The 281,608-nt window shown below is 39.1% G+C and overlaps 23 protein-coding genes, 3 long non-coding RNA genes, 4 other non-coding genes and 2 pseudogenes across 54 annotated transcripts in view; 17 read left to right on the top strand and 15 right to left on the bottom strand.

The window, feature by feature from the left end:
* Positions 1-6,785, bottom strand: part of LOC116257982 (uncharacterized) — a 13,009-nt gene extending 6,224 nt beyond the window's left edge. Inside the window, exons 1-6 of one of the 3 annotated variants that reach the window (XM_031635051.2) lie at positions 6,255-6,366; positions 5,223-5,300; positions 2,813-3,315; positions 992-1,185; positions 744-914; positions 1-250 (exon numbers count right to left, since the gene is read on the bottom strand). The exon at positions 1-250 is cut by the window's left edge and continues 65 nt beyond it. In XM_031635051.2, the coding sequence (XP_031490911.1) occupies positions 1-250; positions 744-914; positions 992-1,185; positions 2,813-3,315; positions 5,223-5,229 (1,125 nt within the window). In that variant the 5' untranslated portion in view covers positions 5,230-5,300; positions 6,255-6,366. Of the gene's footprint in view, positions 251-743; positions 915-991; positions 1,186-2,812; positions 3,316-5,222; positions 5,301-6,254 lie in introns of all 3 variants that reach the window. The other 2 variants (XM_031635030.2, XM_031635037.2) reach the window with 2 other exon arrangements.
* A 1,334-nt stretch (positions 6,786-8,119) lies between these two features.
* Positions 8,120-35,038, top strand: LOC116254998 (vacuolar sorting protein 18). The gene is made up of 23 exons (XM_031630689.2): positions 8,120-8,609; positions 9,619-9,831; positions 9,947-10,086; positions 10,925-11,020; positions 13,167-13,234; positions 13,592-13,693; positions 13,965-14,109; positions 15,668-15,811; positions 15,878-15,997; positions 16,161-16,217; positions 17,868-17,927; positions 18,711-18,818; positions 20,513-20,670; positions 22,388-22,466; positions 24,514-24,576; positions 24,722-24,852; positions 26,668-26,773; positions 28,282-28,470; positions 29,422-29,649; positions 30,659-30,814; positions 31,878-32,036; positions 34,252-34,374; positions 34,491-35,038. Exons 1-23 carry the CDS (start codon positions 8,447-8,449, stop codon positions 34,659-34,661), a joined length of 2,979 nt encoding a protein of 992 aa, XP_031486549.1. The 5' UTR covers positions 8,120-8,446; the 3' UTR covers positions 34,662-35,038.
* A 4,095-nt stretch (positions 35,039-39,133) lies between these two features.
* Positions 39,134-49,902, top strand: LOC116255014 (probable serine/threonine-protein kinase At1g54610). 3 transcript variants are annotated; one of them, XM_050079423.1, is made up of 10 exons: positions 39,134-39,434; positions 39,678-40,676; positions 40,902-41,186; positions 41,280-41,597; positions 43,773-44,000; positions 45,097-45,194; positions 45,942-46,056; positions 46,679-47,119; positions 48,707-48,938; positions 49,490-49,902. In XM_050079423.1, exons 2-9 carry the CDS (start codon positions 40,284-40,286, stop codon positions 48,881-48,883), a joined length of 2,055 nt encoding a protein of 684 aa, XP_049935380.1. In that variant the 5' UTR covers positions 39,134-39,434; positions 39,678-40,283; the 3' UTR covers positions 48,884-48,938; positions 49,490-49,902. The 3 variants fall into 3 exon arrangements, with proteins under 3 accessions (XP_049935380.1, XP_049935376.1, XP_049935373.1); XM_050079419.1 differs by having other exon boundaries at positions 48,707-49,066; XM_050079416.1 differs by having other exon boundaries at positions 48,707-49,074.
* A 487-nt stretch (positions 49,903-50,389) lies between these two features.
* On the bottom strand, positions 50,390-53,365 carry LOC116255006 (putative pentatricopeptide repeat-containing protein At5g65820). The gene has a single exon (XM_031630699.2). The coding sequence runs from the start codon at positions 52,812-52,814 to the stop codon at positions 50,439-50,441; it is 2,376 nt and encodes a 791-aa protein (XP_031486559.1). The 5' UTR covers positions 52,815-53,365; the 3' UTR covers positions 50,390-50,438.
* A 7,514-nt stretch (positions 53,366-60,879) lies between these two features.
* Positions 60,880-71,530, top strand: LOC116253015 (protein SPA1-RELATED 4-like). 6 transcript variants are annotated; one of them, XR_007573435.1, is made up of 10 exons: positions 60,880-61,244; positions 61,697-61,808; positions 61,956-63,006; positions 63,225-63,382; positions 64,760-65,708; positions 65,798-65,944; positions 66,079-66,390; positions 67,796-67,855; positions 69,800-70,809; positions 70,881-71,530. XR_007573435.1 is itself a non-coding variant. In XM_031627748.2 (9 exons), the coding sequence occupies exons 3-9, from the start codon at positions 62,110-62,112 to the stop codon at positions 69,986-69,988; spliced, it is 2,712 nt and encodes a 903-aa protein (XP_031483608.1). In that variant the 5' UTR covers positions 60,880-61,244; positions 61,697-61,808; positions 61,962-62,109; the 3' UTR covers positions 69,989-71,530. The 6 variants fall into 6 exon arrangements, 5 of the variants coding, with proteins under 5 accessions (XP_031483608.1, XP_031483583.1, XP_031483617.1 ...); XM_031627748.2 differs by having other exon boundaries at positions 61,962-63,006; positions 69,800-71,530; XM_031627723.2 differs by having other exon boundaries at positions 69,800-71,530.
* A 9,855-nt stretch (positions 71,531-81,385) lies between these two features.
* On the top strand, positions 81,386-83,150 carry LOC116250458 (uncharacterized). Its single transcript, XM_031624082.2, has 3 exons — positions 81,386-81,744; positions 81,976-82,198; positions 82,335-83,150. The coding sequence occupies exons 1-3, from the start codon at positions 81,466-81,468 to the stop codon at positions 82,757-82,759; spliced, it is 927 nt and encodes a 308-aa protein (XP_031479942.1). The 5' UTR covers positions 81,386-81,465; the 3' UTR covers positions 82,760-83,150.
* An 8,521-nt stretch (positions 83,151-91,671) lies between these two features.
* LOC116245439 (beta-glucuronosyltransferase GlcAT14A-like) lies at positions 91,672-96,991 on the top strand. 3 transcript variants are annotated; one of them, XM_031616983.2, is made up of 5 exons: positions 91,672-91,885; positions 92,945-93,790; positions 93,970-94,045; positions 94,142-94,257; positions 96,301-96,991. In XM_031616983.2, exons 2-5 carry the CDS (start codon positions 93,208-93,210, stop codon positions 96,798-96,800), a joined length of 1,275 nt encoding a protein of 424 aa, XP_031472843.1. In that variant the 5' UTR covers positions 91,672-91,885; positions 92,945-93,207; the 3' UTR covers positions 96,801-96,991. The 3 variants fall into 3 exon arrangements, with proteins under 3 accessions (XP_031472843.1, XP_031472848.1, XP_031472850.1); XM_031616988.2 differs by having other exon boundaries at positions 91,672-91,908; XM_031616990.2 differs by lacking the exon at positions 91,672-91,885 and adding an exon at positions 91,961-92,158.
* Positions 96,992-98,437: 1,446 nt separating this feature from the next.
* LOC116246509 (U6 spliceosomal RNA) lies at positions 98,438-98,540 on the bottom strand. Its single transcript, XR_004170697.1, has one exon. It is a non-coding gene; the product is annotated as a U6 spliceosomal RNA (small nuclear RNA).
* A 2,316-nt stretch (positions 98,541-100,856) lies between these two features.
* Positions 100,857-105,412, bottom strand: LOC116245086 (serine/threonine/tyrosine-protein kinase HT1-like). Of its 2 annotated transcripts, none has more exons than XM_031616799.2 (4): positions 105,203-105,412; positions 103,139-104,171; positions 101,360-101,815; positions 100,857-101,217 (listed from the first exon to the last, which is right to left on the bottom strand). In XM_031616799.2, the coding sequence occupies exons 2-4, from the start codon at positions 103,898-103,900 to the stop codon at positions 100,957-100,959; spliced, it is 1,479 nt and encodes a 492-aa protein (XP_031472659.1). In that variant the 5' UTR covers positions 103,901-104,171; positions 105,203-105,412; the 3' UTR covers positions 100,857-100,956. The 2 variants fall into 2 exon arrangements, with proteins under 2 accessions (XP_031472659.1, XP_049931561.1); XM_050075604.1 differs by lacking the exon at positions 105,203-105,412 and adding an exon at positions 105,072-105,186.
* A 5,781-nt stretch (positions 105,413-111,193) lies between these two features.
* On the bottom strand, positions 111,194-118,537 carry LOC116262213 (proton pump-interactor 1-like). 2 transcript variants are annotated; one of them, XM_050079412.1, is made up of 8 exons: positions 118,278-118,537; positions 114,463-114,900; positions 114,153-114,347; positions 113,886-114,065; positions 113,570-113,764; positions 113,191-113,289; positions 112,584-113,103; positions 111,194-111,823 (listed from the first exon to the last, which is right to left on the bottom strand). In XM_050079412.1, the coding sequence occupies exons 2-8, from the start codon at positions 114,844-114,846 to the stop codon at positions 111,498-111,500; spliced, it is 1,899 nt and encodes a 632-aa protein (XP_049935369.1). In that variant the 5' UTR covers positions 114,847-114,900; positions 118,278-118,537; the 3' UTR covers positions 111,194-111,497. The 2 variants fall into 2 exon arrangements, with proteins under 2 accessions (XP_049935369.1, XP_031497218.2); XM_031641358.2 differs by lacking the exon at positions 111,194-111,823 and adding an exon at positions 118,061-118,106 and having other exon boundaries at positions 111,845-113,103; positions 118,278-118,461.
* Positions 118,538-121,982: 3,445 nt separating this feature from the next.
* LOC116257067 (dynamin-related protein 5A-like) lies at positions 121,983-136,633 on the top strand (annotated as a pseudogene).
* Positions 136,634-139,035: 2,402 nt separating this feature from the next.
* LOC116246537 (small nucleolar RNA snoR31/Z110/Z27) lies at positions 139,036-139,131 on the bottom strand. The gene has a single exon (XR_004170721.1). It is a non-coding gene; the product is annotated as a small nucleolar RNA snoR31/Z110/Z27 (small nucleolar RNA).
* A 74-nt stretch (positions 139,132-139,205) lies between these two features.
* On the bottom strand, positions 139,206-139,290 carry LOC116246544 (small nucleolar RNA snoR31). Its single transcript, XR_004170728.1, has one exon. It is a non-coding gene; the product is annotated as a small nucleolar RNA snoR31 (small nucleolar RNA).
* Positions 139,291-140,784: 1,494 nt separating this feature from the next.
* Positions 140,785-144,594, bottom strand: LOC116251874 (wax ester synthase/diacylglycerol acyltransferase 4-like). 2 transcript variants are annotated; one of them, XM_031626084.2, is made up of 5 exons: positions 144,366-144,594; positions 142,400-142,972; positions 141,630-141,983; positions 141,199-141,336; positions 140,785-141,016 (listed from the first exon to the last, which is right to left on the bottom strand). In XM_031626084.2, the coding sequence occupies exons 1-5, from the start codon at positions 144,573-144,575 to the stop codon at positions 140,846-140,848; spliced, it is 1,446 nt and encodes a 481-aa protein (XP_031481944.1). In that variant the 5' UTR covers positions 144,576-144,594; the 3' UTR covers positions 140,785-140,845. The 2 variants fall into 2 exon arrangements, with proteins under 2 accessions (XP_031481944.1, XP_031481945.1); XM_031626085.2 differs by lacking the exon at positions 141,630-141,983.
* A 3,080-nt stretch (positions 144,595-147,674) lies between these two features.
* Positions 147,675-150,888, top strand: LOC116245825 (uncharacterized). 2 transcript variants are annotated; one of them, XR_007572269.1, is made up of 3 exons: positions 147,675-148,009; positions 148,196-148,255; positions 150,571-150,888. It is a non-coding gene; the product is annotated as an uncharacterized LOC116245825 (long non-coding RNA). The 2 variants fall into 2 exon arrangements; XR_004170603.2 differs by having other exon boundaries at positions 147,678-148,009; positions 150,574-150,888.
* Positions 150,889-151,200: 312 nt separating this feature from the next.
* Positions 151,201-154,768, top strand: LOC116267344 (uncharacterized). Its single transcript, XR_004175571.2, has 3 exons — positions 151,201-151,586; positions 151,730-151,787; positions 154,730-154,768. It is a non-coding gene; the product is annotated as an uncharacterized LOC116267344 (long non-coding RNA).
* A 148-nt stretch (positions 154,769-154,916) lies between these two features.
* Positions 154,917-160,459, top strand: LOC116267336 (dynamin-related protein 5A-like; annotated as a pseudogene).
* A 1,300-nt stretch (positions 160,460-161,759) lies between these two features.
* Positions 161,760-162,378, bottom strand: LOC116246663 (wax ester synthase/diacylglycerol acyltransferase 2-like). The gene is made up of 2 exons (XM_031618476.1): positions 162,373-162,378; positions 161,760-162,293 (listed from the first exon to the last, which is right to left on the bottom strand). Exons 1-2 carry the CDS (start codon positions 162,376-162,378, stop codon positions 161,760-161,762), a joined length of 540 nt encoding a protein of 179 aa, XP_031474336.1.
* A 2,830-nt stretch (positions 162,379-165,208) lies between these two features.
* LOC116265868 (uncharacterized) lies at positions 165,209-166,460 on the top strand. Its single transcript, XR_004175205.2, has 2 exons — positions 165,209-165,584; positions 165,804-166,460. It is a non-coding gene; the product is annotated as an uncharacterized LOC116265868 (long non-coding RNA).
* Positions 166,461-169,417: 2,957 nt separating this feature from the next.
* LOC116267719 (wax ester synthase/diacylglycerol acyltransferase 4-like) lies at positions 169,418-173,509 on the bottom strand. Its single transcript, XM_031649592.2, has 5 exons — positions 173,219-173,509; positions 171,263-171,835; positions 170,496-170,849; positions 170,070-170,207; positions 169,418-169,885 (listed from the first exon to the last, which is right to left on the bottom strand). The coding sequence occupies exons 1-5, from the start codon at positions 173,426-173,428 to the stop codon at positions 169,709-169,711; spliced, it is 1,452 nt and encodes a 483-aa protein (XP_031505452.1). The 5' UTR covers positions 173,429-173,509; the 3' UTR covers positions 169,418-169,708.
* Positions 173,510-183,397: 9,888 nt separating this feature from the next.
* Positions 183,398-183,493, bottom strand: LOC116246536 (small nucleolar RNA snoR31/Z110/Z27). The gene has a single exon (XR_004170720.1). It is a non-coding gene; the product is annotated as a small nucleolar RNA snoR31/Z110/Z27 (small nucleolar RNA).
* Positions 183,494-185,235: 1,742 nt separating this feature from the next.
* LOC116264965 (wax ester synthase/diacylglycerol acyltransferase 4-like) lies at positions 185,236-189,226 on the bottom strand. Its single transcript, XM_031645452.1, has 5 exons — positions 189,001-189,226; positions 187,013-187,585; positions 186,246-186,599; positions 185,815-185,952; positions 185,236-185,646 (listed from the first exon to the last, which is right to left on the bottom strand). The coding sequence occupies exons 1-5, from the start codon at positions 189,208-189,210 to the stop codon at positions 185,500-185,502; spliced, it is 1,422 nt and encodes a 473-aa protein (XP_031501312.1). The 5' UTR covers positions 189,211-189,226; the 3' UTR covers positions 185,236-185,499.
* Positions 189,227-196,718: 7,492 nt separating this feature from the next.
* On the top strand, positions 196,719-203,115 carry LOC116250422 (dynamin-related protein 5A). Of its 3 annotated transcripts, none has more exons than XM_031624070.2 (11): positions 196,719-196,968; positions 197,091-197,157; positions 197,459-197,547; positions 199,177-199,548; positions 200,211-200,402; positions 200,500-200,706; positions 200,835-201,263; positions 201,347-201,574; positions 201,648-201,846; positions 201,946-202,639; positions 202,723-203,115. In XM_031624070.2, exons 4-11 carry the CDS (start codon positions 199,189-199,191, stop codon positions 202,907-202,909), a joined length of 2,496 nt encoding a protein of 831 aa, XP_031479930.1. In that variant the 5' UTR covers positions 196,719-196,968; positions 197,091-197,157; positions 197,459-197,547; positions 199,177-199,188; the 3' UTR covers positions 202,910-203,115. The 3 variants fall into 3 exon arrangements, with proteins under 3 accessions (XP_031479930.1, XP_031479975.1, XP_031480058.1); XM_031624115.2 differs by having other exon boundaries at positions 199,146-199,548; XM_031624198.2 differs by lacking the exon at positions 197,459-197,547.
* Positions 203,116-212,590: 9,475 nt separating this feature from the next.
* LOC116249958 (VQ motif-containing protein 4-like) lies at positions 212,591-213,782 on the top strand. Its single transcript, XM_031623277.2, has one exon. It carries the CDS (start codon positions 212,778-212,780, stop codon positions 213,519-213,521), a length of 744 nt encoding a protein of 247 aa, XP_031479137.1. The 5' UTR covers positions 212,591-212,777; the 3' UTR covers positions 213,522-213,782.
* A 2,292-nt stretch (positions 213,783-216,074) lies between these two features.
* Positions 216,075-225,230, bottom strand: LOC116245908 (probable bifunctional methylthioribulose-1-phosphate dehydratase/enolase-phosphatase E1). Its single transcript, XM_031617520.2, has 12 exons — positions 224,785-225,230; positions 223,843-223,979; positions 223,187-223,282; positions 222,033-222,152; positions 221,427-221,516; positions 219,485-219,664; positions 219,166-219,321; positions 218,270-218,419; positions 218,011-218,112; positions 216,908-217,017; positions 216,616-216,734; positions 216,075-216,451 (listed from the first exon to the last, which is right to left on the bottom strand). The coding sequence occupies exons 1-12, from the start codon at positions 224,987-224,989 to the stop codon at positions 216,360-216,362; spliced, it is 1,557 nt and encodes a 518-aa protein (XP_031473380.1). The 5' UTR covers positions 224,990-225,230; the 3' UTR covers positions 216,075-216,359.
* Positions 225,231-226,556: 1,326 nt separating this feature from the next.
* Positions 226,557-229,046, bottom strand: LOC116245909 (MADS-box transcription factor 32-like). The gene is made up of 8 exons (XM_031617521.2): positions 228,856-229,046; positions 228,661-228,727; positions 228,496-228,557; positions 228,159-228,258; positions 228,035-228,076; positions 227,901-227,942; positions 227,694-227,793; positions 226,557-226,719 (listed from the first exon to the last, which is right to left on the bottom strand). Exons 1-8 carry the CDS (start codon positions 229,044-229,046, stop codon positions 226,682-226,684), a joined length of 642 nt encoding a protein of 213 aa, XP_031473381.1. The 3' UTR covers positions 226,557-226,681.
* Positions 229,047-232,108: 3,062 nt separating this feature from the next.
* Positions 232,109-241,074, top strand: LOC116246974 (uncharacterized). 2 transcript variants are annotated; one of them, XM_031618916.2, is made up of 12 exons: positions 232,109-232,430; positions 233,702-233,766; positions 235,867-235,965; positions 236,675-236,807; positions 237,175-237,234; positions 237,462-237,521; positions 238,171-238,293; positions 239,170-239,241; positions 239,685-239,822; positions 240,103-240,258; positions 240,392-240,487; positions 240,932-241,074. In XM_031618916.2, the coding sequence occupies exons 1-12, from the start codon at positions 232,206-232,208 to the stop codon at positions 240,965-240,967; spliced, it is 1,263 nt and encodes a 420-aa protein (XP_031474776.1). In that variant the 5' UTR covers positions 232,109-232,205; the 3' UTR covers positions 240,968-241,074. The 2 variants fall into 2 exon arrangements, with proteins under 2 accessions (XP_031474776.1, XP_031474766.1); XM_031618906.2 differs by having other exon boundaries at positions 240,926-241,074.
* Positions 241,075-246,761: 5,687 nt separating this feature from the next.
* Positions 246,762-251,950, top strand: LOC116265042 (protein WHAT'S THIS FACTOR 9, mitochondrial). Of its 6 annotated transcripts, none has more exons than XM_031645584.2 (4): positions 246,764-246,899; positions 246,986-247,218; positions 250,062-250,148; positions 250,309-251,950. In XM_031645584.2, exon 4 carries the CDS (start codon positions 250,311-250,313, stop codon positions 251,505-251,507), a length of 1,197 nt encoding a protein of 398 aa, XP_031501444.1. In that variant the 5' UTR covers positions 246,764-246,899; positions 246,986-247,218; positions 250,062-250,148; positions 250,309-250,310; the 3' UTR covers positions 251,508-251,950. The 6 variants fall into 6 exon arrangements, with proteins under 6 accessions (XP_031501468.1, XP_031501460.1, XP_031501444.1 ...); XM_031645575.2 differs by having other exon boundaries at positions 250,062-250,223; XM_031645608.2 differs by lacking the exon at positions 250,062-250,148 and having other exon boundaries at positions 246,762-246,899; positions 247,128-247,218.
* Positions 251,951-253,610: 1,660 nt separating this feature from the next.
* LOC126409274 (early nodulin-like protein 2) lies at positions 253,611-256,578 on the bottom strand. The gene is made up of 2 exons (XM_050075358.1): positions 256,360-256,578; positions 253,611-255,009 (listed from the first exon to the last, which is right to left on the bottom strand). Exons 1-2 carry the CDS (start codon positions 256,574-256,576, stop codon positions 253,934-253,936), a joined length of 1,293 nt encoding a protein of 430 aa, XP_049931315.1. The 5' UTR covers positions 256,577-256,578; the 3' UTR covers positions 253,611-253,933.
* A 6,788-nt stretch (positions 256,579-263,366) lies between these two features.
* Positions 263,367-265,392, top strand: LOC116245650 (protodermal factor 1-like). Its single transcript, XM_031617135.2, has 3 exons — positions 263,367-263,604; positions 263,715-264,078; positions 264,727-265,392. Exons 1-3 carry the CDS (start codon positions 263,472-263,474, stop codon positions 265,058-265,060), a joined length of 831 nt encoding a protein of 276 aa, XP_031472995.1. The 5' UTR covers positions 263,367-263,471; the 3' UTR covers positions 265,061-265,392.
* LOC116246658 (uncharacterized) lies at positions 265,222-269,076 on the top strand. Its single transcript, XM_031618464.2, has 3 exons — positions 265,222-265,273; positions 266,776-267,345; positions 268,705-269,076. The coding sequence occupies exons 1-3, from the start codon at positions 265,222-265,224 to the stop codon at positions 268,899-268,901; spliced, it is 819 nt and encodes a 272-aa protein (XP_031474324.1). The 3' UTR covers positions 268,902-269,076.
* A 9,286-nt stretch (positions 269,077-278,362) lies between these two features.
* The window catches only part of LOC116263266 (trifunctional UDP-glucose 4,6-dehydratase/UDP-4-keto-6-deoxy-D-glucose 3,5-epimerase/UDP-4-keto-L-rhamnose-reductase RHM1-like), a 4,051-nt gene continuing 805 nt past the window's right edge, over positions 278,363-281,608 (top strand). Inside the window, exons 1-3 of one of the 2 annotated variants that reach the window (XM_031642943.2) lie at positions 278,363-278,582; positions 279,874-281,487; positions 281,603-281,608. The exon at positions 281,603-281,608 is cut by the window's right edge and continues 805 nt beyond it. In XM_031642943.2, the coding sequence (XP_031498803.1) occupies positions 279,886-281,487; positions 281,603-281,608 (1,608 nt within the window). In that variant the 5' untranslated portion in view covers positions 278,363-278,582; positions 279,874-279,885. Of the gene's footprint in view, positions 278,583-278,659; positions 279,064-279,873; positions 281,488-281,602 lie in introns of those variants that run through there. The other variant, XM_031642936.2, reaches the window with a different exon arrangement.

Raw genomic sequence — 281,608 nt, 5'->3', positions numbered from 1 at the left:
ACCACAGGCTTCCACAGCTGCACGGAGCTGAACATCTTCTTCTTCAGTCCAATCACCCCTCAAGATATTTACATTAAGACTACGTTGGTACCTTGACAAACATTGAGAAGCAGTTCTATTGATCCCCAGCAACTCTGCTACATGAATCCAATTATATGGTCCACCTTGTTGCACAATGAACAGTAATTGTTTATCATCACTCTTACTCCATGGGCTATGGTTGATCAAAGGATCTTCAGTGTTTAGCCATCTGTAGAAAGGGATCATGTCTAGTCAACCAGATAACATATAAAGAAGTTGAAGGAATAAAAAGGAGGAAAGAATAATTGAATGTGGTTGTGACTTCTTCTGATGCACATGTACTGATGTACACAAAACTGTCATTCAAAACATCCAGGTAGATAATTCATATCTATTTTTATCAGAAAAACCCAAAAAAAATACCATCATCAATTCATGAAAACTTCAACTAAACGCCCACAAGAAACACATAAACACACAATTGCAAAGCAAAGAAGTTGTTGGCCCTTGACAAAAAATGCACTTACAGAGAGAAACCCAAAGCCAATATATGCAAATAGATTCCATTCAACTGTGGATAAATGCATACAAGGCACAGCAAACGAGCTATTTTAAATTTATTTATTCAGAAAGAAGGTGCTCACACCATAGAGGCTCAGAATATGCTAGCCTAGAAAAAATATTGATAGATTCTATTGCCATTACACAGATCAAACAATCACCTTGCCCGACATTCTGCACCAGACCGGTCCTTTAGATACATAGATGCCAAACGGTTCCAATCAACCTGGGGTAAAAATGATTTAATGTGTTCTGGCGAGATATTTAGATTGCTGATATCTGCAACAGCAGTATCTAAAAGGTTTGGTTGATTAAAATCTTCTTCTGAACCACTGCAATGAAATGAAATATCAGTTAAGGTTCACTCAACAAAAAACAACCATGGGAGACCCTGCAAAGAAAAGCCTACCAAAGGAGCTCCATTGAGTTGCAAAGTAAAAACTCTTGGATTTGCTGTTTAACACCCTTAGCAAGGTTCTCCCTCTCCATACTAGACCAAGGTCTCCTCTTTAAAGCTGACGGGAATTTGGAAAGCATCTTCCTGAAGAATGGAACATGTGAATTCTCCCTGGGACCGAAAAACAAGGGAGAAATTTTCTCCTCCTGCAATCATTCAGCCATGTGATGGGTCGTGTACAAGCAATACTAATGAAAAACATCAACAAGAAACGGTTAGCTTTTTCAATACTATCCAGTAAGACCAAAATATAGGAAACTTTGCTGTCCCCATGCATGCCTAGTGCTTGCAAATGACATCAAGCAGCAAAGCTCCTGTGTCTGTCACGTTACAAGAACATAAACCCATCTTAACCATCTGACATGCTAACTGCCCTATAGACAGCCAAGTGCACAAGGATGCAATACACACTGTATGCATGCTAGCGCTCACATGCAACATAGAAAAAGCGGCAATTCTCTCCCAGTAAAGTTACCAAAATATAAATGCATCTTAACCATCTGCTTTGTTGAAAATCTAGTCAAGTGTTGCACAAGGATACAACCCACAGGTCCCACACAGAATGGCGACTTAATGTGGAATGCTTTAGTAACATCAAACATGAGAAATGCACAGAACTTTGCCAAAGAAATGTCTACAAGGCAGAGAATGTCAAAAAGATGGACACTTAGAGCAGCATAGCCCATTAGTGATTCAAAAGACAAAATACTTACAAATATTAGCTTAATACAATCTAGTTAACATTATCAAAACCTAGTATTAAAGAAATAACACAAGACATTAACCAGAGCCATGAATTCATTTCTTTGAAGGAATGACTATAGAGCAAAAAAAAAAAAAAGGAAGGAAACTCGAGCTCTCAAGGTTTACCTGAAACCATGAGAATCCCTTCTATGTAGTAGGACTGACAATAAGACAATAAAAAGGCAACTCAAGCACTTTATTAGAGATTTGTTGGAAAGTTTGCGAGGGTTACCCTTGTAAAAAAAAAATCAAGAAAAGGAAAAAAAAAAAACCTTTCTACCAGTCTTGACAAAACCAATTTAAACACCATCTGAGGGTAGACATCAAAAATAGAAACTTAAGGAAACAAGCAGAAAACTGTGGAAAAAGTAGACGATGGTGATGAAAACTTCAAGAATGGTATATTGCCTACAGTCACTAATCTCTACTAATTTAGAAGTTTGACGACTCAAAGCTTCCTCCAAGTATGTTAAGTTAAAATCCTTCCCGTATATCATTGGAATATCCCCCGTACTTGGTGATAGGAGGTCAGTCATGAAGCATTGGTTACTCTTCTCTGTTTGTACTACAGCCCAAATGCTGACTCACTTCTATAGCTCCTTGGCTTTCTAGAAAAGATGCACCTGACAATTAGACATCAAAATATTGTCATACGGAGGTACTGAACTAAATAATTTTTGTACTTCTATATTGCACACATCCTCCTTAGAGCATATTACTGGGGCTCTCTATTTGCCAAGAAATTTGCTTACTTTATATGGATTATGGAGAAAATTTGTGGGAACTGGCTTCCAAGGACATTCATGTATTATGCTTTAGCTGTCAAGGTCTATCTTGTATTCATGTTCTCAAATGGGACTCTTACGGTCAAAACCAAAATGGTTCCATACATATAAAGGCTGCCGCAAGCATGTGCCAAAATACAGAAAATACAAAAATGAGATGAAGAAGAAAATTGATAGTTTAGAGAAATGACAAGTGAGCAACAGGATACAAAACCAAAAACTACAAATAGTTGCAGATTGTGACCTGGAGATTCCTAGATTGCTTTCTAGCATCTGGAAGCGAGATTAACCTGACACGTGCACCACTTTCTTGACGCAAGAACCGTGTTGCTTGCCTTTTGCATGCAATCTGGAGATCAACTAAGCATTTTGCTCGGTTTATCAGCTCTTTGTTCTCACTAAGCATTGTCTCAATCTGTGTCAACTTACTTCTAATAAATTGTTGACACAATCTGTTCTTCTTAACAGCTTCGATGAAAACTCTAACAGAATCCGAGAAGTGTGATTTTGTGAGTGGAGCTACAGAACTGCTGGGCAATTCATCTCCCTCAGGACCATGTCCCCTGGCACTTGTAGAATGATCTTCGAGGCCAAAGACATCTGCAGATCCCAATGTCAGGGGTGTGGAAACAGTACTACTTGAACCAATAACGCTCTGGAGAGATGCATCGCCATTAGTTTGGAGTTCAACTCTCACACTGTCCGAGCCATGCTGCATGGAACTGCTTTCTTTCTTTTTTGCTTCATCTACATAAATAGAGAAAAATAATTGACATTGTATAAAGAGGCACTAAAAAAATGGTACTAACAATAACTAAAGAAGAGCACAGCCCCATGGTGCATCATTTTGTTGGACATGAATGACATGTATCCAGTACCAGATCTCCAAACCTTGCAATATGCATGACATACACAAAAACACCAGATAAAAGTAAGAGAAAATTATTTGCAGAAATTTAAAGTGTCAAACATGGCGACTACCATGAAATAAAACAAAAAAAAAATGGTGCAACAACTGCAATTAAGAAATACTAAGCAAAGTTGTTGATCGACATGTGCTTCGAACCAACAAGTAGTTGGTCAAACAAGTCGACTAGTCAACCTAGATGTTAGTCAGCCAACTAATCCTTGACATATAAATATACGTACATTCGTTTATAGGTATATTGTTTGCCCATTTATTTCCTTTAAATATATGTAGTTATAAATAGCCCCAACCATTTGCAATTGGCCCTTTTGGGTCTCCAATTGGACCAAGTCAAACAGACTAGTTCCAACTGGTCCCAATTGGTCTTTTTAGGGTCTTGAATGACCTACTGGCTTCCAAACTTGACAACCAATTGATGAATAAAGGAAAAAAATCATTGTCATCACTGTTGCAGTACAGTTGTGGTACAGCTATGGAACATATGAAGGAAAAAAATTTCAAAAAATCACTTCTGTTCAAACTGGAAATAATTCTCTTTACAATAATATGTTGCCCTTTCTCCAGGATCTTGTGTAAGATCATATATTTTTAGCTCCTTGGTTCTCAGGATTAGAGTGTAAAATGGATGTGAATGTGACATGGGTGCTTCAGCATTTATAAATCCCCAAGTTATAGAGATCAGAACCACAATCATCTAAAAGGGTTTGAATGATGACGGCAATACAAACAAATTTTGTTCCTACTGCCTATGCCAGCCAACATAAAAGTTGTACCTCCTACTTACCAACCATGTCAAAAACTAATCAAAAGAGCTTATAATTTTATACTACAAACTTATTTTTACAGCATTGCAATTTATTCAAGAACATTTCTCAACTCTACCCTTTGTCTAATAACTTTATTCATGTTAAGTTCTTGACATATATTGAAGATTTTGGACAAATTGTCAACTTGCCATAGAGAAAACATGTACTTGACTGCAAGCATATGCCTCCTAAGCTGGAACCCTCTCATCATGAGATCAAGTGCCGCAAGCACCTGCAACACAATAGCATCTAATGTCGCCTATGTAGATACGGGACCAACAGCAAATGCCATATGTTATTTTCATCACCAAGGCATTGAGTTCTCGTATGGAAGCCATTTTTTCTTTGTGGTTTTGTTACTGTTACTGTAGCTCTATCTATCATTTTACTATCAGTGATTTTCTGATAATGATTAACCTCCTATGAGGACCTGTGGTCCTGTTCTTTGTTTTCCAAACATAAAAACATATTTCCAAAAGAGAAGCATATATTCAAGTGAGTCAGATTCGAACATCTAAAATAGATTAGGAAGAGAAATATCATCATTCCCATGCCAATTTGGTGCATGTCAAAGACATTGCAAAAGCTAAAATATTTGCAAGTAAACACCATCACAAATTTATGAGCAAACCATGAAACAGAACACTGTGTGTAGGTTAACAACATATGTGGGATGAGACAGGAAGGAAACATAGGTTTATCACCTTAGCTTTATGATGATCCAATACCTTCCAAGTGGATCAATGTGACAGATGCATAGCATAATTGCATAGTTTTTAAGAACTTGTGAGATAGGAAGCTTAACAAATCTTAAAAGAGTTTCTGAAATAAGACGCATGCATTTTATTCTATTCTTAGCATGCTACTGCTATTAGTATCTTCTGTTACGTGGCTTTTCTAGATGATACTTTCTCACTTACCAGCCATTCCTAAATATTATCATTCATAGTTGGGTTGGGTATCGGGTCTGCAAGCTTTAGGAATGTCCTTCCTGCAACCTGCTTGAATTTGATACAACACTGGTATTAATAAATTTTATTGCCTAGACATAAGTTGCAACTATGATGTCATCGACATGAAACACTTGAATGAGACAACAGGGGAAGGGCGAATTAGAATGGTGATATCATTTAAGACATCTAAATGGATTGTATTTACTATAAGTCGTCACGATTGTATTAGGAATCAAAGTCATAGACCTCCTTCTCCATTCCGTCATGTCCAAATATATCACAAGCTCCGCCCCTTGCAAAACATTTATTGCCTCCTTTCAAGTCTTCAGTAGAATATAAGAAATGACATGAGTGCGGATAAGATAATGCTCGACATTCTTCCACTTCCTCTTTCACACAGCTTCTTGAACATCAGTTTCCTTGCATTAAAAGGTGAATTCAGTTGATCTCAAACAAGCTAGGCAATCGGCTGAAGGATCCCAGACACTAAGCAATGAAAAATTAGTTATCAACCTTTTTGTATTTCCAGATACAGTTATCTAGACTTGTCGCATATACGTGATCACTAGTCACTCTCAAAGCTAGATGCATGTAAGTAACAGGGGACGGCCGTTAAGTTTCTGCAAGTGGATGGTATATTACTTTTTGTTCCTCTCTACTGGGAGAATAAAATCGCATGACATCATTGTTTTTGTTGTATTTGCTCTCCAAAGTTGGACAGTTCCCCGCTTATTCAGATTCAACACACACACACACACCGTAAAAATAGCACATTGGATTATTTCGTATGCCAGTGTACCGGTACATATTACACCAACTTGGCATACTACCACGACTTCGCACAGAACCAAACAAAATAAATAAACAACCAAAACCTCCCAACTGTTGCCTTCGGTCGCTTGCTTTCTTTTCCTCTAACTAACGATGCTTCGAACGTTTAAACAATCGGACGAAATGAACAGACGAAAACCAATGTCAAAACCATCGGGTTATTCTTACCGTCGTCGTACTTAGCGAACCTGCACTCGATTGCTCTCAGTGTCTCGAAATCGTCCTCGACGAGGTCGGACGACCCATCCGAAGTTCGTGCACTTACATCGATCGGAAGGCATAATTTCTTCTGGATGCTCCGGAGGAACTCCATGTCGTCGATTTCCTCGCTCTCGGTTCCCGACTCCGCTACCCGATCAGGCGCCGCGGCCTCGTATTCATCGCCGCCGCCCGTGAGCATGCACGCCCTCTTCAGAGCCTCCAAGTCTTGGCGGAAGAGGTCATCGTCTTCTTCATCGTATTCATCCGCCTCTTCGTCGTCTTCATACCGCCAGGAATCCATCGTTCCGGCTAGAGAGAGAGAATTAGGGTTTTAGAGGAGATTCAACTCGGGGCTCCGATGGGAGAATAGAAGCAGCGAACGAGCGGGAAAACGCGCCACAACCGCGCCTTTTCTCTCTCTCTCTCTCTCTCTCTCGCCGTCCTTCCGTCATGTCGGTCGATTTCCCGTGGCTAGTTCTTGAAAAGCGTTTAAATTGTATATAAGGTGGGCCGGAGATGAGAGGGAGTGGGAAGAGAGAGGAAGCAAAAGAGGGCCGGGCGCTGCCCCGGGGTGGTGTTGGACAGCCCCGAATCCGAAAACCTAATAAAAGTTTTCCTTCTAAACGGATATTGGACATGTCGACATATTTACTACTGATTCTGATTCGCCGTTGTTGTTCCTAATTTAATTTATTTAAGACAACGTTTGGTTGCTTAAAAATAATATCGAAATTTTCAATGGTTTGGCTTTTAAATTGATTAAATATATCTAAAAGCAAAATTTGTCTCGGGATCGTGTAGGGGCTTTCAAGTAATGTGTTTTTTATTCTTTGAGGGCCAGCTCCTTGGTGTCGGATGGTTAAAAACTTTGCTATAAAAGTCACAAGGGTGCCAAATGGTTAAAAATTTAATTTCATGACTGAAAAAATTAATGAATAACGGCTAAAAAAGAAGCTATAGGCAATTGTTGCATTTAGAAACCATGTCAATGTTTATGGTTGTTTTATTTGAACCTCGACTAAGAACGTTAAACTAGTCGAACCAACTTGGGCTATACTAAAACTCGCTTTGTTAAGCTCGACTATAGCTCAACTCATAAGCTAAATAAGTCGAGTTTGAGCTTATCCAATAACTCGATATTGTAAAAGAGTGGAGTTCGAGTTGGATGAACTAGACTCAATTAGGCTCATTTAATACTAATACTTATTTTTGAAATTTAAAAAACTTAAAATGGCTCGAATAAAAATGTGATTTTTAAGCATAAAATATGTATCAAGAGACAATAGCTTAATTAAATGAGCCGAGCTCGAGCACAAACTCGGTTAAACAAGTTGAGCTAGAGATCATCATATAAAATTTGAGTCGAATTTGAAACAAACTATATGTTAATCGAGTCTAGTTCGAGCTGGTCGAGCTCAAGCTAACTGGTTTCCTGCACTCGACCCTTCGACCGAGGGACGGCTGCCTCTAATAATTCATCAATCCAAGACCTTGGCGGAATGGGTGGCTTCGTCAGAACAAACACAGTTTCCCGCCAAAATGTTGCCATTCCACTCCGTCCCGCTAAAATTCGGCTGTATCCGGTTAACATAAACGAGTAATGAACCTCAAATCCGAATTTTACTTTGTTTTCAGCGGCCCGTTAGATTTAACACTCTGACCTTTGAGACGGAGACGGAGACGGAGATCGAGATTGCAAATTTTAATCGTCTAATGATCCAGACCCGTATGTTACATAATTGGTTGAAAACATACCCCGTTATCGGTTCTTTAATCGGGCTTGATAAGAGCAACCCGGACAACCAATCAGACCGTTCTCCTTTTCATCACTCAACACAACGGCTTTCGGCGTCGGTACAAGACGGGTCAAGGCCGAAACCGTTTCCGATCAGCCCAAGAAGAAAAACCCCAACGCGGACGCTACGATCATTTCCATTCGATCCATCAACCGAACGAGAGATCCGATAAAACTCTTCACCGCTTCCCCTCAACTTCCTCGTCAGTCTTCTCACCGCTCGACTGTTCTCATCTGCTTTCGGCGTTTCGTCGCCGGCGATCGCCATGTGTTCTGATCGCGTTCCCGGACCTTATTTATTCGTTCATCGGTCGTGAAAATCGACGGAGCATCGATCACCCGCATTGCCCAAGCAGCAAGAAAGATGAGTAGCGGGAGGCATATCTTTTCGGTAGACACGCTCGAAAGGTACGCGGCCAAGGGTCATGGCGTAATTACGTGTATGGCCGCAGGGAACAACGTCATCGTGATCGGGACGAGCAAGGGTTGGCTTATCAGGCATGATTTCGGAGGCCTAGATTCTTACGGTAACATTTCGTCCGTTAATTTGTCAGACAATTTTGCAATCTCGATGGATTGCGTCATCTCCTCCTATATTTTTTAATTTGCTAGTGCACTATACCTTTCAGTTACGGCATTCTCAGGTACTCCTGTAATCTTGATGGATTGAATCATGCCGTCGTCTCCTATACTGTTTAATTTGGAAGCGCATTGTTTTCCTTTCAGTTATTTAGCAATCGTAGTATTGATCGCATTCCTTCACTGTTTAGTATTGTCCTTAGGGCACACAATGATCTCCGTTTTATCGTGTAAGTAATCCGCGATCGTAAAAAAACTCATACCGCTTCTTTTGATCATGAACAATTTTCTTTAGCTGTCTTTCTTTTGACGCCCTAAAGTTTAAGATGCTTGGATTCGTCTAGACTGCAGACAAACTAGTCTTATTTTCTATGAACTTCAGATATATTTGGAATTTGACGCAGCGCAATGCATAAACAATGTGTTGGTTATGGATCGAAACAATAGTATGTATTGCTTTTATCTTTCTTAGGATCTTTTATCATAGGACTTGGGAGAATTGTTTTCAAGAATTCTTTATCCACATCCTTTTTTGATCGCTGATATACATCTCTTGGCTCCTTTTATGTTTTTAGCGTAACTTAAAAATGTTTTTACCAGAAAGTTTAAAAGCGGACTATGTCTTTGCTAAGTTATTCATACACATTTCTAGAGCAGGGGCACTGAAATTCTGCATGATTTGATGATTGTGAAGTTCAAATAAATTATGAGCTCATGTTTTCGTCTTTTATTTGATTAATGCCAAGCAGTTGTTGGTATATAGATTAATATATAGTATCCAACAGTTATTGTTTATCTCGTTTTCAATTAACCTGTACAATGCGGTTGACTGTGGACATACTGAGCAATCGGTTCAAATACCTGAAAGGAAGCATTTCTTTTATTTTGATCTCCTTTACCATCGTTCTCCATGCCAATGTTTGTAGCTTTCTATGCGTTTCATGCATGTGGCTGTAGATCTGGATCTTTCGTCCAGCAGAATGGGAGATCAACCTGTACACAGTGTGTTCCTGGATCCTGGTGGCAGTCATTGTATAGCAACTGTCCTTTGCACTGGAGGAGCTGAGACATTCTACATACATGCAAAATGGCGCAAGCCTCGAATCCTTGCCAAACTGAAGGGGCTCATGGTTAATGCTGTTGCTTGGAACAGGCAACAGATAACAGAAGGTGGTTTCTTTACATAAAGTTATTTCAATTTTTACAGGTCCAGATTTGGATCATGACATTATGGCATCCAATCCCATTTTATTTCTTATTTTTAACATAATTCTTCTGCATAAAGCTTCTACAAGGGAAGTGATTCTTGGGACTGACAGCGGTCAACTTTATGAGGTTTTTGTGGATGAAAAAGAGAAGAGGGAGAAGTATCTGAGGTCGCTTTATGAACTTTCTGAGCTTCAAGAGCCATTCATGGATCTCCAGGTACTCTATAGAGTGCTTTATAAGCATACGCCTTGCTGGTTAATTTTGACCGAGTGGTTAAATTTGCTAGAAGTTTATATAGGTGTTGTGATCATTATTTAAGAGTTTGCATGCATGTTTGCGTATGTTTAGCGAGAAAGAACGAGACTGCAAAATCTTAAATGTTAAACAAGAGTGCTATGTGTCTTTTACACATATTAGATTATTGACCATGTCACATGGGTGTGGTTGTGGACATGGATTCAGTTGCAGACAGAGGTGCAGAGTAGTTTTAAAAAATCTTGGGTGCAGATATATATATATATATATATATATATTTGTGTGTGTGTGTGTGGAAACAATAAGATTTTAAGCAAGTATCGATTATTTGTATTCACAACTTATACATTACTGAACAAAAACTTAACCAAAGTAGACAGCATGTCGGCATGGGTGTGGCATCCTGACAAATTACTGAGGTCCGAGGATGTTGGAGGCCAGAATACAAGTATAGTAGCATTTTACTCCATGGGTTTCTTTTTTGATAGATGAACTAGGGACCAAATTTGTGATGTAAATAAAAAGCCACAAAATGCTTGTAGTCTTTGAAAGAATTAACAAAATTGACCATAGAATATTTACTGACATATTAAAATATAAAATATTTGAAGCTAGACTTTTGAAGAAGATCTGAAAAACATGGCGTAATGATTTTAAAAAGCCAACTGTGTCACTATACATGGCTTGTAAGATACCTTTACTTAAACCTTCTTTATCCAAAATAAGTGTTTGTTCATTAATTTGTTATTGGCACTTGTTAACATAGATGATTGATTGTTCACTTTTTTCTATTCTACAGATGGAAACAACTGGTACGAATAATGCAACTAGATACTATGTTATGGCTGTTACTCCTACCAGGCTTTATTCGTTTACTGGTATGGGGGCTCTTGATGTAAGTATGAACTGAATAATGAATAGAACCTCATTTCAGCAGTGTTTTACTTGACACAAAATGGTTTATTTTTTGGAATCTCTCCATGTTTTTCTTTGTGTATGTATGTAAAGATTATTGCTTCCGTTAAGTATTGGATCCATTGAGCTGCATATTCTCAGACTTGTCCAGCCAAACATGGTTAATTGATTTGTTCATGAAAACATAAGCTTTTTGTACTTTTATTTTATTGTTGGCAGGTTTCCAGGGATTATTTTTGAATTTCACTTAATTGTTTTGGCTTTTCAACTTAGATTCAGTTTATGCACCTATCATTAAACTATTTAAAATGATTTTTAGCAATTGTTCACAAAGGTTCCTGTTGGTCTTGCGTGCAAGTGTTCAATACGATCTGCTTACACCATACGTATCTGCTGAAATTTACAGCAATGTGCATTTTATCTTCTAAACTACAGCTTTTTGGGGAATATAGCTGGAGAACGTTCCTTCATTGTCACCTTCGTGGTCCCTGAAAAACATCCAACAGTGAACAGCCTGATGGGATTTTTTTTATTGTTGCCATACAAGTAATGTCTTCCATGATTCATTGTAGCTTTCTATAACCTTTTGGACATTAGCAAGAAGAGAAGGAATATCAGTAGCATAGAATGCAATGAGGTCATAGAGCATGTTTTGGTTTGTATGCGGAGCAAGAATGTCTTTCAATTGTATTTGCTGCAGTATAGTTGGAAGTATGTTCATGGCCCCTTCATTTATATTTTGTTTTCTCGGTGAGCATCTTCCTGTTGACAACTTGATGTTGGAGGATGCACCAGTAGTAGGTATAAAGCTACACGGTTTTTACATTGTTGAGAGCCTATTTGATGTCATGTCACCATAAACAAGGGTAGAGATTTGCCTTATCGACATTAGCAGATATCATGATGTTGTTTGGATTACTGGAGAGTACATATTGGCTTCTCAAAATTTTGGGGGTGTGTCTTTCTTCTCTAACCTTATTTCATTAAGATAATTTGAATGTCATCTATGTGGTAAAATTCTCGACTTTTATAAGCTTTTGTAGCAATACATAGATTAAATATAAATGTTTATGACTATAATATATTGATGGAACCTTCTGATTTACTTTGTTGGCAGTAGTCATCTTGTGCTTATTTTTTGACTGCCTTTTTTGACACTTTTTTTTTACATTTATAGTGATTCTAGGATTTGATGTATTGAGCTTGTGGAGGGGTGTGAAAATTGGGACACAATACAGTTGGGATTTCTTATTTGTGAGTAGAACAGAAATGAGATACCTTATAGTTTAGATACCTTTAACCTTTTTTATTTTTTCTTAACATTTGGAGGAGGCTATTCATGTTTCTTTTCATTTTCTAGTTGACTAGAATGAATGGAGCTTCCAAATGGTAGCAAGCTCTTCTCACTTTTGTGTCAGCTGCATGTCTAATTTGTTTCTTCCTTTTTGAGTGAAGGTGATCAGCTTTCTTAAAACATTTTTATCACCATAATCATTTGGTGACTCAAATTTACCCATGAGGGGGAACAGCCAAAATTATTCTAGTTAGACTTTGGTAGGACCTTGTGAGCTTATGGCTGTTATGGGTTTGATTAGTGGTCCAGGTAATATGAGGTGGTTGCTTCATGCGGGGAGATTCTCAATATTATGAGAGGACTAAGAGGAATTTTGGATCATGTTAGGCAGAACTTAGAAGGCACAAAGAAAAATTGCACTGCAGTTGTAATATGATGAGATACAGTTCCTCCTGCTGGGAAACTATGGAAGAAAAGTAAGAAATGGAATAAACTGAAAAGTGAATGGCTTCATTGATTGAGGCAACTATATGTCATGGACCTGAGATCATGGAATTTATTGAGGTGAGGCTGTGTGGGGATAACGATGCTGGTGTATGTTGATTAACGTTGATTCTAGACCAGCTCAGAAGGATTTCATGGACATATATACAGCAAATGATAAATTATCCTTACAGTCGACACATTTGGCATGCTTAAATTCCATGAATGCACAACTTTCTGAAAAATGATCTTTTAGTTCTCCACAAGGATTTTCATTTTATTGTTATGCTGCAATAATCATGCATTGGGACTAAAGGTTCAGGTTTAAAGTGGATGATCTATTTTGTAGGTCGTATTTAGCCGTTACATAGACCGAGCTGTGCATTTTATGGAGCTTCCTGGGGAGATACCAAACAGGTAAAAGCTTTTCCTTGTATGCAGTTATTTATTTCTCAAGAAATTGGATGGGTAAATGAAGGTTGCATTCTTTGTGCCAGTTGTGAGATATTTGTAATTCTACCTATATTTAACATTCCCAATCTTATGGCCTAGTGGCCGGGCTGGTAATTGATTGGGAATATAGTTAAATATAATATTAAAAAAATCTCTGTGGAGAAAATTGAAAATGTCGCTTGTCGTGATATTATATAAAATGGAGTAGAACTTGCAGACAGTTCAATGAGAGTTAGCCCCTTCCTTGACTAGCCCTTATAAATATCTAATGGCTACTTTAACTAGCTATGTTGCTTTGTTCATTTTGTGCTGATTATGCAGTGAACTTCACTTCTTTATCAAGCAAAGGAGAGCTGAACATTTTGCTTGGCTTTCTGGGGCAGGAATTTATTATGGAGGCCTGAATTTTGGATCACAGCACAGGTAATCAAACTTGTTCCTGAGTTTATTCGTGTCTGTATGTTGCCATTTTTCACAATCCTATGTAAGAAAGTTTCAGCTAGTTCCTTACATCAATTCTGTTTCACCAAGGATGCTTTTGGTAGCACATTTGAAGCTATTTGTTTTATTTTTTCTGATTTGTAGATGCCATTTGGTCTTTCATGTAAGTGTTGAATACTGCAGCCTTTTATATCATGTCTGAAATTTTATTTTTCCCCTTAATTTATTGGTCTTCTGGTTTTGGTTCACAAAGTTCAAGCAATGGTGATGAAAATTTTGTTGAGAACAAGGCCCTTTTGGACTATTCAAAACTGGGGGAAGTTGGAGAAGCCATTAAACCAAGGTCCCTCGCAATGACGGAATTTCATTTTCTGCTCCTTATCAACAATAAGGTTAAGGTATATATGAATATTTCATCTTGAAAAGTAGTGTTATCTCTATTTGAGCGCCCTTTTCATATGGTCGATGATGTTCATACTAATTCAGATTTTGCAAATAAATTTCTGTTTTTGTAACTTTTCCTTGACTAGGTGAGTGTACGGTTTTTGGTGTCTATCATAGTTGCATATATCAATCTTGGATCTTTATCAGAGAGGTTCTTCCCAGTATATTTTGGAAAAGTTATTGTTGTTGGTTTTCTACTGGGAAAATAGCAGGAAGTTAGATAACTAGAAAACATATAGAAATAGTAATATAGACAAAAACGGAATAAAGTATTTTTTTTGTAGTTTTCTTTCAGACATATCATAAAGATCCAAAATTGTTATTGAACTTTTAAGATAAACAATAAATGGAAATGTAGACTAAAAATACATTTAAAAAGGTTTTTATTGAAAAGGAAAACATCACAAGTTTATTATGAGTAATATTTTTTTGGCATTCTGAAATTATTGTGAATTTTTTCCCATTGAAAATGTTTGATAGTATTTTGGCGATAAAAACACATTATTTCCAAAATATTGCTGTATCTGTGACTATCAAGGCTTGATGTTATGCTTCTAACTTCTAAGGAAGCTCATCTAAGTAATTAAGTCAAAATCAGTAGTCTCCCATCCTGACATGATTCATTTTCTTAATCTACTTTGGGCTTTCCTAAGCATTAATTGTTTTGCTCAAAATAATTCTTATTGTTGGGCCCGTTATGTCCTCTGATCAATGTTGTAAAAGGCATATCAAAATGCGCATTGGTTGGGCTATCGTATATGTAATATCATAACGTATCATAAATGTTTTAATTCATTAAAAACAAGAAAAGAAAAAAATTCAGAAAAAATAAAGAAAAATCATGAAAATTTTGTTCTATATAAAAACCTCATCACATACATAATGAACATTCATGATTCATCATTCATAAGCCATAATATGTTAACAACACATTAAGAAATTAAAACAAATATCTTCATAAAATAAATACAAACCTATGGTAAATTTTATAATACAATAGAAATATACGTAAAACTTGAAATTGAGAGATTATAACCTTTTGTAGAAGAAGAAACACAAAATCCTTTTTTCAAAGCACGAATGGGTTTTTCACGAGTAAATATCCCTTCAAACTGATGATTTCTCTCTCAAATCGATGGTTTACTTGACAACTTTGCTCCAAGACTAGCAGAAACTGCCTCCCTTAGCTCTTAGAAGTTAGAAGTATTATAAATGAAGGGCAAGAAGCCGTTTAAAAAAAAAGAATCATTCAAAAGGGGCGTTCAGCATTGTGCCCCTTTTTCAAAAGTTGGACGACTGTATCACAAGATACAGCCATATAGGCTGCATGCTGCATCATATGACACAACAACCATATCACAAGTTATGGCCCATATACCTATGGTACACATGAAAAGTGCATTTTGTAGGTGCATCGTATGGGTTCTGCCGACCAATATGACGTGTATCATATGATATGCCTCGTATCATACAATATGGATAACATTGATTGTGATGTTTGATCATCTACAGGTTGTTAATAGGATTAGCCAGCTCATAATAGAGGAATTGCAGTTTGACCATTTACTAGAGTCAGCAGCAAGTGGGATTATTGGGTTGTGCAGTGATGCTACTGCTGGAGTATACTATGCCTATGATCAAAACTCTATATATGAGGTCTGTATCATTTATGTACAGTGCTGCAGAGTTAGAATCATTTGTTTCTGAACATTCAAGTTGCAGGTTTCAGTACATGATGAAGGTCAGGATATGTGGCAAGTTTTTCTGGACATGAAGGACTACACTGCTGCTTTGGCACACTGTAGGAATTCATACCAAAGGGATCAAGTATTCTTGGTACAGGTAATGTAACATCAAATTCGGCTTGAAAATCTGTCATTGTACAAATTATGGTTCTGTGTTTTTTCTTTTTTTCCTCACACACACACCTTCATTCTGCCCATCACTTATGCTGCTATGTTAGGTTACTGTAATTTATTCAATTATCTAATCTAATTTTCTGCAGGCTGAAGCTGCTTTTTCAGCAAAAGATTTTTTGAGAGCAGCGTCCTTCTATGCCAAGGTGAGCTAATCTGAAATCCAAACAGCTGATCAGTGAAGATGCAAGCACTGTTGCAGTATCTCCTGAGCAGCTGATCTGAAATCCAAACTGCTAAACAACAATTAGTTAGTGTTTATTTAAAGTTACAAGGACTGAATTTTGTTTGTTTTAATGTGAAACCTTAAAGGTTGTCCATGCCAATTATTTCTTCTTTTAATCACTTGATTCCAAAGATAATTTGCTCTTGTATTTGCATAAGCACGGGTATACAAAGTTAAATGGGTGATACAGATTTGCTGCTTAATCTGGGACAGCCTGCTAATTATTTTGTACATGTCATTGCCATTTCAAACCAAAAACACATGAAAGACAGTTGCCATCAGGAACATCCTTTGCAAGTTTAATCAAATTGGAAGGATGTGACCAGATAAATGGTTCTGTAATCCTTTTCAAGCTTTTGCTAATGATGATAAGTTGATAACATCAAAGTCAGGAAATGGATTTTTCTGCAGCTTTTTTTTTTTTTTTGTTCTAGAATCATTAATCAGTAATAAGCTGGCTAAACATGCCCTTCATGATGTGAGTTTGTGGGACACAATAGTGTCTATGGCTACTTTTTTACCTTCCCAATGAAAAGGAAATCATAGCTATGACCTCCCTGCTGCATATATTAACCTTATCTTGAGCCAGATGCTTTCTAGTTTCTACATGGAGCCCTCCCATAGTTCTTTCATTTTCAAGTTTTCTGGTCAAGAATGGTTTTTATTTCTATGGGGTTTTGTAGTTTGTGGTTATAATGAAAGGAAAAATGAAAGCGAATAAGAATCAATAAAATGAAGGAATTCTAGGAACATTTACACATGAGAACATTTGGCTTCCTATCTGACATGTTTCTTGCAGATACTTCTTTTAGGACAGTGAGATAAACTATTGCAGATAATTCTGCATGATATCCAGATTCAGATTATAATGTGACCCAGATCGATGTGCTCAGTTTTGTTTCTGGATTCAGTTTCTTACGATCCTAGTTTACTCTATTTGTATTGCATATGTTCTCACCGTTCCTTGCTTTTTATACTATGTATTTTATTCTTCAGGGCATTTTTTTGTAAAGATGAAGAGTACTGATTTATTTAATGATGGTACCATATTCCCATTTTGGGGATACTGAAAAGGCTTCTTTCCTTTTCGCAACTTGTCCTCTTTGTATGCTGTGAATTTGAGATAAAAGACTTTAAATTTATCAATAAATGCCCTTAATACCAGGTAACTTTGTTATTGTACTCTAAAGATAAATTCAAATATTAAAAAAAAGTTGCCCTTATGTACTAAGCTTATTTCTTTGAATTTTCATTTCTAAGAGTTCCGACTCCCAGAAAACTCCAGACCTTGTTATCCGGATTACTCAAGTAAAGCTCTGTGTGATCTAGTGGAATAGAAAATCATGCATATGTTTTGTTTGTATTCAGATACCAATTTTCCTCTTCTCAAGGTCTGCAAGTGATTCCTGTATTAGTTAGCTTTTTCAAGTACCTCAAATGATATTGTCTCTTCCCACTAAAAGTTCTGAATATCACTTTTTAGGCCTTGCAACTTTTTCTTTGGGAAAAAAGCTTATTTTATTAGCCTTTGGTTTCTAATTCAGTATTTGATCTCTATTTTTAATTGCAGATGAATTATATTTTATCATTTGAAGAAATTTCTTTGAAGTTCATTGGTGCTGGAGAACAGGTAGGCCATTTTCTTGCTGTTAAACAACTGAAAGACATGTAGTCAGGAAATGGCAAAGGCATTCTTTGCTTTATCATTCACCTGATTGTATTGCCAAAGCGTAAAACATCACGCAAATCTAGTGGTAACAGCAGCATGCTTTTAACTTTTGGTCAAAGGTTTGCTAAATCTTTGTTATTGTATTGTTTCTTTTGTTGTGCCTTTCATTGACCTTTTAATAGTTATTGCATTTGTGAATTTATCAGTTCTTTCATCTGGTTCTAGGCTTCTAGCACTTCAAGTTGTATATAGAATGTGATCTTGTTATTATACAATCAGAAATCATTGGACATTCATATGAATTCATAAAAACTTGCTTTATACTTTGCATGTTAGTCTGATTTCTTGCGCTTGAGTTAATTTTTGGCCTAGATCATGACAGTTGGTACCACAGCTATGTTAAACACTTTAGTACAAGGTTTAACATGTGATGACACATGTTCTTTGAAGGGGTCGATTGTAATATTCCATGCCCTTGGAATGCTTGAGAACACTTCTATACTAAGATTTCAAAGGTATTAATGACCATATGTGCTTAGGTCTTTTACTGTCTTGTGTGTTTGCTTACATGCTTTTTTGGGTGTTGAACTGAACAATACTGTTTTGCGGGTTGCGATCCACTATACCGAGCATCTACATGAAACCGTAGTTGTATATTGTTGGAGAGTCTCAAGGTACTACTTTGTGGATGTTCCCTTTCGAAGTACGTCTTTATGTTGAATCGTTGGTTCTTGCATACTGCAGGATGCTTTAAGAGCCTTTTTGTTGTGGCGGCTTGACAATCTCCCAAAGGAAGATAAATGCCAAATTACTCTGATTTCCACCTGGGCTTCTGAGTTGTACTTGGACAAGGTTAGAATGGTTATTTTTAACATAATTTAACACTATTAGTAGGTTTAGTAATCCTTTTATTTGTTACAAGGTTCTATTTAGCATACTTGTAAACTAAAGTCTCTTGCTGTGACAAATGTCCATCTAGTGCATTCTTTTGAATGTGCAAATGAGCCATGATCACTTCTTTCAGTTTTGTCGGTAGAAGGTTATAGGACTTCAGGAAAGACAGATGGAATGCATCAACAGGAGAAAAAAAATTATACATCTCATGGGTTTTTCTCTAACTAACGTGGACTTTCTAAAACAGTTGCCACATTCAGGTCCATGCAATTTTGGTGCAGGTGCGGCAAAATCCATGGTCAGCAGAGTCATGGACATCGAATCTATAAATGGTAAAAAAAAGAAATACTAATGGAAGGAGGGTTAGCCCCATTTAGATGCACCAAAAATGGCACCACATCCGTGCCGATGCAGGTGAGGGTTTGTGTGTGGATTCCCCCTGACACAACACCCAACTTGGTTTGACTGAGTCGCGTACCGCTGACCGCACCTCTCTTGTTTTCTTTTGTTTTTTTCTTTTCTATTTTTTTCTCCTCCCATCTTTTCCCTCTTCTCTCTCTCTTTCCCCCCTTTTCCCTCTTTCTTTCTCCTGCTCTTTTTGAAAAAAATGTCAAAACGAAATAGATGCGAAAAAAGAACCTTTTTTCACGTTTTCCCCCTTCTTTTCATTTTAGGCATTTTTTCCCATGTTTTTTTAATACCAAACTGATTGTTTTCATTTTCTAGTTTTCATTTGTTGCTTATTTACTTATTTTTTGATGTTTGTGTCATTAGTTTCCCACTTATTTTATTCTTCCTTAATTTTTAGGGTTTTTAAAATTTTTATATTTACCATATTTTTTCCCTTTTTTCAAGCTTGCCGTATCATACTCAAGAAAAGCCTCGCCGTTTAAACGCGAGTATGCTTTTTGTGACTATGAATGAATATATGATTTTAAGTTAAAGGGGTCAGTAAATAGCAGAATATTTAGTATATTAATGATTGGATCTTATTCTTAGGAATCAGAAGTTAGTGAAAATCATAGAAGTTGCTTGACATTAGTATAGTATAGCTATTTTGCAAAAGAATGATGTTGATTTACATTGTTTAGGATGACCAATTCTTTCCACTTTCTGCTTGTAGGGCATTCACCTTTCCAACCTTTGGTGCTCGCCCTTGCAACAGATAGTAGATCTGTTCAATTCCTGTAGCCAGCTTTCTTTGACTGAGAATATCCCTTTATTAAAATTAATAGTTAAAAGATCCTTTCCCTTTGTTTGAGAATTTTGTGTTATCAACTTTGTTCTTTCTTTTCTTTTTAATGCCTAAACCGTTAGCCTAAAAAATCTAACTCTTGCCCTTATGTTTCTTGTGAAAAAATCTTATGGAACTGGAATGTTGTATCACATATCAGCAACAACTGGGGCATTTGGGAACAATCTGAATGAATATGTAGACAGAAATTTATATATGTACTTTTATCAGTGTTACCCTGAAGAAGGTGTTGAGTCAGAATAACAAATCTGTTTGCTGTTTAACTAACATCTTCAGCATTGTTTATAGTTGGAAAAATTTTCCATTGTATGTGAAGTCAAAGTGGTATTTATTCTTATATATCACTGAGTTTTTCTGCATAATTATTGAGGTGAGGTTGCATTTTTTTTTCTTGCAGATCAATAGGCTATTATTGGAGGACGATGCAGGAGTTGGCAGTGACACAGTAGAAGGTGTATCTTCTGAGTACCAAACTACCGTAAGGGAATTCAAGGCTTTCCTTAGTGATTGCAAAGATGTTTTGGATGAAGCTACAACTGTACGGCTATTAGAGAGGTTTGTATCAGCACTTCTTAGAGAACTGTATATGCTTCTTTCTTTTGTGGTGTAGGCACTGTTTTGACTTTTGAATAATGCATAATTTGGTATCTGCTTGAAAGAATAATTGTAGCATATGCTCAAGCGTCGTAGGCATAAAATGCTTATTTCTACTTTCATCTATCAAACTTATGAAGCAAAATAGGTAAAGTACTATGTGCATGCCGTGGGCCACAACAGACAATGTGATTGACACAGATTTAGATGCAAGCTTGTGAAGACCTTATTCACCTGTAGCTTCATCATGCATGAAATATGCCTGAACCATTTCATGCAGAGAAACTATTTGTGCCAATGCAGCCTTTAGATACTTCTTGATCTGGCACATGTTCAAGCGCAAACCAGAATCACTTGGCTCACTTTATTCTCAATTGGTCCTATGGTCTCTTTCTTGGCCTACCTTCATTCTTTGAATACATATGTTATGTATATATGTAGGCTATAGACAGAAACAGTCTTCTCCACTTACCGAAAGGAGTACTGTCCACATAGCTGGAGCACTGCCTAAGACCTTCAACTTTGAGGAGTTCAAGAACACAATATCTGGGATGTCTTTTTGGCATGTTCTGTTAACAAGCATCTGCCTACCCAGTCTTGTCGATAAACAAAATCTCCGCTCACTAGCTGTTTTCAAACTTAAGCGAGGCCATTGGTTTTAGCTTTTTGGCTTCAAGTGATACTGTTGGTATAAATAGCATCATGGGCAGTGGCTTTGAATATGAGTTGTGATTGCTTATCAATGGCCAGTTGTTGGGGGTGGTTAGCAATAACAGGTTTGTAAAGTGTGCTAGTGCCTTTGGGCCCAGTGGATGACATATCTGACATCAAAATTTCATAATGCAAGCCATGATATTTAGCTATAAATAAATTGAATATCAAATTTAAAAAAATTGCAAAATCATGAACTATGTAAAACACGGGACGTGAAATATTCGAGACATTATGTTACAACTTATGAATTAGATGCATATTGTATAAGAAAGACAAAATAACAAAAGGACTCATATTAAATAAGAAACTAAGCCGATGATAAGTACATCAAATGGTTTATAACTCCTCTTTATTTGTCTGAACCACTTCCAAAGTTCTCTATCTATAGGTGCTCGTATGTGGTCAGCTGTCCACTTTATTTACAAAGGGCTCGAACATTCTCACTCCTCCATTGGTCTCATCCAAAAAAATTGAAAAATACATCATTAATGCTCATATTTGACTGCTCATAAACAAGAGATGGTGGAAAGTTCATGTCTCTTTCCAAATGTAGTCTGGCGCATCATATGATCTGCTCTCACTTCATTAGGCTTAGGGCCTTTTCTTGTAGCACATGACCAAAACTACAGACTGGCTCCTGTGTCCTTGAAATTACTATCCTTTTCATATCGTATCATCATATATTATTTGTGCCCAACACTGATATATAGGTTAGTTAGTAGTTACATCTCAGTTCGATGTCAATTCTCAAGGATGTACGCATCTTATATACTAACAACACATAGCATAGGACACGTTAAGGATGGAGCTTACAGCAATAGTTTTCTGTATACTTCAATTTGTCTTAATTGGATAAGGTTACATAGAACTTCTACTTAGTATTTGTTTTTGAGTGTCTTTGGTAGAACTAATTGGTTTGCATCGTTAGTAAGCATATACTTATGGATTTTGACCATTATTGCAGCTATGGTAGAGTAGATGAATTGGTCTATTTTGCTAGTCTGAAGGGGCGGTATGAGACTGTGGTTCATCATTATATCCAGGTTGCTTTTCCCTTCGTTATTGTTGTCATTATGTTCATTCATGTGGTGCAGACTGCAGAGATAATAGAGTAGAGCAGTCAAATTAACTTGATTGATGGTTTACAATGTGTGACATGTAAAATAAAATAAAAAATGCTAGTTATCAACTTGTCAGAAAAATAAGTTTATATATGACACTTTATGAACTATCAGTCAAATTGGTTAGTCACTCAATACACATAGCCTTCATATTTATTTAGTTTAGATATGGTACCACATGTAAAGTTAGTTGTTGAATGTCAACCATTTAGTTTTTATCCACCTTTTCGAAAAAATAAATTTCCATATGACACCTTGTGCATTATCAGTCAAGTTGACTGAATGACTCATAATCAATGCACTTGGTCCACATGTTTGCTTGATCTACTTATTTCATGAGCCACATATATATTACTATCACAAGCATCACCATTTATCTAAAAATGTAAAAAATAGGAAGCAATGAAAAATAATAAAAACATGAAAATGTGATATTACGAAATAAGGTCACAATGAAAATATTGTCTTTTTCAAGAAAAATGTTTTGGATGTATTTAAAAAATTATGGTGTTCTTTTAACATTTTAATAGGTATTTAATTTTTTTTTGATATTTTTGTAACAAATTTGTAAAAAACTTAAATTTCATCTTTTTTTCTATTATTTTTCAAAGTTCTTGAGAAAATCAAACTTTTGGTTAAGACCTGACCAGAACCTCGCTGATGAAAAATCCGAGAATGATATACATGACAATTTCTTATATATATATATATATGGCATATCAGCCATTAAAAGCTGGTGGGCCTTTAGATCTATTTCTAAGTGGTTTTTTAAAGTCTAATCCCTTGGATGGATGACAAACATCCAAATATATAGGACAAAATATTCATGGCAGTCTGATGTGTAGATTGGATTTTAAGGATTTTGAAATCAATGGTCTTAACTTTGTTGGACGATAAACCCATTCTATGAAGTTTGTATTTTCTTTTTTTAATCCAAAATTTGTAAAAGTTCCAAATTGCTTTATCTAATTCTCTCATATATATGTGTATGACTATGTAGGTACTTGAATGTGGCTTCAATTTTACTCTTAAGATATCAAAATGCAAACTCAAAATTTTAAAATTGATATAGGTTGATGTTTTTTGCTGGAAATATGTGCTTGCCATTATTTGATACTGGAAAGTTGTTTGTTATAAGTTTGGATCTTAGTTGCCTACGAAATAACAAGTTTTTTCTGTGAAAACAGCATAACCCATTTTCCAAAGGAAAAAATCTCACTCTATTTTCAAAATTTTGCCTGAAGATGTTTCTCGTGATAATATCATGGATTCCTGATATTACTGCAATATTTTGCTACTTTTTTATAAACTGTGCTTGTTTCCTTTTTGAGTTTGTTTTAGAAGTTTTAGAGGTTATTTTGATCTTTTCTCAATATGTTTCTAAGGAAATTGTATTGAACCTTTAATTTCATAATTTTCTGTTATTTTTTATTATTTTTTACATTTTGTGCATTCACAAGTTTTTCCCAAGAGAAACAACTGCCATAAGAAATACTTGAGCTCTCTAGTAAAAGGCCTGAAAGCTATATTTGTGACTGCTCTAGTTTTTCTGATCCTACTGCAGAAAAATTTTATTTTTTAGTATACTGTTTCAGCTAACACCTTGTTACTTCTTTTAGAGGAGAGATGATGCTAGAAAGCTTCCCCAAGTCTTTCCAGTGAAGGATTTGAGTTTATATATCTCAAAGTTTTGCCATGGCAACCCTACTTCTAACTAACCATATCATGAAAAATATAGTTGTTAATGTCATCTAAGTGATCTTTTCCTAACCGAGCTGCAATAATGATTTGTAGTACTTCTACTAATTTGTTATGCCGGCAAGGTCCTGTTAAATGGCTGACTCATTAGCAATATATGGAAGTGCTTATAAGATCCTCTAGTAAACGTTCTGTATTTCTGGTGTTGCTATAATGAGCAAAGAACATTCAATTAGTGATGCTGCCTTTTCCTTCTTTTTGTGCAATGTAGCTAGGGGAAGCAAGAAAGGCCTTGGAGGTGCTGCAAAAACCAAGCGTTCCTGTGGAACTACAGGTGCATTTTCTTCATTTTATAATCTTTTCTGTATTCCTTTTCATTGATAGCTGCATGATCTGTCACCAGACTCTCTTTCACAGTGAAAGTGTTTTATCTAAGTGTTCTCTAACACACTAGTTTGTATCTTTTCAAAATTATACAGTACAAATTTTCACCAGATCTCATAATGCTTGATGCATATGAGACTGTTGAAGCGTGGATGACAACAAACAACTTGGATCCAAGGAGATTGATCCCAGCAATGATGCGCTATTCTAGTGAACCACATGCCAAGTAATATTTACAACATCCATTATTGTATTAAGTTGAGTTACTGTCACTTTTAAGCACAACTGCTTCTGTTTGAATTCTTAATATTTGCAAAATTAAAATATCTGGACCTTTGCTGGAGAGATGATAATTTGACCTCTTTTTTTGCATGTTTCCATGGTTTAAGCTTGAACTTCTTTTCGTGTCCTACTTTCATTGCTTCTGTGGTTAAATATATATTTCTTCACATGCAAAATCCATTGGACTGAAAAAAAAGAAAAAGAAGGATTTTCAAGCAATTTGATCAAGGAGTTCTATGCCTTTATCTAACATTGAATGGTAGAAGATAGTTCATCCTGTGCCTTGTACTTGACACCAAATGACTCAGTATCTTTTTTTTTTGCCTCTTTTAGCTGTCTTTATCATTTCCATCTTCTTTGGTTGGGATAGATTCCTTCTCAAGATTGCAGGGAAGGTAAATGCTTGTTAAAGGAAGTTCAAGCAACAATCATGAAGGAGATATGCCTTATAATTTTACTTTATATGTTGGAAGATGCTGATTATGGGAAGCAGCTGATTGTCCTTAATCTTCAGGAGGGGGTACAAGATAGAAGGAGGCATGGCTGTAGGATAATTTATACAAAAATAACTTCTGATAGGCTTTCATGAAAAAGGAATCTAAACTGGTGTTAGATTCTTGAAGTTGAACATTTTCCCATGGTTAGTCAATTTTGTGTGTGCATGGGGATGGGGAGGCCCGCCGGGGGTTGCGGGTGCACTTTTTGACAGTTCCTTGCTATGGCCATAATCACTTGGAGTTTGGAGGTTGAGAGGTTACAACCAAATAAGGTTGGAGATTAACATCTTGGTAAACTGACCTCTTTGAAGTCGCTCTATCTTGCTGTTGAATGAAGGATTTGCTGAAGTTAGAATTTGACTTCCTCAGATCACTTGGATTGTATAAGGATCCCTTTTCAGAAAAATGGGTTGACTCTCACAAGTGAAAGATGGAACTGTATGCTTCTTTAAAAGAAGATGCTTTGCCTTACCAGGATGCAAGCAATGTTGCTTGATTCCTCATTCTGGTTCTTGTACTTGTAGTCTTGTGATTTTCAAGTTTCCGTGCATTCTCTAACTTTCAAGATTCTGTGCATGTTCTAGTTAGAGACAGTGGTTCTATTATACCTCTTATGCTACAAGTTTGAGAAGCTCTTTTATTGTGGTGCTGCATACATTCTGGTAGTTCTTTGAAAAATTGATTGGATGTATTCAAATTGCCCATGTGACATGGCAGATACCCTGAATGAATTTTTACTTTGGAGAATTTTATCCAGATTTTTTTTGCTGTAGTACTAATATTAAAAAAGAGAGCTTTATATGCCTGAATTAGTAAAGTACTTTCAGAGTGCAATTTTCAACCTAATTGTAGATTTTTGAAATTCATGCTGGACCTTAAGAATGTATTGTTTTTCCTTCCAAAATTTCAGTTGACCTTTCATGAAGATTGGGTCCTATGTTTTGATAGGTTTTGGTTATTCAATCTTCTTAGCATCTTATTGCTCTTCTGTTTTCTTTTTATTTATTTACTGCATTTAGTTGCAGTTATTTGTTGAGCTTGTGACTTCTTTAGGCTATGAGATGGAGGCATGCAATTTGTAGGCTGTGCCTTTTTAGGTTAAATTTGGTTTGTCATTTCTTTTTCTTTCTTGACAGCATGCTAATGATTTTTTCCTTTAACAGTGTCATTTTCACGTGTGTTTTTGTATCTTGATTTCTTTTGAATTTCCAATTTTTATCATTTACATTGCTTGTTTTGATACAATCACACTATAAATGCAGAAATGAAACACATGAAGTCATCAAGTATTTAGAATTCTGTGTCCATCGGTTGCAAAATGAGGATCCAGCAGTGCACAATTTGTTGCTTGCATTGTATGCAAAGCAGGTAAGGCAGGTCAATGGAACTTCTTGGTCACTAGCTACCTGTTTTTTATTTGTGATGTAGCCACCTGTCTTTTTATATGTGTTGTCCATTGTCAAAACTTCTAGAACTGCTGCCTTTTTTGATGTTATGTCATTTTCGGGTTGAGTCATTTGCATTTTGATCTCTTAGGAACTTTAACTATCTTGCCAAGTATTCTCTTCAAAACCTGTTCTGTGATTTTGAAGGTGTTTAGCATTGTGGACTTGTATTTGGTTCTAGATTGGTGTCATTTTTTATCATCTCTGATTTTTGTGCAACTCAGCAATGTTAATGTGAATAATCATCAATTAGGAGAGCTGTAATGAAGGCTTGGGAGGGTTTGTTTTTGCCTCCTGCAAGGCCATTTGTGTATGTCTGTATGAGTGTTTTTGCTGCTTGTAACAGCTAGCAACTTGGATTTTAAATGTTCATCTGTTCAAAGCTCTAAAGCCCAATCTAGTCCATGAACATATTTATGCTGCTTGAAACAGCTAGCAACTTGTATTTTAAATGTTCATATGTTCAAAGCCCTAAAGCCCAATCTAGTCCATGAACTTCATATTTATAAAGATTAGTTAGCATTGGGTGGGAAACTCTAGGACCTGATTCAGCTCTTGTGTTTTTCGTTTCTGCATCTCAGCTGAATTAATCTTTTGTTTGTCAGCATGGGACTGCTTGGGAAGAAGCCTCTGCCTTTTATTCTTAAAAAAAGTATGTAGGACACGTACATGAACATCAAAATTCCATATCAGGAACTTATATTTTAATATAGGCTATGGGTTGAAAGAGGACCCTGTTCTCAACTCTCTATCTGATCCAAAAAAAAAGCAGGGAATTAGACTCCCTTAATGGCTGTCGCATGAGATGCTTTACTTGTCTTTCACATCTTGCATTGACATGATCTGTTCTTGAATGCAAGAAGTACTTCAGGAATGTTGTCGAAGTAGTGGTGGACATTGTCAGCACCTTGTCACTAACTTTATCTGCTATCTGTAGTTTTGACTATTATCTGATAATGCTGGATTCAATGTGGCCAACCATGTGCATTGAACAGTTGTGATTTGCTGGCTTCAAGGTTTGTTGCAGCTAAAGCTAATAAGGGTGTCCTTTTGGATTCTTGAAATATTGGTGTTTTCTTCAAATCGCACAAATGCTAGGTGATCTAATGAAAATTTACACCTTTCTCATATGATCTCCACTTGAAAGTTTTTGTCAATCTTCAAAAACTTAGCCTGAGTTTTATTATAGTTCTGTTTCAGGACTTGATCTGTATTGTGCACCAATATTTTATTATATCAATATTGAGGTTGTCAGTTATAGTTATATTTTACTCGAAACAATATGCTGAAGAGATTGATGGTTGTAGTTATTGAATGCTTCATATGTTCGACCTTTTGCTTTGATAATCTTAGATTCATATTGCTCCTGAGTTTTCTAAAATGTTGTATTCAAGGGACTGTTCTCAATGCTTTTCCTTTGGATTCTAACAGGATGATGAAAGTGCATTATTGCGGTTTCTTCAATGCAAATTTGGTAAAGGTCGAACAACTGGGCCTGATTACTGTTATGATCCTAAGTATGCACTTAGACTGTGCCTCAAAGAGAGGCGAATGCGTTCATGCATTTACATTTATGGCATGATGGGAATGCATGAAGAAGCTGTGGCTCTTGCTTTGAGGGTAATGACAAACATTGTGCTCCCTTTTCTTCTGTTCATATCATATGCTTTCTGTATCCATCATTTACTTCTTCCTAAATGATAGCTTTATACATTATTATGTTGGTGTTAAACTGTAGTCTTGAATCTCTTGATTTGATTACTTTGGAAAATCATTTGATTTTGTGAACAGCGTCTATGCATGTGTAAAAGTCTTTTACCTATTTGTTGCAGAGCAATGCAGAACAGCAGAAGCATGTTCTTGATATGAGGATGTGTTACAGAATCAACACATGATCTTTTTGAAGTCATTTTGTAAGATAGGATGTCAGGAAACTTTTCCCTTACAAATGTTGATAGAAAAAGCATTTCTTGTAATTTTCTTGTTTTTCAGACTATAATAAATAACGTTATGTCTTGCCCTATGTGGCCAATGCCATTTCACAGCTAAAGGCCTTTTCCTGCATGGCCAATGCCATTTTTTATGTAGATATGATGCAGATAATCTTTTCAATCATATCTTTGTCTCTGTCAAAACATTTTTCAATGTATTGTGAATTTCTTGTAGCTGAGAAGATATTGGATGGGTCATCTTGCAGGTTACTTGCATCTCAGAGAAATACATCATAACAATGATGGGAGAATTATGTATGCATGTTTTTCTCATTAGATAGGACCAGCTTTTATATGAAATATCATGTCAGTTATGTTCTCAAATTTTATTGGAATCTAGTTCAGCTTTCTGGTATGCTCTAGTCTAAATTTTGCTAGCAAATGCAATTTTAAGAGTCCCACATTCTTATTCCCACTAAGTACATGCCATGTATTTTGAGATATCTTACCATCCTGTCATTCCAGTTGTATCTGCTCTTAATAAGTTTCTTTTTGCCATATATACTCATTTATTTTTTAAGAATAAAGTTTTTTTTTTCTGTCTAATTATTAAGCCATTATTTTCTTGTTGTTTCTATAGGTGGATCCTGAGCTTGCAATGGCAGAAGCAGATAAGGTTGAAGATGATGAGGACTTGAGGAAGAAACTTTGGCTTATGGTAGCAAAGCATGTCATCGAACAGGAAAAGGGATCGAAAAGGGAGAACATACGGAAAGCTATAGCATTTCTGAAGGAAACGGATGGTCTTCTAAAGATAGAAGACATTTTACCTTTTTTCCCTGACTTTGCTCTCATTGATGATTTCAAAGTAAGATGTTATCAAGCACCTTCTGTTAGCAGATATTTTTAGCTGTTTTTTTTCCCCTACCTTAGTTTATTCAACCCTTTTGAAATGCAATTAGTGCCACTAGCAGGACAGTCATGAAGTGTTGCTTTTGACAATTCACTTTCTTCTGCTGGTAGGCTGTTAAATGGTTCCATGATGGTGATATGAGCTTTATAAAATGGAGAATGTATGTGAAAATAAACTGATACACAAGGGAGACAATGTAAAAGAAAGCATGTTTACTTGTAAAGCTGATCCAGTTAGTGTGAAGCAAACTAAAATAAGTAGGATGTTTGGCTTGTAACTGATTCTCATTCACCTCTCTCTTTGATCATATTTATTTCCATTTGTTTGTCATCTATTATTCCTTCAATTAAAATGTTTATGGTATTACATAGGAATTAGAATTGATTAATTCTGTTGATATATTGTATCTCAATGAAAATACAGTTTCTATGTTGAAAACTTGATGTTCTTGGGACCATGCTGCCCAAAAGAAGAGAGGCAAGTTTCTTGCTTTTGAAGTGGTTCCCAGGAGTGAACTCCCGAAGGCCTAAGATAGGCATGAACTTCTGAAGGCCTAAGATAGGCATGAGCTTCTGTTGATGAAGTCAAAAAGTTCAACGCTTTGTGTATCATATACATCTGCTTCAAAACAAAGAAATGTATAAAAATCTTTAGACTGCCTTTCTGTTTTCTCAAGTATGAAACTGCATGGTACAGGGTTATTCTGTCCCCTTGCATCGAAGCAGCATTTTGAGTTTTGATGTTTCAACTTTCAATAACCAAGATTTATAGCATATGTTGATCCTGATTTTAAGGACGCGTGTGTGTATACTGCACTTTGACATAGCTGTCTCTTTCTCTCACCTCTTTTCCTTCTCTTTTCTGACACCTTGTCTCTCCTTCCATTGCTTAAAGTATTTGTATTCTTATTCTTATGCATATGTTGATATGTTGGTTTATTAATCATTGATCTTGTGCCTTGCAGGAGGCTATCTGTTCATCATTAGAGGACTACAATAAGCAAATAGAACTGCTGAAGCAGGAGATGAATGATGCAACACATGGTGCTGATAATATAAGAAGTGATATTAGTGCCCTTACTCAGAGATATGCTGTCGTCGGTCCTGATGAAGAGTGTGGGGTATCACTTTGGAACTCTGTACTATTTACACTTACAGAAGCTATGGTTTGTTCCCTTTAGGCTACATGCTCTACCCCAATTCAAGATCTTGTACAAACTGAAAGTTGTCAAGCCTTAGTAAAAGAATTTCCCATCCTGAAGTTTCTCTTTTTTTCCATTGCATTTAACGCATCATCTTTTCAGTCTTTTTGCTCATTTTAGGACTTGCTGGTACTATTTTTTTTGCAGTTATGGGTGGTCAAGTACTGCTATAGTCTATAGATGTTCACTGAAAAAATGCCTCAAGAAAGAATTGCATATGTTAAAAGAAAAGTGAATTTCATTAGTGTTTGTCGGAAATGAACAGGCAGTCAAATAAAACATGGTTCTTTTATAGTTTCTAGAGTTTATTGGCAAAAGGCTTTGAAGAATGTTGGTATTCCTTCTTGGGTTGCCTACATTAGCCTCTTAAATAAAAGGTAGAAAAAGGAAAGGCGATGTCTTGGATTAAACTTCTCTTCCTTTCCATCATAATCTTTTGTATTTTTTTAAGGGAAATTTGTATGTGCTTTTATGTCTGATGAAGAATCCAAGCAAGGAAAAAATTTGATAAGTTTTATGTGTGATTGCATTATTTTCTCAAAAAATTATTAAAATATGGGGTTAGGGTGACTGCTTACTCCCAGGTTAACATGTATGAAAGAATGTAAATAATTGCTGCACTTGATCTAGAGAGGGGAACAGATTAGGTTGTTTATATTTCCATCATCAGTCATGATGATTTCATTCAAAGTGGGATGGAAGACAGTGTAGCTGCTGTTTATCACAATAATAGACCTTCACCTGATCAAAGTTGATGATGTTGGTTGGTGACCTGCACACATTTAGATCCTATTTTTCTATAACATTATGTTCGATTGTTGTTAGTTTCTTTTTGCCATTAACATCCATCAAATTGTATGATTTACTTGAAAGGATGGTTATACTAGCAGGTAAAAATGGGGCATAGACTTGCTTTCAGATATGCAAGGAATAAGGATATGTTGGTAACTTTATCTGAAACTGCTCTTGGGTGATTTTTTAGGGATGTGGGCGCAAGATTTTGATAGCAGGAAATTCAACAAGATCAAGGGGTTATGCACCTGTTGGGCCATTGGCACCGTTTTATGTCTTTCCTTGTGGTCATGCCTTCCATGCACAATGCCTCATTGCTCATGTCACCAGATGCACTGACCGCACACAGGTGAGCTCTCAATCTGCTTCAGTATTTTATTTCTTTACATCATATGCTTAACAAAATTGAATGTTCCAAAGGCTCCTTAGCTGAAGATGTTTATTGGAAAAAGTCTTTCTAGTTCTTCATACAAGTTCTCCTTTAATGAAAACTACAAAAAGAAAGTCTGATTTTGTTCTGAATTGCCTCACAATTAAATATTCTGTCCAAGTCACTAGGCATTGGATATGGCATGCAAGAGCTAAATCCCATTATTCTGTCTTGGACCTTCATATCACTAAGGGGTAATTTTAAAAGAAAGCAAATATGGTAGACTGCTATCTACACTAGAAATGATATTGCAACCTAAGTTGTCAAATCAGAAGCCAGACATGTCTGTCAAACCCCTAAAAGGATTAATCAGGAACAGTCAGTGGCTTATATGTGTATGTTATATATAAGGGGGATTTTTGTTACCTTCAAATCACAAAAAGCTAATGCTAAGAAATCAAAGATGTTAGATTGTTATTCTTGACTGTCAATATATATATATATATATAATTTAAAATGTCATTAAAAGCACCATAAACTGTTGCCAAACATATATATATATTGTATGTGATAAACCATTGTCACATACAATTCATTTTATTGAAAAAAAAGGTGAGGAAAACGTTAAAAATAAGTCAGCCTTAAAAAACGGTAAAAAACACGTTTTTTTTTTAAAAAGTAAAAATAAAAAAGCGAAAAAAGCACGTTTTATTCGAGTTTCATTCCCTTTTTTGCGTTTTTCATGTTTTTTTTTTTTAGTTTTTTTTTGTGTTTTCACTTTTTTCATTTTTAATTATCAGATTTTATTTTCACATTTTTCACATTTTATTTAAAATTTTTTAGATTTTAAAACTTTGCCGAGATTTTCATGAGAATAACAACTTTGCCGTATTATGCCAAGAAAAAACTCGTCGCTTTATACCCGAAAACAATGTTTGTTACAATAATATGGATACACACAAGAGCAATGCAAATAGTGGATGTTTGACCTTCAAATCACATGAGGGTAATGCTAAAATAATGCAGATATGTTCGGCTGCTATATATATATATATATATATATATATATTACAGAAGCCAAACTTTCAAAAATTGTCCTTAAGAAGAACGCAAAACAAACAACCAGATGTATCTTATTCTTACCTCAGATGCTCTGGTTGGGCAATGACTAGTCCTCCAACTGCTTGACCTAGTTCATTGACTAGTCCCCAAGCTAGACCTTGCTGACCTTGAGGCCAGTGATTAGTCGGCTAGTCAGACCAGCTAGTTAATGGTTGAACCATACAATTGCAACTCAAACACAACAAACTTATATCACTATGATTGGTGATTTTTTGCATTTTTCTAAAGAGTAATGATGCAAAATGCTGCAAAGAATGTTATGGATATTTGTTTATCCTCCTCTGATATTTGTTTTGTACCACAAACCATAGATCCCATCCAAGTAGTCTAAATCTGCCTTAGGAAAGTGATGCCTCCTTTACCAGTTACGGTTTAAGTGAATATTTCCAGCTTCAGAATCAGGCTGAGAAGATGAATTTATGGCAGAGTGCAATGATTTTGCTTATTATGGTTTTAGACCTAGAATAGAAAATCTACTTGGTGATTTGTTTGTTGAAGTGAGAAAATGACAATGTGATGCAAAATGTAGAGGTAATAAGAAAAGAAATCAAAATCAAGTATTTTTAGCTGGGACCTCCTTTTCTAATCACTCAACTCAACTAGCATATGAAGAATCTGTTGATGTTTGTTATTTCTTGTGCTGAACGGTTATTGTTAAAGAGAAGTGATCATGTTGGTGTGGAGAACCGTGCATGACACTAATAAGGTCATCCTTCAACATTTATACTTTCTATAAAAAATTACTATGACCATGCCACTGGTAAGAACATATGGATATGGGTACTAATGATCTAATCTGACAAGCATACTAAGTTTGATTCCGAGAGTAAGTGTCCACATAATTAAGCTGGTTAGTTATTGTTATTTAGCATATTATTCAGATATTTCCACTTTAAATAAGTGAATAAATGTCGACATTTATTGACATATTTATTTACAAAGTAGTTTTCTTCTTCATATGGAACCTCAAGCTTTTTGGTTTGTACCACAGCTTCTGTTCTGGAGTAGGCCGTTCAGTATTCATGAGAGTGTATCTAGTTCTTGTCTAAAATTCTTTTGTGAATTGCTGCAGGCAGAATATATTCTAGATTTACAGAAGAGGCTCACTCTCTCGGGTAACCAAGGGCAGAAGGATGCTGCTGGTATAGTTGATGACTCCACGTCCATTGCTACTAGCATGAGCCCTTTAGAAAAGGTTACTTGGATCTCATTGTCAAGCCTATCCATCTTTCATCTGTCCGACATATATATATGTATGTGTGTGCACGAAGTGACACTAACACCTGTTATCCTATCTTTGAATATCTGCAGATGCGGTCCCAACTAGATGATGCCATAGCTAGCGAGTGCCCTTTCTGCGGTGATTTGATGATTAGAGAGATCTCGCTGCCTTTTATTCTTCCTGAGGAGGCAGAGTCAGTGGCATCATGGGAGATTAAGCAGCAGCTAGGAAGCCAGAAAAGCATACCTATAGCAATCTAATGTCGTTTGTTTTCATGGCTCTATGAATTTGCACATAGGTAAACATACCTTTATGTGCATATTTAGGCACGTACATGCATCCGATGTATGTATAAAATGTAATTGCTTCGTGTCCTAGTCGGTTGTTCCTATACCCCCTGGCTTCCAGAGATATCTTTCGATGACCTTGGCATTGCGTCAAGGAGCTGAAGCTGTGTACATGTTCTCCATGTGGCTGGGGAAAAAACGGAACTCCGCATTTTCAAAATTCCCCTGGCTTTTCTCATTTTTGTTTGATATATTTTGAATGTTGTACTTTGTGTATATGAAATTAAACGGAGGTTGAGACGGATTGGTCATCGTATAGAATCCATGCTTGCCATGTGTTTGTTTTTTCAGGAGTCATGATTCTCATTTTTTCCATCTTGTGGGTCTGTAAATTCTGTTTTATCACTAAAATCAATAATGTAATTTTGGGATTTTTTTTCCTTTGCCGTACAAGATTCAAAAGGATCAAATTTCTCATCTACTTAGATTCTCTAAGTTCCAACACTTGCATCCCTTTTGATCTTCGAAAATGTTATTTGAATCTGAGTTAGTTACATAATAGGCAATCAAAACGAATTGATCCGCTTACGAATCATAGCTGATATTTTGAAGATAATATTATATTTATTTACATGTTTTCGGACTCAAGCTTAGAAGTGGGAAAAGTTAAGTTTCCAATTATCCATCATGTCATTGATGAAATTATACAATCGGTTGTGCAGGCAATTTCATATTCTCTATACACGTATGTGTCCTCGATTCAGAAGACATTAGAGTCCCCTGAATTCAATTGCGTGTCAAGTTTTTTTTTTTTTTGTGATTCAAACATTAATGCAAAAAAACACATCTATTTTTTTCGACTCAATAATTTCTTTTTGGGGTTAAAATAAATGATCGGTTAGCCTGTCTTTCTATGGTTATGCTGAGCGTATCTACACAACCGGAACAAGTTAAAGCAACTCGGATCGAGATATTCGAAGTAGGCCGTACAAACGTTTGTCGCGTATTAAGTTATTTATTGTTTGAATTAAAAACACGATCTACGTTGAATTAGTGTTTATGAACATGTTGAGATGTTCACATTTTGTTTATAATATTTTTAACACAAGATTAAGAGGTCTAGTTTCTGTGTTTCACCTGGGTGGGTCTCGTCTTTACAAATCAATCATTATATAATTATTGCATAACATTCTTCTCAAATATCACTTGGTTGCCTTCGCCCACTAAAGATTCATAAAAAAATAAGATAGATGGATTGAGACCGGTCCAAGTTGAATTCGATCTCACTGACGCAGTTTAATTCAATGATGCTGTTGCCGCCTCATAGTTCTGCATGGTTCAAGAGCAGTCGTCCTCCATTAGAGCTCGACACAGAAGCAGCGGCTCGTGGGCAGCACGATTTCATGCATTGCCCCATTTTCCGTAGAAAACATATCTTATTGTGCTCAATGATTTCGGTTAATTTAGTCAACCACTGTCATGCGTTCCAGTATAGTAATATGCTTAGTATTTTTTTAAAAACCTTTTCTTTATTTAATCTAAGAATCAGGTGATCGGCAAAGGCCGCTATCCGTGCCCTCCTTGAAAGTCTCCCCTTTGATTCAGCCTTTCTAAAGAAAGATGATGTGCACCTTTGATGTTGGCAGTTAACTGTACAGTCAAAAGTTACGTGGGCATCGGCGGTGGACCTTAAAAGTGGACTAGACAATGCCAAAGCAGCGGCTTAAGTGAATCCAAAACAGCAAAAGGAAGAAAAAGAAAATCATAGAAAAAAAATGAAAAAATGAAAAAAATTAAGGCCTTTTTTCCTAAATTGAGCACTTAGATTACATTATCCAGTCAAAAAGCGAGCCGCCAGAGGTAGTGGAGCCAGTGGCGGAGCTAAAAATTTTTGGCTGAAGACGCACTCGTATATATACGTGGAATCAGAAATTTTTGATTAAAGGGCACTAGTATCTTAAATTTTAATTTTCACAGGGCACTCGTACATAAATAAGTAAAATTGATAATGTGTTAATACGTAAATATGATAATTTTTGTGGACTGGTGTGCGTTTCTGCTACTTTGTGGAGCTAGAAATTTAAGGGAAAGAGGCACAAATATATACATCAATTAGTAAAGTTTGTAGTTGAGGAAGACACTCATATGCAGATCTATGTAAACTTGTGTATTTATTCATAAATGAAACCAGTCGCCTAGGTATACTTTTATTCAGAAGCCATTGGGCAAGCTCCTATACGTATTTCAACATAAGGGCGTGTTTGCATGCAGATATAAGCCTCACTGGGATGACTTAATTGCATCAACTAAATAGCCACAAAGAAATCTGGACTACGTAATGACAGGTCTTCAGGGAAAGCTTTTGCGGTGTTTGATTTACGAGACAAATGATTTCCAAACATGCTTTTGAAAGGCTAAAGAAAAGTGATATATCGCCCATTGTTGCCATCATTGCATTAGAGATATCATTGTTTTATAGGAAACAACAAAAGTGGGATGTTATTCCCCACTTGAATGCTTTATGTTGTACGGGGAAAGGAAAAAAACAAAGGGCAGCGATGTGAATTGTGGTTTTCATATCACAAAACTCCTAAAGTTAGCCAAAAATCAAGGGTGGAGTTAGAAATTTTTTTGATTAACGGGCATTAGTTATATAATTTTAAAATTTTGAAGAGCACATGTATGAAAATGAGAAAAGGTGCCATGAAGTTTCAATATTAAACAAACACTTTTTGTGAGTCTGTGTGGGCAATTGCCTACACTATGTGCACACCTGCCTCTGCCCCTACCTAAAATGTACCCCAATGAGCAAAGAGCACCTGAATGGGCCAGTCACTAGTTCAAGTTCCATAGATGTCAAGTTCTTGCTCTTGCTGAAGTATGCGATTATCTTGGGGGAAGAGGAGTAGCTAGCCTTGGAGTTTTGTCCAGTATAATACCTCATCTTACAGGTGGTTTCTCCAAATAAAATCTTAGTTTTTGAGTTACTTGGAATCAATGGAATTTTAGAATCATCATTCTCATTCTTTAAAAATGGGAATTTCAAAATTTTGATTATGGAATTACAGACTCATTCCATGATCAAAATTACAAACTTATGATCCCAGAATTCTGGATTGTTTTCATCTCTCTCTTTGAAGACTTTAATTCATGAATTTTAAAATTTTAATTTTCTTTTCGTCAAACAAGGTATTTTTAATTCTAAAGTCAAAACTCCATACTATCAAACTCAAAAAAAGAAAAAATGAAGCTGAAATTTTCATTCCAATTTCAGGTCGAGATGATAATTTGATTCTGAAATCAAAATCCCAAATCAAACGTCTCCTATAACATTTGGCTGATTTTTGTAAAATAATGATTTTCTTAGTTCTCCTCCTCTATAGTCTATTCCAGGTGATGGCATCTGACAACCACACTAGTGTAATGCTGTTTCGGTTTGTGATGGGCACGCTTGACGTACATGGTGTTTCCTCTCCGAATCAATAAAATATGCGGTTGAATGTAATAAGCCACAGATTAGTAGCCTCCTTGTCAATAACGAATATGTCAGCCATCTCATAGTGAATCACTAGAATATTTCCTAAATCTCTTACTTGGCGGCTGATGCTAGGAGGGTCAAAAGATAATGCAGAGAAGAGTGGATCATGCAACATCATAATTCCTTCAAGTTGTGGCGAGCACGTCCCTAAGACTAGAAATAAGCCTGAAATGGAGAAAATAAAAAAAGAATCAATCGTTGGTATTGATGTAAAATGCATCAATCAATTCATATTATACAATTAAAAAATCAGTTTCAATTATGCTAAAACCATGTCAAAACAGGAACACATTAGTTTTAGATAACTTCTAAAAAACCAGATTTTTGATTTCTATCTTATCTTGAAAAGGCGAGAAGAAATCCCACCGCCTGAGTGATGATCAATGAAATTTTAGAATCATTATTCTCATTTTTTAAATTTAAATTATGTTATGAAAGAAAGAATTTTGATTTTTTTATTGAAGAGACTGAATGATCAAAGGACCGTCCATTACAGGAGTCCATCGCTTTTGCTTCGGTCAGTCCTCATGGCTCGGGTGAAGCTAGAAAATTTTCATGTCGTTTTAAAATTTTGATTAAGGTCGAAATATTTTTTTCAAAATTTTTTATAAAACAAGTGAAGTTTTTAAACATTTAAATGTAATTTTTTTTTTTTGAAATAAAGAATTTTGAAAAAGAGCGAGGCCCAAACGAACCTTCGGCCCTGCCCACTGGCAACGCTCCTCCAGTCAAAACAAAAGCGTGCGTATTCAGATATTGCAGTTCGTCAAGAAGGAATGGCATCGTTGTTAATACTGGGGTCATTGGTGGCGTTCTTGTCAAAAGTTGAACATTGAATACCCGCGAGAAAGTGCGCGCCTTATAAATATGGAAAGAGAGAGAAAGCGGACACTCATTTTCATCGATCGCCATCTTCGTTTTCTCGTTACTTATGGCCGTTGCGTCGCTCCGGCTACGTCCATCAGAGCGGGCCCAGCTTCTCGCCTGATAATGCCGGAAATCGGAAGGAAGTCGCCGGGAACAATACCCTAGTTTGTGCGCTTGCCGGAAAGTCGGCAATTGAGGCTTTCGGTTCTGCAAGGCTGTGCAAGCTCTGGTTCGGTCTTTGGATTTCGGGGTTGAGAACTGTTTTAAGGATGCGATGATCTTCTGGATTTGAGGAGGTATACGTTGCAGAGCTTGAGTAGTTGACCGTTTGGAGGTGGAAGGTGCGTCTCTTTATGTTCTGATATCGGGAAGTTTGGAGTTTCTTTGTATTTTGGTGATCCAAGGCGGAAGCAAGAAATGCGGCATTTCTAGGGCTTTGTTTTGCGCTTTTCGCCTTGGATTATGAGTTTCTGTAGGAACTTTTGTTAGACTTGAGGTTCTAGATAGCTTTTCTTTTCCTTTTAGATTTTATGATGCGTTCTGTTTTTAACTTTTTGATTTTGTTGATGTGTTTGAATTGAAAGGCTCGGAGGCATGCTGGAGCGGACGTGCTTGGGAAAGTTAGAAGTGTTGTGGTGAAGGCCTGAAGCATGCTATGGTTTTTTTTGTAATCCCTGTCTGAACGTTTGTTGACTTGTTACTTGCAATTGGATCGGTTGCTGTCCGTTATTTTTTATAAGAGAGAAACCTGAAGGTCAAAAGTTCACTTCTTGAGTTTGTTGATGTAACTGGTTTTTAGTTCACATTGGCGTTTGAAGAGCCGGCGCTCCTTTGGATTGGTGAACGCTTAATTAATGTTCAGTTTTGAGAGAAGGAATTTGCCTTCTTTCTGGTTCTATTTTTTAACATTGATGTTTTGAAGGATATTAGTCTAGAAAAAGAAGGACGAATTAGCTGAGCCTTAATTGCTTGGAGTTGAAGTTTAAGGCATACATAAACGGGTGGTTGGTCTGGGCCTTTAGGAGCTGAGAATAGCAGCGGTTGGAAGCTACAAAAATCTTGTGGACCATTCATGCAACATATGGTTAGTGTGTCCGACTGATGAATTATAATGCATATCAGCTTGATTGCAACAGAGGGCTTATGTCGGAGGACGAGGCTAGGAGCCTGACTTTATAGACGTGGAATCCATGATGAGCTGCCTATGTTTTAGACCTTCTGGGGTTGACGAGGCTCAGGTGACTCGTGGAGGAAGAGGAACAAGCAAACCGTCATCCAGAAAAACCAGTGGGTCTGTCCTTGCCAATGGCACCGTGCTCTCAGAGAAAGCAATAGGCGGCTTTGGGCGGTCTGGTAGCGATGATAATACAGAGAAGAGGGAGAGACATAGTCGTTCTGGTCGGCTAAGGGGGGATCACACTGTAACTACTACGAACCTTCATCCACGGGTTAGAAGTATGCCCAGGGGTGTGGAAGGGGAGCAGGTGGCTGCTGGTTGGCCTCCTTGGCTTGCAGGGGTTGCCGGAGAAGCGATTAAGGGGTGGATACCGCGCCGTGCTGATTCTTTCGAGAAGCTAAACAAAGTAAGTCTCTTTGTTTTTTTTTTTTCCCGGTACGCTTTGTCAGATCACTACAGAAAACCTCTCTCCTCTCTCTCTCTCTCTCTCTCTCTCTCTCTCTCTCTCTCTCTCTCTCTCTCTCTCTCTCTTTTGCAAAAAAAAAAAGAGAAAAAATTAAAAATACTTGTCACTTGCAAAGAAGTCAATCTATACTTGAAGAAACTTGACATGACAAATTGTTGGATGCAGATTGGACAGGGAACGTACAGTAATGTTTACAAAGCACGTGATCTTGATAGTGGGAAAATTGTAGCTTTAAAAAAGGTTAGATTTGATAATTTGGAGCCTGAAAGTGTGCGTTTCATGGCAAGGGAAATTCACATCCTGCGGAGGCTAGACCATCCAAATGTAATTAAATTGGAAGGTTTAGTAACGTCGCGTATATCCTGTAGCTTGTACCTTGTGTTCGAGTATATGGAACATGACCTTGCTGGTCTTGCATCCAACCCTGGTATAATGTTCACTGAACCACAGGTACGAGAATTAGAAAGACATAATATAGCTCCATATCTGAAGGTTATTTCTTGCATGTCTGCAAAACTTAACAGTGTTGCATTCCTTGGTCAGATCAAATGCTTTATGCAACAATTGTTACGTGGTCTTGACCATTGTCATTGTCGTGGGATTCTGCATCGAGATATCAAAGGTTCAAATCTTTTAATTGACAACAATGGCATCTTGAAGATAGCAGACTTTGGTCTGGCAACATTTTTCTCTCCAGGTCAGAAACAGCCATTGACAAGTCGTGTAGTGACTCTGTGGTATCGACCTCCGGAGCTCCTGCTTGGAGCCACAGATTATGGTGTTTCAGTGGATCTCTGGAGTACCGGTTGCATTCTCGCAGAATTGTTTGCACATAAACCTATCATGCCTGGCCGAACAGAGGTACTTCCATTTGCTGAATTGGTTTATGATTACAATTTGAATCTTCTTACATTTAAATTAACAAATGAGATAAGGCGGTAATTCATTTTGGTTGCCTGCAGTATCTCAGTCAAATACCAAATTATTGTTAGAAGGTCTTCATTTACTGCTTGGGTGGTTATTTCTGGTTGCATGCAGAAAATACTCTAGAGAATCGTGGTATGCGTTTGCTGGAAAATTCTAGCCACTAGTTGATACTTGATATACAGAAACTTTAGTGAAAAGAATATGGATGGCAATGCCCTTTTAATGTAAATTTAGGAAAACATCAAAAAGAGATAGGACAGTGAAATATTTTAACATTTGAATTTATTTTGATGCAAATGATGTCCAATAATAAAAATTCGTAGCAAAACAAGTTGAGGAACTCAGTCTGGCTTGAAGCTATCTATGTGCCTATAACTTATCAGTTCATGCTTTCAAAGAGGCTATTTGTAACTGATGTCTTATTGAGAATAATGAGAGTATCTTTGAATACTCGAACTTCATACTTGCTTACATGGACAGATAACCTTTCTTTTCTGTCAATCTCTAAAGTTAGTATGGTTTATCTTGTGGTGAACATTAGGGGTTGTGGAAAAATCAACACTAATCAGATTTGCTTGAAGAATATATTAACATGTGTTCCTAGGTGTTCTCTACCTAGATTTGAAATCATTACTTATATACCTGGTATGCTTCATGTCTTTGAATCACATTACAGTGAAGTGTTCCTATAGCTTCTTGTACCAATTACTCCTGATACATTATTAAGTCTTCCGGCATGTTTTCAGACAATTTGATCCATATCTTAGTTGTTAAAAATCCCGAATAGTTGGCTGATTAGTCATTTGAGTTGGTTATCAACTAGCGGGTGTTTCAATCAGGCAACTAGTTGGTTAATTTGTCTGCTTAACTGTTGGTCAGCTGACTATTTCTTGACCTATAAATGTGTATGTACATTCATTATATAGACATATATATGTTTCTGTATTGATTTCCTTAAAGATATATATATATATATATTTATAGTCAATTGGCTTCGATGAAGTATGACTGACTAGTTTCGGCTAGTCCCATTCAGTGACGTACATATCATATGATATGGGACCTTGTATGAAACATATTGTAACTTTTATTATGGGCGATATATTATACCCTTGTAGCTAGTTACAGGTTTGTAATGTACCCATATTGTACTGTATCATATGATACAGTGTGATACACCTTGTGTCATATGATAGACTAGTGGCAGAAAAAAAGAGGCAGCCAAGACCTAATTTAGAGTTTACAGATCTCTTCAACACTTGACTTCTAGGCACTCTTAGGAGTTGGGTGTGAAGGAGATCTTGCCACTTTTCATGGTACGGCGGTTGAAATTTCAACCGATTGTACACTTTTCAACCGCTTCTCATTTTTTACCCCTGCAATCAAACGCAGCCTAAGGGAAAAAATGTCGATTGAAGCTAGATTTGCACGTAGGAGATACTACAATTGCAATTGAAGAAAGAGGAGTTCCTGATTTCCACTGTGAAAGGTATAGAATCCTACTCTCATTTATTGTTTCCATTAAACAGGTTAACCACCAAATCATCATAGTCCCTTACATGCTAGAAGTTGTCTAATAGAGTCTTATGCTTTTTCTCCTTTTAATCTAGTTATTTTATGTATGTTTGGCTACAGCAGTATTCTCTCTTTTGTCCAAATGATGTCATTTTCGTTGTCACATTAGTTTTTCTTGGATGTGAAAGGTGCTATTTCCTTTATGAAGTTCCAAATTTAAATGCCTCAAATTGCTTTCTTTGCCTTCATAGCCCTCAAGTCATTTTCTGCTTTCAAATTTATTATTTATTTATGGACATCCCAGAATATGTGACCTGTGAGTGCTGGTCTTTGCCTCTGTTGCCATCTTGGCAGCATAAAGTTCTCAGCTTGCTCCCTGACCTCAGGGAGCGACTTTTGCTTGCCCTTGTAGAAGAGATACTTACATGGGGACTACAAATTTAAAATTAGAAAGTGATGACATGCCTATCTATTAGCTTGAGGCACCACATGGCTAGTTTAGGGTCAAGATACATTTGGATAACATTTGTTTTCCTTAGATTTTGTCTATACATGTTACAAGATTGTCCTTATCATTAGTGCTTTTGCTTCTAGGTGGAGCAGTTGCACAAAATTTTCAAGCTTTGCGGTTCACCAACAGAAGAGTACTGGGAGAAACTAAAACTACCAAATGTTACAACTTTCAAAACTCAACAACGTTACAGGCGATGTGTTGCAGAGTCATTTAAAGAATTTCCTCCTTCAGCACTGGAACTTGTGGATGTCCTTCTTGCTATTGAACCTGGAGATCGTGGAACTGCTGCTTCAGCCCTGAAAAGTGAGGTTGGCCATCTCTTTAACTTGCTTGTGGTTAATAAACTTTTCAGGATTATAGTTTTATATATTTCCTTTGGTACTCAGTGTATCTTGAACTCATATTAATGTAACTGTCTCATAATTTTAGAAGCATCCTTTCTTGCAGCCTTCAAAAGTTATGCTATCCTCATTTACTTATGTGAACTTGATTGGGCTCCCATATGAATTTGAACCTGTGGGATGTGTAAATGAAAGCGATGACATTTGTACCATAAATTCATGTTTTCAAATTGGTGCCAGTAACCTTGAGAAAATGATGTCTGATACTTTGATAAAACGGTTTCTGTTTGAACTTTTCTTTCAAATGTATGAAATGTTTTTTCACTTGAAGAAAATATTGAACACATTTGTATGTTCCTGTGGCTCGTATAGGAACCTGGTAACTTGAAATTACTTATAATATTATGATATTCCTTTCCACTTTCACAAATTGAGTACAAGTAAATGTGCTTTTTGTCCTATCTGAGCCCTGTGTTCTATAAGGGCATGCAAATGCTGTTACTCTTTTGACTTCTTTAACCATCTTTCCTGGTCCAGTGCAATTTTTAGATGCTCCTACCCAGAGAATTTCAGGGTTCCAACTGTGTCAGTCACATAGTTTATATGTTGGTCACATTTTTTCTTTACTGAATATTCCTTTTGGTACCTGAATTGGTAAGGAGGACATTTCTCACAGTGGATTTCTAGGACCTCATTTGCCTTGTTAGATTTTCTATTTGTCTTGTGCCATCTGACCATAACCTTGGATGCTAAAAGTTGCATTTTTGTTTTGTCAAGCTTAAGCTTAATTTTTACAGTGGTTCTGACTGAAGCTATTCTTACGGAATGGCACATGATTGATACTGCAACCATGTCTGCCAAAGACTTCTGTTTGTACCAGATGTTGATGCATATAGCCATTGCTTATGCATTATGGTTGCTTTGGAGATGCTACTTGAGTAAATTTTTTGATGAATCTAATCTGAATCCATTCATTGATTTCTTTGTTTCAGAATTGTTGCCTTGAAAATTTGTTACCCTGTGTACTTATATTTCTTTTTTGGGTATTCATATTCTCTTTCAGTTCTTTACAACAAAGCCATATGCTTGTGATCCCTCGAGCTTGCCCAAGTATCCACCTAGCAAAGAGATGGATGCCAAACGAAGAGATGAAACTAGAAAGTATGTGAACCTTTTTCTTTTTGATTGTTTGCATTGAACAAAGCTGCAAGGAGTTGGTCATGATCAAGCTTATTTAATTCGATGCTACTCTAAGTACTGAGGGTAATTTAAGTGATTAATTTTAATTAATTCTAGTGAAAGTGAAAATGCTTTAGGTAACATATATTTATTACTTTGTTATGTTTATGTAATTCATGTTTCCTTATTGAGAGAATTTTTCTTATTTTATTTTTTGTGTTTCTTAATTTTACAAATAAATTTATACAATTTTGTACATTATGTCAACTATCTTACTTTGGACCTGACTGTTATGGGTTATATTTGAAGGTCTTTCATTTGTCTTTTTGAAGGTGCATGCATCTTTGTGTTTCTGTACTTTTGCGGGGTGAATTTGAATTTTGACATAGAGGGATGTTTCTTCTGTCTTCCTCATTTTGGGGTTTTTGTTTAGTAGTTTTCACTATGATATGGGAAGTGTTGTTGTTCTAGTGAGGCAACAATACACATTAAGGCATAACAAAGTCGATTTTAGGAAAATCAGTAAAATTGAGCACTTTTTATAGAAAAGAATGAGAACTTGGAAATTGTCGCTACAGGTTCATAATACAAGCTCTGTTGCTTCAAATAATTGGGGCTGCGACTTTGCTTTGAAATCTTCGCTTCTGTGTTTTTTCACAAAAGTCATTCCTGCAAGCAAACTGCAGAACAGGCCGTATTGTTATTGTTGATATATAATTTGAATTGCAGGCAAAGGTCAGTAAGCATCAGAGGGTATGGATATGATCCTACAAAAAAAGGACGAAGAGGATCGAAAGCTATGCCAGCTCCTGAAGCAAATGCAGAGTTACCTAGTTCATTGCAGGTTTGTAGTTCGACTAATAAACCTTTCTAGTTTCTACATTGTTATTTGCCTAGACTGTTACTGCTCGCAGAAACAATCTGCATTGAAGGTTCCAGGTTCTAATGATGTTGTCAATGTAAATGTTCAAAGAGGGGTTCAATTACCTCTTATCTGATCTGATCTGGTTTCAGATCCTCAGGATTTAAAATCCATGATTTAAGATTCAGACACTCCTAGTCTAATCATAGATCAGACCATGTGACAGTTTAGAACTGCAAAATGGGGATCTCTAAGTTATGGATCTTAAGTCTGACTTGAGGTCCTTAGTTTCATGAACCAAGAATTTTGGTGTGGATTTCTGCAGCATCAGCACACCGATGCCACATATCCAACTATCTCAGATCCTTGGCTGTCTAGCACACGAAGTTTTTTTTTGCTGAACTAAGGCCATTCAAGAGCCTGAATTTGGTGTTCATATGCTTATCTTTGATGGACACCAACTCGATCTACTTGATTTGGATGTCGAGCGGGGCGGGGCCTGGCTTACGCGCTTTGAATCCAAAACATGTGAATAACTTAATTAAGTTAGCTGAATGTCCATTCCTTGGTTTGTCAGGCTACAATTCTGCTTTATTTTTTACAGAAAACAACGGTGCCGACGGGTACAAAAAGCACGAGTGAGAAGTTTCATGTCAATCAGGAAGAGACTCCTTCTGGATTTCCAATTGATCCACCACAGAAACATGTTTATTACACTGGCGAAGCAAGCATAGAATCACGGGGGCGCCATGGATATAAAGTTTCTCATTCTGGTCCGCTGATCCACCCTTCTGCATGGGCAGAGAGGCATACGAATGAGGGCAGTACTTCAAAGGGTTCATTATCTCGTGATTCATCTTCATTGTCAAGTTTTGTGGCTACTGGAAGAAGTGCCGTTCATGATAATTACAGAGATGCAGGCAATGTGCAGGGTGCACCGAGTAGAGCGTCACATTACACAGCAGATCAAGCTCAATTACATTTTCCAGGGCGAATGAGCACTCATCAGATGAAAGATGCGAAAACAAGGCAGGAGCAAACTTTGGTATGGACTATGAACTTCCTTTTGAACTTATTGTCGTAGTACTTCAATCGCATGTTGAATCGGTGTCACAGGTGAACCATTTAACAAATAATAGAGTGATCAGGGTGCCTGAGAATTGAATGGTGGCTTTGACTATCTAGAGTCATTCCAGCTTACTCATGAGGTTTGTCCGATTCGGTGTGATTTTGGTTGAGAAAAAAAAAACAAGGAGAAAAAAGTGATATACATTTTCATCATTTAGAATTAGTTTTTAACTTTTTTTTTTCTTATTTTTTCTCAACCGTTCATCACGATGGATCAAATTGGAGGACCCTTATGAGTGACTTGGGTGATATATATATATATATATATATATATATATATAAAATTTGCAGCAATTAATTTTAGGCAACTATAGAATTATAAAAGTGAAACGTATATGTTGGAATAAATAAAATTACCTTTATTGAGGAAAATAGCTGAAAAACCTTAAATATCAAATAATGCAGTCTTCCATCAAATGTTGCAATATTTGGATAGTATGAAACGTTACTTTATATTTTTCAAGTATCTTGGATTTTCTCTAAAAGATACTGACATATATCAACAAGTGATATTGGCTTTATTTTAATTCCGGTCTCACGGGACAGTTATTATGCCCCTTCATAGGCAGCCTGACCCCCCACATCATGACACAATTCACCTCATGTTAGGGGACGACGACCCTCAACTTGTAAATATATGGTCACCGTATTGGGTTGCATCTACCGAGGCATATGGGCTTAAATTAGTAATTTTAAAATAAATATTTACGTAAAATTTAAAAATAATAGTATTGATTTCTCATTCGTATCCTTATTTAGATTTGTTTGAATGACATGGCAAACCGGTCCCATGGAGGCCGTTCTTAATTTGGCAATTTAAAATAATATTTCTTCAAATATTTGAAAAAACACATTATTGTTTTATGAAAAAATTATAGAAAAGCGTCTAAGGTTTAATCAAATAACAATTTATTGCCTAGATTTTAAGGGTTCAAAGCTGCTTTTAGATGGAGAAGGTTGAACTTGATTTATAAAACTACTTTTTCTAAAATCAAAATTATTTCTATAAATGAGCAGTTGACTTTGAGAAAAACCTTCGAAGAGTTGCCTCTGGACAGAAAAGGTTACAAAAGTACTCCACTTAAATTCTTAATCAATAGATATTATTTTAATTTAAAATAATAATCTTGTAACTTACCTTTTCATTCCATAGAGATTTTTTGAGAAGTCTTCTTGAAGGTTGAGTTTGTCTATATTGTCCTCTAAAACCTGAGTGATGATTTATTATTTTCTCTTTCTGTAATTTTTTTCTTGATTTATTAGAGAAGGGGTGATTTTCCGTTCAGCCAGCGTAGTTGATATTTTGAAAGCATCTTTATGGCCAGCCTACGATGTGCTCCCCATTCGATACGAAACTTGATTCTGTGCCATATATTGGTACTTTCAAGCACTGTGCTTTGTTAAAAAAGTACTCTTTTAGACGGCGGATCTTTCTGGCTTACATTGCTGCTTAGGAGAAATAGGAAAATGGTGATACTTCGCTTACTTCTCATTCTAATCGTAGGTTCATTCCCGTGGGCAAAAGGGAAGCAAGATTCTTTACTCTGGTCCTCTCATTCAATCTGAGAACATTGATCAGATGCTCCAAGACCACGAGCGACACATCCAGGAGGCTGTGCGCCAATCACGTCTTGACAAGGCGAGAAAGAAAAGAGTCACGGCTGCTTACGACCAGGGATGATTGAGATCCCCTCCGTGCGACGTCATCAGCACTGTCATCAGCCCACAGGACACAGGCATGTAGCTTCTTGTACAGCTAAATGTAGTGTTTGGCTAAGCGGGAGAAGTCGAAGAAAATTGTGCAGCGTCAGCTTCTTTAAATGGCGATTCCCATTGCCAGTTGCCAGAAGCTTGAGGAAATCAGGTTTTACAGTACGTTATTTTCTTGTTACTCTCAATTCTTGGAAAAATGCTATTTGGAGACGTCCCTTTGCCTGATTGTCTGAAAAAAACGGGTTCTGTTGTTCCATTTCTTCAAAACACGGTTCGCTTCTTCATGACCCAACTTTTGACTGACGCTGCAGAAAGCGGCCTGGAGTTATTTTCACAACAAGATCTGACATGCATATTGCCATTTCTAATACCTTCCTCGAAAAGTTCGTTTTGCTGTTTTATTTTGTTGTTGGAACGCTTAGTTACTTTTGTTGTGAAGACATGGTTAAGTTCTTCAGAGTTCCGCTAATAGCCTAGCTTCAGTGAAAAGTTGGGTCCTTTTCAGAAAGCGTGGAACTCCTTTCGAAGATCATGCAAGTTGTGACTCTGAATGAAACTTCATAATTTTTTTCAGATGAGAGAGAGAGCACCACTGTATCTTTAATCTAATGGCTAGTCGCAAGTTCGAGGTGTCAATAGTGGAAGAAATGCGCTTGGCATTGTTGTGGTGTTGAAGGAGGGATTTGGAGCTGATTTCTGTTCTACCTTCCAACTGCTGAACAGGGAATGCACCGGTTTCGACCAATTTTACTTTCCTGAGGAGTTTCTGGGGCTGATCGTCATGAAAGATCTTTTAATTAAATTATGTGGAAGAAAGAACCAATAATAACACTTGCATGTACCATTAAGTATAGAGACAGTGGAAGGTAATCTTATAAACTTGCACTGCCTCTTTAAAAAAAAAATGTACTATTAGTCTATTTCCCTTGGGTATGTTGGATCTACTTGTTCCCTTTTAGAAGTGCAGAGCTGTCTATGTTCATCTTCTGAGGATTGCTGCCTACTGGTCATGAATCCTACTGTACAAACTTATGATTGTATTTCCTTTGGCAACATTTCTGTCATTGATAAAAAATATGATATTTACGGCAAAACTAATACAGGATCCCGAGAATAATCAGAACCTTCAAATATTAATGTCTAAATGCCTGTCATTGCGCCAAGGATGGGATGTGAAATGTGGCGTGGTTCTTCTTACGAGGATATCAAAGTTGAACTTTTTACATCAGGAAAAATGATGATGAGGCTCTTCTCGTGAGAATATCATGATTGAACGATTTTTTACATCAAGACGTATGGTGTTCATGAGATTTTTTTCGCTTTTTACCTACTGACTATGAAAATGCCTACTAAAAAAACAACCAAAGTCCACTTGTCATATCGACCACGAGCACGACCCAAACTCCATCTATGGGCGAATATTTGCTCGTGTAATGACCAGAGAGAGAGAGAGAGAGAGAGAGGGCGAGAGAGATGATTAATCATGAAATATCTGCTGCTACTCAATTCAGTTGGGATTGGAGTTACAGTGAGTTCAGCGAGTGCCGTCGGGGTCGATGTCTTCTCTTTTTCTTACCTTCCTTTTTCGCTTTTTGTTTGTCGATCATAATTCTCTCACCTCGACGTGCATAGCTCTTGAAGCTTATATTTCTATCAGCTGCCATCTGCCTAACCTTTGTAGTAATTACATATGCAATTTCTCGGTTAAAAAGTTTCCTTAGACCTCTCATAAGCTTTGCATATGTATCGGGCTGCGGCATGAAACCACTGTCAAGCATTTCAATGCACCGCGAACATGCCTCTTTCACATGCCCATGTTCAAACAATGCATGCACCCATATTGTATGGGAAAAGACATTTAGATTGGCTCCACTGTTCTTAATGACCTCCCACATTTCTGAGGCCATTTCCAGCTTCTCTGCTCTTAGAAGTGTGTTCATAAGCTCCTTCAGAGTCCCATACTGAGGCACGGACATGAGACCTCTTTGAACCATCTCCTTGAAGTAGCCGCAAGCTTCAATTAGTGATCCATGGTTAAGCAAGCCATGTATCAATATGGTGAAACTCTCAATCCCTGGACTAAATCCGGTTTCCTCTATTTCATTCCATGCACTTAAAGCTTCTTCTACTTGCCCCAGTTTGCAAGCCAGTCGAATGACAGTATTACAGATGTTGAGATCAGGGAGGCAGCCTGTCCTTTTCATTTTAGAAACTAATTCAAGGCATTCTTCCAGTTCTTCCTTCTTCTCATGAGCTACCAAGATATGAAAGTAGGTACTCTGGTTAGGATGGCAACCATGCTCAACCATGTTCTGCAACAACTCATAAGCATTATCCACCTTAGCAGCTTTGCAAAATCCACTGATAAGGGTGGTATAAGTTACAACATCAGCAACACATTCATTCCTGGACATGTCAGTGAAAAGCCGCATCGCTGCTTCCATTTTCCCTTGAGAGCAAAGGGATTGAATCAAAACAGTGTAAGAAGCAGCGTTAGGAGGACACCCTTTACTCCTCATCTCGCGCAGAAGGTCAAGGCCATCTTCAATCTTGCCCAAAACAGCATAACCAGATAAAAGGGTGTTATATACAACAATATCAGGAGTAAAACCAGCTTCCCTCATCTGAATCAGAATAAATTTGGCCTCCATCAGCTTGCCATCTTTGCACCACCCATTCAACAAACAAGTATAATACTTCAAATTGGGTGGAAATCTAAGTTTCATGTCCTCAAAAAGCGACGCAGCTTCCTTAACATGACCATTCTTACACAGAGCATCCAACAAACACCCGAACGTGTGATCATCAGGCTCGCACCCGAATTTTGGCATCTCATCAAGAACTTCGATTGCTTTTCGCACCATTCGTGCCGAAGCAAACCGTCTCATCAACATGATGAAAGTTTCAGGTGTTATAAGATAAGGATTCTCCTTTTTCATCTCCTCGAGCAATGCCCAGACAGTATCAAATTGCCTCATCTTGCCTAGAATCTTGATCATCAGTTTGTAGGTATCAAAGCTATGGGAGTAACCAGGCTGCTTTGAGGCCCAAATAAAGAACCTAAATGCCAAGTTTCCAGCATCCCCACATCTCTTCAATACTTTCTCAACCAAAGATTGCTTAAGGAACACACCAGAATCATGCAAAGCCAATTCTAGCTTAGGAATGTGAGTGTGAAACTTACATAAAACTCTATACACCCTTTCTACTTCAGGAAGGTTGCTTTCTTGGTTCTGCTTGAGCGTACCTCTCCTTTTGTCGGTTTTCAAGCTGAAGTCCTGCAGTATGTAATTAGCACGACCACTATATGTACCCGTGGTGCTCGGTAAATTTCCAATCGGCTGATTGCCTAAACGACGGGAACTAGAGGGAGGCAATTCATTACCATAATGATCAAGGTCGGCATTCATAAATTTGGTTTCCGATGCATTGCGGAAATTCCCATTTTGTTTATAACGCTTTGACGTTTCATCAAACAAGTCGCGGCCGTCTACATCATCGTCATCCCCGCCACCATCGTCCTCTTCTTCTTCCTGGCTTGTCATGGGACGATAACATTTAGTCCTTTGCTCGTCGGGGCAGCAAAATCCTGAAGCTTCCGAGTCAGTGCTCGACCTCTCCAAATCACCACCGTTACCGTTGTCATCGCCACCACCACCATAGTCATCATCATCATCATCCTGGGCTACCATGGCATAAGGCAGTTTTCTCGTGGGCGTTTGTGCATCCAAGAAGCGAAGATCGTTCCTCATTTCTGCTTGGGAGTCGCGATCTCGCAGAAATGGAGTCTTCGTGGACAAGAACCGACTCCCCCAGGCTGTATTCGTCGTCGACACCCTTCGGAAGAGAACAAGGCTGTACGCCTTGCAGAGGTGGGGCGGGGGAACGCGTTTCTGCATCTTCACCAGGGAAAAGAGTCCCAACAAGCCGATTCATGGACATCGATTCCTGTAAGAGAACGTTGCATTTTCGTAGGGAAAAGAATTTCCATGGAAGCTCTTATCCTGGAACCTAATTTCCGCAAGAATCAATAGGGGTCGTTTGATTGCCCGAAAGAAATTTCGGGGTTCCTGCGTCCAGCCAGACAACAAGTCGGAACTGCTCGCGCCAGCTTCGTTTTCTCCTCAAATCCTCGTCCCTTGCCATGATGCAATCATGCACTTTGAGTATAGGAGATACAAAGAAGTGAAAATTTACCCATTCAGTACCCTCTGAAATCTCTCTTACACATCAAACCTAGGCAGAAATATGGGCAGCAACAACTGTGGGGAAAATGCATTCACCCCATGACTGATCGTGAACATTATTAAACGTGGGATTGAATGTCTTGGGCTTCAATTTCAATCAACTTCCAATGTGTTTGGCTGTCACAGATCCAAACCAACTGCATAGAATGACATAAGAACTCATAAGTGATATCTCCAACTTAAAAAAGTAAAAGTCATGCATAGACCCTTGAAGTGAGACTACAAGCGTTTCATGAGCGAGCATCTTTTTACTTGCACTTGTCACACAAATTTGGTGTGGGCACTATATATAATTTTAAAGTCACAACAACTTAATGTTGAAACATTATAATGCGAGTTTTTAAAAGGTTGGTGTAGGCTGTGGCCCATCCCAGCTAACAAGTAGCTTCGCTACTGCTGTCTTACCATGCAGTTTTGTTTTTAATATGGAGAGAAAACAAGTCGAGTGACAGGACTTTGGGTTGGTAAGTGAGGGGTCAACTCAAACAATTTTTGTGCGGCTACAATATTAATAACCCACCGCCCAGAAAACCGCCCAGAAAAGAGGCCTGAAAGCCCTTTATTTGTACAATTGCAAATCAAGTTGCTAAGAACATATCTATAGGTTGTTTTTGCAAGGATACCCCGCCGCTCCATCACCAATGGATGCGACCCCGTTGTGTGGCCAAAGCTTGCACAACTATCAGTGACAGTGGTTTATAGGGATGTCAATGGGTCGGATTTTAATACGATATACTTTTTACCGCTATTTGTTTTATTAGATGATCAAATATTTGGGTTCTTATTTGGATTTCAATACAAATTAAGAAAACTCTATACCATTACCCAAGTCTGATTTTTAAATTGACAACTGAATTTGAATTTGAATCCGAGTTTTAGATCAAATCTAACAAATTTTTCAAAATGGATGGACATTAAATATAAGATATTCATTTAAAATTAAATCCAAATGACATATAGGTGCTCAACAAATGATCCGAGGGCAACCGTCGTGGATGGCAGGGGTTGACAGCACCTCTCTCTATCCGGCGAGGGTTGTCTTTTATTTTCATTTTTGTAAAATGTTAAAATAAATACATTTTTGTGTTTTACAATGTTATTTTATATTGTGGTTGTTTGAGAATTTGAGGCGAAAAATCAAGTCCTTTTTGCTATTGAATCATTTGTTGAGCGCCTATTTGTAATTTTAATCTTTTTTTTCAATGGGGTACTTTTAAATTATAAACCGAATCAAATTCTTTGGATGTTGTCTTCAAAATCTAAATTCAATCTAATTTATTAATCAGATGTTCATTTTTTTCTTAAAAATCTGATTATTTTAAAAGTAGTTCAGTTGGATATACCATCCCAATTGGATTCATTGGCATCTTAATTAATGGTTAGTGGCAAAATAAAAAATTCAAATTAAGGGAGGGCACTTATAAGTGTGGCGGTATTTTAAAACCTGTCGAGTCAATTCGTTGACTCAGTTAACTCGACTCGGTTCGATCCCCTACCGAGTCAAACCACTCTGGAGTCTTGACCATATATCTTTGGCCAATCCGTTATATTCTCATGGCTTCAACTTGGAATAGAGAAATGAAAAGAAAAAAAGATTTTCATTTAAGTGGGGAAAAGTAAAAACGAAAAGATATTTGCATTTAAATTCACTAGAACTTCTGCCCCCAAGCAGGGGCCTTGACTTGACTCCTCTCAGATTTTTTTTATAAATCAAAAAGTTTATGTATAAATTAAAAAAATTAATTTAGTTTATATAAAAATTTTGAAAATTGTATTTCTGGCTCGGATGTCAGATATCCAGCCGAGCCTAGACTCAATTTTCGGATGTCGGACCGACTCAAGCCCAACTCTTATCAGGTCTGACCAGCCCGATGCTCAGGCCAGTTGCGGCATTTGTTGGAGTTGTTAGGAAAACCAATATTATGAACCGGAAAGCTTGCGGGGTGGCAAGGAGTACTGGATCTCCGATCAACTGCTGAACTTTGGAGCGATTCTCTCTCCCTGACCAGGCATCTCTAGATTTGATCACCACCAAAACTTGGATCTGGTGTTACGAAAGCCAAGTATCGTGCTTTTTCCTAGCTACCCAAATCCAGGAATAATAGTCAAATCCTGACAAGATGGCCAAGAAGGATCCGATATATACCTGCCAATAAGAATCCGATCCAACGTTTACAATCTTGGACTTGAAATATTCAAGGTCGACGGTTCAATACCTGAGGTTCATATTCTCACAAAAATCTGATGAGGATAAGACTCAACCCAATTTGTGGCTGAATCGCCTTTCAAAACAAGAAATATAGCCATAATTCGCTTGAAAAAAATGCCCATATATTAGCATACTAAATATCATTTTTAATATTCATAGCAGGAGATATATTTCCATTTTTATTAATATATTTATTTTTAATCATATGAAAATTATAGAAAAAAAATATCAGGGCACTGCTTCAATCATGCTTGTTTAGTATTAGGAAGCCATCACATTATAAATCTTAGGAATTATCTTGCAGCTGAGATCGGAGGAACTAGCTAGAACACCTAATAATAAACTTGCAATTTGATTTTTAATTTAGTTTTGAATTTGTTAAATAAGAAACAAGAAATATCAGCAAACCGGATACGGCGTCAATACCTGCGCCGCTGAAACTGCCTGCGACTCGAAAGATGACAGAGAAGAAAGGAAGATGGCCGGTTATGCAATACGCGAAGGTTAGGTGGTGGCTCCTTATCCAAACCCAACTCATTTTGATCCATGCGGATTCTAAACCACAAATTTATTCTAGAACCACGTGTGGCGTACAACAAGTTGAGCCAACTCGAGCTCGACTCATTTAATATCTTAACTCGAGTTACAAACGAGTAAAGTGAGTTTTACATGAGCTCGACTCATTTAAACTCGATTTAGCTTGTGTTTTCCCCATGTATTAATCTTCAGAGGCATATGTCTGCAAATTTTAACGAATTTTTATGGCTTTTATTTTTATTTTAAAAAAATATATGAACTAAGTGACACGAGACTAAACAAGTTGAGCTCACTTCATGCAGCTGGAGTCAAGTTCGAGCTGAGCAATATGTAACTCGAGATGAGCTCGAGCTAGCCAAGTTCGTTGTACATTCATAAATGCCATGCACCATGCATCTCCATTAATTAATAGGAAACAGTTCTCCATTAATTAATAGGAAACAGTAACCTGCCTATGAGAAGACAAATATGTCCCTAGCAGTTTGGGCCAATCTCCCACTGGGCCACTAACAGACCTTGAATGGTCAGATTTGGTGAACCCCACACTGCCACTATTGCTTCCAACTTGTTGCAGCTCTAATGTGCAAGTTGGTGTTCATCAACTTGGCAAGTTGCATCTCTACTTTTTCTCTCTCTCTCTCTCTCTCTCTTTATATATATATATATATATATATATATATATATATATATATATATATATGAAGAATATGTTATTTAATAGATGTTTGAGGACCCATATTTCAAGAATATGTTATTCGAAGAGATATTCCGGAAGCTCAACTTTTCATTAAAAGTGCAACGGATGCATTACTTTAGTTTAGTGTTTACGACTAGCTACACGAACTTTTGACGGATATTGATTGTTCTTTTTTTTGCTTATTTTATGGTGCAACCGGTGTAGGATCAGCATTTTATTATAGTAGAACGTTTGCTTATTATTCCAGTGGGGCTTTCCACACTTAGATGCCAAAAGCTGGAATCCAATGAAACACGGTACTGCGCTTTCTTGCAACATTTGCCCAAAAGGAACATTCACCGGGGTTGACTCACTCATTCATATTCTTCCAAAGTATGGAAATTTTATTTTTGTTAATTTTATAAAAAAAATCCCATACCACAAAGCTTATGTCTTATGCTGCATAAAAGGAGAGGGCGTAAAAGCCGAAGCTTCACCATTTTGGTGGTTTTATATACACTTGGGCATTGGGTTGGCCCGGCCCGACCCGACCTGATAAGAGCAGGGTTGGGGTTGGCCCGATGTCCAAAACCCGAGCTTGGGTCTGATACTTGAAACCTAAGCCCGGGCCCAGTTCTATGCCAAAGTTTAGTTTTACATAGTATTTGTCTTCATCACTACGAATTCACTATTAGGGTTCCAAGGCTCTTAGAATTATTACCAATGGTAGAACCACATGTGGTCTGATGATGCAGAGAATTGCGCAAATCAGCCCCACAAATTACTTTTATTTTTATATTGCTGTCATCAAATATTTGAAATATATATATATATATATATATATATATATATATATATATATATTGGTGCCCTTTTAAGCTTAAAAGTTTTGGATTTTGTAAAAGAATCAAATCATCGTGACACAAAAAATTGGAGTGCAACGGAAAAAGGAGAACCGGCGGACTAGCTCGTAGTCTATAGAGTGCCACTACAACATATTTTTTAAACTCAGACTTTGTCTTCGAGCCGGAGCTCCGGCGTAATGACCGCATCCGGAGAGGTGCCGGCGGCGATGGAAGTTCGACGAGACCTGTCGGGGTCGGTGAGAGTGATATGATATCATGATTGTGTTATCTACAGCTACCAAAAGGGACCACAAATAATCATGTCAGCCTTGTTAGTGTTATAAATATGTGGTTGAGATGATGTTTCTCGTTCTCAAGTAAAATCAATAATCGCCAAAAAAATGCTCTCCTTGAGAGATCCTATGAGAAGAAGGTGAAGGCAACTTAGACATTGATGTTGGTGATATTATTATCAATAGAAATCCTTTTTTAAAACGAGACGAGTCGATGCAAATCTTTTTAAAATAAAACGAACTTATTTTCTTTTCTCCGACTTTCTCACCTCTTTTGATGCAAACACGACGTAGAACCCAAGGAGCCCGTCGGGTGAAAAGAAAAAAAATATACAGCGGGTCCATTTCTCCGACTTTCTCACCTCTTTTTATGTAAAAAAATATTTCTGGACTTTCGACCCCGTGTTTGATGCCCATCCATCGTTCGAAACAATCAAAAGGCCCCCTTGTCTGACACGTCAAAAAAAGCCACATAAGAACACATATGTATTTCTTTTGTTCATTATCTTTTCACTCTCTCTCTCGATTCTTTTCCCTTATCTTTCTTTTGTTGTTCTTTTTTACATTTATTATTTGGAAGAGAAAATTTGCCGATACAGATATATATATATTTAAAAAAATAAAATATGATTTATAGGGTTCAATCGAGTAAGAAGAATATTCAAGATGAAGCTATAACGTACATTAAAGAGATCTTCAATAAAATTAAGTGGAAAATAGTTCAAAGTTTTTACGTCAATATTTTTGAGGTAATGGTCGGAATTTGGATATTTGTTGGAGGGTATCGAGTCACTTGAAAACTTTGGCGCCATCCGCCTTCGCGGCTATCTTTTTTGCGTGAGGACAACAACTCCTTCCCCCCTTTCCCGGGTTGCTTACGTTGGCTCCCTCTCACCATACTAAATGACTTATATACCCTTTTAGATTCCCGCCAAAGTAAAAAAGATAATTTTTTGTCCCGATTATTAATCAATTTGTCTGTTTAATTCAAAAGCAAGGTCCGCAATTATATCATGCTTTTAAAAAGGAGAATAAGAATGTTGATTTAAAAACATGTGCTCCATTAATACAATATTCGTCGAGGGACCGTTTCGTCATTCAAAGTAATAGGCGAGGGCATACATAGAAAGGCAGCTACTAGCAACCGCCTTTATTAAAAATGGTACAAATGGAAATCTCTCTCTTAAGTTCTTAACTACGTGATTAGTTTTCTAATCGCACCGGCAATAAAGAAAATGAAAAATCGCTTTCGCTTTCGCCTTCGAATCTCGATGTGGCGCCTATCGCTATTCCCCTCTCAGGTGAATTCTGTGGCTCAGAGAATTTTCTTCTCTTAATAATCCCTTTTCTTCTTTCTCCTGCGACTTGTGGTCGTGGCTTGTTGATGCGGCACATCAGCGATGGGCGGAAACTTTGGTAGGCTCCCGTTGAAGGAGTCCGCCATTATCCAACATTACCATTGGAAAAATAAGCAAAATTTGCCGATCGTCTGTTTTTTTCTTCTTCTCCTTTCGTCTAGTGGGCGAGATTCTGTTTTCTTTTGGGATTGTTCTTGATAGCGAAAGAGTGAGATTTTGGCGCTCCTCGGTTGCTTTTTTTCCGTCTTCACATGAGCAAATCCTCGGGGGCTTTTCTTTTTCTTTTTAATTTTTTTGCTGTTTTTTTTCTCTTTTTTGGGTTTTTAGGGATTGGAAAGCGATGGGAGCTCCGTTGTTTTAGCGGTATTGGGTTGGCGAAAGCATAAGAAAAGAGGAGTAAGAAATGTTCCCTTCTTTTTTCTTTTTGTGGAATGGTTCATTGTGAACGAGATATCGGGAGATAATGATCTCCATGATCGCGATAATATCGGAAAATTTCAAACGAACAGAGTTCTTTTTCCACGACTCTTTGTTTCTATTATGAGGAGAATTTGTTTTAGGATTGTCGGCGGAATGGTGAGACCTCTCGGGACTGAGGTTGTTTACTTTGGCAGCGGCTTCTAAGGCGAACACCTCGGAAGAAGCCACCAAGTAATGGAGCTCAATGTCAAAACTAGGGTTTCTCCCCTTGTGTTCTTGTGTTACGGTGTTGTGAGGTGCACCTTAAATTAGAATTCCAGCGATTTGAGACTCTGGCAACGAGCAAGTTAAAAAAAAGAGATTTAGGGTTTGTTTCGTTGTATGAATATGTTGCTGATACGTGGATTCCCTGTGTATACATTTTTTGATATTTATGAACAGTAAATATTGTTTGATCGTTCTCCAAGTCTCGTATCGTTGCTTGCTGCGAAGGTCCATGACTCTGAACTCAAGTATTCCTTGTTTGTGATTAAAAAAATGCGTCTCTTGAATGTAATTGACTAAAACAATAGGCAGCCTTGCATCTACAGCGTGCGGTTTCCTAAACGGAGATCTCATTCACCTGTGCGGTTTCCTAAACAGAGATCTCATTCACCTTTGCTGGCTCAAGTAGTGACCACTGACCATCTGTCAATTTTGACAAGGAAGACGAAGGCTCTTGACCATTGGACGCCCTGGATCCCGTCTGATTTAACTCTTTTTATTGAAGGCTATTTTGTTCTTCGAGTAATGGCTGGTGGAGATTTCCAGTCCGTCTCCGTCTATTTCCTGCTAATTAAATGCGCATTTTTTCTTTTTCAGCATTTTTTTGTTATATATATATATATATTATTAGCATCCTGCACAGTAGAAAACTCTAAGATATTACAAAGTAAACTGACTATAGAACTAACATGTTATTTGTTTTTTCCTGTTGCCTGTTATAGAAAGTGTTTCTCGTCTTAGGTGTTGCATGAATCTAGCTGGTACAGAATAGGAAAGCCTTTCGTTAAAAAATTGGGATTAGCATAATCAATTAATTATTCACCCTTTGAAATGAGGGTGGTCACGTCATAAAATAATGGTGTTTCTGAAGTGGTGGTACAAGACTTGTTCCGGTTTTCCTTTGTGCACAGTGTGCACATTAATTGTTTATTAGTTTCTCTGCATTTAGTCTTTTTTTTCCTTTTTTTTTTTTTTTTTTTTTGAAAACCAGGTCCACAGGCTTGCCAAATTTTATTGTAGTGCTGTCCTTTCGTCTTTGTGGATATCTTGCTGCCACGTAGCCCTTAAGCTAAAAAAGGAATAAAGAAATAAAGGCAAGCGAAGATAACGAAGAAGAGGACCGGGTTGAGCAGAAGCACCAGTCCCAGATCTTTCAGAAGGGCATGTGTTTTATATTTTATTCATATCTTTATTGCTTATTATTGCCTGTTGTGACGTCTGGCTTTGATTGCTAAGCTGGTCCTCCTGTGAAAATCGAACGTATAATTTATATGGTTCAGAAAATTTATGAAAGGAAAAGCGGAAAAAAAAGAAACCAGGAAACGGGAGGAAAGTTCGAAATTGAGTTGATCGGTTTCGAAGGTCATCCAGGACTCACGGTAGTAGTTGAGAGACTTGTGGAGTTGGGTTCTGCAAATAATGGCTGGTCGAGGTGTTAAATGCATGAGTTGAGAATCCAGGAGGCATTTTGTGGTTTGAGGTGGTGTTTTTTTCCTTTCATTTGACGCTACATGCTCCTCTTTGCATGATTCCTTTGCTTGGCATTTCTGGTTATTTTTTGATGATGCTTGACTCCGTTTCAGAAGCTCCTTCATCATCTTCTGTTTAGGCTTGACGGAGATCAAGCCTAATCGTCTTTGCATTCTTGGAGCTGCAACGTTATTTTTCGGTTGTACAGTCTGATTCAGCAACTTTTCTGTTCAACAGTTGGATGTTACTTTTAGTAATTACTTTTCTTTGCTGTTGCTTCATATTTCAAAGCCCGAAGCACATCATTATATCGAGGACGTTCTCTATCATTTGTTTGATTCGATGTTTTTTTTGCTTGAATTCTTACTCGCTTTGTGTATTTATTCCTTTCATCACTTACAAGCTTGATATATTTCTATGTTTATGGGGGTGCTAACTACTTCTTAGTACTTCACTTCGCAGGTGCTCCCGCCATTTTAAAAGTAGACGGATAGGTAGAATTGGGATTGGCTAGTAACGACTCTTTGTGGGAGGGAATCGATATTTGGAAAAGACGGTAACCTTGCAGTTTAAGGTAAATGGAACTTTTCTTCTCAGCTTTTTTTCTCCCCTTTGAGCTGTAATTACAGGTAAGTTTGCTTTCAGACGGGCAAGTTATGATAGTCTTTATGTTGTTTTGAGTTCTTTATCTTGAGATTTAATTTGACTAAGTTACATGCAGAAACAGATGATGGAGAACTAGGTTGCCCTTCGACTGGTAACAGTACAATTGTTCGGAGATGGGTTTGGATGGATATTGGAGAACACGGCATCACCTTTGCGTTTTTTCATGGCCTTGGCGTAGTGGAGAAGGATGTTTTGTCATAGATATCTGAATGGAGAGTTCCGAAGGGTTCTTGTGGCAAAGATCTGGTTCTAGAGGAGCGGACTTGAATCCTTCTGTTGTTTCCAGCAATATCCGTGGTGTTCATGGCGGCTTGCCAACTCTGCAGTCAGGCCAGAGATTGCCGGTGCAGGTCGAGGAGAAAGGTTTTGAGGCTCTTTGGACTGCCAATTTAGATAATCAGATTGGTTCATCCTGCGTATCTGGAAATGAGGCAATGGGTGCCCTGGAACCTGGTGATATCAGCTTGCGCCAATGGTTGGACAACTCGAATCGATCTGTTGAGCTTTTGGAGTGTCTGCACATATTCAGTCAGATTGTAGAGATTGTGAATGCTGCTCACTCTCAAGGAGTTGTGGTCCACAACATTAGGCCCTCCTGCTTTGTTATGTCTTCATTTAATCGTGTTTCTTTCATCGAATCTGCGTCTTGTTCAAGTTCAAGGTCTGATTTGAATCAGGAGGCAGTGAAGTTGGTGGATGAACGTGGGGTGGGTGACCGTAGCACCTCATCTCCTTCTTGTGGGTTATCTCGGCAAAGAAGCCTATCTGCTAATGAAGGGTCAAAATTGGCAATCTCTGCCACACTCTCATACCCTAGAGGTTCAGAAAGAAATGACGATGGTGGTGCTTCTCGGTCTGATGTGGAAACTGCAAGTTGCTTAGGGTCAACATCTGCATATGGGACACTTTTGTCTTCAGCAGAAGAGACTAAAGAAACACTTGTAATTGAAACCATTGAGGACAATGAACAGAAGAGATTAAAGAGAACGCCTTTGAAACAGATTTTGTTCATGGAGGTTGGTTGGTACACAAGTCCAGAGGAGTCCTCTGGCAGCCCAAGCACATTTGCATCAGACATTTACCGCCTTGGTGTTCTCTTATTTGAGGTATGGTTCGTTTCATTTTTCAGAATGGTTATTCCAAGTTGAGTGTAATGCCTTTTAAGGTGCTTGTTTGATTCCTGTATGCAGTTCAAATTCTTCAAAATGTTAGATATTTGTAGTTTAAAGTCGGTTACACCTGTGGGCAATTCATAATTCTTCAAACATGTTGGTTATTCCTAGTTTATAGTTAACTGGTGTTCTCTTTTGTGTATGTTTATTAGTTATTCTCCACATTCAGTTCGGAGGAGGAAAAGCTGAGGACAATGTCCAACCTTCGCCACCGTGTTTTGCCGCCTCAGCTGTTGTTGAAATGGCCCAAGGAAGCATCATTTTGTTTGTGGTTATTGCATCCACAACCTAATACACGACCAAAAATGAGGTATGCTTCCATGACTTCAGCACGTCATATAATTTTGGTTCTAGTTCTTTCCTTCAAGGCCAGATCTCTCACGCAATTTAACAAATTTCAAAGATTTACAAGGATATGAGGTCACAGCTGCCTTTAAAGGAGAGCCTGATCAATGTTTTGTATGTGTTAGGACATGTATTCTTGAACTTACTTCCAAAGAAGTAAAAGATGAAACGTTTGTCTTCTTGTGGCGATTGAATGAGTATGTGATGATTTCCTAGTACCTTGTCAAGAATGCAATAGTGAGTGGGGGTAATTATGGTGCTATTCGAAAGGGTAGCTTCCTGTCAATGAATATCTGCCACCAGGATAGGTCCACAATATATGGTGTTTGCCTGGTTTCTGCTTGGATTTGACTGCTTAGCATACCATTTATTTCTAGCATGGTTTCCTCCAAACAGTCCCTAGTGATTCTCTCTCTCTCTCTCTCTCACGCACACACAAAAACAATCAATTAATCAATCACACGATATCCTATTTTTAGACCATTTCTCACTTTTGTGTGGATGAAAAATGGAGGCGATGTATCTAGTTACTTGGAAAAGGATCTGATAGATATATTGTTAAATCCAAGATGCTAGAAGCACCAGAGAAAAAAATTAATTTCTTTTTGCTTCTAGTTTCTGTTTCTTCTGGATGACAAGAGACCTCTGTTTGTTATTTAGTAAAGTTTCTATGAAACAAAAATTCTCCCCAATCATTTTGAAAGATGTTTGGATTGTCTCAGTAAATTTTGGACCTTGATAATGAAGCACCTTTAAATGGATTTGAGACATCCAGATTATTATCACGTCTGCTGGCCATTGTAATGATTTCACCATTAAATTGATTTTCTGCTGGATCACCCTGTTGCTTAGTTTGTCAATTCTTAAAACTGATAATATTTAAGGCTATGTTTAAACCCTCACTTTTTCGAGTGATGTTCACCAAGGGGATTTGTGAACCATGACTGGTATTTTGTAGTTATGTTGTATGAGTCTGTTGGAAAGTTAGTATGCCAACTAGTCAGAGGACATCAAATTGTTGCCTGCTTGTCCTGATTGCAAACTGTGGTTAGGCATATCCCTACCTAATTATACCAAGAGATGCATCCTGGACATTGAACTCTAGATCTTATTGAAGGACTTCAGATCAGCTCATCAATCAGGTGGATGAGGTTCTGGTTGTCCACAGTTTACTGCTGTGATTTCACTGCTTTTGCATTTTGACATGACTTTTATTGCAAATTCAAATCTTCTTGTAAAAGAACTGTTTGATTTCCATTCTTATGGTATTCTATGTTTTGATAGCTAGAGGAGAACTGTGAGCTTAGATTTGAATTTTTCCTGGACTATATGATATTTGCAGTGAAGTGCTGCGGAGTGAGTTCCTTCATGAACCGACTGATAATGTTGAGGAGCGGGAAGCAGCTATAAAGATTAAGGAAGAAATAGAAGAACAAGAATTACTCTTGGAGGTTCTTTTGCAGATGCACCAGAGAAAGCAAGATGCTTCCAGTAGGTTGCATGAGATTGTGAGTTGCTTATCCTCTGATATTGAGGAAGTAACAAGTCAGCAGTCTGAGCTAAAAAAAAAGGGAAGCTCCTACATAGAAGTGGATAAGAACCTGAATTTTGGTGCGGAGAAGCTAGAAAATTTGCCGTTTCCCATTCACAGAGAAGATTCAATGAGCTTGCATTCTAGTAAGCGTTTTAAACCCACTGATGAGGATTTTAAGTTGGCTGCGAATACGGGCAATCCCGACAATCTTATGACTAAAAGTTCTCGAGTCATGAGAAACTTCAGAAGGCTAGAATCTGCTTACTTTTCTACAAGGTGCAAGCAGATCAAGCCACCACCCAAAATACAGAACACAAGTTCACCTGCACAGAACATTTCTGGAAGATTAAATATGAGAACAGAAAGAAGTAACTTCAGTTCCACTGATAACTTGAATGCCAAAGAATGCCAGGACGGTGCAAAAAGAAGTGGATGGGTAGGACCATTTCTTGAGGGCTTGTGTAAATACCTTTCATACAGCAAGTTAAAAGTGCGGGGAGACTTAAAACAAAGGGACTTGTTGAATGCTTCAAATTTGGTGTGCTGTCTGGGTTTTGACCGGGATAAAGAATTTTTTGCAACAGCTGGTGTTAATCGCAAAATTAAAGTATTTGAGTGTAATATGATTCTTAATGGAAACCTTGACATACATTACCCCGTGATTGAAATGACTAGTAGTTCCAAGCTTAGCAGCATTTGCTGGAATAGTTACATAAAAAATCAAATAGCCTCCAGTGACTTTGAAGGAGTTGTGCAGGTATGTTGGTTTTTCTCTTAGTTGACTGCAATTAAGTGGTTTCATTCTTGAATATTGAATAAATTTTCTTTTTTCTTATCCCGATTTAGGTTTGGGATGCTACAAGAGGTGAGGCCTTCGTGGACTTGAGGGAGCATGAGAGACGTGTTTGGTCTGTTGACTTTTCACAAGCAGATCCTACAAGGTTGGCTAGCGGAAGTGATGATGGTGCTGTTAAGCTCTGGAATATCAATCAGGCAATTCTATTCTTGCACTTGGTGGATATCAGCTTTGAAACTAAGCGTACTACAGTCATGTAAATTACTGTTACAATGCCATTTTGTCATAGAAATTTGATTAGTTATTTCTCTTACGTGTGGGGTTGTTGCAGGGTGGAAGCATTGGCACAATTAGAACGAAGGCTAATGTGTGCTGTGTTCAGTTTCCTCCTGATTCTGCACGCACAATTGCAATGGGGTCAGCAGATCATAAGATCTATATCTATGATCTCAGAAACACAAGAGCACCTTGGTGCACATTAACGAGTCACACAAAGACCGTCAGTTACATCAAATTCATAGATCCAACAACCCTTGTGTCAGCATCAACTGATAACACCCTTAAGCTATGGGATTTATCTTCAAGCTCATCAAAGCTGCTGGATAGTCCTATTCGGACATTCACTGGCCACACAAACCTGAAGGTTGTATGTCTGATTACGTGATTGCTTTATATCAACAATTTTTAATAGTGCATCTCCAAACATGGCATTCTCCAAGTATCAAATTTTTGAAGCATTGTATTAAGGTTTGCCTAGTCGATTGTCTTCTAACGTCAACACAAAGGTTTGTATTCTGTGGAAAAGCATGAAAATGAAATCTTGAATGGAAATGATATCTAGTTCTGGAACTTCTTTTGGAAGTTTTCTTTTTAACAATTATATTTAGAAGTATTCATTTGCTATTCTCATCTTTTTCATTGGTGGACTGAGTATACCACTGTAATGGCTGCTTGAGCCTGTTTTACTGTTAGATTTAATTAATTCTTCTTCTTTCTGCACCAGTACTTATCCACTGACTCTTATTGTTTTTTTTTTCTTGGAAATAATGGTAGATACTGAAAGTCCTAGTTTGCCTAAGACTTGTTCTTATTTAAATCTGTATTAAACACCATTAATTCCTCTAGTGCATTATAGTTTTACAAATTTAGAAACCAGAAAGTATATTAAAAGTATTATTAACAAAGTAGTTATTGAGACTTGAGAGAATAGTTAATGTTGAACCCAAGTTTATTTTGAACAGGTAGGTTGAGAGAAGAGAGATGGTGTCTTGAATAATGCTATTGTCGCCATATCAGTTTGCTCACCAGTACAGCACATCAGCCGTTATGGACCTATATTTATATTTTTTGAACCTAAAAATAATTTAAGAAGTTTTAAATTGATTTAAAAAATATAAAAATATATGAACCTGTATTTAGCCCTCTACCGTATCGTCAAGAGGATGGTATGATATGTACTGGGCTGTACATGTGTCTTTTACAGCAATGGGGACAGATCTATTCCTGGTTTTGTGAATGAATGCATATGATTCAGTATACTCATTACATAAATGGTGCTTCACATAAGTTTGTTCTAGGATATATCATATATGTCCCATGTATAGTCGCAACTCACAAATACAGTTCTTGGGTGTTAGTTTCCAAGGTTTTTCTTGGGCATTAATCAAACGGTTTGCTTGATTTGGAAAATTTAAAGATGTATAAATAATAAGGAAAATGATGAAATTATGGACTTTTTTTTTCTGTTTTCCTTATAAAAGTAAACGAGAATTCAAGATATTATTAAAATGATAAACCAAAATTGTTTGAATATATCAAGAAATATTTTTTGAAAATTCTTTCAAAATTATCAATATGTTGTTACAATGGTTCATTTGGCTATATTTTCAAATATCAGGATATTTTGTCTTCATTTTCATTAGTTTCTTAGCATATTTATCTTGATATTTGGAATATGCTAATTTTGTTTAAGTGACATCTCATACTTTTTTATTTTCTAGTTGTATCCCCGTTGTGTTTGGCTGAACTAGTTTATGTCTTTTCTCCAGAATTTTGTTGGATTATCGGTTTCTGATGGTTACATTGCTACTGGATCAGAGACAAACGAGGTACATGCTTTGACTAAACAATATGTCTCTGATAATGTGTTTTCTGCTTCCAAATGTTATTACGAGTATTGGATAGAAGGTCCTTTTTGTGCGTTTAGGTTTTTGGCTTTGCTGAAAGCAGCGCGAATGATAAATCTGTGGCATCTGAGCCTAAAAGTGTCTAAGCGTTGATCCTAGTTTTGCATCAGGGGAATAAAGCATTCAAATTCAAATTTTCATGTTTCTAAATTGCTATTGTGACACTTAAAAAATCGTTGCCTACTTGTACATTTTTGTTTTGCTAAACCAATTATAAGATCATATCTGCAGCAAGATTGCAAAATCAAAAAACATGTATGACCATATAATCCAGTGCCTGTATTTGTGTAGGACATGAATGGTGTGAGACATATTTTTTAAGATGGACAAGGGGCACCCGTGGACAAACAATTGGTCTATTTATTTATTTTTATTGATATAGAGTTGTTATCTGATATCCTTTTTAACATTGTTTAAGATTCTTTTTAGAAAGCAGCAAACACTCTCAAAAGCTTTTAGAGAACATTAGAGATATATATTCTTTTTGAACTTAAAGGAGTAAAACTAGGGGTAACCAACGGGCTCTTCTGTACCTGGTCGGAGACGGGGCTGGGCATGGTCCAGGCCTCGGCCAGCACGATAACATTTTGGGCTGGGTACCAATGTCCCAACTTGGCCCAATATATATATATATATATATATATATATATATATATATATATAATATAATTTATTTATCATAATCAGGCCAGGTCAAGCAGGTTTCAGGCTTGTTCCTTGTTGGTTGGGCCCAGGCCACAGGCACATTCTGCAGGCCAGCCCAAGTCCTTCGTATCCGGTTAGGCTGGCCGATTCCCAGCCCTAGTTAGGAGTTCTCTGTCTGAAGTATCATAACTCATCATAAGATATTTTATAGTACGTACTATAAGTATAGGGAAATCAATACGATATATTCTTGAAACTAGATTATGGACTCAACTATGTGTTATCAGATGAAGATCTAGCACGCGGAGGTAGTGATAATACAAATAATACCAGGCTCTTGGAGTCTGATAATTTGAATGCGTGCAATCTAAACCACTTAATGTGAAGCCATTGGAGGTTAAGTCTGGCACCAGCAGCCATGGTAATTCCACCTCCAATATCGTATGTTAAGTTGTTGTACTTGTGGTGGAAATTTTTTTTGCACCGGTCGGTCCAGCCCAAACTCGGTCCCAAAAGAAGTATCGACTACAAGCTCAATTATTTACTATTGGAGCTGGGATTACCAGGACTAATGGCATTTGCCCTCCTATGGATTCTTGTTAAGGAATTTATATTATACTTATTCTAATTACTGGACTCGAAAATGCTAGTATTGTTATGCATTGTCACTATCTCCGTGTTATGCTGAAGTTTATTGATCTGATATAGTGATATTCCTGTCATTATTAAGAGTATAAGTTGCTAGATCCAGGGGGCCCAGCAGGGGCCATGGCCCCCTCTCAGATTTTTGAAAATTTAAAATTATATATATATATATAATTTAAAAATTTAAGTTTAACCTATATAAAAAATTTGAAAATTTCTATTTCAGTCCTGTTCAAAATTTGAAAACTATAGTTCGGGGGTTTGGTTCCGACCTTAAATCTTAGATCACAAACGCACCCTTAGTTAATTAGGAAAAGCAGCTCGACTTAAAGGATCTCGTAGATATACCTTCCAATTTTGTATAAGAGGATGGGGTAAGTTAGCTCTTTTTTCTCGCTTCTTTGGTTATGAACCATTTACTACTCTAAGATGTGTAAAATATACACGTTTTAGCCGTTAAAATATACAGATTTTTGCAACATCTTTGACGATCAATTTACAGGCAAGTACACGGACCTATGTACTAGAAGCATATTCTTTGGTAGCGACTGCCTGTTAAAATTTTCCATCTCGCAGGTTTTCATCTATTACAAGGCCTTCTCAATGCCGGTATTATCTTACAAATTCAGCACCACAGACCCCATGACGGGTTCGGAACTTGATGATGCGTCTCAATTTGTATCGTGTGTATGTTGGAGAGGGCAGTCTTCAACGTTGGTAGCTACAAACTCCACGGGAAACATCAAAATTCTTGAGATGGTCTGATTGAATGCGGGTCAAGATGCTGCAACTGCATAGATGTTTCAGGTTGTGAAATCCGCGGCCGAGTTGATCTCTTGTGGGAAGCGAAGGTCAGTCGCCAAGTTGGATTTGAATATTTCGCCACCAGATGGAACAACTTAACGCCGTTATGGCATCTGCGCCTTGGTGGCGAGTGGTATAAATATAGGTGTAAAAATTTCCCGCCGGTTTAGGCGGTCGGAATCGGGTGTATCTGCAGAGGCATTTGAAGTTGTACCGAGAGGCTGATCATGAAGGGAAGATGTAGAGAAAATGTCCATAGATTGCGTTATGTAAAGAATGGCAAGCGGATGGTGTGCGTGAGTAATAGAATGGTGATTGCTTCGTTCGATTCAGGAGTCCCTGTCTAGTCTGCTGCTGCTAGCTTTCCAAATTCGCATGCTGGCGCACGATCCATGTAGCGTCTGAAGAGAGGGAGAAGCCGCCGATAAAAGGGGTGAAAAGAAGTCGCAAAGATACAAAAAATGAGCACGATAAAACAAGACAACAAAGCAAAAAGCGAAAAGAAGGGGGGGAAGAAGAGGGGGGAGGGGATGAGAGAGCGATGACAAGGACGAAGGTCTAGCCGAACATCGGGCTACACCCTAAAGGAGGTAGAAGCGATGCAGCTGTATGATTCTCTGAAAACATGATTGTTGTGCCAAATTTGCCAGCATGAACAAATGAACCAATATCAAGGGGCCGAAAAGGAGTAACTGAAGGGGTGAGCAGTGGAGGGAACATTAGAGGCGATCCTTTGGGGTCATGTGTTGGATTGGTTCCAGCGATGGCAATTTTCAAACTAAGTACTGCATCTTACCGCTTCCGCTTAAGATGCAGAGACATTTGGCTTATAGAAATCGAACTATCTTTTCAGGTGTCCTTAGCACAACAAGGTACAATATGCTTCTTGAGAAGAGCAGGTGGTTGGAGGTGTCGATGTGCCCAGCAAGCAGGAGCAAAGGAAAAGTGCAAGCATCGGAAGAGGACCAGGAAACCAAGCGACAGAGCGCATGAGCCAGCGGACAACAATGCTAAAAGCTGCAATGGCAGGAGCACAAGGTGAAGCCCCAGAGCAGCTGAGGGGCGAGAGAGGAAGCTTGAGGGGGCAACAGTGGCATGGGGAAGGAAGGAAGGGCAGAAAGTAAAGCATGCAAAGAATAGCAGCAAACAGGCGGGCGGAGACCAGGACGATTAGGTAGTTGTTGAGAGAGAGAGAGAGAGAGAGAAGATACAGGTGTTGTAATCTAGCGTTGGAGCCAAAAATGTAGGGGGTGGGGCGCGGGGGCATTATTATACAGCAATTCAATTTTAGAACCTTCAAATACACAGTAAATGGTTGAAGGAACCAACACGCAAGCGGATAATTTCTTGAAGTTGATCACATGGCCAAGCCAGATGGGACGGACATTGTCTTCTTAGTGTACCATAAGCCTAAGCCTAACAAGCATAAGACTTAAAAATTTGGTACTACGCGAGGTTTTCTGTTGCTGAGCAAGCGGCAGAACCTTTCGTGTCAGGTCCTGTTTTATTATGAGTCAAATAAAAAAGGAAAACTCATCTCGAGCTTTATCAGAAACAGTAGAAAACTTCGCAAGATTCCATCTGCTGTGCTCTCAACATGATATTCAGCCAGTCGTGGATGAGTAGAGAGAGAACGGGAATATTCTTCATTTAAACGATTTTATGGGCTGCCTGATTTGGCGCAATCGAGAGTTATCCTAGTAGTGCCTTACAGTTCATCAGTGAGGTAAGTGATACTCTACTTGCCCAGGCTTGAATACCACCATGTCCTCAGGGAAGATAGGGGTAAACAAAGGGAATAACTAATAACTAATGAATCTAAATCACTTTCATTTTAACATTCAGCCACTGAAACTGAAGTTTTCCTAAGAGCTTGTGATAACTACAAGATCTTACTATTGCATGCCAATATAAAACTCAATCCAACGTAATAAAACCAAATCACTGGAAGATTGCACTAGAACAATCAAGCCTTGACCGTGTCAAGAAAATGGTTTCTCCGTTAGGACGAAACTCGGTCGAAGCTACTGAAATTTGTCGTTGTATCGATAACTATTTGTCAATGTTTATATCTACATTACACTAACCCAAAAATGAATGTGAAGGGTGTCTAGGTTGAATAGATCAAATCTTAGTCTTGATATCAATGATTCTTTTCAATGTCACTTCGTATCGGTCTGTATCCTCCTTGCATGTCATTTTGGCCTCTTGCCAAAGCAGGAGAAGCCATCCCCAAGGGGTTGGCGTAGCATGTTCGAGTAGGGGCTGGCAGGTGACCAGTTTCCATTTCAAATCCTTGGGATGCCAAACTCTTTGTATTGCAAATAGAAGGTCACTGACATGCAAGTTGTATTAGGAACGAGACTCTTTCACTTTCTCTTTTAACATAACAAGGGACAAACACTGAAGAAGAGAAAGAAGAAGGCACACAAATTTAGGTGTTTCAAAGACAGAGTTTTCCTACGTCCAAATCATTGTACCACATAGATGCCCTTACAAAAAATTTATGAAAATTAGTTGAAGCCTATTAAAAACGGATCATGCTCTACACTCCAACAAGTTGAAGCATAGCGGGACAATACCTCGAGGCATTAGAAGCAGACAAAGAATAAGGGGTTGGGTGAAGGCTTCGGCCTTCCGTCGGATGGTGGGATATCCCCTCACCTACAAAACAGGACAAACCGATACAAATCTTAATGCATGATTGACTTTTAAGTATTCTTTAATCAGTTGGATTTATTTAATTTTAATAATACACCCTAATTTGAAGCGACCTATACAGCTAGGTTGTTCACCTTTTTGCAGATGAATTCACTTTTGACGTAGATGCTGACAAAAAAAAATGGCTGCCATACTGCTCAATCCTTCGAATAAGCTGAAACAGATAGATTCTTGGAAGGTGCACGGTGTTATCGCTGCAGCTATTTTCTGCCATGGAACGTGCTGTTGCGCATCTGCCTAGCAACATGTGAGCCAGATTGATATTGGTCTCAGATCCACATAGATATGGTGCCACATAACTGATGGTGGTGAACCTGTCCCATCACGACGGATTAAGTTGAAATCAATGAAATAAATGAAGAAATAACTTGGAGTTGAGCATCATCATGTGGTGAAACCAATCACATTTTGGTCCATCGTATTTATGAGTTAGGAACAAGGGAAGCCCATCACGGCTCTGCTCATACTCCGCTCATAAGGATATTGTGTGAACTTAAAAGAAGAGTTGGTACCGCTTCCTGATTGACTTGGTTTCCCAAAAAAGTTGAGCCAACTTTGAATTTCTTTTGTTTGGTTTCTTCAACTAAATCTCTCTCTCTCTCTCTCTCTCTCTCTATATATATATATATATATATATATATATATATATATAAAGTGTATTCAAATTTACTGTGCCCACAAACTGGAGTTCCAAGCATAAAACCAGTGGATTTTGGAGGAAACATGTGGCTGATGTATTATAAGTCCATGGTATGATGAAACCCACTGTTTGGTGTAATTATGGATCACAGTGGGTCCCCTGATTCAAAACCCACAGATATTGGCAGAATCCATGAGCTCCAGAAGGTCCCCTCTCCTTTGGGGAGGGAGCAGATGATCCAAGAAAAACAGCTGAAGTGTTAGTACATGGAAACAAAACTTCGACATTAACAAGTCATTTTCCCCATTTAATTAGCATCAGACAACAAAAAGCGAAGGATCTGGGACCCGAATGAGTGATGTAAATACTTTAAATTTGATGTTGGTCTACCTTTTACTTGGTTTGATTTATGGATTCTATGTAATTGGTCCGAGACTTGAATTTGGACCCCTTTTTTTTTTCAAACGAAACTCAAATCCGACGAGCATAAGATTCAAAAACTTTTATGTGATTAATTTTTTTTTTTTAGTTTTTCATAGAAACATGAACGCAACGTTCTTGAGGTGCACCAAGCGATCAAACCTCCACAATGTTCTTAAAACATGCCTTCATGAATATGTTTTCCAAGAACACTCATTATATTCAAATGACCTCTAATAAGACCATACACAATTAGGAGGCTTGGACTTATTCAAATATTACTGACATTTGAGGATGCAATAATAAGAATCTTGAGCTCATATATACAATTAGGAGGCTTGGACTTATTCAAATATTACTGATATTTGAGGATGCAATAATAAGAATCTTCTTACTTTTAGCTTAGAGCTCATATATATATATATACGGTAATAAAAAAATCCGAATACATCCATTAATGCACATCCGCGTAGCAAAAAAAATTGTATATTATATATTTTCTGGATAAGGTAGAAACATATACTAGGATTCTTTATGGAGAACTGGATATGGGATCGACGCATCTTTGTCGTCAGCAGGTTCCAACACGCAAAAAAACTTCTGTGGGCCTCTTTCCGGCACCGTGACTGAAATAAGAAGGGTTGAAGGTGAGATGCGAATGGTTTGGATTCCGGCTGGATCCAATATTTGCTATATCCAATTCAATCGGGTCATCCTTAATCAGAGTAGAGTAGGATCCACTTCAGATTCAGATTTGAAAATAAATTGAACCTGCCGGAGGCGAGATCTGATGTTCGTATAATCTTAATTGGGTTAGATTTTTATTGAAATGCGAACTCAGATCAAATTTTGAGCCCCGAACTGTAAACGCCGAAGTCGAGTCTGAACTCTGGCTTTGGATCCAATTTCATGTCAATGATCAGACCTTATCCAAAACAATCACGTTCCTACTTATAACATTGATCCATCTGGATCACATGATGGCGGATGCTGCCTTCATATGCGCCACAAGACACTCACTCCATTATGTGCTTTTCCCAATGAAATGCTTGTTCTTCTGTCTTCAGCAGGTACCGACATGAACTATAATTTGTGGACGGACTGTTTAAAATTGTAGTCTAGTGAGATGCAACACATGGGCTTAGGTTTTGTCGCTTGGCCCAAATTCGAAGAACCCAAGTGGAATTGATTTCTTAAAGTATATAAGTTTCATTTCAAGATCGAAATTTAGGGTTGATGAATACTTGGTGCTCATATAAGCATCAGAATGAACAAGTTTTGGATTTAATATTTTAGGTCTGAAACCATCTAGATTCTAAATCACATCTAATCTATTAAACAGTAATTTGAGACGACCACTAAAAATGTGATATGTAAAATACAGTTTATGGATCGAATACATTTTACGGAGTGAATGAATGATGAGTTTGGTTATCTAGAGTCATGTAGTCACTGAATCAGGGCTGCCCATCTTTAAGTAAATGGATGATTGAAAAAGAAAACAAAAAGAAAATATATATCAATTAATAGTAAATGACTAAAATGTTTGTTTATCACTTTTTTTCTCATTGTTTTTTTCTTGATCGTACATTATCCTCATTGCATGGCTGGGTAATTCTTTGTATTTTACAAGCTCTATTCCTATTTCATTTCTTTTAAACTTGGGTAACTTGAAATCTCTTTTGTTTACCTGAGAGAACCTTGATCAGAACATTTATTTATCTGTTGGCAAGTGAGGTGGCATTTGTACACGCGACTTATGCCACAGACGTATGTCTTTTCGTGTTCTTTTTAGTTCAAACAAGGTAAAAAATTCTACTCATAATTGATGATTGATTATTGACTGTTAAATTAGAAGATGTATAATTATTATAGGTTTTATTGGCGTCATTTACACGTGCCACTATGTTCTATTGTGAGTAGTTCCGGGGTGTTATTTTATATGAGCAGATTTTTCACTTCCTCTTTCTCTTTCTTATTCTTTTAATTTTTTTATAATATTATCTTTTTTATGTAAACAAGAGGAATATTTTAATAAGTAGGCTGCTTATGGCTCGGTTTGCCAAGCCCACTTGGTTAACCCGATCAAGTTTTTAGTAAAACTATAAGATGGTTTATAAAATTTGATTGAAAAAAATGTTTGATTGAAAATTTTAAACGCAGCTTAGGTTTGCTGAAATAATAAAACAATGCTTCTGTTTCGACTTATTTCAATTAACCAATAAATTACACAGAAAATTATTAGTTAAATAAAACAAATCTAAACTTCAGCAAGTTTTTTTTTTTAAGAAAAAGGAAGAACCTAAAACATAATGGTTCATATTGAAAAATTTTAAAGTTTCAAAATTATAATTGAAGTCGATCTTCCAACAAAAAATATTGAAAAAAGAAACTTGTCCCAAAGTCGATGGATCATGTTTGGTTAGACAATGCATCAGTCATGCTGTCAACCTAAAGCGATTACAGCAAGAAAGAGATGATCTATGAACTCGAAAGCAAGTTGCCCAATTCCATTTCTTTACGAAAAGTTTCATGGGGTGTTTAATCATGGCAATGGGAGCTTTGTTTATTATTGGACATTAAAGTCGTGACTTTCAAGGTGAAGCAGATGGTGGCTTTTGGGGTCCATTTCTTTCGTACCTTGTGTTCTACAATCTTTTTGAAAAAACCAAAAGGTAAATGGTAGCCTGGTTTGTTTAGTTAGAGTAGTTTAATGGATAGAGTTCTTACCTTTTGATTTTATTGGTTTAGAGTTACTGCATTGCACTAACTAACTTTAGTTTATGAATTTATTTTAATATGCATATCTGACATCAAGATTAGAGTAGATTCATGAAACACTGATAATTATATTCATGTGACCAAGTGCTCTCTTATGGTTTGTAATAGCGTTCGGTCATTACTGAGGCGCCTTACTATACGGATGTCAACAAGTAGTGGAACTACATGTAGGCCTAGAGATTCTAAACTGCTAATGAGGCTGAACCTAGGTGCAGTCGTATGAGGTGCCTCTATTGGACTCGGGTTTGTAGCCTATGCTTTTCATTTGATCATGATTCGATTATGAGTCTCTTGATTCTACCTTTAGCGAGAGCAATCTATCTATTAGTGAGTTTTTCTCCGACCAATGGTTAGTGCTCTTTAGCCAAAAATTCCTAGTTGTACCACCTGATGCAGATGTAGATATGAACTCTTTATCTGCTTTTTGTCTTTTATCAAGGAAAAAAAGGGTTGACTTACTGGTTGATTTCTCTTTTTCAAGTTGTCTTTGTACTTTTTTTTTCATGTCTAATAGTTCATGGTAAAAAAGTCCAATTTTGATGCTCATGGGTGAAAAAAAATCTTGTAACTATATCCATGTAGGATCATTGAGTGCCTCAAATCCAATCAATGGCGAAAATTGTTAGAAAGGGCACTTGTTTAAAAATAGTCATATCTGATGAGACACTTATATATATGTATGGATAAATGTTTAAAAATTCTCATTTAAAATACAGAAATTTTGTCCACACCAGCCACCATATGACTCTGTCTCTGAATCTAATCTGATACAAAAGGTTCAAATTAGATGTCTAACTTGTTAGGGATGAGGTCTCACTTACAACACCAAGATAAGAAAACGTAAAAGAAAAAAAAAGAACATACGAGAATTTTAATTGGTTTAAAAACAAAGTGCTCCTATTTTTATGGTCACATACAGTTTTTTTTTTTTTTTTTTCATTATCACAGACAGTTTGAAGAATAAACAAAATTACATAAATGCCCTTACAAGCTCCATACTCCTAAAGGTCCGATCCATTTATTAAAACCATAAGGTTGGACAACTCACTCCTCGCTCAATTGAGGAAAGGTGCTTTTCTCCTGGATAATATTCCTTCTTCTTCCAATCACGTGACCGTAGCTTCCGGAAGGGGCCGAAATCTCGCGAACAATTCGGAATCATTTTCTGTCGGTTTTCCCCACACTCGACACAAAATCGTTGGATTTACTTTTCCACTATTTGCCATCCAGAAATTTCTCACATCATGTCCTAATATCTTCCTACGCCTTGCTCGTGATATGGTAGAAACCTCAACGTGTGAGTCCAAAGTGCTAGCTTCCGATTCAATCCCGGATTTTCTTTTCCACGATCAACATCGTCCACACGATACTGGGCAGAACGGGACGCCACATCACTTGCCAGCTTGCTTGTTATGAATATTTTATCAAGAAGGGGAACTCTTGTACACCATACGATAAGATGTCCACAAAGCCGAACACGTTTTCCTAAGTTTCCGACGCACACCGACCATGTGTTCGGGATGATCAATAATACAATTTGTCCTATTATGAAAACACCACGATGTTGGTAGGTGTGGGTGGGACTACCAAGTCCGGCTTTATATATGTCCTTATATTTCTACCAATAATTGTCCAAATTGAGAGCATAAATTGCTTTTGGTTTCTTGGAAGAGGTAGGCGCACAGCATTTTTCGCAGGATATTTGGCGAATGAAACAATTACATACTGTTCAGGATATTTGGCGAATGAAACAATTACATACTGTTCTATGAATATGATAGAAGAATATTTGGATGAGGTTAGTCTGGCAATAAAAGAAGATAACTACCAAATTATGCAAAAAAAAAAAAAAAAAGCATTTTGGGTATTGAATTCTTGACCTCTTTCAACTCGAAGGTTTTAAATTATTTCACATCTGACTCGAGCAGACGGCGCTCGCTCTTGTCGACAAAACCGATGCTTCTAGCTTCGCCACCTTGGCGAAAAAGGATCTGCCACCTGCATGTTGAGCCTCTAGATCATCCAATTTACATGTTTGGAGAATGATGCAAACACGAATTTCGCCTCGCTGTTGGGGTAAAATAATCTTAAGTCATAGATTTGGTAAGTAATGTTTATAGATGTTAAGCAAGAATCTCCCTCTTGTTGCATGGGCTGCAGGGCTTTCTAGAATTCACTAATTACCATTTCACAATTGTACCTTGTTCTGCTATTTCTACCTCACATTTATGCCTTAGAGTGACTTATTATGGAGCCCACTAAATTAATTCTTCAAAGCTCATGTAGGGTTGATAAAATGAGTACTTGGAAGATAGCACCTAAGTTAGGTGCGGCCAATAAAGGGGTACGACATGTGATTTATTTCATTATTAAAAAAAAAATTAATCTTTTTCTATTTTTAATTATATTAAAAATAATATAATAATTTTTTGTCCTGGCAGAGAAGTCGTGAAAGAATGGGGAGGTGCATGATTTTGGTAAAGATGCAAAGGCCGGAGCCCCAGAATTTCTCATTACAGGGATTCATCCACAGATGAGAACCACAGTTTGATGTTCTTGTGTACATATATATTGCTGATAGCTCAGTGGATTTAAGATATTCTTATCAAAATCTTTAGGATATTACAGAGCTGATAAGATTAACATCCATGTCTTCTAGAGCTCACATTTTCACACCTCGATTTGATGTGACAAGAAGCAGGGAGAACCAATCAAGGAAAATGAAATTTAGGTACAACGGGTTCTTCACTGTTCATGCTACCTACACAAATATATATATATATATATATATATATATATATATTAATTGTACCAAAGGATAAGAACACCCGGCTGGGAGCATCAGGTCTGATGAAAATGTTACTATAATATTGCTCCAATAATGCAGAAAGGGAAAAAGTATCAATTAGAGTTTATAATTTAGTTACTGAAGACTTTAATTTTTAATTGGAACTTTTGATTTTTGTATTCTTGGGAGATTGGGCCCAGAAAAGAAATGATTTTGTGGGTGGGTGTGGATAAGTTGGCACCGAACGGGGGGGCCCATGACTCATGATGTGTTTGAATGGCATCCTTGTTCTCACAAATTGGTTGATGGATTTGGATATTTTATAGTGGGCCGAAGAATTGTAAACCAAAAGTACCCAAACAAAAAAAGGGGAAAAAACAAATTCAAATCAAATTTTCGGCCGTCGATTTGTTGTCAAAACAATGAAAAATGAAATTTGTGACAGATTAAGCAGTTGCTAATATGGGTCAGTATCAGAGGAGTATGCATCCGACCTGCCGCGCCGCGAAAACATCTCTCAAAAGCAGTTTGAAAAGTGGCTGTTAAGGGCTCTTCATTTCATTTCATTTCATGTACTTGAGCACAAAGTAAAAGGTGTTGGATAAGAAGAAGAAGAACATTATGTTTTAAAAATATGTGCTTGTTATATGTTATATTTTTAGATTTCATATGTATTATATAATTGTGTCATATAATTTTAATTTTACACATCGTAGCCGACTTCCTAGTTCCTACTGCCAATTTTCAAAATATCATAACATGTTTGAGAAACCAACAAATATATATACCAAGAAATCTCTCATGTTTGTTTTCTCGTGCCAATTTTTCAATATATCAAGAAATCAATGGCCAGGGAATTCGAGGTGAAAATGCGAATATTCTTCGCATTTTTGTGAGGATAATATCGCCTTCTGAAAAATAATGGACCAAACAAGAAAAAGTGGCATTTTTTGTTGCCCAAAGAAAGAAGAAAAGTGGTCTCGATCCAATTTTTTTTTCCCCTGGGTCCCACATTGGGGGCCAGGCTGTTCCCTGGGTCCCACAGAGTGGTCCTGTCCTAAGTAGAAATGACTGCTCTGAAGGGACGCCACCTACTGTCCACGTCATATCAATGTTGGAGTGGACCCCGCCAGCCACGCAGATGGATTGGGATAACAACTCCTTATCTCCTTCCACTAGAAATAAAATATCAGAAATATATCCTTTTCCCGATTCAGACCCTCAAGTTTTTTATGTTTCAGAATAGTCCGTTCAAGCTCACATATTAGAAGATATTTAGCGGGATCCGACCCTGTTTTTTGCCGAATTCAATTTAATCTATGCCGATCGAGTTTCCGTCTGGACGGTTTATCGAATTATGCTTAAATTTTTGGCGCCTAAACGAATGTTCTCAATCTATAGAAACAAGAAAGTGACCACTTTGCCCCTGAACTTTCAGAGGAATCAAGCTGCCAAGGCGATTTGATTCTATCCAGCTAAGCCGTAGCCTACACCAACGGGATTTGATATTAATGGACCGAACCCAGCCCTAAGTTTTTAAGCCAACGAGATTGGAGACTTGATGCATAACCGTTTCCTTGTTTAGCTCCCACCCATGCTAAAAAATTTGACTGAGTTCATGGCTCGAGTCGCGACCAAGTCGAACCTAGTCAACCAACCAAGTCCACTTATCAACTTGATCGTGCTATTTTACGGGTAGAGCTTGAAAGGCAATCTACAAATTAATAATAATAATTGTTAATATATGGGTGGAGAAATTTAACGGATAAATTTCAAGAGGAGATGAGAAAGAGGGAAGCGGTGGCTGGCTGACGTTGGTCCGAGCTGTGGCCTCATCAACCGAGAACCCCACCGGGTTTACTCGTCCTACCCAATCATTACCTGCCGTGTGGACTTGGCTGTGTGCCTAGTCATGTTCGCGGCGCCTGGTTCGTCCACGTCCGGCCCGGGGTCCCGCCACAGCCCCTAGCCGGAGATGGAGGCCCTATAAAACGGAACGGGCGTTTGACGGGATCCTTCATTGGGTGTAGGTCGGAAATCTTCTTCTCTCTGTCTCTTGCTCGGGCAGGTGGGTTGGTGGATCTGGTGATGGGTAGGTTTCTCGCAGCAAATTATGGTGGTGGCCATAATCCGGCGACGTTTGGCCTCAGCAAGTTCATGGGCATAGAGCCCAAGGTTTGCTGGGAGGTTGCTGGCGTCGGCGAGGTCGAGTTTCCGAGCATAGAGACCGCCGGATTCCTCGAAGACGGCGAGGCGTCGGCTGATCGCTTGATCTTGGATTTGGACGACGATGATGAAGAGGAAGAATCCGTGGCTTCTGGTGAGGAGAAAGCTGCCTTCTGGAAGAAGCAGCAGCTGCTACTAGAGGTAAGCATCGGCTACGGGAAGGAATTAATTTCTTCTTTCCGTTTACTTTTCTCACTGTCAACGTGGAAAAGGGGAAAGTGGTTTCGCCGGGATAATTTGGCAAGTGCCAGCTTATCGCGTCGAACAGAAATACGGGAGATGTTAGTGATTTTGGAGAGAAATTAAGGGGAAATTGGCTCGTTCGTTCGTTGCCGGAGTTCTAATAGGCGCCGGAATTGTGTTCATTTTCAGGCTGCATTGAGGCGAAGTAGCTCTTTTGAGAAAAGGGTTAGGCGAGACACGACCAAGGCGCTGGAGGACGCGCAACAGTCTCCTAGATGCATGTGCAAGATCCCTGCGGCCGGCGGCTGCCGGAATTGCTTACAGCAAGATGTCGTCGATCGTCTGCGAAAGGCCGGCCATAATGCCGCCGTATGCCGATCAAAGTGGAGGAGCTCGCCGGACATTCCAGCAGGTAATCAATTGGTTGCGTGATCATGTCGTCAATGCCAACTCGTATATATCCATCCACCTTGGACATGTCCTAATTCAGTACATATGGGCAACTCTGTCTTTTTGGTAATTAATCCGGTCGCCGGAATCCTTTTCAGGTGAGCACAGTTACATTGATGTGATCGACAACGCCGAAAGGAATGACGATGGGGCAGCTGCACGTGTTGTGATCGAATTGGATTTTCGCGCAGAGTTTGAGATGGCCAGGGGAAGCAGCGAGTATAATCAACTAGTAAACCGGCTGCCGGAGGTGTTTGTGGGCAAACCTGATCGCCTGAAAGAAGTCATCAAGGCGGCCTGCTCGGCAGGGAAGAGGTGCATGAAGGAGAAGAAGATGCACTTGGGCCCATGGAGAAGGCAGAAGTATATGCACGCCAAGTGGCTTGGTGCACATGAGAGGATCGAACCGGCCGGCCCATTCTCGGCGCATCTCTTGGAGAAGCAATCGAAGAAGAAGATGTCGATGCTTACTTTCGATTTGTCTAGAAATTTGCCAAATTTTGCAGTGGTAGAGGTTGTGTAAGTTGTTCGGGACTAAAAATATATATGGGCTAAAGCGAGCACCAAAAGTAATCGGGAACAAAGTTTTGCGAAGAGAAGAAAATGAACGGCGCACCGACTAATAATAGTGAGAAGCAAGTGAAACGCTATGTATATTACCATATGAAAGTGCCCTTTAGATCTCAATGTTTTGATTTGCTTTAGTCAATGAAATCATCGAGATATGCCCTTAGATCTCAATGTTTTGATTTTTTTATGAAATCATAGGCATGATTTGACAAGAAATCAACTTGTAGCACGACTTTAAATAAATATTTTCTCACAACAATGTAAATGACATCCACATAATGACCTAGCTAAATTGATTTAAAAACATATTAATCTAAAACATTGACATTCGATAGGCGCTTGTACATTTGTCTCTTATATATATATATATATATATATATATATATATATATATATATATATATATATATATATATATATATATATATATGTTGCCGATCCCACAAATTGTGGCAATACGGTGTTTGATCGATCATCTTCTAACTTCTTGAAGAGAAAACCGTTTTTACGTTTAATTTGACAGACGAAATAGAAGGCCAAGCAGTTCCCAATTTCAAAAATTTTGCAACTTCGAACACCTTGAGCTTTGTACGTTTCAGCTGTAGTTACTAGAAAACCAGATTCACTTTTTAATTCAAAATGCGCCTCCCGCTGCATCTCATAACTTTTTTTTTTCCCAAATGGTTGCTTCCTCATTCTTGTGTCAAAAATATCACTTCCCATATCCTTTCCTTCTCCTGGAAACTATGATTTTAGCAAGAAGAGAATGACAAGAAAATTGATCAGTTCTCTTGATGCCCAACTTTTTGAAAAGTGGCAGTGAAGATATGACTGAATCGCTATATCTTTCTGACCAATTTGTGACTAGAGAAATGCACAGTGAGGAAAACACAAGATACATTTTCAATCTTTTCTTTTCCTCACCCGTTTCAGTTTTTGGGGGACTTTCTATCCTCTTACACACTATGTACATGTTAATGTGCCCATTACCTTACAGTAAGAGGAGGTTAGTAACTGTAACTGCTCCTTCCTTCTTAAGTGAGCTTGGACACTGCGCATCAGGCGCAGATCCAAGATCAAAACCCATCAAAGCCATTTGTCATAGTTTATGAACAATCAATCCTTCCTGAGGCTGATCCGAATCCATGACCAATTAAGTAAACTAAAAATCAAGATCTTGCTTGGACTGTTGCTCATTCTGCATGATCATCATCATCGATTTGATTTCGTAAAGACTACATGCATGTTTAAAACCATTGGTACCATTTGAAAAGATTTCTCAATAGTTGCAACCCCGATTTGGTACCTGCAAATACTCTAAAAGGAAAGGGTAAATGGCAGGCATCAATTAGCTGTGGAGGAATCTACAGCTTAGCAAGACACTTGTGAAAAGCACGCGCAACGCAGAGCAGAAGCAGAATGGAGACCAAAGCCCTCTAACTAGATGAACTCTATATATAAATCTTATTCTTTTCTCCATTTAGAGCGACCTGAGGATTCATATGTCAGTCAAAGGTCTGAGATATTGAAATGAAACCTTTCTGTAGCTAATTTCCTTTATTTCCAGCTCTACTACCGGTTTAATTTTGTTTTCAACCGTTATTTTCTGCTCTTTTTTTTTTCTTGTTTATACGAGTTTTAGCCGACTGCAGGGTTTAGGATCTAAAAAAATCCTGTTTCACTGCATCATCGTGTAATTGTCCGTCCTGACCTCCGTCAATTTTTCTGGAAGTCCCAGATCTGCTACTCTGCACCACGTTGTGTTGTCCTCGCAAGCATGGCAGTCGGAGTCACATGGGGTTTTCCTGTGAAAGGACGCGCAGGGCTCATGAAAGTTCTTTGTAATCAAACACTTTTCGGGTTCTAGATGTTTCTTCGTTCTTAAGGTGAGTTGAAGCTGCCAGAAGGAGCACCAAAGCCTTCACCCTTCCCAGCAGAAAGTTTAACACAAACACACATATGCACATGTGCAGAAACATGGCAACTTGGGGTTAGAACTGTTCATGAGCGAGTTCGGCTCGTGTTCCAGTCGAGTAAAATTGCATTAGTTTGAATTGGGCTCGAGTTAATGACTTCTTCAAACTCAAGCTCAGCTCGATTAAGCTTGAGCCAAAGATTGGCTTAAGCCGAATTAAGCATTTTATTTTAAAAAATATTTTTTAGAGGAAGAGGCGACATGTAGATTTGAACATGTAACCTCCCACATACCAATTGCATGCATACCCATTTGAGCATATTTTATATATTTTCTTTTTTTGAGCTTAACTGAGTTCAGTCAAGCCAAACAAGCTCACTCAACTCGAACTCGTCTCATTTAGGTTGTCGAGTTCATTTCTTAACTCAAACTCAACTCGTTGAATAAACAAATTGAGTTGGAGTCATGTTTATAGAGAGAGTTCTACTTGACTGGTTGAACAACCCTCCTTGAGGTTAGGCAAAACGTTTTCAAATTGTGTTAAGTGCGTCGGGAATTGAACTCTCAACCTCCCTCAAAATGAAGATCCAATGTGGAAACCCCTAGCGTGCGTGTGCATCGTCTAGCAGCTGCGCCACATTCATTTCTTACAGCAGGCAGACGACTTTCTTCCTTGAGCTGATCAAAGCCACGGCATCAAACGTCTGAACAACGTACATTCACGCGCAGGAGAAGAAAAGGATGAAATTAAAAAGAGAGATTGGTGGCATCATGAATCACTCCACGCAATCATCCGCAGCACTCTAAAGAAATCATTGAAAGATTTTCATTTCATTTTGGCAACTAGTCAACTCGAATCCATCAGCTTGTGGTTGATTAATCTTCTTAAAAGGAGTCTCCCGCATCTCCACCTCCTTTATTTTTTCTTGATTCCAACTGAGCATTCGTCCCCTGCCATCAACTCCCACTGCAAGCGTGGACAGAGATGCTGTTTTTTAATGGCGGGTTTGATTTCCTGGACAAAGTCCAATAGAAAAAAAAGAGGAGGAGTTTCTGTATGGTCCAAGATATAAAAGAATCATGATTTTCCTCTGTTTAGATTGAACTTAACATTCCGTTCACTCTCCACGTCCATCATGAGCAAAATGACTTAATCCTTCTGAATGATCAAAGATGATTATAATACCTACTGCGCTTACTAGCCCCTCGTTGTCATATTTGGCACCAAATTATAAGTTCATAATACCTCTGTTCATATACTCTCAAGTCCCATTAAGATGCAACTCGTTTTCTTTTACCAGATCTGAGCCAATTGATCGGGTTTTGAGACGGCAATTCGATCTTACCATCAGCTGACAGCCTCCCTCCAGCTGGTAAGATCTGAATTCAATGAGATGCTTCTTCGTATGGAAAATATAAGGGAGGTGGCATATAGAGAGACCTTCAAACAGTGTGTGGGGTGAACATTCAACAATGTCTCTTGATTCTTCAATACCATTTGATGTACTAGGTAGAATATATACAAATCTGACCGTGGTTTAGGGCACTCAAACCAAATCGCCTACCAATTACCGGAGGTTAATTCATTCATCCAAGTTGAATCCATGAACTAAATGCTGCACAGCTTTGCTGTTGTAGCAAGAAATCCTTGCAAAATTATACGTAGTTGTCTCAAAGGCTCTTTGTAGGTTGGACCGAAGATCTACAGTTATAGAATACCATTGTTTTACATGATCAAAGGTCCGATCCTTAATGACATGGATAACTCTGACACACTTGGGTATTTTTTAGATCGAAAATGATCCAAACTGCTAACTTTACTTGGTATAAATTTTCCAACTCAATTTTCATTCTTATTTTACAGTTATTCTTCATTAACATGTAATGTGTTTATTTATATCACTCCACCATTTAAATGTTGCTTTTATTTTGATTTTTTTGCGTTTCTTTATATATATACATATATGTGACCATACCCCCATATACCCACATTCTATAAAGTTGTGTTTGTATTGGCATTTTATACTCGTTCCCATATGACTTAGGACTGATGTAACATTGGAGAGATAGGGTGTAATACTTCATCGATGGATCACAGAATACGATGGAGGTAATCAAACTTTCCCTTCAGATTGACTTTTTGTTGTCAGGTTAAGATTTTTCTTGATTTTACAGATCATTTTTCTAGGTCACGCTTGTCACAGATCAAGCCAAATACAAAATAATGGTTGAGTTTCACTGTGGGTTCCTTTATGAACTTCGTACTGTCAATCTAAAGAGAACATTTTGTGGGTCATTCATGTTGCATTTCTTCTAAGGTTCATTAAAGTTGTGCTCAAATTTTACTTGAACGGGCAAAAAATTCAAAGAGACCAAAGTTTCATGCAGAGAACCAAAGAAAGAGTGACTAGATAACGTGTGACAAGAGATAAATAAGATTAATTTTGCAAGCTTGACGTATTCACATGCGACGGTGCAATATATGCCCTCGAAAAGCTTGCAGATCTAGACTTTTGATCTTTTGAGGATCCAAATCGTAGAAATGATTAAGAAATTCGTGCACAGAAAACACACATACTAGCTCTCATGCACATGCAAGCCAAGCTTGGAATATGAAGGTCAAATCATGAAGAAATATATATGATTTAACTGCATGCTTTGTTCATTAAAAAATCACATGTTGGGTCACATTATTAACACAGTCTAGGAGGGTCTTTCTTTCTTTTCTTTTTCTTTTTTTGTTTAAAAAAGCCAAAAAACTTTGTTGCTTATTTGACTGCATTAAACAGCACTCCTACTCTCAAAGCTTATGCCTGCTTTGGTTATCCAAGCAGGGGTAGAGGCAAGGTGAGGCCGGAGGGGACTCGCCCTCCCCTAAGATTTTAAAAAATTGAAAAAGTATATATGTAAAATTTAAAAATTTTAGTTTCATGTGTATAAAAATTTGAAAAAATCTAGTTCCCCTCTTGTTAAAATTTTTAAAAACTATAGTTTGAACTCTACAACGAAAACTTTCGAACTCCGCCCCTGTATGTGAGGATTTAACACCCATGAGAATGAAAGTAAAGATCGGTTCTATACCAACTGCTGGCCTGACCAACTAATTCAAACCCCTTAAAGGTCATTTAGTAACATGAACATTGTCAATCAACGCGAAATCGGACAAAAAAAAAAAACAAAAGGAATGCAAAAAGAATAGCGATGAAATAGAAGGAAAACACAGAAGACAACTAAGGTTTTCATTAAACTCAAAACTGACTATAAATGGTTCCTAAACCCCTTTATATAAGCTAAGAGTGGATCAACAAATCTGGACCCAAATAGAAGACAACAACAACAAATAAAGGGTCAAACTTGAAGCTACAACTTTTATGCTTTGTTTCTATTGGGATAGATTCATCAAACATTATGTCCGTTACCAAACACCTCATTAATACTGCATAAAGGCTTTATAAAAATTAATTTCTTGCACTTAAGAAAATGGTTCGGGAATATCTCTCGCACACATACACATAAACACAGAGACATATAAGTAGTTCTTAGAGGAAAGTACTTGATCACCAACCTGGTCTAGCTTCTCCTCGGCATTTTAAAGCTTGAAAGCGAAGGTGCCTGCCTATAAACAAGCTAATTTGTAAGTATCTATTTTCCTTTTCGTTTGTACTCTTTTTTTTTTTTTTTTAATCTTTTGTGTAGGTGTTCTCTTCTTTTTATTCTTAAGCTCGACTCGATCTTAATAGCATCTAAGCTATAAACAAAGCTCGACTCAAGCTCAAATCGAGCAAAATATAAACCGAGAGGAGCTCCAACTCCTCTCAGGTACATGCAACCAGGGAACGAGGGATTTTTTTTTTTTTTTTCAAGGGAACGACGACTTTAAATTTATTTTATAATGGCGGCCTACGCTATTCCAAAAAAAAGCGGTGAACTCTTCGCGGAACGTCATCAGGGAAACCATATTTGACTTTCACACTTGTTCCTTTTCTTTAAAGTTATAGTAAACGTATAAATCGGAGTCTTTAAAAAATAAATAAAAAAATTGATTACCATCATCGATCATATGCATACACTTTTTAAAGTTGAAAAAGTAGTTTAAATAATTTTTCTTGCTGCTTTCGAAGGAAAAGGGGAAAATCAAAGACTACAACCTAAGTTGGGTGTTTTTTCTTTCCTGATTGGAGATCTGTGTTATTGAAATCTTACATCTACGCGACATGCAGATCTAAGTTCGGGAAAAGAGGGTTGAACTTCAAATTTGTAAACCGACATCCGTTGCCTACTGCCTAGAGATGAAGATGACCTCCATATTTATTGGAAGGCTTTCTTTGTCATTAGTTTCAAGTAAGGCTACGGATCGAACCGGGTCAGGCCGCCGACGAGTACTTGATACGCGCCACAACTAGGGCCCAAGCACCGCCCAAACAATCTAATGGGCCAGGCCCAAGAGCTACACTCAACCCTTCAGCAGCCCAATGGGCCCAACAATTTTTTTTTGTATTAAAAAAATTAAATATAATTAAAAAGTAAGCTGCAAAAAGTTTCAACTTTTATTTTGATACAAAAGAAGCTTTTGTTCGAGAAAAGCAGTGAATAATGGAGTCAAATCGGGCCTCGGCAAATGGATCGGCCTGAAGCCCGAAAAGCCATTGGCGAGAAAAGCCCGAAAAGCCTTAATCGGGTCCGGCCTGACCCTTAAAACATTGGATTCATCAAGCCTATGGTTGAGAACAAGTTAATGCTTATAAGAAAATCATTGGTAAAAAGCACTAAAAACATATCGAAAACACCATGATTTTATTTCAAAAAACAGAACGTAATCATTTTTATAAATTATTTAATTATTGAATACAGAAACAACATCCGTAATGACATTATGCTTTTTGAGAAGAAAAATACATTGTGCCTAAGCCATGTATTTTGAGAATACATGCATTTCAAAAACGCAATGTTCTTATTAAATTTTCCTACTTGCATGTAATATAAACGCAAATATCTGGGTGTATAGCGAAGCTGCCGGGAAAGTTACATGGCGCATTCATTTGCCGACCATTCTGAAGTCTTCGCGATGGAACAAACAGTCCACGGCGTGACATGTTATCCCGTGGACAAGCAGTTCAAGCTGGAACACGCATGTCAAACCTGACTTCTTGAATCATCCATAATTAATCATTTCGATATGAAAAGAAATATTTGCAGTTATAATTATATCATGGTCGCCCCAACTTGAACATGAGATTGCAAACATAAAAATGTCCGGACAGGAAACTTTTACTCGTTCGGAAGGAGCATCAAACACCACCTTTAAATTCATACAGAAATTGCCTCTCATTTTCCCATGGAAAGTTGATCAGCCAAAGGCAAAACACCACATACGCCACGGAATCCGGCAAATTTTGATGCGGAGCTAAATGGGTTTCCATTGGTACTTTGGTCTTCACCAATGAGAGATCACTGTCCGGACGTCAGTCCGGTCCCGAGGGGAGCTCCCAGGGGCCCCAGCCCCATCTTAAAAAAAAAGAATGTAAATTTCAAAAAAAATGTACTTGCCTTATATTAAAAAATTTTGAAAAATGATATTTTGGTTCCTGTCAAAATTTAAAAACTTTAATTCGAGTTCCCTCATCAAAAATTTATGGCTTCACCCCTGCCCTCCACCTACCCAACTCCATAAATTCTATGTCCAAAGTATCGCCATAGAAAAATTTGGTAACAAAACAAGAAAACGTCAACCAAGCCGGACCATGGCTAATTGACAAGGCCACAGGGTTAGGCTGGTCAACGACCTAATTCAGGCCGGGGATCGACGGTTAATAGTCCATTTATTAGGTCCCCACTTTTACGTTAAAATAGCCGGCTTAATAAAACATTATTAAAAGAAAGAATTCTTCAAGTTGCAACATGCAAGATAAATGAGCAGTTACATACATTAACTCGGTTAAGTCGATAGAATATATTTGATTTTTAGATGGATCTTGGCAGTATAGTATTGCTTTTCAATAAAGTGAGTTCGGGTCAAACCCACGTCTCTTTTGGCTTAAGGTGGAAGTAGGCATTGTGCACTACGGGGGGACAGATGTTGCAAAAAACACAGCCCACGTGTATGTTCTGCCCGTATCATGTTATTTGTCTTTCTTTTTTGGTAATTTAAAAATTAATTTAAGAGAGATTCTTCTCAGTTTGGTATCCATCATCAAGTTATAATATAAGGAAGACGACACGTTGAGAGGAAATAGTTTGTCCGCTGAAAAAGAAATACCAAACTTAAGAGGACTTTCAAATTGAAGGAAGTCGGAGTCCAAGCACTCTTGCTCACGGCAGAGCTGACGCAGTCAGGAAAGACTTTTCCAGCCGATCACTAAAGACCATAAATCCCAACCACTCAAACGAGTGAGCCGGAATATTTTATCCCATTAGGAGGTTTTTACTTCAAATTTTAGATTTCAGTGATTTGAAATCTTAGGATCTTAGAGCCTAAGATTTCGTATCTTGGATTTCTAACAGATATATGAAAATTTTATATCTTTAAAATTGATGGATTCTAAATCAATTATTATTCTGAATATATGATCGTCGCTGTCGAGGAGGTCTCGCCTCTGGTCAGCGAGAAATGTCTACGTCCGTCCGTGTCCGACGACGCCATGGACAAACATGACGACACCATGGACAAACATGGTCCCCTCAAAAGAGAAACGTGCTGGAAAACAGAGAGTCGCCTACGAAGTCAGACTCGCTGGATCATCAGGTCGATCATCTGACCGGCAAACCATTTCCTGAGGCTGACAGAGAGAGAAGTCGTGTGGGTCCCGCACTCCAAAGTGCACGGGGGAAGTGGCGTATTGGGTGATCGGGGTAGCCGTCCAGATCATGTGATCTAGCTCAGGCGGTTGACAGGAGGGAGAGAGGTCGTTAATAATAGGGAGGGACAGAGAGAGACCGTAAATAGAGCGTGTCGTGAACGGCTGCGCGTACCTTTTATGGGGAGGAGAGAGGAAGGAGATGGAGGATGGGCAGATCTGCACTTTCCTTCATTTTTCTTCCTTTCCCCGTTATTTATTGTTATTTACTCTCTCTTCTTCTTTTTCTTCTCATACTCTCTCTCTCTCTCTCTCTCTCTCTCTCTCTGTGGAGCTGCCGTTGGAGACGCAGGGAAGGTTCGTTAGATTGGTGAGCCAGTCTTCTTCTTCTTGGTTTGTCTTCTGCTTTTTCTTCTTCTTATTGGTTTGTTGGTCCTGTATCTCGCGTTGTCTTGCGTTGGAACACGGGTAAAAAGTCAGAGAGTAATCCCTCGTCTGCACTGGTTTTTGTTGGATTTTGTGCTTGCTTTCTGGCGCGATGACTTCGGAGAGCCGTTCCTAACCTTTCCTGGAAACTTTTTCGTTGGTCATTGAAAAATTTATCCTTTGCTGCTTTGAAGGTCCTCTGATTTGAAGAACTGAGGTTATTCGCTTCTCTATCCGTTTTTTTGTCTCTCTTTTCTTTCTTGCGACCTCGACCTTGTGTGGACGTATGTTTTTTGGAGTCGATTGGTCTAGTGGAGTGTCTTGAAGCGATTCTTTGCCATCTCTGCCTTCCTGTGCAGAGACGAGAGACGGTCTATGAGTTCATATCATCATATGTCCTGTTTATGGAGCACCAACGTAATCTAAAGCTCCAAACTGCAACGTCTCTGCACCGTGGAGTCTAGCCACGGGGGACGTATGCTGCTTCTTTAAACTTTATATGAATGAGAGTGTTTTATAGAGTATGCATCGGATTCTGCTCGTTGTCTTTGACATTTGGGAATATTTTAAACTCAAGAAGGGTCTCCCAGTCCCAGCTTTCTAATTCCCAATCCCAATGCTTATTATATAGGGGACAGCCGGACAGCTCAAGAAAACCTGTGCTTGACTTGGCTGGAACTGTGCAGATTTTTTATTCTTTTTCCCTTTAGTTCTTTTCTCATGAAAACAAGTGTTCCTTCATCGCTTTTGGGTCGTCTATGGTCGCAAAGTTCTGAAGTTGTTTCTTTTCCGGTGCCTTAAACTCTGTTTCCGAGCTTTCTGATCTGCAATGTAAGCGGCCATGAAGAAACTGTTCCTAGTAGTTTTAAAAATTCTAAGTAAGACGGCCTTTCGTGGATCTAGGTGTTCGTGCCGTTTGATTCTTATTTATGAGAAACTTCTGTGCCTTCAGATCTCTGTATTAGTTCATTTCTTAATTCGATATTTTTTCCTTTCCTTGCAGAGTCCAGCCATTCCCTGTCTGCAGTGGTCCTTAGAGGGTTAGACAATTGCTCCTTCCGTTATTGTGCCATCAATTCTTCTCTAAGTTTTTTATTTCAATAACGGAATTGGTGGAATCACTTGGCGAGGTCAAATTACTCTTGGAAGAGAAGATACAAGTGGATTCATGATTGTCCTGTTTTTCGCTGCGGCCCATTTCATTGGCATGTGATTTGTTGCCGGTTGAGACACCACGAGCACTTTTGTTGGTAGGAACTGTGAGACATGTGGGCGATTTATACAGGACCTAAGTCTTTTAACATAGAAAAGAAATGGGTACTTCCTATTGTCATAAGTTTAAGCTTCCTGTTTTCCCTGCTTGTCGTTGCTTTTAACTTGGGGATGCTTTCCTCGTCACAACCAATTTTTTCAATTTTATCATTAAAATCGAGTTCCAATCAAACAGATTCTAGTCTCATAAATCCAAACGCTACATTCCCTCCCCCACCTGATGCACCTCGAATTCCTAGACTAGCTTACTTAATATCTGGCTCTAAAGGTGATTTGGATAGACTGTGGAGAACTCTGCTTGCATTATATCATCCCTTAAATCAATATGTTGTTCATCTGGACCTAGAAGCACCGGTTGAAGAGAGATTGGCACTTGCAACCCGTGTTGAGAGTAACCCAATTTTTTCAGAAGTGGGTAATGTTCATGTCATCAAGAAGGCAAACATGGTCACCTATAGAGGTCCCACAATGGTCTCTAATACACTGCATGCCTGTGCCATTCTTCTTAGACAGGAGAAAAACTGGGACTGGTTCATAAACCTCAGTGCCTCGGACTATCCACTTGTTACACAAGATGGTAAGTTTCTCTGTCTGGCTGATTCTCGCTTTTCTTCTTATATTCAACTATCATGTAACCGTTGATTTTCTTATCCTATGTCTGAAATCTTTTTGTCCATGGATGTTCTCTTTGCTTACTCCCTCCCTCTTCTTCTGAATGTTTTACATGTTATATGACCATAATTTATGTGTGTCCAGATCTTCTGTCTATATTCACATCTTTGCCGAGAAACTTGAACTTCATAGAACATACTAGCAATCTCGGATGGAAAAAGTGAGTATCTTGTTCCTTTTCAATTTTGTCTTTGTTTTCACTTTTGGGCATTTCATTGTCGGTCTAAAAACCACCTCTCTGTCGTTGCACTTGCAGTGCCAAAAGAGGAAGGCCACTAATTGTTGATCCTGGGCTATACATGTCAACTAAATCCGATATTTTCTGGGCAAAACAGAATAGAGAACTCCCCACAGCATTTAAGTTATTTACAGGTAGGCTTCTGTGAGCTGCTAATGCATGCACCAGTCGAATTTTTTGGTTTTATCTGATGACGACCTGCTTTTGTGATACAACTGTATTTGGGCTTGGTTTCACAGAGTTTTGGTTTTTTTTTTTTTTTTCACTACCATCCTCCAACTCCTTTCAAGGACTGAAGAATGGTTTAACTCATGTGGATGTCATGACTCAGTACAATCTGAAACTTTGTAGGCAAAAAGTAGGAACAGTAAAACTAAAGTTGTCTACCTGCAAATGTATGACATGGAAGGATAATGACTTGTGTAGTACTAGTTTCAGCATAAACGGCTGCAACCTCTTTCAAATGCAACATGGTATTCCTTTCTCATTTCCGGCCAAAACAAAATCATTTGGAATCTCTGAGCATCCTTGTTAAGTGGAAATGAATGCATTTCTAGTCAGCACTCAGAGCAGCTGCAATTGCATTGCATTTCATGGGGAAGAGTAGTTTAAGTGAGGTGGTAATGCCTCTTAGTGAGAAAATACCTTGTCCCCATCACTTAGATGTTACAGTTACCAAGTCCAACTGTTAAGCCTACAAAACTCTGTGTTGTTTGTGCCTTTGACTGTTTTTGTGTGTGACTCTGTGTGTGTGTTGTGATCATAAGGCTTTGATATCTGGTATTGAAGAGTAATACCTCACTACTTCAGCATTCTAGTGTTACACTGACTGAAGATAGGTTCTATCATAGTCTGGTCACATAAGCTTTAAGCATTAAATTATACTCCGAGAGGAGATAAACTTAACATAATCAACTGCTCGATGTTGTAACTTGTAACCAAAACAAAGAGGACTTTTGAAGTTCAAACTGTTAGACAATAAAATGCCTATCAAATGAACCAGTCTTTGTACGTGTATCAATTTTTTACGATGTATTTTCATAAATTGAAATTTTGAAAATTAGATGTTTATTTTTGTAACGTTATAAGTTTCCTCAAATTGTTATATGTGGCTGAAAATTACTTGCATAACATGTAACTCCTAACAGGATGCTGCACATAGCCTGATCTAACTAAATGCGAGATTATCTTGACTTTTCTTCATGATATGGCAAATCTCTTGTGCAGGGAACAACTGGGATCAGACCCTATTGATACAAATATCATGCTTAGCTGCTTCCAAGTTAAGTCTTTGGAATGTCTAGGTGCATGTGTTATTTATAGTTCAGGATGAGATTCAGGGTCCCTGTTCATTCACAAATGAAAACTATCCATGGAAGACATGAGTTGAATTGTGTGAAGCCATATAAATTTCGCAGTCATAATCACAAAAGGAAAGCTTACCTAGTAAACTTTTTTATGTTCCTAGGAAATTTCAGTGCCTTAAAGTGCCCTTCTGCATAAAAGCAGTGCAGTGTGATAGTTAGACAGATAGAATCACACAACACCATTAACATATACTGAGTAAATTTTATTTACGACCTTCTTTCTCTATTTGTTTAACAAGGCAGTATCTAGATAAGTTGGCAACTTTGCCAGGTCATTGTCTTCAATATCATGGCTTTCTGAATATTTGTAGCTCTTCCAGAGAAAACATGATGTCACCTCTTGTGGATTAACAATTTTTTTGTGGATTAACAATTTTTTCCCTCATCCTTATATGAGGAAACTGCACCCAGGCAATGAGACTAGATCACACTCCCTGGCAGCTTAAAACCCCTAGGCTAGTACCTCCGCATCCAGGGCCTATGCATGCTTTGGCTTATGCAGATAGTGGCTCTCACTGGCTTCACAGGGTGAAATTACTTTATTTTGGGCGTGGAGCCTATGGAACATGGTTGATAGTTATTTCAGAAAAATGAGGTGTTCTTTGATGAAGGATAGCTTTCATGCCACAAATAGCCGTATCAAATGAGGAATTGTCCTGTGTAGATGCTTGTCAAGATAATCAAGCAAACGTTTCTCTCATGAATCTGCACTGCCAAAGTTAATTGGCCAAAGTTTCTATTATGAATCTCATCTGTCTGTATGATTTCCCTGCTTCTGTCTCTGAGTGTCCATTTTTATTGTTGTTTCAGGTTCTGCGTGGATGGCTTTGTCACGCTCATTTGTTGAATTCTGTATTTGGGGTTGGGACAACCTCCCCAGAACACTCCTCATGTACTATACCAACTTCGTTTCCTCTCCTGAAGGCTACTTTCAGACCGTGATCTGCAACTCCCCTGAATTCCAGAGAACAGTTGTCAACCACGATCTTCACTACATTTCTTGGGACAATCCACCGAGACAACATCCGCATTCGCTTACACTCAATGATACTGGAAACATGGTCTCCAGCAAAGCTCCTTTTGCTAGAAAATTTAAGAGAAATGACCCCGTACTTGACAGCATTGATAGTTTATTTCTCAACAGGAAAAATAATAGTTTCACATATGGTGGCTGGTGTGCTGGCAACCCGCCCTGTAGTGAAGTGGGTGATAGAACTAACTTAAGCCCCGGCCCTGGTGCTCGCCGGCTTGCTAAACTAATGGATAGAATTGTTAATTCCCCTTATTTCAATGAGAGCCAGTGTAAATAATCATCTTAATAAGCATAATATTTTTTTCTTTAGTTGTCCAAGGGTCTTTTGAAGAGATTGTTGCTGATAATGCCTTTAGTTCTAAAGCTCTTCTTGAGCATCAACTGAGCCCCTTTGTGGCTCCCACTATGATGCCAAAACGGACGCCTGTTTTGGTTTATGCTAGAAATGGCTGGAGGTCTGTTTGCTAATCTGTATACTTGTATCATACACCAGTAACTGTGTCAGTTGAGAGGATACCGTTGGTATGTCCCCTTCCAGGGGTGAGAACAGGCTTCAGACTTTCTGTTACTGCACATACATAAGGCTACCTGCCCTTATGGGTATTTAAGCCACATGAAGACTTTTAGATGAATAAAATCACAAAGATGCTGATGCTAAACCGTAGTCAATATCGTGTCTTGATTTACATTTTAAGAGCAATGCATGACATCCTTCTTTCTTTCTTTTCGGATGTTTTGAGTAGATGCACTTTGGAAGTCTTCGAACTGGTAGCATTTCTTCTGTGGATTTATGGTAATCGACGTGAATGCTTATCATGGGCTCTTGATGCAAATCTATCATTTAGCCTTTTGGGTTAACTTCCTGAAATGCTATAAATCCTCAAAGGAACATAATCACAAACACTTTGAGAAGCTTAACAAAAACAGGGTAGCTGAAGTGCGTGAACCACAGGTATGTGCGGCAGGCATTTTTAGTGTTCTTGGACTATTGGTGAATGCGACCTTGCGGATGCATCTAATGATTGTTTCCTGTCAAGGGAAAAGAGCGGAATGTGAATTTTGAACGGGAAAAAAAATGGAAAACCATGGCCTTTGAGTCATGAACATTCGCAAATGAGAATAATTTGGTTGAAAATGGAACTTTGAGCAGTTGCTTCAAATGGGGGATGTAGATTGATGGGTTCTGTATATATCAGCTCGAGTCTTCCATTTCTACTTTTTGATCGGTGGTCGAACCTCAGTGAAGTTTCGCACTGATGAAGACAAGGAGGTTTTCTAGCAGATACATTACTATTTAGTACAGATCGGACCAAGAAAGGGAAATTTTCCCGTCAAATGGAAGTTATGTAGAGAATCTGACAATTCTGATATAGAAACATGATGCAATTTCGATTATTGTCCATAAAGAAGGAAATCGGTTTAAGCTAATAATAACTGAAACATATATACCATTTTTACAATTCCACAGATGTCAATGAATTGTCATTTCTAAAATCCTCAGAACAAACGGAGGAAGAATGTTCAAAACAAAATGAATGGTAGAAAAAGAAAACAGGACGAAATAGAAACAAAATCAAAACCAATTGACAGATTGGAAAGCTTCAAGAACGAAATAAAGGCAAAATCTAACCAACATGAGACGCACAACTTACACAAACCGATGAAAGGGCAAAACATACCGGATGCCGGAGAAAAACAAAGGGAAAGGGAGTCAAAAAAAGTTGACATCTAAGCAGAACGAAGACGTTATGGCTCGCCGTGATTGAAGGATACAAACCTGGTCGGTGATCATACGAAAAATGTTGGCAAACAACCATTGGAGATCGAATGTGATGAATTCTTTGTTGAAGAAACCGAAAGATCCCAAATGCCAACTATTGAAATGGTTCTTTGAAAGCCTGGAAGAGGGGCAAAAAAAATTTGGACCATTTCTCGATTTGTGCGTGTCATCCTTGCGCAGGGGCCATGCTAATCTTCTCTGTATCGTTCCAATTTTATCAGATGTCTCCGAGGAGACATTGAGAGTTCAAGCCCTCTTTCATATCAACCATTTGTTATCATGTTGTATCTTCGATACAGGACTAAACTTTAACGTCCTGTCCCATTAAACCCTTTGACCTTTCATAGTTGCAAGTCAACAGCTACTGGGCTCAGCGTGATTCTCTTACTGCATCTTGACCTTGCATAGTTGCAGATCCTGGAAACAGCACGAGGGACTCAAAAACGACCTATATCCTCTTCGGAAGAGGCTGATCAACCTGTCGATGCATTACCATAAAGAAAGGTCAGGGACCTGGGATGAGGCGCATGGCCAACTCCAGCATGGTGAGCCCAAGGCCTTGCCGTCCACCGACTCGCGCTTTCCGAACTAAGTTAACCCAACTTCTTTGCTCTTCTTTCAGTTTTTATAGACCTTTCACAGATTCCTTTTCTGTGCATCTCAGTTCTCAAAAGGTTCCATGTTTATGCATAGTTTGCTCTTCTTTCAGTTTTTACGTCATACAGACCTTTCAGAGATTCTTTTTCTGCATCTCAGTGTTCAAAAGGTTCCATGTTTATGTAGAATTATTTGCGGTTCTTTTCCCAGCTGCTTCTTCCTACCTGTTCTCGTTAGTTCAACGTCATCCTGGAACATGCCGGAGCAAACGTTACAGAGCGCAAGAGAGAACGAAACCAAGAAGAAATCGAACTGTAAATCAGCTCTGTGGCACCACCGTGAACGAAGGGAGACGATTCAGAACAAATGAAAACGAAGGGAAAAATCAGGCAGAAAGGGAGAAAAAAAATGGATCATTTCTCGATTCCTTGGTTTGTGCATGTCATAGGCCATGCTAATCTTCTCTGTATCCCTTTGACCTGGCCTGGTTGCCGGTCAACCGGCCTGGCCTCTACGCGAGGGACTCGAACGACGGATGACGAACCTGTTGATTCATCAAGTGAGCCCAAGGCCTAGCCGTTGAGCAACCGCGCTTTTTAACCCAGATCGTGCATTTGAGCCTAGACCTAGGTCTGCAAGTAGAATGCCAGAATCCCCACGGCCAATACCATGCACACTATCAAATGACTTTCATACACGAGCTCAAAACCTGGAAGTATTCACAAGTTCAGGTCAGTCCAAGATCTAACCAAATTTTGGTGACCTACAACGTTGATCGATCTGGGTCCCTTATGGTTGGTCTCCACCAGATGCTGATCATGTGCATTCTGGCCGGAGACCTGCTCTGAAGCCAAAAACCTATGAAAATCTTTGCCTGCGTCGGTCCGACCACAATGCGGTCCAACCACACATGGGGCCACTTAATGGGAGACACACTGGGACCCCGTGCCCAAGCCTAGGAAGGCCTGGTCATGGGCACAATCTTATTGATTGCCCATATTGGAACTATTCCACTAAAATGCACCAGGCCCCACTACTGTACCTAAGTGGGACAAGGCCCTGGAAGAGCTCAGGCAGCAGAACAGCAAGTTTCAATTCATTTTAGGCTTTTAACTTCATTTGCATCATTGCAAAGAGTGTAGTATAGCTGTCGGGTTGATGGGCCAGTGAAAGTCTGGCCATTAATTTCATCCTCGTAAATGTTTGTCCTCTAAACTATAAATGGCGAATACGTAGTACTCTAATTGACTGGTTTTTTCCTCACTACCCAGGTCCTGAAACTCCAACAACAGAAGTAAAAAAGAAGTTTCGGCCTCTTTGAGATATATTCTGCTCTTCACTCTCAAATATGCATATAATATATGGTGGAAAATCATACACTATATATACAAAAACAACAAGTGGCTGTGGTGGATAATGCAGACATCAAAAAGTATTGTGGTCCTAATGTATCATCTTAGGACCGTTCTTTTCAGTTAGTTCCATATTGTGTCCCTTCTTTGACGTCCAACTGGAAAATATGGCGCCGCTGCCAATGGAAGAGTCCGACTCCGAATCAGACAATGGTCCTTTCCAATTTACTGTAAGCTATGCGTTAGGAATCCTATGACGAACTCTACCAAGTGATCGTGCAATTCCAAACCAATAGAGCTCCGATTTCTAGGAAAAAAGTGATTCTTGGATGGTTATTTTAGGTACACCTACGCTCGTGTCTGTTCCGGGAGGGAAGTGTGACTCAGTTTCCATTAGGAAACTTGGAAACAGCACTGTAAGGACCCACCCACTGCTTCCTTCACATGAGAACCTTTACTTCGTTTCACCCATTATGAGAAAGCACCAACCTCATGACTAATATTTGCAAGTTCCCGGCTGATTTACAAGAGTATTGGAGTCTGTTCCTGTGCATGTGTTGGCAAGCAAGCAAGGTTGTGTTCAGTTGAGACATAGAGACGCATGTGTGTGAACCAAAAATAACTGCTGCCAAAGGCCATGTCAATTGCAACACAGAGGGCGCCGTCAAAAAACTAAAAAGTGACCAAAACGGATCTACAGAGGATCACTTGCGGACAGATGAATTGATACGGTTATCCAAGGTAAGCTTTGAAATCCAGCGGCTGAGCCGTTTCTTCTGGTCACGGCAGGTAGAATTTTGGACCAAGTTGAGTGTCCCGTCGCGTTCTATAGAAGATTCAAACTGTTCCAAGACCTTCACAATCTGCCAGAACTCTGGCCTCTTTTCGGGATGCAATGACCAACACTGCTCGATCAAAGCTTGAAGGGGAGGCGGGCAAGTCGAAGGTATAGGAGGCCTCGCATTCTGGAACAGCAAAACGAATTCTGATCAGAGAGGTAGGCAAAAAAAGTCAAATAGTAACATGCAAAAACTGGATGATGTTAATAAGCATGTATGGTGCAGTTATGTCAGTCCACGGGTCTTGAAGATGATGATGGCAGTGTACCTTGTTCACCACTGCAAATGCTGCCTGAATTGGTGTCATGTCCTCGTAAGGAATAGCCCCAGCAGCCATCTCCCACAATACAAGACCAAAGCTATACACATCCACCTTACGCCCATAAGGTTTGTGTTTGATCATCTCAGGTGCCATCCAACGATACGTTCCTGGATCTTCAGCTAGAGTATCACAGTATGCCTCTTCACAAGCTATTCCAAAATCAGCAACTTTGACGTGAAGATCTTGATCAAGAAGCATGTTCTCAGGTTTAAGGTCTCTATGCATAACCCCCTGGGAATGGAGGTACTCCATTCCTCTAGCAATATCAAGAGCAAATGCAACTTGTTTCTGAAGACAAAGGCGCCCTGGTCTTAGTTTGTGCAGATATGCCCTTAGAGATCCTCCAGACAAGTACTCCGTGACAACGCAGAAAACCGGTGGTTTTCTACATGCAGCCACTAACTGAAAAGGAAAACAAAGTTCAGTCACTTTCGAGTTTCTGTAAGCTTATCTGCCAAAAAAAAAAAAAAAGAACGACTTAAAGTTGCATGCAAAATTTGAGGTCCAGTGAAAAACATAATAACAAAAAAGTGTCCTGTTGGCATGAGAGATTGATCACTGACCTCTCAGCATGTTTGATTGCATTACAAACATATGACTCATAAAAAGAATAAACACAAATTCCATGAGTGCAATATGGTTTTAGTTTGATGCACGAAAATCATATTCCACAAAGCAAGGAATGGTACTTTTGAATTAACGACAGAATTTCTCCAATTTTGCTTATAGAAAAGACACGTGAATCCAAAATTTTCAGCTATTAGGCAAATCTATGCACCCAATGTTAAAACAAAGCATGAACACATCCCAAAGTAAATGATCTTCCAAGTGGTGGTTGAAATTATAGTGACAAATTGCCTATCATACCGAGTTGGAATAATCATAATTAACATGAAGCACACAAATACAGAGCGGGTAATGAATCACTTTACAACCAAGTTTTGTTGTTTTGCCTCAGCTATATTCTATATAAAAAACATTGATCCCCAAAATCAGTTCTAAATGAGGTTGTCCAAGTGTCAACTGAACTTGATTTTAACTATCGGTCTGTCCCTCCTTTTCCATCCCCTCATGTTCTTTCTTTCATATCTTTCTTAAATGAAAAAGAATACAGACAAAAGACAACGAAATCTTTACAGAAAGTTTCAGGTATCTGGATAAGAGAGACAACTAAATCCATTTTGCTAGAACATGTTCCTTCTGCAATTCTCAACCGAACCAGCAACCATGCTTGAACAAATCTCATAGTGGAAAAAATAATTCATGCTGACCAAGTTGCTTAACAAAGTATCAAGAATTATACAGAACAACCATCAGCATCATCATCAAGAAGCCTTATCCCAACTAAACGGGATGGAACAAATAGTCACTTTTATCTATTGTAATTTAACTACTCTTTATTGCCTTCTTGCAAGTCCACGATGGCCATTCAGTTTGCTTAGTTCTTTCTATTGATCTAACTTTGCTATTGGCACACAATGCAATGCATCTAATACATGTCCAAACCATCTTAAAAGATGTCCCCTAATACCTCCAGCTTTCCTTTATTAGTGCTATGCCAGAAAATTCATTATAAATTCATTCTGAATGTTAACTATTGCAATTCCGAATATTCACCAAGATTATGCAAAAACCAATTACAATAAAACATATAGAGATTTGACATTCAAATAGGGAAAGCAACGTAGAAAATTTTTTCAAAGAAAGAAAAGATAGTTCTTTTACCTGTATTACATTTTTATGGTGGAGATGAGAGAGGAGAGTAACCTCCCTATTGAACTGCTTTTCCAACCTAGCAGTCATGTCCCCATTTTCGTCATCATCAGGTTGTCGGACAACCTTCACAGCCACAGGTTGATCCTTGTAAAGTCCATAATATAGTTTGCTGTAAGCACCAGAGGCAAATCTGTAACCCAGAAATAATTTCGAAAGATCGACAGTCCATTCATCAGTTGTTTCTAAAGCAGTAACTCTTCCTCCGGCATTATCAAAGTACTTGGACCATGAGCTCTCCCTCCGAGGCTTTGTTTTGTCATGGAATTTTTTAGATGATGCAAGCATCTGCGTTGGATCAGTCAAATTATGATTGTGAAGATCCCTGGAAAACAATCTGTTGATGAAACTTTTATCCCTTTCCCTTCTTGAAGTTGGAGTTGAAAACCTTTTACATTCTGATCTTGCCTCCTTAAATTCATCCGAGAGCATAGTCTGAGGAAGGGGAGACAACGCTCTTGATTTGGCTGGTGCATGACTTCTTTGTTCTTTCTCTGGAACATCTACAAACTTAGGCAAACTAACTGTGGCATCTGCTTTCTTGGACTGATGGACACTGGAAACAGAGTTCACTGGTTTCACGGTTGCAAGAAAAGAATACTCAGGCTTGAGAGAAATCGGGAAAGATGGAATCCTAGAAGGATCCAATCTGTGACACACAGTATGTGAGTATTTCTGCCGCCTAACCCAAGAACTGTAACTGTGATCACCCATTGTTTGTGATAAATCCAGATTAGCAGCGACGACCACTAATCAGCAAAGAATTTCACATCAAAAATTCTTAAAGCAACCATGTCGTTTTCAGAAATGCAGTCTCTCAATACCAGTTATCTAACAACCTTAAACCCATTATACAAGCACAAAGATCCAACCAGAACCATCAAGTCATATCTTAATGCAGCAATGTACAAACCTCAGCCCCAACCATCAATACCTCAGTTTAACAACTGCAATCTGTTGATGAGAAAGAGAGTCACATAGTGTCCTGCACATCAAGTGAAATCTCCATGAGTCTACGCTTGCATGGTATAAACCTCACGTTGAGAGTCAATGTAACCAACACACACACACACACACACACACACACACACAGAGTCATAAAAACCATCTCCATATGAAGTATATCGATTCAGACGTGCGATCTCCACTAGCGATGACATCAGGCCCCAACCTTATTCTTCCTGAGAAGAACGGGAACTAAAGGAAAAAGGGAAAGAAACAGGAACGTGGCAAAGCACGACATAAACATCAAGAATCGCCACTTCCCTTCTAGGATTGAAGTGATTCTCAAGGAAAGAAGAGCACAAGAAGATGACACATATGCATCATTGATTACGAACGGTAGGAAGAAATCCCAAAAGATGAAAACCACGAGCAACCGCTGTTGCTTTCATTAAGAAATGACCCTGCTCATATATCCATGAGGGACCATTCCAAACCACTCAATCCTCATGGGGATGAGGAAAAATAAAAAGCAAGAATAAGAGAACCAAACCGAGTTCCCGGATCACATGAACAAAGGGAGAAACCGAAAATTCTACGTTTGCGGTAGGAACCATTGTCGTCCTGAACTATAGCAAACCAACATAAGAAAGAAAAAAGAAAAAGAAAAAAACCCATGAAGTGGGTACCTCAAAACAAAAACAAAAGAAACCCCAACTGGAAATTCTGAGTCAAAAGACAGGAAACTGGTTCAGTTTTGCCTTAAATATACCAAAAAAGAGTCAGCCTTTGAGGTCAAAAACAGAAGGCCAAAGAACAAGAGAAAAAGAGTTCTAAACGTCAAAAACCAGGGAACACCATGCCCCCAACAAAAACTCCAGACCATAGCAATAACCAAATCGCCAAACACCTCTCCATTCACCAAAGCAGAAGAAAAACTGACCAAGGGAACCCGAAAGGAAGGAACCCACGAAGATTGAACATTTGCAGATTGAAAGCACATTTCCACTCATCAAAAATCTTCCAAAAAGAACAGAAGACCAAAAAAAAAAAACAAATTTTGTTACACGTTACCTCATCTCCAACATATCTTTGCTCCAGCAAGGTGCGATCTACCCACCAGTCCTCCTCCTCTTTCTCTCCCTAGGCCGGGGGAAGGAGAAGAACAATTATTCAGGAGGAGGACCAGGAAGTTTCGACAGATGATCCGGATACGGATTCGTATATGCAGGCACCCGTAGGCAGGGATTTCCCCGTATACGCATACGTGTAAGCGTGGGGAGAGAAAATAAGATTCGTCGGGAAGCGAAAGGTCGACAATTATGGACGCCGGCGGGCCCCGGCGCAGGAGCACAAGGAGAAAATGTCAAAGAGTGCGTGCAGCGTGCGTAGAAATCCGCCTCTCGCTTTCCGGCATTTTGGTCGTTTGTACGGTGCCGGTTCGAGTCGGTGAGCCAGAGGACCCGACCCGAACGTACCATCTGCCGATCTCACCGGCCTTGCACGCGTAAAGATGTGAACAGTTTATAACTAAATCTTTTTACCGGTAAATTTGCTACGAAAAAGTAACTTCTCGGCTTGCTTATTCATACACCGTATCAGCCGATAAGTATTGTTATGTACTTGCTTATCCTTACTTTTCTGAATTTACTTAAATTGAATTAAAATAAAAAATAAATAAAAACTTGTGTGATACTTGTACTATATATATATATATATATATAATTTTTAGTGTACCTGTTATTAACATATTAATATTAAAATTCTAAAAATTTAGTCTCGCATTTATTGGAGAACAAGAATGTCCCAAAAAGAAATTTTGCTTGCGACGACCTGCACTTCACCAGCAATCACTCTTCGTCAATTTGTTTGGTGTTTGCTTCTACAGGTTCAGACGTTTCTTCTTTAATTAAAATAGAAGTTGGAGCACATCACATAATGAAGCTACAGTTGCTGAATGTTCAATTCATCGTCTCTATTCTCTTGTCAACCTAAAGTTGCTTGACAAGACTATTTGTCGGGCATTCGAATAATTTCATTATTTAATGGTCGGAAAATGACTTTAAAGAAGGTCAATTCGACCAAATTAATTAGACCACCCTTAAATTCTGTTCATATAATATTTATATATTCTAGAAACTACCTGTATAGTAGATCAAGCGTGCCTTGTTTTCTCTGGACCTAGGGGTAATGGACCTGGTATCAGTATCTAAGAATCAGACTCAGATCTGAAATCCAGCTAAGTATGATGAAGATCCAAACAGCCTTGGAAGTTTGCCCTGAGATGTAGCTCGATCGGGCAGGTACAAGCACAGGAGCCGGTCCAATGAACAGATCTGAGAATCGGAGACCTCTAAGAACTCCACAGACGGCCGTTCACATGTGGAAGTTGGCCGGCGTCAACGTAAATCAATCGACAGGGGCGGAGCCAGGATTTTTTTTAGGGGCGAGCCAAATGGGAGTTAGGTTTATTAGATTGGATTTGGGTAGGGCCAAACTGAACATAGAGGCAAAAAAAAATCAATTTTTATACTGTAATTTTTTTTTTCATTTACTTGGGGTGGGGCCATGGCCTAGGCGGGCCCCTCCCTCCCTCCGCCCCTGGCAATCGACTTCCCCTTCAAGCACCTCCCCTTCAAGCACGGCTGTTTTTACTGGATCCGGATATGGGACCTGTATTGATTTTAAGAAAATTTTTTACCTAATAATAGTAGTTGTGGATCTCATTAGTGGGTAAAGAGGCCGTTTGACACTGTTTAGTTATTTTGTCTTAAAATCTGAAGTAGATTCATAAAACACTATGTTGCAATCATGAATCTGCCCTTTTTTTTTTGTCATAGTGTCGCTAAATAGTAACAATTTGTTATCGGTGCCAAACAACATCCAAAAATTTAATTAATGACTTTTTATAAAGTTTCTATGAGACGCATATCATGGAAATTAAACTTTTTATTTCCATCAAAGTTTCTTATCCAAACAGTTATGAGATATGAACAAACAAAAGATAGCTTGTTGGATTAAGAAGTACATATTATCTCCATCGCAAAATGAGTCCCATGTCCATATTCAATTAGCTAAGATCCAAATGAGTCAGATGCCAAACAAAATCTACCCCAATTTTATATAGCCCCATGGGCAGCCATTAGATCCAGATAGAAGCAACAATCACATGGCTAACAAACTAATGTGGTATCACGTATATGTTGTCTGCTGATCTTGTCTCATTTATCATAAAAATAAAATAGAATTCCGTGGAATGAGAAAATGGTGAAGACAAGGCAATCTTGATTAGCTATTGTTGTAATCTGATTAAAATGCAAGTTCTAAAAAAATATGATTTGGAAACAAGCAAAAGGTTTTTTTTTTTTTTTTTTTGTAATTTGGGCTTCGTGAAAACTGCACCCCGAATGAGAGATTTTGTCGCCTGCCAAAGAAGCAAATCATGAACAACCTTCCCCAGAAGTGAAGAACGTCTCATGAATCAAACACGTCTTGCCCGAATAAGCCAACCATGAATGTTATTCATGGAAAGTGAAGAATGTCTGATGAATCAAGAACTCCCTAAGAGATTTTCTGCAATGAATGGTGGTTTACTTCAAACTTATTTGGAAAAACAAAAAATTCAGCATCTGTTGGACAGTATTTTTTTTTTTCAAAAATTTAAATTTATCTAAGGCGAAAGATAGTTTGAAGAAATGGTTCCATTCTCTTATTTCTCGAACTAAGAGATCCATGTATACAGACTCTCTATGCATATAGATACAAATGGTCCCAAATCCCACTAGAACCAAGGCTTGCAAACACTCCTGAGTCATATAATCAACTAAAATGAAGTAAAGCTTTTGAGTCAGAAGAGGTTTGTTGGAGGCTAAGGCTGTTTGAGGACCTAGTATTGAACGATACACCCATCAGCTCAAGCGTCACATGGCCAGTAACACTCACGGGAATCAAACTTATAATGCATTGTTAGCACGACACTCAGGCCAACCAGCTCTGGTATGGTCTCGGAAGCTGAAGGGGGGCTCTGAGACAAGAGAAAAATACAAAGAAAGGTGGGTCAGGCCAAAGAAAGTTAGACACGTTACGGTCATAGCCGACCAAAGGCATTTTGCCTTCGCTCATGCCAAAAACATGGAGCCAAAATTAGTGACGCTTTCTTGCCTCTGTCCTCTAGCACGGCTGAAAAGGACGGATAACCTTGCTGAGCATTAGTGACGTATTGATACGTAGACACCACCTGAAGATTGCCCGGTTCATGGAATTCACTTGAATTTAATTTCTAGACAAAAAACAGAAAAAGAAAAAAGCGTGTCACTTATATATACACCGATGATCATAACCAAATAGGGTTTTCGGTAATATTTTTATGACCCTGCTATTGTAAAAATAAATACAAAAATTAATTCGAGAATACCACTTATAATAAGCATTATAAAATCTATGGCAATTATAATTTATCATGTTGTCATTGATTCAATTCGAATCGGCCAAGTCCCGTCAATTTTTATAATATTACTTCTAAATGCTAAACTTTTTCTGAGGATATGGGGAGGTTTCTAATAATCGCTTAATATAACGAATAGGCAAAAGATTAAATTCATCCCGACTCTTCGCTAAAATGCAGTGGATTGGCAGTAGATTGCATCAATGGAAGTTAATTCTTGAAACGAATCAACGGGGCTGCTGATTTGGTGAATTTTTATTGTTAAAAAAATGAAATAAATTAAATAAATTGATTAAAAATATAAAAAACTTCAAATATTTTAGAAAGACACCCTTAATTTGAGACCAAATCAAATCAATTTGCCACCAATTCGATTCCATCCAAATTAGCGGATTTAAGCAATACTGACAATAGTGGTTTGTTGTGACACAGGTTTGCATAGAAGCTTATAAAATTTTTCTTGATCACAAATTGCGCACCTACACCGTTCGCTTATAGGAAAACTGACATTCTTGAGATTTGAACCATAACTTTCGCCGTTACAGAGAAAACCGAATCTGGTGTGCGGACTTCAACCCCAAAAGGAAATCTTCCTTTTTTATTTTTTTTGAAGGGTGAATGGTTCATTCCACCGCCCTTAAGAGAGGACACTGCTCCCCTCCCTTTTGTGTCCACCTCATGTGTTTCGAGATCTTTTATAGTCAAGAGGTAGAGCGCACTAGGACATCAAAGTAACCACTTTAAATTTCAAACATGAGTTCTTGAAGAAGTTGAACCGCCTTATTGTCCACTAAAACAATTTTACAATAGCCATATTGGACAAATATAATGGCAGTATCAACGTCGAATAAGATGGGAAAGTCTCCATCACTTTTCAGTGGACAAAGTCTGCACGTAATTCTATGCAAACGAAATTGCCAAGACTTTGATGTCATTGCTGAATTTGGTGCATTTAAAGCTTATGGCAGTCGCATTTTTCAGCGATTGGAGAAGGGGTCTGGATCTTGACTTCGAAATTAAGATGGAGTTTGAATCTTGTAACTTGGAGTACTTGACAGTTTTACCCAATTCTCATACCGGACATGATATTGAAGGACAGAAATGCTTAGCTTTTTATCTGAACCACATTTTCCATCATAATATCTGGGTCCAATGAAAAATTGACCCGAACGGGTTGTCCAAACCTGGTCCAAGCAAATATGAAAGCAAGAGAAAAAGGTCATCTGCCCACACACTTGGGGCGTGGTAATCGCTGGAAATCCAAGAAACGAAGGGATGTGAATACCGGATGCAAATGCCTAGCATTTGATGTCAATAGGTCGAACATATCCGATTACCAACCAGAATCCATATTCATTTCGTCAAGTCGGCTAAAGATAACAGGACCTCAAATTCAATGTGTTGTTGGTGATTGAATCCGAAAACTGAATCCAAGTTCCAACAGATTTTTTGGCTCACTTGCATGTAAATGCTGGAGCTTATACTTGCTCAGTTCAGGGAGATGTTGTAACTGATGGATCCGAACCAGGCAAGCATGAATGCCTAGTGACAACCAGGTATGTGTATTTTTCTGATGCTAATTGCATCTTAACCTATGTTGTCGAAACCAGAAGTTGAACTCAAGTTATTCAAGATTTCACACTGACCAATAGTTATTGGTCCTGCTCAGTCTAAATCGATTGAATCAGCCACCAAATCATATCAGTTTGCTACTGATTTGATTCCGATTCGCTCATTCGGGCTCATTTTTATAATACTGCTATAGATCAACTAATATAAAGTAACAGAAAGATGCATGTTTATAGAAAGAATGCACATACATACTTATAGATCAGAAATTAGTCCGCTCCCCAATAACTGTGTCAAGTGATTTGTTAATTATACTATTGGTTACAACCATGAACAAGCTTGTTCTCTGTACATTTTCTTAACAAATAGATATCCAGTTTTGTACTCTGTTCATTTCCTTAACAAATAGATAGCCGGTGAGCCTTTCATGGCGGATCATTGCCGATAAACAAGCCGCACAGTTCCTTACGAGCAATACAGGCCTACCCATATAGATACCTGCAGTGAATCGGTGTGTGGGAGTTACAATCGAACCACACATGAGATGATCCTACGCTACGTCCTCTAAAGATCACAGTTTATGCACCATTTCTAACCCTCTTTCTAGAGGAGAAACTCCCAGCCCCAGGTTTCTCTTCCAATCACAGGGTCCTCTTACCAAAGCTTGTTCAACGTGCAAGTCGTATAATGATCCGCAACCAAACCAAGTCGCCGTTCAAGCACTTGACCCCTTTTTTCTTCAACACTGCAGGACAAAGTAGTTCCCAGGAAACTCGCTTCCTTCTAAAATTGGCTTCCGCCCTTTCGATTCAAACACTTTTTAAAAGGAACACCAGCCCTTCCCACCTCCTCTTCATTTACAGTGACTACATGCAATTACATCATCAAAAGATAAAACAAAAGGCCGAACTGTTGTAAGCCAGACCCCGACCTTGGTATATCGAAATAACAAAGCACTTGGGCACAAAAAAAAAACATTTATTAGGAGTCGCTAGCGAAGCAAAAGAGAACTTTACTTCAGGCGCAGCTTTTGGCTGAAATCCATTCTTAAATATGAAGATGCCAAACATCTACGTGAAAACGTTTTATACGTGATTTGTCTTTGACATGATGGTTGTACAGAAATTCTAATGAAACAGAACAGAACCTAGGGCCAGAGGGGACGATGGGTGCGATCAGAAACTCAAAATATGGCCTCAGCGCTACAAGCAACATTATGGAACAGCCCATCCTTGAAAGGGATGTCAAAAAGAAAGAATATCAAGGTTGTACAGGATAAAACTATGAAAAATGCTGTAAAAAGGAGAAAAGGGAACTCTTCAGCCAGGAAAATTGGTCCGGACTACCTAACGCATCCTAATTCTTGGGCTCTTTCTGAAGAAAATAAAAAAGTACCAGAGCCAGAAGCACCAGGGCCAAGATAACAGAGGGCACAACCCATAACCAGTATGAGCTTGCTTGCTTCTTCTTCAAGATGGACTTTGGTACAGGTTTTGGGCCTTTAGTGCGGCCCCGGAACCTCACAGTTTCCTTTGGTGTGTTGTCCTTTGGTGGAGCTGGAACCTCCACCTTCTCCTCGGCATCTTCTGCAGTAGTAGCCTCAGGTTCCTCAGAGGTGTCGTCACTTTCCGCATTCACCACTGCACCAGCCTTTTTCCTGGCCTTCTTCTCACGTTCCTGGAAATGTTCCAACCAAAGCACGTCAAGCTCTCGTATGAAAGCAAGTTTTACCCAGGAATGTACAAAATGACCCAATCCAACTCAGAATTCAGGACTTTCATGTTTTAATGCTAAGAAGGCTGATGGAACTCAATCTTATAGAGATCCTCGTATTTGAAATTCGTTCTTTAAGAACCAAGAAATCCCATGGTATGAAGATTTCAGGCAGCAAATATGAAAAGTGAAGGCCAGCCTCGGATCTTAGGATACGGCTGGCACTATATCAGAAGTGCCTTATGCCCCTTCAATCATTTATCTGAGAATTGAGGCTCTCAGATAGCCTATCAAGTTCGAAAAGGTGCCTCAATAAGAAATTCCTGAGGAGCCAACCCTCTTCTCCATGGTCCTAGGCTGCATCGGGACCTGGGTGTGAGGGCAGCGCATCTTCAGCTCAATGGCACGACTCCCTCCATAAGGCCCAGAATAATAGCGCCTATGAGAATTGAAATGAGGACTTGCAGACTGCAAGCCTGCCAGTCTGACCCTCTCTCCATGGTCCAAGGCTGCATTGAGGCCTGGGCGTGGGGGCAGTCCATCTTCAGTTCAATGCCAGGATTCCTCCCATAAGGCCCAGGAGAATAGTGCCTATGAGAAATGAAATGATGACCTGCAGTCTGCAAGCCGACCAGCCTGACTAGCTATGCTATGACCCTCAAGACAAAATGGCCTCGATAAACAAAAAGCAAGAAAAGTTAAAGAAAATAAAAATGCTACTTTCCTTCTGCTTCTTCTCAGCGTCCTTCTGTGCTCTGGCTGCAGCCTTGGCTGCTGCCTTCTCGGCTAGTTTCTTCTTCCTTTCAAGTGCCAACTTAGCTTTTGCAATCTCCTCCTGTCTCTTCAGCTCCTTCAGTTTTGCAGCGTCCACTTCATTTTCTCTGGAAACCTTGTGTGTTTCTACTGCAGAGACAATTTCTGGTTCCTGCAAGGTCCTCTCTTTTGCTGCCACCTCTGGTTCCTTTGACTTTTTATTTTCTTCTTTCTGCCTTTGGACCTTGTTTGCACTTGGAGTTTCATGTTCTGAGGGAGCACGAGTGTCATCTTTAGAATGTCTTGTGCTGCCTTTTGCCGGTGCAGTGGCTGTTTCAGCCAATGCTGGTTCTTCTGATACCAATGGTTTCTCATCAGGGTTTCTCATTCGACCATCTCTACTCAACTGCCTGCTGTCCAGTGATGGCAAAAGCTTTTTTTCATAATCATCTCTCACTTTTTTGCTGCTATTCCACAGTGCCATGAATTTCTCGGTCTGCAGCATGAGGAAAGAACTAAGAACAACAAAGCAACAAAATACAGGGATATTAGCAACTTCATTGTAAATCATCGTTTCAGGTACCTCAGTGTGTGAAATCTCCTCCAGTGCTGCTTTATCTTTCTTTGCAGCCAGCTCTCTAAACTTTGTTTGAAGTGATCGATATTGGAAGTAGGATGCATTCTGAGCATTGCACACATTAACACAATAATCATAACTAAAGAAAAGAAGATCATGTGATAGAATGAAAATAAAAAAGTCGCTTCACAAACACTTGCACAAAGCAAATCAGCATAAATTCAGGTGAATGGCAATAACATGCAGAAATAAGATCTACAATAGCCCAAGCCAACCAAGGAAGGAACTAATTAACGAGCCCCCTATGCTGCCAGACAAAACATGAACTAAGCTGTACTCCACACAAATAAACATACTTAGCCACACAGCAACAAAATATTCTTACCCCTTCATCACGTTGTTTTCTGAGCTCAAGAACAGATGCATATGCTTTGCCCTTTCTTTCAGTTGCAGTGTTAAGTTCCTCCTGCAATGAACTGATCTCTTTGTCTATGGCCTTCAAATCTTCCTCATGATGCTTGATTTTCGCATCAACTGATTGTTGTTCTTTTCTTACTTCATCCATGTCACCACCTATGAGCTACGAGATAAGCAACCATGAATAAATGTTTGTACTCCCAAGCTGTTGGAGAAAGTGATTTCAACAGCAAAACAAAGTTGTACCAGAAAAACCAGAAATAAACCCAGAAAATCAATCATACTTTGACATGGTCCTGGATGACTTCCTTCTGACCATAAGAGTCCTGAATTTTTGCTTGCATGGCAACATGAGCAATAACTTTTTCCCGTGTCCCTTCCAGCTGCTTAATTTCTTTAAGCAACTGCTTCTCTTCAGCCAACGTGTTGCTTTCATGTTGAATACGGTATTGCAAACTTTGTATCTATTATTCAAGGATCAAGAGCAGCAACATTAGAAGTCTAGCCATAACAAAGTTGCCCAAATCACTCTGTCGAATATGCAAACTTACGCGTTCATTTAGCTCTTCCTCCGAGGAACATAAGCCAACACCTTTCTCTCTATTGATGCTGCTTGCATTGCGTAACTTCCCTAGAGCCGCCTGAAGAGGCTCCATTTCTTTTCTTTTCTCGTCCAAAGTCTTCCTAAACTCTTTTCTTTGAGATGATAAGGGTTTCAATTTATCAATTATCTGAAACCTCTCTGTCTGATGAACATTAAGAAAGATGCGTGACTGACAGAAAGATATAATGAAGATTTGGTTCTGCTGCATCATCGACTATCTCTTCATTTAATAAGCTAAAAGCATAGACATCCATTACCTTTTTGGCTTTTAATAACTCGGTGAGCTGGTATCGAGCTTGCATTCTCTTCTGAAGTTCTTTTTCAGCGGCTTCCATCTTTCCTTTTAACTTTGGATCTTCGTAGTACCGAAACTTGACAAAGTAAAATGTATGGATTTCCTTTTGAGCAGGCCACTCATCAGCAGCATCCTTTGGGAATTTGTCAGCTGAAACATCTTTTTCTCCATTTGCCGATGAACTTGCTCCTACTGGACCATCAACTGGACCAAGTTTTGTTTGTTCTTCAAATGCTGGAGAGGAAACTACTTTGCCATCTTCAAATTCATTAGCCTTTGTGGCTTCCATGTCAGTTGCCTCTAACTGCCCCTGTGTGTACTCAGCTGCCAATATTTCCACAGCCATATTTTCTGCTTGAACTTGAATCCTGGAAATGCCTTGACTGGAATACCTGAATTCCTGATCAAATTCATGTTGCTGCTAGCATTAAAAACAACAGTATATCTAAAAGCTCCAAAAATTGATCAATTTAAATTAGAATGCAGCAAGTCAGTCAGCAAATAATCTTCTTGAAAGAAAATAAATCATTAATCAATACAGTAAAATTCAAACTCTAATTAAGAAAAGAATGACAGAGAATAGCACAAGTTATGGTATATACAACGACCAAGGAGCTGAGAATTTCCTTATTGCACCATTATCTCAGATAAAAATGGAAAATGTGAAAATAGATAGCAGCACATGATAATCATTAAAACTGAAATTGAAAATATAAAACCTTCATTTAATTTTATAGCCTCAACACTGTTGCACAGCTAGGCTAAGATCAAGGTACAGCGTTCTTCAATATTTGTCCCCTGAAGCAGGTCAAATTGCTACCAAAAAAAGACACATTATAAAGCTATTTGCTTGTTCATCCCTTCTTTAACTAAAAAATTTGAAAAGCCGATTTTGCAAGATAAAGGTGAAACCAACAGTAAACAGTTAATCAATAAGTATTAAATGCTTCCTCATCCAATATGTAGTAAAATCACCTATCCAAGAGAAAGGTCCATTAGATGCAATTTACAGCAATATAGGAGTATTAAAAGCCTGTCTACCACTGCGCAGTCACAATCACCTGAGTGTTTACTGATATTATAAGCCCATCCCAACAAAGATTATAACTAAAGAAATGCTTTAGGTTCCTCTCCATGTGTTGGGTGCTTAGATCATCAACTTGTTTGCACATAAAAGAGCTTATATCCCCCAGTGTGTGATTTATTTTTTTAATGAAGCATTAAGCATACTTCTCTAATGTCATCAAGAAGTAGACCTGCACACCACTTGAACCATCCAAAGATACCATATATGAAGAAACATTAGGCTTGGGAGGACCTATACAGAAACACGGGGACAAACATAGGGCTACTTCTATGCTTCATAGAAGGAACTCATTCTAAAAGTAGCATGAATTAAGAATAAAACCAGAAGGGAGCAAGACTGCTGGGCCACCCATAAAAGGATAAGGGAGAAACCAATCCTTTGTTGAAAATGAAAAAATTGCATACCTTCCCCTACTATGGAGCTACGCATTTTCTATTTCACTGTCAAGCCAGCTTAGTCAAGAAACTACATGCAGCAACTGGATATAAAGTTATGTGTCAAAAAATAGCCAATATAGATATGTCCTTGATATGGTTCCAACTTCCAAAGACTATTGAGAAAGCAGTTACGATTTCGTGTTGAACTGGATTAGCTTCACAGCCCAGATTTGCAAAAACAGCACCACATTTTATCCATATCAACAAACCATCAAAAGACTACAGGCTCCTGAACTTATCAAACATTCTGTTAATAACAAGATAAACAAAGCAATTAAGGTCCTCGTCTCAGAGACCAAAACCAGTTATGTGTTGGGAGATTCAAATTATAGTCTCATTCCCTGATATTGACCTGGACCACTATTCACTGAGGGATGGGTATTAGCAATTTGGTCTACAATTTTCGCTTGACTCTTATTGATAAATACTTCAAGTGAAAGACAAGGTTCAGGCATCTCACAGTTTTTCACAGATCTAAACACGTGTTATTCGAAAAAACGCGTATAATACACGAGAAATCAGTCAGCCATATAAAACGGCAATTAGACGTGTGTTTTTTAAAAAAACACCATAAAATAAAAAACGTGAAAAATACGAGTTTTCTGTATTTTTTTATTAATTTTTAATTTTTTATAATTTTCAGGATTTATTAAATGTTTTCAATTTCTTAAAAATTTGCCGAGATTTTGCTGAGATATTCCCGAGATATACAACTTTGTCATATTATACCCGAGAAATTGCTCATTGTATCATACCTGTACACGATATACGTGACAATGATCTAACCACAAGAATGTTGTCACATTGTATTAAAAATATATTTAAGGAAAACTGAAACCTGACATGTAAATCTAATTTTATGACATGATCAATGTAAGACTGTTGTTTTGGTGATTTTATAGAATATGATCTTCACATTGGATTTCAGATTTTTTTAGGAAATATAGTTTTGGACAATCTGACCATGTCCATGCAGTCACATTTGTGTGTGTATACAAATATAATTATATGTAAATGGGTTCTACCAGTTCCATTTTTAGACTGTTTTTTCATCTCCTTTTCCTCTCTCACTCTCCTGCCTATTTGCATGTGAAGCATAACAGAGGAAGGTGAATCGCAGTGACTCACAAATTGTCATAAAACCAAATAAAATAAACAATATTTTTTACCGCATAAAAAATCCAAATTCAACATAAAATGGTCCTGAAGAAAAAAATAAAAGGATCCAAACATTGACATCGTATATACATCCACAAAAACACTTTATGCTAGAATTAGCTACCTACTATTTAAGACCCAGTTTTAATCACGTTTCTGTGACAATCATGTTAAAATTTTAACGAGTGGTGGAGAGAAGATCATATGTTTTTTGCAAAGGCTTCCCCTTCGGTACTACTGTTGGATATTAAAGCATCATACGACTAATTCACTTAGATCATTAAAAAGAAACCAAACAGCTTCAGCAATCCGTTGTCAACGATGAAAAGATCACAGTTCAAAGACCCCGGTAATAGAAGCAACAATGTACAGGCAACTACACACATGAACAAAAGATATCAATACCCCACACAATATATGGTTAGGAAAATGCATCAGATTACTGATTGGATTTTCTCATAATTACCAATTTTTTTGTGCTTAAGCCTGCATGACGATCAGCAATATAGCATTTAAAAGGATGAAGAAGAACCCGCCGGAGACGCAGTTAGTTAAGCATGCAGCTTCCTTAATTTCAAAACTAGAAATTTCCCTTGTATCCAGATCTAACCCACCAAAACACTCAGGAAACACAAAAAGCTCCCAGAAAACTAAAAATGAAGAATCAGATAAATGGTTTCATCATAATCCAAAAACATCTACGATTAGACAATCGCCTCAACAAACACGAATATACGCCGTCATTGGATGGAAAGAATGAAGCAAAACTCCGGCAACAGTCTCAAAACAGCATGAAGGCACGTCCACGCCGCGGATTCAACATGGGAAAAGAAAACAACTAAAGATCCTCGAAAAAGCAATGGAGCACGTATCATTACCGCCGAATTGGAGATCTTCCCTCTCAGGACCCGGAATCACTCCGATCTAAACCGAAAACACCAGACGAACGTTTCCAAGAAATATGCAGAACATGCATCGACAGCGAAGAATCACGGAATGAAAAAGCGCCAATCGGAACCGAACCAAAAGACAGAATAACAAAGAAGACGGAAAGCACAATCACGAAAATGACAAAAAAGGAACAAAACTCCATACCTCAAACAGGATTCCCCGCCTAATGGCGTCTGATTCAGAGGACAGAAAGACGGATCTCGGCCCCTTTCCGCTTTTCTGAAGGTCGAAAAGGAAGGGACTCGACACGATTCTGAAGGACGGAGATATATATGTATGCACAACAGAAATGACCACAACGCCCCTGTAGCTTGCTACGTGGACGGCGCCGAAGCGGTGAAGCTGTCTCCTCAGGGTGAAAGGGCTCTGTCGTCTTTTGGGGAAGGGCGGGCTTCCCCCATCCGCCGCTGCGCCCTCCGGAAATGGCGTCTGAATCTATCGGTCGCTTAATTTTAGATTCCCGTTATTTATCGACCGTTAACTTGGTAGGTCGCGGGTCAACGTGACTGGGAATTGGGTTTCAATAGAGTTGACGAGCTCCATCCAAAACGAAAAAGCGTACACACTTCCATTTATTATATTGAGTTCGATATTTTAATTATTTAAATTTCTGTCATTTATATATTTAAAAGGACAAAAAGGAGGCTAAATAACGCTGTATGTTGTAACACAATACAAGGCTGATACAAGTTTTTGTTGTCGTCTTCTAAATCAATTTAAAATATACTTTAAATTAATAAAATACATAATAACAAGAAACGAGCTGATACGTGGGGGATTACCGTTTATTTACAACATTAGTTATATGATAAGAGAGCAAGTTATTTAAATTATAAGTCGGTGCGTTCGACCACCCATATTGACTCGACGGTCTCCACCTAACTATTATGATGAGAAAGGGTGTGTTAGAATGGTGAGGGACAGAAAGTCTCGTGTTTGAAGCCGAGTAAGAGTAAAATATCTCACCAACATAGTCAAATAGGGATGGAGTTTTCCATGTTTTGTCGCGTCGACGACACTACGTCGTGGTATGTGGCTGGACCCTGCGGCTGCTATTGACCAGGCAACCAAACACGTCCTGGTAACTCTTTTTCTCTTTGTGAATCCCAACCAAATTAGCATTCAATTCGCATCGGCAGCTGTCCCTCTCAATGGAGCAAAATTAGCATTCAATTCTTTTTTTTTTTTTTCTTTTGTTTTCAGTTTTCTGGCTATTGATATGATTCTATCTCTCTGCTTTATTTTCGACGGGGGATCATCTTGAGAATCTCAAATCCAAGATCCAAATATTTAAGACGGAAAGCTACAAGTTGAAGTGGTGTGTTTGAAAGGACTGGATAAGTTATCCAGCGACAACTTCTTTATGGGGTGAAAAGTAGGACCCCTGGGTTTGGCCCTTAGCTCGACCTTTTTGTCACCATTTTTAAGAAAGTAAACCAATTGCTTGCTTGCGAATGTTTTTCACCAACATTGAAGTTAAAATGAGGAGCGTTTTGATCATCAAGAGCAAATATCGGACGTGAATCACTAAGTGCTTGATACCACTGGTCCTAAGAAGCTCGGCTAAGTGCACGGTCGAGCATGGAGCCATGTTTCATGAGGACTCGGACCAAGTTGACCTGGTGATAGACTGGAAGGGTCAGCCAAATGGTCCTTATCAGTGGTCTGCAACAAGATAGACCAATTCAATCCAGTCGAATACCTTGCGAGTAAGGGTAGGTGTCGGGCTGGGGGTCTCTTAAGCTTTCAGGCCCTTGACCCATGCTTGACTCCAAATTGGACCAGTTGGGGCCGATGCCAATCGCTACTTGCTCGGTAAACGAAAAATGGCTGATGTGCAGACTCCAAATCGGGATGGTTCAAGCTCGACTCCAAATCGGGATGGTTCGGCTCGATGTTCTCTTATTTATGCTGGAAAATTTAGTCCTGCATTGCTCGTTGATGAAATTTTCCTTTCTTTATATGTTATGGTCGAAGAGTTCCTAATGTCTCTTCGGAGACATCTGATAAAATTGGAACGATTGGCCTGATTCTTCTCTGTTCTCTTTCGTTCTAGCTGAATCGTCCTCCCGCCATTCGACGAGTCTTTTTTGCTTGTTGCCTGCCTGAGTTCTTTTTCTTCCCCCTTCGTTTTTCATTTAATCTGAATCGTCCGTCTCCCTCCATTCGGTAGAAGGGCGGCCGATGAATCCCAGTTCCGCTCCCAACTTGTTCTGATACTTGTGAGAATCGCCGTGGTGCTTCATTCTTCCTTCGGTCTGAAACGAATTAGTCGCAGACGCTGTTCTTTTCCTGGTGCGACTACTACCATCGGATACGATTACGATGAGAGGTACTGATTGTGGTTTCCGTTGTCTTATTTAGTCAGGATGATCTTTCACTTGTTTTGCAAATTTGTCGTCCTTGTCTTCTTGAATGTCGAAAATTCATCTAATTTTCGTTTGCTTTCTTATTTCTAGTTCATCTAATTTTCGTTTGCTTTTCTTATTTCTAGTCCAGTTTTCGCCGCCTCTTCCTTGTTCTAATGGAATAAGCAAACCCATTTTTTCTTTTCTCATTTTATTTCCGTTCCTCAAGGTGATTCTGTTTTCCCAAATGCGTTTCTTGTTTTGCAGAATGTAAGATCATAAGATTAAAACCAAATTCTTCAAACTGGGTGTAAGAACTTCTATATCCTTTCATTTGGGAATACACGCAGGAAACTTCATCTATGGACTACGAAGAACAAATCCGTGCCTCCTGCTTCCTCCTCTTAAGTTCTGTTAAAATGTTATGCATTCTTCGCTCCAAACTTTCATATTTCCTATTTGCTGTATGTACAATTCTTACAAAAATTTAGAATTCCACAGCACTACAGGGACACAAGTAAAGTGCTGTAAACAAAAACCAATTCAGCTCCAACATGCTTTGAAAAGGAAGAACAATCCAAAAGATCAAAATAAGAGAGAGATACAGCGGCATCTTTGCTTAATAGGCAATTGTGATTTGTGCAATTGCAACCTCATCCGCACCAAGCTCTTTGCTTAATAGGCAAGAACGCTTCTTCCTCAATGCTTGCTTATGATTGTGAAGCCAATACAACTCTTCTTGGGGTTGTAAAAAAAGAACAACTTGTTCTTGGGGTCCACGGTTGATATTTGTGCTCCCCAAATATATATTCATACTATACATGTTAAAAAATATACTAAGTTGTTGTCTAAAAAAGTTATACTATTATACCGTGGAGGAGATACTCTTACCATCATATTTGTGCTGTTATAGTTCATATGTTTCGGCTACATGACCGCACTCAATAAATTCCAAAACCTAATCATACTTCGGATTATCAAGTGAAAATCCCATCAAAGGTACATTTCTAGCTATTTGGTTCGGGCGTTGGAATCAGATTTCCGTATAAGAAGAAGAAGAAGAAGAAGAAATTGCACAGAAGGTCTGAGCACAAAAGGGACTTCGATTTTGCAAATTCCATTTGGAAATTTTCCCCGCACAGATGCGCTCTTTATATGAAATGCACTCCATAATGAGTTATTTGATACATAATTGCGGATTACAAGGTTTAAAAGTTATTTGGTTTCGATTGAAATTGCATGGCTTGCTATACGTACCTTATTCCCCGTTTGCCCGTTTGATGCACAGGAAAAATCCTGTGCATCGGGTGAAAAACGTACGGTGAAGAGAAGTTTACCTCGATGAGTGGTGTGTGCATCGCACGCAGTAAAATTTCACCCGCACGCAGTAAAATTTCACCCGCAAAGTAAAATTTCTCTGTACGACGAAGGTAAAACTCACCCGAAAAAAAGTTCAGAGCTTAGACTTTTTACCGCAGATCTTTTTGAGAGCCGTTAGGCTGTCAAAAAATCTCGTTCTCGCTGCCTCTTTCCCCTCCGTCGCCTCTTTCCCTCTCCTCTCTCGGTCTCTCTTTCCTCTCCTCTCTCAGAGCCTCTCCTCTCTCGCTCTCTCCTTCCTCTCGCTCTCTGAAAGCCTCACCTCTCTCGCTCTCTCCTTCCTCTCCTCTCTCGCTGCCTCTTTCCCCTCCGTCGCCTCTTCCCCTCTCCTCTCTCGGTCTCTCTCGTTCCTCCCCTCTCTCAGAGCCTCTCCTCTCTTGCTGCCTCTTTCCCCTCCGTCGCCTCTTCCCCTCTCCTCTCTCGGTCTTTCGTTCCTCTCCTCTCTCAGAGCCTCTCCTCTCTCGCTCTCTCGTTCCTCTCCTCTCTCGCTGCCTCTTTCCCCTCCGTCGCCTCTTCCCCTCTCCTCTCTCGGTCTCTCGTTCCTCTCCTCTCTCAGAGCCTCTCCTCTCCTCTCTCGGTTTGTCGTTCATCTCCTCTTTCAGAACCTCTCCTCTCTCGCTCTCTCGTTCCTCTCCTCTCTTGCTCTCTCGCTCTGTCGTTCCTATCCTCTCTCGCTCTCTCTTTCTTCACACGCAGGCCTTCAGACACCATCTTCAACAGGAAATATCTGTTCTTCCCTCTTGGCTGCAACATTACTCAGGTATATGGCGATTTCTCATTCACTGGAAATTTCTGTTCTTCCCTCTTGGGTGCTCGTTTGCTTTTGTCTTCCTATTATGGTTCTTTCCGATGAATTTGGAGAGTATGGTCAAGTTGATCTGCTGTTGAAGTGGATATGTATTTTGTTGTGCTTCCTGACTGAGGATTAGTTGTGTTTTTGGTTTCCCTTTTCTTTCTTTTCATTGTTCACCTGCTGTTATCTGGTAGGAAGAAAATTTCATGACCGAGAAGCCTTATCGATGCATAGGCTGTCATCATTATTATTGTTGTCATCATTATCATTGTTATTGTTGTTTGTATATCAAAATTATCATCCCATTTCAAGGGCTTAGCTATCTGAATATATCTGTCGTAACTGTTGTTTTTGGGATATTAACCGCATGGATGTGATCTTGCTTTAATCATTAATCATAATACTCTAATGGCATTTCCTGAAGTGCCATAGCATTGTCATTATAGCACTCTGAAAAGTGACATGCATCCAGCTTCATCACAGAGGGATTGACTGAGAACCAGTAGCACTTGCTTGCTCTCTGCTGTCAACTATGTTTAAGCTGAGAAAAATATTGGAAAGCACCATATGCAAAGGAAAGAATAATGACTAAGCATAACTTGCAATATTTCGATTGGTTTCTGTATCTGTCAGAAATCAATCTGTTTCTCAATTATAAATTCATCTGAATTAGTTAAAAGTTGATTTTTTGCACATTTTAGTATTTGACATGGCTGTTTAAGTTATTTGCTGAGGATACATCAACTTATTTCAGGGTTCATCGAGCTGGGCCACGAGAGCATATATATTTCAAAACCTCAAGAAGTAAATGCAGCAATAGTTACCTGTGGAGGCCTTTGTCCCAGTTTTAATTATGTGATTAGGCAGGTAAGTATAGACCATATCTGTCTCTCTTACCTCATTAATCAAGAACCTCTATAAATAGTAGCAGGGAAAACTGACACCTGAAAGTGCCAAGCATTGTAAATGTAATAAACTTCAAACTAGTGGTGTCACTTTCACATGGCTACCAAAATTTTCCAAGTTTACAGCTCCACAATGCCTTCAACGTGCTACTGTAGTAATAGAAGTGCAAGGATCAGTTGTGGTATAATTTTTGGATTGAATTACCGGGTGTGCTACAAGTTCATCACCCAAGATGAAGTACCCATTTCACTTAGCCTAGAGGTTATTTATGATATCTTTTTGGTGGTATGTGTACGTATATGGCTAATTCTACTGTGATTTTTGATTCATTAGAATTGACATGTCATTAACTTAAGGGTTGTTTATGATTGGTCACATGAATGAAACCTGTATGCCTTTTCTCTCAGGCATCCTGCACAGAGAAAAAAGGGGATGAGGGGAGTGGACAGCTTTCATCACCGTTCTTCATCCTACAGGCAGCTGTAGCGCGCTGTTGGATGAACAGGAGGGCTGATTCTTCCTCCCTCAGCATGCTCCCGACATTCTCTCCCGCGTCGATCAGCCATTTCAGGTGTGGATTTCTATCTTGATATTCCCTTTTTGTTTTGCCTTTTATTTATTTTTCTTATGCATTTTCCTATCTGTGTGTGTGTGTGTGTGTGTGTGTTTTTTTTTTGTAAAATGTGATGCTTTTGGATGTTGAATTTTCTGTATGTATCCTCTGTGCTGTTATACTGTCTTCTTATTCTTCTTCTTTTCCCCACATGTGAAGAACTAATTATGTCAAGGGTACTAAGCCCAATTAGGTGGGTTATACAATCACAGTGTACAATTTATCGTATGAAATATCACCTTATTTTTATTTGATATATGCTGCATACTGTTGCTTGTTTCTTGACTCTTTTGTTTCCCCTGCTTTGGCTAGTATTTGAGCTTCATGGAAACAATAGTTTGTAGCAGTAACAGAAAATAGTGTGCATCAAATTCATTTAGCCTATTGTTTGTGTCTTATGCAGTTCCTTTCATGCCCTTGTTCGACATGTTGAAAACTTAAACTACATAATCATTTCGTGTCAGATTATTATCTTGAAAATTTTGTGCTTCTCCTGTTTTAAGATTTTTCTGCTAAAACAATAATGTGGCAACTACAAAACAATCTGCAGTCAACCGAGGTCCGAAGCTGCACCACAGGAACACATTTTTCTTATCCTAACCTGAGAATGGCCAAATTATTCAAAGGAAAATTGAAATGTTCATATCAACAAAACAACTCAAATTTCATGTAATTCTGAATCTCATTTTCAAAGGAAATCCCGTGCCAGCTAAGCACTTAAAAAAAAACAGACGTGTTGCAGATAGCACAAGATGTAACAGATGATGCATCTATATAACTTGTTTCAATATGAATCAGCACTTACCATGTTCTGTGAGACATTTCATCTGCTTGATAAAGAGAGTTTCTTTTACCTCGGATCTGATCTGAGATTATATAACAGAGAATCTCAAATACAAGGAATTGAGGTCAGACCACTTCGCTCGACAAATCTGAAAAAAAAAAATCCTGGTAACTTTTGTCTCTTTCTCGATCCCAACCAAATTAGCATTCAATTCGCATCGGCAACTGTCCCCCTCCATGGAGCTAAATGTGCATACTTTTATACATGTATTTTTTTTCCTTTGTTTTCAGTTACTAAGATGCTTTCTGGCTATTGATATGATTCTATCTTTCTACTTTATTTTTGATGTCGGATCATCTTGAGAATCTCAAATCCAAGATCCAAATATTTAAGACAGAAAACTACAAGCTGAAGTGGTGTGTTTGAAAGGCCTGGGTAAGTTATCCAGCCACAACTTCTTTGTGGGGAGAAAAATAGGACCCGTGCGTTAGGCCCTTAGTCCTTACAAACCTCGACCTTTAAACAAGAAAACAAATTGTTTGCGAATGTTTTTCACCAACATTGAAGAGTTAAACGAAGAGCGTTTCGATCATCAAGAGCAAATATCGGATGTGAATCAGTAAATGCTTTAAGACAATGGGTTGAATGCCCAGTTTGGTACGACTGGTCCTAAGAAGCTCGGCTAAGTGAATGGTGGAGCATAGAGCCATGTTTCATGAGGACTAAGCTGACCCGGTGATAAACTAGAAGGGTCAGCCAAATGTTCCTTATCAGCAGTCCGCATAAGCTTGAGCAACTCAATCCAGCCGAATCGCTTGCCAGTAAGGGTAGGTGTCGGGTTTGGGGTCCGTTGAGTTTTCGGCCCTCAACTCATGCTCGTCTCTAAATTGGACCAGTTTGGCCCCATGCCCATCCTTATTTGCAAGGTAAACAAAAGATGATTGATGAGCCTTCGGCTTAGTATCGACTTCAATTTGGGTCGATCCGGCTCAATGTTCATCCTTATCTGCATTAGATAGCTCGTGCACAAGGATGAAAGAAAGTTTAGTCCTGCATCGCTCGTTGAAGAAGATTTTCATTTCTTTATATGTCATTGTTGAAGAAACATTCTGATCGAACGGTATCGGGCAGGGGCAGGGGCAGAGGCCTTGATTCGAAAATTATAAGGTGGATTAAATGGTAACATCTTTTTTTCCTTCCTGCCGACCTGATTCTTCTCTGTTGTTTTTCATTCGTGCTGAATCTCCTCCTGCCATTCACAGAAGTTTTTTTTGCTTGTTGCCTGCCTGAGTTCCTTTTCTTCCCCCTTCGTTTTTCATTTAAATCTGAATTGTCTCCCTCCATTCGGCAAAAGGGCGGTCGCTGAATCCCATTTCCGCTCCCAACTTGTTCTGATACTTGTGGGAATCACCGTGGTGCCGCAGAGGTTTTGCTATTTTACTTTTACCACTCGATTCTTTTGCTTGGTTTCGTTTTCTCATGCGTTCTGAAACGAATTAGTCCGCAGATGCCGCTTTGTTTCCAGTGTCGCGTCCAAGTTTTCGCTAAATGTTTTTCTGTACTCTTTGCTTCCATTTTTCCTCCGCCTAGTCGTTTATTTTCTATTTTACTTGGAATCATCTCCGTGCGTTTGGTAGGGAGGATGACGCTCCTATCTTATTTCTTATGTGTGCCATTGTGCTAGAACTGAGTTGATCTTGATCTTTCTTTCACTATTTATGTGTAGATTCTTGTTGTTGGCTTCATTCTTCCTTCGGTCTGAAACGAATTAGTCGCAGATGCCGTTCTCTTCCTAGTGCGACCACCATCGGATGCGATTACGATGAGAGGTACTGATTGTGGTTTCCGTTGTCTTATTTAATCAGGGTGATGTTTCACTTACTGTACAAATTTGTCATCCTTGTCTTCTTGAATATCGAGAAATTCATCTACTTTTCGTTTGCTTTTCTTATTTCTAGTTCAGTTGTAGCCGCCTCTTCCTTGTTCTAATGAAATAAGCAAACCCATTTTTTCTTTTCTCATTTATTTTAGTTCCTCAAGATGATTCTGTTTTCCCAAATACGCTTCTTGTTTTTCAGAATGTAAGATCATAAGATTAAAACCAAATTCTTCAAACTGGGTGTTGAACTTCTATATCGTTTCATTTGGGAATACACACAGGAAACTTCATCTATGGACTATGAAGAACAAATCCATGCCTTCTTCTGTTTCCTCCTTTTCAAGTTATGTTAAAATGTTATGCAGTCTTCGCTCCAAACTTTCCTATTTGCACAGGGGCCAAACCAGAGGCATTTTTTGATGCATCACCTAGACCAGAAGCTAGGAGAAATCACCAAATGGGCATTCCAATGTGAGACTGCGCGAGAGAGCTCTCCCAACCTTCATTCAACAAAAATGAGCTGAATGTACAATGATTACAAAACTTTAGAATTCCACAGCACTACAGGGACAAAATTAAAGTGCTGTGAAAAAAAACCAATTCGGCTCCAAAATGGGCTGAAAAGGAAGAACAATTCAAAAGCTCTAAATAAAAGAGAGATACAGCTGTGCGCATCGGAAAAAGGACTGTGAACTTTGGGTGAGTAGTCGATAAACAACCAGCAAAACCAAGAGGTGGAGCGTAATAGCTAAAGAAAAAAGCCCACAGTTAGAACTACAATTAACCTCATTACTGACGTTGTTATCAAAGCCAAACGAAAGCATCATTTGCGTCTTCCAACTCCAATCCATTGCAAATCTTGAGGCGCTATGGAGCATCCTGATGAAGATACATTGCTGGATCCTTCAACCAATGAGAGACATCAACCTCTCAATGGTGGAACCAGGTAAAAACCCTGCATACACCTGAAGCTTAGGAGCCATGGCGTCCAACAGCAGATATCGCTGAAGAAGGAAGCAGCTGCCCTCCAAACATCGTCTTAGAGAATCAGTCCATTGTCGGTTAGAAACAAATAGCAATGGTGCCAACAGTGGAAGAAAATTGCTGGATACAATTTTGAAGAGTTTTCATTTCAGGAAGTATGGCATCTTCTAGATCAGTGAAGGCTCTGCTATAGATGAGAGTATCTTTAGAGTTAGTGATGGCCACCCCGATTTGCGAGCCTACCTTCAATAGAAACAGTAAGCATGGGGACAAAGAACTCACAACTGGAAAGATGGAACCTTGGTTCAGCACTGACATTATATTTAATCCACCAGAGAACCTTTTTCCCTTTTTTTTTTCCAATCTTGAGCAAGAATGGTATCAACACAAGCTTTCCACACCGTGTGCTTGAACTGAACTAGGGACAAGCAGCAATCTTGGTGCCACTCGAAATTTTCGAGATGATAGTGGGAAAAGTTGAGTCCAATACTTACTAAGCCAACCCCTCTTAAAAGAGGTAGTGTTCCATCTTTGAATTCATTAATGACCCAGGAGTGGGGAGGGCGTCGCTTATTGAATTTCTTCATGATTAGAAGCCAAACATTGGCAGCAAAATTACAATTGAAGAATAAGTGACAGAGATCCTCCTCAGCTTTGCAACAAGAAGCACAGCGACTAGGGAAATGGATCCAAGGCTTTTCATGCAGTCTTGGCAGGGCAGTCTATTTGAACAAGCCAGAGAAAGAATCCATTTGTAGCGGGGCAGGCAGGCATTAGTCCAAATGTTCCCCCTCCAGTTCTGACTAATATTATGTTCCCGTATCAAATTCCAAATATCCATTCTAGATAATGAAAGAACATCTCCAAATCACCAAATGGGCATTCGGCCCCATGATTTGACAACCCTAATTTATTTCAGTCTTCTGGTTTGGTACAACCTCCCATGACTGACCATGGAAACAAGATATTTTGAGGTAAATGTGGTTAGTTTCATGCAAGATCTCAATTTACATCTTTCGTTCAGAGAAAACTTCTGAGAACATTTTTGTTTTTCATATAAGTGAAAATCTTCCTTTTGTATGTATCTTTTGTGGAATGCAGAAACATTTAATCCTCTGTTATTGCACTTTTCTGTAACAAGGAGAGATGTCTGTCTTCAAAGTTGATCCAATAATACTTCTAATGGGATTCGTTTTTTTGGCTAACTGCCACAATTTATCAGTTTAGTCGTATCTCTTTCTTTTTTTTCCTAGTCATGAGGAGCTGTTAAACACTTCATACTCTTCCTTTTGTCTTGCAGGGTAATCAATGGAAACAAACTGTTGAACTATGAACATCCTTACAATCTGAATAAGTTCATATCTCATTAGATGGTTGACAAGAAAAGGTCAACTTGATTTTGAAAACCTTGAGATATCTTTCTGAGTAACAATCCGCAACTTTTATATCCTTTTGTCAAGAACAAGTTCAACCCACCAGCTTGCCGATTGAAACAAAAGAATCATGTCCAATTTTTTATGCTTCCCTAATTAGCAATGTACACCAAGCTGGCTTCTTACTCTTGAGCATAGTTTAACAACATATTTTTGATCTGCATCTGAGAGCATCATTATCCAAGGATGTGAGCTCCCTAGAGAATAGAGATCTGTTGGATTAATGAAACTAGTCCTTGCTTAGAAGTTTGTGGACTTGCTTTTGGCCTTGCAAAAGCATTAACCCACAAGAAGGAAATAAATTTACAGTTTATGAACATTTCTTTCACCTCAACAGATAAAGATTGGTTGGGCCTACGAATGCCTCAGATTCATGAACGAATCAAATTAAGCTTGAGATTCTGCATATGGGAAGAAGACAACAAGATCATTTTAGAAATAAACTAAAATTTGGAAAGCCCGCAGCTTGAAACTTTCACGAAAAAGTCTATTAAAGGTGAAAAGAGTGCAATTCCCCAAGAAAATGAATCTCGTGTTTGCAAGTTAAAAAAAAAAATCTGTGGTATAAGTTTTCATTATCATAGGAACCATACCAATAAAATTGGTTTTATTGGCATGAAAAAAGTGATGATAAGATTCATCATCTTTCAGTTGTTAAGTTATCTATGAAATGCCTCGTGATTTATTTTGGTCATTTCATTTGAAGGTGTTATTGTCGTATTACCTTATGTTAAGTGAAAAGAAGGGTTTTATGCTTCGTTATTCTTAATTAAAGCAGAGTTCATGATATTTCAGTTTTGACTTCTTACCTTCATTGATCTTGTATACATTATGAATCAACAATTGCCAAAGCAACATCTGTTTCATTCTTGCACTTAGTTATGCACAAATCTTGTCCTAAATTTGATGTCTCACTACAATTATCATCGATGCTCCAGTTTCGTTGCTTAGCTATTTGCTTAAGCCTATATTGTATGCGTGCAATGTTTTTCTTGTATAATATTTTTAGTGCTGCTGTTATGTCCTATGTAACAGTTTAAGAATCATGGCAAAACCAAGAACTTTTATTCGTTAATGACAATCCAAGCTGTCTGCCAATGGAGACAAATGTGTCTTTATCTATAATTTGAGACCCTGAATGCATGAAGAGGATTCTGATGATTATGAAAGTCCAAAACCAATGAAAAATCCATACTTCTCTACCTCAAACCTTCCTTTAACATTTCCACGAAGATGATAAACAATGTCCGAGTCAACTTAGGGGATCTGCCTGCAAAATTCTTCATTCGAAGTAACAGCTCTGTCTTTTGGCAATGCCACAAAAGGGGTCGAGTACTGTCACCAAGGTAACCACTTGCGCTTAAATATCGATCAACTTCCCATCTATCAGTGAATTCCTATTTGAGACCATATTGTTAGTCTCAGAACTGGTGAACTAAAGCCACCATTTTCATAATTTAGCTACTGACAACATTCCATTATCCCTTTGATGCATGAAATGGAGATGAACTCAAGACTCGAAATACCTTCAGTCTATTGTCAAACTTGGAAACAACAACTATTGTGTAGCGTAGAGTGAGATCAACACTTCGAACAACATCTAACCATAGTGAAAAAACACCATTCAACACTGCTCTGTTGGAGGAACAAAAGCAGTCGATGTGGAGGAGCTGCCAATGCCTTAACCATAGACAAAATCTCATCAGGAGTGCTATCTGGTTCTCTTTTCTTTGCCTTGATGAATTAACCAGATGTAAGTCAAAACAAAGGAAAACGACAAGATTAAACAGAAGTGGCCCTTAAGCAATATCATTTCTTTCCGGAGATTGGCAATGCTACATGTTGCTTCTATTAGTAGACATGTGATATATATTCTCTTTATCGTTGTTGGCAGAAGCTTTAACCAGCAACATGATTGTAATTGTTTGACTTTGAATTGGACGTTTCATTGTCATGGTTATAGTCGTTAGGGTCGGGCATTTCAGTGTTGTTGAACTTGCCATAGGTGTGCACACTTGAATTTGGCGTTTGAGTGTTGTTGGACTTGCCATAGATGTGCACGCATGAATTTGGATTGCACTTTCCATTGTAGTCGTGAGTCAGCAAATCTTCTTCTTTAACAGTAGCAACCCATGGGAATCAGCAGCCCGCTAGTAATGCCCACAAAAACCCCCAAACCAAAAATCTAGGAGGCAACAACCCTGTCCAGGAGGCCCAAGCCAAGGCTATGGAGCCGCCGTCGACAGAATCTTTCAGGTCTAGGTTCGAGGCTTACAACCGATTGCAGGGTGCCGTTGTTGCGTTTGGCGAGAAGCTGCCCATTCCGGAGATTGTCGCCCTCGGCAAGCAATCTGATGGGAAGAGCTCCTTTATTGAAGCGCTCCTAGGGTTCAGATTCAATGTACGAGAGGTGGAAATGGGAACCCGCAGGCCTCTGATTCTCTAGATGGTTCACGAACTGTCTGCTTTGGAACCAAGGTGCCGCTTCCAGGTGCGTTAATCGTGGACATCTAAGGTCATTGGTCTCTTTCTTTTTGGGTTAAATGCAAGTGTGAGTTCAAGGGTTTCATTTTCGTCATCATAGGAACCATACCTTATGGTTCTATTGGCATGAAAAAAGTGATGATAAAATTCAACATCTGTCAGTTGTTAAGTTTATCTATGAAATGCCTCGTGATTTATTTTGGTCATTTCATTTGAAGGTGTTATTGTCATATTGCCTTATGTTAAGTGAAAATAAGGGTTTTAGGCTTTGTTATTCTTAATTAAAGCAGAGTTCATGATATTTCAGTTTTGAACTTCTTACTTTCATTGATCTTGTATACATTATGAATCAACAATTGCCAAAGCAACATCTATTTCATTCTTGCGCTTAGTTATTTACAAATCTTGTCTTAAATTTGATGTCTCACTGCAATTATCATCGATGCTCCAGTTTCGTTGCTTAGCTATTTGCTTAAGACTATATTGTATGCGTGCAATGTTTTTCTTGTATAACATTTTTAGTGCTACTGTTATGTCCTATGAAACAGTTTAAGAATCATGGCAAAACAAGAACTTTTATTCGTGGATGACAATCCAAGCTGTCTGCCAATGGAGACAAATGTGTCTTCATCTATAATTTGAGACCCTGAATGCATGAAGAGGATTCTGATGAATATGAAAGTCCAATTGTCTCATCTTCGGCCATCACAGAAGTTATCAAGTCTAGAACTGATTCACATGTGAAAAAGATTAAAACTGCAGTTTTTTTGAAGCCTATTCTGATGAGAGCAGAATATGAGAGCATAATTGGTATATTATGCTCTCATCACGATAGACTTCGGAGAAACTGTAGTTTTAGACTTTTTCAAATGTGAATCAGTTCTACACTTGATAACTTTTGTGATGGCCGAAAATGAGACAATTGGACTTCATTAGAATTCTCTTCATGCATTCAGGGTCTCAAATTATAGAAAAATACACATTTGTCTCCATTGGCAGATAGCTTGGATTGTCATCAACGAATAAAAGTTCTTTGTTTTGCCATGATTCTTAAACTGTTTCATAGGACATAACAGCAACACTAAAAATGTTATACAAGAAAAACATTGCACGCATACAATATAGTCTTAAGCAAATAGCTAAGCTACGAAACTGGAGCATCGATGATAATTGCAGTGAGACATCAAATTTAAGACAAGATTTGTAAATAACTAAGCGCAAAAATGAAACAGATGTTGCTTTGGCAATTGTTGATTCATAATGTATACAAGATCAATGAAAGTAAGAATTTCAAAACTGAAATATCATGAACTCTGCTTTAATTAAGAATAACAAAACCTAAAACCCTTATTTTCACTTAACATAGGGCAATACGACAATAACACCTTCAAATGAAATGACCAAAATAAATCACGAGGCATTTCATACTTAACAACTGAAAGATGTTGAATTTTATCATCACTTTTTTCATGCCAATAGAACCAATTTTCTTGGTATGGTGCCTATGATGACGAAAAGGAAACCCTTGAACTCACACTTGCATTTAACCCAAAAAGAAAGAGACCAATGACCTTGGATGTCCACGATTAACGCACCTGGAAGCGGCACCTTGGTTCCAAAGCAGACGGTTCGTGAACCATCTAGAGAATCAGAGGCCTGCGGGTTCCCATTTCCACCTCTCGTACATTGAATCTGAACCCTAGGAGCGCTTCAAGAAAGGAGCTCTTCCCATCAGATTGCTTGCCGAGGGCGACGATCTCCGGAATGGGCAGCTTCTCGCCAAACGCAACAACAGCACCCTGCAATCGGTTGTAAGCCTCGAACCTAGACCTGAAAGATTCTGTCGACGGCGGCTCCATAGCCTTGGCTTGGGCCTCCTGGACAGGGTTGTTGCCTCCTAGATTTCTGGTTTGGGGGTTTTTGTGGGCGTTGCTAGCGGGCTGCTGATTCCCATGGGTCGCTACTGTTAAAGAAGAAGATTTGCTGACTCACGACTACAATGGAAAGTGCAATCCAAATTCATGCGTGCACATCTATGGCAAGTCCAACAACACTCAAACGCCAAATTCAAGTGTGCAACCTATGGCAAGTTCAACAACACTGAAATGCCCGACCCTAACGGCTACAACCATGACAATGAAATGTCCAATTCAAAGTCAAACAATTACAATCATGTTGCTGGTTAAACTTTAAAGCTTCTGCCAACAACGATAAAGAGAATACATATCACATGTCTACTAATAGAAGCAACATGTAGCATTGCCAATCTCCATAAAGAAATGATATTACTTAAGGGCCACTTCTGTTTAATCTTGTTGTTTTCCTTTGTTTTGACTTACATCTGGTTAATTCATCAAGGCAAAGAAAAGAGAACCAGATAGCACTCCTGATGAGATTTTGTCTATGGTTAATGCACTGGCAGCTCCTCCACATCGACTGCTCTTGTTCCTCCAACAGAGCAGTGTTGAATGGTGTTCTTCACTATGGTTAGATGTTGTTTGAAGTTGATCCCACTCCGCGCCACACAATAGTTGTTGTTTCCAAGTTTGACAATAGACTGAAGGTATTTCGAGTCTTGAGTTCATCTCCATTTCATGCATCAAAGGGATAATGAAATGTTGTCAGTTGCTGAATTATGAAAATGGTGGCTTTAGTTCACCAGTTCTGAGACTAACAATATGGTCTCAAGAATTCATTGATAGATGGGAAGTTGATCGATGTTTAATTGCAAGTGGTTACCTTGGTGACAGTACTCAACCTTTTTTTATGGCATTGCCAAAAGAAAGAATTTCGCAGGCAGATCCCCCAAGTTGACTCGGACATTGTTCATCATCTTCGTGGAAGTGTTAAGGGAGGGTTTGATGAAGAGAAGTATGGATCTTTCATTGGTTTTGGACACCTAAGAGATTACTTGGAGTCGGAGATACAAGGAGGTTGCTCCTGCAACTCTTGACTTACTAGAACAACGTTGTGTTGAAGTTGCAGTTGTGCTAGCTCGAGCTGGTATCAAGCTGCAGGCTACTTCTGATGTTGCTTCTCTCTGGAGATTGACAATGCTACATGCTGCTTCTATTAGTAGACATGTGGTACGTATTTTTTTTATCGTTGTTGGCAGAAGCTTTAACCAGCAAATTTGTTACTTTTTGGCATTTCTTTGCTTAACATAGTGGGCATTGATCAATGGAGCCGCTGACCCTGCCCCAGAGGAATGGGGGAAAACAACTGATGAAGAACGACTTGAAAGTGGCTTTGGAAGTTGGCCTGGAGTTGTTGAAGAAGCTTTATGGTGGAGCTGCATTCGAGAGGGTAATGCATGAGTTCAGATGTGCTACCCATTCTATAGAATGCCCGACAGTGTCAAGGGAGAAGGTAGGTTTTCCGATTAGAAACATTCATAATTTGTGATGATTTAAAATGTGTATTAACTTCTAATGCTCTTTGTGCTACAGGTTGCATTTTGCTCGCCCATGCTGGTAGAGGTGGGGGTGGGGGAGTGGAAGGTGCAGCTCGTGCAGCAGCTCGGTCATGGTTCGCTCCTCTCTTGGACACTGCGTGCGGCTTGCGTATGTCTTGAGGAACCTTTTTGACCTTGCTGCTGAACGTAACAAGAACAATGAATCTTTAGATGGTACAGTTGGTAGCTTTCATTCACAATTTTATCTTCATGGGTGAATGGACTGGTTTCATTTTTTCCTTACGAAGGCCATTTTATTTCTCAAATGAGCAGATGGAAGATGGAAGGGAAGCATGGACGGTTATGTTGGTTTTCATGCGGCGCTTCGGCATTCATACAATCAGTTCATTCATGACTTAGCAAAGCAATGCAAGCAGCTAGTTCGTCACCACTTTGATTCACTCACAAGCCCATACTCTCAAATCTGCTACTATGATAGTGATTCATTTGGAACTTCTGCATTTGGTGCAACTTCAATTCACAGATGCAACTTTAACGCTTTTTGGTGTCCACCTGTCAGGCAGGATTGCTCAAGAGTCAAGACAATGGGATGGATGATCAGGGGAATCAACCTCCAAAAGCCAATGCCCCTCCGCAGAATACACCAGGAAAATCATCAGATAAGGAAGTCCTAAGCGAGAGCCAAATGACTATTCGTAACCAATCCGGTTAGCCAGTGGGTGCAGGCAAGAAGAAGGACCATGGCAACCATGCTGAGCCTGGAATGAGGAAACGGCACATATGGATTATGCCAAGCAACACCACCTCTTTGGATCTTCACCAACGAAAAGGGAACTTGTTTGGTGGTGCAAACGACCACGCTTCAAGAACAGGTTCACCATACTCTGAAGTCTGCGGCGCTGCTTCTCAGCATTTTGCCAGAATCAGAGAAGTTCTTATTGAGCGAAGCCTGCCGTCAACTCTGAATTCTGGATTCCTAACTCCATGGTGAGCTTTGGAATCTTCAGAGTTTATATCTTGCACAACATTTCTACCCTTTCTCATCTACCCTTTCTCATACTTCTTGTGCAGCTTGTGCTTTTGTGTTGGGCAGCCGAGACAGGTTGATGGTGGCTTTGGGTTTGGACTTGTTTGCTGTGAATGATGAAAGGTTCTGTTGACATGGTCCGCAACGAGAGGGAGTCCCTGCAGATGAGGCAGAAGATACTGCAATCCTGCTTAACTGAGTTCAAGATTGTCGCTCGCTTTGACTTACAGAGGGAAAAAACTTTTCTTGCTTTATCGGGCTTGTGTTCTTCCTTGTCATTCACCGAGGTGTTCACTGCTAGTGAATGTATATGCACCATTATTCTTGATGCCGGATTTCTGGCACTCATCGTCAATGGAATATTTCGTTCTCTTACAACATAATATATGTATGTGACACTGACATAGCCCCGTGGAGGGTTTTGGAAGTAAAGGGCAATCAGCATCTTCCTACTGAACTTAAAGCTATCAGAATTTTATGACGAGTGCTTTGTCCATGGACACGCCCATTGGGGTTAATCTACTTTACTTCCAACCAATAAATTAAAGAGGGGCTTAAGTAGAAGTCCGATCATCTGGTTGGCAACGTCTTTCATGAATAATCGCAGCATGTGATTAGCGACCATCCACGCTCAATAAACCTCCGTGAATGGTGGACCCTGATCTTTAAAAGGAATAGATGCTTGATCAGCTGGTTGTTAGTGCCAACACAAGAAAGAAATCTAGAAAATCATGCATGGACTAATGTTATCAACATCGGTTCATATCGTGATACAAATTGGTTATATTGGCTAATTCAGCTCCAATATGTTAATAATAATAATTGTTTTTCATATTCTAAAAATGCCTGATATGAACTGATACAAGTGGGATGTGTGTCGCCATATCGGCTGATATGGTACATTGGAAACCTGATATGAGATGTAAACCGATCTTTACAATATTGAAATGGAAGACAATTATTTGTCCGTCGTTTGCGATCAATGGTTTCTCATGATCATAAGCATCTTTGCCAGCCAACTTCCAGAACCCATCGATGCAAAAAATTAACCAAAACCAGTTTCTCATACAAGATGGCAGATTGTCCCGGAGCACTTCATATCACTACAGCGCGCCTTGTGAATTAGAACATCCTTTCGCTTGAGAATATAGAATTCCGCATTTGAAACAGAACTAGCCCAAATGGGTGGTAGTTAAATCGATTAAATGGTGATAAACTGCTTACTTGGTCTTAGTCATTCGCACCTGCGTGTCCTAACCTTGAAGATTATTTGACGTAAGAGATGAAAGAAAAGGAAGGAAATAATTTCTCTGCAATAAGAGCTTCGTCCATATATTGGTGTTGTATTTAAGACCCTCCAGGTGAAGAACGTCAAGAGCTTGACACTCAAGATACAACCCTTTTGCTTCAGGAGCGTCTCTGATCCTATAACCTGAGGGAGGTCTGCCAATGGGCCGTGTTGCAGCAGTAAGATACTGTTCTTGTCCAATGAATCTACCCAAAAAATATTCATGGAGCAGGATGTTATAAGGTTTATGAATCTGCCATTTTTTGGGGGGGCAAATTCATGAGACAGCCTTTTAAGGGATGACAATTAGAGGAAAAGAAACATTTAATCCTCTGTTATTGCACTTTTCTGTAAGAAGGAGAGATGCGTCTGCCTTCAAAGTTGATCCAATAATACTTTTAATGGGATTCATTTTTTTTGGTTAATTGCCACAATTCTTCTGTTTAGTCGCATCTCTTTTTTTTTTTTCCCTAGTGGCGAGGATGCGTTCAACACTTCATACTCTTCCTTTTGTCTTGCAGGGTAATCAATGGAAACAAACTGTTAAATATCAGCATCCTTACAATCTGAATCAACTCATTAGATGGTTGACAAGAAAAGGTCAACTTGATTTTGAAAAGCTGGAGAGATGTTTTCGACTAACAATGCGCAACTTTTATATCCTTTTGTCAAGAACAAGTTCAACCCACCAGAATGATGTCCAATTTTTTATGCTTCCCTAATTAGCTACAACAAGCTGGTTTCTTACTCTTGAGCATAGTTTAACAACATTTTTTGAGCTGCATCTGAGAGCATCATTCTCCAAGGATGTGAGCTCCCTAGAGAATAGAGATCTGTTGGATTAATGGAGCTAATCCTTGCTTAGAAGTTTAAAGACTTGCTTTTGGCCTTGCAAAAGCATTAACCCACAAGAAGGAAATAAATTTACAGTTTATGAACATCATTCACCTCAACGGATAAAGATTGGTTAGGGCTTACGAATGCCTAAGAATCATGAACAATCAAAGTAAGCTTGAGATTCTGCATACAGGAAGAAGAGAACAAAGATCATTTTAGAAATAAACTAAAATTTGGAAAGCCCCCAGCTTGAAACTTTCACGAAAAAGTCTATTAAAGGTGAAAAGAGTGCAATTCCCAGTTACTTTTGCCAAGAATCTCATGTTAGCAAGTTAAAAAAAAACTGTTGTATAAGTGGGGTTCTTTCTTACGTTCGTAGTTAGGGAAAGTGTTTTTCATATTTTTTGCTTTACTGGATGTGATTTGGGTCAACTTTCAGCAAAATTTGGTTGTCCCACGATCCCACCATTTGTCTCTATAGGTAGGATAACAAATTGACGACTTATTTGGTAATTAGTCGGTCGATTGGATTTTCAATACTGATAGTTTTCCTAGAGCTCGAAACCTGTACATGTGATTGGAGAGAGTTAAAAGCAATAAAACCACAAGAAATCAACTCTTAGACTGGTTTATTTGGATCAAAACAAATAACACTCACTAAAAGTTTTCAAAAAAGAGTGGTCAAAACAGTGCAACTAAAAAAATAAAAACCGAAAAATAATATCCATAATTCTTTCATCATCAGAAATGAATAGTCGTTCTCATCCACAGTTGAATCCAACTGTGTAGGAAGGTGTCCTAAGATTTTTCTGATCTCATCATCTGATGAAAAGAACCCAAGAATACCAGAAATAGAAACAGAGCATCCCAAAAGTGAAAAAACATTTTAAAGCAAGAGCAGCCCTGAGATTCAGAAACAACGATGATCCATCACAAAGCATTTGCTTCAGTTCAAGTGTTGGATTATGTTTTTCTTTCATCCCCATCCATAGAAAACCAAACCCAATACACGCAATCCGGAAAAGAAAGAAAATACGATAATGATTCAGAAAGAACGTAGCGATGGATGTTATAATCATATCGAGACGATCATAACTCAATGACTTCATGTTCATCATCATCTTCGAAACAGAAAAGGACCCAAATCAGGCTAATAAAAAGCCCATGAAAACATTGCCGAAGAAAAAAAGTAAATAAGAAACAGAGATAGGGAAAGAGAGCAACACCAGACGCAAAAATGAACTACTGTCTCAGAAAACGGCGACCCAAGAGTACCAAATCTAAACAAAGTCACAAAAGAGGACCAAGTTTAAGAATCGAGATCATCGTTTCTGGAGAAGAGAAAACAGAGAAAAATAAACCAAAACCACAAATGCAGAAGCACCCGTCTCCGAAAAACCCAGAGACACCACACATCTACAAGAACAACGCGACTGCGAACCACACGGACTAAACAAGTGGAGGGAATTCCTTTAATAGGCTTTCTGAGAGGGTCCCTTGGAAACCCTAAGGAGAGAATCGCTGTCAGCCGTCCGATCTCGTCTTGATCCACGGTGAACGCAGTATCTGCCTTTTTTTGTCTCCCGTCGGCGAAGGAAGCCGGCACCCGGCTTCTAGTTCGGAGGAGCCAGCTAATACAAACGGTTCGGGCCAAGAGTGGATGTGAGTCCAAAGGGGCGAGATGGGTGGGCGAGGTGCCGCATGGGAGGGTCGGGTCAGCCATGGCCAAACCCGAACCGTTCCCACTATGGATCATGGGAGCAGAATTGAGATTTGATGTCCCATTTTCGTTTAAGCGACCGACCATTTGACTCTAGTTGGTCCTCTCTCATTGTCAGATTTCAAGTCCAAAATTTGGATCTCTAGCACATTCGACCCTTACATGTATCTATTCTCAAAATCTGGGTTGTCATATGCCCCTCTAAATGAGTGCACGGGTGTTCGCCTTTAAGATTGCACCAGTTTCATAGCTCAGATCTAATTTCTGTCATTCTAATCAAATTGGACCATATAGATTCAGCACAGTCTCTTTAGATAAGATTGGTAGCGAGTTCTTGATATTCGACTTGTATCCATGAGAATAGACGCAAGTAGGTTGGTAAATGGTTCCTGTGTCGTTCGGGATCTGGCTTGAGCATACATCCTGCTATTTCCTTAATTTTCATGCCTTATATGCCGACATTTACGCATTCATATGTGGGGGAGAGAGCGCGCCGCAAAAGCTTATGCATCAGTACCTCTTCAACGACCACGGTTAATGTCTTTGTAAGCAAATTTAACTGTTCTGTATATATGTGATTTACATTGTAGATTTGGCAACAATTGGGTTTAGATTTTGTTTTTACAACATAAAAACATTTTTCTAATTCCAAAATCATTGGGGGAGTTTGATTACTCTCTATTTGAAATCCATAGATCTGGTGTGGCATGTTTTTGTTAATAGGACAAAAGATCAATGGTTCATCCACATTCCACACTTCAAATCCTTATTTACTTCTTTGCATTGAAAAATAGTAGGAAAATCGGAGAAGGGAGGGTCTGATCTTAAAGTCTGCTTGAGGGCGTTGTTTTACGCTTCCCCCTTACAGCATCAAATATCTTGGCAAATGCTTCTTCAAAGCATCCTGTCATCGCTTCAGAATCTAAGAAACCTTGCTCTCCTCCTACAGACAATCTCAGCTTCCCCATGTAACTCAGCACTGATATGGTGAGGCTCTGCAGACATTAGCAACTCTCTATCAGCCATGGCAGACGAATCTAAACAGGGCATTGTGAAAATCTCTCTCTCTCTCTCTCTCTCTCTCTCTCTCACACACACACACACACACACACACACACACACACATATATATGCACACTCTTGCATGCACATGTGCCTGTCTAACGAGCATACCAACCTGCGGTGTATGCGTCGGCATGGAATAGAAGCATTTGACAGGACAGCCCGCCATGGATATCTTCTCCAATGGGCCAATTACGTTTGTAAGGCAGAAGCTGGTGTTTACTAGTGTCGAATGGATGTGCTCTGCTGCTGCCTGTAACAAGCAAAAGTGTCATATAAGTTCCAATTTAATGCAAATTTGGATATTCAGTCATGTGCTGATTCAAATTCAGATGAAGAACTTGATATGAGTCCAAATCTAGAGCTGGGGATCCAGCTTTTGCCGAAGGAAATGAACCAAGTGAACTCAAATCCGATCGGCCGGTTGAACCAAATCAGAACGTAACAATTTTAAATCCCTATCTCTGTCATGCTCCAGCCATGCTTCAAACATTGTCAAATGGTGACTACCCATTTGACATGGTTGGTTATAAGTATTAGGCACACCTCAGGGCCTCTTAGCCTCCTTAGCATCTCTAAGAATCTCCCAATTAGATATACACTCAGTGAGCTCCTCTTTTTACTGATCAGTTCTTGTGCTTCAAGCACATAATCGATTGGGTTCGCCTTCTTGATGCATTTGCATGCAGGGAGAGGAACATGTATATATCCGAACTGGTTTCCCCAGGACGCTTCAGCTCCATCCTTGCTTATATCCTCCAAAGACAGATGCTTAGAGAGACTTCTTGTGTTTAGCAACACCAATGCAGTGGCAGGTAAGTTTTCTGAGCCCGGACTCATGCGGTGCATGTACAACTGAATGCCATAGAATACAGTCCCTGTGATTACATCATTCACGGTCTGCCGTGAAAATAAAAAGGCAAGAAATCAGCGGACAATTAAGACAGTACAGTAAAATGTGAACCATGTTTTCCTTCTAGCAATTAACCTTGATGGATGGTTTGGTTGAATATGGGTGCCTAGAATTGTCAAAAGAGGAGATAAAGTATTAATATCTTCTAATCTTTGGTCGTTTTCGTGACCTTTTGTCTGATAAGTTCTGGAACACCGAAAAATAGGTTGGTGTGTTGTAGTTTTTAGTGCCAAAATACTGTTGAAACTAAAAACAAAAAAAGTTTATTTAGATTTTCATAACATTCAAGCACTTTAGTTTATAAAAACGAGGCTTCACGCTTAGCACTTTTTTGCGGATAAGTTGGACTCTTGTAAGCAAATGAACAGGAAATTTACATCAAAGATAGATCAAAGAAACTTACTGCCTTCAATTCTTCTCCAACTTCTCGAATCTCCTCTAGTGAAAGAGAAATACAGGAGATGAACACTGGCTTGAACTCAACCCCAACTTCACCTGATCTTATAGGAGACTTAGGATCTACAATCAAACTGCTTTTCAGCAGGCTCCAGCCAAAGTCTTGAAAGGTGATCCAATGCGGTGAGAGATGTCTCCATATGGTTCCGTTTTCAATTTTAGAACGGTGTTGCTTAGAGGAACCATTACAAGATGGAAATGTAAGTGGCAGGGACGGGTCGTCGGCTCTTCGCACACAGGAAAACAATGCTGTCATCAGGGAGAAGCCATCCCCAATTGCATGGTGGAGCTTGAGCACAAGGGTGTTCACTGCACTAGGAGTGCAGTACTTGAAGAAATGGACCTCCCACAGGGGCTTGTTCTGCGACATTTCTTCTACGGCTATCTCTGAGAGGTAGCCTTTCAAGTGTTTCTCATATTCTTGAGGTGACAATCCACGGGGGAATGTTGGGATCCTCATATGATCCTTAAGGTTCACCTTCACTGGCTTCCAATATTTCACACCCTTCTCATCTTTGACCTACAAATAATAGGAAAACTTTTCCACCTCAGAAGTATGACGAGTAAAAGCTTGAACGAAACTTTATGAAAGGTCAGTGGCATTAACGAGCATCGAAATTTGTACTTTATGCGAGGTTTTTCCGTATAACATTGGCGAAGACGAAATTCATGAGCACACAAGTAGTATATGTCTTAATGGCGCCATTCTCATCTGGGTAATCAAGCTGGAATTTTTTTTTGCCATTTTGAAAGGTAAACATGGAAACAATAAGAAATCCAATCCCTTATAGGTCCCGCCCCAACGTTATAAGGGGATGTATGAGTCTGGCAACAGCACCAGCCGAATAGATGCCAGCTTTGATTCCATGCATTGCGCGATGGAACGCCTGGAACATGTAAAAGCTGTTCTTATCGTTCCTTGTTTGATAATACACGCAGTTACAGAACACCCTATTCTTATAACAGGCTTTCAGCTTGCAAACAGCGATCATATCAAGAAAATCAAGCCGTGACTGCACATCTGCCCATGCAGTCCCCTTTGCATCATAAGAAATTTTGTGGTACATCAGGACTGATTTGTTGGAGGCTGTAGGCAGCTTGGGACATTTACGAGTTGTCTGACATGAATAGCTGGTAAAGTGCACTATTTCTTCCAGCCGCCGGGTGGAGGAAGACGGTAACGTCATTTTGAGGCGTCAAACAGAAGCAGAAGCAACATGAAAATGCCCAAGCAAGTTAAATCTGATGGTGACGCCAACCAGGTTTTTTTTTTTTTTGCAGCTACCAGTCTCGTATTTATGACAGGAGAGCTATTTGGGAATCCAAACTTTCTTTTTCGCCTTTTCTAATTGGCCGAACTAGTTCGAGTTCAAATTAATAAACCATTGTCATCTGAATGAGGGGATGCTGTGTGTGTGTGTGTGTGTGAGAGAGAGAGAGAGAGAGAGAGGGGTGGAAACTGGCCAAAAGAGATGGAGTAGAGCTTCGCTGTCAACAATGACTTGTATTGTCATTCAGCGAAGTTCGAAAGGCACTTCCACCTTTCTCTTTCGGAGCAGCGAGAAGAGATCATGATACCAGGTGAGTGATCTGCAATACCCTCCTAAACTATACTAACTGGTCGGTCAGGGTGGCGTATAGTGGGCGCGTCCCTCGTTCGATTCCCATGTAAACATTTCTCTCCCTCTCTTTCTTCCCTTCTTCCCCCCTCTCTGTGTGTGTGGCTAGATTAATGGCTACCATCACACGTTCTCAATAAGAAAAGAAAGTGGCCATTCGATCAATCTTCCATCAAAATTACTCCTACCAACAGCCAAAAAGCATAACAAAACCACGAACAAAAAGAGAGAGGAGAAGCAAGGAGAAAGACAAGACCACAACGATGAAAAAGATTTGGGCACCATGTAAACTACCATGATTGAGGAGAAGCGAGAGCTGATAGGCAAGAGCTCCTTCCTGAGGGTCTCCTCGCTTTGCTCCCCACCATCGATGGGGCTCTCCAGCTCGAACACTACCAGAATGTAGACGGACAGAACCGAGCTATTGAAGAACTGGCCGTTGGGGCTGACCGGAATCCGCTCATCCCCATCTTCACCATCTGCTGCCGCTCCTCCTCTCATCATCGGGCCGTTCGGCTGACCTCTGCAGTGCAATGGTGCCATCTTTTAAGCTTGCATAAATATATAGCCCCCTTCGCATGATTGCACCATCCCTTTCAACTTCGCCCCCACCATTATTTTCGTGTCTACGAATTTCAACTTTTCATTTTTGTCTTCGTAGGAGTTCAATAATACTTTGGTTATTAAAACAAGGCCAACATTAGCATTAATGACACTAAAAGAAGCAGCTAGTCCGGTGCTGGTAGGAAGAATGGCATTAATGGCGAGTTGCAGGTCATCAATTTCAATAATAATAAGTTGAAAATCCTTCCAATAATAATAATAATATGTACCTAATTTTTAGAATTTATCAATTTCTTTTCTCAAATTTTGACAATGTATATATATATATATATGTGTGTGTATTATTTATATGTATGTGGACACATAGCTCCAGTGCAATCTCCATTTGAAATAATGTAGGCAATTTTTAAATCAAATGAATGAGTTGGCCACAGTAGTTTTCTTTTTGGCTGAAAGGAAAGGTAACTTCTTTATTATATATTATTACTATCATTTAATGGAAATGTATCTTCTTTATTATACTTCATTACTATCATTTGATGGTGCATAGAACAGATGGGAGTACATGCATGCATATGAAACGAAATGATGCTTATGAAGGATGTCAAGTTGAAGATTTGGAACTGAGTCTCAGTCTTGCCAATTTTATTGCCTGAATTCATCTTCGTGTTGTGCTCGAAAACCTTGATCAGATGTGAGAGGTAATCCTAACTTTAGAAAATGAAAAAAAACGAAGGCCCAAAGTTTTCATACTTATGTTTCACCTACATATACATATACATTATCATTTTCATTCCTAATAAATATACTGTACAATAATTACACGTGAAAATAAGTTCAGAACACACAAACACACACACACACATATATATATATATATATCTTTAACGTGGTAGACAGATCTGGTATATTTGATTTGACTAGGTTCTGAATCCAAAGAGAAGACAAGTAATCAGATATACTAATGGATTTTTTTTCTTCCATTCCAACATCACGTCCAAATGAACTCATATCATCAGTCAGTGGATAAAGAGTATCTTCTGAATCCATTTTCTGCTGTATCGGTCGCTGACCGATTGCATATGTCCATGTTCTCCTAGCCGCCGGACTCGGAATTAAGTGACCAATTGTGTCAATATTTGGCCTGAAAATGTGGATCCAATTAACAAGGCAATAGTACCGGAATTGGGCTTGAAACGAAGCTTGATGTGGACATGATCAACTAGTATTGCGCAATTCCAACCTCTTTGCTTACCAAGCTCTTTGCTTAATAGGCAAGAACGCTTCTTCCTCAATGCTTGCTTTTGATTGTAAAGCCAATGCAGCTCTTCTTGGGGTTGTATTTATTCTTCCCATTCCTGGCATGCCAAAAAAAGAACAACTTGTTCTTAGGGTCCGCGGTTGATATTTGTGCTCCCCAAACATATATTCATACTATACATGTTGAAAAAAAAAATGTACCAAGTTGTTTCAAAAAGTTATAGCATTATGCAGTGGAGGAAACAGGATGTTTTGGTCGAGGGGCACTTGAATTATACATTCAAGTTTGATGGGAGCTGTACCATATACAATTTTTGATTCATCCCGATCTAAATTTGAGTCGAAATTTTTTGACAAACACATATGTAGCTCCACTAATGCTATTGTAGTACATTCCACTTCCCATTTAATGGGTGAAATGGAGAAACCCCCGTGCAAGGGTTGAAAAGAGGAAGAGAGAGAGGGATGATAGTTGTCCTGGATGCTGCGGACAATCTATATCAGTAAGGAATTAAGAGCAGAAGAGAGAGAGAAAAGAGAAAGGAGGGATATGAGAGAGGTGAGGAGTTTTTTTTTTTGTTTGAATGTAATTTTTTTTTTTCAATTAGTTAGGATGCGGCCACAGCCTACGCAGGCCCTCTTCCCTCCGTCCCTACCGATGGGTACCTAACTCGGTGCTTATGATGATATAGTTAGTGGTAGAGCCAAGAATTTTCTTGAAAGATGGGCATTACATAATTTTCAAAATCTTTATGGGAACAAATTTAATTTAAAAAACAATTTGATTTTTGAAAAACTGGGGTGACCTATGGCTCTTGTTGGGATGTCACTCTCTCTCTCTACTTAAAGATGGTTATCCACATGTTGTGCATAATGCATAGCCTTTATAAGGCCAACTATATCCCTCACGCACTTTTATGAGTAGGCAGCATTAACAAGAGCCTGTGCATATAACTAGGTTCAACATGGTCCCATGCGATACCTTTTCATTTATTTCAACATAAGTGCATAATAAAGTCGTAGTTGTGAAATATGTAATAAGAACGATATGTTTTAAGAACACAATATTATGAAACGTTCAGTTAAAGTACCTACAACAAGGTGGGTGAGTGGGTCACGTCTTGGTGGTATACATTAAGAGGGTCATCCACATAAAGTGGCGGAGCCCGCCACATGGTGGCTGGTGTCGGTTCCGCAACTTGGTGGCTGGTGTCGGCAGATGGTGACTCATAAAATTTAATACATATGTTAATCTTTTGATATATGTGAATCAAATTGATGACATACTTTTTACATGCCCAGTTATGCATGCCAAGTCTGCATTGAGACTATTTTGGAAGTGTATGTAGCAGCAAAGCCGGTATGTATTCGGATGCCCCATTATCTTGGGTGCAATGATATGCAGCTTGGCTTTGTTTTGCCCACTCTACTACCGACACAGGCCATATGCTTTTGATCCAAGCACACGGATTTAGCTGTCAAACACACTTCAAATCGTATATTTACTAAGAAAACGGAAAGACGCGGATTCTTATAATACAAGATTAAGTGAAACAGTTAACCGTGGTATGCCGCGTACTCAGCAGGTAAAGCAGTACCGGTATGTCGGTACGTGGTGCGACATTTGAATTTGGTTTTGAGTCGAAATTAAATCCAAACCATATCCAAATAAAAAAAAAACGAAAATATAATGGTGATTGGTTCACTGATTATTGTAGCTGCATCGCCGTGCCAAGATTTACAAAAATGCCGTGCTCGCACCCATTTTTAGGGCCCGTTTGATGGGCAGGTGAAAGTGGGCGGGGAGGAAAAATTTGTACGGGCGGGTGAAATGTCACCCGTCTTGAGACGCCATCAAACGGGGTGAAATTCCACCCGTTTATCCAAAGAGGGAGCGGGTGAAATTTCACCCGCTCGAAATATACCCATCAATGCTTTTCTGCTGCCGCGCTCGAAGTCCCTCCGCAACGCTCGACCTCCCTCCGCAGCGCTCGAAGTCCCTCCGCAACGCTCGACCTCCGCAACTCCTCCTCCCTCGTGCCTTCTCACTGCCAGGTCTCACCGTCGACCGTCGCAAGACCCTCAAGCGGCAGGCGTCGGAGGTTTTTCTGCCGGTATATCTCTCTGTCGCTCTCTCCCTCTCTTTCTCTCTCTCTGTCGCTAGCTGCCCACATTTCTTACCTTTCTTCACCAGATTTCCCCCCTTTCTCTGTGCTGGGTAGCACCCTCAAATGCCCCCATTTTTTTCGCGTAGACTAACGCCCCAATTTTTTTCCTCCCTCGTTCCTTCTCACTGTCAGGGTTTCACAGTCGACCGTCGCAACACCCTCAAGCGGCCGGCGTCGGACATTTTTCTGCCGGTATATCTCTCTGTCGCTCTCTCTCTCTCTCTCCCCGTCGCTAGCTGCCCACATTTCCCCCTTTCTCTGTGCTGTTTCTTTCGCATGAATTTTATCTTGATAAAGCAGATGATCGCCTACAGTATCGCCATTCTTTTCTCTTAGCCCCTGGAGGCATAGAAATGGTTGCCTTAACCTTATCTCGTTATCAGTATCGCCGTTCTTTTCTCTGAGTTTCATTATGTTATCCCTTATTACGGCCTTTGGGTGCTTAGATAGAAACGGGGCTTAGATTTCAGCGACGCAAGTTGCCTGTACAGGAACCTATCTGACAAATGAGTAATCGATCTCTGTTCCTGGAGTTCCTGTCCTGCCTTCTCAAGTTCTTTTGTGAAAGACCAACAGTAAGAGTACCACAGTGCCTTATAACTTATAATGGGTTGTCTATCTGGGACTGTCAAGAGACGCAGAAAGGGAAGATGCTCAAATATTTCTTTCAAAAATGGCCGCCCGTGAGTTTGGTGTGTCCTTTACCTGTTTTACAAAGTCAAATAGGATGACTCTCTTGTGGTTCCCAGTTCCATGCAAAGACAAAAGGAGCATAAACTGTTCTTCTTCTGCTCTGCTCCCTCTCTCTCTCGTCTTTGCTACATCCAATATCATATTTCTTTTGTTGCTGATGCATTTGTTTAGGCATTCAATTATTTGGTGAAGTTGCTCTCTCTCTCTCTGTGTTCAATTTCTTATGCTGTTGACGCCTTTGTTTAGTCATCAATGATTTGGTGAAGTTGTGGGCTACCAAAACCAAATGCTTTTCTTTTCATAGTTAAGTGGTTGTGAATGTATCCACACCTGCTATGAAGTTGTAGGTTCTGTTGGACTGGTCTGGGAGAGGAAGCTCATGGTCCTGGTTCCAGCCATATAATTGGCCTTGACAAATTGGTGCAAGTTCCATGTGGCTGCAGGACCCACAAGATTTGGCTGTGAGCAAGTGCTCTCACTCAAACAGCTTGATGTGAAAAACGTGGGACCTCAGCGTCCTGTTCACAGTAACCTGTAAGCCAATCCACACCAAGTCACCAGGCACTCTGCCTAGCCTTTTGAGTCGAATGGGGTTTGAATATTTCTTGAAATTAAGAGTAGATCTATTTTACCTGTAAAGTTATGATGTAAAGTTAGGAAAAGATTGTTTTTTTAGTCTACCCAATGAGCAGACAGTTAACAACATACTGTTCTAAAATGGGTACATTTTGTTGGTCAATTCACCTTAGAGACTTTGGAGCAATTCCTGCTTTATACACTTTTTCCCAATCTTCATTTCTTGAAGACAGAAGTTAAATTTATTAAATAAGCTGAAGACTTGTCTATTTTAGACAGTTTGGTGAAATATGAGTTTACACAAAAGCTCTTATAGTTGAAACTTGTCCACGTCTAGAAGTTTAATAATTAACAGAAGGTCCTTCTTGTTCAGTTGACATTTTATAAGCCAAAAAAGGGAGAACAAAAACTTCTTTAATATGACTTATAAACTAAAAAACATAAATATTTTATGTTGGCTCCTTGTTTTTGAAAATGAAAATCGTATCAATATACTTTGTCATTGGAAGCACCTGCTATCAAATAGCATTACTCAGTTAATGCAGTCACTGGGTCCAATTGGAACTAAATCCATTTGATACACAATTCCGTATGCATGTGTGTGTGTGCCTATTAACAAAAATAAGAAAGCACCTGCTATCAAATAGCATTACTCAGTTAATGCAGTCACTGGGTCCAATTCCTGTCCCTGTAACAGGGTGAGTAAATAAGAACATGAATGGTAATTACTGGATGATAGAAACTTCATTTCTCGAAAGGAAGGTTAACCAAAAGAACAAGTATAAGAGCCATTTATGGGCCCAACAATAGTAGAAACAGCCATGATATTTGAATCATTTTGAGGAAATTTGACTGAAATCTACTTAAAGGAAGGACATTTTTCATTCACATGGATTCACTAGCAATTAGAATTTGAGAATACAGATATGAACATGCTTTTCAGCCTCGTCTAGCTTCACCTTCACCTTCACCTGCATGCCCCCCCCCCCTCTTTGGAGACATGAAAGTGCTTTAGCTTAACTTATGGTTGGTGGCATCTAATCGTTGTTCCTTATATATTTTATTTGACATTTAGATGTGTTATATATTTTTTTATTGACATTTAGATGTGTTATATATTTTATTGGAATTTAGATGTGTTTTCTATTTTCACAGCTTTGTTTTGTTCAGATTTTAGATTTACTATGGTCACATTTATATTTAAACTGTGTCACCATCTCTTATTGTTCTATTCTCAGCAGAAAATCACATGCATGAGTATCTCCAGAACAAGTATGGTGTGCAAGTAAGCAGGTCTCCACTCATTGAAGATGTCATCGCAAAGCAAGATATAAAAGACACGAAGTTTGAAGAACGAAAGTGCAGCCAGAAATGTTGGATTACTTGTTTTGTGATTACATGTTTTCTTTGTTGGATATGTACTCATTGAACTTTGTTTTTTCTTCTTAGTAGAAAGTACACCCTTTTGTGGATTCGTACTCATGTTACTTTTGTGGACAATTTCTGTTTAATGTTTTTGGGAACAAATATATAACTTTTGCAGTTGTAGATTAAGTTAAGAAGGTGTTTTCTGTTGTAATGTGTTGCTAGATATTTTTTTTTGCTTTTTGTTATATATATCGTGTGAATGACCGTGTCTTTTAATGAATTGGCTGTATGGTGATTTGTTTTGGGATGATTGATGAAGAAATATATGGGTTCTGCTCCTTCCAAAGTGGAATTGGGAAGGAAAAAAAAACAACATTTTCCATGTTAAATTTTCCCTGTGCATCAAACAAGGTTAAATTTACCACGTTAAATTCTTCATGTTCATCAAACTGGGTTAAATTTACCACGTTAAATTTCACCCGACAATCAAACAGGGGAGGGTAAAATTTCATCCACTAAATTTTTCTAGAAAAATTTACCTTGGTAAACTTACCGCGTTAAATTTCACCCGCCCATCAAACGGGTTGTTAAGGAGGAAAAATTTATACTGCGAGTGAAATTTCACCTACGCGATTGAAATCCCGTCAAACGGGGTGGAATTCCACCCGTTTAACGCAAAAGGGAGCGGGTGGAATTCCACCCGCTCGAAAGTCCGAGCTCCGTTGTTTCGGGCGCTCGACCCTCCTCAGCGCACGACCTCCTTCGGCAGCTCACATCGCACCGCAGCTCCTCCTCCCTCGAGCCTTCTCACATCGCACCCGAGTGGAAGGAGGTTGCACCGTCGCCGCTGCCTCTCTGTCGCCGCTGCCTCTCTGCTCCACCGCCGGTAGGCTTTTTCCCTTTCTCCCTCTCTGATTCCCTCCCTTTCTCCCTTTCTCTACCGGCTTTTTCCCTTTCTCCCTCTTTGATTCCCTCCCTTTCTCCCTTTCTCTGATGCCCTAAGTTGTCGCTTCTTCCCCTCTGCCACAGAGACCGTCTGCCACAGAGACCGTCGCCTCAGCGCCGTCGCGTCTCCGCTCCACCGCCGGTAAGCATTCTCCCTTTCTCTCTCTGATGCCTTTCCTTTCCCCCTTTCTCTGATGCCCTAAGTTGTCGCTCATTCCCCTCTGCCATAGAGACAGTCTGCCACTGTAGTTGAGGTGCATAGGCGTCTGATTTGGGCGTTTGATGCCCTAACTAGTCGCTCATTTTCCGTCTTTTGATTTCTTTAGCTCCTGTTGCTTATCAGTGTAGAAATACTAAATTCACTGTTTTTTGATTTCGGACATCATCCTCGACATCTTTCCCTGTTGACTCCTGCATTCCAGGATTCACTAGTCGTTATTAGTCTCAGCCCTCATGGTCCGCACATAAGTAGTCAGCTTAAGTAGTTTAATTGCAGACACTTTTCCTTGAGTAATTTATGTCCTGATGATGAATCAGTTATTCAAAAACCTTCCACAGTTGGTTTATGGCGTGTAACAACTTGATTTGCCCGATTATAACAAAGTTTTCTTTGTATCTTAGGCAAGTTTTTGTTAAATAAAACGGAAACACTGATGATAAACAGTTGTGGACAATCTGATGTTTTCGTGCAGCAACAGGGAATCTGTGCATCTGGATGCTTTATAACCTTTTCTCATTAGACGCTTGTTCATTTTGGCTTATAATGTTGAACATGCATATGTTTAAAATGGATGATATATGCATCATGATGACTTGAAATGTGAGAGAGAGAGAGAGAGAGAGGGAGGGACACTTCATGTAGGTTGGAAGCATGGTATGCACAGTAACAGATGCTCGGTACATCTCGATCCTGTTCTTCTGCAACAATTATTGAAACTTGAGGAAAATCTGACTGAAAACTGAAAAGAAAAAGAGACATATTAGTGCGCCCCTATATAGCCAATAAAGTAGAATTTATCTGTAGAATAAGAGAACATTAAAGGGATAACTGGATCAGACCATCTTCAGCAGAAACAGGGAAGAGTATGAAGCCTCACTTCTATGACAGAATGACAATGAACATATAATACCAAACAAATCTCAAAAGTTGGTATTACAAAAAAAGAAGAAAGAGCGACCCACCAAGAACTTTGGACATCTTATTGGTTTCTTTTTCGGTTTTTCTTTGAGGTTGGCTCCTTCAATTGGTTTTAAAAATAAAAAAACATGAGGGAATTAACGGAGTGCCATACGTCCTGAGTAAGAAATGGCCTCCGTTCCAACCAAAAGATACTCAGTTTATGTAAAACCAATTTGTGCCACAGAGAGAAAGAGAGAAAGAGAGAGAGAGAGAGAGAGAGAGAGAGCACCAATCCAGAAGGAGAACTATAAACATTAAAACAGAAATGAAAGATGGATTCCTAAAAGGCACCCGTCTTTTTGCCGTCAGAATCTCATGATCAGTGAGCCTAGAACCCAAAGGAGCAGAAGAAACACCGAAAGAAAGGAAAAACAGACATGGTACGAACCAGAACAGCAGAATGAAGATCTATAGCTCTTCAGAGAGCTTCTTCTGTTAGTTTTCGCCACAACTAATCGTCCTCCCAGTGCTCACCCTTAATTGATTTGTTTTGGGATGATTCATGAAGAAATATATAATTTTTATGGGATTTTGGGTGGTGTTGGGGTCTACCTGGAAGTGGCTATGTCGAGTATATCCAGTTGTGACGATTTCTCATGATTGTGGCAACTTTGTATCGTGCCTTTAGATGTTTTGGCTTCTTAACACAAGCTTTTGTGGGATTTATTTGAGTGGTGATCTTTTGTTGTTTTGGAAGATCACATTCCTTCTCCTAACAAAGTCAGATTGGGGATGAGAAAAAAAAACAACATTTTTCAGGTTAAATTTTTTCTGTGCATCAAACAAGGTTAAATTTACCGCGTTAAATTCTTCATGTTCATCAAACAGGGTTAAATTTACCACGTTAAATTTCACCCGACAATCAAACAGAGCCTGGTATTGGAAGAGGGTGAAATTTCATCCACTACATTTTTCTAGAAAAATTTACCATGGTAAACTTACTGCGTTAAATTTCATCCGCCTATCAAACGGGCCCTAAAGTGATATAGCTGCCTGAACTTTGGACGATCCAACCTGTCTCTTCCATCCAGCCAAACAGACAAAATAGACCACACACTCACCGACTGCACCCTGCCCCGGCACAGGGATTATCTATTCCAATCTGCTGTCGGGTCTTTAATGTGCCAGGACATTTTTCTCCACCCCACTGTCGGGTCTTTAATGTGCGAGGACATTTTTCTCCACCCCACTGTCGGGTCTTTAATGTGCCAGGACATTTTTCTCCACCCCAGGAATTGGCTTGCATTTCCCTAACTTATGCTGGTTATCCGTGTGCTTCACTTCCTGGTTCGCTTCCAATGCTGAAATGAGAGAGTCGAGTCTGGAGTAATCCCAGACTGATCTGATTATTATCTTGTCCACCTCGTGTTTGCAATTATAGGAGCTTCCTCACACCTGTGACCTCCGCGTCTTGCACTCACTTCCAAGAGCCGCTATGAATGGTGAATTGAATTTAATTATCCTTTATAACAGCATCGTTCCCATCAGTCAAATTTCAAATTTGGCAATGTTATTTGTTTTCTTTTCCACGTTCACCAATGTACTGCTTAACTTGATTACCTGTTGCGCTTAATACTTAATAGCATTAGTTACAGAGATAATCAATGTTAACTACCACAAGAGAGCATATCATGTTTTGTAGCCAATATTCTAGATAAGAGATAACTTGGTACCGGCGAAAATGGAAGAATGTACATGACAATAACTTGTTTTCTTAAAGAAAAGGGGGAGGAGTTTCAAAATGAAGGAGAGAAAAATAATGACATGGTGGAATGGTCGACAAAAGAAAGATTGTTTTTTGAAAAATGGATGAAGATTGTTATTGAAAAACAAAACAGTTCCTCCTTGTCCTTTTGCTTTTTTCTGTTCAAAATTTTGTTTAATTTCCTTTTTTTTGTTTTCAGAAGCTTGAAATGGGGGTAAGACGGCACATACTTGTGGTGTGTACCATGGTAATTGATTTTTAAGTACTTTCAACCCATCCCCCGGAAAAATCTGGATATATATATATATATATATATATATATATATATATATATTCTTCTTTTAATGTCATTTTGAAGTTGTGGTCAGCAGTAGCACTTTGAAAATATACTAACGGGTGAAGCTGTGAAGTGTGAAGTGTGAAGTGTGAAGTGTGAACTTGGATCAGATGCCTCCAACTGCCTGTTTGGACCCTAAGAACCCGTTTCTCTGAGAATATACCAAGGGCACGCTCGCGTATGGTTCTGCGTCTTCCTTCCTGCTGCCGGGAGTTTCTCACGCAGCCGCAGCCCTCTTCGTCCTCACGCAGCCGCAGCCCTCTTCGTCCTCACGCAGCCGCAGCCCTCTTCGTCCTCACGCAGTCGCAGCCGCAGCCCTCTTCGTCCTCACGCAGCCGCAGCCACTGCCTCTTCGTCGTCGTCGTCTCCCTCGCACATTCAGATTCCTGCACCTTGCTCGTCTCTGACCATTTGGTCTCCGCAGGTACCAGTCCCCTTCCCTTGACTCTCTTTCTCTCTCCCTCTCTCTCTCCCCTTCTCAACCCTTGCCCCGGCCTTCTCTTACTCCAGCCAGACGGTCGCTTGTGGCGTCGACCCAGGCCGCCTTCCGTCTCTCCCTTGCTTTTGGTTTGGGTTAACGCCTGGTTTAATATTTTTGCTTTTCGTTTCGTTCAATGCGCCACTCGACCAAGGGTTCTCAGACTTGCAGGTTGTGCTCTGCTGTTCATCAAACAAGTTGTGCGCGAGAAAGAATTATAGATATCAATACCTTCCTAGCAAAAATATGTTCATATTCTTTTCGTCTCCAGAACTTCCTTCTGCAATCTGGAGAAAACCCCTTTTTCCATAACACACATGAACGGAAATATTATGATATCTTATTTTCCTTTATAACTGATTGATTCATGACTGCAATCACCTCTAGTTCAGTTACTTGTCTTGAGCATTTTGTTCGCCTATTGATCACTTCTGCGTAACTTTGAACTGCCCTTGTGTGTCTCGGGTGTCCTATGGTGCTATTTAATAATCACTAACAAGTTTAGATTGGTACTCAAATCTGAATGTTATGTCTTTGAGGTTTATTATAGATTTGAATCATTGTCACAAAAAACGCCGTTTTTAAAAAAAAAACGCGTATTTAACGCCAAAAACAGTTCTGCCGTATAATACCCGTACTATTCCCGTTTTTTTTTAAAAAACGTCAAAAAACAAAAAACGCGTATAATACCCGTATAATACCCGTTTTTTGCCGTTATTTTCCGTTATTTTCCCGTTTTTTACCGTTTTTTTATCAATTATTATTTTTATAATTTTTAAGATGTATTAAATGTTTAATTTTTTTTAAAAATTTGCCGAACTTTTCCCGTTTTGTTCCCGATATATAAAACTTTGCCGTATTATACCCGTTTTTTTTCTCGCCGTTTAATACCCGTCCCCGTTTTTTGTGACAATGATTTGAATACACATGCAGCATTTCTGACAAAGTAGAATGGGCAGCATAATTAAAACACACTATAGTATGGGATGAGTTTCTGCTGAGCATCTAAAGCTTAGGATGGACAAACTAAGTTTTCTAGATTTGATGGAGGTAGCTTGCGGTGGAGCCCTGTTGCAGAAAATGATGGTTGTGCAGGAAGACAGCGAGAAGTCTTATTAGGGAAATGGTGGCATAGGGAAATAGGGTTAAGGAGAGTTCAGTTTTCCAAAAGTGCCTGTCAGAAAAGCCATGCTAATCCTGGCAATTTGTAAATGTTTGGTTCATCTGACATGCATGGGTTTGCTCATGCTTCTGGATTGGGGGAAGGAAACCGCTAGCAATCATTTCCAACCTCTAATACTGAATGATAACCATAATCAATAAAGCATACTCTTACAAAATATAAAAGTCAGATTATGTTTGTTGAGCCACAGGGACTTGCTGAGTGTGAGAGGTCCTTATTGTAGCAAGTTGTGGCATTTCCAGAATATTATGTTTATTACTAATTCAGTCTAAACTCTGGATTCACTGAACTGATCCTAACATCTTTCGTGATGAACAACACTCAAGGAGCTTGCTGTTGGGTAAATCTGTAGTTGCCAAAAGCTTATCCGCAAGCATGATTTTTATCCACTTCCATAAAGGCCATCAGGATTTGCACTAAAATTTTTTGTCTGGCTGATTTTTTGGGGAAAGTACCACAAATGTAAAATTTGAGGAAGAAAAAGTTCATTTCTCCATCCATTGGTTTCAAATATAGGGAGCTAGCATCTCACCTTGCCAATTATTATTCTTCCACTTGCCATTCACAGTCTAGCCTGGTCCAGATTCCTGTTGTATTGCTGCCGCTGGTCCATAGAAAATAAGTGGAGTCGATTTGGTGGTGATAGGTGCTTTAAGTGTGGTGTCCTGTTGTTTTGGAAAATAATGCAAGAACATTTTGGCATTACTTTTTTTTGTAGAATAGTGGTGTACATGAGAGGATTCATGCTGATTTTTATTGGTTATTCAGATAAGTAGCTTGACTTAACACCTCCTGTATTTGGTCGCTAAGGAATAAGATGTGATTTTCCATTCTTTACTAGTTTCTTAATTTCATTAGCTTTTCTGCTTGTTTCTTGCATGTTAAAATCAGGGGCAGTTTTTACACTTGGTTCCTGATCTTTTAATACTCCCTCATAGATGTAATACTCCCTCATAAATGTACATTCTTTCCATCTGAAAGAGTATTAAATGTAGCCTGATAAACAATCTGGTGTTCATTGGATGAGAGTTTAAAAAACAAAAACATATACCTGCAATCTTCATTTCCAATGGTTACATAAGTGTATGTTTCTTTAGTGTAAATGGAACATTAGAAGCCCAAAAAGTTAGACCGTTCGTTGGTTTCTAGAACTTTATAAAATCCTAGATGTACAAATGAAAAATTATATTTTTAGTTATACTTTTCACATATGTTCAAGGAATTGTGTTTTGCAAAAGGCAGATTTGATGATGGCATCCGTGAGAATGATGGATAGTAAGTAGATACTGGTATATGATGTTTTGTTTGTCTCTTTAGTCCATATTGCTTGTGTTCCTCTGTCTTAATCTTGGCAAAGATGCAATCTACAACTGTGACTTCCATTCTAATTTCCTGTTTATGCTGCAACAGGTGAGGATCTTATTTAACCAAATACTTCATTGCCATGTTCAATTATTTGACTGTCTTGCTTGAGTAATTTATGTCATCCTTAGTGGATGAATCTGTGTTGTCAACTTTGCTGTTCAAGCTTGCATTCTGATTTATTAAATTGGCATTTTTCATACATATTTGACAGGAATTAAAAAGCGTAAAAAGAAGCTGCCTGGGTAGAAACCTGCTAAACATTTCGGAAAGCATGGTAAACATCAGTAACTTTTGCCTTCTGAATGAGTTTCAGTTTCCTATTGTTCTATTGGCATGAAAAAGGTGATAATAAGTTTCAGCATCTTTCAGTTGTTAAGTCTATCTATGAAATGCTTGTCTGATAGGAGAAGAAAGGAGAAACAGATAGCACTCCTCATGAGATTCTGTCTATGGATAAAGCACTGACAGCTCCTCCAGATTGACTGCTCGTGTTCCTCCAACAGAGCAGTGTTGAATGGTGTTCTTCACTATGGTTAGATGCTGTGCGAAGTGTTGATCCCACTCTGCTCCGCAAAATAGTCGTTGTTTCCAAGTTTGACAATAGACTTAAGGTATTTCGAGTCCTGAACTCATCTCCATTTCATGCATCAAAGGGATAATGGAATGTTGTCAGCAGTTGAAGCCAGAAAATGGAGGCTTTAGTTCATCATTCTTGAAACTAACAATATGGTCTCAAACAGGAATTCACTGATAGATGGGAAGTTGATCGATATTTAAGCGCAAGTGGTTACCTTGGTGACAGTACTCGACCCTTTTTTGTGGCATTGCCAAAAGTCAGAAGTGTTACTTCGAATGAAGAATTTCGCAGGCAGAACTCCCAAATTGGCTCGGACATTGTTCATTATCTCTGTGAAAGTGTTAAGGGAGGGTTTGACAAAGAGAAGTATGGATCTTTCATTGGTTTTGGACGCCTAAGAGATTACTTGGAGTCGGAGCTTCAGCAGAGATACAAGGAGGCTGCTCCTGCAACTCTTGCCTTACTAGAACAACCTTGTGCTGAAGTTGCAGTTGTGCTAGCTCGAGCTGATACCAAGCTGCAGGCTACTTCTGATGTTGCTTCTCTCCGGAGATTGGCAATGTTACATGTTGCTTCTATTAGTAGACATGTGGTACGTATTTTCTCTTTATCGTTGTTGGCAGAACCTCTAACCAGCGAATTTCTTACCTTTTGGAATTTCTTTGCTTGACACAGTGGGCATTGATCGATGGAGCCATTGACCCTGCCCCAGATGAATGGGGGAAAACAACTGATGAAGAACGTCTCGAAAGTGGCTTTGGAAATTGGCCTGGAGTTGTTGAAGAAGTAAAGCCACCTACTTCTGTTCTCAAACTTTATGGTGGAGCTGCATTCGAGAGGGTAATGCATGAGTTCAGATGTGCTACCCATTCTATACAATGCCCGACAGTGTCAAGGGAGAAGGTAGATTTTTCGATTAGAAACATTCTTAGTCTGTGACGATGGGAAATGTGTATTAGCTTCTAATGCGCTTTGTGCTACAGGTTGCTAATATTTTACTCGCCCAGGCTCTTAAAGGTGGGTGTGGGGGAGTTGCAGGTGCAGCAATAGAGATAGCTCGTGCAGCAGCTCGGTCATGGTTGGCTCCTATCTTGGACACTGCATGCGTCCGACTTGCTTATGTCTTGAGGAACCTTTTTGACCTTGCTGTTGAACGTAACAAGAACAATGAATCTTTAGATGGTACAATTTGATTCACAAGTTTATCTTCATGGATGACTGGATTGGTTTCATTTTTTCTTTACGAAGTGCATTTGATTTCTCAAATGAGCAGATGAAAGATGGAAAGGAAGCATGGACGGGTATGGTGGTTTTCATGCGGCGCTTCGGCATTCATACAATCAGTTCATTCATGACTTAGCAAAACAATGCAAGCAGCTAGTTCGTCACCACCTTGATTCAGTCACGAGCCCATACTCTCAAATCTGTTGCTATGATAGTGATTCACGAGCCCATACTATTCCTGAAACTTCTTCTCCTGACCAACCCGGTGAGCCCGCGGGTGCAGGCACTAAGAAGGACCATGACAACATTGCTGAGCCTGGAATGAGTAAATGGCACATGCGGATTATGCCATGCAACACCTCCTCTTTGGATCTTCACCAACGAAATGGAAACCTGTTTGGTGGTGCAAACGACCACACTTCAAGAACAGGTTCACTGTACACTGAAGTTTGCGTCGCTGCTTCCCAGCATTTTGCCAGAATCAGAGAAGTCCTTATTGATGGAAGCGTGCCGTCAACTCTGAATTTCGGATTCCTAACTCCATGGTGAGCTTCGGAATCTTCAGATTTTATATCTTGCACAACATTTCTTCCCTTTCTCTTACTTGTGCTTTTGTGTTGGGCAGCCGAGACAGGTTGATGGTGGCTTTGGGTTTGGACTTGTTTGCTATGAACGATAAGAGGTTCATGGACATGGTTGTTGCGCCCCGAGCTGTTGACGTGCTGCACAACGAGAGGGAGTCCCTGCAGAAGAGGTAGGAGATGCTGCAATCCTGCATAACTGAGTTCAAGCACTTGTGCCTGTCTAACGAGCATAGCGGTAAATGTGTCACCATGAAGTAGAAGCTTTTGACTGGACAGCCCCCCATGGATATCTTCTCCAATGGGCCAATTATGTTTGAAATGGACTTGCTGGTGTTTCCGAGTATCGAATGGATGTACTCTGCTGGTGGATGTACTCTGCTGCTGCCTGTAACAAGCAAAAGTGTCATATAAGTTCCAATTTCATGCAAATTTGGATATTCAGTCATGTGCTGATTCAAATTCAGATGAAGAACTTGATATGAGTCCAAATCTAGAGCTGGGGATCCAGCTTTTGCCGAAGGAAATGAACCAAGTGAACTCAAATCCGATCGGCCGGTTGAACCAAACCAGAACGTAACAATTTTAAATCCCTATCTCTGTCATGCTCCAGCCGTGCTTCAAACATTGTCAAATGGTGACTACCCATTTGACATGGTTGGTTATAAGTATTAGGCACACCTCAGGGCCTCTTAGCCTCCTTAGCATCTCTAAGAATCTCCCAATTAGATATACACTCAGTGAGCTCCTCTTTTTACTGATCAGTTCTTGTGCTTCAAACACATAATCGATTTGGGTTCGCCTTCTTGATGCATTTGCATTCAGGGAGAGGAACATGTATATATCCGAACTGGTTTCCCCAGGACGCTTCAGCTCCATCCTTGCTTATATCCTCCAAATATAGATGCTTAGAGAGACTTCTTGTGTTTAGCAACACCAATGCGGTGGCACGTAAGCTTTCTGAGCCCGGACTCATGCGGTGCATGTACAACTGAATGCCATAGAATACAGTCCCTGTGATTACATCATTCACGGTCTGCCGTGAAAAGAGAAAGGCAAGAAACCAGAGGACAATGAAACAGTACTGTAAAATGTAATCCATGTTTCGCTTTTAGCAATTAACCCTGATGGACGGTCTGGTTGAATATTGGTGCCTAGAATTGTCAAAAGAGGAGATAAGAGTATTAATATCTTCTAATCTTTGGTCGTTTTCGTGGCCTTTTGTCTGGTAAGTTCTGGAAGACCGCAAAATAGGTTGGTGTGTTGTAGTTTTTAGTGCCAAAATACTGATGAAATTTAAAAAAAAAAGTTTATTTAGATTTTCATAACTTTTAAGCACTTTAGTTTTTAAAAACGGGGCATCACACAACTTTTTTGCAGAGAAGTTGGGCTCTTGTAAGCAAATGAACAGGAAATTTACATCCAAGATAGATCAAAGAAACTTACTGCCTCCAATTCTTATGTAACTTCTCAATCACCTCTATTTAAAGGGAAATAGAGGAGATAAACACTGGCTTGAACTCAACCCGGAGTTCTCCTGATCTTATAGGAGACTTAGGATCTACAAGCAAACTGATTTTCAGCAGGCTCCAGCCAAAGTCTTGAAAGGTGAACCAAAGCGGTGAGAGATGTCTCCATATGGTTCCGTTTTCAATTTTAGAACGGTGTTGCTTAGAGGAACCATTACAAGATGCAAATGTAAGTGGCAGGGACGGGTCGTCGGCTCTTCGCAGACAGGAAAACAATGCTGTCATCAGGGAGAAGCCATCCCCAATTGCATGGTGGAGCTTGAACACGAGGGTGTTCACTGCACCAGGAGTGCAGTACTTGAAGATATAGACCTCCCACAGGGGCTTGTTCTGCGACATTTCTTCTATGTCTATCTCTGAGAGGTAGCCTTGCAGGTGTTTCTCATATTCTTCAGGTGACAATCCAGGGGGGGAAGTTGGGATCCTTAGATGATCCCTAGCGTTCACCTTCACTGGCTTCCAATGTTTCACACCCTTCGCATCTTTGACCTACAAATAATAGGAAAACTTTTCCACCTCAGAAGTATGACAAGAGTAAAAGCTTGAATGAAAATTTATGAAAGATCACCGGCATTAATGAGCATCGAAATTTGCATTTTTATGCAAGGTTTTCCATCTATCATTGGTGAAGACGAAATTCATGAGCACACAAGTAGTATGTCTTAATGGCGCCATTCTCATCTGGGTAATCAAGCTGGAATTTCTTTTTGCCTTTGTGAAAAGTAAACATGGAACATTAAGAAATCCAATCCCTTATAGGTCCCGCCCCAACGTTATAAGGGGATGTATGAGTCTGTTAACAGCACCAGCCGAATAGATGCCAGCTTTTGTTCCATGCTGGGCGCACATGTAAAAGCTGTTCTTATCGTTCCTTGTTTGATAATACAGGCAGTTACAGAACATCCTATTCTTATAACAGGCCTTCAGCTTGCAAACCTCGATCATATCAAGAAAATCAAGCCGTGACTGCACATCTGCCTATGCAATTCCCTTTGCAACATAAGAAATTTTGTGGTACATCAGGACTGATATGTTAGAGGTTGTAGGCGGCTGGGGACATTTATGAGTTGTCTGACATGAATAGCTGGTAAAGTGCGCTTATTTCTTCCAGCCGGGTGGAGGAACAAGGTTACGTCATTTTCGGGCGTCAAACAAAAGCTTAAGCAACATGTGAAGGCCCATTGCAAGCAAGTAAACCTTGATGGTGACGCCAAATGGGTTTTTTTTTTTTTTTGTAGCTAGACCAGTTCTGCATAGAAAAGGGTGTAGCTCATATTTATGACAGGAGAGCCATTTGGGAATCCAAAACTTTCTTTTTCTCCTTTTCTAATTGTTTTCTAATTGGCCGAACTAGTTCGAGTTCAAATGAATAAACCATTGTTATCTGAATGAGAGGGATGCTGAGAGAGAGAGAGAGAGAGAGAAAGAAAGTGTGAGAGAGAAAGAGAGAGGTGGAAACTGGCCAAAGAGATGGAGTAATGTGGAGCTTCGCTGTCAACAATGACTTGTATTGTCATTCAGCGAAGTTCGAAAGGCACTTCCACCTTTCTCTTTCGGAGCAGCGAGAAGAGATCATGATACCAGGCGGGTGATCTGCAATACCCTCCTAAACTATACTAACTGGTCGGTCAGGGTGGCGTATAGTGGGCGCGTCCCTCGTTCGATTCCCATGTAAACATTTCTCTCCCTCTCTTTCTTCCCTTCTTCCCCTTCTCTCTCTCTCTCACTCTCCCTGTGTGTGTGTGGCTGATAATTATATGTGTCAACTGTGACGACCATTGGGCACCACAGGCCCTCTTCCCTCCGCCCATACCGATGGGTACCTAACTCGGTGCTTATGATGATATAGTTAGTGGTAGAGCCAAGATTTTTCTTGAAAGATGTGCATTATATAATTTTCAAAATCTTTATGGGGCCAAATTTAATTAAAAAAACAATTTGATTTTTGAAAAACTGGGGTGGCTTATGGCTCTTGTTGGCCTGTCACTCTCTCTACTTAAAGATGGTTATCCACATGTTGTGCATAATGCATAGTCTTTATAAGGCCAACTGTATCCCTCACACACTTTAAGTGGCTGATGCATCTTTGCTTAATAGGCAATTGTGATTTGTGCAATTGCAACCTCATCCGCACCAAGCTTTTTGCTTAATAGGCAAGAACGCTTCTTCCTCAATGCTTGGTTTTGATTGTGAAGCCAATACAGCTCTTCTTGGGGTTGTATTTATTCTTCCCATTCCTGGCATGCCAAAAAAAGAACAACTTGTTCTTGGGGTCCGCGGTTGATATTTGTGCTCCCCAAACATACATTCATACTATACATGTTGAAAAATATACTAAGTTGTTGTTTCAAAAAGTTATACTATTATACCGTGGAGGAGACAGGAGGTTTTGGTCGAGGGGCACTTGAATTAGACATTCAAGTTTAATGTGAGCAGTATCATATACAATTTTTTATTCATCCCAATCTAAATTTGAGTCGAAATTTTTTCATGGGCTGGTGTGAGCAAGGGTTGAAAAGAGAGAGAAAGAAAGAGAGGGATGATAGTTGTCATTGATGCTGCCGACAATCTATACCAGTGGGAAATAAGAGCAGGGGGAAATAAGAGCAGGAGAGAGAGAAAGAGAAACGAGAAAAGAGGGATGAGAGAGAGGCGAGAGGAGAAAAAAAATGAGGGGAGGAAGAACAAAGTGAAGTGGCAACAGAGACGGGTTGGAGATTGCACTGGTGCTATGTGTGCACCTTCCAACTCACTGTCTCTGCGCCAATGCAGGCAGGCCGTTTGATTAAGACTTTTGATTCGTGTTTGTCCCTTCACTATAAAGCATGTCCAGAAACCGAGGAAGAAGGTTTTACTATTAATCTGAGGAGAGGTGGAAAATGTTTACCACCCCAAAGTCAAAAGGTTTTACCAGCGTAGCAAGGTAAAAAAAAATGTTACCCTCGAAAACTGTTCTCTCATTTTCTACTCATAATATCGACCACAAACTCGAGAGGAGAGTCCGCCCCTTAGATAGGAGCTTATATATCAGTCAATTCTTGACATTGTAGCAGTTCCTGTTATGATGGTATTATCAAACATAATTAATACATGATATCTATTTTCCTTACTTATAATCGTCTGCTTTTTCTTATTTGACTTTGCTTATTAATTTTGATTGAAAAATCCATGCATTAAAATTTAGTAGTGTTTTTCTTTAGGCCCCTGTTTGATGGCCAGGATAAATTACTGGAGGAGAGGGTGAAAAATGTACGGGTGAGTGAAATTTCAGCTGTTACCTGTTTAATGTAAAGGAGAAGGAGAGTAGGTGAAATTTCATCCGCCCGACTAAACAAGCATCAAACACGGTGAAATTTCACCTATTTAATGTAAACGAGAGTAGGTGAAATTTCACCCGCTCGACAACGCTTCTTCAGACGCTCATTTCACCCCAAACCTCCTCCCTCTGCAGCCTCGTCTCCCTCACATTCCTGCCTTCTCACCGTCGCAACCTCCTCCCTCTGCAGCCTCGTCTCCCTCGCCTTCTCGCCTTCTCACCGTCGCACCAGAGGCGTCGCCCCTCTCACCATCGCCACTCTGCCGTCGCCGCTCCGCTCCTCCGCCGGTTTGCTTTCTCCCTTTCTCTCTTGCTCTTGCCGATGCATTCGCTTTCTCCCTTTCCCTCTTGCTGATGCCTTTGCCACCGTTCTGTGGCCTTCTATCTCTGCCACGATCGAGCAAGCCAGCCATATCTCCAACCTTCCTTCATTGCCAGGGCCGAGCAGTAGGGACATCTGCAAGGTAAATTCCTCTCTCTCGTGCGTCAGGGCAAACTCCTGAACCACCGATTAGGGCATTCCTCTTTGTTTTTAATTTTTCTCATTCATCATAGTCTTTGAATTCCTTCGTTTTTAATTTGATTGTCATGATCTGCGGCAATAGTTACTTGAAATTACTGGATAGTTCCAAGATCACCTGCTTAAGTATTCCTATTCACCGCGGGGATTTTTTTTTTTTCAGTGTCAAGTGACAGACCCTCAAGTTGCAATTCGTCCCCTCTTTCACCAAGAGCAGATCATCGCCCTTTGCCATCAAATCCCACTGCCCGCCAGCAGCAGCAAGTCTTCTCCTCAGCAAAATTATATTCAGGCAGGCTTCTTTCGGATGCTATCATGTTCGTTGTAGATTTGCAGGTTCAGTTAGGATGTCTGTGGAGTTCACACAATCTACTTCTGAAAATATTGTTAGGATGTCTTCTACTGTATGTTGAAGGCCGCTCTTTAGTATGAATTTGGTGGGATTGTCTGTGGAGTTCACACAATTTGTCTCTCTTGCTTGGTTTTTGGAGGCCCCAGTAGAATTGATATGAATGGTTGCTGTAGATTTGTTGGGATTGTCGGAAGCGGAGGGTTTTAGTAATGTGCTTGATAGTACTGAGGGTAAAGTGGTGATGCCCCTACAGGAGGGAGAGAAAGGGAGCGTTGGACGGATTAATCTGCTTCTTTACAAACCGCTGTTTAGATGGTCCAGCACTGTATTGTAGTCACTTATACAGTTAAATGAATTTCTTTGGGGATGTAGCATGTGAAAGAATACCACTTTGTTCAATACATGGTTAAATAGAAAAAAGCAGAAAAGAGACTGAAAATAAGCAAAAAGATTACATGGTTACATGAATACTAGCCTATCTCACCCAATTGTTTGTGTAGCACGTTAGCTTAGATAATCCATTGCATGTTCAGTTAACCATTTGGGTCGCAAATTAGTTAGTGCTTACGTGTATGTATGTGTGTATGTTATGGTTTGCAGACTGTGTGGGGTATAGATTAGTCTTTTCCTCTTTTAAAAGATACCAGAAGGTCTTCATCACCTTGCTCAAGGTCTTGTATAGAAATTCTGAAAATGTGAGGCCAGACCTTTGCTCCTCTAAGTGCCATCGCTTATGTGAGGGGACTTGAGCAGCAGCAAAACAAATGCATTTACCTCTTACTGGTGTGTGTCTTTCTTACAAGTTTCTTGTGTAGCCTTCATCTTATGTTATGCTTTGTCTATGTTCTGCTTATGAACAGTTAAAATTGCGTTCCCTCATATTTTTAATTCAAGCCTTTAGCTCTTGTCCTTTCAATGTACTGTTTTATGACGTTAAATTCCAACGTCAAATTTGAAAAGGATAGGACACAAAAAAACAACATTTACCACGTTAAATACGTTAAATTTTTTTTGTACATCAAACATGTTTAAATTTACCATGTTAATTTTTTCCTGTGCATCAAACATGGTTAAATTTACCACGTTAAATTTTTCCTGTGTATCAAACAGAGTTTCAGATTAAAAGAGGAAGAAAATTCATCCTGTAAATTTTTTCAGAAAAATTTACCATGGTAAATTTACCACGTTAAATTTCACCCGACAATCAAACGGGCCCTTAGGGAGAAAACTCTTTAAGTTTGGAAGATGACACCTCAGAAGTTAGTGTGCAGTTCGGGTAGAACATAATAGAGAGTTTAGTGGATAACATAACTGCATTGAAAAAGAAAATGGAGAATATATAATTGGTCATTTTGTGAACGAATCAAAATGATCGGGCAAATGAAAATATTCAGGCTTGTGATAATGGTATCAATGGAGACATAAGATTGAAAATATTGAAGAACAGCCAGAGTATGTTGATGTTGCTGCATCTACATTAATTGGATCTTTTTTTACAAAAATTGTACTAAATCCAGGTCACGAGTTCCATTCAAACCAAACCCCTTTTGACCAAAGCTCGTTGAATTGTATGAGTTAAGTTTGGGTCAAACCCAACCACTTGACACTCTTTCAAAGGTATGGAGCATGGACTCTCCCAAGAATACAAAAAATAGAAACAGAGCATCCCAAAAGTGAAAAACAATTAAAAATAAGAACAGCTCTAAGATTCAGAAACAACAATGATCCATCAGAAAGAATTCGCTTCAGTTCAAGTGTTGGATTATGTTTTTCTTTCATCCCCATCGATTAAAAACCAAACGCAGTACACGGAATCCGGAAAAGAAAGAAAATATGATAATGAATCTGAAAGAACGTAGCGATGGATGTTATAATCATATCAAGACGATCATAAGTCAATGACTTCATGTTCATCATCATCTTCAAAACAGAAAACACCCCAAATGAGGCTACTGAAAAGCCCATGAAAACATTGCCGAACAAAAAATTCAATGAGAAACAGAGATAGGGAAAGAGAGCAATACCAGACGCGAAAATGCACTATTGTTTCAAAAAACGGCGAAGATACAGCACCCAACACTACCAACTCTAAACAAAATCACAAAAAAAGACCAAATTTAAGAATCAAGATCATCGTTTCTAGAGAAGAGAAAACAGAGGAAAATAAACCAAAAGCACAAATGCAGAAGCACCCATCTCCGAAAAACCAAGAGACACCACACATCTACAAGAACAACGTGATTGCGAACCATCCGCCAAGAAGCATCACACGGACTAAACAAGTGGAGGGAATTCCTTTGATAGGCTTTCTGAGAGGGTCCCTTAGAAACACTAAGGAGGGGAATCACTGTCAGCCGTCCGATCTCCTCTTGATCCACGGTGAACGCAGTATCTCCCTTTTTTGTCTCCTGTTGGTGACGGAAGAGGGCACCCTGTTTCTAGTTCAGAGGAGCTAGCTAGACGATGCAAACGGCTCGGGTCAAGAGTGGATGTGGGTCCAAAGGGGCAGGATGGGTGGGCGAGGTGCCCCATGGGACGTTCGGGTCAGCCGTGGTCAAACCCGAACCGTTCCCACTATGGATCATGGGAGCAGAATTGAGATTTAATGTCCCATTCTCGTTTAAGCGACCGACCATTTGACTCTAGTTGGTCCTCTCTCGTCGTCAGATTTCAAGTCCAAAATTTGGACCTCTAGCCCATTCGACCCTTACATGTATCTATCCTCAAAATCTGGGTTGTCATATGCCCCTCTAAATGAGTGCACGGGTGTTCGCCTTTAAGATTGCACCAGTTTCATAGCTCAGATCTAATTTCTGTCATTCTAATCAAATTGGACCATATAGATTCAGCACAGTCTCTTTAGATAAGATTGGTAGCGAGTTCTTGATATTCGACTTGTATCCATGAGAATAGACGCAAGTAGGTTGGTAAATGGTTCCTGTCTCGTTCGGGATCTGGCTTGAGCATACATCCTGCTATTTCCTTAATTTTCATGCCTTATATGCCGACATTTACGCATTCATATGTGGGGGAGAGAGCGCGCCGCAAAAGCTTATGCATAAGTACCTCTTCAACGACCACAGTTAATGTCTTTATAAGCAATTTTACTGTATATATTATGTGATTTGCATTGTAGATTTGGCAACAATGGGGTGTTAGATTTTGTTTTTACAACATAAAAACGCTTTTCTAATTTCAAAATCACTGGGGGGTTTGATTACTCTCTATTTGAAATCCATAGATCTGATGTGGCATGTTTTTGTTAATATGACAAAAAATCAATGGTTCATCCACACTTGAAATCCATATTTACTTCTTCGCATTGAAAAATGGTAGGAAATCGAAAGTGGGAGGGTTTGATCTTAAATGCATGGTTTTCAAATCCTGAGGATCTCAAACTCGAGGCTATCAAACGTCCCAAATCATTAGATTGTTATAACTGCTGACTCTAAAATATTGCAGAATCCATTGTATACACGCCAGTTTCTGGCAATACAAAGGTCTATTCATATCCATTCAACAATCTGGGTCGCACCATGAATAGATGCATGGGCAAAGTATAACCTTAAAACGTTGAGATAAGCTCTCAGTAGCAAGAGAAAGGGAGTGAGATAGCAGGAATTGTAGAAATGAAGGCAATAGAGTATTGGGGAGATAAAACAGACTTGAACGTTCCCAGAAAAGCGTCTGTTTTATGGGACAATTCATTTTCCCTCTCAGACATCTCCCTGGCTTGAGGGTGGTGTATAACGCTTCCCTCTTACAGCATCAAGTATCTTGGCAAATGCTTCTTCGAAGCATCCTGACATCGCTTCAGAATCTAAGAAGCCTTTCTCTCCTCCTACAGCCAATCTCAGCTTCCCCATGTAACTCAGCATTGATATGGTGAGGCTCTGCAGACATTAGCAACTCTCTATCAACCATGGCAGACGAATCTAAACAGGGTATTATGAAAATCTCTCTCTCTCTCTCTCTCTCTCACACACACACACATACACGCACACACACACACACACATATATATATATACAAACGCACTCTTGCATGCACATGTGCCTGTCTAACGAGCATACCCACCTGCGGTAAACGTGTCACCATGAAATAGAAGCTTTTAACTGGACAACCCCCCATGGATATCTTCTCCAATGGGCCAATTATGTTTGAAATGGTCATGCTGGTGTTTCTTAGTGTCGAATGGATGTGCTCTGCTGCTGCCTGTAACAAGCCAAAGAGTCATATAAGTTCCAATTTCATGGAAATTTGGACATTCAGTCATGTTCTGATTCAAACTCAGATGAAGAACTTGATATGAGTCCAAATCTAGAGCTGGAGATCCAGCTTTTGCCAAAGGAAATGAACCAAGTGAACTCAAATCCGATTGGCCGGTTGAACCAAATCAGAACGTAACAATTTTAAAATCTCTGTCATGCTCCAGCCATGCTTCAAACATTGTCAAATGGTGACTACCCATTTGACATGGTTGGTTATAAGTGTTAGGCTCACCTCAGGGCCTCTTAACCTCCTTAGCATCTCTAAGAATCTCCCAGTTAGATATACACCAAGTGAGCTCCTCTTTTTCATGATCAGTTCTTGTGCTTCAAACACATAATCGATTGGGTTCGCCTTCTTGATGCATTTGCATGCAGGGAGAGGAACATGAATGAATCCGAACTGGTTTCCCCATGACGCTTCAGCTCCATCCTTCCTTATATCCTCTAAAGACAGATGCTTAGAGACACTTCTTGTGTTTAGCAACACCAATGCAGTGGCAGGTAAGTTTTCTGAGCCCGGACTCATGCGGTGCATGTACAACTGAATGCCATAGAATACAGTCCCTGTGATTACATCATTCACGGTCTGCCGTGAAAATAAGAAGGCAAGAAATCAGCGGATAATGAAGACATTACAGTAAAATGTAAACCATGTTTTGCTTTTAGCAATTAACCCTGACGGATGGTGTGGTTGAATATTGGTGCCTAGAATTGTCAAAAGAGGAGATAAAATATTAATATCTTCTAATCTTTAGTCGTTTTCGTGACCTTTTGTCTGATAAGTTCTGGAAGACCGAAAAAAAGGTGGGTGTGTTGTAGTTTTTAGTGCCAAAATACTGTTGAAACTAAAAAAAAAGGTTTATTTAGATTTTCATAACTTTTAAGCACTTTAGTTTATAAAAACGAGGCATCACGCTTAGTACTTTTTGGCGGACACGTTGGACTCTTGTAAGCAAATGAACAGGAAATTTACATCCACGATAGGTCAAAGAAACTTACTGCCTTCAATTCTTCTCTAACTTCTCGAATCTCCTCTAGTGAAAGAGAAATAGAGGAGATGAACACTGGCTTGAACTCAACCCCAAGTTCTCCTGATCTTATAGGAGACTTAGGATCTACAAGCAAACTGCTTTTCAGCAGGCTCCAGCCAAAGTCTTGAAAGGTGAACCAAAGCGGTGAGAGATGTCTCCATATGGTTCCGTTTTCAATTTTAGAACGGTTTTGCTTGGAGGAACCATTACAAGATGGAAATGTAAGTGGCAGGGACGGGTCGTCGGCTCTTCGCAGACAGGAAAACAATGCTGTCATCAGGGAGAAGCCATCCCCAATTGCATGGTGGAGCTTGAACACAAGGGTGTTCACTGCACTAGGAGTGCAGTACTTGAAGATATGGACCTCCCACAGGGGCTTGTTCTGCGACATTTCTTCAATGGCTATCTCTGAGAGGTATCCTTGCAGGTGTTTCTCATATTCTTCAGGTGATAATCCAGGGGGAAAAGTTGGGATCCTTATATGATCCTTAATGTTCACCTTCACTGGCTTCCAATGTTTCACACCCTTTGTATCTTTGACCTACAAATAATAGGAAAACAAATTTTTTCCACCTCAGAAGTGTGACAAGGGTAAAAGTTTGAACTAAACTTTATGAAAGATCAGTGGCATTAATGAGCATCAAAATTTGTATTTTATGCAAGGTTTTCCATCTAACATTGGTGAAGACGAAATTCCCGAGCACACAAGTAGTATATATCTTAATGGCGCCACTCATCTGGGTAATCAAGCTGGAATTTCTTTTCGCCTTTTTGAAAGGTAAACATGGAAACATTAAGAAATCCAATCCCTTATAGGTCCCGCAACAACGCTATAAGGGGATGTATGAGTCTGGTAACAGCACCAGCCGAACAGATGCCAGCTTTTGTTCCATGCTGGGCGCGATGGAACGCCTGGAACACGTAAAAGCTGTTCTTATCGCTCCTTCTTTGATAATACACGCAGTTACAGAACACCCTGTTCTTATAACAGGCCTTCTGCTTTCAAACAGCGATCATATCATGAAAATGAAGCCGTGACTGCACAACTGTCCATGCAGTCTTCTTTGCAGCATTAGAAATTTTGTGGTACATCGGGACTGATTTGTTAGTGGTTGTAGGCAGCTGGGGACATTTATGAGTTGTCTGACATGAATAGCTGGTAAAGTGCACTATTTCTTCCAGACGGGTGGAGGAAGACGGTAACGTCATTTTCAGGCGTCAAACAGAAGCAGAAGCGACTTGAGAATGCCCAAGCAAGTTAAATCTGATGGTGACTCCAACCAGTCTTTTTTTTTGGAGCTAGACCAGTTCTGCATAGAAAAGGGTGTCTCGTTTTTATGAAAGAGCCATTTGAGAATTCAAACTTTCTTTTTCTGCTTTTCTAATTGGCCGAACTAGTTCGAGTTCAAATTAATAAACCATTGTTATCTGAATGAGAGGGATCAGGGATGCTTAGTGAGAGAGAGAGACAGAGAGGTGGAAACTGGCCAAAAGAAATGGTGCAGTGTGGAGCTTCGCTGTCAACAATGACTTGTATTGTCATTCAGCGAGGTTCGAAAGGCACTTCCACCTTTCTCTTTTGGAGCATGTTTTGCAGCGAGAAGAGATCATGATCCAGGCGGGTGATCTGCAATACCCTCGTAAACTATACTAACTGGTCGGTCTGGGTGGCGTCTAGTGAGCGCCTCCCTTGTTCGGTTCCCATGTAAACATTTCTCTCTCTCTCTTTCTCTCTCTGTGGCTAGATTAATGGCTAACCATCACACGTTCTCAATAAGAAAAAATGAGGCCATTCGATCAATCTTCTATCAAAATTACTCCTACCAACCGCCAAAAAGCATAACAAAGCCACGAGAGGAAGGGAAGCAAGGAGAAAGACAGAAGACCAAAATGATGAAAAAGATTTGGGCACCATGTAAACTACCATGATTGAGGAGAAGCGAGTGCTGACTGGCAAGAACTCCTTCCTGAGGATCTCCTCGCGTTGCTCCCCACCAGCGACGGGGCTCTCCAGCTCGAACACTGCCAGAATGTAGACGGACAGAACCGAGCTATTGAAGAACTGGCCGTTGGGGCTGACCGGAATCCGCTCATCCCCATCCCCACCTTCTGCTGCCGCTCCTCCTCTCATCATCTGACCGTTCGGCTGATCTCAGCAGTGCAATGGTGCCACCTTTTAAGCTTGCACCATCCCTTTCAACCTCGCCCCCCACTATTTTCGTGTCTGAGAATTTTGAACTTTTCATTTTATCTTTGTAGGAGTACAAGAATACTTTGGTTATTAAAACAAGGCCAACATTAGCCTTAGCGTTGTACCCGTGCATTCAATCTCTGGCAGCACAACATGTGTTTGTCCCTACGTTTAAATGACACTAAAAGAAGCAGCTAATCTGGTGGAGGTAGGAAGAATGGCATTAATGGCGAGTTACAGGTCATCACACGGCATCTCATTTGAAAATCCTTTACCTAATTCTTATAATTTATCCATTTCTTTTCCCAAATTTTGATAATGTATATAGATGCATATGTATTAATATGTATGTGCACACACAAAGCACCGTGCAATCTCCATTTGAAATAATGGAGACAATTTCTAAATCAAATGAATGACTTGGGCAAAGTTGTTTCTTTTTGGCCGAAACGACACCTAAAAGATCTGAGGAAGTCCACCTCTTGCTTGTTGTCAAGGTTAAAACTAAAAGGTATCTTCTTTACTATGCTTTAGTACTATCATTTAATGGTGCATAGAACAGATGGGAGTACATGCTTGCTTATGAAACGAAATGATGGTTTTGAAAATTTTGTAATTGTGATATGGGACCATAGAAAAAAGTCTGCAGATTGAACCAGATGGCAGTATACCATGTCTCTCCTTTCTAATAGTCTAATTTGTGGTGGAATAAAAATTGAGTAGTGGACGACGGGACGTGATCTAAAGTTTCAATTAAAAAAATGTTATATATATATATATATATATATATATGATAACGATATTTATGGCATATATTGTTAGCAAAACTAAACCTAAGCATGTGAACTTAAATGATCAGTCTGTGGATGAAGAGTTTCTTCAGAATCCATTTTCTGCTGTATCGGTCGCGAACCGAGTTGCATATATCCATGTTCTCCTACCCGCAGGACTCGAAAAGAGGTGACCAATTGTGTCAAGATTTGCACTGAAAATGTGGATCCAATTAATAAGGCAATATTACCTGAATTGGGCTTGAAATGAAGCTTGATGTGGACATGATCAGCGGGAATTGTGCAATTCCGACCTCATGCACACCAAGTTCTTTGCTTCATCTTGCTTATGATTGTGAATTATTCTTCCATTCCTCGCATAACAAAAAAAAGGACAACTTGTTCTTGGGGTCCACGGTTGATATTTGTGCTCTCCAAACATATATTCATAATATACATGCTAAAAAAATATACTAAGTTGTTCCAAAAAGTTATACTATTGGAAGAAATAGGATTTTTTTGGTCAAGGGGCACTTGAATTATATATTCAGGTTTGATGTGAGCAGTATCATATACAATTTTTTATTCATCCCAGTCTAAATTTGAGTCGAAATTTTTTGATGGGTTGGTGTGGGCAGTGACTTATACAAACACATATGTAGCTCCACTAATGCTATTGTAGTACATTCCACTTCCCATTTAATGGATGAAATGGAGAAACCCCCGTGCAAGGGTTGAAAAGAGAAAGAGAGAGATGATAGTTGTCTTTATGCGGCCGATAATCTATACCAAATGGGGGAGGGGGCGGAGACAAGAAAGTGAAGTGGCAATAGAGACGGGTTGGTCCCTAATACCGATCCTAGTGAGTATGTACTCGCCACAATGTGTTACGGGCAAGTACCCAATACTCGATATAGTCAGTTGGGAGAGCCAAGGTTTTCTTGAAAGAAGAACATTATATAATTTTCAAAATCTTTATTGGGCCAAATTTAATTTAAAAAAATATTTTGATTTTTGAAAAACTGGGGTGGTGCACGGCCTTTAAGCAAAACCAATTGTATCTCTCACTCACTTTTATGAGTAGGTGGCATGCACAGGAGTTGTTGAATATGTGATACTTTGTTCATTTATTCCAACAGCAGTGCATCGTACTTTTTAAACAATAAAGTGGTAGTTGTGAAATATGTGATAAAGAACATATGTTTCAATAACACAATATTATGAAACGTTCAGTTAAAGTACCTACAAGACATGAAAATGCATCAGCAGGTGCGTGGGTCACGTCTTGGTGGTGTACACTAAGAGGGCCACCTACATGGTGACTACTTTTCTTTCTTCTCTGCACACCCACAAGCATGCCCACCGGCCGACACACTTCTATTAGCTAATACATAAGTTAACATAAGCCCAAATCTATGTCCAGACCAACAATTGTTCAGAGTAAAGGTCTTGCTGCCCAAAACTCTTACACTCTTATGTGAATCATATTGACGACAGACTTTCTACCTGCCCATCAATCGGGCCAGTTATGCCAAGTCTGCGTTGAGACTATTTTGGTAGTGTATTTACCAGTGGAGCCGATATGTATTCTGATTCCTCAGTATCTTGGGCGCAATATTCTGCAGCTTGGCTTTCTTTTGCCCACTCTACTACCGACACAGGCCATATGCTTCTGATCCAACCATATGGATTTAGCTGTCAAACACTGTTCAAATCAGATAGTCACTAAGAAAACGGAAAGACGCCGATTCCTACAATGATTGGCAGCAAGATTAAGTGAAGCAGGTAAATATAACTCCAACCAGCTGCGTGAACTTTGGACTTAGATTCAGATCCAACCTGTCTCTTCCATCTAGCCCCACAGACAAAATAAACCACACACTCACCTACTGCCCCTGCCTCGGCACTGGGATTGTCTATTCCAATCTGCTGTCAGGTCTTTAATGTGCCAGCACATTTTTCTCTACCTTAGGAATACTGTATTAATCGGCTTGCATTTCCCTAAGTTGTGCTGGTTATCTATGTGCTTCTCTTCCTGGTTCGCTTCCAATGCTGAAATGAGAGAATCTGGAGTAGTCCCAAGTTCAATTGTGGATTAACTGCCATCTTCCAACTCACTGTCTCCGCACTCATGCAGGCAGGCCGTTTGATTAAGTTTTTTGTTTCTCTATCATACTTTCATTAACAAATGTCGACCATGTATGTGGTCTCCGGCTGGTGGAAAAGATGGTGTTCGGACTAGGAGTCCGAATCCACATGCAAGTGGCTGTCTTTTTAGGGCGTCGAGTTTTGACAGGATTTAACAGTCAGTTGAGATGGATGCAGCTGTTGATTGGAGTTAGAAACAACGTCTATAATCACATTATATTTCTTTGAATAAGAGCATGGTCTTCTTAGCAAACAATGTTTCTTTTACCAGATACCCTCTCAGATTCGTGTTTGCCCCTTCATTATAAAAAGCATGTCCAGAAACCGAGGAAGAAGGTTTTACTATTAATCTGAGGAGAGGTAGAAAAAATTTACCACTCGAAAGGTTTTACTAGTGTAGCAAGGTAAAAAAAAAAATGTTATCCTTGAAAACTGTTCTCTCTTTTTCTACTCATAATATCGACGACAAACTCCAGAGGGAGAGTCCGCCACTTAGGACCTTATATGTATATATTTAAAGGCCCATAGCATTTGAAACTTACTTCGGTGGCCGGCGTACCATGTCTCCCCTTTCTAATAGTCTAATTTGTGGTGGAACAAAAATTGACTAGTGGACGACGGGACGTGATCTAAAGTTTCAATTAAAAAAAAAAAAATGTTGTTAGTGTGTCTATAACGATTTTTATGGCATATATTTTTAGCAAAAGTGAACCTAAGCATATTATGCACATGGAAGAACACTTCTCTTGCTGGTTACCAAGAGACAATGTATTTTACAGGAATCTGAAAATTAAAAGGTCCAAATTTTTTATTCATGTTGGTGAGCAAGAGGAAAATGTGAAGGATGTCAAGTTGAAGATTTGGAACTGAGTCTCAGTCTTGCCAATTTTATTGCCTGAATTCATCTTCGTGTTGTGCTCGAAAACCTTGATCAGATGTGAGAGGTAATCCTAAATTTAGAAAATGAAAAAAAACGAAGGCCCAAAATTTTCATACTTATACTTCACCTGCATGTACATTATTATTTCCATTCATAGTAAATATACTATACCATAATTAGACGTGAAAAGAAGTTCAGAACACACAAAAACACATACACACACACACATATATATATCTTTAACATGGTAGAATGATCTGGTATATTTGATTTGACTGGGTTCTTAAAGGAGTTTTTTTCTTCCATTCCAACATCACGTCCAGATGAACCCATATGATCAGTCAGTGGATAAAGAGTATCTTCTGAATCCATTTTCTGCTGTATCGGTCGCTGACCGATTGCATATATCCATGTTCTCCTACCCGCCGGACTCGGAATTAAGTGACCAAATTACCAATTGTGCGAAGATTTGCCTGAAAATGTGGATCCAGTTAATAAGGAAATATTGCCAGAATTGGGCTTGAAATGAAGCTTGATGTGGACATGATCAAGTTCTTTGCTTAATAGGCAAGAACGCTTCTCCCTGAACGCTTGCGTACGATTGTGAAGCCAATACAACTCTTCTTGGGGTTGTATTTATTCTTCGCATTCCTGGCATGCCAAAAAAAGAACAACTTGTTCTTAGGGTCCGCGGTTGATATTTGTGCTCCCCAAACATATATTCATACTATACATGTTGAAAAAAAAAATGTACCAAGTTGTTTCAAAAAGTCATACTATTATGCAGTGGAGGAAATAGGATTTTTTGGTCGAGGAGCACATGTATGATACATTTAGTTCTGATGTGAGCAGTACCATATACAATTTTTGGTTCATCCCAATCTAAATTTTTGTCGAAATTTTTTGATCGGTTGGTGTGAGCAGTGGCTTATATGAACACATATGTAACTACACTAATGCTATTATAGTACATTCCACTTCCCATTTAATGGATGAAAATGGAGAAACCTCCCGTGCAAGGGTTGAAAAGAGAAAGAAAGAGAGGGATGATGGTTGTCATTGATGCTGCCGACAATTTATACCAGTGCAAAATAAGAGCAGGAGAGAGAGACAAAAGAGAAAGGAGGGATGAGAGAGAGGCGAGAGGAGAAACGGAAAGAAGAAAGTGAAGTGGCAATAGAGACGGGGTGGCCCCTAACACTGAGTCCAAGTGAGTATAAACTCAACACAATGTGTTACGGGCCGGTACCCAATACTCGATGGGTACCGAACTCAGTGCTTATAATGATATAGTCAGTGGCAGAGCGAAGGTTTATCTTGAAAGATGGGCATTATATAATTTTCAAAATCTTTATAGGGCCAAATTTAATTAAAAAAAACATTTTGATTTTTGAAAAACTGGGGTGACCTATGGCTCTTGTTGGACTGTCACTCTCATCTGCTCCAAAAGATGGTTACCCACATGTTGTGTTTGGTGTGCATGGTGCATAGCCTTTAAGTAAAGCCAAGTGTATCTCTAGCTCACATTTATGAGTACGCAGCATGCACCGGAGCTGTGCATATAACCAGGTTCACCTTGGTCTCATGTGATACCTTTTCATTTATTCAAACATAAGTGCATTGTACTTTTTAAACAATAAAGTGGTAGTTGTGAAATATGTGGTAAAACATATGTTTCAGGAACAAAATATTATGAAATGTTCGATTAAAATACCTACAAAACATGAAAATGCATCAGCGCGGGTGAGTGGGTCACTCTCTTGGTGGTGTACATTAAGAGTGTCATCCACATGCAATGGCGGAGCCACATGGTGGCTGGCCACACCAGACTCACAAAATTAGTTTAGTATATATGTCAATTTTTTGTTATATTTGATTGTTATACATGCAAGTGAGCTAAACAAATTAAAGGTATTGAATGAGTGCCCCCACTAAAACAAAACTGGCTTCACTAGTGCCCACATGATGACTAACTTTCTTTCTTCCATGCACAACCACAAGCATGCATATGCTGGCATGCCCCACCGGCTAACACATTTCCATTAGCTTATACATAAGTTAACATGTGATCAAATCTATGTACACACCAAAATTTGGTCAGAGTAAAAGTATTACTGCCCAAAACTCTTAACACTTATGTGAATTGAATTGATGACAAACTTTATACCTGCTCATCAATCTAACCAGTTATGTCAAGTCTGCGTTGAGACTATTTTGAAAGTGTATTTACTAGCAGAGCTGATATGTATTCAGATTCCTCATTATCTTGGGCGCAATGATCTGCAGCTTGGCTTTCATTTTGCCCACTCAACTACTGACACAAACACATGCTTCTGTATGGATTTAGCTGTCAAACACAGTTCAAATCATATGGACACTAAGAAAACGAAAAGATGTAGATTCTTAGAATATACTACATGGGGATTGATGGCAAGATTAAGTGAAGCAGGTAAGTATAACTCCAACCAATTGCGTGAACTTTGGACTTAGATTCAGAACCAACCTGTCTCTTCCATCCAGCCCCACAGACAAAATAAACCATTGGACGCATCCTCAATTCTTTTTTTTTTTAGAGTGCTAAAAAAAATGAGATTTTGTTTTGAAAATGAGAGAAAAATGGACTCACCCGTCAATACAAAGATCGACCGTTCCTAGTGTTTTTATCAGGAGTAATCAATACAAGTGCTATGTTTATTATTGATGTATTTCATTTTGACTTAAACATCTTTTTCATTTTATATGTGATGTAGTGTTTGAGAAAATGTTGAAGATTTTATGTTTCAAGATTTTTAGAAAGTTTTGAAAAATCTTTTGAGAGTGTAAAAACATTTTGATTTGAGAAATTTTGAATCGAGAAATCATTATAAATATCATTTTGATAACTTTGAAGATCATCTTTTGAAATCACTTTAGTGTTCTCTTACGACTTTAAGTCGGTTGACATTTTGCAATAATTCGGTTACTACCTAGTCAGATTTCCATCTCATCTTGGTTAAGTTTTTTAGAAAAGTGCATGTGATCATAAGTGATGTTAAGTGAATGTAAATGAATGAATGTATTAATCATATATGATTAAAAGAGAATAATGCATTCATACAATAACATTAATATAAAAGCATTCCTACCATAACATACATCTAAGGTTTGTTTTTACAATTGTCATAAATATTTTTATTAAGAAAGAAAAGTTTTTGAAAATGGCATGGGGTACTTGAGTTTTGGTTTTGATGAAGTCGGTAAATAAAAAATCTTGAAAGAAAAATATGTTCAAAAGAATGAAAAAGATAAAAACTTAATCACAAGAGAAATATAAAGAAAGAGAAAGAGCTTTTGAAGATCACTAAATAAAAGATTTTAAAAGATGAGAGATATATCTTTGTATGTATGTATAGATGTATAAGCTTTTGAAAATGAAGTCTTAATTTAAATAAAGAGGAAAAAAAAACTCTTAAAAAAAAGATAGAGAAAGATGCATATATACGCGTACATATTACATATTATCACATATACACTTTTTTTTGAGTTGCATCAAAGAACATCATTATCCAAGGATGTGAGATCCCTAGAGAATAAAAATCTATTGGATTAATGGAACTAATCCTTGCTTAGAAGTTTGATGACTTGTTTTTGGCCTTGCAAAAGCATTAACCCACATAAAAGAAATAATTTTACAGTTTATGAACATTTCTTTCACCTCAACGGATAAAGATTGGTTAGGGCTTCTGAATGCCTAAGAATCATGAACGAATCAAAGTAAGCTTGAGATTCTGCACACGGGAAGAAGACGACAAGATCATTTCAGAAATAAACTAAAATTTGTAAAGGCCCGAGCTTGAAATTTTCACAAAAAAGTCTGTCCACAGTGAAAAGAGTGCAATTCCCTGCTATTTTTGCAAAGCAAAATGAATCTCATTTTACCAAGTCTTTTAAAAAAAAAAAAAAAGTGGTATAAATGGGATTTCTTTCTTACGTTCGTAGTTAGTAAAAGTGTTCTGTCATATTTTTTGCTTTACTGGATGTGATTTTGGTCCAACTTTCAGCACATTTCCCAAGATCCGATCATTTGTCTCTATAGGAAGGATAAAAAATTGACCGACTTAGTTGGTAATTAGTTGGCCGACTTGGGTTTTCAATTAGTTTTTCAAGAGCAGTACATCTGATGGGAGAGAGTTACAGCAATAAAACCATAAAAAATCTATTCGCTTTGTTTGGTTGGAACGAAAGAGAAGGATTGAACAATAATCCTTTAATTGAAAAGAATGAAATGAAAAGAAAATTTAAAAGTTTGTTTAGCTGTAAAATATATATATATATATATATATATATATATAGTGTAAATCTGAAGGAAATAAAACGTCTCCTCCTTTTTTACCCACAATGCCCCTTTCACCCACTAGTCTTTTCTATCAAAAAGATCGGTCGTTGATCATCAAAGAAAAGCTAAAAGCTTCGGGCATCTTTTTTGCAGTATCTACCTAGGTCCCCAATAAGACTTGTGGGGAAACCAGAAACAGATGTTGGGAGCGAAAACTCCGACCCGTTAGGAGTAGATTAAAGTGAAGGGGATGACGACTGGTCTGAAATTGAAAACCTCATGGGTGATGAACTGGGCGAGGACTTGGACGGCCTCGATGACAGTGATGAAGATCCACATTCTGAAGAGGAAGATGATGGCTGGGATAACGAAGAAGATGACTTTTCTCCTGATTTTGATGACAACAGTAGTACAGGTTTTGAACAAGTGAAGCCGTCAAACTGTGTAAAGGTTTCCCCCAAGCCAAAAGAAAAAGTTGTTATCCCTGTTCTCCCAGATAGTAGACCAAGGGAACGTTGGTGAGAGTTTCATTTCATCATCTTCCCCCTGTGGATGAAACTACTTGGAGTTTGAGGCCATTTCAGAAGAAAGAGGATTTGGGCTTCTCTTGTCAGGTTCTGCAGGCCGATCCATGCATCAGCCACTTAAATTGCATTGAGATTTTGATGCAGTCCCAGGAATATTTTTGACTTGAAGGTCCATTGTTCATGGCAACATGATGCCTTTGTATTCGTGACTGCAGCAGTTTCAGGTTTGTGCTTGATTTCTGCAGTCAATTCTTGACATTGTAGCATTTCCGGTTATGATGGTATTATCAATCATAATGAATACATGATATCTATTTTTTTTACTTATAATCGTGTGCTTTTTCTTAGTTGACCTTGCTTATTAAGTCTGATCGAAAAATCCATGCCATTAAAAGTTAGTAGTGTTTTTCTTTAAGGAGAAAACTCTTGCTAAACATTAAGTTTGGAGGATGACACCTCAGAAGTTAGTGTGAGTAGGACATGAAAGAAGAGTTTAGTGGAAAACAGGACTGTTGAAAAAAAAATGGAGAATGTATAATTGGTCATTTTGTGAACGAATCAAAATGATCGGACAAATGAAAATATTCAGCCTTGTGATAATGGTATCAATGGAGACATGAGATTGAAAATAGTGAAGAACAGCCAGGGTATGTTGATAATATTTCCTTAACAGGTTCTTATCATATTCAATGATGTGTTTGTGACCTCGAGATTGAACAGTTGTTGCTGCATCTACATTAATTGGTTTTTTTTACAAAAATTGTAGTAAATAGAGGTCATGAGTTTCGTTCAAACCAAACCCCTTTTGACCAAATATCGATGAATTCGAGCTCAATATGAGTCAAGTTTGGGTCAAACCACCACACCCGTTGACACTTTCTCAAAGGTATGAAACAGGGACTCTCCAACACAGGACTGAGCTCCACTAAAAGGAAAACCTCTTTTAAGTTTTTAAACATTTTGAATGTTAAAGGTATTATTGTAAAATATTATAAATTTTATCATTTCTTTTTCTTTATAGTCCAAACAAACTTAATTTTAACATTTTTTTCCTTTTTATCCAAACAAATTTTATAATCACCTATTTCATTTACTTTCCTTTTCATTACATTCATTTCCCTTTATCGTTTCCTTTTTTTTTTTCTTTTCCGTTTCATCTCACCCTTTCCCTCCATCCAAACAAAGCTTTTTTACTTACTAAAAGTTTTCAAAAAAGAGTGGTCAAAACAAGTCGACCTAAGAAATAAAAACCGAAGTTAATATACATATTCTTTCATCATCAGAAATGAAAAGTCTTTCTCATCCACAGTTGAATCCAACTGTGTAGGAAGGTGTCCTAAGATTTTTCTGATCTCATCATTTGATGAAAAGAACCCAAGAATACCAAAAATAGAAACAAAGCATCCTAAAAGTGAAAAACATTTAAAAACAAGAACAGCCCTAAGATTCAGAAACAACAATGATCCATCACAAAGCATTCGCTTCAGTTCAAGTGTTTGATTATGTTTTCCTTACATCCCTCTCGATTAAAAAACAAACCCAATACACGGAATCCGGAAAAGAAAGAAAATACGATAACGATTCAGAAAGGACGTAGCGATGGAAGTTATAATCATATCGAGACGATCATAACTCAATGACTTCATGTTCATCATCATCTTCGAAACAGAAAGGGACCCAAATCAGGCTACTAAAAAGCCCATGAAAACATTGCCGAAGAAAAACATTCAATAGGAAACAGAGGTAGGGAAAGAGAGCAACACCAGACGCGAAAAAGAACTACTGTTTCAGAAAACGGCAAAGATACAGCACCCAGGACTACCAAATCTAAACAAAATCACAAAAAAAGACCAAATTTAAGAATCGAGATCATCCTTTCTCTAGAGAAGAGAAACAGAGAAAAATAAACCAAAACCACAAATGCAGAAGCACCCATCTCCGAAAAAGCCAGAGACACCACACATATACAAGAACAACGTGATTGCGAACCATCCGCCAAGAAGCATCACACGGACTAAACAAGTGGAGGGAATTCCTTTGAGAGGCTTTCTGAGAGGGTCCCTTAGAAGCTCTAAGGAGGGGAATCACTGTCAGCCGTACGATCTCGTCCTGATCCACGGTGAACGCAGTATCTCCCTTTTTTGTCTCCCGCTGGTGACGGAAGAGGGCAACCCTGTTTCTAGTTCATAGGAGCTAGCTAGACGATGCAAACGGTTCGGGTCACGAGTGGATGTGGGTCCAAAGGGGCAACATGGGTGGGCGAGCTGCCGCATGGGAGGATCGGGTAAGCCGTGGTCAAACCCGAACCGTTCCCACTATGGATCATGGGAGCAGAATTGAGATTTGATGTCCCATTCTCTTTTAAGCGACCGACCATTTGACTCTAGTTGGTCCTCTCTCATCTTCGGATTTCAAGTCCAAAATTTGGATCTCTAGCCTATTCGACCCTTACATGTCGTATCCATCCTCAAAATCTGGGTTGTCATATGCCCCTCTAAACGTTCGCCTTTAATATTGCACCAGCTTCATAGCTCAGATCTAATTTCTGTCATTCTAATCAAATTGGACCATATAGATTTGACACAGTCTCTTTAGATAAGATTGGTATCGAGTCCTTGATATTCAACTTGTATCCAAGGGAATAGACACAAGTAGGTTGGTAAATGGTTCCTGTCTCGTTCGTTATCCGGCTTGGACATACATCCTGCTATTTCCTTAATTTTCATGCCTTCTATGTCAACATTTATGTTTTCATATGTGAGGGAGAAAGCACTTCGCAAAGGCTTATGCATAAGTAACTCTTCAACGACCACGGTTAATGTCTTCGTAAGCAAATTTAACTGTTCTGTATATATGTGATTTACATTGTAGATTTGGCAACAATTGGGTTTAGATTTTGTTTTTACAACATAAAAACGCTTTTTTAATTTCAAAATCACTGGGGGTGTTCGATTACTCTTGATTTGAACCAAAGAGGGAGGGTCTGATCTTAAATTCATGGTTGTCGAATCCTGAGGATCTCAAACTCGAGGCTATCAAACGTCCCAAATCTTTAGATTGTTATAACTGCTGACTCTAAAATATTGCAGAATCCATTGTATGCACGCCAGTTTCTGACAATACAAAGGTCTATTCATATCCATTCAACAATTTGGGTCGACCCATGAATAGATGCATGGGTAAAGTAGAACCTTAAAACATTGAGATAAGCTCTCAGTAGCAAGAGAGAGGGAGTGAGATGGCAGGAATTGTAGAAATGAAGGCAATGGAGTATTGGGGAGATAAAAAGAAACTTGAACGTTCCCAGAAAAGCTTCTGTTTTATGGGACAATTCATTTTCCCTCTCAGGCATCTCCCTGGATTGAGGGTGTTGTTTAACGTTTCCCTCTTACAGCATCAAGTATCTTGGCAAATGCTTCTTCGAAGCATCCTGTCATCGCATCAGAATCTAAGAAACCTTGCTCTCCTCCTACAGCCAATCTCAGCTTCCCCATGTAACTCAGCATTGATATGGTGAGGCTCTGCAGACATTAGCAACTCTCTATCAACCATGGCAGACGAATCTAAACAGGGTATTGTGAAAATCTCTCTCTCTCTCTCTCTCTCTCTCTCTCTCTCTCTCTCTCACTCACTCACACACACACACGCACTCTTGCATGCACATGTGCGTGCCTAACGAGCATACCCACCTGCGGAATATGTGTCACCATGAAATAGAAGCTTTTGACGGGGCTGCCCCCCAATGATATCTTCTCCAATGGGCCAATTATGTTTGAAATGGTCATGCTGGTGTTTCCTAGTGTCGAATGAATGTGCTCTGCTGCTGCCTGTAACAAGCCAAAGTGTCATATAAGTTCCAATTTCATGCAAATTTGGACATTCAGTCATGTTCTGATTCAAATTCAGATGAAGAACTTGATATGAGTCCAAATCTAGAGCTGGAGATCCAGCTTTTGTCAAAGGAAATGAACCAAGTGAACTCAAATCCGATTGGCCGGTTGAACCAAATCAGAACGTAACAATTGTAAATCCCTATCTCTGTCATGCTCCAGCCATGCTTCGAACATTGTCAAATGGTGACTACCCATTTGACATGGTTGGTCATAAGTGTTAGGCTCACCTCAGGGCCCCTTAACCTCCTTAGCATGTCTAAGAATCTCCCAGTTAGATATACACCCAGTGAGCTCCTCTTTTTTCTGATCAGTTCTTGTGCTTCATGCACATAATCGATTGGGTTCGCCTTCTTGATGCATTTGCTTGCAGGGAGAGGAACATGTATGAATCCGAACTGGTTTCCCCAGGACGCTTCAGCTCCATCCTTCCTTATATCCTCTAAAGACAGATGCTTAGAGACACTTCTTGTGTTTAGCAACACCAATGCAGTGGCACGTAAGTTTTCTGAGCCCGGACTCATGCGGTGCATGTACAACTGAATGCCATAGAAGACAGTCCCTGTGATTACATCATTCACGGTCTGCCGTGAAAAGAAAAAGGCAAGAAATCAGCGGATAATGAAGACAGTACAGTAAATGTGAACCATGTTTTGCTTTTAGCAATTAACCCTGATGGATGGTTTGGTTCTATATTGGTGCCTAGAATTGTCAAAAGAGGAGATATAGTATTAATATCTTCTAATCTTTGGTCGTTTTCGTGACCTTTTGTCTGATAAGTTCCGGAAGACAGAAAAATAGCTTGGTTTGTCGTAGTCTTTAGTGCCAAAATACTGTTGAAATCTAAAAAAAAAGGTTTATTTAGATTTTCATTACTTTGGAGCACTTTAGTTTATAAAAACGAGGCATCACACTTAGTGTTTTTTTGAGGAGAAGTTGGACTCTTGTAAGCAAATGAACAGGAAATTTACATCCAAAATAGATCAAAGAAACTTACTGCCTTCAATTCTTCTCTGACTTCTCGAATCTCCTCTAGTGAAAGAGAAACAGAGGAGATGAACACAGGCTTGAACTCAACCCCAAGTTCTCCTGATCTTATAGGAGACTTAGGATCTTCAAGCAAACTGCTTTTCAGCAGGCTCCAGCCAAAGTCTTGAAAGGTGAACCAAAGCGGTGAGAGATGTCTCCATACGGTTCCGTTTTCAATTTTAGAACGGTGTTGCTTAGAGGAACCATTACAAGATGGAAATGTAAGTGGCAGGGACGGGTCGTCGGCTCTTCGCAGACAGGAAAATAATGCTGTCATCAGGGAGAAGCCATCCCCAATTGCATGGTGAAGCTTGAACACAAGGGTGTTCACTGCACTAGGAGTGCAGTACTTGAAGATATGGACCTCCCACAGGGGCTTGTTCTGCGACATTTCTTCAATGGCTATCTCTGAGAGGTAGCCTTGCAGGTGTTTCTCATATTCTTCAGGTGACAATCCAGGGGGAAAAGTTGGGATCCTTATATGATCCTTAACGTTCACCTTCACTGGCTTCCAATGTTTCACACCCTTTGCATCTTTGACCTACGAATAATAGGAAAACTTTTCCACCTCAGAAGTATGACAAGAGTAAAAGCTTGAACGAAACTTTATGAAAGATCAGCGGCATTAATGAGCATCGAAATTTGTATTTTATGCAAGGTTTTCCGTCTTAACATTGGTGAAGACGAAATTCCTAAGCACACAGGTAGTATATGTCTTAATGGCGCCATTCTCATCTGGGTAATCAAGCTGGAATTTCTTTTTGCCTTTTTGAAAGGTAAACATGGAAATTTAAGAAATCCAATCCCTTATTGGTCCCGCCCCAACGTTATAAGGGGATGTATGAGTCTGGCAACAGCACCAGCCGAACAGATGCCAGCTTTTTGTTCCATCCTGGGCACGATGGAACGCCTGGAACATGTAAAAGCTGTTCTTATCGTTCCTTGTTTGATAATACACGCAGTTAAACACCCTATTCTTATAACAGGCCTTCAGCTTGCAAACAGCCATCATATCAAGAAAATCAAGCCGTGACTGCACATCTGCCCATGCAGTCCCCTTTGCAGCATAAGAAATTTTCTGGTACATCAGGACTGATTTGTAGGCAGCTGGGGACATTTATGAGTTGTCTGACATGAATAGCTAGTAAAGTGCACTATTTCTTCCAGCTGGGTGGAGGAAGATGGTAAAGTCATTTTCAGGCGCCAAACAGAAGCAGAAGCAACATGAGAATGCCCAAGCATGTAAATCTCATGGTGACGCCAACCAGGTTTCTGTTTTGGAGCTAGACCAGTTCTGTATAGAAAAGGGTGTCTCGTATTTATGACAGGAGAGCTATTTGGGAATCGAAACTTTCTTTTTCTCCTTTTCTAATTGGCCGAACTAGTTCCAGTTCAAAATAATAAACCATTGTCATCTGAATGAGAGGGATGCTTAGAGAGAGAGAGAGAGAGAGAGAGAGAGAGGAAGAAATTGGCCAAAACCAAAAGAGATGGAGTAATGTGGAGCTTCGCTGTCAACAATGGATTGTATTGTCCTTCAGCGAAGTTCGAAAGGCACTTTCACCTTCTCTTTTGGAGCATGTTTTGCAGCGAGAAGAGATCATGATACCAGGCGGGTGATCTGCAATACCCTCGTAACTATACTAACTGGTCGGTCAGGGTGGCGTATAGTGGGCGCGTCCCTCGTTCGATTCCCATGTAAACATTTCTCTCCCTTCTTCTCTCTCTCTCTCTTTCTCTCTCTCTCTCTGTGTGTGTGTGTGTGGCTAGGTTAATGGCTACCATCATACGTTGTCAATAAGAAAAAAAAAGAGGCCATTCGATCAATCTTCTATCAAAATAACTTCTACCAACAGCCAAAAAGCATAACAAAACCACGAACAAAAAGAGAGAAGAGAAGCAAGAAGAAAGACAAGACCACAACGATGAAAAATATTTGGGCACCATGTAAACTACCATGATTGAGGAGAAGCGAGTGCTGACAGGCAAGAACTCCTTCCTGAGGATCTCCTCGCCTTCCTCCCCACCATCGACGGGGCTCTCCAGCTCGAACACTGCCAGAATGTAGACGGACAGAACCGAGCTATTGAAGAACTGGCCGTTGGGGCTGACCGGAATCCGCTCATCCCCATCTCCACCTTCTGCTGCCGCTCCTCCTCTCATCATCGGGCCGTTCGGCTAACCTCTGCAGTGCAATGGTGCCACCTTTTAAGCGTGCACCAATATATAGTCCCCTTCGCATGCTTGCACCTTTCGCATGCTTGCACCATCCCTATCAACTTCGGCCCCCACTGTTTTCGTGTCTGCGAATTTTCAATTTTTCATTTTGTTGTTCTTGGCAGCACAAGTGTTTGTCCCCACGTTTAAATGACACTAAAAGACTTGTGGAGGTTGGAAGAATGGCATTAATGGCGAGTCACAGGTCATCACACGGCATCCCATTTGAAAATTCTTTTAATAATAATAATAATTAACAATTTCTTTTCTCAAATTTTGATTTTATATATATATGAGTAGTCTCTTTTTTGGCTGAAAGAACACCTAAAAGATCTGAGGACATCCACCTCTTGTTTGTTGTGAAGGTTAAAAGGAATCTTGTTTATTATTCTTTATTACTATCATTTAATGGTGGACGGAACGGATGGAAGTACAGGCACGAAACGGAATGATGGTTCCGAAAATTTTGTAATTATGTTGTAGTACAAGGAAAATAGTCAGCGACGAGAGCATTCCATGGAAAAAAAGCATGTAGATGGCAGTGTCCCATGTCTCCCTTTTCTAATAGTCTAATTTGTGCTGGAATAAAAATTGCGTAGTGGACGACGGGACGTAATCTAAATTTTCAAACTAAAAAACAAAAATGTTGTCAGTGTGTGTGTATATATATTATGGCATATTTTTTTAGCAAAACTAAACCTAAGCATATGAACTTATATGATCAGTCTGTGGATAAAGAGTATCTTATGAATCCATTTTCTGCTGTATCGGTCGCGAACCGAGTTGCATATATCCATGTTCTCTTACCCGCCGGACTCGAAATTAAGTGAGCAATTGTGTCAAGATTTGCACCGAAAATGTGGATCCAATTAATAAGGCAATATTACCAGAACTGGCCTTGAAATAAAGCTTGATGTGGACATGAACAGTGGGTACCAAGTTCTTTGCTTCACAGGCAAGAACGCTTCCTGCTCAAGGCTTGCGTATGATTGTGAAGCCAATACAACTCTTATTGGGGTTTTATTTATTCTTCCCATTCTTGGCATGCCAAAAGAAGAAGAACTTGTTCTTGGCGTCCATGGTTGATGTTTGTGTTCTCCAAACATATATTCATAATATACATGTTAAAAAAATATACTAAGTTGTTGTTTCAAAAGTTATACTATTATGCAGTGAAGGAAATAAGATTTTTTTGGTCGAGGGGCACTTGAATTATACATTCAGGTTTTATGTGAGCAGAACCATATATAATTTTTTATTCATTAAAATCTAAATTTGAGTCATTCCGATGAAATTTTTTGACGGGCTGGTGTGAGCAGTGGCGTATACGAACACATGTGTAACTCCACTAATGCTATTACACTACAATCTACTTCCCATTTAGTGGGAAACCCCCGTGCAAGGGTTGAAAAGAGAAAGAGAGGAGGAGATGATAGTTGTCCTGTGGACAATCTATACCAGTGGGAGATAAGAGCAGGGAAGAGGGAGAGAGAGTGAAAGAAGAAAAAAAAAGAAAGGAAGGATGAGAGAGATGTGAGAAGAGAAAAAACAGGGGGCCGGAAGCAAGAAAGTGAAGTGGCAATAGAGCCGGGTTGGCCCCTAATACCGAGCCCAGTGAGTATCGACCCGACACAATGTGTTAGGAGCCATTACCCAATACTCGATGGGTACCTGACACAGTGCTTAAAGTTAATTAACCCTTATTGATATTGTCAAGCCAAGGTTTTGCTTGAAAGAAGAGCATTTAATAATTTTCAAAATCTTTATTGGGCCAAATTTAATTTAAATATATATATATATTGATTTTTGAAAAACTAGGGTGGCCTATGGCTCTTGTTGGACGTAGTGCATAGTTTTTAAGTAAAGCCAACTTTATTCGTGGCGCACTTTTATGAGTACGTAGCATGCACCCTGTGCATATAACACTGCGATACTTTTCATTTATTCCAAGATAAGTGCATCTTACTATTTAAACAATAAAGTGGTAGTTGTGAAATATGTGGTAAGAACATATGTTCTAGGAACACAATATTATGAAAAGTTGAGTTAAAGTACCTAAAAAACATGAAAATGCATCAGCAGGCCAGAGTAAAAGTATTACTGCCCAAAACTCTTGGCGACAGACTTTCTACCTGCCCATCAATCAGGCCAGTTACGCCAAGTCTGCGTTGAGACTATTTTGGTAGTGTATTTACGAGTGGAGCCGATATGTATTCTGATTCCTCATTATCTTGGGCGCAATAATCTGCAGCTTGGCTTTCTTTTGCCCACTCTACTATCGACACAGGCCATATGCTTCTGATCCAACAACCATATGGATTTAGCTGTCAAACAATGTTCAAATCATATAGTCACGCGGATTCCTACAGTATACTACATGAGGATTGACAGCAAGATTAAGTGAAGCAGGTAAATATAACTCCAACCAGCTGCCTGAACTTTGAACTTAGATTCAGATCCAACCTGTCTCTTCCATCCAGCCCCACAGACAAAATAAACCACACACTCACCTACTGCCCCTGCCTCGGCACTGGGATTATCTATTCCAATCTCCTGTCAGGCCTTTAATGTGCCAGGACATTTTTCTCTACTGCAGGAATACTGTATTCATTGGCTTGCATTTCCCTAAGTTGTGCTGGTTATCTATGTGCTCCTCTTCCTGGTTCGCTTCCAATGCTGAAATGAGAGAATCTGGAGTAGTCCCAAGTTCAATTATGGATTAACTGCCATCTTCCAACTCACTGTCTCCGCACCCAAGCAGGCAGGCCGTTTGACTATGACTTTTGTTTCTCTATCTTACTTTCATTAACAGATGTCGCCCATGTGGTCTCCGGCTGGTGGAAAAGATGGTGTTCAGACTAGGAGACCGAATCCACAGGCAAGGGGCTCTCTTTTTAAAGCGCTTGAGTTTTGACAGGATTTAACAGTCAGTTGAGATGGATGCAGCTGTTGATTCGAATTAGAAACAACATCTATAATCACATTATATTTCTTTGAATAAGCGCACGGTGTTCTTAGCATTGTGAGAACTAAGAAAACAGTGTTTCTTTTACCAGATACCCACTTAGATTCATGTTTGTCCATTCATTATAAAGCATGTCCAGAAACCGAGGAAGAAGGTTTTACTATTAATCTGAGAAGAGGTAGAAAATGTTTACCACTCAAAAGATCTTACCAACCTGAAAGGTAAAAAATGTTACCCTTGAAAACTGTTCTCTCTTTTTCTTCTCATAACATCGACGACAAAGTCCAGAGGGAGAGTCCGCCCCTTAGATAGGACCTTATATATATATATATTTAAAGGCCCATAGCATTTGAAACTTCCTTCGGTGGCCGGCGCCGGCCGCACCAACAGACCAGACCGCCTCGTGGTCAAGCGATTAAGCCAATTTTTATGAATGATGGACATTGGGGTGCGGTTAGATTAATGAATGGTTCCAATTTTTATGAACAGTCTCTCGCAATTTTGTACTTGCCCTTCATTCATTGCCCAACAGCCCCTGCCCCAGCTACCACATGAACTTGAAACTGGTCTGATTATTATCTTGTCCACGTCGTGTTTCTAATTATAGAGGCTTCCTTACACCTGTGACCTCCGTGTCTTGCACCCACTTCCAAGAGCCGCCATGAATAGTGAATTGAATTTAATTCTCCTTTATAATAGCATCGTTCCCATCAATCAAACTTCAAATTTGGCAATGTTATTTGCTTTCATTTCCACACATTCACTAATGCATTGCTTAACTTGATCCTCTGTTGCGCTTAATAGCATTAATTACAGAAATAATTAATGAAGAGAACAACATATGTTTTGTAGCCAAAACTCTAGATAAGAGATAATTACGTATTGAACTTGGACGCTGGCGAAAATGGAAGAATTGGACATGCCCTATCTTTTTTCTTAAAGCAAAGGGGGAGGAGTTTCAAAATGAAGGAGAGAAAGGTAATGACATGGTATATTGGCCGACAAAAGGAAGATTGCTTTTGAAAAATGGATGAAGATTTGTTCTTGAAAAACAAAACAGTTCCTCTTTGTAGGGGGAGGAGTTTCAAAATGAAGGAGAGAAAGGTAATGACATGGTATATTGGCCGACAAAAGAAAGATTGCTTTTGAAAAATGGACGCTCTTTGTCATTTTGTTTTTTTCTGTTCAAAATTATGTTTAATTTCCTCTTTTTTTTCAGAAGCTTGAAATGGGACACATGGTGTGTATCATGCTAAATATATGTTCTTTGTACTTTCTGCACATGGCCAAGAAAAATCTGGATATAGAAAAAGACCCATGGCTCCACTTCACACACACATACATACATATATATATATATATATACACACACACCACACGTGTGTAAATAGTTTTCTTCTTTTAATGTTCTTGTGAAGTTGTGTGGTCAGTATTAGCGCTCTGAGAATATACTAATGGGTGCAGGTGGCACGTGTGAGCTTAGGTGTGAGCTTCGATCAGATACCTTGAACTCCCTCTTGAACCATAAATGAAAGGACTGTCTTCTTGTAGTTCAGGTAGCAAAAGGGAAACAGAGAGACAGAGAAGTTAGTGTACACCAGGCTTGGACCTGCATTCTGCATGTTCAGGTCCCTGGCCAAGCCTCTTTCAAACTTTGCAGCCCGAAGGTTCGGTCTTGGATTGAGTCAACACTAGAAGCAAGTTGGTCGCAGACTCGTACTGCTGAATTGAAGGTAGAACCATAGAGATGAACATGCTGAATCGAAGTGCGAGCCTTTAGTCACTGGTTTGACTGATTGGCACATGGTCAAGGGCTCGGGTAAAGGCAATTTGGTTCGACTTTGGCTCTTGGCCCTCTTTTACAGATACACTAATGGGGATATAAGTTTTATTTGCTTCTTTTGACAGGAGTGAAGCCAGAAATTTTTAATGAGAGAGGTTGAATTAAAGTTTCTAAATTTTGAGTAGGGCCAAAATATCATTTTTCAAAATTTTTATATAAAACAAGTGAAATTTTCTAAAATTTACATGTAGTTTTTAAAAAAAATTGATGTGGGGCAAGGCCTCTTGGTTCCGGGTTTATACTGAATCAACACTAATTGGTTCCTGGTTTATACTGAATCAACACTAATGTAATGTACATTAGATCCCAATATTGAGAGAACAGTTCATTAAAGAGCTACTAGCTGGGTGTGAAATTTTGGTGCAGATTTAATTATATGGTAGTTATATCCATAAGCTAAGTCACAAGGGTATGAGTACAGATACGACAACTTTATAAAATGTGGGAGTACCATCTTTTCCAGCCTCTGTTGTTACTAATCATTTCTACCCAACCACTCATTTAACACATCCATCTCTGCTTGATCTCCAACCTACATGATATATATCACAACATGTCACACAAAATTCAAAATAAAAGCAACACTTATATAAACAAGTGATTTTAAATAAGAGCATTACCTGTTAATGAACAATAACTCTAAAAACATAATAAAAATTGAATTGAAAAAAATAAATCACGTCAACTTAAGCAATTTGGATTGGTACCCACATGACTTAGTGCACAAGTCATCTCCATTAGGAGAATCCGGTCTTTGATCAAGACTTCGTCCATCTGATTGAGCTTGCTGGTAGATCTAAATTGTACATCAAGAGGATCTTGACCTGCTTCCATTGTTTGATTATGTTTGGCAAACTGCTCTATGATTCAACCTTCGTTTTCTTCTTTTTCAGATTACAATATCATATTAAAAGAGGAAGAACAAAAGTGAACTATGATATGTAGATTGGAGGGTCTGATCTCAAGTGGGTTTACTATGAATTGGTGATTACAGTGAACTGTAGATTGGGAAATCGTAGATTTATGATCTTCAATATCTTTTCAAATCCATAAATCTTTAAGTCAAGAGGGGTTGGAGGGGGTTTCTCTTGAGCTTCATGAATTTTTAGACGCATCTTTCATGCAAAGGACAACATATTCTTGTTAAAAATGACCAAGCTTCTGAAATCTTGGAAACTAAGGTGTCAAGATCTTAGACAACCTTGGATCTTAGATCCAGGTAATCTATCGGCCCCTTAAATGATACTCTTACCATCATATTTGTGCTGGTATAGTTCTTATGTTTCGGCTACAAGACCTGACTCATTAAATTCCAAAACCTACTCATACTTCGGATGCAAGATCAAGTGAAGTAAATCCATCAAAGGTACATTTCTAGCTATATGGAATCAGATTTTCATCATTTCCGTAGCAGAAGAAGAAGAAGAAATTGCACAGAAGGCCTGAGAGCACAAAAGGAACTTCGACTTTGGAAATTTTTCCCGCACAGATGCGCTATTTATATGAAATGCAGTCCATAGTGAGTTAATTTGATACGTAATTGCCGATTACAAGGTTTAAAAGTTATTTGATTTTGATTGAAATTGCATGGCTTGTATACGTACCTTAATAATGGATTTATAAGTTTTGAACGTTGGAGAGTACATCTCTGCCGCTAAAATTTGGAAATGAAAAGAACTTTGATATTTTAACTTACACACTTCTTCTGTAAGAACAATGCATCTGTTCCCCATTTCCCTCTTGTCTATTTCATTCTATTCTAGCGGTCACCCTGGTCTTGAAATACCACATAAAACAGGTCAGACTAATGATGATCGGATTTAAGCTGCAAAATTTGGATCGGACTTTAACTTGGTGCCAAGTTTCGTAGCTTAATTGCCATACAAAATCTAAAATCAACTATGAATTTCAATATCAATCTGAATGAACTCAGATGTTGGGTCTGCAACCAGTTTCTATTTGAATCCCTCCCAATTTGTCTTAGACTGCTTGAGTAAAACTCTTTGCATAATGCCCAGATCCAACAGTGAGTTCATATGTTCAGTATAAAGAAGATTAAGAAATCAGCTCGATTAATCGGATGCTTTTCATCCAATGGCTTTGTGTTTGAGTATGGACGTCGAAGAAGAAAGGTCAATAGGTCGATACTTTTAGAGGCTGTTTGGTAACCGTAACAATACCAGATGCATGAAATGCTTTTTAAAATATTCAATGAATCTAATCAATTTTTGGCTTAGATGCATCAGACAATAACATAATGTTGTTATTCCCAAGCTGCCGCTTAGGTGTGCCTTTATCGGCTTAGGTCTGAATGAATATGGATCCAAGTCTACCTTAATCCTGACTTGTCCTTTGAAGGAGCAAAAGCTATGTATGACAGCTGATAACTTCATGTTAAATATCGTATCAAATGGGACCAATGCGTCTAGAGGTGATCAGATCCAGATCATGCGTTAAAACGGATGACCCATTCCAACGGAATCATAACCATTTGATAATTGGATCGGAGTATCGGACCCGGTCTTTCACCGAATCAAATTGGCAATGTTTGAAAAGGAGATGCTTCTCCACTACACTTGCTCGAGTTCCCTCGGACAACCTAACGGCTATGACTTTTGAATTTTAAACTCCGTTCGTCTTCCTCCATCCTCTCTTTGAAAGAGAGAGAAAGTGAGTGTTTGAGTGAGAGAGACCATTTTGCGTCTTGCCTGTCCCAAGAAAGCCCCGTGTGAAAAGGAGCTTCACGCTCGTGTTGCCCATAATCCGATTGCGCCCAAATTCACCAGAAAGGGGAAGGCCGAAGGGGCGAAGCCGCGAAGTGGCGAAGGGCAAGGGCCAAGGGCCGAAGGGCGGAAGCGGGCAGCCAGCAGCAGCCAGGCGGCAGGGCGACGGGCGGCAGGTGCTTCTTCTTCTTCTTCTTCTTCTTCTTGAATCGCTTCTTCTTCTGTTGGGTTTTCATTTTATTTCCCCTTTTTCAACGCTTTTTGCCTCATGCCTCTTGGTCTGATTTTTGTGCTGAAGAACACAAGAAGCGCCTGGATCTCGCCTACGCGTTCGGTGCCGCGGTGACCTTTGTCCCTGACTCCCAGTTACGATCTTCTCCCTCGTTTTTTTTTTTTTTTGGTTTATTGCATTTGTCTTTTTTGTGGCTTCCAAATGAGTTCACATTCGGGTGGATGGAGGAGTGTGGCTTCTGTTTGTTGAATCATGTGGTGTTTTCTAATGACTGTTTTATTTTATTGTCACTGATCGTCCATTCGTTGTGCTCATTTTTGTCTTTTGCTGTTTTTACATCATTGTGTAATGTGGACTGATTACATTTTTCTCATTTCTGTTTTGCTGTTATTATGCTGTTTTACTGCATATGATACATTGATACATCATTGCAGGCACCGCCCTTCTTCTCCTCCTCCTTCTTCGTCCTCTCTCCCCTTTTGTTGTTTCTCTGTGGGCGCTCATTGGGATTCCATTTCTGAAGGTATTGAGGCAACACTGGATTGCCTTTCTCCTGCTCGTTCTTCAACATTTATTTAGCATTGGTTAAATCACTTCAGTGTGTTGTTTTGTCCTGTTGGTTGTTGCTTCTCCCTTCTGTTTGTTGTTGTCTTTATTTGTAACACTTGTCATGTGAGACGTTTCTGATTTTCGGTGCTAATTGAGTTAGTCAATTTGTTGGTTGTCGTTAAAAGACGAAGGTTGCCCAGTGAACCATTATTGATGTTCGTACCATGAACAAGGGAGTTTCCTGTTCTTGCTGTGTTATACAATCTGTGGGTAGCCTCTGGAATGGAATCCTATGATGGGTATTGTTTTCTTATTGCGGGGAAGAATGAGTGCTTTGCTATTTGCAGTTTGGTATTTAATGTTTATTATGCTGCATTGCATAGTCTGCATATGATAGATCATTGATTCGTTATGGATGTATGATGTTTATAGATACATATTCCCAAATTTGCTAAGGGGGTTATATATAAATTTGCAACATATGGATTGCAACAGTAGCCAGATTGGATGGAATCCAGCCTTGTTTTGATTGAATCAAGCCCATCAGAGGTTACTGATAGTCGTAAAAAGTTTGAATTTTAATTTTATTGCTTTAATGCTTTCTAGATTTCATCACTTGTTAGAATTAATTGAACATAGTCACCTTAGCTGATTTCTTGATGATTGTTTTCCGTTTTACAGTCTTTTTCTGTTTCATGTATACATGCTGTTATGTTATATAATACATGCAGTTAGTTATGTTATAAATGTTATGTACACATGCTAAACATTAGATGAGTTATGCAAGTTGTATAAATGCAATTGTGTTGTTAGCCTGTTAGTCTGTCATGTTATATATATTCTATACTATTATATGTTGTTGTGTCTGTATATGTTGTATATATGAAGGTTTCTAATTTGTTTATACTGTTGTTACGTTGTATAATTGTAATGACTGTTTTTCCTTTTGTCATGTCTCTAATCTTGTATATGGACATTGCCTAAGATTGTTGACTATAACTATTATTGTTGATTGGTAAGCTTAGTCTGCTATGCTGATGAAATTGGTCCAGTACTGAAAAATCATTATCGGGGACCTAGCAAACTAATGCTATATCTTTTGTATGGCCGTATGGGTTTGAACACTGATAGCAATAAGTTTTCAAAGCTTGCAGAATTTGAAGTTTGCTTTCTAAATTTATATTATGCTTGTTCATTTGACACTTCTGAAATGCAATCTTGATTGGGCTTTAGTTGCATGATGCTAATTTTTGTTGCTAAATCTGTCTCGCTTTTTTCTTTTCTTAATATAGCAAAAACTTTTTATCTACCATTACCATAACATAGTTTACTAGTGTTATTAGGAGATATAAAATTTATTTCATTTTGCAGCTACTTGGTTGTGCTTCTGCCATAGATGGGTTACTATTGCAACCTAATTTATGGTATGGCCTAATATGCTTGGCTACTGAAAAAATATACATTTGAGGATCATGTTCTCTGTACTTGTTTGACGTTTATTATGGTGTAAGTTTGAAATTTTTTTCATAACTATGATTATTTGCTTTATTTTTAAGTTAACATATATTTTAGTTTGAAATTTTTTTCACATACTATGTACTAGTGCCCCATAGCCATGGGAATCAGCAGCCCGCTAGTAACGCCCACAAAAACCGCAAACCAGAAATCCAGCAAGCAACAGCCCCCTGTCCAGGAGTCCCAAGCCAAGGCTATGGAGCTGCGGTCGGCAAAATCTTTCAGGACAAGGTTTGAGGCTTACAACCGATTGCAGGGTGCTGCTGTTGCGTTCGGCGAGAAGCTCCCCATTCCGGAGATCGTCGCCCTTGGCGGGCAATCTGATGGGAAGAGCTCCCTTCTTGAAGCGCTCCTGGGGTTCAGATTCAATGTTCGAGAGGTGGAAATGGGAACCCGCAGGCCTCTGATTCTCCAAATGGTTCACGAACCGTCTGCTTCGGAGCCAAGGTGCCGCTTCCAGGTGCGTTAATCATGGACATCTAGGGTTGTTGGTCTCTTTCTCTTTGGGTTAAATGCATGTGTGAGTTTGAGGGTTTCATTTTCGTTATCATAGGAACCATACCAAGGAAATTGGTTCTATTGGCATTGAAAAAGTGATGATAAGTTTCACCATCTTTCCGTTTTTAAGTTTATCTATGAAATGCCTCGTGATTTATTTTGGTTATTTACTTTGAAGGTGTTATTGTCATATTGCCTTATTTTAAGTGAAAAGAAGGGTTTCAGTTTTTAGATTTAGGCTTCACAATTCTTAATTAAAGCACAATTCATGATATTCCAGTTTTGATCTTCTTACCTTCATTGATCTTATATACATTATGAATCAACAATTTCCAGAGCAACATTTGTTTCATTCTTGTGCTTAGTTATGCACAAATCTTGTCCTAAATTTGATGTCTCACTGCAATTATGATCGATGCTCTAGTTTCGTTGCTTATCTATTTGCTTAAGCCTGTATTGAATGTGTGCAATGTTTTTCTTGTATAATATTTTCAGTGCTGCTGTTATGTCCTATGTAACAATTTATGAATCATGGTAAAACAAGAACTTCTAATTCGTTAATGACAATCCAAGTTGTCTGCGGATGCGGACAAATATGTCTATAATTTGAAACCCTGAATGCAGGAAGAGGATTCTGATGATTATGGAAGTCCAATTGTCTCATCTTCGGCTATCGCAGAAGTTATCAAGTCTAGAACTGATTCACATTTGAAGAAGTCTAGAACTACAGTTTCTCCGAAGCCTATCGTGATGAGAGCAGAATATGCCCATTGCCCAAACCTCACCATTATTGATACACCTGGTTTTGTTCTTAAGGTGATTTAAATTTGAGAAATGATATTGCTTAAGGGTCAGTTCTGTTTAATCTTGTCATTTTCCTTTGTTTTGACTTATATCTTGTTAATTCATCAAGGCAAAGAAAGGAGAACCAGATAACACCCCTGATGAGATTCTGTCTATGGTTAAAGAATTGGCATCTCCTCCACATCGACTGCTCTTGTTTCTCCAACAGAGCAGTGTTGAATGGTGTTCTTCTCTATGGTTAGATGCTCTTCGAAGTGTTGATCCCACTCTACGCCGCACAATAGTCGTTGTTTCCAAATTTGACAATAGACTAAAGGTATTTAGAGTCTTGAACTCATCTCCATTTCATGCATCAAAGGGATAATGGAATGTTTTGAGCAGCTGAATTCAAAAATGGAGGCTTTAGTGCATTAGTTTTGATACTAACAATATGGTCTCAAACAGGAATTCACTGATAGATGGGAGGTTGATCGATATTTAAGTGCAAGTGGTTACCTTGGTGATAGTACTCGACCCTTCTTTGTAGCACTTCCAAAAGACAGAGGTGTTACTTCGAATGAAGAATTTCGCAGGCAGATCTCCCAAGTTGACTCAGACATTATTCATCATCTTCGAGAAAATGTTAAGGGAGGATTTGACGAGGAGAAGTATGCATCTTTCATTGGTTTTGGATGCCTAAGAGATTACTTGGAGTTGGAGCTTCAGCGGAGATACAAGGAGGCTGCTCCTGCAACTCTTGCCTTACTAGAACAACGTTGTGCTGAAGTTGCAGTTGAGCTAGCTCGAACTGATACCAAGCTGCAGGCTACTTCTAATGTTGCTTCTCTCCGAAGATTGGCAATGTTACATGCTGCTTCTATCAGTAGACATGTGGTACGTATTTTCTATTTATCGTTGTTGGCAAAAGCTTTAACCAGCAAATTTCTTACTTTTGGGCATTTCTTTGCTTAACACAGTGGGCATTGATCGATGGAGCAGCTGACCCTACGCCAGAGGAATGGGGAAAAACAACTGATGAAGAACGGCTTGAAAGTGGCTTTGGAAGTTGGCCTGGAGTTGTTGAAGAAGTAAAGCCACCTAATTCTCTTCTCAAACTTTATGGTGGAGCTGCATTCCAGAGGGTAATGCATGAGTTTAGATGTGCTACCCATTCTATAGAATGCCCGACAGTGTCAAGGGAGAAGGTAAGTTTTCCGTTAGAAACATTCATAATCTGTGGGAAATGTGTAATAACTTCTAATGCTCTTTGTGCTACAGGTTGCTAATATTTTACTTGCCCATGCTGGTAGAGGTGGGGGTGGGGGAGCTGCAGGTGCAGCAGTAGAGATAGCTCGTGCAGCAGCTCGGTCATGGTTGGCTCCTCTCTTGGACACTGCATGCGACCGGCTTGCTTATGTATTGAGGAACCTTTTCGACCTTGCTGCTGAACGTAACAAGAACAATGAATCTTTAGATGGTATAGTTTATAACTTTCATTCACAAGTTTATCTTCATGGTTGATTGGACTGGTTTCATTTTTTCCTGACGAAGGTCATTTGATTTCTCAAATGAGCAGACGAAAGATGGAAGGGAAGCATGGACGGGTATGTTGGTTTTCATGCGGCGCTTCGGCATTCATACAATCAGTTCATTCATGACTTAGCAAAGCAATGCAAACATCTAGTTCGTCACCACCTTGATTCAGTCACGAGCCCATACTCTCAAATCTGCTACTATGATAGCGATTCATTTGGATCTTCTGCATTTGGTGCAACTTCAATTCACAGATGCAACTTTAGCTCCTCTTTCACGCTTTTTGGTGTCGACCTGTCAGGCAGGATTGCTCAAGACAATGGGATGGATGATCAAGAGAATCAGCCTCCAAAAGCCAAGGCCCCTCTAACGAATACACCAGGAAAATCATCAGATAAGGAAGTCCTAAGAGAGAGCCAAATGACTATTCCTGAAACTCCTTCTCCTGACCAACCCGGTGAGCCAGTGGGTGCAGGCAAGAAGAGGGACCATGGCAACCATGCTGATCCTGGAATGAGGAAACGGCACATGCGGATTATGCCAAGCAACACCACCTCTTTGGATCTTCACCAACGAAACGGGAACCTGTTTGGTGGTGCAAACGACCACGCTTCAAGAACAGGTTCAGCATACTCTGAAGTCTGCAGCGCTGCTTCTCAGCATTTTGCCAGAATCAGAGAAGTCCTTATTGAGCGAAGCCTGCCGTCAACTCTGAATTCTGGATTCCTAAGTCCATGGTGAGCTTTGGAATCTTCAGCTTTTATTTCTTGTACAACATTTCTACCCTTTCTCTTATTTCTTGTGCTTTTGTGTTGGGCAGCCGAGACAGGTTGATGGTGGCTTTGGGTTTGGATCTGTTTGCTGTGAACGATGAGAGGTTCATGGACATGTTTGTGGCTCCCGGAGCTGTTGACGTGCTCCGCAACGAGAGGGAGTCGCTGCAGAAGAGGCAGAAGATACTGCAATCCTGCTTAACTGAGTTCAAGAATGTCGCTCGAGCGCTTTGACTGACCTACAAAGGGAAAAACTTTTCTTGCTTCATCGGGCTTGTGTTCTTCCTTGTCATTCACCGAGGTGTTCACTGCTAGTGAATGTATATGTACCACTATTCTTGTTGCCGGAGTTCTCTCTGACATAATATATGTATGTGACACTGACATAGCCTTCGTGGAGGGTTTTGGAAGTAAAAGCCAACCAGCATCTTCCTTCTGAACTTAAGCTATCAGAATTTTATGACGTGTGCTTTGTCCATGGACACGCCCATTGGTGTTAATCTACTTGACTTCCAACCAAGGATTTAAAGAGAAGGGCTTAGATAGAAGTCTGATCATCTGGTTGGCAACATCTTTCATGAACAATCGCAGCATGTGATTAGCGGCCATTCATGCTCAACAAAACCTCCGTGAATGGTGGACCCTGATCTTTAAAAGAAATAGATGCCTGATCATCTGGTTGGCAATTGCCAACACAAGAATGAAATCTAGAAAATCATGCATGGGCTAATGTTATCAACATCGGTTCATATCGTGATACAAATTGGTTATACATGGTTCTTGGTGCCAATCGAAGCCATATTGGCTAATTCCGCTCCAATATTTTAGAAAAGAATAATAATAATAATAGTTTTTCATATTCTAAAAATGCCTGATATGAACTGGTACAGGTGGGATGTGTATGGGCTGATATGGTACTTTGAATACCCGATATGAGACGAAAACCGATCTTTACGATATTGAAATGGAAAACGGTCATTTGTGTCGTCTGTGACCAACGGTTTCTCATGATCATAAACATCTTTGCCGGCCAACTTCCGGAACCCATCGATATGAATAATTACTTAACCAAAACCAATTTCTCATACAAGATGGTAGATTGTCCCGGAGCACTTCATATCACTACAGCGTGCCTTGCGAATTACGACATCCTTTCGCTTGAGAAAATAGAATTCCCCATTTGAAACAGAACCAGCCCAAATGGGTAGTAGCTAAATCGATTAAATGGTGCTGAACTGCTTACTTGGTCTTAGTTATTGGCACCTGCGTGTCCTAACCTTGAAGATTATTTGATGTAAGAGATGAAAGAAAATGAAGGAAATAATTTCTCTGCAATAAGAGCTTCGTCCACATATTGGTGTTGTATTTAAGACCCTCCAGGTGAAGAACGTCAAGAGCTCGACACTGAAGATGCAACCTTTTTTGCCCCAGGTGCGTCTCTGATCTTACAACTTGGGGAACGTCTGCTAAGGGGCCACTTTGCAGCAGTAAGACACTGTTATTGTCCAATGAATCTATCCAAAAAATGTGGCAAATTCACGGAACAGGATGTTATAAGGTTTATGAATCTGCTATTTTTTTGGGGGCAAATTCATGAGACAGCCGCTTAAGGGATGAAAATTAGAGGAAAAGAAAATGCACCACCTGCTTGATGGGGATATTCATTACATTAGTGGAATTGCAGTCATGCCTAGCCATATCCATACCTCTTTGATCATATGAAGACAGAGAATTCACTTTGGATCTTGTTCACGTGCATGAACAAGGTAACATGCTGGCATATATGATATGGGGCCTGAGAGGGTCATGCTTTGGCCCAACAGGGTGCGCCCCAGCTGATGAGACACAGGAACCTTGTCTAACAACAGATCAGGACACTTCCCCACTATCTTTTGACGTCAAACAGACCCCACAAAATCGATAATTGCTGGGTTAAAAATCACTAGCATTGACGAAATCTAGAGAGTCTTCGTGGTGATTTTTTAGATCACAAACTTGATCACTTTGGTTTTCATTGTTTTTTAATCTTTTTACAGAACAGCGAGAACGCTCTCCATCCATCGGCGGGAGGGATGAACTTGAGAGGCTGCCAACTTGAAGAAGGTTGTGGGTTCAACGCCCACAGTTCAGAGGTCGATTGGCATAAGCCCTGAGTTGCTTATCCAGGAACAGGAAAGCAAGCCCTTGATCGGAGCGGGTGAGCGTTGTTTTCCAAAATTTTATTCAGGCAACGGTGAAGTGATTAGCAAGATCATCAAGTATGCAGGTTGGCGTGGACCCAAGAAAAAATAATGGCAGGAGGAGATCGAGCCAAAAACCAGAATGTCGAACACTTTCCTTGAAATTATTGATGTCATGTTTCATGGTGGAATTCAAGTAACATGGTGCATGTGAAGTGTATGCACTTTGGAGAACTCGTGAAGCTGGTGATTGCTAAAAGGCAAAAGTCTGTTGATCAACAAGCAGCAGATCCAAGGAAGAAAGGGATAACGAGTCGCTATCTCATTATACATTAATGCTCAGATATTTGCCTGCTTCTAGTTGCATTTTTATGTGGAATTATTGTTAGGTTTGCCATCTTTTTGTGACATAATGCGCCTAAAAGTCAGTTCTATAGTAAGCATCATCGAACTAATTCCTGTATGTATACATGTCCATACACACACACACACACACACACTACGTAAAAAACTTTAGGAAACAGAGAATCTTAGGCCGTGTATTAGGTAAAATATCGTAACGTAAGCATGTCCTTTACTAAAAAAAAACTAATGCCAAGAGATTGATGAAACTCTAAACAGTTGGGGAATGAGAACCATACATGTGATTGTTGGTGCCTGTAGATATTGAATCACCCGAAAATTTTTCTCAAAAACAGCATCATTTTGTCTTGTAAAGCTTAGTGTCGGGGCTCACCTTCCTCAGAAAATAATGTGAAGTAAACCGAAATTTTCTCGACATTTGCTTGATGCTAAATAATGGGCAGCCCGAGTTAATAAAGGTGCTTTTGTTTTAACCAGTGATTTTGTCTTTAAGAGTTGCCATTATTTATCCTTCACCACTCAATTTTTTTTTTTTTTTCCTACGTCAGGTTTATTGTCACGTCATATGTGACGATAAATATTCAATGCAAGCCACTTGTTAATCTCTTATCGTTTTGCTAATTATCAGCATTCAGGTTAATTCGCTTTAATGCTCTGCAGTCAAGAATAAAAAACTGAATGAATTATTGAATATTCTTTTATCGCAAGTTACCGAAGTTTTCATTAAATTATTATTAGTTTCAATAGCAAAAACGGCGGGCTGCTGGTGCATAAGTAGGCCGTCTACAGTTCGAATCCCAGCCTATGCTTCCCAAACCATAAAACCAGATTGTAAACCGACCTGAACCCAGTGTTCAACCTATGTCTTAAAGACGGGGAATGGAGTGTGTGTGGTTTCACATGTTAGTTCATCTCAACTAAAAACACAATATTCTGGATCTTTTAATAATCTTTATGCAAATATGAAAATGCCAAAATTAGCCCATTTCAACTTATCATGAAAAAAACTAAAGTTCAAAGAGGTCACATCTAAAAACGATGTCGCAAAGCTTATATTTAACATAACGATGCTAGAAATATATAATTACTATACCTTATACATGAATTGACTTCCACTAAGCTATAGAATATACGTGTCTAGTCTAATGTTAACGGGACTAATTTCGTTCTACATGGTTTCTCTTGTGTAGATTAGAAGGGGCCTAATTAGAATAATGAGCAACATAAACTACTAGGTCTTTCGTGTTTGTGTTATACTTGGGAAAAACTAATCCCGATTGACAAGCTTAGTTTTTTTCGGGAGATAAAAAACATAAAACCCCCAAGACCATTCTCCTGCTGCAGTTTGGCGAGTCACTGGTCCAATCAGTTGCACTATGACCCTTAAGAAATTAGCTTTATTGAACTAGAAAGGCAAGATCTAACCATATAAAAAATTATTAGAGGTGCTGAAAATTACCAGCTTTAGAGGTACATGTTTGTCATGTCCTGTTGTGGTTGCAGTTGAAGTAGAACACTCCAATGTCACTCGATTGGCTACCAAGAAAGTCATTTCCTTGCTTCATTTTTACGGTAAAAGGACGCCCACCTCTTATGATAGATTCCTGCCCTTTTGTTCTCCATACCTCCCTGCCAAGCCCTCAAAGTTTTGTAATTCAGGAGACCAAATTGCCTTTCATTTACCAATGACTTACTTCTCTCCAAAACTTAGGTAGTGTTTGAATGACACTGCAAAAAACAGGTTTTTTAGAATGTTCGTATGACACTAAAATCAGACCCTATAACTCATACAAACGATGGGTCATGTGGGAGCTTCGGTTCTTCTCTAAATGGTAGGATAAAATACTTCTTCTTCTGCTCACCCAACCCAAAAAGGGGATAAAATAATTTGGTCCTCCAGAAAAACTTTAGGTGTGTCATTCAAACACACAAACCCATTTTAAAAAAAAAATTGATTAAAAGACCATCTTTCTACTAAACCAACTTCTTCAAAATAGCTTTTTTTTTATGATGGTGTCATCCAAATACGCCCTAAACTTTTGCTTGCCCCTTGTTCTAATTCTTAAGCACACAGCGACTTTATCTGCTCAACATTATTGTTGCGCGCCATTCATAACTGGGTGTTTCATAAGAAGAGATTACGTTCTTAAAATGCAGAGACCAGTAGCATGTTCTTGTTGTAAGAAACATAACATGACTACCAATTAAAAACACTGAACATCATCATATCATGTTTTCTAATACATGAACATTACGTTATTACAATATGTGTTGAGAGGGAAGTACGTGTTCCAAAAACATATTGTTTTTTTGCTGAATCACCAAGAGACACTAACAACTTCGCGCTGTACAAAGAGTGATACTCATGAGACCATATATCCCCTCAACACAAAACCCCGGAAATTCGCCGCATGGGAACGAATTTCCGAGGAGATATCTATCCTGGAAACCTGGCACCACTTCCTAAGAATGCATTTCTCAGGCAGCAAGGATCTTTTAGGTCAGGTCATATTCAGCTCAGGGCATTGATTGAATTGGTGGAACTTAAGGGGGCTGGTGAAATCCATAGAAAGGGACCACTAAAGAAGCAGGAAGGAAGGAATGAAGGGAGGGAGGGGGGGCCCCCACCAGCACCACACCCTCCCACATGTCCTGTGTTGTGGCATTGAATCTTTTTTTTTTTTTTTTCCTTTCAAAACAAGAGTGCAGGGAAGGGAAAGGAAAAGAACACCTCATGGGGCCCACCCCCCACACTCAATCATTCAAATTGCCAAGTTGTCAATCCCCAAAGATTTCCTAAAGGCCATGTTTGTGGCAACATCAAAATGAAGAAGCCTTTTCTTTCCACACTCTCTGGCCAAAAGAAAGAAAAAAATGAAGGCATGGTCCCCCTGCCCTTCATCTCCACACACTGCATTTTCAAAGGCTTTGTGCCTTCAAGAAGGGTCAAGTTGCAGGTCTTCTTACTTACTGCACCTTTTCCAATCACTCTCTCCCTTCATGCTGCTTGTTTTCTTTGATTAGGTCATTCACAATTTTTACTTGATACCAAAACAAATCACTTCCCACATAGGAGCGGCCGGTTTCCGACAAGCGAAAATCCAAAAAAAAAAAAAAAAACTTCGCCCGCGGACTATAGTATTGGTCAAGGAACTCAAAAACTGTGCTAACTTTATGGATTCTTCATCAACTCAAGCTCCTAGTGTGAAACTCTCTTTCTCTTGTAGCATGGTATTTTGATTGATCGACTTTGTGAGCAATTGTCTGCAATAATAATGAGGGTCTTGTAGGCTTATAGATCCTGTTTTCAGGTAAAATAAGGTGTAGAGATTACTTTGATACTCTTTATGTAAGAAACCTTGCAGTAACAGCTCCCCTACCTTTATTAATCACAAATGAGATCTATACTTGTGTAAGAATGCTTGGATCTGAGATCTGACGATTAAATCTCTCATGGGCCCCAAAATTGGATGGGTATTTTTTTTTGGTGGGCGGCACATGGCACATTCTCCATAATGACCGATCGAAACACGAAAACCCGCTGGCCCAATAAAGAGGGAGGCCCAGCTAGAGACCCTGTGTTTGAGAGATTTGGATCTGAGACCAGCTAGGGAAGTAACTAAGAAAGTGTTGCCACCTTTTAAGCTTCTGCTTGCAGCCAACACAAACACAAATTCTGGAAGCATTGTTTGTTTTGAGAGCTACCCACTAATTTCATAAACAACAAGAGCGGTTTGTGGCCAAAGAGGGCCTCTAGTTTGAGCCTTGAGGCCCTTGTTGAGTGCAGGGCTTTGGCTCCCGTGGTGTGCCTGTGCTTGACTCGAAACGAGCCCGCCAACTGGTTGACCCTGCGAGCCAGTCCCGATCGAATAAGCCGACCTCAAGCCAGGTTGGTGTGGTTTCACCCGCTTATCCCAATATCCTAGGTTGCTATAGTGCAAGGCCAAAGTTAAGGTTAGCTGGCCGCAGTCGTGCGACATGCGGACCATGGTGGACCCAGTTGTTGTTCCTGGTCAAGAGGGATGGGTCAGGATATCTTTTCGTATGTGTGGTGGGGCTGGGTGCGTGTGCGAATTTCGGTCTTTGTCTGCTCGCATCTGTCAGCATCAACAACCACCAACCAGCCCACACTGCCCCATCTTTGAAGCCACTGCCTTGGGCTTCCCTCTCCCAAAAGGGCCAACACACAGACCCAGCTAGCCAACCCAACAACATTGATGACCCAACCCAACCCCCCTCCTTGGTCAAGCCATGTCTTGAAGACATGAAAGCGATGGCCTTTGACCTCCTTCAAATGCAATAACATCACAGTTCACAAGATCTTTTATAGAGAAAACTTACATTTCTTTGGCATATACAATATTATGAATCATGTTTTGGAATAAACTTTGAAAAGTAGAAGCACTTAAGCCTATCTTACTCTCCTTGATTAAGCTTGTGACCAGGCAAAGAAGTGCTTAAGTTTAGATTATGATATAAAGAATCATTCTTCAAAAGCAATACCAAGTGATACAAACTTGTGTTTAAGTTAAAAGATGTGAATAATGTGATGGTGAGAGAGAGCAAAAGGTCCACACTGCATTCCTTCAGTCAAAGGAAAAGATAAGGTGGATAGGACCTCCCAACCCCCCTCCTTAAATCCAGTGTTTGCTATTGAGCGACCCTTCTTTTTCAGTCTTAGTGTGTGTCGCAAAATTCAACATCCGTATCTGTCATCGAGACTGGAGAAGAAAATCTCAGCATCAGTTTTTTTTTTTTTTTTTTTCAAAAAGTAGAAAACATAAAAGAAAATTACAAGAAAATACATGAAAGATGTTATATGTATACACCTATCCAGGCACCATTTGATTGTACAAGATCTCTTTGAACTTATAAGGTATGAGAAACTTTAGATTTGTTCGTGTTTGAATCCTTTATCTTAACATTCCAAGAAATCGATGAACTGTTATGAAGGTCTTGTTATTTTTCTCTTTTTTTTAAAAAATAATAATAATAAATTTATTTGGACAAAAAAATAAAAAATAAATAAATAATGGCAGTTTGGTGATTTTGGGAAGTTGGTGGGAACCCGGAAAAATCTTGGTCAACTGAACCAAATGAGGCGAGACAGGGACATGCACTTGCAGTGCAGGGGAAAGGGAACAAAGGAGTCAACATGTTTCTTTTTGCCAACCCTTTTCTTCGTCTTTTTCTTTTTCCATTTGTTGTGAAGACGAAAGTACCCTCATCCACCAATCAGAATTGCTTTCAAGGACGGAAATGATAGAGCCTCCCGCCCCGACGGGACCCACCCCTTTCCAAAGTCAAAAGTCAAACGTCTTTCCTTTCCTACCTATCTGCTGCCTGCCTCCGAGCCCCAAGTACATTTTTGGTAATTAAGAAGAAAAAACAGTTTCCCAGATTACCCTCCAGCCCAATGACGAAATGACCGAATAACCCAATTGGTCCATTCTGATATTTTTAATTTATTTCGCCATGTGTAGCTGGTTGGACTGACCGATCCGCGGTCGCTCTTGCATGTAATTCTCGTGAGCGCTATTTCTTTATATTATAAACGCTAATACACGACACTTAGATGTTATGTTTTCACTCATTCAGGCCTCGAAGTAACCCATAAACCCAAAAGACAAAAGAAAAAACTTGAGCACATTGTTGATTCTCAAATGACTTTAATTTAACTTAGCAAATGTTTGGTTTCTTTATTCGATGTATATAAAAAAAAAATAGAAAGTTCTATTATGTTTAAGAAAATGGCCTGAAGTTAAATCTTTTAATAACAATACATAATCAGACATGGTCTCACCATGTGGTTATTTTTAACATAAAGTGGAAATGAAGCAAAATGTGTAAGAAGATGGGACCAAGTGGGAGACTAGGTCCTATGAAATGGGCTCCGTTTGCATTAACTTTTTCCTTTCAGGGTCACAAAAGGGACCCGGATTAGAAACTGGAGTTTGGAATATAAATAGGTCGGATTCGAAACCGCTAAAATGCATGAGAGCTAGATTCAAGTGCGTGAAACTGCCGGAGTTCCACAAGGGAAAGTGGGCAATGAAATTTGTGATGTCTCCGGAAACCTAACATAGCAGTTATAAATTGGTTCTCTTTTTTGAACATGATTTTTTCTTTTCTTTTTTTTAATCAAGCCTCCTTCTTCTTCGAACGTGTATGAGAACACCGCGGTCCGTGTTTGAGTCGAGCAAGGTGAATCCTAACACACCATTTCTCATTGTTCCATTTGAGTTCTGGTGCTATCAAACAAGCTCTAGGAATTTTACCACTGTTTCCACGAGGGTTCAGGTGAGCAAGAAGTTGTCATTTTACAGTTCAAAAAAAGGTACAAATGTTTTTCATTTTTTCTACCTTCAAGACTGTCTTGCTTGCATGCATCAGGACTTGAATGAAGTACGATGCACCCTTCAATTTGAGTATTGTGTTCTCACCTTTTACTATGCTGAACTTTGGGACGGTTTCTTATTTATTAAATATCGCAAGTATGTAGTTTTTTTAATTCAAAATAATTGAGTTATGAAAAAAACATGTAGGTTCTTGAGTTAGGTGTGCATGTGGGGTATGCAAACAAGATATTAAATCTGTTCGGACAATGGTGATCCTTGTTCGGACAAATGTACAAACAAAACTACAAAAGTAACTTGTCATGATAGGGCAATCGCTTGCCTTTACCGGTTCTTTTTTTTTTTTTTTTTTTGGTTCAGAACAAATTGTTCTTGGACAAAAATGGTCGAATCTGTATTGGACGCTGTTTTTCCCTTTTTCCCCTTCACCAGGACCTCTCGCGGCATTGGTTGCAAAAGATCTTGCAAACATAAACGAATTAAATTTTTTCCTTTTTTTGCAAAAGGAGTTGCTGAACATTGCTCCATCGTACCAGACAAACAAACTGAATTCATTCTAGATGTAGTTATCTACACTTACTTAGTAATTGGATTTCAATTCGGATTCAAATAATTGGATTTGAGTTCTGATGTAGAAAATCCAAAAGTGGATTCCAAGTTTTAAAGCAATCGGATTTGAACACCGATCAGATTTGGCAGAAAAGAGAAATTTTTATACCGAATTTTTTCTCTCTAAATCTTTTATGTTATGGGATTATCAGAATATTTGTGGCTCACATATCTTTTAAAAGATTGTGTTCTGTTTGAAGTTTAAGCTCTACTGAAAACCACTGAAACGGACTGGACCGACCTGACCTAAACCGAACCGACCTAACCGGAACCAAACACGTCAAGCCGCATGTGGTCTATCTGGAAAGCTCAGACCCTGGGAGGGATGTTTTGGTAATTGCGTTCAGCGTCAATGAAGATCTTGAAGAATAGAAAAAAGGGTGGAAAAAGAAAAAGGAAATTCAACTGCCCATTGATACATAATCAATGAGAGAGAAAGAAAGTGAGAGAGACCGAGAGAGAGGGAAGCCTTCTTCCTCTCTTCCCCACTTTCTTTCCTCCCCAAATCGCAAAATCTCTTCTTCTTCGCTGCTTCCTCTCTGCTCTTGAAAAACCCTAAGAAGAAGTCTCTCTCCTCCAATTATTCTGCTGGAAATGGAGACCCTAAAGTCCTCCCTATCGGCGGCGCCACCACCACCACCAGCATCGGCGCTGCCACTCTCCCCGACTAGCTCCAGCAGCAACAGCAGCACAAACAGCAACCCGACTCCGCCACCGTCATTACCGTCCATCCCCAAGATCCCGCCCAAGCCTTCGCTCATCCTCCAGGAGACACCTCCTCCCACCACCTTCATCCAGGCCGACCCCTCCTCCTTCAAGCACGTCGTCCAGATGCTCACCGGCCTCCCCGAAACGGCAGCCGCTGCCGCCGCCGCTCGCAAGCAGACTTCCTCCGCCTCCCCCTCCTCCTCCCCCTCCTCCACCGATCAGCCTCCCCGGGGCCACCTTCCGAGCTTCAAGAAGACCTCCTCCTTCAGGCTCTACGAGCGGCGCCAGAAGACCCTCCGCAAGCTCAAGCTCTCCGACCCTAGCTTCCCTCTTGGAGCCACCGTCGGCTTCTCCTCCCCGCTGTCGTCCCCGGCTGCCTCCCCCGTGCCGCTTTCGCCGAGCACCCTCCTCGATCTTACGGCGCTCTCCCTCAGCCCCGTCACCCCGCTCATCTCCGACCCTTTCGCTGCCGCTGCCGCCGCGGCCGCCGCTGAGGAGAAGGCGATCGCGGCAAAGGGCTTTTACTTACACCCATCGACGCCGCGTGGGGGCGAATCCACGGAGCCTCCGCGGCTGCTCCCGCTCTTCCCCGTCACATCGCCGCGGGTTTCATCGCCGCCGCCGTCGTGAGGAGAAAGCTGTCGGACCGCCACGCGTCTGTGTATCCGCTGATCGATCGATCGGAAGAAGGCGATGCTTTTGATTCAATTGTACAAATTCTTCTCTTTCTCCTCCGTCTCCACTTTCTTTCCTCCCCTTTTCCCTCTTTTTCTCTTTTCTCTTGATTTTCCATTTCTGTGATTTGAATTATGAGATATTATGGTGGTGTTGATCGAGAGGTCGAAATTTTCTTCGATTTTTCTCATCATAATCTAAACCTTCTTCCACTCTTCTTCTGCTTCTTCTTCTTCCTTTCGTGATTTTCATTTAATTAATCAATTTACTTAATTATATGTAAAGTCTCACATTGCTGTGCCGCCGCCTCCTTCTCCTCCTTCCTTTAATCACGATTAGGTATCCGCTTAATTACTGTTAAGCGGCTTCTTATCTCTTCTCGTTAGTCCGTGGCGGGGAGTCGGACCTTGCTGTGAAAAAATGTCTGTCGAGGATAAAATAGTCATTTCCCATGCGTAGATTCCCTCTAGCACTTGGCTAGGGTTTTTTCCACGAATTGACGGTCGTCTCCCTCCCTAAATGCATGCGGTGGCGCGGGTCGGATTTCGTCCTCTTCCGTTCGGGTTCGGACCCAATTGAACCTGTGTCAGACGGTTCGATTCCAATATCCAAAACCTCTTCTAGCGGTTGTGCTACTTCTATCATAACGGCCCGCCTGGGTGGATCCTGATTTGGATCCTCAGACGTCTAATAACGACCAAAAAACAATGATAAGAAGCGAGCATTTTCTTTCAGGGACGAATTATCGAAAAGGGTTGTAATGGATCGGATCTGGTTCGTTACTGTTTCAAATAAGACCCGTTCGCAACTCACTTGGTTTTTTCCTTTTTACTTTCATTTATTAGTTGGTGCAAAAAGAACAAAGTATATGGGACGAATAAAATGACGATCGGACCCTTGGTTGTGTTATAGCTATTTCTCTTGCTCGAATAGGATCGAACATTCTGGGGAGGGGTATTTCCGTCACTAAGCTGAACGGAGACGGATGGGACCTTTGGATCTCCTAATCTTGTCGTTTGTCGAGGCTCAAATCGATATGTTAGGATATGGATCCGGGTCTTGTCGATCAGATTGAAAAGGCCACCATTTTTGAGCCTAGTGGGCAGACAGACGGGGAATAGTTGATCAGATGTCCGCTCCAAATGTGATTCCACATTGTCATCATTCAATGATTTTTTTAATAATTCAAACATCACATTTATGATGATGATGATGATCATTATCAACGGCACTACACTAGGCGCCATGTTAATGGCCGTCAAGGAAGACTCAAACTGATGGTGATGGTGTTTTATGACGGGTGCCGGGAGATGCCATTATTGTTATTATGATTGGACGATATCAGGGAGAACGTTACAGGGAAGGTGGGAAGACTCTTGCGGCAAATTGAAACGGCAACCCAAGACTGGAAATTAGTGTTCCTGAAACGATTACTTCACACTCAACGGATGCGTGGAACAGTGTATGCGTTACCTTTTCTCCTGAAAGCAAGGCACCGTAACCAACCAAGAAGTGTCTTATTACAGATTCCTTTGTATCCCCATTCTTTTTCTCTCTTTGTATAGTTAGTTGTCAAGATCTCATTACTATATACATATATACATCTCATGGTTGAGACAGTCTTGATTCTCTCTCCACCTATTTCTTCATTTAATCCCCATAAACAAGAGATGGCAAGATTATTAGGTTCTTAGGATGGTAGCCGTAGACTGTCCTTTTTATAGTGATCATATTAATTTTATAGAAAGTAAATGTAGACCCTCTATACATACCCCTTTGTCAAACACCCTACCATGTCAACCATTCACCCTGTTCTACTCTATGCCATAAAAGGAGGACGGTATATATATATATATATATATATATATATATATAGAGAGAGAGAGAGAGAGAGAGAGAGAGATGGGTCTTCAATTCAGATTCTGCTAAACCTGAAAAGAACTCCCTTACCCTTCTCAGTCAGACTGGTAATTGATGTTCCTAGATTTATGAACAGTGTGGGGCCATAACAATCGATAAAATATCGGCCGAAGATAGATAGGAATTTGGTTGGTAAGGCTGCTTCTTCGATTAATCTCGTTGCGGTCAAAAAGCGAAGCCAAACACCCGGTACGTCGCCACAGCAGCTAGTCTGAATACTTTAGCCTTCTCAAACATTTATTTATTTGTTTGCTTGTTTGTTTATTTATTTATTCATCTTTCTTTTGTCCTTCTCTTCTGGGAGTCCTCCATTTCCACTTTCTTTTCTGCCCATTCTTCCGTGTTGACTAATTCCGCCTAGATTCTGCGAAAAACCGACCATAAGCATTTTTAGAGGGTCCACGAAACAAGATCCACCTAATTTCTTTGACTTTATAGACGTTAATATATGACAGGAAGATGCCCTGTCTGACTCTGGCCTTTAAGAAACGAATTACTAGAGAAATCCAATTGCCAACTTTTGCCATTATGCTTGGTCATATGAGCAACCAACTTCCTAAAAACTCCAATCGTTTCGTAAGCAAGATATTGTCCCAACCACAAAACCACAAGCAGATACTGCTCCATCCATTACAGAATTGGCATACATGTTAACAACTTCCGTGACGTATACGCTTGAATTCATGTCATGCTCTCAGCATTATTCAGGCACTTGGAAATTTTCACACTGCTAAACCCATTTTTATTGTTATCACCAAGGAAACCCAACTACACTTGATGGTGCATCCATCTCTCTGATTTATCAAGCATGCAGAAGGTTGTCACCTGCATAACTTATGAAAGCATGAAAAGGGAAGCTCAATCTTTGGGCTATTAGATCTCTTCAAATGATCGTATTGTCCGGAACTTGTGGCCCTCTGGAAGAGGAGCATTTTCTGGCCGCACTGAGATCACCACATCCAAACCTGGAAGGCGTGAAGGAATGAAGGTTTCAGTGGAACAATGCTAGGAAGATTATGTTGGCATCCTAGAGTATAATGTCAAAACGCAATATAACCACTCAAACCAACCATTTTCTTGCTCAAAGCTATTTTTTCTAAGAGAGTATTACTTGCTATTTGTAATTTACCTGCAGAACTTGCAGCCTCCGCTTCTTGAATGACATCAGTCACAAACAAGATCTGTGATGGTTTGTCTACTCCAAGCGACTGATAGATTTCTGTATAACTTCGGGCCTCTCTTTTGCTCCTATAAAGCAAAGGGAGAAAGTTCTCTCTTTAATTTTGCCAAGGTATACAGGAAGGATATATACACACACACACACACAGGTGGGAGAGAGAGAGGGAGAGAGAGAGAGAGAGAAAGGAAGGGAGGGGCGGACAGAGAAATTTCAGACGAAGAGACTTCTAAAGATATCCTACCCCACTGCAGTGTCAAAGAATCCACAAAGATATTTCCTCAAGTCACCATATGCAGTTTTCCCGAAGATAAGCCTTTGGGCCTCCCTACTACCACTGGAATATATATAGATCTGCAAAAACATGTCAGAATAAAGTTGTGTTCTGGCCCAGAAAACCAAAAACTCGAGTTGATTATCCAATATAGGCAAGTTCAAGATGACAAATGAGAAATGAATTCTAAAAAATGGATAATGTTTAGTACATATCTGAAGGATAATAATATAGACTGATGCAGTGTAACAGCAAAGTCACATGATGCAGTGTCACAGGCACAAATACCACTAATATGCTAGTTGTAAGGCAACATAGTACTACAGGTGAGAAAAAAGAATTGATCAAGTTTCTGCATTAGGTTTTCACACTTACTCAGCATTGGCTTGCCCATGCTAAAAGTTTCATTTTTCATTCTTAAAAATGTGCAGTGAGCAAAAAAAATATACTTTGTTACATACTGTTGATTTGAAAATACTCTAAGAACAATGTGAAAAAACTCAAGCCCATACCCAGCTCAAGTAGCATCTTTCAGAAACAAGCTTAATTTTCAGTTGGACTTCACCGTTTTGATCATTCTAAGTTAAACCACAATAATGTGTATCCAGTAGGGGATAAGGCTTTGTTCTAACGCATCCTGTTTGTCAACCAGACTGTACCAGTTGTTTGTAAACCAATCCATGTTTGACCAAAAACTTTGAACTTTGAAGCTTCCTATGAGAAGCAGATCAACAAAGAACTATATGTTAAAAAGCCAGATCAGGACAACGTGGCTCAATCACTGGTCCAAAACAATTTCCAGTATAAGCAATTCCTCTCACGTCAAAAACTCAAAATATCAGATTGATGGTGTAGTCATAAGTCCTACATTATTCGAGTAATTGAGTCCCAGGGAAAACAATGCATGTTGAGCTGTGTTTCCTGCTTGGACTTCAGAAGGACGAACAGTCAGAAGACTTCAACAAATTACAGCTATAACAAAGTTTCCCCAGAATTAACTGCATCAGAATGTACAAAAGTAAAAAATGCTCATAAAGATCAATTCAAGCAAATAACTATGTGAAAGTAATAACCTTAACACCCATTGCATGCCATTGAGCAAGAGCTTTAGGTACATCCTCAAAAAATACCCCTTTCAGTTCATTGTTCTCATAACCCGTTCTCCATATGTGACCCTGCATATTGGAGCCAAATTAAAGAGCTGGAAGACTTGGCAGCACCATCATGCACGTGCATAGAAAACATATATGTAACGGCGTGTGCATCTATGTTGTCTCTTGTATACAGGCATACGTGCAAATGCTTGTGTTGCTATGTGTCTATTGTTAGTACCTGCAACTGCTTCAATGCAGTAATTTTCCTGTCTGCCTTGATCATTGCTTCTACGTTGGCGACCAAAGAGTCAATGACATCCTCTTTCCCCGCATCTTCAGATGGTATGGATACTGAGTCTGAAACTCCTTGCTCTAAATCTTCTTTTACCTGTAGAAAAATAGCTTCTATGAATATCAAGGGACCTACTTCCATATCTTTCTCAGTTGTAGGGGACATTGCGTGGTCCATGTAGCTTCTCTATGTTTGTCCATTAAATGCACTTTTATCAACACCTCAAATCATCCCTGCCTCTTTCAGTAAACTATGTTACCTATACATTCAGCATTACGCATCTTAAATTCATCTTCTTGGCCTTCTAACGAATATATATATATATATATATATATATATATATATATATATAGATATGTATCAAGTCTCATGCATTTTGCATTTCTTATGTCCAACAAGATTGTCATTTTCTTCTCTTTGTTCAACCAAAAAATATCATGCCTTTTGAGAACTGACACCAAAAGTCTTAGCTAGAAATAGTCTTTCAGATATTTATCAAGACATTCACACTAACAGCAACTATGATCATTTTAGCAGAATGAGTCTGCCCTACTTTGCATCACACGCAAAGCTTTGGAAATACATGAAACTGAAATCACATGCTAACCTATAGTAAAAGGCATTCTTTAACAATAGGAATTCATGCTCAAAAAACCGCAGCCTAGGTATACAAACACACTTCAGGCTTTTGCATAAATAGATATCCACAAAAAGAAGCATTTGATGTAATTGTCTGAAGCAGCTTAACCAATTTACCATAAAAATATGAACCAAAATGACCCTTCCCCTATGTAAACATGTACTAGCCCAAGATCAACCAAACAGAAGCAACAAAATCTTACTTGGGCACGTAACAGCTTTATATCTTCTTGAGTATCTTTGCTCTCATAAGTGTCGGTCAAATGTTTCCTCACGTTATGACGTGCATAGGGGAAAAGAACATCTGCAACAAAGGAGATTGGTGTTGTTGTACCTTCAATGTCAAGCAGAATGCAGCTCTGCAAAATACACAAAATGGTCACAGGCCAAGAAATTAAAACATATAATCTCAAGGAATGGATCCCAATGAGATTCAACAAAGAACCTGGCCAGCAAGAAAGTGTGGCCATTCTATACACATGTACGTGTATGCTTGTTGCGTGAAAATGTGTGCACACTCACCCAATGTGGATTCCCTGCTTCATTGTGCCTTTTAACTGGCATTTGTAGCCCATTCATGTGGTTGGGATAGCTTGCTACAGTTCCTAGCTCCTTTATTAGACCATGACTTGGGCTGGACCAATCCCGGCCCATCTGGTGGAGCTTAAAGGCAGCATCAAAGAGATAATGGTAGCATTCTGCCTGCAAAGACAAGATCCAGTTTCAAAGGCAAGCAACGAAATCCAGTTTTTCAAATAGGTAATGTCAATAAAAGAAAAAAACATAACTAAGGCATGATTACGTGAAACTGCCATAAAAGTACATTCTATGTATGATATTACTTCTAAAAATTGCCTCTGATCTATCCACTGCCCGGAAACAATCAATGTCTCAAAGCATGCCAAACCAAATTCCCTTGCAAAAAAGTGGCCTTATTATGTAGCTATGCATGCAATCAGTATTCCAAGTAGCAAAAGGCAAAATATGAAACAGAAAAAGACAATAACATTGTTAAGAATGAGACTTTTTTAACTGGCAGTCTTTTCTTAAAGTCAAAATGAGCAAGCTAGACAACTCAACTCAATTCTGAATAGAGAGAAACCAACACCCAACCAGCAGTCAGAGTCAAGGAATAAACTAACAGCTGCAGGCATGCAAGTTCATTGCTTGGACTTCATGGGACAATTTACTTCACAAGGCCGGAGTTTTTTTTCTTATTCAATTTCAACATAGATTTGGTAGGTATAGTCAAGAAATAGGAAATGTAACTTGCCCATTGGTTAGAAATGACTTTTTATTATCCGGTGGAGAAGATACATTGATTGAAATAGGATTTTCAGTTAGATAGGATGTAACATCCTTGTATGAGGACAATGTATGGTTACCACTCCTTGCAAACAAAAACTCACCACTTACTAGGAAAACCTTTATAGATAGAGTCAACAGACTCGACACTCTGAATTTGGTTGACAGCCACACGTGAGGATCATTACCAGAACTAAGTTCCCAGGTACATAAAACTTTTACAAAGATGAAGGTTAGAAGTTACCATCGCTCCCCAGGAATCTTCATAGGTCCAATAGGCAATAGCGCTGTAAATACTAGTGCAATGCAGCTCATGGTGTTAGTTTTTAGTAACTGGAGGTTACCACGAATGCCATCTGATGCACCTACCTAACTGCTACTACATATTCTAGTGGCTGAACGCATTCGACAGTGGTCCTCATTGTTTCACATTCTCAGTCTAGACATAGTTTCACTTGGCCAAGGGACGTCTGTTAGCTTTTAGTAACTGGAGGTTACCACGAATGCCATCTGATGCACCTACCTAACTGCTACTACATATTCTAGTGGCTGAACGCATTCGACAGTGGTCCTCATTGTTTCACATTCTCAGTCTAGACATAGTTTCACTTGGCCAAGGGACGTCTGTTAGTTTTTAGTAACTGGAGGTTACCACGAATGCCATCTGATGCACCTACCTAACTGCTACTACATATTCTAGTGGCTGAACGCATTCGACGGTGGTCCTCATTGTTTTACATTCTCAGTCTAGACATAGTTTCACTTGGCCAAGGGCCGTCTGTATGAGACAACTCTATGTGCAAACATGGCAAGAATAGTGAAATAGAAGGCCTTGTCCTAAACTTTAGGCATGATCAGAAAATAAAAACAATGCAGCTATTTTATGAACGACTGAAAAGTTTATTGTTTGAAACAAACCAACAAAAAGAGAAAATGTCAGGCTCCTAATACCAAAACATAATCACATAACAATCTCATGCTGCAAAATTATATTGCAGGTACTAGTTAAAGGGATAGCAAGTACAACCATCATCAGGAATTTTACAAGATATCCAACATAAAGCCAGTCTTATCATACAAAGGATGATTTCCAGTACTAATACCATTGAAAGCAGAAGTCAATTGCCAAACAGACAGACAGTGTCACAGTAGAACAAACCTGAGTTTTGGCACTGATCCAGGAGTCTCCCCAAACATATATCCCATGGTTGCGTACAAGCACAGCAGTTGCTTTTGGATAAGCTGCAATCTGGTATGCAGTGAAATCACCATACTATATTAATATAAATATAAAAGGAAACCTAAGGTAATCCTCCAGAAATTGGGTAAAAAGTGATTGAAGCCACAAGATATCTTCATAAATTCCATTAGACCTCACATCATAAGCGAGACCAAAAGAGATATTTTGAGTTTGCTTCTGATCTATGTTAACTAAATGTTTCATATGTCCAGCATGACCATGGAAACTTGTGATTGACAAATCACAGGTACTTCTTGACAACTCTTGCTTATATATCTTAGTTTGAACTCTGAACTTTGAAGTGTCAAAGGCTGTTGGATGCATTTAATAGAGCATACCAAGTGCCAGACACTCATTATGATGCACTCAACACTTCAAAAGTGAAAAGTGTTGACACTCCATCTGCATTAGACACTTCAAAATAGGCTTATGGCATCTTATGAACAATTTCCAAATATTGACTTAGCAGTTAGCCCCCAAGACTCCTCTTCATTTTTCACTTTTTACAGGCTCGGACAAACTTACAGCTTCAGCAAGAGAATCTGTCAGCTCTCCTTCACGAGCAGTGTTCTCAACTATTGGGATCACAAGCTCATCATAATATCCATGCCCTTGAATTCCCTTTATCATTTCCATGTGAGTTATCTGCAGAAGCAGCATCACAGTATCAGTAACATGCACAAAAGCATTAAATATGCAGCCAGAAACTTAATTAATCTCCCATACAAACTGAAGATCATCAAGGGATTTTTTTTCTCTTTTTAAATTTGGAATTTAATTATTTAACTGTAGGTGTGTTCTTCATCATTGACCGTGTAAAAGATTAACAAGTGCAGTGCCAATTTGATACATGTCAGGTTTTCAAAATGAGACAAAAATCAAAAGCCAGGAGTTGGAAAATTATAAAAAATTTAAAAGGACTTCTCCTTTCCAAACGCAGTTCAAGTTCTTGATTGCTCAGATTTTAGCCAGATCAATTTTGATCAAGTATGTGCACGACAAATACAAGGAATTTATCAGATGTCACCTGAAACATTCCCTTCTTGGATTGAGTTAGAAATCATATGGACTCACTTGGGTGTGGACTTGTCAAGATGGACAAAATGAACTCGTGACTTTCTAGACTAAATGACTAGATCATTAACAGATACCTATACCCTTGTCTGCAAAATTTCTTTTTAAGATCTTCCATTCTTAGCAAACAGAGCAAGTTCAATACATGTAAGAGGTCCAGGTATGCTGTTTCTCGTATGACTTCCTTCAACTACACTGCTATCCAAGAAGACTTAGTTATTGTAACAAAGGTACAAAGGCAACTCCCACTAGAGTGTTTCTCATTCTATTAAGATACTCTTTGGTGCAAATTTCAAATTGGCAAGGAGAATGATTTAAATCCTTTAGATTTAACAATTTGAAATTCAAAATATGCATCCTCATCCTTGGTTTCTCTTTATGTCACTTTGATTACATGAAAATGAGATCACTAAACAATAAAAAATTTATCAAGCCAAAGCTAGATCAAAGCCAACCAAATATCTCAAACTTTAGGAATTTAAGAAACCATATCTTTTGCAAAAAATTGCTTTAGTTTACAGAAACATTAGTAGATAACAGTAGAAAATGGACAAGGATACACTTCAATTTCCTGTCTAAAAATCAAGCAAAGTTCAAATAATCACCCGGAACTCCTTTGCAGAAGGATGAAGCAAGGTTGCAAGAACACATTCTATTCCATGGCTGTGAATTACAGCTCCAGCATTACGCATTTGATAAGCCTGAATTGATAGTATGATCTCCAGTTAGTAGTCATGAAACCATATTATTTCAGATAAAACATGAACATAATACTGTTACTAAAACAACTGCTAAGAGTGCATATACTACAGTATTAAGAGCGATAAAACAGCATGTTTTTCTTCTTTATTGCATTTTCACGACTCATGAGTAGACAGAGATATGTGTATGTGTGCTTTCATTATGTATGTGCAAGTGCCCATGATGCTCAAACATGATCTGTATTACATGCATGGATGTGTGCATCTCCATCTCTGCTTTGCAATTCATGGTGCGCACTTCCACCATTTAGTAAGTGAAAAGTAACTTCTCGGCAAAAAAAAAAAAAAAGCTGTGGATGGGAAGACCTACAAAATAGTAATTAAAAAATATTTTATTTTCTCTCCATCCAGAAGTAATGAACAAAACAGAAACGGTACAGGTTCGAGACTAATAAAGAGCAAATATTTTGGCGCCTAAAGAGAGAGTGGGTGGGAGCTAAACTTGTATTTATTTCTAAGATGCAAAAAGCGCACAATGGGGTTGAGTAAAAGAAACATGCCTTCATGAACAGAGGTGCACATTCACTGCATTTCGGTGGTTTATGCGGGTAGGGCTTTTGAGAAGGCGTTGACAAGAAAGAACCGTCTGCAGATAGTACATACATATCCTCGGGAACCATTCTTTCCTTCTGAACTCCTGCAAATGAAAATTAGCCACTAAGATTCCTTTTTGCTGAATGCTACCGACAGCACGTAAAATACAAGCTTGAGACGTGCTGCTTTTAACTTTATCTTCCTTGACCCCAATGGTTTCTTTGTACGATAATAACACAAAAAGCCAACCGATTTGGAACAGTTACAGATTAAGTTCATCAAAGATTATCATTGAATTCAGAAGTCAGAGCAGCCAACCGACAAACCATGAATGCAACTTTCTGTTTTCTCCCCAGAAATTTCCTTTTATGCTTTGCATAAACCTCTTTGTTTTCCAATTACTTAGAAAATTCAGTACACAAAATTCTCCTTCTGCCAATGCCGAACAACAAGAGCATGAGAACAAGAAGGGGCAACAACAAGAAGAAGAAAAACAGGAGACAAGAAGAATCTCCCATCAGTAGTTAGTGAAAGTTCATAAGTCTATTGCTGTTACAGCAATTCTATAACCCCCACAGAGAAGTCATCTCACGGCAATCCAGCGAACAAACAAGCAAAAAGAACGAAGAAACAACCAAAGAAAAATAGAAGCAAAAAAGAACGGGAAACGTAACAATTCTGATATCCTTCCAAAGAATTCATCACTCCATACGAAACCAAACACCCCACTCCACCACAACCCCATATTTCCCCTCCGCTCACAAAAGACAAATCAAAGGAACCCCATCTTTCCCTTCCACCCAAAAAAAACCAATCAAAGGAATCGACGTGAAAGCCAAGGAAAGAGCAAAAAGAAGACAGATGTTGGCATCTCTCTCCATAGCAATTAGCATCAAGAGAACCATTACCGGAAGGAGACATCACTAAGAGTTGCTGGTCCTTAGGCACGGCATCGTCGTGGACCTTTACGGTGATGCTGCCACCTGTTCCGGAGACCCACCCAAGGGTATAAAAGTGCCTGCAGAGCTCAGAAACTAAGCCCCTGGCTTCCTTCACGTTCCTGCCCTCGAGGTACGCCTCAGAAGAGAGCAACGCCAAGTCAGTCGATCCCATGGATTGAATTTGCTTGATTGATCTGCTATCTTTCCCCCCTCTCCCTCTCTCTGATCACACTGGGCAGCTCCAGAGAGTCTTGTTACAGGGGAGTGGTGCTGGTGCTCCGAAAAGGAACGATCCTGCGCAGCATTATGGTGATGGATGCAGAGGAGCCCAACAACCGCAGTCGTCCTCTAGTGACAGACGACTCTTTGACCGAACAAATGAGGGGTTGGTGAGGTTGGTGAGGTTCGGCGGTGGCCCCATTTTAGTTCGGCGGTGGCTCCATTTTAGTTCGGCGGTGAGGTTAGTTTTCCTCTAGAGCAATCTCTTCAGAAAAACCACGTTTTAGATCGAACCAGTTTAATCTCTCTCACGAAAAGTTTTAAAGCACTCACTCCCTTCTGAGAAAAGAATAATGTTTCAAGAATATCCATGATGTGGAAGAATATCAATGTCCATTTTAGCTCTTCCAGCCGCAGATATTGCTCGCAATTTGGATCCAGATAAGGTTTTTCCTTGAAAATTTCTGAGCAACTCCATGTTCTATGGAACTATCTGAATTTCAACTACAAACCTTCTTGTCCGGAGAATTTGGAGCTATGGCCAAGTTCACGTCCAATCCGATTCTTTGACACCTCAATCTTACTTTCATTCAATTAAACAAGCAAAGGTTCGCCGACTCCTTTGCCTAACGCCCTTTTAAAATTTGTGTTTCCAAATCATTGTTTCCGCTTCTAGCAAGAAGCATGGACCACTTGGCGATTTTTCTTTTGCCTGTTTTTTAGTTCTGATTTGGGTTTGTATAGTTTATATGTATAGTTATATATATATATATATATATAGTTTATATTATCTGCAGTGAGGATTTTTAGAAGTTTTAGTTTGTCCCAGGTCTATTTGCATGTGATTGGAGAAAAAAATGCCAAATTTTAGTGTCGCCAGCTCCACTACACCTTCCATGAAATCTCTATAGGGCGAACATGAATCGAACAAATAGTTGGCACACTTTTTTTTTTTTGTTTGTTGCATTTGATTTCGAATAAACAGTTGGCACACTTACTCTTTATATTTGATATTTTCATTTTTATTCGACAAAGGTGCGGTCAGGTAATCGTTGGAGCTAAACGTTTCGATTACAAACACTAACATGCAAATTCTTCATTACGAGCACCGAAATATAAATGGATGTCCCTTAAATATAGTTTTCAGAAAGGTAGAGAGGGCATGTGCCCCTCCTCTCTTACATGTGGGCTTCTCCACTTGTTCAATCAATGGATTTTATGAAATAAACACACTCATAATCTCGAATTTCTCTCATTTGAAGTACCACTTTGCATGCAATTCATGCGGTTAAGTGAAAGAAATTTAAAAGTAGTTGCGTTTTCACTTATTTGATGTACCAAAATGGCGATCCAAATCTAATGAAGATAAACTTCACATGGTGTATGTCAAACCACATCTTTGTTGTTGTTGTTCTGTTAGTTTTGAGAAAATGCAATGTGAAATTAAGAGCCACATGAAGTGAAAGAGAGAGACAGAGCTAGAATGATAATAAAATAAGGAACATTTATATAAGCCAATGTGAACGACATGAACCAAAAACTCCTGATTTGCTATATTAATATCATTCAAGCGCATGATGTTTGGGTGTTTGATCTGTTCTTGAAGCTTCACAGTATTACAGTACCACATTGTTGGTAAGGCGACCTACAGACGCAAGTTGGTCATCACATTGTCGCTCCAGCCTGCAATGATTCAGTACAAGATACAATTAGCAAGAGAGAGAGAGTCCAGATTTGATCCAAAATGATCGAACCCATGCACATCATGGGAACGGCATAAACTAATCCAATGATAATTACTATCATAGAAGATCAACTTAAAGAGTAATATTACAATACTTATTATTGCTTTCAGCAAACGGATAAACTTAAGTGCGTTTCTGTATTTCACCAAAATGCCGATGTTTTTTTCCTAAATCTTCAATATTTAATGGGTTGGTGAGAATAACAAAAACATTTAATGCACTGTCTTTTATAATAATATCGCATAAGTCATTGATATGAACTCTGTGTCAGCAAAATGATAGCGTTGATGCTTTGGATCTACTATGGTCCTGTTGGGAAAACAGTTTTATGCATCTGTCCCAAAAATTTGGTTAGATTCATTGGAGACTCTGCTCTATTTTTTCAAACATATACATAAAATAATAACATATTAATTTTGTTTTTCAAACAAAAAAGTATAAACTATTTCCAGAATCTATCTTAAAAGTTGTGGAAAATTCTGCACCAATTTCTAAGGTTATATTCATGGATATACCTAGTGTTTAATTTGTCAACCGAACCCTAAGGTATGTCTCAAGTTTTCACTTTTCATTTTTATTTTTAAATTAATTTAAAAGGTTTGAAATAATTTTTAAGGTTAAAAAATGAGAGGAATACGAGCCGTAACGTGTAACTTCAAAATATATATCAGCCAAAACTGATGCGGCACCACAGAAGCACTAAAAGATGCATGGATTCATCAATTTCTTTGCACTCCATGCACCTTTCAAAGCATGAAATCCAGTTGAACTCAGTAGCTCTGAGATCGCAAGATGTAAGATCTTAGGATACAAAATCACCACAGACCTGAAATCCTAGTCTCTCAAACATGGCTACATATTATATTACCATTTGAAAGAGAGACATTTAGTACCACGAGAGAGAAATAGTACCTAGCTTCAAATCTAATTCATGGTCTTGTGGCTCAAGGAACAAGGGCTTAAGATGCTGCAAGCAACCAGGAGCCGATCTTCTAACACCACGCCGCTCCATCTGAGAGAGAGAGAGAGAGAGTTTTTTGAAATGTCAGGATCAGGAAATGCAAGAAAAAATCTTCTTATTTTGGAAGAAGCGGAGGGAAAAGTTACACTTTCTCCTACCTCCTCAAAGATTTCTCTTCTCTCTTGTAGTCGAAAACGTTCCTAAGAAGCGCAGTCATTATCAGATAAAAAAGCAGGAAAAAAGAGAGGAGCAAAAACAACAACAAAAAGTGAAGCAAAATGATTACATGTACCATGTTTTTAAGGTATTCAATTTCTTGTTGCATCATCTTCTCCTGTTCCAAAAAGATGAAACAGTCGGTCTATAAAACCTGTAAATCAATGCCAAACGAGCACATAATGAAGAAAAAATCTCACTTTCTGATTTCGAACATGAGCAATCGTGGCTTCAAGGTTTTGTTCAAGATAGTCCAACATCGACAAGGAACAGCAGTTTCCTTCTTCTCCATCAATAGACCTGCTTCGGAATTAGTATCAATACTGTTACATTCACAGCAAGCCTTTTGATCAAATCAAAGCACACAGTATACAAGCTCTACTTGACCAATGCCAACATCCGCTTAACCCCAAGAGTTCTTAAAACCATTCATCTCCCTAGGCTTTCATGGGTGAGATAAATCAAGCAAATTTTCAGAGAACCAGGAAAGGAAGAAGAGTACAACTTCTGATCATTTCAAGTAAGACAGAACTTTACTTTATATTCTTCTGCAGCTGCTCACTTATTCGCTTCACCTTCACAACGTCCACACCGTTTTCCTGCACAGAGACGTAAGTGGAAAGAAAAAACAACAATAAGAGAAACTCGTCTCTTAAGCAGAAAGTTTTGCAAAGAAATAAGGATCTTGGAGAAATTAAGCACCATGAATTTTTCTTCAAAGATTCCACTCTGAGTGGCCGCGTAATATTTCTCCATGAACTTGCTTACACTTAAAAAGTAGCAAACAGAATACGAAAACAAGCATTCCAAATGCCTGTCAGTGTAGAATTCCACCACCAAAAAACGCAAAATGCAGAAGCAAGCGACAAGAAATGAAAAGCAACAGAGAAGGGGGACCTGAGAGAAGAGGGGCTAAGGAAGTCGTAGAGTTTGCCTGAGGACGAGAAAAGAACGAGAAGAACATGAGCGTCGCACAGAACAGAAATCTCTCTTGCTTTTTTGATCAACCCATTTTTCCTTTTAGAGAAAGTAACCTGCCTCTGGTGGGGATTCTCAATTCTTTTCAGCTCAACCTTTCCCCTCCCCATCTGACTCCCTCCCTCTTTCTCTGCACCAAAATCTTACTGCGGATGTTGTCGAAGGGAAGAAAGGAAACGATGGGGTCTGTGTGTGCGCATTAGACGAACTACCAATGAACTGTATGGATTTAAAGAGGAAAGTTCCACATTAAAATATCACAGTTTCTAGAGAGACAATGACATCTAGTGATCTAGAGAGGGACGGAAAGAGGCGTCTAGAGAGAGAAAATGAATGCGATGGGTCATTCTCTTGCTCTTATTCATGAGCAAAGGCTGCAAATGTTTCCATAAATGGAAGCTCGGCAGCAGGGAAGGACCTGAAATTTTTCCGTTTTCGTTGGTGGTGTCGGGGATATGATGGGATTCGGCTGGTACGAGTGCGAGGAGAATAGTCTTCGCCTAAAAAGGCGAGTTTTTCCCTTCTTTCTTCTCCGAAGGTTCAATTAAGAAGTGTTTTTTAGCAATTATGAGATCTTCACAGCACCGAAAGTTAAATATCTCTTCTACCCCTATGAAGTACTTCACTGCGACCTGACCTTTATGGAATTACTCAAAGGCCCAAATCTTTCTTTAAATACCACTCTAGTAGTGCTTTTCTTATTGATTTTCTCGACACCTTTCATTTAACGCAAACGTACAAAAACCTGATTCAGCGAAACCTTGAAAAAACCCTAATTTAGCAAATCAATTCACTATCAGGATGGCACCATCGCAAGATCTAATGATCCGAGGGCTATATTGGTCAAAGCAGTTGAAGGAAGCCTCATATTGTATCAAACAATGTATTAATAAAATTTTTATTTTTATATTTTTATTTAGAAAAAATGAAATTAAATTTGCTAAATACAGAACCATCCCTAAGCATTGCCCCATTATACACAATATTAAATTTCAAATGTATGAGATAGAAGAAAATTTCTACATTGGGTGAAATGTGCCCACCTAGTATACAATTCTTATTGGTTACTCAATGTGAAGTCCTTTTTCATTTTTCTTTTGAACTGGCAAGTCATAATTAGGCAAATTTCATTTCTGCCAAATTATGCAACATTAGGCACTTCAATGATTTTCTTAAGAAGCAATAACCAACATAATACAAAACTGTGATCGGAACTGAAGAATTTTTTTTTTTTTTAAAAAAAAAAGGGCGGACAACACGCAAAACCGGAACCGGACGTGCGACTCAGGTACCGTAATTTGTGAAGACAGCGGGGGCATTATCGACCTCCGGAGAAAGGATGGATAGATTTTTCTTCTCGAGCCAAGAGATGTACGGTGAAGGTCAAGCGACTCGCACGTGTGGTGGACACGTTTCGAAAATCTAACACGTATTATCTCCGCCTTTGTTATCTTCATCGCGTTAAAACTCGCTTGGACGAAAACGTCCCTACTTCGATGATTCACCACCCTTTTAACCCGGCTCGAGCTACCGACTCGTGATTTCCTGGTTCTTATGAAAATCCGGTTCCGAAAACTAGGATCTTGAAAATTCCAGGCCAAGTCTGGCTTGTCTGTGCCAGCCCGCTTTTCGAGATAACTCTTTGATTAAGTACTGTTTAGGATCTGATAAAGTAATTGTTCATGAATTTAACATAAATGTAAGGCATACTGTAATACTACTATGAGTGTGTATTATATATAATAACCTTCAGTTCAGCCGGAAGAATCGAAAAAGCAAAAAGAACAAGATATGGAAACGAGAAAAGAGAAAGGAACAAAGATAACTAAAAGAAGTAAGGATCCTGTAGAATGATCCAAGGAATTACTCCACAAGAAAGGGAACAAGATGCCAGAGAACAAGCATGCATGTGGAGAAAGAAGTCGCTCAATAGATTGACTCAAACAGAATCATGCTCTGTTCGTGAACTCCATAAAGTAGGCGCATCTGAATAAGAAGACGACTGCAATTCCAACATCTGCAATTCAATCCAAATCCTCACGAGCAGATAATTTAATCTGCTAGATCGCTTTGTGGGAATGATCTATCTACCACCCACTTGGTATATGATATATCATTACCATTATGAGCATCCATTAAATCATTTTGGTAGGTTCCATTAGATTAGCAGCGGCTGGATAAGATCAAAATCCATCAAACTGGAGGCAAAGATATAATAACCTTTTGAAAGATAGATGAATATAAGTACAAAGGAACACCCTATATATAGTTTGTTTTGTCAAGGTTTTGTCTACATTAAAGGTGGTTAATTTGATTACAAAGTGCCTCTACTACCAAACAACCTCTTAAAGATGTAAATGAATCAGTTATATTTGATTACAACTCAATTTCAAGTCCACTTAGCTGGACATGGCACAAAAATCCCAGGCTGATTATCCATTAGATTCAGATTCAATATATAGCTTGATAACCAAAATTGAACTTGAGTTTCCACATCTAAGTTCTATCTAAAAAAAACGTATAAAATTAATTGTTTGGCCTTTTCAAATAAAAAATTTCATACAGGTGGAAAGTGACACTTGATTTAATGTGACACTATAGATGAAGGAACCAAGGGAAAATAGCTTTAAAAAAGTTGGAAAGTGAGTGAAAATAGCATGCACAGGAGAAATGCAAAAAAAACTGGTGGTATGCAGAAATGTGCAGCTGATCACAAATGTCTTTCAGTTCTCGAAGCATCAACTTCTTATACTCAAAAAGGGAACGAAATTAAAATTTCTTCAGAATCAAATCAGATGGCAGTAGCATCTGAAGATCTATTTAAGAGGTTCCTTTGAATTCTTGTCAGCATTCGCCCCAGGGGGGGCCAATGAGTTTTTCAGCAGTCTAAATATATATTTTTTAAGAAGATTTATCTGTTTTTTCTGCTTAGAAAAATAAAAGGGAAGCCAAGAAATGCGAAAAACTTACTTCGGTATTGAAAAAACATGCGCCTCTTGAGAATGCATTTGCCAGAATGGAATATTAGTTTCAAACGAAAACAAAAAAAAGAAAAGAAAAAGGAATTTCAATTTTAATACCATGTAAATGGGTTTCTCAATTTTAACGTGAAGAAGCTTTCAAAATATCGTTGCTCCGTTCTATTTTTTGGTTTGTTCTTGCAAGTCGGAAAATGAAAGAGGGAGGCTTATCTCCCTCCTCCTCCACCTCCTCTCTCGCTCTCGCTCTCGCTCTCGCTCTCTTCCCTTCGTCTTCTTTTCTTCTGTACAATGGCGAGAGGAACGGACAAACTGGTTCGATTTGTGAAGTTCAAGGCGGACATCTACACGAAGATATTCAAGGCCAAGTATGCTACTCCCCTGCTGGACCTGCTGGGACTTCCCTTCCGCCTCGTCGTCTCCCCTTTCACCCTCGCCTTCGACATCGCCGGCTCAGCCCCTCGTGGCTTCGGCATCCCGGAGTTCGTGTCCCGTCTCTCCTTCTCCGCCATCTTCGTAAGTAACGCACCCTCTTCAGTTCCTCTCCCATCCCCATTCTTCCACTCTGCTACTGCAATTCATCACACTACCAATTTCTTGACCTGTATTCTCATCGCTTTCTCGCGTATTCCCTTTCCAAGCGTTTCACTGCATGCCTTTCCGTTGGGATACACTTCGAATTTTACGCCATAAATTTTGTCGGTTCTTTACTCTCATAACTGTTTATGTTATCAACCTTCTTTTCGCTGTTTTTATTTCGAGAAGGCATTTTTGTCCATTTTACGGACACCGTTTTCACGTTTCATTTTAATTTGCAAGTCTATGTTATTAACCTTTACTTCGTTTGGTGGTTGTATGATCTTTGAGCTATTTAAGGACTAACCTTCATGCTTCACGCTGTGTGTGTGTGTGTGTGTGTGTTTTCAGTTAGATTATGAGCGTTATCTTCATGCGGGTTCTCATTGGTTCGGTGCCAATTAGGAACCAGCATTTTGGAGTCATCACATTCTGGAGTTTAACAGTTTGGCTGTTAAATTTTGGGATTTGGTAGTCTGAAACACCTTTCTGCTTCTGTTTGTTGTTATTTTTTCTTATTAATCCTTGTCCACTGAACATGGTGTAACGATGTCCTGAGTTGGTTACCTCTTCTCGTTCCGAAGCTAAATTTGACTTACCCAAACGTGAAAACTTATGTGCAGCAATGCAGCCCTCCCAACTTTTATATTCTTTCTAGACGAGTGCCTTGAAGCATTTTCTTGAGAATATTATTGATTTTGATCCAAAATCACTTGGTGATCTTAATTCTAGCTGGAGTTTGTGAGAAAAAATTTTTCATGTACGGTTTTTCTCTTTTTTTTTTGTCTTTCATTTGTGAGTACATGTTTGTAATAAACCACCCACAGTTTGTTTTTTAGAACCTAAGCGGACTTGAAGGTCAAATTGCTTCATGCTACCTCTTAGTTACTTTTGCCCTTTTTAGTTGAGTTCGCTTAAGCCATTATTAAAGCGAAGCTTGTTGGACCTCAGTGGAATTTGTTTTTTTCTACCTAATGTAGTATTCTCTTGATTGTTAATGGTGGGTATCTTAAATTATAAGTATGCAGTTGTTCAAACCTTGTGGTTGTTCGTCGTATGGGTTTTCTTGCTTATTAAAAGGTTTAGAACTAGAGAAATATCCAAATTATGATATTACGTTAGATGGTGGGCATATTTGTACCTAAAATAAGGAATAGTGCTATCTGAGGATATTCATTTTGTCACTTGTTTTTCTCTTCGATGAAATGCAGGCTATTGCGACATTTGGTGCCTATGACATTGCTCTAGAATTGGGGAAGAAGGTGTTATGTCAGAGGTGCTTGTTGTTCTGAACATATTTTTCTCTTAGCTAATTGCCATCTCTAGGCTGTCACATGATTGGGCTTCTATCTTACCTCATATATATGGATTTTTTTTGTCTATTAAAGCTACTTCCCTCTAGTATGGGTAATAGATGGTGTCGTATCTTGCTGTACTTCGGGTGTGAACAAATGCCACATGCTAAACCTACCATTTTGTTTCCGGAACAAAAACAAACTTTGTGCTGTTATTCTTCGTTGTGTTGTCTATTTGTGAATTTAGTACTTATAAATGCTTTGACTGTGAAAAATGTTATGCTTATTTTATTGACAACTAGGTTCATCAGTTAGCATTCAAACATACGTTCAATCTTGGTGTTGCTTGTGCGGAACCTGAAGGCTCTAAGTGACTGATAGTTGAATTAGTGTTCATAGAATTAGAATCTAATGTTGCTTATGCAGAATATGAAGGATCAAGTGACAGATTAGACAATTTCTCCTCGTTATGGTTGTGCTGCTCTATCTATTGTCAGGAATAACTAATGACTAGATGAACTCTACATCTATGTGCCTATGTATATATGTATGTTTCTACATCTCTATGTATTTATGGTACAGCATGGGATTATTGTGATCCAAATTATGCGAACAAGGTGTTTTAGATGCTGCTGAAAATACAACGTTTAGAAATGTGGCGTCTGAGTGCAAATGGGCACATTTCTGCTGATTTTGATGCATACCCATTACTACATCAATAAAACAAAATTTTCCTATTCATTGCATTGTTACACATATCGTTTTTGGGTATAAAACGGCAAGGATTTTTTTCGGGTATAATACGGCAAAGTTGTTTTCCTCGAGAAAATCTCGGCAAAATTTGAAAAACCTAAAAAAATAAAAATAAAATGTGAAAAATAAGAAAATAAAAATTTGGTAAGTAAAATATATAAAAACATGAAAAAAGGGGGAAAACGAAAAAATGGGAAAAAAACGCAATAAAACACGATTTATTCAGTTTTTTTCATTTTGACATTTTTTTTTAAACGAGTTTTTTTCCCAGTCTTTGGTTTGACCTTTCTTTGACGTTTTTCTCTCCTTTTTTTTTACGAATAAAATGCATTTCATTGGAAGGACATAAATAACTATATTTTGATGATTGTGATGGTGATGATGAAAGTAATTCAAGAATATCTAGTTCGATTATCTGATAAACTTCCAATTTCATAGATGTAGATTGACCCAATACTTCATTCGGAGCTGCACAACAACAAAGACCATTAGCACTTCTTCTTTTCTTACCATATTGTTTAAGACCACTTTCCCATGGTTGTCCTGAAACTTTTCTCTTTCAATTCCTTTTGACTTGATCCCTCTCTCGGTAACCTACCTAGGTAATTGGGTGTCTAATACCTTAGAATTATATCTGTATGTGAGGGGGCTGACAGGTTGAAAGGGCTCTGTTTTGCTGACCAACCTCCACAAAGCAACAAACATGAATTTTGCATTTGAATGTTGGGACAAATTCCAAATCAACAGCATTTATGAGTCTTTTGATTTTGAAAAGCTGGTTTCAGTGGGAATATTATAATTTCTACGTCAGGCTGTTGATGAACACTAGCTACTGGTAACACCTTATATGCATTTAAAGTGGTTTGAAGTCCTAGAAAATTCACAACTAATTGGTAAGTCTAAGTTTCTAATTCATGCTGCCGATGGAGGTTTTGTGCTATGCTTTAGTACTGGCAATCAAGTGTGTCATCACCACATCAGTGACTTAATGTATAGTTGCAGAAGCGTTGCATGTTATGGTTCAAGAATGCTATCTTTAGGTTTTTTAAATCGAAAGGAAAACATTGTTAACCATTTCACTTGAGGACCTTTTGCTAGTGAACATCTGTCACTTTGAACTGTTTGAGAATCAGTTTGTTGAGTTCATTGCCTAATTGGCGCTCAAGCATATGTGGTTGAGAACATTAAATATGCATCTGATTCTGTAAAAACACCAAGTTGTAATGTCTATTTTTCCCATTGATTTCCATATAATCTGATTCATTTTCACAATTTATTTTCCATAGTCACATTTGCAATATTCAGCTTTCAGCTTTTATGAACTATAGGAACTGTCGAACATGCAATGGATGGAACGCCTTGCAATGCACAATGTGCAAAGGCACCGGAAGGGTCCAATATCAAGTGAAAAACTATTCTTTGAAAAGGTAATGTTTTTTAGCGAAAGATAGGGTGTCACAGTTTTATTCTCTTTGTTCCAATTGTTCCTAGTGTGCATGGATTGATTTCTTATGCATAGAAGTTGATATGGATTGGTAAGTTTGGAGTTTTTGTATCTAAACCATGCTTGGAAAATCAAAATTCCACATTCAGATTGTGTAGGCTCAGATTGAAAGTCCAGCGGTTTAACCATGTGATTCAACTTTATTTATCTTGGTTTTGCATGTGGCAAATTGTGGTTCTACTAATAAATAGCAAGCCCAAGTAAAAACACATTTATGTGTGTGAAGAGAATATTCAATTTCTTGTATCATCATGCTTGAGAAATATTATAATTTATTATATATGAACTTGTAGTCTCCTGTTGTACTAAACTGTATTCGTTATATTTTATCCTCCATATTATATGACTTTCGAAATTGGTAATGAGTATTGCTTAACATCATCTGCTGTTCACTTAATAATGAGCTTCGGAAAAGATGAACCATCAGAGTATTGCCATAGGAAGCCTGTAATGTATCTGACTATCTGCATCTCTATTATGGAATATTTACCGAGAACTTGTATGCATTTTTTATGACCATTTTCCATTAAAAGTGGTGTGTAATATTTGTTGAGACCTGCCTTTGATTAGGTTTTATCAAGTGCAACCTGTGACGGTTTTTCTTTGATATCTCATGTTAATCTTTTTTCCAGTGGGCAGAAACCAACAGCTGATTCTATTGCAGAAGCTGTTGCAGATAATAGGGCAGAATTAGTTCATCTTCCTTCTTCTCTGGAGCTGCCGCTTGCATTGCCTACCAAAGACTGCCCAACTTGCACTGGATCAGTGAGTTATTTAAATTGATGAGGAAATCAGGAGTTCCATTTTATCATAACAGTCTCCAATAATGGTTATTGCATCTAGCTTCAGCAAATGCATGAACTGCTAAAATGTGCAAGCAGGCCCAATCTACAAATACTGTTCTACATACTGATCAAACTGGAGCTCGCATTGTGGATTGTCGTACTGAACTGAAGAAAAAGTTAACTTTATTGCTGGGTTCATGGGTGGTTTTAAAGTTTGACTTGTTTCAGTGTCTTTATGAATTTTTGTCCTCAAATTTTATGATTATAAATGTTTAGCAGGATATCCAAGTGAATACCTGACCTGATTATGTAAGTGCAAAAAAGTGAAACACATATTGCCTTTGCAGGGAGTTATGGGATGTCCCGAGTGCCAAAACCGTTTACAAGTCAGAATATCTGCAGATGATGTAAGTTACATAGCAGATAGGGTGTCTATTGATCAAATTTCATGTTGAACATTTCATCAAAAGCAATGTCAGGTTTTGGACGACTCTGTTCTGTATTTCACAAGCTTTCTTGGATGCTTCTGCATACTATAAGCAGTATTGTATCTTTGTGTTTTCTTGTGATTCCTATATTCTAGCCTTATCAGTTACAAGTGCTGCTGAAGTGGTTTCTTCATTTTCTTCTTTAGATCATGGAGCCGCCTTGGAAAGCATACAACATCATGAAGAAGATGGAATTCCCTTATGAGGCAAGTATTATTAGTACATCTTTTCTCGGTAATCAATTTAATTTGTTTATGGCTGCTACATCATGACTGCATGCCTCAACTTCTGTTACCTGGGGATGAATCTTCTTTGGTGGCATGAATACATGAGCATGCCTTGCCGTTATCGTAATTCATGACCAATTGGCATGTGCTTTGGTAGTTTTGGACGAGAAACTGCAATATCCTTGAAACTTGTTAGTCTGATGATAAGCATATAAACTAACAAAGTTGCAGCTTATAGGTGCACACTTTTGGACGGGTGGGAGATTGCATTTAGTATATCTCTGAAAGTGGACAGTGATGGATAATATGGGCTACTTATGGTTTAAGCTAGAACTTGGTGGTGTCTGTTCTCTATTTTGAATATTTTCTTAGTTCTCTTACTCTTCTTTCCTTCATTGTTTCTGTTTTTTCAGTATCTGACACTTCATTAAAAGACCTTCAAGGTCCTTTTTCCTCCATCTTTTTTATAGGTTATCCATAAATATGCATCGAGCAAAACAAGTTTTTTCTGCAGTTTGGTGTGGGAATTTTGATGTGCTTTTCTGATACTTAACCCAGGATTTGTTCTTTTCAGTTCATAGTCGAGCCTTCAAAATTCTAATTGAGTTATGTATTTTCTATACCTCAGAATATCATCAATAGCATGAGAAATCCGAAGTTTGCTGAATTCTGGTTGATATCCATGCCCGAGATTGTTGGTGGCTTTACCTATGATGATGATGTGAAGAAGAAAATATGGTGGGAATATAAGGTCAGTATAGAGTTACTGATGTACTAAATTTTCCTTGTGCACTTGGAATTTTTGGCCAATCTTGTGTTGTCGTAGTTGTCAGGACAAGCTTGAAATTTGTTTTGTTTTGACTTTTCATGCATACCCAGATATAGTAATAATGTTGTTATGTTGCGATGATTGATGTGACTGTTGCTATATCTGATTTATGAGTTTCCCGTCCAGTGTGAAGAAACTAAAATGGTTGAGAAATATCTGAATTATTTAGGTTGTTGTCATTGGTAGTGCATTCAGATCCCACTTGGATGATGTACCACTTGCCTAGGTGGTACGGGTAAAGGCCTAGCACCTAGCACAGTTCTGTGTTGTCAAAAGCATGCCTAGATGCCTGCCAAGGTGCGCCCACAACAATGGTGACTATCTTTTTGATTGTTCTACATAGGCATCCAACTTTAGAATAAGTCTTAAATCTTTTTCCTCCTTTTCATCTTGCTCTTTTAATTTTTTCCTTTTTCCCTGTTCCTTTTCTTTCTCCTCCTTTTTCTTCTTTTTACCTTTTTTGGCCAGCTTAGGCCCTGCCTGGTCCTTTTTGAAGGTCCACTAGCTAGAGCCACGTAGCGCTTTTAACTACCTAGACACTGCGTTAGTAGACAGCTGATCTTGATGATACTTTTAGATAAGTTCTTTGAAATTTTAAAGCATGAGATTTTTGCGGATATATTTTATTTTTTAGTTGCTTTGAGGATATGGATCACATGATTTCTTTCCCTTGGATCACCCTGATCCGAGATCTGTCACTGCACTGCTGTTCATACATGGGTTTGATCGGTTCCTTGTGCACAACACCATGAGTTTTTTGATGTTTACTCATTTCTCATGGTTGTGGTACTGTTTCAGGAGTCTATGCGGTACGATCAACTGCGCGATATTGTAGCTATGAGAAAACCTGGTTGGGAGTATGTTCAAGATGTAAGATAATTAAATGCCTTTCTCCATATAGTGCATGAGAAGGAGATTCTTCCTGCATGTGTGTGTGTATTTGGTTTTGTTGTTGCTTTAACATTCCTTTAACTGTATTATTTCTTAAGCGCTACTGTACTATAACCACTCAGTTCCATTCTGAATATCTGTACAAATACTAACAACTAAAACTAAAAGGGAACCATGGTGCTTATATTGTCGGTACTGGTGCAATTTGATGGTTCAATTTTGATGCCTGTCAACAAGAATTATATTTGATTTGTTAGTATTCTGCTCATCTGCTGGTTTTTCCTTTTTGTTCAGGCAATTTTTTATGCTAAATACATACTTTGTCAAACATGGAAACATTATAAAACTTCAATAACAATCATTTATTTGTCATCTTTTTTGGTTTGCCTAGAGGTTCTAATTTCTAACTCATTTTTTGCCAGGCACTTATTTCTATAGATCCAGCACGTGCTAGGGATGATCCTGTTATTGTGAAAAACATCCCTTATTACAAAGCCAAGAAGGCTCTGGAGGTTGAAGTCATGAAGCTGGATGCTCCACCTCGGCCACACAACTGGGGTGTAAGTTCATATCTGTGATGTCTTCAGTAGCAGCAGCTATTCCTAACATTGTCAACATTAGGAGTTTCCACCCATAAACACACTACTTTTTGAGCAAAACATAATTTAAAATTTCTGATGGCCTTTCCTTTGCAGTAAGCCGAATTCCCATCAATAGGTTGGTGTAGCATCCTCCACTGTGCTAGCGGTCCTCATCCATCTCTCTCTGTTATGCATTTGCACTTATTTATGTTGTGCACTGGATAATATGATCGTGGTGGTCTTTCTGCAATTGTTACAGGATTTGAAGCTTCCCTTGGATGGTGCTTCTTGGGCTGAGGAAGACCTTAAAGATCCCAAGAAACTTTTTGAAATGACCACTCTTCTCAATGCACAGAGAGAAATGGCTGATAAAATCTTGGATGCACAATGGGAAACGAAATGGCGGCAAGACAAGGTATGCAGGGTCGTTTAATTTCTGTTAAATTCCTTGCTGTGGGAGTATAGTTTATTTTAGCAGATCGGGCTCTATGATGGTCTGAGGAGACCCTGAGAGATACATGATGTGGTTATTATTTCTCCTACTTCAGTTAAGTGAGCTTTTGGAAGAAAAGGTTCGACCATTCATAGAGAAAGGAGAAGGCATCCTGCCAAAGCCAATAATTGTTGATTCTCAAGTTAAAAAGGTGTGTGTGTGTGTCTCTTTCTCTCTCTTTTATATATATATATATGTATTGAAATCAGCCAGCTGCCTCTATGGGTAGATATTTTTTTTTGTTTTCTTTTGTGTTGCGAAAAACTGTTACAAAAGGTGCATTCCGTTGCTATTTATTGTGTCACTAAAAACTGTCAGAAAAAGTACATTTTGTTGCTAAAAACTGTGGCTAAGCAACTGCCATTGCCAATGCACTTTTTCTGACTGTGTTTAGCGATACAAAAGAAAAATGTTTGGCCAAGGAGGCAGCCAGCTGATTTCAATGCCTCTATCTATACGTCTATTCTGGTGTGCTACATGTGTTGCATTGTGTGTGGTTCGTTTGAAGCAAATCGGTTCAGGCCCCATGCATGCATTTTGCATTTCTTAATTGCTACACCACCTGATGGCTGATTTTGGTCTTCTTTAGCTGCAGAGAGAGAAAAGGCGGAAAAGATGGTGGTTCTTTTGAGTCAAGCTACGCATGTAACGTTATGTTGTTTCTAGATGTGAGGGACTCTGGCCATATTACTCGAGGTTCAGTGGTGGAATTGCTACAAAATTTTGTCATTGGGATTACACTGACCATCTCTCTCTCCCTCTGTCTCTCTTCCCTTGTGCAGAGAGGGTTTGCATGCACTGCCAGTTCAGATAACTTCCGTTCCAAAATGATGATTATAAGCTTATCTAAAAAGCAAAGGTCTACCGACTACCAGCCTTGTTCAGTCCACCGCGTTAAAAAGAAGTGAATAAAACAGGAGCAACATCACTCAAGAAACAGATTAATGCCTACCGAACTACACCACTAAATAACCTGTTCGGTTTAGCACTTAAAAAAAAAAATGCCATTACTAACTGGTTAGTTTTATTACCATCACATCTTATCAGTATCTAGAACCGAATGCATTCCCATGTGCAATGTAGACTTGCACTGAAACAGAAATTTTCAGGGCGTTTGTTGCCTTCGATTGTAAATCCTCATGATTATAGGTCTATGGACTTAAGATTCGATCCCTTCCATCTCATATGAAAGTATACTTTTTCTCGATACAAAGAGGTAGACTTAAGTGTTCTAAGAAAATAAAACGATATAAAGGGTCGAAAGAGGGAAGAAGAGTAAAGAGGGCGAATGTCTTCCTCATTGTTCCTAATGAAACAACATCTAATATGTGAAAGATTGGGCAACCAGCCACTCTCAAGGATTTTTCGTAGATAAGAACTAAAAGTATGTTAATATATTCTTTCCTTGATTCATTTGTCTCTGTAATTATAAATGCTATAAAGCCTTCTTTCTGTTCTGGGCTATCTAATTCATAAAGTGAACATCTTTTTCAATTTCTTCTATTCCAGAAATATAATATATTCAACCCAAGGAACGCACCTGAAGGCATATGCAACAAGGACGGAGCCATTTTCTTCCGGTTTAAAATTGAAAAATACAAAAAAGCGAAAAATGCAGCCTTGTGCTTTGTTTTGCATGCGTTCCCTTGCCATCAATTTGTTTCAGTTATCGACATTGTGACCTACGTGCAATACAGTTTGTGAAGGTTTGAAATTATATTATACAAAGAGCTGATTTTACCAGTTTTAATGAAAGGGTAGATATTTTCAAGTTGGTTTATTTTTTACGTCATGTACATAACTAGCATATAATGCATTATGCATATATAGTTAACTAGCAACTGAGTTTATCACATTTTAAATTTCATTATTGTTATCGTCACAAGCATTATCAATATTGATATTACCACATTTTTATTATAATTTGTAAACTTGTTCAAAGATACTGTGATGCATGCCGAAATGAATAAAAGGTTAAATTTGAAATCTCGCGTGTGATGCTATGAGCAGCAGTGTTTTGCGTCTGACGGTCTGCACACCTCCTCTTAGCACATCATCCTCTCGCATATGATATTGCGTAGAGTCTGTCTTAATAAATATTTTAAAATATTTATGAATGAAATTTGAATACAAACCAAAAAAATATTACAACGTGGGTAAGAATACAAACAAATGTTGTGTTCATAATCACACTCACGACAAATTGGTTATATTTTACAATGTTGTGCTATTTTAGTTATATTTTTCTAAAAATTGCTAAAATGCTGTGTTATATTAGTTATATTTAATTATATAACGAACAAATTTGAGCACGAAGATTACGCTTCAATCACCGTCTGGCCTCGCCTCGCTCTTTACACCATTTCTGCCAGCCCATGGTTCATAAGGTAATCGGAGACGATCGCAAGTTTTTAACGAAGTGATTTATTAAAAATTTCGAATGCAATCCATGTTTTTTGATGCAATTGCAAAAAACTTCAACAAATATCTTTTTCACTTGCTTCTCATTTGGATCACGATTTTGGGTATGATATTTAAACCATAATTTGGATTGATTTGACATTTGAATTTGGATCTAGTTTTCTATTTCCATCAAAATAGCTCCAAAATATTGAAATCATGTTATCTCCCTTATTTTAGCCTTGGTTTGCACCACATTTGAGACATTAATCATTGTAACATAAAGCAATGTTAAAATGGGATTTAAACTTTAACTTCATGCAGATGAATGCATCAAAAGTATATTAAAATAATAGTACATTTTATGCATCATCAGCCAACTTCCCCTTTGTGGTGGGTAACTTCAAAACCTTCTACTGCATATGCTCACACTAAAGATTACCAAGGACCACAATTTTATACTGAGGATAGTTTTTGATAAGTCGGTTGTAAACATGGGATGCAATAAAACCAGCAGCGCCCATTATAAGGATGGTCTTGGGCGATACATGTCTGCCTGCACATATTGCTGACAAATGGTTGTCATTTCTTACTTTTATGCAATAAATTCATAAGAAATAAATGTTCTAAAAGTCACGAAGACAGATTTGGAAGTACCCTTTAACGTATAGAAACATATGAACTAAGAAGTGATCTTAGCTTAGTTCACCGTTCAAGAAAGCTGTCTCTTATCTAAAGAACATGAATCCCTCATATATAATAAGCAGCAGAAGCGTGTTTCCTCACGGAAATTTCTCATCACCCATTCACTTATTTTAGATATGCATTATAAACAGTCAATCTCTGAGCGATTTTCTTTCTTTTGCTTGTTGGTATTTACCATGGTTAGCTTATTCGAGGATGCTCTCATCTTGGCTTTGCAACCTTCCATCGTCACTTTCTCACTCTGCAAGCGCGCGCCTATTTTCCATGTGATGTTGGCGTTCTCAGGCACACAGGAAAAAAAAAAAAAACAAAAGCAGACAGAGGAAAACAAAATGTTGGTGGTGCTACAATATTCGTAGAACCGCCATTTCTGCCCTTCCTACTGCCGGGTTCTTTAACAAAAGAAAAGTGACTGATGTTTTGGGGGGGAAGACATTAGACATCATCATCCTGCTTTGAGTTAGAGAATGTGCAAAGGAAAAGTCATCCTTCGTTTACTGTGCAATAATGCTCAGAGGACCGACTTTCTTTTTCATCATATGAATTATTGTGAACGAGAAGAAGAATTCCCTTGGGTTTCTGGCTCTCTGCCTTGCAGGTGTCATTCTTTTCGTTTCCTCTCTCATGAGTTGGTCCTTTATGGGTGGGGAGTATGGGCTCTAGGAGACTAGGAAGGAAGGGAAAACCAGTTAAGAGGTTTAAGCAGGGGGTAGTGACATGCGTGTTCTCGCTTTGTTTACTGGGTTGGGGAAATGAACCGGCTGGTTGGAGGAGAGGACCAGATGTTGTCTGCTGTCTGTGGGAGATTCAAGAACAATGAATTGCAGAGTATGGCGAGTGTAGTAGAGGAGATGAAGGGTCAGGGAGAGTTGTAAGGCCAGTATCAACTTACGGGTTCATTTCCCCAATCGGTAAACAAAGCGAGAACACCCATGTCAAGACCACAGCTTAAACATCATATCTGGTTTTCACTCCCTTCCTAGAGCCCAGAATCCCCACCCCAATGCAGAGAGTCTTCTTCTCCTCCACAATAATTCATATGATGAAAAAGAAAGCGAGTCCCTCATGCAGTATTACACAGTAAATGTAAGCGAAGCATGTAGGTGATGACAACATCTTCCCCCTAAAACATCGGCTTCTTTTCTTTTGTGAAACAAAAAAAATCCCGCAAATTTCAAGAGAAGAAATGGCAGTTCTACAAATACCGGACCGCCACCAACCTTTTGTTCTCTTTTCCTTTGTCTGCTTTTCTTTCTCTCCTCTGTGCCTGAAAACACCAATATCACATGGAAAACGGGCGCTTGAAGAGTGAAAAAGCGACGAGAGGAGGCGGCAAAGCATCCTTTGAATAAGCCAACCTTGGTAAATACCAACAAGCAAGGAAAAGAAAATCATTCTCCATGATTCTTTGGGAGCCTCTGAATGCAACACAAAACTCGAGCCCCCACTCTCAACCCTCCAGAATATCAACAATATATATAGGAAGATCGATTGCCCGAGAGAAACAGAGGTGCACCAAATACCTGAAATGATCTCTATGTAAATAAAGAAGGAGATGATTTTCCAATCTTCTTTATCATTCTTCTCCATATATAATTTTATTTTATTTTTCACTTAGAAGTACGGTACACTTGCTTTCACATTGATGGGGGAAAGGTTTTTCAATCTTCCTTATCATTTTTCTCCACATAGAAATTTCTTTTTTCTTTAATTGATTTCTACAATAAATACTTCATAAAGAGTATGAGTATTGCACACTTGCTTTACATTGGTGGGGAGGGGACTTTTATCATTTTTCTCCATATATGATATTATTTTTTTCTTTAATTAATTTCTCTTATCTATGAAGGCTACATGAGAGACTCCAGTACTGCCCACTTGTGTTCACATGATTGGGTTCCTGAAATGAGGTAACTCCTGTCCGAATAATTAATAAAAAAACAGAAATTAAATCAAGTGGACCGATTCAAAGTAATTCTCAGGACATTGATTTTTCGCGACAGAAGAGAAGGGATGGACAGTGTGTCAACTTGAAGCTGCAGAAAATTTGATGTCCGGCCCTTAAAATGAATTGAATGAGAGGAATAAATCAGATCCAGATTAATTTATTATGTTGGGAAAGCCGGAATCTGATTAATCCTATTAGTGGGACTCTGCCGGAAACTGGATTTGATTGAACTCGGTTTCAGCAGGCATTGGATCTTGACAAATATACATCCCCCACCTACTTTTATATATATATATATATATATATATATATATATATATATATATATATATATATATATATATATGAACATGAGATTATTTCATATATCATTTTTACTTTTTTTCTTTAATTAAATTCTATGACGAAGACTCACGAAGAGTGTTGCCCACTTGTTTTCACATGATTGGGTAGATGAAATAAGGTGGCTGTGGTTCGAACATTTAATAAAAATAAAAAATCGAATCAAATGGACCGATTGGAAGTAATTAAATTTTAAAAAATGAAAAACATATAAAAGTTTATTAAAGTTAAAATAAATTAATATATCTTAAAAATAAAAAATAAATGATGTATGGGACAAGGGGGTAAACCCTAAATTTTAATGACACCTGTAACAACGACAAAAACAATGATCCTTAAGGCCCCTTATTCCAATTGCTTTCGAGGTCGTAAGTTACGTCAGCTCTAGCGATAGCAGCGGGCGGTACACCTTTCAACTCGAATGCCAAATTTTTTTCTTTCAACTCAAATTTTTTTCTTTCAACTCTCATTTTTCATAAGCATTTTTTATCAAAAACTATACGAACCAATAACCATGCCTAGATTTTCACGAGTTAAATTTGAGCATGGAGAACCCTCCCATAGAAATAAAATGAAAGGTTAAATTGCGAGTTTTGCTAAAAACTAGTACAAGACAGGACAGATAATATATTATGGCACATGTTATAAACTTGAAATTACCAAAATACCATATTAGCTAAATGGAGGATCCCTCACTTATAAGGGCAAAAGTCGTATGAGCCAGAAATTTTTCATACAAAATAATATACGAAAGCACCTCAAGTTATACAGTGGGAACACAGTTTTTGGGGTTATGGGCATAATATGGAAATCAACATCAGTCTAAAAAGCTCCTTTTCGAAATTTTTAAAAGCATAAGGCAGGATAGTCCATTTTATTTACTTGCATAACCATCTTTTAACAAATTGTAAACACGTAGAGGGCTAAAAACTGCAAAACGCAGAACCGGAACCTCTTTTTGAAATCATTTTTATGTAAAATCTGGCGGGAACCCTTATAACAGCGTTTGTGAAAAGTTTGCTAAAGTGGTGGGTGGGTTTTAAATTTCTTGATGTTCTCCTGGTTTCTCCCATTCCCCCTCTCGTTTATTCTCTTTAACGAGGGTTCCATGGCCTCCTTCGGTCACTCCGGCCTCCGACCGCCGGCGCACCAGTACGGCAAGACGCCGGTGAATCTCTCCCTCTCTCTCTCTTTTTCATCTGTTTATTTATTATTCACTCTTTTCCCTTATAACTTTAAGGGTTTGACTGGCAGGGCTGCCGGAATTTGCAGCGGCCATTTTCGGACCCTTCCGGCGGCCGCTGAGGACCAGGGGCTCAGGGCCGGCTGGGTCAAATGTTTGGTTTTCCTTTCTGCTTACTAGTATTTTCATCATTCTATTTGTTTCATGTTAAAGGTCCACAGTGAATCTTTTTATCCAGCAGAGCAATAGCAATAACAGATCAAAGAAACAGTCCTACAGAAGACGAGGATCAACAGGAAAGAAGGTATGGAGGGCTTGTTTTTTTATGTTTTATCGGCTAAGCAGCGGATATTTTTCTTCCACTTGCCGTCATGGGCTCATGGCAGAGGCAATCGGCCGTGCCCCGTCTATGACATTGTATGTGTTTTTTTTTTTTTCTGCCTCATCTATGTCACATTGTAATGTGGAATCTGAGCGTGCACGAGATAGATAATGTTTCTGCTTGCATACTGAAGTTAGCATCGTATATACATTTCATGCCATCATGCTGAGGGTAGATGTAGTTATAAAAATTTAACTTGCAAGAACATAAGCACATTAATGGATATGATGCATTTTATGTCATGTTCATAATTCACATTTTTGTATGCACATACACACTTGAAGAAAATCAAATATTCGTGCGCTGACCTCTTCTATTAACACAGTATGCATGCGTAGGAGAGAGAGACAAAACTCTACACTGAGGCTGCGATGCTTTTATATGATCGTGTTCTAAATTTTTGCATATAGAATCAACAGAAGAGAAGATAAAGCACCTCTCTGTTGTAACCAAACCCACAATATCCACAACCCACAACGATGAGAGAGAAGAACAGAGCAAGAAGAATAAGAAAGTAGAGAAAGGAGTAACCCTTTTCCCCCGTTGAACGATTCCTTTTAAAATGTTTATAGGGCAGTTTTTTTTAATATTTAATTTTGAAACTCACCAAATCAAACATGGGCTAATGTAGGGGAAACTGCCGATCTGCAACAACTAAAAATAAATATAATTAATTTCCAAAATGAATATGTCAATTTATTTTGTTAAAAATGCAGGGTTACATACTGGGTTGGCATGGCATGCCTTAGACGATAGACTCCAGGTTGAAACTACCCTTAAAAAGTCTGGTTTCCAACTTGCTAGTTGATGCCGTTTATCTGGCATTCAAGAGGAAACATCTATGCATTTGTTTTGGTCGTGTCATCTTATGCAGTGAATTTTTCAGGAGACTTGGAACATCCATTGATCCATATCTTTTCGTCAGTGATTCTGCAATCATTAGGGTTTTGTCTAGTATAAGTAAATGAGATTTTGTGGATCTCGTGGTTGTTCACTACTTGATGGCGCATTTGGTGTATCAAAAATGATGCGTACCATCGGAAGCATCTCCTTTCCCCACAGCATTGTCTAGACTTATATTCTGTGATGTCAACCTATGATCCTATCGTTGTTTCTGTTCTGGTTCTGGCCCATGGTGGTCTGCTACGTTTCTGCAACAGTTGCATAATTGAGCTGCAGTAGCCTCTTCCTTTTGTATTTTATGGAATGTAGTCAACCCTTTGTCGGCCATATTCTGCACGGTTATAATACTTTCGTTCTCTCTCTCCCTCTCTCCCTCTCTTTCTCTTTTTCCCAAAATAGCCATTGCGATCGCCACACATCTTCAAATGAGACTGTCGAAAGCTAGCTGCATCTTGAAGATCAATAGCTCAGGTTCTCACTGCAAACCTAGGGATTCGTTCTTTGTCTCCTATTCTGGAATCTAGTGCAGGTGCCTGAAAACTGCACAAGAGAGTGCCCTCTGCTTCCTTTTGTTGCCAACAGAGGTTTCAATTCAACCAGATTCACCTCCTAATTTTCATGAGACTAGTTTATTCTAAATGCCAAGGCTGCTTTGTTACGCGTTGCCCGTCTTTTCCCCCATTTTTCAGAGGCTACAATTGGGTTAGTTACTCTTGCTCGTCTCTGCTGCTACTTACAGAGAACTTGATCATGGAGGTTTTGCTTCATTTACCTTTTATTGCTTCTTTTCTTTTTGTGCCCATCATTCTACTCATTCTTGCCAAGATTGACCTTTGGTCTCCTCTCAGTTTGGCATCTGGTGGAGGGTTCTCAGGTGGTCTTTTAGAGAACTATACATCATGTATTCTGGTTTTTTGCATTTTTTCAGTGTGTTCACTATATCTTTACTCGGATGCTACTTTCATGTCTATGATGGTTGTCTGCTTGGAGCCATTGATTTCAATTGAAGTAATGTCTGTTTCTTCTTTGTTATGCCTTTGCTACCATTGATTTTTGCTGATCTGAGTCCTTATGAATATGTGACACATTTTTATTTGCATCTTTCTCCCCTGCTCTGCTCCATTCTTCCCCTGAGTCTCTTTTTTTATGTGCACTCATGTATCTAGTATCTCCTCTATGCTTTAGATGTGTATATGATTAAACTATAATAGGAATGACTTAGCATAGGGATACACATGAGGAGAGGGAGATGGCATTATGGTGGAGTAAAGGTTTAGCTTATTGTCCATCAGTATTCCATCCAGTGCTTCTGCTTTTCTGACAGCCATGAATGAACCAAGTTTTCTTAAATTGGATTTGTAGTTGAAGAAACTAAAAGGAGTAAAACAAAGAAAGACTAGTTCAGCGTCATATTTTGTTAGTGGTGCAAGGATTTGGTTTTATCATTGGGTTGGCCTCTTCAAAATTTTGTTAGGGCAACATATGGTGGTTAACATTGACATTTTAAGCTGGCGAACAGTTCATTTTGGTCAGTCTGATCCTCCTTTTTTCTCCATCCCTCATTTTGCTTTGTGAATGGCTGAATGCGAATCTAGTGACTTTTGTTTCTACATGTGACTTCTTTTATCGCTTTTGTATGAACATCCTGTTCCTGATATCATCTGTTGTCCAATTTGCAAAACAGAAGATGCAATTTTTCCCTAAACTACATATTGATTTTTTAATGTTCTGCTTATGTAAACGAACAATATATATTGAGGATTCTGAGATTCCTACTTAGAAATTTTAAATTGACTGGACCTTCAGTAGTTATATACTGTTGCTGGGTATTGTCTAGGTTAAATCATTGTCTGTGGTTGTAGGAACTGAGGATTGTCACGACGATAGCATCTCGAGCTTGAAAGAAAATTTAGAATTTGAGAGAGCAAAGTTCCTTCATCCTTGAGATGGTGGGTTCATTGATACATGAAATGATTGGATAACAACAAAAGGAGGGGGTTGCCTTTGTATTTTCAGTAGCTATGGCAAGACATTCTTGAGTCTGGTTTAACTTTTAGAATTGAGCCAACATTTTGGTTCGTGATGCTAATCTCTGTTTCTTAATTGCAGCTATGTTCCTTAAACATTTTTTTTCATCAATTAAGTCAAACCATGCAATGCATCTAGATTCAAGGATCATCCACCAATGGCTTTCACTCACCTCGCCTTTCAAGGATAAACCGTTTCACTGTTATATTCAAACGGTGAACTATGTGGAGGTCAAGATGAAGTGGAAGAAAGATGTGTCTCTTGATAGTATTCCATTCATAGATAGATCTCAAGAACTTAAATCAATTATCTCCTTGAAGAACTGCATCAAAAAAGAGGGTGGAAATATACCAATTTCACTTGTTTCCAAAAGGGGTTATGAATTTGATATTCCTTCTATCAGGGTTGCTACATTCCTTAGACAATATCCAAGTATCTTTGAAGAATTTACTGGAGAAAAATACAACCTCCCATGGTTCAGATTAACCCAAGAAGCCATTGATCTTGACAAAGAAGAGCAGGCAGTTTACAAGGCTCATTGTTCTAATATCGTAGAAAGGTTAAAGAAGTTGTTGTTGATGAGTAAGGGGAATATGCTCCCATTGAAGGTAATTCGAGGCCTGCAGTGGTACTTAGGATTTCCCGATGAATTTTTGGGTGACCTGGAGCTGCTAAATAGTTATGGTCATTTTGAGTTAATTGAAATGGAAGATGATCTGAAAGGATTGCGGGTTCTACCTGAAGAAACTGTGTTATCAGCCGTTCAGAAGATTGCTTTGGCAAGAGGGGATAAATATGTGGAAGGATCACCTCCTTCCTTCACCTTGGTCCCATCAAAAGGCTTGCGACTGAAAAAGAAGCTTGAGAAATGGTTGGATGAATTTCAGAAGCTTCCATATGTATCTCCTTATGAGGACTCGTCTCATCTGAATCCAAATAGCGACATTGCTGAGAAGCATGTAGTCGGGGTTCTGCATGAATTGCTGTCTCTCTTTGTTGAGAACTCTGCTCAAAGAAGGAAGCTCATCTGTCTACGTAAGTATCTGGGCTTGCCACAAAAGTTTTCAAAAGCATTCGAGCGCCACCCCAGTATCTTTTACTTGTCCCTGAAGAACAGAACATGCACTGCCATCCTGAAAGAAGCGTTCGCTAAAGGCTCAATGATCGAAAAACACCCTGTTTTAGATGTGAGAAAGCAGTACCTTAAATTGATTAACAAATCCAGGATTATTATGGTTAGCAGGAGGCAAAGAAAAGCGCATACAGAAGTTAAAGTGTGAAGGTGGCAATGATTTATTCGGAAAAGTTATGCAGGATTAATTAGGGAAAGGAAAGAAAATTTGTGGTAATAAATATGGAAACACTTGTGGATACTGATGGTGTTATCCTTGGTTCTCACGGACGCTGAAGTTTTTCTTGGAACTATGAGATGGATCTGATGCTTGTGGATACTGCATTGAAGAGCGTTACTATGTCCTTTGTAACAATGTCTTGTGGAAACGATGATCTCCAGAAGTAGTTGGTTTTGTGGCTTCAACATGAAAACCACAAAACCATGTCTGCCTCAGCGTTAAGAGCCACACTCCAAAGCACAGTTCAGGCATCCAGTGTAACACAATATGCTTTGATGCACAACCATATAATGGAATTGAAAAAGGCATGGCCAATTCTCGTACTTTGAAAAGTTTTGGGCTATCCATAGTATATCAGTTTCTTTCATTAACTTTTGTTAGAGCGCCTAATTTCGATGGATTTACTCTATTACCTGCCTCTGTGTTGAACAATTCAAGATTAAATATGCCTGCTTTTCCTCCTTAAGGCCGTAACGTACCAAGAAGAATGTGTAGTTGTAAAAACAACATTAATTAGATTAAAAAACAAAATTGTCTAAGAATTCAAAATAAGTTTCTTACAGGTGGGTGAGATGAAGCGACCGTTCATTTCAGTAATCTCCCACGCTTGTTGGTGCTTATTTTGAATACTTGTACCCGCATGAGCAAATCGGCTTTTGCGTTTTCCTGCATTTGCTTCCCACCTTCACACTATTATCTGCGAATCCGATTGCTTTCTTAACGTTATTTTTCCATTTTCTGCTAACTTTTGGTTAAAAGGCAGGTTTCGCCGTTGCATAATTAGGTCGGTACATAAATATACGATTATATATGATAAAGCAAAACCAAATATAATAACGTTATAGCATTGGCACCAAAGACGAACCTTGTAACCAAGCTGTAAGATGCCCGCCACTGGCAAATTCAGTGGTGATTTAGCCTGCATTTGGGTAACTGTAATGACTACTTTTAAATGTGGTCCGCTATAGAAAGCCAGGAATTCTTCATTTAACTGTTCACCTTCAGCTATAGTCCCAAGAAACAGGTCCCATTTACTTCATGTCATGTCGTGTTTGTAGGCATCCTGCAATATGTTAACTTGTCTATGTTTCTGTATGGCCTTTTTTCTGTATGAACATGACATAAGAATTTGCACAAGTTGAGAACTTAAGGTGATGACTGAAGCAAACTGAAGAACGGGATCAGGATGTTACCCCCAGCATTGGATATATCACTGTCCTGAAGGAACAATATTCTTAGTTATTGAGAATACTTGGTGCTACCTTCCTTCTAAAAATTGCATAACTACCCTTCTTGTTCCTCTGCTGAAAAATAAGTTTGTTCAGCTGGTTTAATTCCGAAACTGTCGTTTGCTTACGAGGATTTGATGGTTTTCCCCTAGATTCTTTTGGAAAAGAAAAGTGCAGGTATGATTTGTGCGTTTGGAAGGGAGGCAATATAAGGATCCACAAGCACGCACGAGCTCGCATCATGACATACTAAACCTTCGGAATGTCTGTTGTCTAAAAACATCTAGGCAATTTTCTTTTCTGTCCATGCAGGATTTTATGGAAGACGGTGGTCATATCAATGGAATTTCCTCTGTTTTGTTCATGGACTTCACCTAATAGTGGTGATATCCATGGCGGTTCCTGTCTTCTTCATGGGCTTTTTCTAAATGTGGTGAGATCCATGCATGCTTTTCCTCTATTTTGTTCAAGGGCCTGATCTAACATGTATATTCCACGGGACATGCATTCGAACATCAGAAAACTTCGTTCATTGGGAAGAGTTTCCCTCACTATAGTTGCAAAAAGTTCTGTTGTACCATTTACATTCTGACACAGCAACAAAAATGACTAAGCCCCCTTTTTCTCCATATTTGAACCATGTGCCATTAATTCTTCAGTCGAAAGCCTGTTCATGTGCAGGCAGAGATAATACACATACAGAGACACACGCATGACCCAAACCAGTTTAAGTAAATCAGATAAAGATGTCTTGATTTGAGCACAGGGCGCAAATGGTAGCTCGAGTTGGGCACAGGCAGCTTTACTTTTTTCAATTTTGTTTGCCTTTTCAATTTTTGTGACTTTTTATGCTCTCTCAACTTTTAAACATGTGAAAGCTGAATCTCTTCAAGGAATTTGAAAAATATTTGAAGACAGTTAGTGATATAACTTTACTCATAGCTGAAAGATCGAGAACAATTAATAGTCCACGGAATGAATTGCACTGTGAGCATAAAGGTGCTCCCCTCAAACAGACTACCTAGCATCCACCAATTCCCCATTAAATTGTGAACAAACATGTACCCAAATCACAAAATCGTCCTTTCTATCAGCAAGTTATTATAATCCCTATATATCTTCCGTTCAGAAAACTACCGACCAACCGATCATCATCATCACCGCAATGGGTATCAAAACCGCAATGTTTGACGGAAGAGTTACTGCAGCAGAAGCGGCGGACTTCTTACCAGCAGTATGGGCTGTTGGAGCAGGCGGCTCTGAGTCTGCGCTTGGCTCTGGCTCGGTGACGGGTCCGCTAGAAGGTGAGCCTGGTTGGGATGGTATAGAACTGCAACAACTTACAGGTGGTTCGATTGGAGCAGCGGTTGGTGCTTCTGGTGTGGTAGGTGGCCAAGGCGGAGAAGGAGAGGGTTTATGCCTTGGTGGGTACGGCGCAGTGGGAGGCCGAGGTGTTGCGACCGTTGGTGGTTGGCTCGGTGCTTGAGTGGGTGGGTAGCTCGGCGCCTGAGTCGGTGCTTGGCTTGGTGCCTGAGTTGGAGCACTTGCTGGTGCTTGGCTTGGTGACCGCAATGCAGCAGCTGGTGCCGGAGTTGGAGCGCTCGCTGGTGCTTGGTCCGGTGACTGCGGTGCGGCAGGTGGTGCCTGAGTTGGAGCGCTAGTTGGTGCTCGGCCTGGTGAACGTGGTGCGGCAGCAGGTACCTGAGTTGGAGCGCTAGCTGGTGCTCGGCCTGGTGACCGTGGTGCGGCAGCTGGTGCCTCAGTTGGAGCACTTGCAGGTGCCTGGCTCGGTCCAGTGGGAGGCTGAGTTGGTGCGGCAGCTGGTGCCTCAGTTGGAGCACTTGCAGGTGCCTGGCTCGGTCCAGTGGGAGCAACAGTTGGTGAGTAGTGTTGATCTTGAGGAGGTTGCCCTGTTGGTGGGTCTGGTTCAGTAGGAGCTTCGGTAGGAGGAAATGACGGTTCCGGTGGAAAGGAGGGTGGGAGAGGGTGGTTCCTTCCAGAAAGAACCACAACTACGAGCTTCTGCCCTTTCTCACAGTGTCCGGGAGTACCACTGATGAAGAAAAAGGGTCCTGAGTGATCCAGTTCAACGATTGAGTTCCCGTCCGTGTACGTCTCGATCGGGTTCTGTGTATTGCAGGTACCGTAGTCGGCAGAATTCACCAACAACAAACTGTCCTCGCCATCCTTGTATTTAAACACTGCAGCAGGAAGAAGAAAAAAAAAGAAAAACAACATGAAGCCGTAATTAAAGATCTCACAAAGTCTGGATTTCCTGCATCTAATATAGATTACTGATCGACAGAGTGCCAAGGATGCACCCACGATTATCCAAGGGCGTGTTGCCCCACGAACACAAAAGTTTCGATCCATAGAATATTAAAGTGCCAGGTCCTTTATTAATTTGAAGAAAGATGGAAGAATCAGGATCGAACTTGGGCAGCTACTTTTACCAGAGAGAATGGTGGAACCATGGCCTTTGTGGCGAGAAAGCGAATTTATTGGATGAACATAGTGTGATGAATTTGTCACGGGATGGGTTTTTTGAAACTTCGAAATTCGTGAACTTGGAAAAACACGACATAGGAAGACTAAGACCAGCCGTTTCCAAGATGGGATGAAACAGCGGGCTCACGTGAAGTGACCCTCTAAATCTCTCAACCTCGCAGTGCACCAACAGAAGCGAGTTACGTACAATATCTGGCGTTTTCTACCAGATGCCGGTCTTGTCGATTTAGAACATGGAAACCGTACCTTGTATTCATAAACAAGTTCGATGTAATTAATCAATTAGAATAAGCTGGTAGAATTTAAAGATATACAGAAATAACGTCATAGAAAAGAAAAAGAAGCGGATTCTAATCTAGCAAGGGTTATTACTGAAAAAAAAAACACTAAAAGGGACCCTTGGGCTTAATTCATTAAAAGGAAAACCATAGGGCATTGACCATCACATTTAACAATCTGCAGTAGAGGAAATAAGTACTGCACCGTCTCATTTACCAGGTTTCTATAAGAAAAGTGATGCATGAACAGCCTAAGGGAGAGCTTCAAAAGAATAGGCTTGGAATATATATATATATATATATATATATATATAGAGAGAGAGAGAGAGAGAGAGAGAGATTAAGACTTTTTTGTTATACATTATGATTTTTAAAATGGTTATGAAGTACCTAGGTTTCAAATATGAAAATCACATCTATGGTGTTAGCATGAAAAAGTAGCTTGGCTGTTCATTTTTATAGTGCGTACGTTGCAAACTTCCTTATTAGATAACAATTATATGTGACGGTCGAATGCATGGCAGACTGAGCAGAGAGCTGCCCAAGTCTTTTTGACTAAGAACGAGGAACATGATACCTAAGAGAGAGCTGGAAGCCTGGAACATGATATCTAAGAGAAAGCAGGTTACTGGCAATCTGCCTTTCAAAAGCGTCGTCGTTTATAGCCGAGGCTGTTCTTCATGACCATTTCTTTCTCAAAAAGAAAGACAATCCGATGCCCTTGCTTTACAAGTACAAACAGAGTTGAGAGAGAGAGAGTCATACGTAGAGTATCAGACATATGGAATCTATGCTTATGGGCCCAGTGGTTGAAGGGCTGTTTGGGTGACAATACCCAACCATCCTTCCCTCCAACTACAAACTCGCGCCCATCAACGGCGACGAGGAACATATTTGCAATCATCGCCATCACCACCGGCGCCATGAGATGCCTCGAAGCTCCACTGAAACCCGTCGACATTGTCTCCCTCCTCCTGCCCATCAACACAGTGCTCGAAAGACCCTTCACCCTCCTGTAGAACAGCAATATGTGTAAAGATAAGACTGCCCAAAAAAGAGAGAGATGCACCAGATATTACCTGAATCTATCTCTTATGTAAATAAAGAAAGAAAAGATTTTTTTTTGGGGGAGGGGGAGAGGCCTAATATTGCAGAAGAAAACCGACCGAGGCTAGTCAATGAATCCTGGCGAGCGGGTTCTCCAGAGAGGATTTTTTTTCCAATCTTTCTTATGATTTTTCTCCGTATATGAATTTAATTTGTTTCTTCATTTAATTTCTATAATAAATGCTCCATGAAGATATGAACATGTCCAACGAAGGAACCCGAGTCCGAACAAGTAATAAAAATCAGAAATTGCATAGAATGGACCGATTCTAAGTAATTGACATTTCTAAACAAACGAACAATATATAAAAAGTAGGTAAAATTAAACAATTTAAGATATTAATAAATAAAAAAGCGTAACACATGAAAGTACCCCCGACGTTCAAATGGATTTTCACAGGAAATAAAAATCTGGATGTTGTGGCCATGAACAGGGAGCGACGAATGAACGGTAGGGGTGGGCGATGTGTCTGCGCGAAGCTGCAGAAATGGCCCTACCCTGAAATGGATCGAAGGCAGACCATGTTTAGGGGTGAAGTATCAGATAAGCTTTTGAGTTTTCTTTGGGATCAGCAGTCAAACTCCTTAGTCCACCTTCCTCCACCTGATCGCCAACCTTGGCTTGGATAAAAATAAAAGGATGTACACGAAGCTTTACTGCCCATCTGCCTGCAGCCACTCTTGTTTCTAGTTACACAAGTAGATCGAGAATGGAGTCAGACAATTTTTGTTACTGGAATTTAAATAACGAAAAGTTTGAGTGGGTTTTGAATCAGAATTCAAGGATCCCAAACTGTAAGATGATGATTTTGATGACAGAACCATGATTCACAAATTACGAAAAGATGTAAGAAAATTATTAGATAAGTACCATAGAAAACACATTGGCAAAACAATGTTTAAGTGGCCAATTGACAGAAAATTTTCTTTCAATCTGGATGTGCAAAGACTTCTGGCTCACTAGGCTAAGAGTTTACGACATGGCTTAACTTGATGGGAGAACAAAGCTCATCAATATGCCTCTTTGCCTCTTGATCATCAGGCTGGTTGGGCTCAGGCAGAGGGAAAACAGAAGCTTCTGATTTGATCCCACTCCACAGATGATCACAACATTCAGTCGCGGAATGCAGACTGCTAGTACTTTGCTTCTTTTGGATATATCAATAACCTGCCAAACTAAAATTAAAAGTGAATTTAGAGTTGGGTTGAACAAACTTTAAAAGTCTATTGGCCAACTTTCAGAATACTAGGAAAGAGAGTTTCATTTACATAACCAAAAAATTTGGAAGATGGAGCATCAGCTACAACCATTTCAATGCCTTTAGATGATCGCATATCAAAGCTGATTGTCTCACACTGTAAGCTGATTGTCTCACACTGGTTTTGTATTCATGTTGAGACCACGATATAGAGTCCGCCTAGAGATTATACTTTCCACGAAACACTGTTAAAAAGAGTGTACTGAGGCCCTTCATTGCAATGTTCCCATGACCAACTTACAGATTCTGTGCAAGCGATGAGGGCATCCACCATGAACAGACATGTCAAAGTCGAAAGCCACAATTCCCATCTGGATGCTTAGATTCCCAAAACTGCTCTCTATATGTAATATTAGAATTTAGAAGCTTATAGAGTTCAATAGGACCTCATATTTGCGGCTGCGTCAGCTCCATCTCACAGTTCCAAGAAAAACTTCAGTTTCGATCGAACCCAACGTAAACAGCATTAGTGTCTATTCTCGAGTACCGAATTTTCCATATTAATTAGCATTACTTATTATTTTCTTTCTCTAATCAATCCTGCATATTGCATAACTTTTTGAAATAAATCATGCTCACCTTCGGACTCAACTTCTGTATATGTCTGTTTTGTGCTTCTTGTTAACAGTTTAACTCGTCAACCTAAGATACATCTCTATCACATCTAAGACAGGGCACGTTTCTATTAGTACTACCGAGCTAAGTCACATGGGTACTTCTCACGTACCCATCTCGCCATACCCATACCCAAAGTGGGTAATCATTAAAGTTCAACCATGCATATTATCGATCCCAATTCCTCATGGTCTGCAATGGATGACAATTGTTTTCATGTCAGATGAACCATTCTAAAAGTCAATATTCAACTAAAAAGAAGTTTCTGTTGTAGAAAAAACTGATTGTGTATAAGGAAGCTAGAAACTTTGGCTATGAGGCACTCCTGTAGAAATTCTCATTTTTTAAGGGGCATAACATATATAAATAACTAAATAATTGTAAGACATTTACGTAAAAATATGTAAAAAATTTGTTGCTGGCATGGGCAACTGCCAACACCAGCCTATATGTAGCTCGGCTACATTGATAATAAGCTCAAAAATACACCAGCCTATCTGCTTAAGCGTAAAACATCATAGTATATATCACAATAGCGACCTCACACACCAGCTCAAAATGGTCAGGTTGAAGGCACCATTGAAGCAAATTTGAATTTGATCTTTCCACAATATTTCGTGCTAGGATGCCTTCTCAATTCTGGGTTGGAGCCTTTTCCACTACTGTTTGGAAATACTTTTCCTGTACATGATCTAGAAATGGTTTTGCCTTATCAGTACCTACTTCACATGGAACCTGACTGTAGTTATCTTTCAATATTCACCACCCTGTCCTAATCCCTAAGATTTCAACAAGCACAACTTCGGCCCTTAATCACTGCTGTGTTTTTCTTGGATACAACAATCAGTACAAAGGATACAGATGCTTTCACATACCCTTAGGCCTTAGGACATATATATACTAGCAGGGTTCAAAATTTCACTAAGGCAACTTTCTCTGAATGGACTGAAATTTGTTCTCATGACAAAAATATTTTAGCTCTTTCTATGTCGTTGGTTCCAACCTCCTGAAATCTCTCTCTTCTTTTGATGATGATGCCAGCCCTCATTATGACTGCACAGAGCCTCCATTCATTGACGGACCTATGGCATTTAAGACCAATTTCAAGTCGATATGATCATATTCCACTTTCTACTCCTCAACTTACTACACCTTCCAATTCTCAGCAGTCAGCACAGCTTGGTCATGTGCAGCAAAAGCGACATTTCCAAATCGAATCCCTGATATTTTACAGCTGAACTTGATAGCCGATGAACTACAAATAAGCGCTTCTTGACCCCAGGTGGTTTCAGGCCGTGCAGTATGAGATGACCACTCTTCAACAGACTCAAATATGGTTCTCTTTTCCATGTTTGATTAATGCTAATTCTATTGGATGTTCAATGGGTTTTAGAAACTAAACTTAGGGCTGATGGCACGTTTGATATATAGGACAAATTCAGGCTTGTTGCATGTGGATTCAATCAATTTTGGCTTGGATTTTATTGAACAATTTTCTCCTGTCATGAAACTTGCCACTATTTGCACTGTCATCACTGCTGCTCTTGCTAGAGGCAGCTCGGTTATCAAACAACTTGCATATGAAGAATGCCTTCTTCTACGCGTTCATTCAACAATTTTTACATGGACCAACATCTGGAATTAACTGTTTCTTCCAAACCAAGTTACATTTGCAAATCATGTTGGGTGTCTATGAGTTAGTAGTCAGCACTTGCGGGGTTTGACATATTTACAAATTTTCTTCTTGCCATTGGGTTTTTTTTTTTTTTGGCAGCATTGCCTATTCTTCATTTTTCATTTGCCGTCATACATGGGACAACCTCTTTCTTCTTATTTGTGTTGACGACATTATTACCATGGGAACAACAATGCTATCTTCCATGCCATCGTCGAAAAGCTTAATCTAGAATACAACAGGAGAAGGATTTGGCATGCTTCATTCATTTTTAGAGATTAAAGTGATGAAATTTGTTAACGGTCTATTCTTGGACCAATGCAGATATGCTATGAATTTACTTGCTCAAGCCAATATGAGTCGTAAACCATGCTCTACTCCTATGATTGGTCACCCTCAATCACCCATTCACGATCAACTTTTAATGATGTAACTCTCTATATAAGCATCTCCAGCAGCCTACAATATCTTATTTTCACTCATAGTATCAATTATATTTGAAGGCAATTACTTTTATGCACAAGAAACTATAAATACGGCCAACAAAAAAAGGTAAAAATGAGTTTTTGGTTACTTTAATGTCACATGGTGTGCTTCTCCTCCTTAATTCCATCCTCATGCCTTGGATCCTCCGACATTCAATGCCAACTTTGCCTGAACTGCATCTTCTCAATACTAACAGGGCTTGCTTTTAGTTTCTCCACTTAGCAAAATTATTAATGCACTTTGTTAAAGCATAGATATTTGCATTGGCATGTGCATTCAATACTCTTTTGTCTTCTCAAAACAAAACAGGAACGTTCCATCCTTTGGTTGGCGACACTAACAGCTGGTCTTTCTCATGAATCTGTCAGAGATATTCAATTTCACCATCCACTTGAAGCATGATCATCTCTCTCTCTCTCTCTCTCTCTCTCTTTCAAGCCTTGCTACAGAAACACATATTTGTGGGGCCCGTACAGAATACATGTCGGTATTTTATAAGGGGAGGGGATACTTGACTACGGCGCGGGAGTACTCGATCTCTTGTCCCCCCTTATGGCTGGATCCCAATTCTCTGGTTCTACCGTTTTGGGTATGTAATGTAGCATGAATGAGCTACCCTACTCAAAAGAATTAATCTCTGTCCCTCCATAAATGCATATTATACATAGCTTGGCTTGGCCAACTTGGCAGATTTTAGTAGAACTCCAAGTCTGCTCTGTCGGACTAGAAAACATTGGCCTTCCTGCTTGTATAAAATTTCAGTAAAATGAAAAATGCCACTCGACAGGGCTTAGCTGTTCAAGATCAACTATGGGGTCCTTGTCCTGGTGGTGGGGGTAAGACAGTACACCACACAAAGGATTGCATACCTCAAGTGTTCATCTTCACTTGGTCAGAACCCCCTGTGTTGCGGCATCTATTGATTTGCTTCACTCCCAATCCCCATTTACATTACAGTACTGCTACTGTATATCAGTTTTCTGCAATGGACTTGGGGGGACCTATGTACTATCTAGTGCTAGCCCAGAAAACAAAATCTAGATGGGTGGTAATGGTTTTAGCCAACTCTGTCTTAACAAAGTTGCCTAATCACTTGAGCTTAAGGCAGCACTCAAGTACCACCACCCAAATTAACCATGATCACTTGATTCACTTGTTTGCTGTAGCAACAATTGGCACTGGAAAAGGCTCAAAGCAACGCAAAATATTAGCTGCTAATGGATGACCAACTGTAAAAGGAATTTAATGCCATGGCAGAACCCCAATCAATCGCAGCACAGTTGGGCTATTGGATGCAGAAGGTTGGCGCTTCCCCTATTAACACTCACTGTCAGAAATCCCAACCACCACCCTGCCACGCTATTAACCTTCTCATGGAACAAAACAGTGCACAAGGAAAAGGACATGTAGCTTCATTTAAACCACAACTGGAAAGTAATTTGCTGCTCTACTAATTGGTAATTGAAGGACATCACGCTTCTTAAAAACACCTCTGTCCTCACACCCTGATCCCCCTGTTGTTGACACAGGTTCTTATTTCCCGTAGAAGAAACCCTGTTGTAACGAGAGCAGACTTGTGAAGAGTGCTAAGCTAAGGACTCTGGACCAAGTCCCTATACAATTATATTTGCAATCTATATATGTCCTTCCCGTGGTTCCGTAGGGGCTCAGCAGGGGTTTTTACCTAGAGGAGCAAACAACATTAGTAAATAATCAACCATTCCTCGCCATGGAAAAAAAACTTGTAGAAATGCGCAGTTTAGAAGAATGGAGTGAAAAAGTATCCAGCTAGATGTAATAAAGTTTCCTTATATCGATCAGTATCCATATATGAAACCTATCCGTTACTGTCAAATGACAATTAATTCACCTGCTAGCTAATAGATCTTTCCCTTCTCTGAAAAGAAAAATCTGCCTCTTGGAAGTGCCAACGATCCCTTATTCATACAATCTCTCTCTCCCCCTCTCTGGGTTAGATTTCAAACATCCAGCTCTTATTTCCTACTTTGTGGTGGACAGGAGTCAGATCTTTAAGATGCCATCTAGCTTGAAATATTTTAAAGGAGCCACCACCTTCTTCCAATTAAATTTGAGGCAAGGAGAAATCTTTTAATCGTTCTCGACCTTTTGCCCATGATCTCAAAATAGGTGCCAAAGTTTTCCTGCTAATCGTCAAAGTAGAGACGACAGCTGAATGTCATTTCAAAACAGTAAACTCTTTCTTGAAGTGGAAAACTATTTTCTATCCAGAGGAGAATAAAAATGGTGTTGGGGCTATTTAGATTCGACTCAGTAAATCTTTCAGCTAACTTGGGTTAAACAAATCACAGTAAAGATATATAGGCCCTGCGAGAAGTTTCTCTAAACCAGAGCCTTGTATTAGAAAAATATGAAAGTAGAGGCAGTTTATTGAAATTATTGGCAGAAGTCGCCAAACAGAAAAAGATTTTCCTTCAAAAAGGCCCTGCCCGCGTTCGCTCCCCTCCCCTTTTTATGACAGAGAAGGATTATTGCATGAATCACAATAAATCCCTATAAATGCACCTGTTACATGGCTTCCAAGTTCCAACTACTAAGACACTAATCGCTGCAAATATTTACTTCCACAGCACAACCCTCTATATAAACTCTCACCACCATCAACCTTCTCCACACAATAGTCTCTCCCTTTCCTCTGCTCTGTTCTCCTTTCTGAAGAAGAAGAAAGAAGAAACAGAAGCATAACTTCCAGAAAAATGGTGGGCAAGAGGGTCACCATGAGCTTGGTGTGCTTCCTGCTTGGGGTTGTGGTGTCACACCACATGAACGTTCCCGCTCTCTCTACTGCTGAAGAACTCCTCCCTGACAGTGTATGGGATGAAAGCGAATGTGAGTAAGAACAAGCGAACATGTTTCTATTCTCTGTGTCCGCGGAATTTGTCTCATTGTTTTCGTATACTGTACATTGAAATATATGCGTTCGTCTGCTACTGTTGCAGGCAACGGTGCACCTCACCATGGTCACACTGGCTGCGGCAACCCGCCAGGCGGGAGTTACGGGACTCCACGCTCAGGCGGAGGGGGTTACTACCACTCGCCCCCAAGCGGCGGACAACCTGGCGGCGGTTCCCTGACTCCTCCATCTGACGGTGGCGGCTACTACCACTCTCCACCAACCTACAACCCACCTGCAACTGGCGGCGGCTCCCTGACTCCTCCATCTGACGGTGGCGGGTACTACCACTCTCCACCAACTTACAACCCACCTGCAACTGGCGGCGGCGGCTCCGTTCCCGTCCTTCCACCACCAACCACCCCCGTCGACCCTAACATCGGCTCGCCCTTCTTCTTCGGCACATGCAGGTAAACCCCCTCTCTCTTGGTCTCTCTCACCGCTATCACCTATGATTTCAAATTATATGTCTCCCTCTGTCTGCACTCCTTAAAGCAGAAGATGCCGCACTTTTAAATGCGGACCACGTAACATTGAAAAATTAATGCTTGTGGTATGAAAATACTAGTATTTATTTTCTGGCCTTCATTTTCGTTTAAGGGAAGCCCCTTTTGGACAAAATGCTTCAGTTCTGATTATTATTTTCAATCTTGGGCAAGTTTTATTTTCTTTCATTGCTTCAATTCTGATCTTCATTGTAAAACTTCGGCAAGCTTTATTTTCTTCACTTTGTTGTTGTTCCTAGTCTTTTTAGATGAGTATGAGATTAATAATCCACGGCTTAAAAAAGATCCAATGGTAAAAAAGAACCAGAAAGCTCTCCATTCCCCTTACTTTCAAGATCATCTTGGGCTATATGAGAACTTAAGTGGGAGATGAATATTATAGTGCAACCCTTTAACTTGAGTATTGCAATCCTACTTTTATGGTGTATAAGAATAACATCTGTTCATATGCTTATCTAACCAACCAAGTATAGTATACTCCTTAAATGTTTTTAATCTGTTCAATCGTTAATTATTTTAAATTTTAATAATAATATGCATGTGTTTTTTTAGCTGGTGGAAACTTCACCCAGCTGCCATATACGGACTATTTGGAGGGTACATCGGCTCAGTGGCTGGTGTGTTCGGTGGTATTTGCACACCAGTGTTCGGTCATGACTTGACCCTGCTCCAGGCCCTAGCCAACCCCCGCACCGATGGGTTTGGCGCGCTCTTCCGAGAGGGAACCGCTTCCTTCCTCAACTCCATGGTTAACCACCACTTCCCCTTCACCGCCGAGGAGGTCAGGACCGGCTTCACTACTGCGCTCATCTCCGACGCCGCGGCGGCATCTCAAGCGGCCCTTTTCCAGCAAGCCAACGAAGGCCGCCTCAAGCTCAGACTGTAGAGATCCGGCTGGCCGGAAAAAAAAAAAAAAAAAGAACTTGATCATTAGCCCCACATTCCACCGTTCCAGTACTTGTTTCTGTTTGATGATCATTTCCTTCTCCGTTATGTCTGGTCTTTTTGTTTGTGCGCATTTCATGCATGCTTGATAGTTGGGCAGCCATGAGTGCAAAAGCTTTGCGTGCCATAAGCTGCCGTTTTGAGTGTTTCAAATGTACGTTGCATCTCGAAGGGCTTGTTTTATGTTTGATTGGGACATGATTTATTTTGTTTAATTTTAGATTGTTGAACATGCCAAGGCAGACTTCAAGAATATATTGTTCTTTTCGTTCATATTTGAGCTCAGTTTCGTCCATCAATTGGTACCCAGACATAATAAACAAAATGAAAAATTAGAGGATGAAACTTTCCTTATAATTATGCATAAGGAGGGAATATTTTAAGTGGCTTAGTTGAATGCTTAGTTCTAAATTACATCAGCATTCAAATTTGGTAGAGCTATAAGCAGCAAAACCAGAACTAATCAACCTATGCTGCCAGTGCATGCTTCACTTAAGGAGAGAGAGAAGGGCGAAAATTAATAATATATATAGTCGATCCTTATCATGTTCCTGTGCCACCAATCCACGAAATAAACCATCCTTTCATCAAATTTTTAAATCTTTTGGTCTATTCATTTAAACACATCACCTGTCCCCAACAGAAACTCGGAAACTTGGGCCCTTGCTTATAATCAAGTATACAAGCAAATAAATGAGTCGAGCCAGTTCCAACTTAAGTCTATAATTGTTCAGGTTTCCTTCTCTTTATGGTAGAGAAACTTGTCGTTGTTTGGTTGTACATATTCTTTAGTTCTTTTGGAATAAAAGGGATGGGAGCCAACTCCTAGCGGCGTTGCATCGGATGGTAAAGAAAATGGTTGTCAAAGATTATATATATGCGCGTATGATTCCTTAATCCTCGCGGAACCATATCCGAAGAAGATCTCTTATGAGAATGGTCTATCAGGCTGGCAGTGGCCGTGGCCGGTGGATACAAATATTTCGTATTTCAAATTTGAGAATTCTAATTGAAAGCTGGGTCAGATCTTAGATTTGTTAAAGCAAAATTTATCAACTACGCTCAAAATATATTATTATTTGAGTCCTGTGATCTTGGCTGGACCAATCTTTTTTAATTTTTAGCTCCTAGTCCCAAGGAACATAACATCTTATGCTTTCTGCCCGCGAACACTACTTTTTTAAACTGCAAACAATAATAAAGCAATAATACTGTAAGTATATCATGGGTCCACTAAAATCATGAAACAGCTTATCATAATTTTAACCCATGAGATACCTGAGTTTGAAATCACATGAGACAATCTGTATTGAGTAAGCTCCTCTCGTGCCAACGGCCTCCTTTGAGGTCATCTTGATTACTGGTTAGTTTTCGCGTTTGTGTTCCGGACGTTCTATCCGCTCAAGGAAACACCGTGATTGGGCAGGCTAAACTAAATATGATTGAAGGCTGGATTTTGCATCGTATCTCGGTCATCCGTGTCTCTGTGAGAAAGTTCAAACGCCACGATTGCCCATTTTCCCAAACACCCTCCTGGTAGAAGTTATCCTTTGCAGGCGTCTCTGGAGGTGCCCAAAGACGACCCCTCTCTCTCTCTTCGCCACCATGAACTCTCTCACTCCGCTGTCCTCTGCTCCAATCCTCCACCTCTGTAAGACCACCTGTTCCTCTTCCCGCCGCTTGGTCTTCCTCTCCTCTTCCTGCCCCCAAATCCTTCCTCTTCATTCCTTCTTCACCGTCGTCTTCCTCGAGCTTACAGGACCAGCGTATTCTGCTCTTCTCCTTCTTCTTCGACGGCGCCGGCTGCCGCTGACGAGGGAAGCTACGTCGAGATCGTCCCCTTCGACGACTTCACCGAAAAGGATTGGTCCTTCCTCGACATCGATCACGTCAATTCAGAGAAGGAGATCGAGGAGAAGACTGGTCGCATCATCTCCGCAGGCGCCATTCAGGATTCTTCGAAGATTGTTGTCTGCTTGCCCACCGAGGACTTTGTCGACAGAATAAGGGCTGCCCATCCATGCCCCCTGTTGGTTGTCCACTACTCCCTGTACATGCTCGCTATGGTGAAGGAGAAGTACGATTCGGTTAAGTGTTGGCAGGGGGACATAGTAGACGTCCCGGAACGATGGGCTCCTTTTGACGCCGTCTTCCTTAACTACTTCCCGGCGCTGCCGTGTTCTCTTGATCGCCTCCTGGATGCACTCGTCTCTCGCTGTTCTCCGGGTGAGTGTTAGATTTGCAGTCTTCGTCATTTCAACGTTCTTTTCTTCTGGGTTTTCATTCTTGTTTCTCTGGTTCACTGCTTGATCCTATGCGTTAGATTAAGCGAGACAGAAGTTGGTGAATAATTTCTGCGTAATTATTTTACTTTCATTTTGTGAAGGTGTAGAGTAACTTGCATTTGTGAAAAGTGAATGTGTTCCTTGGTGCTATGTTTCCTTACCCCGTTATCCAGAATGGTAGCATAAGAAGGGACTCTCAGTCGTGACTCGTGCCACAGTAACATTTCCCTTGTCGTACCCTTTCTAGGTCACCTTTATGCATTCAAAAAGCTGCTTATAACAGAGTGTTTGGTCGACTCGTTTATTAGTTTTGTTGTCGAATAATAGAGCGTGCAGTTAGTTTCCTGCTGGATAACATGTCTATATGGAGGTTTTTTTTTTGGGGGGGGGGGGGGGGGGGGGTTTCTTAAGTGTTATAAGTGCTAATAAATTATTTGGATGGTTGGTAATGATATTGTTAATCTTGGAGCCTTACTGGCCGTTATTTGGAGTTACTGGATGTTCCTGTACTTCGAAAATTTTCAACTGCCTATCCATCGGGTCCCTTGAATCCTTGTACACCAGTAGGCTCTGTTGGGGAGCCTGCATTCGGATGGAAACAGGGTTTCCATGCATTGGCATATGATATGATTTACAAACTAGTGGAGGTACAAATCCAACAATTGTTTGGAAGCTCCTTTTAGTTCTCTTTCAGTTTTTATCAAGCAGAAAATTGGCTTTTATTATCAATTGGTCATTCCTATCCTTTTCTTGGGAAGCAGAGATGCCACATAGAGTTATTGTATTGTCAATGACTACCTATACTAAACGGTGAATTGTACTACGCTACTACCAGCTCCTTCTGTAACATAACATGTTGGTAACGCCAAAGCCACACTGCACTTCTCATCGCCTGTAACATCTTTCACCCAAGGAATACCTTGTGGTTGTTCTATTTTACAAAGCATTCATTAGCTTTCACCACTCTGCAGAGATCATTTTTTACAAGAAGCGGTTACTGTATTTTGACAAAATTTTGAAATTCTTGTTCAAGAACTTATCTGATTCTGTCATATACAAGCAGACTTGGTGAATTTTTTAAACTTGTAATTGTTTGTTTATTCTCCTACTATATCCTCATTTATCCAGAAAGGTGAGGAAAAACTTTTTTTACTTGTTGCTTGCTCAAAAGTGTGAGCCATGGTGAACCTAATTTACCCATCAAGATTGGTGAGAAAATAATAACTCATAGTCTCATACATCTGTCTAAAGCTGAATTTTTGTTGTCTCGTGCATAAACTGCATCTTCCTCTGCACATAGGTGCAAGAATTGTTCTGAGCTATGCACAGGGGCGGGAAATTGTTGAACGTCAGAGACAGCGATACCCTGACATGGTAACTGCTGAATTGCCGGACAAGGAATCTTTGGAGAAGATAGCAGCTGATCATTCATTTCATATAACTGAATTTGTAGATGAGCCTACCTTTTATCTTGCTATACTGAAGTATAAAGAATAATTCTTCCTCCATTAAGAGTATAAGGATCATGTTGGTCCTTGACCAAAATTTTGCTAGTTGAGATGCTCTATTTCAGATACACGCTGTGGATCTCTCTTTATGTTTCATCTGAAAATTGTAAATTATTTTGTAAGATCTTGTTTGCCCACAGCCCTTACTATTCTCCTTATGTTCACTTGGTGTACCGTGGTGCAGCTCTTAAAAGTTGGTGGTTAGTATTGTTCTAGTTGAAATGCATAAATTTCATTTATACATGTGCATATAAGCTTATTTTATATACTCCTGCACCCCATATCCTCACTCATGTGACATAGCCTCTTTTGTGTAAGGAAGTAAGATGGTTCATATGAGGGAAACATGACAAAAGATTAACGTCTGCTAAAAAGTCAGTGTGCAGAAAGATTGAACTAAATCTTGACATAGCTCCCAGTTGGACCATGCTCCACTTCCAATTTTCTCCCCTCATTTTGCACCTTTAAATGCTTGAACAAAGCTGTTTGCTACCTAGTATGTCATTTGGCATGCTATGCATTCAATTGCTTTTCTTTCTGTTATTGGTATAACTACTATAAATTTGCTGTACGATGTCCTCAGGTAAGTTTATGATAAACCGTTTCCTTCCAAGCATAGTATCCTGTTGGTGATTGTGGTGCATGTTTTGTCAATGAAGGCGCTCAACTACGTGCTTTGCTAGAACCAATATTTTTTCAGGATTCCTCAAGAAGTCATTTTTTTTCTACTTAGCCGGGGACTTTTCCTTGCTGATAAACCTAAAGACCAGAATCTGTGACTGGTTGGGTGGTGTTGCTGCTTTGAGCTTTATCTTAACAATGGAACCTGGACAATCCTGAAACATGTGATGAAGATTTTAGAACTTCATATGCTGCAGAAAGCTGCGATGATCCATTAGTTGAGGAATGGCACCCATTGCCCAGATATTTGGAGGCAATATCATATAAGAAAATGATATGAAACCATTGGCACCAGGAGCCATGAAAAGAATCTGCAGTCTGATATATCATACTATTGCACATTAGCTACCGAGCGTAGAGGAATAAGTGGGAATCACATAACCCGTTTTCAGATCATTTTGCTTCACTGGCTTTTGTAGATGCCAGCTTCTTGTTGTCTGTTTAGCTTTAACTTATATTTGGCTAAAATTCAAGGCTGTAAATAATGACATGTTCTCAAGCATGTCATAAAGGTCATCTTGGTTGGAGGTCAGGTGTAGTATGCAGCCCAAGCTAGATGTTCGATGATGTCTTGGACTCTTCACTCATTCTGGATGGCTGATTCTACGATGTTCATCTAACAGTTTGAAATTTCATTCCCATTCACATAATAAGAAATAATTTCTCCTCAAGTTACTATTCTTCTGATGCTTATTATCTGTTGCTATAACAGGGTTCGAGTTGCTTGGGCTTTTCTGATTGATTCCACATACATGCACTCTTCATTTGCTCTTTAAGTAAATAGTTTAATAGTCTGATAGAATTTTGGGCTCCCATGAAAAGGCAATTAAATTGCTTGTTCCTCAGTGATGCGCTAATAAGATTAAGCAGACAGTTGGCAGGAAACACAAACTAAACGAAAAAAAGGATCTGCCTCTCAAATTTGCTCCATGACACCATATATATTAACCAATGACATTGAACCTTCTTTCCTCTTATTCATTAAAAAGGAGTACAATTTTTGTGATACTTTCGTAAACACACTTAAAAATTGGCTACAATAAGCGCGCTTAACTTTCGGATATTATTAAAAAAACGCCCATCGCGTTGGCAACAAAAATGACCTTCCGTCGGTCAAATTAAATCCTACGTCATCACTATTTTGAGTTGGCTTATTGAGATAAAATGAATAAAATGTGTTTTGTACGTACAAATTTCATATTGTTAATTTGTATTAGCCTCTTTGTCTATAAAAGATAATGCTAGTAGTTTCATATTTAGTTATATCTAACTTATTTGTTTTTATTAATACAAAGTTAAATAAGCGAATATCTTTTTTATTAATGCTAGAAAGTTGTGCAAGAAAAGAATTAGGTACATATGCAAATAAACCGGTAGGTTTTTTTTAGGGCAAAATAATAATGATACTTCAACAACTTACATTGAAATTTTAGCGATAACCATTAAAAGGCTTGAGCCTTGAGTTCCGCAATTATGACCCATTTTTTGGTGCCCTTTCGAAAATTTCTCATCATTTTAATTGTTTTTAACAACGTGAGTAACAATTTTGGTTGTTATTCTTATTTTAGATTATTCTTAACCGTAATAAAAATTCAGCAAATTTGTATCCTTTTAAACTTATTCATTAGGGGAAAGCACATTATTTGTCTAATATAGTCGGGGAACATTTATTCAGGAATTAGATAGACAAATCAATTAAATTCGTGATTAACCAAATTTCATGGGTGTATCCTCAATAGATTACTTACAAGATGCAATTATCTATCCATTAAACTGACAAAGCATGTTAAAAGAAATAAAATTTACCATATCTCAATGGAAAATGAAAGAAGAAATACTGAAACGATAGTGGGCAGCAGATCGAGAGAGTGACTGAGTGAGTGTCATGAACATCCAGTAACTTGCAGTCACATGCAAAAGAAATGTATTTCATGCCTCGAATAGTCAAATATGTTTATAATAAAAAAAAAAAACTGATAGAAAAATTATCAATTCTTCTGGCTTTTTACTTTCTTAGGAAACATTAATATCAATTAAAAAGAGGCCCCCGTGAAAGAGCTTTCTGTCGTTAATTAATGCGATGGTCCTGGAGCAATTGGTGTCGCAGCCACAGAGGAAGCCAACGGAGTAATGGAGGAAGTGGAAGCATGGGAAGGAGGAGGAGGGAGTGACGGCGGAAGAAATTGGTGGTGGTGGTGGTGAGCGGTGGCCGGTGGAGCATAGATGCATCATGGCCATTCCCATCATGAGCTCATCGCCATGCCTGGCCGGAGCCGACCTGATCTCCTCAAGAAATACAGAACAAGTCTCGTGTTTTTCTGATCATTTTCCTAGTTACTGAAAAGCTAACAAGCGTAAGCATGCCAATACTTGGATGACATTGTCGACAATTGGTTCATCTACAGCACCAGAGCGCGCGGGCATTGCAAACTGTTCCTATTAGTTACATACCTTATTTGACGAATTCCCTCTATGACTGTGCTTCATGAACTCAGAACTTGCGATGTTTCATATTCCAACCCCGGTGGCTCTTGTTAAACTTGCCAATATGGTTTAGAAAATATTTGTACTTTTTTTTTTTTTACCTCTCTTAACTTCACAACAATCCATTTGTGACGGGCTGACTTTTTCAAGCTTATTTGGTGTGCACGGCTCCGATAGCTCCATAGCTCCACAAGCTCACGGCCAGCCTAACTCAATCTTAAGGTAGTGGAAGTACTCTTTAATCTTTCAAACCATCAACTAGGCACACATTCGAAAAACAATCACCTAGGGGATTTGATGAGAGGTCCAAACCGCCCACTCCCTCCCCTTGCACCTACGATTTAGGGGTATTTGAGAATACATGGATAAGAAGGAAGACACTCGTCAATTGGGAGTACAACACATCACTCCACTCAGGCTAATGAAAAAAAAAATTACATTGAAAAAAATAAATTTTTTTAATTGCACCATGTATTTTTTAAATTTGAATTCAGTTGGCCATACTTAATTCAGAGATTAGATTGTCAGCTCGCCCCTAAAGAAAATCCTAACTTCGCCCCTGAAAAAAATCCTACCTCTGCCCCTAAAAAAAATCCTAGCTCCGCTCCTGCCCATTAATGGGCACTTTGGAATCACACCCCAAACCAGCATTTTAGAGGCCAAAAAATGCGGTTTTAGGTGTGTTAGATAAGTCAAAATTGGTTTGTGAAGATCCTAGTGAAAAATTTATGCTAGTTTTGGGGTTTGGGTATGTCATGCATCCAAATAAACAAACAACGTTTCTAATCTTATTAAAAAACTAAATCTTAATAAAATAGGATATTTGCAAAACCCCTTTTCTAAGGTGTCATCCGAATGCTACCCTCATACTAGTTAGTGTTAAGCTGAAAGGACAAAACAAAAAGTTAGACCAGATATTTATGAGCTATAGCACTACGCTTCCTCCTGCCTTCTCCTTTCCTTGAATTCCTGACAAGAGATTGAATGCTCGGGCCCAAGCTTCCAACCGAATGGTGGGGCGTCTATGCCCTTTGCTGAAATGACAGTAACACGTTTAACAGAGAGAACTTTGTGGGATGAGGAGCGAAAACTGAACACAAGCTCACCAACTTGACTTCACTGCAGTAGAAATGGCGTTTACAGGCTGATTTACCCTCAGTTATTTAGACCCATCCTTGAGGGGGTTGGCGGAAAGGTTTGGGGCTGGAACTGGTAGGTTGCATGTAACAACCTGACTCAAAATTGGGTTCGAGCGCCCTCGGGTTTGGTAGATTTCAACCTGCCTCTTAACAATTTCTAACATCCATCTATTTAATAACCCTCTTTATAAGACTTTCAAGATTTTAATATAAGACTAAATTTTTGGGGTGTTACAATACACCCCCTTAAAGCACACGCGTTTGTACGTGTGAGACCCTAGGTCCGAATGTTGAACTGAATCAGATACTACTGTAACAACCTGACCCACTTCTAAACTCAGGACCCTGGTTCGACGGATCCCAACCCGCTCCCTAGCAGTTTCAATTCCAACTCTAAAATGGCTACGAACCACGACAACAATTTATTTAATAACCCTCTTTGTAAGTCATTGAAGATTCCTCACAATCTTTAATACGAGACTAAATTTTTAGGATGTTAATTGCCACTCTCCATTTCGAGTGTCAAAGACGTCAAAGTCTTATGCTGCAAAAGAGGGGTCATTGATTGATATGTAAAGTGAAGCACAAGGGAGAAGAAGTGACACCTCTACACACTGGAAAACAAGCCCGAAGAGAGATAAGAGGTTATGTAAGAACTTTCGCTTTCTATGAATGGCGGGTCTCCGTCTCCCTCGTTCCTCTAATTGTAATCACTTAGACCCACAAAAAACTTGAACTAGTTCCCAAAGGTGGCAAGGCCCGGAAAATGTAGCGATGAGCGTGAGGGCAAGAACTAGAAATACTGCCGTCTGCCTGCCGTCGTTTATGCTTATATATTTTAGTAAACCCCAAATTCATCTTTAATTATAAAAGTTCGATTCTTAGTTTAAACAGCGCAGCAAGATCAAATCTGGGTGCAGAACGCCCGAATGTCAAACACAATGGTGAAGCAGGAACAGGAAAAGATGAAATGAAGGTGAGACTAAGAATAAAGAAGAGGTGAACATGTGGGACAGAGACGTACAGCGACGGAAATAGACGTGTCGACGTCCTTCTCCGGCAACTTGACGAATACGGCGTGTCTTGATCATTCAGACCTACTCCCATTTGTAATTCTTATTTGATGAACCCGTCCCCGTCGAGCAGCCCGGCTTCTTAATTTCTTGTGTCTTTTGTTCCAGACTTCAACTTATGCCTTTCTTTTTAACTGTTTGTTAAGTTAGAAACTTTTATTTCTCTTGGAAGCTCTGATTACCACGTTTTACGTAGACAGGCACAACACGAAGAAACTCGGGCTATGAAATTTATTGGCATTTATAATCAGTACTTAATCAAACTTTTAGCTTTTAATAAAAAAATGCACATTTAGGGGGGAGTTTAATTTTTTTACCCTGGAACTCGTACCCGGGGATCTGAGCTTCAGTTCCACCTTAAATTTGTGCATTTGTCAAACTCTAGATTTTTCAATCCATTGTCATTCAACCATGAGAAATAATTCCTTTTTTAATATCTCTATAAAAGTTGAATGACTTATATAAAGTTTTTTTTTTTCTTTTTTTCTATCACAAAATAGAGTTGGAAGACCTTTGAGCCATGAAGTTGAGGGTTGGATCTGACCTGATTCGTTATAAGTATAGGTCATATAGGTTGTCGACAAGAACTTCTAGCCTGCTCAAGCTCGAGTTTGTCAAGCTTAACTCAACCCAGCCCGATGCCTAAACCTACTCCCAAGAGATTGGATTCCAATATCTCATACCGTTTGTGCTATATTCAATTTTGCAAATAACTAGTTGCTCTTTCAAGATACTAACTAGAACCGATACAAGTGAGTGTTTAATTGTCTAGAACATTATATTTCAAGGGGACAGGAAGGTCCCAAGGGTGGGCATCAGGCCAGCTCGAAGTCTGAAACTCGGGTTTGGGCTCAGCCAAATTTTTTTTTTTAAATATAAAATATTTTTGAATATAAAATATATTTTTAATAATAAAATACATACTATTAATAATAAAAAATTATTTTTTAAATGTTATGAGGTCGGATCGAGCTCCAATTAAACCAACGATGTCAGATTTTTCAAGCCCAAACCCGTGCCCGGATCTAACGGGGTACCCGCTGGCAACTCGACCCGGTACCCACCCATAAAAGGTCCTCCAAACGGCGGATCTGGCAGGCAATAACAAATAAGCAAAAGATGACATGCTACAAAAAAAAAGTTCCCTCAGCCAGCAAAACACGCCAAACACGTGAGTTGGTGGAACGTATGGCACAGAATATATGAGTTGGGGGAACAATCCGTCTTGGGACATGTTCGGTTTTATATTATGGGGCATTCGGGTACCTTTATGTGAGCTGGTGGGACGTGTGGCACAGAACAACTCTCGTCTTGGGACATGCTCGATTTTGTATTATGGGGCATTCAAGTACCCTTCATGTGAGTTGGTGGAACGTGTGGCACAGAACAACTCGTCTTGGGACATGCTCGATTTTATATTATGGGGCATTCAAGTACCCTTATGTGAGTTGGTGGAACGTGTGGCCCAGAACAACCCGCCTTGGGACATGTTAGGGGTTTTTGTATTATGGAGCATTCAAGTACCCTTTAAGAGTAATTAACTAAACGTAATCAAATACCACATATTTAATGAATGGCTGGTGGAGGAGCAACGGATACAAGAACTATATGTACACGGGATGACTGTCGGTGATAGATGACTAATAACTATACTTGTTTAAAATAAACAAGAAAACCATAGGCAAAATCTTTTGTGCGTCTAATGGTTTGCTTTATTTTTTAATAGTCTAATCAAAGCGATTTACTTATATCTTTACTTTTTCTTTTCAACTCAATTTTAAAAAGTGAGATGGCTTGAAGGACATATAAATCGGTTGGCCTTCTAGAACCATTTCATTTTTTATGTAAGAAAGTTAATGAAAACACATATTCGAGACCAAGGCCTTGGGTGTGGGTCAAGTGTCAAGCTTTCCTTGTATATATTTATTCAGGGACGAAGCAAGGGGGGCAAGTAGGGGCTCTGGCCCTTTCTAAAAAAAAAATGTACATTTAATTTTTTTAAAAAATTTTACTTGTTTTATATAAAATTTTTTAAAAATGATATTTGGGCACCTGTCAAAATTTAGAAACTTTAATTCGACCCCATCATAAAAAAAATTCTGACTTCGCCCCTCTATTTATTAGGTATATTTAATTCGACATGGCCTACAATCTGAATCATTTGCCATAACTTGTCAAACATGAAATTTTCGTATGATGGTGCCTGTCGCTAATTACAATTAAATAATGCTTTAGGACTTAGCAGATCAACTTATAAACTTTTGACAGAAACCATAGGGAATAAGCTGCTTTTGGGTAGTGGGTCTTAATTATCTGGCTCACTCAAACTATAATAACATTTTTTGGGCATTCACAAACAAATCAGTCGAACCTTTTCAATCCATTCTATTCAATGGAAACCCATACATGCATTGCTATGAGGTCATTGAATGGGATGAAGGTGTCACCCACATGCATCTATAATAACATTTTTTGAGTATTCACAATCGAATCTTCTTTAAAACAGACAGATAGGTGCATTGCTATCAGGTCATTGAAGGGGGATGAAGTGTCACTCACATGCATGGGATCCCATCAAACGCCAGGAGAACATGGATCTCAATCATGTATTGAATGATCGAGCCATTTATTGAAGAAAGTAACTTTCATGTCTTCACTTCGCCCTTTTTACCCAACTATTTATAGCTAGTACAGCAATTTTACTGTGGCACAATCTTGAGCTTTGCAGATTCATGGAGTTCCTTTTTGAACCTCATTTGTTGTCTTTATGTGTTAAACTTGAGTTTAGCATGATTTTTTGGATCACGTTTTGAAATATATGATGGAACTCAACTATATAAAATTGAGCTTAGCCCAACTATATAAAACCTCAATTAAAAACAACTTTTCTTTTCACTGTATGTTTGGACATAAAATTTTTCTAAAGTACTTTTTTACCTTGCATCCAAGGAGCACTTAAGGGACTGTTCGGCTACTTCGAACATGAGCCAAATTTGAGATGTAAGAACTTGGACAGCTGAACCTCTTTCTCTCTCTCTCTCTCTCTCTCTCTCTCTCTCTCTCTCTCTCTCTCTCTATAATATATATATATATATATATATGCTTTGATTTGGAAGTGGCCATGAAAACATCATGTTTGAGCAAAGGTTGCACCTGCCTTTTGAAGCTGTTCTCACCAATGCTTTCTCTATCTTCCAGTTCAAACATTTCACGTTCGAATCAACTAGAAGATCAGTAATTCATCAGAAAAATGAGAAGAAGAAAATGTTACTACATAGTTCCGATCACTTTTTTTTTTTTGGTAGTTGGAGCTGACCAAAAGCAGAGGTCTCTTTCACATCCTTCAATTCTGAAAGCAGACTAAGAAAGTAACATAAATCCTCCACAGGATTTCCCATTTCCCTTTTTCTTACATGTTTCACCTTTGGGTAGTTGCCAAAGCCTTCTACTTCTAATGATATAAGAATTAGAAAACCTGGGTTGCATTTTCCGGCCGACTTTCCAGACATGCATGTACAGACATGGTTAGGTCCGGTGCAGGTTACCGCCTCAAAACGCATGACAGCAACTTGGGTTTCACGTAGTTTTGATCGGTGCATCACACACTTCTTATGGGAGATAAACAATGACAATAATCGGTGAGTTTTCGTTAAATGTTGAAATTTATAAGAAGCAAACAAGAAATTGCTTTTGGGGTGACGACGATGACTGTTATAGGGACATGGTGGAACAGTGAAAAGGATGGCCCATTTAATGCCACCTATGCTATTTAAGAGAATTAATCTTCCTCTTTTATTGTTTGCTAGCAATTATACCGTATGATGTTAAACTACGGTAATTGGGAGATTTATGAATTTCATTATTTACTAGCTATTATTTTATTGTAACCTACTAATAAATTATCTTAAACAGTAAAGCAAAAGGAAATCAAATGCCTTAATCTATACCAATATTATCGATATTTAACTGATATATAGTAAACTTTTTGAAACATAATTCTCAAGAGTATGTTTCCTTTTCTATGAGCTGTTACCAATTAAAAGCAAACCTGCCAGGAAAGGGTGCATTAAACTTTGCACCTCTCTCTCACTGTCTCTCTCTCAGACCCTGCCTGCTATTTAGGAAATTCATGGTCAGGTTGTGCAACAATCATATCCGCTAGTTCCCTCACTAGCTAACTGCCTCTCTCTCTCTCTCTCTCTACCGTCGGATCCAGTACCCATTGATCCACGCTTTAGACCCTCTATTGGCGCCAACCTCATTCTCTCTCGGCGCCCCTTGGATCTCATTACAGTGAGTTTGATGCATCTCATCTTGGTGAATGACATGTTTTGCTTTTGCATGATGGTTCTTGATCTAGGATTTGTTTCTTTCACTCCCTTTCATGGATTCTCTCTTCCAATCAGACCTTCAAAAACCACATTAGAAAATCTTTATTTCTCTCCAGAAACTATAATCTGTTTGTCTCGCGGCTGCCACCATTGTTGGATTCTTTTCCTTTTCTTTCTAAATGTAACGCTAGTAAAAACAATATTGGTTTCGTCTGGGTTTGATCTATGAGCAGATCCGATATGGAGTGCTTTCTTTTTCTTTTCCGATTGGTCTGATTTTTAGGTACTTTTTTTGTGGACACAATGCAATTCCTTGTTATTCATTGGACGGTGCGAATGACTGTTACCAGATCTGACGTGCTCGAACCAAATCTTGTATGCCCAATTGCTGCAAGATATTTCAGCGGCTGTTGAGTGATAATGCAATTAGGAAGTTGGAGATGGTGAACTCCAGTTTTGCATTTTCTGGTTCTTGATTCGGTTAAAATTCATTTCCAAAATGTCCGTTTTAGTTACATTTGTGATCTTGGATCCTTGCGATTCCTTAGCCTTACGTTGTGTTCTTCATTTGCGTCTCCCGGATCAGTTTGCTGTTTTCGAGTCCTATCTTTTTTTTTTTCTTTTTTAATTTCTTGGCCTTTTCCTTCGTTTGCTTTATAGCATAGTTTTTATGCTATGCATGCTATTTATCCCTAGTCAAATGGAATCACTAGCTAAAATGGAAAAACACTCGCTCATTCTGCGATCCTCTTAATTTGAAATTTTTGCTTCCAAATTTTGGTGGATTTTGCAATTCTTTTGTGCCCCATGCCCATATCACTCATGTTCTCTTTTAGCTTATAAATCTTTGAACCTCTTTTAGTTTGTGTAGCTCTTGCATTTGTTCCAATTGGAAACGGAATCAGTAGTTTCCTCTTTATCTATCTTTCAGATTAAGACCCCAAATGCGCTCAATTAGGCAGTTTTTTCTTTCTGATTTTTCTTGCAATAATCAATTGTAGCTTCATGGATAACGTTCATTTAAAGGAGTGAATATCTTTAGTTTGCTGCTTTTTTAGGTTTCTAGGTGCTGCTGAACATGTGATTCTTCATTTAAATTTCACAATGTTTTCCATTATTCGTTCTGTTTCTGGATCTTCGTTTATACTTTATACTGTGTAAGATGTATACGTTCAGCTAGTGGCTTTTTAGTGGTACTGTCATTATCTGTCTTACAGAACTCTGAAACTTCTATTTCTTCTAAATCTATGCAGAAAAAGCAAGATATGTCAACCATCAATCAGCAATGTGCACATACAGACATGTACACTCCTAAGAACATTCTTATAACAGGGGCTGCAGGTTTTATTGCATCTCATGTTTGCAACCGACTCATCAGGAACTACCCTCAGTATAAAATTGTGGTCCTTGATAAACTTGATTACTGTTCCAACCTCAAGAATCTCAACCCATCAAGATCCTCTCCCAACTTCAAGTTTGTTAAAGGAGACATTGGTAGTGCTGATCTTGTAAACTTCCTTCTGATCACTGAGGGAATTGACACCATAATGCACTTTGCTGCACAAACCCATGTTGATAATTCATTTGGTAATAGCTTTGAGTTCACGAAAAACAATATATATGGAACTCATGTCCTTTTAGAAGCTTGTAAAGTGACTGGCCAAATAAGGAGGTTCATCCACGTTAGCACTGATGAAGTTTATGGTGAAACTGATGAAGATGCTGTTGTTGGAAACCATGAGGCTTCTCAGCTTCTTCCAACAAATCCTTATTCTGCAACTAAGGCAGGGGCTGAAATGCTTGTCATGGCATATGGTAGATCTTATGGTCTGCCTGTTATAACCACAAGGGGAAATAATGTTTATGGTCCTAATCAATTTCCAGAAAAGCTTATTCCAAAGTTCATTCTTTTGGCAATGGCAAAGAAAATTCTTCCTATTCATGGTGATGGCTCAAACGTCCGAAGTTACCTTTATTGTGAGGATGTAGCAGAAGCTTTTGAAGTGATTCTCCATAGAGGGGAAGTTGGCCATGTGTACAACATTGGAACAAAGAAAGAAAGGAGAGTACTTGATGTTGCAAATGATATCTGCAGGCTTTTCTCGTTGGACCAAGATAAAGCTATTCGTTTTGTGGAGAACAGACCGTTTAATGATCAGAGGTACTTTCTGGATGATCAAAAATTAAAAAACTTGGGTTGGTCAGAACGAACCTCATGGGAAGAGGGGTTGAGGAAGACAATTGAGTGGTATACTAGCCACCCGGATTGGTGGGGTGATGTATCAGGTGCATTGGTTCCTCACCCACGAATGCTGATGATGCCAGGAACTGATAGACAATATGACAGGCCTGAAGATTACACTGCTAGGGGCTCTCATGTTTCAAATAGTTCTGTCCACAACAGTAGGCGCATTCCTCTTTTAAATAATGGCAGTGTACCTCAGAAAGTGCCGTTAAAGTTCTTGATCTACGGCCGCACAGGTTGGATAGGAGGGCTCCTTGGCAAAATATGTGAGAAACAGGGAATACCATTTGAATATGGGAGCGGAAGATTGGAGAACAGATCACAACTCATGGCAGATATTGTCAGAGTGAAACCAACCCATGTTTTTAATGCAGCTGGAGTTACAGGTAGGCCAAATGTTGACTGGTGTGAAACACACAAGACAGAGACCATCCGCACCAATGTTGTAGGAACTCTTACCTTGGCAGACGTGTGCAAAGAGCATGGGCTACTGATGATGAATTTTGCTACTGGATGCATATTTGAGTATGATGCTGAACACCCAGAACGATCAGGCATTGGATTCAGGGAAGATGACAAGCCAAATTTCACTGGATCTTTCTATTCAAAAACCAAAGCAATGGTAATTTAGTGATGGAGTCTAAAATACTTTCTATGACTTTATTTGTTGATCTTTTACATTCAAATTTGAACAACCTATATATCTGAGGTTCTTTCTTTTTTGCATCGAAATGCAGGTGGAA

The sequence above is a fragment of the Nymphaea colorata genome, chromosome 1 (assembly GCF_008831285.2).
Source record: "Nymphaea colorata isolate Beijing-Zhang1983 chromosome 1, ASM883128v2, whole genome shotgun sequence".
NCBI lineage: Eukaryota > Viridiplantae > Streptophyta > Magnoliopsida > Nymphaeales > Nymphaeaceae > Nymphaea > Nymphaea colorata.
This window is presented reverse-complemented; position numbering and strand designations above follow the sequence as displayed.

Excerpts from the sequence above, each read along its gene's own strand:
- LOC116254998 (XM_031630689.2), top strand. The coding sequence starts at position 8,447 with ATGAGTAGCGGGAGGCATATCTTTTCGGTAGACACGCTCGAAAGGTAC. Across the intron at positions 14,110-15,667 it reads TTATCAACAATAAGGTTAAG|GTTGTTAATAGGATTAGCCA; the intron begins GTATATATGAAT and ends GATCATCTACAG. Across the intron at positions 15,998-16,160 it reads ATCAAGTATTCTTGGTACAG|GCTGAAGCTGCTTTTTCAGC; the intron begins GTAATGTAACAT and ends AATTTTCTGCAG.
- LOC116255014 (XM_050079423.1), top strand. The coding sequence starts at position 40,284 with ATGATGAGCTGCCTATGTTTTAGACCTTCTGGGGTTGACGAGGCTCAG. Across the intron at positions 41,187-41,279 it reads TAATGTTCACTGAACCACAG|ATCAAATGCTTTATGCAACA; the intron begins GTACGAGAATTA and ends TTCCTTGGTCAG. Across the intron at positions 47,120-48,706 it reads CAAGGCAGGAGCAAACTTTG|GTTCATTCCCGTGGGCAAAA; the intron begins GTATGGACTATG and ends TTCTAATCGTAG.
- LOC116255006 (XM_031630699.2), bottom strand. The coding sequence starts at position 52,814 with ATGCAGAAACGCGTTCCCCCGCCCCACCTCTGCAAGGCGTACAGCCTT.
- LOC116253015 (XM_031627748.2), top strand. The coding sequence starts at position 62,110 with ATGGAGAGTTCCGAAGGGTTCTTGTGGCAAAGATCTGGTTCTAGAGGA. Across the intron at positions 65,709-65,797 it reads ACTTTGAAGGAGTTGTGCAG|GTTTGGGATGCTACAAGAGG; the intron begins GTATGTTGGTTT and ends ATCCCGATTTAG. Across the intron at positions 65,945-66,078 it reads AGCTCTGGAATATCAATCAG|GGTGGAAGCATTGGCACAAT; the intron begins GCAATTCTATTC and ends GGGTTGTTGCAG.
- LOC116250458 (XM_031624082.2), top strand. The coding sequence starts at position 81,466 with ATGGGTAGGTTTCTCGCAGCAAATTATGGTGGTGGCCATAATCCGGCG. Across the intron at positions 81,745-81,975 it reads AGCAGCAGCTGCTACTAGAG|GCTGCATTGAGGCGAAGTAG; the intron begins GTAAGCATCGGC and ends GTTCATTTTCAG. Across the intron at positions 82,199-82,334 it reads CTCGCCGGACATTCCAGCAG|GTGAGCACAGTTACATTGAT; the intron begins GTAATCAATTGG and ends AATCCTTTTCAG.
- LOC116245439 (XM_031616983.2), top strand. The coding sequence starts at position 93,208 with ATGTGGGCGATTTATACAGGACCTAAGTCTTTTAACATAGAAAAGAAA. Across the intron at positions 93,791-93,969 it reads TCCACTTGTTACACAAGATG|ATCTTCTGTCTATATTCACA; the intron begins GTAAGTTTCTCT and ends ATGTGTGTCCAG. Across the intron at positions 94,258-96,300 it reads AGCATTTAAGTTATTTACAG|GTTCTGCGTGGATGGCTTTG; the intron begins GTAGGCTTCTGT and ends TTGTTGTTTCAG.
- LOC116245086 (XM_031616799.2), bottom strand. The coding sequence starts at position 103,900 with ATGGGTGATCACAGTTACAGTTCTTGGGTTAGGCGGCAGAAATACTCA. Across the intron at positions 101,816-103,138 it reads ACCATAAAAATGTAATACAG|TTAGTGGCTGCATGTAGAAA; the intron begins GTAAAAGAACTA and ends TTTCCTTTTCAG. Across the intron at positions 101,218-101,359 it reads CATTTGCAGTGGTGAACAAG|AATGCGAGGCCTCCTATACC; the intron begins GTACACTGCCAT and ends TTGCTGTTCCAG.
- LOC116262213 (XM_050079412.1), bottom strand. The coding sequence starts at position 114,846 with ATGGCTGTGGAAATATTGGCAGCTGAGTACACACAGGGGCAGTTAGAG. Across the intron at positions 114,066-114,152 it reads AGGAAGAGCTAAATGAACGC|ATACAAAGTTTGCAATACCG; the intron begins GTAAGTTTGCAT and ends CTTGAATAATAG. Across the intron at positions 113,104-113,190 it reads AGGAGATTTCACACACTGAG|ACCGAGAAATTCATGGCACT; the intron begins GTACCTGAAACG and ends CTCATGCTGCAG.
- LOC116251874 (XM_031626084.2), bottom strand. The coding sequence starts at position 144,575 with ATGATGAGAGGAGGAGCGGCAGCAGATGGTGAAGATGGGGATGAGCGG. Across the intron at positions 141,984-142,399 it reads TTGGAGAAGAATTGAAGGCA|ACCGTGAATGATGTAATCAC; the intron begins GTAAGTTTCTTT and ends TTTTCACGGCAG. Across the intron at positions 141,337-141,629 it reads GGAGGCTAAGAGGCCCTGAG|GCAGCAGCAGAGCACATCCA; the intron begins GTGTGCCTAATA and ends TGCTTGTTACAG.
- LOC116267719 (XM_031649592.2), bottom strand. The coding sequence starts at position 173,428 with ATGATGAGAGGAGGAGCGGCAGCAGAAGGTGGGGATGGGGATGAGCGG. Across the intron at positions 170,208-170,495 it reads GGAGGTTAAGAGGCCCTGAG|GCAGCAGCAGAGCACATCCA; the intron begins GTGAGCCTAACA and ends GGCTTGTTACAG. Across the intron at positions 169,886-170,069 it reads TGGTGACACGTTTACCGCAG|AGCCTCACCATATCAATGCT; the intron begins GTGGGTATGCTC and ends TAATGTCTGCAG.
- LOC116264965 (XM_031645452.1), bottom strand. The coding sequence starts at position 189,210 with ATGATGAGAGGAGGAGCGGCAGCAGAAGGTGGAGATGGGGATGAGCGG. Across the intron at positions 186,600-187,012 it reads TCAGAGAAGAATTGAAGGCA|ACCGTGAATGATGTAATCAC; the intron begins GTAAGTTTCTTT and ends TTTTCACGGCAG. Across the intron at positions 185,953-186,245 it reads GGAGGTTAAGGGGCCCTGAG|GCAGCAGCAGAGCACATTCA; the intron begins GTGAGCCTAACA and ends GGCTTGTTACAG.
- LOC116250422 (XM_031624198.2), top strand. The coding sequence starts at position 199,189 with ATGGGAATCAGCAGCCCGCTAGTAACGCCCACAAAAACCGCAAACCAG. Across the intron at positions 199,549-200,210 it reads AGCCAAGGTGCCGCTTCCAG|GAAGAGGATTCTGATGATTA; the intron begins GTGCGTTAATCA and ends CCCTGAATGCAG. Across the intron at positions 201,264-201,346 it reads CTTCTATCAGTAGACATGTG|TGGGCATTGATCGATGGAGC; the intron begins GTACGTATTTTC and ends TGCTTAACACAG.
- LOC116249958 (XM_031623277.2), top strand. The coding sequence starts at position 212,778 with ATGGAGACCCTAAAGTCCTCCCTATCGGCGGCGCCACCACCACCACCA.
- LOC116245908 (XM_031617520.2), bottom strand. The coding sequence starts at position 224,989 with ATGGGATCGACTGACTTGGCGTTGCTCTCTTCTGAGGCGTACCTCGAG. Across the intron at positions 223,980-224,784 it reads CTTAGTGATGTCTCCTTCCG|GAGTTCAGAAGGAAAGAATG; the intron begins GTAATGGTTCTC and ends TTTCATTTGCAG. Across the intron at positions 218,113-218,269 it reads CTGCATTGAAGCAGTTGCAG|GGTCACATATGGAGAACGGG; the intron begins GTACTAACAATA and ends TCCAATATGCAG.
- LOC116245909 (XM_031617521.2), bottom strand. The coding sequence starts at position 229,046 with ATGGGGAGGGGAAAGGTTGAGCTGAAAAGAATTGAGAATCCCCACCAG. Across the intron at positions 227,943-228,034 it reads TTGAATACCTTAAAAACATG|GAACGTTTTCGACTACAAGA; the intron begins GTACATGTAATC and ends TGCGCTTCTTAG. Across the intron at positions 227,794-227,900 it reads GAAGAGAAATCTTTGAGGAG|ATGGAGCGGCGTGGTGTTAG; the intron begins GTAGGAGAAAGT and ends TCTCTCTCTCAG.
- LOC116246974 (XM_031618906.2), top strand. The coding sequence starts at position 232,206 with ATGGCGAGAGGAACGGACAAACTGGTTCGATTTGTGAAGTTCAAGGCG. Across the intron at positions 232,431-233,701 it reads TCTCCTTCTCCGCCATCTTC|GCTATTGCGACATTTGGTGC; the intron begins GTAAGTAACGCA and ends GATGAAATGCAG. Across the intron at positions 239,242-239,684 it reads GTTGGGAGTATGTTCAAGAT|GCACTTATTTCTATAGATCC; the intron begins GTAAGATAATTA and ends ATTTTTTGCCAG.
- LOC116265042 (XM_031645608.2), top strand. The coding sequence starts at position 250,311 with ATGTTCCTTAAACATTTTTTTTCATCAATTAAGTCAAACCATGCAATG.
- LOC126409274 (XM_050075358.1), bottom strand. The coding sequence starts at position 256,576 with ATGGGCAGGAGGAGGGAGACAATGTCGACGGGTTTCAGTGGAGCTTCG. Across the intron at positions 255,010-256,359 it reads CCATATGTCTGATACTCTAC|TGTTTAAATACAAGGATGGC; the intron begins GTATGACTCTCT and ends TTCCTGCTGCAG.
- LOC116245650 (XM_031617135.2), top strand. The coding sequence starts at position 263,472 with ATGGTGGGCAAGAGGGTCACCATGAGCTTGGTGTGCTTCCTGCTTGGG. Across the intron at positions 263,605-263,714 it reads TGTATGGGATGAAAGCGAAT|GCAACGGTGCACCTCACCAT; the intron begins GTGAGTAAGAAC and ends CTACTGTTGCAG. Across the intron at positions 264,079-264,726 it reads TTCTTCTTCGGCACATGCAG|CTGGTGGAAACTTCACCCAG; the intron begins GTAAACCCCCTC and ends GTGTTTTTTTAG.
- LOC116246658 (XM_031618464.2), top strand. The coding sequence starts at position 265,222 with ATGAGTGCAAAAGCTTTGCGTGCCATAAGCTGCCGTTTTGAGTGTTTC. Across the intron at positions 265,274-266,775 it reads CCGTTTTGAGTGTTTCAAAT|ACCACCTGTTCCTCTTCCCG; the intron begins GTACGTTGCATC and ends CACCTCTGTAAG. Across the intron at positions 267,346-268,704 it reads CGTCTCTCGCTGTTCTCCGG|GTGCAAGAATTGTTCTGAGC; the intron begins GTGAGTGTTAGA and ends CTCTGCACATAG.